Genomic DNA, 277,646 nt, shown 5'->3' with positions numbered 1-277,646 from the left:
CCAGGTCTGGGGAGAAGATGGCATTGGTTAAGATCAGCCGGGTTATCCTGCATTACAACCCCCCAGTTTCAGTGAATTGAATTGAAACAATTCAGGTCATCTCTTGCTCACACTGTACGAGCACACCTCCGTGCAGCTCGGTGTCTCCTGACTCTGTGACTCAGGTTCACAAAGCAGATACCGTCACACAGGTCCTGGTTGCTATAGCAGAGGGTCAGAGAGCTCCAGACTGTGCTGTCCACTGGGGCAGCCGCTAGCCTTGTGTGGCTGTTTGAGTTTCAGTGAATGAAAATTAATTTAAAATATACCTACTGGGACTTTCCCGGCGGTCCAGTGTCATAAGACTCGGCTGCCAATGCAGGGGGCCCAAGTTTGATCCCTCGTCAAGGAACTGGATTCCACATGCCACAGTGAAGATGGAAGATCCCACATGCTGCAGCCAAGACCTGGCACAGCCAAATAATTAAATATTTTAAAATAATAATAAAGAAATAAAATGTAGCTACTTAGTCACACTAGCTACATTCCCAGTGCTCAATAGCTCCATGTGGCCGGTGGCTACCGTATCAGACAGCATGGCTGTAGGACTTTTCCATCACCGCAGGAAGTTCCACTGGACAGTGCCATTCTCCAACAGTTCTACATTCCAGCCCAAACTAACACACATCCTTCTTTTTGCAACTCGAACAGGAAGATGGGACGTATAGTCCTATTGTGTGTCCACAAGGTGGGGAGAATGAGAAGCCCCGGGGGAACAGCGTGATAACGACACCAAGAGAGGACCTTGGATCGGGCTGTGAGTCAGCAGAAGGGGACAGTCAGGTGGAAGGGGAGAGGGAGGAGACCCAGTGAGACCAGCAGGTGGAGGGCAGTTTGCAGTGGGGACTGGAGCTGGTGGCTGCTTCACAGGTGTCTCAGATGATACAGTGTCTGTCTGCAATGCGGGAGACCCAGGTTCAATACCTGGCTCGGGAAGATCGCCTGGAGAAGGAAATGGCAACCCACTCTAGTACTCTTGCCTGGAAAATTCCATGGACAGAGGAGCCTGGTAGACTATAGTCCATGGGGTTGCAAAGAGTTGGACATGACTGAGCAACTTCACTCACTAGAGCTGGTCTGTTCTGGAACAGGTTTCCCAACCCCAGGCCTCGCCCCTATCCGGAAAAAATGCCCTGAGGAATATGGTGGCTTCGAGGCTACACGCCAGCAGAGGGAGGGGCTAGGTAGACAGAGGGAGGGATTCGGGTGAGACTTACAGATAAACTCTTCCTTAGGTCAGGAATCCTGAAGACACCTGCAGAGGTTGAGGAGTTGAGGAAACTCCTGGGTTTAGCATGGCAGAAGCAGGCTGACGTGTACTCCGAGGCTGGGGCATGGCTGAGATGACCTCTAAAAGACCCTGCTCCGTTGGAGAATTGGCCCAGAAACCAGGGCTGGCCCTCTCTCCTGCCTTTCCTGTTCACTTTAGCTAAATAGATCAGAAGGAAAAAGTCTGTTTGATTTTAATCTCAACTCAGGACACTGGAGATTACATTTTCCACGGAAAATGTCAGCTGTTGCCTAAAATAGGACTTTGGAGAAAAATGCTAGAAAGTGTATTTTTAGGTTATGTTTTCCTCCTGGATTCCTGCAGCCCAGTGGGCTGCTCAGTACTCCCCATGGTCCAGCTGCCAGGTGCAGACCCCAGACCTTCCAAACAGGTGGTCAGGGTAGGGGGCGCCCGTGGGAAAAAATGCCGGCTGGTGCTTGAGCTGAAAGCAGGTAGGCAGAGGCAAAGACCCATGTCAGCGAGGAGGAGGGAGGAAGAGCGGCCTGGGGTGGGGCCTTGGGTTCTGCGTTGCTAACAAGCTCCCGGGTGACCCCGATGCTGCTGGCCCAGGGATTGTCCTGGGAATAGTACCAGAGAAAAGGAGACAAGGGTCAGTTAGGCTTGGTCTGAGAGAGCCCTCAGACAGCCCTGGGCAGGTCCTGAGATCGGCAGAAGGAGGGAGAAGCCCTTCCAGGGTCCCTTTCCTCAGACCCACAAACACCCCTGCTTGCTGTGTGACCTTGTTCAAGCCACGCATCCACTCTGGACCTCAGTTCTTGCACCTGCAAAACGGGGTCGGCTTCCCCACTTACCTCCCCTTTAGGCTGTTGGGAAGATTCCTGGACTCAGTTACTGGGGCAGCCAGCTCCACCTGTAACATGGGTGCTTTGGGACCTGAAGGAGATGAAAGTGGAGCCTGTAAAGGCACAGCAGGTCCTTGTGGTGTTTGGAGACGTGGTTCTTCAAAATATTCTGTGGGTCTGGGCCTCGGCAGGCTGGCTGGGTCCTCTCTGAGCCTGCTGGAGCGGGGCGCTGGGAGGGACCAAGCTGACATTCAGCCTCCAGGAATTGAAGCCCGTGGCGCTGCCTGCTGAGGTCATGCCCAGGGAGCCCTGGGTGGGGTGGGCAGTGCTGCGGGCCTTGTCCCCTTGGTCCTGGAGAAGCAGGTGTGTCAGAGGTGGCCTGAGCCAGTTTTCTCAATTTGAATGGGACATTGTGGTTAGGGGGACCCCGTGGGTAGGGGGACATTGAATGGGACTGGGTGGGCATCTGAGAAAGGGCAGTGCAGGGAGCCCTGAGAACTACCAACTCTACCCTGATGTGACCTCAGGGTTCCCATCTCCAGGTCTCAGTTTCCCTTCTGTGCAATGGAGGAGGAACTGGCCTGGAGGGCCCTGGCTCGGTTTTTGTCCCAGGGTGAGTCAGGTCACAGCAGGCCATCCTCCACCAGAGTCAGGTGGGGGAGGGATGTAAAAGTATCCAGGCACAAACCATGTGTTCTGTGACCTCAAAGACCTGGGGGGAATGTGTCCTGCCCATCGTGGGGGTTCTGGTGGGCACCACAGGGAGGGGACTGCTCAGACTCTGCTTGGTAACCCAGTCATTTCTGTCTCCTCATGGCTCCTTTGGCTGCCTGGATCCTGCAGAACTCCCGACCGAGGAAGGTGAGGCTGGGGCCGGGGCGGCCTGCAAGGGCACCAGATGGCACCCCGGGCCAGCCACCGTCAGGCTGTGTCCTCCCCTCCCAGGCAGTGGGGCCTGGCTGAGCCCCCAGCGTTGCCCATCTGTGCCTCTCAGGGCCTCGGGTTCTCCTCCTTCAAATGGGAGGGAGGGACTGGGCCACCGCAGCTCCGCATGGACGCGATCGGGCAGTCGGTCAGGAGCCCAGCCCTCATGTGGCGCTCCCATTCCCAGGGAAGTCCCTGTGGGAGCTCGTGCTGGAACAGTTCGAGGACCTCCTGGTTCGAATCCTGCTGCTGGCCGCCCTGGTCTCTTTCGTAAGTAGCCCTTTCCCACGGCATCAGGCAGCCTGGGCCGGGGAGCGGGTCCAGGCAGTGCTCAGTGGCCCAGGCTCTGAGCCACAGGGCTATCCTCTCAGCTGTGGGCATCCCCGGGCCCCTATCCACCCCCTTTGTTGTCAGTCGCTCAGTCGTGAGTCAGACACGCTCCGTCGTCGTGTCTGACTCTTCTCGACCCCGTGAACTGCAGCATGCCAGGCTTCACTATCCTTCGATAATGTCTCCCAGTTTGCTCAAATTCATGTCCATTGAGTTGGTGATGCCATCCAACCATCTCATCCTCTGTCACCCCGTTCTCCTCCTGCCTTCAATCTTTCCCAGCATCAGGGTCTTTTCCAATGAGTTGGCTCTTCGCATCAAGTGGCCAAAATATTGGAGATTGTGAATAGTAGCTGAAGCTGCTCCAGTGAATATTCAGGGTTGATTTCCTTTGGGATTGACTGGTTTAATGTCCTTGCAGTCCAAGGGACTCTCAAGAGTCTTCTCTAGCACCACAGTTTGAAAGCATCAATTCTTCGCCCAAACCCTTGCAGCCCCCACAGTGAACTCCCAGCTCTCTGTCCCCTCCAGCCCCTCTTCCAGCCTGGTTTTCAGAGTGAGCCTGCAAAAGCACCTCTGACCCCACCCCTCCCTGCCTTGGTGCAGGGTTTCTTAGCATCAGCACCGTTGGCTTCTTGGACCAGACAATTCTCTGTGGCAGGGACTGTCCTGTGTACTGTAGAGTGTTGAGCAGCATCCCTGGCCTCTGCCCACCAGATGCCATTAGCATGGTTGTGACAGTCAAGTCTACAGATGTTGCCAAATGTCCCTGGGGGGCGAATCCCCCGGGCTGAGAGTGCATGCAGTACCTTCCATGGCTCCTCAGAGAGACTTCAGACCTCAACCTCCCGCAGCTGCCTCCTGGCTGCTGCTCCCGATTGCTGCCCACCATGTCCTCAGCCTAGACTCCTTCTGGACCCACAGGGCCATGGGCCCAGGGTGGAGCGGTGGGGAGCGGGGCATTGGTGGCTGAGCAGCAGAGACCCAAGGGTCATGCAGGGAATGGAGTCCAGAAGGTGGTTGTCACTCCTGCTCCCAGCCCTGCCCTCCAGCCGTCAGGGGCCCAGCCAGCTCAGTCTGACTATCCTGGCCACTCACTGTCCTTTGGAAATTGAGGACTCCTACAGCTAAGCCAAAAGGGTTCTGGTACCCCCTCCTCAGAACAGATGGACACATGGAGGCCTGGAGAGGATGACAAGTACCCACTTGGGCCAGGAGGTGGGAACAGACTGGAATGAGGTCTCCCGCCTCCAGGCCTGGGCTCTGGCTGGTCCTCTTACCATGGTCCTCTGAGCACAGGGCCATTAACCTGATATTGTAACACAGACTGCTGGGGTCCACCCCAGTTTCTGACTCAGCAGGTCTGGGATGGACCCCAGGAATTTGCATTTCTAACAGGTTCCTAGGTGATGCTGCTGCTGGTCTGGGCCCCACACTTGGAGAACCACAGTCAAGCCAACAGTGGCCCCATGACCCTGAGAGTGGGTGGGGTGGGACGTGGGCTGTGGCGGTCACTACCTGGAGGTAGTAGTAACCAAGCCAAGGCCTTCTGAGATCAGACCTCTCCAAATCCAGGGCTCCCCAGGGGTACTTTCTCCCAAACGGGAGTAGACGGACCCAGAGTACAGAGGAAATGGCAGGTAGACCCTGGCTCATGGCATAGCTGCCACTCACCAGCTCTGATCCCGACAGGTCCTGGCCTGGTTTGAGGAGGGCGAGGAGACCACGACAGCCTTTGTGGAGCCCCTGGTCATCATGCTGATCCTTGTGGCCAATGCGATTGTGGGCGTGTGGCAGGTGGGAGACTTGGGGGTGCGGCTGCATCCTGGGGTCTCCCAGCTGCTAGGTGTCACCTTCACCTGGTCCTGGAACCCTGCAGGTCCTTCTGCTTCCAGATCCATCCCAGGCCCCAAGGGGTGTCCTTCCAAGGGGGTGGCTTGCTAGGGCCAGCAGAGATAGATAGCCTTCCTGCCTCTGCAGGAACGCAACGCGGAGAGTGCCATCGAGGCCCTCAAGGAGTATGAGCCTGAGATGGGCAAGGTGATCCGCGCGGACCGAAAGGGTGTGCAACGCATCCTTGCCCGGGACATCGTCCCTGGAGACATCGTGGAAGTGGCAGGTGCTTCGGGGTATTCTCCTTGCATTATAAGATGCTAATGAGCCCACTCTTCTCTTTCTGACTGTATGTTGTAGAGGGGGGCTGTTGGATCCCTCTACAGCTCTTTAGCCAGAACCTCATTGGATGAATAAAGGGACTGTAAGCCAGGGGACAGCTCAGGCCTGCCTGCCAGCCCTGGCCTTGGCTTCTGGGAGCCCTGCAGGCTTTCCTGGGAAGGGGTGCCCAGAGCCACACTCAGCCAAGCCGTTCTCCCTCCACAGTGGGAGACAAAGTGCCCGCCGACCTCCGTCTCATTGACATCAAGTCCACCACGCTGAGAGTGGACCAGTCCATCCTGACCGGTGAGGTCCAGAGGCCCGGGGATGGGAGGACTTCACACGGGGCTTGTTGTTTCTTTTTTAAAATGTGTATGTGTGTATGTATTTGTCTACACTGGGTCTTAGTTGTGATTTTGATCTTTACTTGCGGCACGTGGGATCTAGTACCCCGACCAGGGACTGAACCCAGGCACCCTGCAAAGGGGAGTGTGGAGTCCCAGTCGCTGGACCACCAGGGAAGTCCCGGGCTTCTCATTTCTGATTCTACATCCAGGTGAATCTGTGTCTGTGACCAAGCACACAGACGCCATCCCAGACCCCAGAGCTGTCAACCAGGACAAGAAGAACATGCTGTTTTCTGTAAGTGCCTTATAATAAAAATAATAACATTTAGATGAATCAGATAGAGCCCTATGGGAAAGAACCTCACAATCATTGAGAATACGTGAAAATTTCTGGTGATAATAATAGTTATGTTTAGTGGAGCTGTGTGCTTGGCCCTGTTCTAAGACCTTTACCTGTATGTATTTATTTTATGCTTGGATCGCCTCTGAAATAAGTATACTTGTCTGCATTTTCCAGCAAGGAAACAGGCACCGAGAGGTTAAGTAAGTTTCCCAAGGTCACACAGCCAGTGAGCGGCAGAGCTGGGATGTGGACTCAGCCATCTGATTCCAGAGTTTTTCTCCTACCTGCTAGGCTTATCCTGCTTTAAGCTGGAGAGGGACAGAGCCTGTGTATAGTCACTCAGCAGAATCCTCTAGAGAGAGGAGCATTGCCAGAATGGTAGAGAATGTCAGGAACCATTCGTTTCTCAGATAAGAAAACTGATCCCTAAGACAAGACACCAGGGAGAGTGTCTGCCCAGGGACAGTGATGGGGTTCAGCTCTGGGGGAAGGGATCAGCCCCTGTGGCCCCAGAGAGATCTAACCGGTGATGCTCATGGGCTGCCTAGTAACAGCCTGAAGCCGAGCACAGAGGCCACAACGAGGGGTCGAGCCGATTGGCAGTGGCCCTGGGTGCTAAGTTATAAAGTGTCCCCAGAAGTGAACAGAAAGGGAGAAAGTGATATTCACCTGCAGCTCTGCTTGAGGGGAGCACCCCGCCAAGGTGCACGGAAGCCTTGGATAAGCTGCTTTGGGTGGGGAGGGGACACCAAGGGGCACACCCAGGCATCAGCAGCTGTCACAGGAAACTTTCTAAGGAGGGCGCTCTGGCTAACTGCAGGTCATTTCCTTGGCAGTGCATGCGTGTTTAGTCGCTCAGTCGTGTCCGACTCTTTGCGACCCCCTGGACTGTAGCCCGCCAGGCTCCTCTGTCCATGAGATTTCCCGGGCAAGAATACTGGAGAGGGGTGCCATTTCCTCTTCCAGGGGATCTTTCTCATCCAGGAGTCAAACCTGGGTCTTCTGCATTGCAAGCAGATTCTTTACCACTAGTGCCATCTGGGAAGCCCTTCCTTAGCAGAGGGGCCTGTACGTGGGGGCAGGAGCTGCATGGCTCAGGGCAGAAGAGATACTGAAGCTGCCAGCACCCACCTCTCCAGCCGTGGCACAGGGCACCCATCTGAAGGGGATGAGTTATGAGCCTCCCCTTAACAGCTGTTTCTCTCGCCTCTGCCGGACCATTTTACAGGAGGACACGGAGGCTCATGCTGGCCAGCCCTCGCATCAGGGCTTGGGGATCTTACTGGGGCCTTGGGAATGGATGTACTTAAGCTCAGATTTTCTTGATTCTTCAGTAAATACTGTTTAAAACTGTTTACCTGAGATCACAGCAGCACCCCTGTGTGGCTGTTTTGGTTGTGTATGAACCTCATTTTAATGGGTTGGTGCTATGCTGTGCTGTCAATATCAGCTGTTGCTGCCTCTGTGCCAGACCCCATGCTGGCACTGGGAATGTGGCACCAAACCAAGTCCCTGCCTGCATAGAGCTGACACTGTCAAGGCGATGACAGTCGTAACTCAAGACTACATAGCTGCATCTGTCTGGGAGCACTAAGTGACATGGAGAAAGAGAAAGCCAAGGAGCAGGAAGCGAGCCCTAATCCCAGCCTGAAGGGGTCAGGGGTCCTGGTCCCCTACTGAGGTGCCAACCAGCCCCTTTGCTTATCCCCTCCCTCGGCCAGGGCACCAACATTGCATCAGGCAAGGCAGTGGGTGTGGCAGTGGCCACAGGCCTGCACACTGAGCTGGGTAAGATCCGCAGTCAGATGGCCGCCGTGGAGCCAGAGCGGACGCCCTTGCAGCAGAAGCTGGACGAGTTTGGGCAGCAGCTGTCTCGTGCCATCTCCGTGATCTGCATGGCCGTGTGGGTCATTAACATCGGGCACTTTGCTGACCCTGCCCACGGCGGCTCCTGGCTTCGAGGTGCTGTCTACTACTTCAAGATCGCTGTGGCCCTGGCTGTGGCTGCCATCCCCGAGGGCCTCCCGGCTGTCATCACTACTTGCCTAGCACTGGGCACGCGGCGGATGGCCCGCAAGAACGCCATTGTGCGGAGCCTGCCCTCTGTGGAGACCCTGGGCTGCACCTCGGTCATCTGCTCAGACAAGACGGGCACGCTCACCACCAATCAGATGTCGGTCTGCCGGGTGAGTGGCTGCAGCCAGCCTGGGTGTTGCTGTGTGATGCTTGGCAGGCTGGGCTACCTCTCTGGGCCACTCCCCAACTCCAGAGATGGAGGAGAGAATATGTGTGCTGTCCCATGGTGGGAAGCAGAACCAGGTTTTCCTGGGGCAGAGCAGCAAAGCCTGGCTGGACATGCATCATTTGGACACATGTGTCACTCTGTAGGGTCCTGGCAGGCCTCGCAGGCCATCTGTGAACCTCAGTTTCCTCGTGTGAAGTTTGGGTGTGCAAGCCCTGCCAGGTGACCATAAAGGAAATAGGGGAGGGTCAAGTACAGCCTGGGCGTCCGAGCCAAGCCAGGCCTGGACCCAGGTTTTAATCCTGCTCCACCATGACACTCTGTGGTCAGTGCCTGTCACCCGATACACCAGCTCCAGTGACCTGGGAAGGGCCCAGGCAGGAATTATTCATTCCTTGGCACTCGATCCCAGATCCTGGGCTGCTGCCCACATGCTCCAGGGAGTCTGGCTGAGACTCCAGCAGGTCTCTGGGGTAGAGGAGTGGCTGGGCTGTTGCTGAAGGCTGTGGGTTTCCCATTCTCCCAGGCCCCCTGATCACCCCTCCCACCCCTGCTCCCATAAAACCCTGGAAACCCACGCACTGTGTCTGAGACCTTAGTCCCCCACAGAAGTGCACCAGAGGCTGCCGCAGGGGTGGGGGCACCAGCTTGCTTTGCTGCCCTGCAGCCCCTGACCTGCTAGAATCCCTAGTAGGACTTCATTTGAACAGTCCTACTAAGGATAATGAAACAAGAGTTTGAAAAACATGAGCACACCCTTGTGCCCCCTAGATGTTCGTGGTAGCTGAGGCTGGAACGGGTACCTGCCGTTTGCACGAGTTCACCATCTCGGGCACCACGTATGCCCCGGAGGGCGAAGTGTGAGTGCTCAGCGAAGGGGCACAGGTGGGCGGGGTTTACGGGTGGGCGGAGCTACGTAGGACAACTGTTGAGAGTTGTCATTGGCGAGGCCTCCTGGGGGCGCGGCCAACATACTGGGCATCGCCCAGGGGCGGGGCCAAGAACCCAGTTCTGACCCTCTGGCTCCACAGGCGTCAGGGAGAGCGGCGAGTGCGCTGCGGGCAGTTTGATGGGCTGGTGGAGCTGGCGACCATCTGTGCCCTGTGCAATGATTCAGCACTGGACTACAACGAGGTGGGTCCCTACCCACTTTCAGTGACTTCCCTAGTATCCAGGCGCTCAGAACAGACCTTTCTCCCAGAGTATCCAAGCTCCCAGGATTGGAAGTCCCTGCCGCTTGGGAGTGCCACACCCCAGGAGCACTGCCATCCACACTGCTCCCCGCTTCTTCCTCGGTTTGGCTTTAGAACCTTGCTCTGGGGCTCTTGGGCTGTGGGGGACTGTAATGTAAAAGGCAGAAAGGCCAGGGATGCCTGGGAGAAGAGGTGTAGGGGACAAACACCAGGAAGTGTTTAAAGCAAAAGGCACAGCCCAGAAACGGTCCACAGGCCACTATAACCTGATGTGATCTAGGCAGTGAACTCTTCCTTGTGGCTGGAGCAGAAGCATGGTGCACACGGGAGGCTTTTTGCCCCTGAATGGGGGCACTTGGCCAGACCAAGTCAGTCTGATGCCCAGCTGAGGGCAGCAGACAGATAGCAAAGGGTATAGAGCAGGGGAGTGATATGGTCAGATCTGCATTCACAGAAGATCACCTAAGTCTCAGTGTGGAGGACAGAACAGACTGGGCAAGACCAGGGCCAGGGAGCCCTGTGTGGTCATCTGGGCCCGAGAAATGTCAGCTGAGTCCTGGCTGGGGCTTCAGGAAGAGGGGAGTAGGCATGGGTTGGAGAGAGTTTGGAGCCAAAATCCTGGGACTTGGTGACCAGTTAGGTGAAAGAGGGAGGAGCTCAGGTAGCTTCTAGCTGCCATTTTGGCCGGAACAGTCACTGGAGTGGCACATACAGAGAGATGGAGGTAGACCGAGGGTCGGAAGGGAATCAAGCCCAACGGGCAGCAACTGCATGAGTGGGCATAGAGCTCAAGAGGGAGGTAGCAGTGGCCTGGGTGGGCACTGGCTGTTGTGAGCCTATGAAGAGTGCTGGAGGCAGGGGCATATGAAGTCTCAGGGAGAGAAGAGGGAGGGAAGCAGGAGCGCCTGGGAGCTCCAAGGCTCAGGCAGTGAATGGGAGGTGAGACCGGGGGCTGCCCCGACCCTGACTCCCTGTACCTGGGCCCCTCTAGGCCAAGGGTGTGTATGAGAAGGTGGGAGAGGCCACGGAGACAGCCCTGACATGCCTGGTGGAGAAGATGAATGTTTTTGACACGGACCTGCAGACTCTCTCCCGGGTGGAACGAGCTGGCGCCTGCAACGCGGTGAGCAGCATGGGGGCCTTGGCCACAGTCCGTGTGGCTGGGGCTTCTGGGGCATTGGGAGAAGGGAGAGAGGGGAAGGAAGTCCTGGGAGGCTTCTGGGAGGAAGAAGGACCTCAGATGCCTACCTAGTAAGACTGGTCTAGGGCAAAAAGAGAGGAACAGCTGAGTGTGGGCAAGGACTTGGAGTCAGAAATTACCCAGCCTCGTCAGGACATGGCAACTTTGGGGCATTTCTGGGGCTGGAGAGGGAGATGGAGGCCTTGAATGTTGGGGTTAGAAGAGGATAGATTCACCACCGTGTAGGGAGCAAGAGGCTCTTCACGGGGTCGAGCAGCTGGCGAGGAAGCAGCCAGGATTGCTGGCCCTGCCCCTCACGCCTTGACCCACCCGGGCCCCGCAGGTCATCAAGCAGCTGATGCAGAAGGAATTCACCCTGGAGTTCTCCCGAGACCGGAAGTCCATGTCAGTGTACTGCACGCCCACCCGCCCTGGCCTGGTGGCCCAGGGCAGCAAAATGTTTGTGAAGGTGGGCCTGCCTGACCGGCCTGGGGCCTCTGCACACCTGGAGTCCCCGGGGGCCTGCTCTCCAGTCCTCTGACGAGCCAGAGCCTGCGGCCGTGGGACACTGGGGGAGGTGGGAGACCCTCGGCAAAGGGATGCCTCTGGAATGAGGGTGGTCAGCCTGCCACGGGGAACTGGGAGGGGGACCCGGTGTCGGGCAGGTAAAACCCGGGCCAGATGCTGAGGCCTGCCCCTCCCTGTGGTCCCAGGTCTGATCTGAGAGGCACGGCCTTGCCGCATGACCTCGGGGCCACCGTCTCCCACGTGGGCCTTGGGTCCCTGTCTGAATAGCGGGTCAGGCTGGACTGTCTCAGGAGCCCTTTTGCTTCTGATGGGGACTGTTGACGTGGTTGGTGTCCACACTTGGTGCTTTGTGTCTTGGAAACAGTCCTAAGGAGGAAAGGAAACAGCTCCATCCAGACTCTCATCCATAGTCCTTCCTGTCACTGATTTTGAATATGAAGTAGGAGTCAGAGTAAAGCAAAATCTTTAAAATCTGTTTTAAAACCTGCAGTGGGGGGTTTAAACCTGTTTTAAAACAAAAAGCTTCTGTATTGGGAGTTTGGGTTTCTTAAAATACCCAGTGACTATATATATATATATATATTGTGTGTATGTATATATATCAAGGGACTTCCCTGACATTCCAGTGGTTGAGACTCTACACTTTCACTGCAGGAAGTTCAGGTTCCATCCCTGGTCGAGGAGCTAGGATCCCGCCTGCCCTGTGGCTCGGCCACAAAAAAACAAACAAAACCCCCCTAGTGTCTGGGGTACCTTTTGGGGAGAGGGATGAGGCACTGATGGAGGATTCAGAGGTTTTTTCCAGGCCTGGGACGAGGTCCAGGGTGAGACCCCAAGGCCAGTGAGAAGCCCTGCACCCCATGACCACCCTCCAGAGCCACATCACCCACACCCTCAGCTGGGCTCTGTTTCTGGTCTCCCAGCAGGGCTCAGCCCACTTCCCGATGCAGAGCACCCTACAGAATTGGAATCGTGGGAGCACCAGCCTGGCAGGGCAGCAGGGTCTGCAGGAGGGTGCCATTCCCATCCTGTCCCCCAAAATGCTGCGTCAGGCCTTCTCAGCTGCAGGCTAATTGCCGGGGTGGGGGGGTGTTCTGCTGTGGGCTTCACACTGCGTCACACTCTATGTGAGCCCCCCCTACCCTCTGGGCTCTCTCACGGTGGGGCCCACTTGGTTCCTGCACCAACCTTCTTAAAGATGGATGGATTCTGTTTCGCCCCTTATTGTGTGTCCCTTGAGTGACCTTACTTACCTGAGATCTAGGCCTCAACTCACAGTTAAGCAGGAGGGAGGGAAGGGGTCTCGACTGACCGGGTTGTCTCCTCCCCTGTCCCGCTCCTGCAGGGGGCTCCTGAGAGTGTGATTGAGCGCTGCAGCTCAGTCCGTGTGGGGAGCCGCACGGTACCCTTGGACACCACCTCCAGGGAGCAGATCCTGGCCAAGGTCAAGGACTGGGGCTCAGGTTTGGACACGCTGCGCTGCTTGGCACTGGCCACCCGAGACATGCCCCCGAGGAAGGAGGACATGCAACTGGATGACTGCAGCAAGTTTGTGCAGTACGAGGTGGGTGCTGGGACCCCAGGGCTGTGTGTCCACCTGCAGTATGAGGTGGGTGTGCAAGAGGAGGTGGGTGTTGGGGCCCCGGGCCCGTGTGTCCGCCTGCAGCGCTGGGCAGGTGGCAGGTTGAGGATGGGTTCAGGCCCCGCTGGCATCTGCCCCCTCCCTACAGACGGACCTGACCTTCGTGGGCTGCGTGGGCATGCTGGACCCTCCAAGGCCCGAGGTGGCTGCCTGCATCGCACGCTGCCACCAGGCAGGCATCCGTGTGGTCATGATCACAGGGGACAACAAAGGCACAGCCGTGGCCATCTGCCGCCGGCTTGGCATCTTCGAGGACACGGAGGACGTGGCGGGCAAGGCCTACACGGGCCGCGAATTTGATGACCTCAGCCCCGAGCAGCAGCGCCATGCCTGCCGCACGGCCCGCTGCTTCGCCCGGGTGGAGCCCGCCCACAAGTCCCGCATTGTGGAGAACCTGCAGTCCTTTAATGAGATCACTGCCATGGTGAGGCCACAAGCTGGGAGCCTGCGGGGAGGTGGCGGCCTGGGGTATGGTGGGAAGCACTGACCACAGGGCTTAGAAAGAGCAACTGGCCAACCCCTGCCTCTGCTTCATTCTTATTTTTCCCAACATCTTATTTCAAAAAATTTCAAGCCCAAAGAGAAATTGAAGTGATTTTTATAGCGAATGCCTGTAAATATCTGCTGTCTAGAGTCTGTAAATAGCATAGGTATATTTGCTTTATCGCATACCTGTCCCTCTACCCACCTTCAACCCAGCTTCCTTAATGCGTTTCAGACTCAGTTGTAGACATCAGTACATTTTGCCCTCACACAGGAGAGGGAACTTTACCATAACCCATGAGGTTCCTTTACACACCTTCTCCATCCAGCCACGACTCGCAGTCTCTGCTCTGATTGTTTTTCTTGCATCATGGATTATTTTGCCTCTCGTGGATTTTCACATGAGTGGGATCATACAGCATTTGCTGTTTGTCTGGCCTTTTTCCTTTGAGGTTTATCCATGTTGTTGGGGGACTCAGTGCCATGATTTTTGTGTACTGTTCAGTGGCATTGCACTGTAATACCTGTCTCTTCATCCCTTCCCCTCTGGATGAACACTGGGTTTGGTCTCAGTTTTTGTTCCATCTCATTCTTGATTGCTGACCTCTTCATCAACGCTGATCTTACTCTTAACCTCGATCTCACTCTCCCCTCTCTAGACCTCAGGTTATAATCTTGACCTCCAGCCTATCCCAGTCCTTTATGTTGACCTTAATTCTTATATGTGGCTCAGTCTTGACCTGATAATGAGCTGGGCACCAACCTTGACTTGACTACAACTGTAAACTTGTTCTTGGCTCTTATTTTTGACCTTCACACTGACTTGGTCCCTGACCTCAACCTTAAACACCTTAAACTGATCCTTTACTCAATTCAAGCTTGATACGAGTTCCAGTCTTTACCTGGACCCTGATCTGATCCCTGACATTGACCCCCCCCCAACAATCTATTACTTTATGTTGACCTCAGCTTTGATCTTGACTTTGACATCAACTCTAACTTCTACCATGACATCTTTCCTGATAGGGACCATAGCCTGGACTTGATCTCTCCTTTAATCTAATTTTTTTATCTTGAACATAAGTCCATTCTTGACCCTGTCTTTCACCTTGGCTCCAGCCTTCACCTTAACTACAACCCCTAACTGACCCTTGACCTGGGCCATGACCTTCACCTCATTCCTGATTTGAACTTAACTTTGTCCTTAACCTCAGTCTCATTTTCTACCCCACATCCCACCTTGATTTCATCTTTGCCCTCAATGTTGACTCGCCTTCTTCCCGTCCTCACCTCACCATCCTCTCTGACCTTAAACTTGACCTTCTTCTCAATTTTGTCCTTGTCTGCACTCCCTGCCCTGTCCTTAGCCTCTGCCCCAGATCAGTTTCTAGGCTCATGACCTCACCATTGGTTCCATTCAGCTGTCTGCTTCCTCGGGGACAACCCCTAAACTTGGTGACAGGCTCAGGGAGGGGAGTCAGGCAGGTGTCAGGGAAGTTTCTCAGGTGTGAAGCCCCCTAACCTGGCCCTCAGACAGGAGACGGAGTGAATGATGCCCCAGCCCTGAAGAAAGCAGAGATTGGCATTGCCATGGGCTCTGGCACAGCCGTGGCCAAGTCAGCGGCGGAGATGGTACTCTCAGATGACAACTTTGCCTCCATCGTGGCCGCGGTAGAGGAGGGCCGGGCCATCTATAGCAACATGAAGCAATTCATCCGCTACCTCATCTCCTCCAACGTTGGCGAGGTTGTCTGGTGAGGCCCTGTGTTCCGTCCTCCCAGCCCTCTGGACCAGCTGTGGATCCCCAGGACAGGGAAAATGCCTGGTCTGGGATGGGGCGACAGGGAGAATGCCTGGTCCTGGGATGGGGCTGCAGGGATGACGGGACCCGTGTCCTTCCTTGGAAGACTGGGACCTTCCAGAGTCCCACCACAGGGTGGGCAGGAACAGGGACACCCATCATTCTCCAGAACCCCTGATGTACCTTAATCCCCAGGGTGGTGCTGGAGAAATCCCTTGGCATCCCTCCAGCCATGACCTTCTTCCCACTTTCAGAGTCCTGCGAGATGGGAGAACTCACCTCACCTCTGGGCAGTAATATGTTTGTGTGTGTGCACACAGGGTGTGTGCCTGAGTGAGAGGCTTGTGTACACATGTGCATGTGACTTACTGTTCATCTTTGGGCATGAGTACAAGCACCGAGGATTTGTGCTCGCATGTAATCGTGTACACACTTAGGTTCACAAGTGAGTGACGCCTATGGCGAATGGTGAGCGCACGTTTGCCTGGCCGTGTAAGAACTCTGCATCTGTGCACGTCAGGGCAAGCGTGTAGATGTTTGCTTATGTTTGTGGGATTGTGTGTCCTGTACTAGGTGTTTTGCACACATCTGTGAACAAATGTGTATCTGCTCAGGCACGCACTGTCCACATGTGTGTGTCTGTGTGTGTGTCTTAAAGAGAACTTGTGTCCTGTCCTCAATGGAAGAGGCCTAAAGGACGGGTCTATCCAGGCCCCAGAGCTGAGACTGGGGGTTTTGGGGTGGCCCAGTGTGACCAGAGTGTATGCACCCACTTCTCACTCGTGCACACACATCAGAACTAGCAGAGTGAGGCGGGGCTGCTGCAGAGACAGTGGGGGGCACTCCCGGGCCTCGGGTGTGAGTAGCAGCTGGGCCTTCCATTTGCTGGGGGCTCAAGCCCATGACTCTGGTTCCAGCATCTTCCTCACAGCAATTCTGGGCCTGCCTGAAGCCCTGATCCCTGTGCAGCTGCTCTGGGTGAACCTGGTCACAGATGGCCTACCTGCCACAGCCCTGGGCTTCAACCCCCCAGACCTGGACATTATGGAGAAACGACCCCGAAACCCTCGAGAGGCCCTCATCAGTGGCTGGCTCTTCTTCCGATATCTGGCTATTGGAGGTGAGTGGGGCCCCAGCTTTCATAGGGATTCCTGGAGTTTCCTAAGACCCTTGTATGAGTTACACTTACAAACTCCAGACCAATATGACTCAGCCTGGCTTATGTCAAGAGAAACTGTACGTGGACTCATGTAACTGAAAAGACTAGGTATGCTTCAGGCATGTCTGGATCCAGCCCTCAGACTGTCACTGGCATATTTTAGCTCTGCCTGAGCTTCATTCTTAAGCAGGTGCCCCTTGGGATGGCAGGATGGTTGCCAAAGCTCCAGTCCTCAGACTTGCCCCATTACAGTCCCAAATAAAGCAGAAGAAAGAGTCTTATCCTATCACTTCTGTAGAAATAGGATGAAATTCTCAGGCCTGTTCTCCACCCATGTCGTGTCACCTGCCTATCTCCTTGCCAATTGCTGTGGCCAGGGATGGAGCAGATGCTGACTGCCCATCAGGGCTACTGCTGACCCTGAGGGTAGGTGCTACATACTAAAGGGGAGAGAGTGGTTCCCTGACAGAGATTCAGCAGATTATTGGGAAAGGGAATCAGATGCCAGAAAACCACAGGCGTGCACTATAGCCAGTTTCTTCCTGCCCTCCCCACAGTGTACGTCGGCCTGGCCACAGTGGCTGCTGCCACCTGGTGGTTCCTATATGATGCCGAGGGACCGCAGGTCACCTTCTACCAGCTGGTAAGCAAGGGATGGCCAGGAAGCCCATTGGGGTCATCTGAGAGGTGTTGTTGTTGGAGTTCCAGGAGAGAGGGAATCCAGAACCCCACGGGTGGCCAGTGGCTGTCCCTCCCCACCCCTGTACACCTGTAGACGCCCGCCACTTAAGGAAACAAGCTCAGAAGCCGCCAGAGGCCTAGAGACAGCAGCACAGCCCCCGAGCCAGAGAAGCTGCTGCTCGCTCCCCCTGTCATTCAGTTACAGGGGGCCTCAGGGCTTCACTGCCCGGAAGCCTTACCTTTATTGGGAAACTTCCCGAACATTGAGGGCTCAGTGATAGGAGCACCTACATGGTGGAACTTTTGGCAGAGGGTCAGACTGAAGTGATCAATAGTGGAGGGAAGGAATCTTCCAGGCTTTTATAGCCAACCTGTCTCTTGGGGAAAGGACCCATTGACCTCTTGAAGTCCCCTGGCTGGCAGGTGCACACCACAGGCCTAGCTTAGTTCAGCCTAGCTCTGGAAGTAAGCAAGGAGACGCCACCTCCATCCTGACCTCAACTGCTGTCTGTCCATCCGTCCTTCTGTCTGAGCAGCCAACGCATCTCTTTTGCTTGAAAGAACCGTCACAGCAATTCTGGCCAGGCCAGTGGTGGGTTTCTGGTTTAAAGGAGAGATCTGCCTGGATGTAGACTTTCCTTCCTCTGGTGTGTTAGCCTTTCTATTTTCCTGTAGACAGAAGAGCTCAAGAGAGGGACCCTGACTTCCTGCCCCCGTCTTGGGTGTGTCAGGGAAACAGTCTTCCCCACCCCCAGGGGCAGTGTGAGGGCTCTTTCTGGGGTTCACAGCTAGGTGGAGGCAGCTGGGGGTGCTTTCTTTCTCCCACCAACCCTCAAGCACATGGGGCTCCCCTCCTGGCAGCAGTGCAGAGCCTGGGCCCAGACCCCTATCCCAAAGGCTGGTGGCCCCTAGCCCTTGGCAGATGGATCGGACACCTGCCCCTGCAGCTCCTGTAGGGGCGGCAGGTGGAGAGTGGGGTGTGCTGACCGTCCTGCTACAGCCTTCCTCCTGTCCCACTATCACCCTCCTTTGGGCTATGAAGCCCAAATCTCCAGGACCCTCCCCATATCAACCTTCTGAGCAGTCCCATACAGCCAGCTGCATACCTCCTATGGAATAGCCCATGGTCCCAGTGCACTCACCAAGTCCAAAGTCAAAATCAGTTGCCCTTTTGCAAACAGTTCCCTCTTCTTCCATCTGCATCTCAGTTCCACCTCCTCCCTGGTCACCCCAGCCAGACCCCTGGAGTCCTGGTAGACACACATCCCATACCCACCACCAGTCAGCCCTCAGTCCCCCTGGGGCCACCTTCCCAACTGTCCTCAGATCATTCCATTTCTCATTTATCCACTTGGGCGAGAAGTGGCTGTTAGGCACTGACTGTGCCAGGCACAAATTGCTAGAGCAATGGTGGTGACTGAAATGGCAGAGTATCTGCAGAGAGTGTCCCGTCTGGTGGGGGAGAGAGCCAGGGAAATGGGCGGTCACGTTTTATAGTGAGCCATGCTTCCGCAGAGAAAAGGCAGGAGGCTATGGAACTCGGAGGTGGTCAAGACTTAGACCTAAAGTAGAACTCTCAGCTGCAGGTGTTGGAATTTCAGGAGAGGTGCCCAGAGCCCTGCTAGCATTCCTGGAGGGATGCTGAATAAAGGCAGGAGAGTAGATCCTGGATCCTGGCTGCCCAGGTTCACGCCCAGGTTCTATCACACACAAGCTGTGTGATTTGGAACAGGCTACTTAACCTCTCTCTTCATTTCTCCACCCATATAAACTGGGTAATAGACCCTGCCTCGTAGGGCTATCCAGACGATTACCCGAGTCAGTACATATAAAGTGCCTAAACCAACACTTGGCACGTGGTAAGAGCTATGTAAATGTTAATGAAACCCAGAGGGAGGCTCACAGGTGAAGGCGAATGGGAAATAGCCAGGGAGGCCAAGGGAAGGAGTAGGGAGAACAGTAGCTTCACCCAGAGAAACAGGCCTGCCACCCCCCGGGGGAGGGGTACTCACGATGAAACTGCGAGGCAGAAGTTCCAGCCCCTGAGCACCTTCTGATGAACAGTGCAGGAGGCCACACTGCGGCCAGGACCCAGGCACAGTGCAGGCGCTCACTGCTGAGACCCAGAAGGTCGGAACTGGGCAGGGTGTTTTTGTTTTTGTATGGCTGTGACGGGGCTTCGTTGGTGTGCGTGGGCTTTCTCTAGTTGTGGTGAGCAGGGGTCACTCTTCATTGCAATGCACAGGCTTCTCGTTGTCTTGGCTTCTCTTTTTGCAGAGCACAGGCTCTAGGGCACGTGGAATTCGGTTGTTCAGGACTTAGTTGCTCTGTGGCAGTTGGAATCTTCCAGGGATCGAACCTGTGTCCCCTGCATTGGCAAGCGGATTCTTACCCACTGTGCTAGCAGGGAAGTCCCGGGATGTTAATCTATTGAAACACCTCCATGTGATTCTATTCTCATTGTCTTCCCTATGCGCGGGCATAGGGATGCAGGCACACATGTGCCCAAATGGGAGGTGTGTGCATGGCATCTGCGTGTACACGTTTGAGGAAGGTCCTTACCGTTAAGATCTGGAGGTGAGGCCTGACAGTGGTGACACAACCCGAAAAAACATTTGTCCTCTTGGTCAGTTGGGTGGTTTCAAAGTTTAGGACATTTTCTCTGCCCTGTGATCAGTGCCAAATAAAGCTGTGCACTTGTCCCAAATACTGGAGCTCAGTTTTTTTTGGAGAAATTCCCTCCTCTGTTGATTTAAATAAGACTCTCCATCTCTTTGTCAAGAGAGAAGTCTAGCCAAGCCATGGTCTTTTATCATTTTGCATCATGCACAAGAGAGGAAAGAACCAGCAGTCCCTTCAGGCTGACGGAGTCGCTCTACCCGCATTTATGCCGTGTGGGGAATGAGGGATGGATTTCCTGGGCAGGAGGTCAGGCCGCTGATCGTATTACAGATTTCTCATTGAGGCTTATTTTCGCAGCACGTGGCCCTCATTTCTAAACTTTAATCTTAAAAGGATCACTGTTTCAGAGGAGATTCCAGGGGCCAGATGTTGGAGAACAGAGCTGTGTAATGGTTGTGAATGTTCACGCGAATCCCCATGGTGCGGAAGAGAACCAGATGGAAGTTCTCACTAGTGGCCTCGGTTCAGCATCTTGTTACAGCAGCTTCTGAGAGCAAGGTTCAGGGGGCAGGAAGAAAACTCCCCTGGGGCCACAGGGGCAAGTGCCACCTCCCTTCTTGAGTCCTGAGAGCTCCTTGTTCATTGTGCAGAAGCTGTGTAGCAAGCCATCACCTGACCATGCATGTGTTAGGCCTTGTCATGAGCGAAGGGCAGGTCTGGTAGAGCTCGATTTCAGAGGCAGAAATGAAGAGGTGTGAATGGAATCTTATTTAATAATCATGACTAGGGCCCCAGTAGCCTCATCTTCTGGGCTTCCGAGGTGGTACTCGTGGTCAAGAACCTGCCTGCCAGTACAGGAGACCCGAGACTTGCGTTTGATCCGTGAGTCAGAAAAATCCCCGGGAGGAGGGCATGGCAACCCACTCCAGTATCCTTGCCTGAAGAATCCGATGGACAGAGGAGCCTGGCTCCTACAGCCCATAGGGTCACGTTGCAAAGAGTTGGACATGACTGAATCGACTTAGCACGCACACTCACAGCCTCGTCTTCTACCAGCTAAAGGTGAATTCTATTCAAGTATAATTTTGCTGATTGATTCTCATATGCATTTACTTATTTGGCATTAGTTGCTCAGTTGTGTCCGACTCTTTGCGACCTCATGGACTGTAGCCCGCCAGGCTCCTCTGTCCATGGGATTTTCCAGGCAAGAATACTGGAGTAGGTTGTCATTTCCTTCTCCAGGGGATCTTCCCAATCCAGGAATCAAACCCGGGTCTCCTGCATTGCAGGCAGATTCTTTACTCTCTGAGCCACCGGGGAAGCCCAACTCATTTGGTGGCTTCATTTAATCACTGCCTCTCCTAACCCCTGCACCTCTGATACTTAGGCCCTCACCCCCTGATTCCAGGGCCCCCTGCCGTCCTCCCCAGCCTCATACCAGCTGCTCTCCCTTTTCTCAGCACAACCCCACCGCAGTACATCTTGCCCTACCCCCTGGCACAATGCAGCCCCTCTGTCCCCATCCTGGGTGAGCGAGCACCCCTCCCTGGGCGAGCACCCCTCCCTCTCCACAGCAGCACTGGCTGTACTGTGTCCTCAGATGTAAGCTGAGGGTGAGGGGGTGGGGTGAGGCTCCCCATGCCCTGGTCCCGCCACTCTTCTTTCTGCCTGCACCCCATCTCACCTGGTTGCCCCCAGAGGAACTTCCTGAAGTGCTCCGAGGACAATCCAGTCTTCGCCGGCATTGACTGCGAGGTCTTTGAGTCACGCTTCCCCACAACCATGGCCTTGTCTGTGCTGGTGACCATTGAGATGTGCAATGCCCTGAACAGGTGGGCTGGCAGGGGGGCCTGAAGCGGGGGCTGGGACAGGGGCTGAGGGTCAGTAGGGGCCCAGGATTGGGGGTGGAGGTGTCCAGAATTACAGTCTGAGGGTCAGAAGGGTCCAGAGGAGGGTTCTGAGAGCCCATGGGGGCTAGAATTGGGATCCAGGCGATCAAGGGAGACATGGTTGAGGTCTGAGAGAATAGAAGGGCCAGGATTAGGTCTGAGGGTCAGAGAAAGGGGGTCCGAGCCCCAGGACTGGCCCCTGGGGGCTGAGTGGGCAATAGCCACACACCCCTCCTGGCTGCATTCCCAGAAGCACTCCGGATCTTAGAGGACGATGCTGAAACTCAGACCAGCTCCTCCCTGCACCTCACTTGGGGGATGGGTGGTGGACCAGAGTGGGGCCTGCCCGCATCCTGGCCTGAGGTGAGCGCCCCGTGTGCCCTCAACAGCGTGTCGGAGAACCAGTCACTGCTGCGGATGCCGCCCTGGCTGAACCCCTGGCTGCTGGCGGCCGTGGCCATGTCCATGGCCCTGCACTTCCTCATTCTGCTTGTGCCGCCCCTGCCTGTGAGTCGCTGCCCAGCCCTGCTCCCCTCCTGCGGCTCCTGGGGTCACAGGGCCCTAATTCCCCTCTGAGGCTGGGCATTTCCGGGGCCTCTTTGTGAAACTGCCTGGTGGCTGTGATGGGGGAGAGGTCTGATGGTGCTCCCTGACCACATGGAGCTGGACCCTGGTCAGCCAGATGTGTCCCCCACTTCAGGACATCCCTCCCAGACTTGGGGAACAGAACAGGTAGGGGGAGAAAAAAATAGAAAAAAAAAAAGAGGTCCCCCAAGGCTGGGACAGGAGGAAAGATGATGCCCTTTGCCAGTGCAGAATTCCTCCCACTTCCCACCAGGACAGAAGGACTTGGTCCTGCGGGTGAGAGCAGGGGAGGGCGCCTGGGACAGAGGAGACTGAGTGGACACAGATCTGGAGGCGGGACGGGGGGCCATCTTAGACGTGTTTGTGAAGAGTCCACTGTAGTCGGGGGTGTGTGAAGCGGTGGATGTGGGGGGCTCTGGGCACTCCTTCCTTTAACTAAGACGCCCCCATCCCAGCTTATCTTCCAAGTGACCCCACTGAATGGGCGCCAGTGGGTGGCGGTGCTCCAGATATCTCTGCCTGTCATCTTGCTCGACGAGGCTCTCAAGTACCTGTCCCGGAAGCACGTGGATGGTGAGTGGAGGCCCCAGACCCCACTACCGGCCCACCTCCCCGCCTGCCTCCGCCCCCAGTCTGCAGTGGGTGTCGGCAGGGTCTTGCACTTAGGGGCCGGGGCCCTGGGCTCACCAGGCTGCCGATGAGAGCACCACTCAGGGCTGGGCTGCCTCGCTCTCCTCGCTCGCTGCCAGCCCTGCCCCGCCCGGCCTGCTGTGCCCTGCTCTGGGTCTTCCCCTCTGACTTCTCTGAGCTGAGCCTGTCGCAATGCAGGCACTGTCAGGACGGCCTCCCAGACACAGACTGGGCAGCCGCTGATTGCCTCCTCTGGGACCCCAGACCACACTGGGTCGGCCTCTTTGGCACCACCTTGTGGGTGGGTGAAAGGTGCATTTTCTGAGTTCCCATCTCTGGGTCTGTCTTACCTCGGGAAGGAGGGCAGAAGGGCAGGGTGGGGGGGCGGTGTGTGGAGGGGCGGGCTGGGGCATGCTGTCCGTCTCTACCCACCTCTGCCAGGGGCTCAGAGAGCAGGCAGCTCTGAACCTCCTGAGGGCAGGGAGACGGGATTGTTCTCGCTCTTTGAATTGCCCAGAGAGGGAGGAAGCAGGGGTGAGAAACTCCCTCTTCCTGGGACTTTGAGCCAAGGCCTTGGGTCTGTGGCCAGGCCGCTGGCCCATGTTAGGCCCAGAGATGACCGAGGCCTGTGCTTGAGCAGCTGGGTGGGTCCTTAAGGGCCACCTCTGGCAGGAATGTATCCCAGGCCTGGGGGGCATGCCTGGGGTGGGGGTGGGGTGCTATAAATAGATCACGTGTCTGGATTCCGCAGGGGCCAAGGCAGTCAATCAGCCCCCGTCTCCCATGCTGGCCAGCCCTCCTGGGCACTGAAAATATTTTGTCTTATTAAAAAGGCCAAAACAAGTCAGCCTCCACTCTCTGGAGAAGCTGGCCCACCCCAAGTCTGTCCACAGGGTGACCAGACATGGTGGAGGAAAAGGAGGGCTCAGCCAAAGGGGAAAGTGGAGCTGGTGGGAGTGGGAGCCAAAGCAAGGCTCCAGCCCACAGGTGCAGGGAGGGGAGCCGGACACAGCATTGTGCCTGCTGCGGGGTTTTTTCTGGCCCCTACTCTGGACGCTTGAGAATCCCATGGACCGAGGGGCCTGGCGGGCTATAGTCCATAGGGTTGCAAAGAGTCGGACACGACTGAAGCGACTGAGCACAGTGGACGCTCCAGGGGAGGTGAAGGAGGAGCTGGCTCTGTCGTCTGAAACTCTATCTTCTGGACCCCTGACTCCGGCTGGAGCGCAAAGTTGGGGGTTGGTCCACCCAGAAGGCTTGACCTTGGTCACACTCGCTCACCTCCACAGTCAGGCCTCCTGGGGGTGCGGGCAGCTCAGACAGCTTCATGTCTTCAAGAGCTTTCTTTGGCCAAGAGGTTCCGCACGTTTTCTCGAGAAAACTCCCAAGTGAGGCTATTTCTCAGCCAAGGGGAGAAGCCTCTGTTTCCAACACTGTTCCAGTGCTGGTTGCTGGATGGTGGAGGATTTGGCTGGGTTGGGGAGGGGAGCAGGCCCCTAGTAGGACGGGACAGGGGAGGGAGCATCCTTGCGAGGCCGGGGTTGGGGTGGTTTATAGAAGAGGTAGGGTTTGAGCAGAGGTTTGAAAGGGAAGGATTGAACTTGGCGGAGAAGGAGCTGGGCTCTTAGTGGGGCTGGGGCTCAGAGTGCAGGGTACAGGGGTGAGTCCAGAGTTGGGCAGGGGCCTCGGTTACCAAGGTAAGGACCCTGGACATTGTCCTCAGGGAAGTGGAAGCCACAGAAGGGCGGAGGCATAGGAAGAACTGGGATCACCAAGGAGGGCAGGTGGGGGGCGAGGCTAGAGGAAGGGAGGCTGCTGGGGCCTGTAGAGCTGGTCTGGGAGGGGAGACACTGAGGCCCAGGGTGAGCTGGTCCCAGGCGGTGCCTCCACCTCCACCAATAACCTGAGATGCTGACTGTGGTCCTGGTGAGGCTTGGCTTGTGAGTGTGATGCTCAGCTGTCAGGAGTGGCGTGGGGCCTGTAGGCTGGGCATCTGTGCCCACATCAAAGAGATAGGGTGGAGTGTGCCCACTGGCAGCCTAGACGGATCTGCCCCATGCAGCCGCAGTCCCTTGGGTCTCCTAAAGGCAGCCCGGGCAGGGGTGAGACAAGAGACCCTGTTATGTTCCCAAGCCAGCCTGGTGGCCTTTTAGGGAAGTTTTGCAGAGGACTGATGCTCATGACTTCTCCACGATTTATGAGGAATGTGTCCTTCAGAGGACTGTGGGTGCTGGGTCAGCCCCGGGGGGTTGTGGGGTGTCCCGTTGCCCCACCTCCTGGCTCTGCCCAGGTGTGGCTGAGCATCTGTCAGGAGGAGGCCTGTGGGCCTTGCTGAGGGGGTGGGAGACCTGGAGAGATTGAGTGTGAACCGATCTGGGAGGGTTCAAGATGTGAGGTGGGCCTGGGGTTTATTCTGATGGCAGTTAGGGAGCCATGGAAGGGAGCGGTGGGCTGAGTCTGTAGCATGATGCCAGGGGCAGGAGGGTGTTGGTGAGAGGCCTTGAGGCAGCAGAGGACGAGACATGGGCGAGGTGTCAGGGTGGCCTTGGTTCCCGGACCTCTTCCTGGTGGGTGGTGGTTCACCAAACTAGAAACCAAGAGGAGAAGGAGCGTCGGATGCTCTGGGGGTGTTGATGGAATACGTGGGGTGAAGGAAGCCCCGGGGATGTCCAGAGGGATGGAGCAGGGCTGGGGACTGACCGAGAGATGCTATGGGAGAGTGGGAGAAGAGGAGGCCGGAAGGGGCCCGCGGGAGCCAGCCTGGATGTGTGCTCCCACACATATGTCTTTACACGCTCTCGGGTTTTCTTCCAGAAGACAAGGGCCAGCAGTGAGTGCGGGGAGCAGAGTGGAGTCTGCAGCATGTACCTCAGAGTGACGGTGCCCAAGCGTTCGCCTCCGCCGCCCCCACCCCCCACCCGCCTGCACACTCGCCTGCTTGCTCACTGGGCTCACCGCCAGGCCTGGCCTGGGGTCTCCGTCCCCGCTCCCGCCTGCCGGGGGGCTCTGTGATTCAGGTCTCTGGGCTCTAGTCCAGGAACTGCAGCCTGCGAGGGGCCTGCCCAGAGGCCGGAGCTGGCCCAGAGCCCTCCTCCCCGGATCCACAAGCACGTACACTCACACTCCGAGTGCTTCCCCTGCTTTGAGGCGGGGCATGCCCTTTGCGACCTGCAGGCGTGTCTACACTGATGGAGTTCTGGGAACCACTCTGATCTCACTCTTAGCGAGTGCCTGGTCTGGGGCCTGGTCGGCCCCAGGGTGAAGAGGGGACATCCGGACCCAGCCGTGCACAGCGAGGACAGACAGCCCCCTCCATTCCACTCCGCTTCCTTGGAATCAACTCACTAGGGCTTGAGCCTGTTTCTGTTTATCCACGCAGGGAGTTGAAGACTCACAGCGAGAGACACAGGAGTGGGGGAGGGGGCTGAGCAGGGATCCCCCTTTCCTGGGAAATGGCCAGCCTGCCGACCTCAGCTCCAGACTCAGGGTCCTCTGTTCCAAGCAAACGAAACACGCCATCTCTGCGTTGCCTGCCCTACCAAGCAGAGGATGGGGTTGCCTTCTGTGTTCCTGCCGCCTGAGACCTGAGACCTCCTTGGGATCGCTGAACACTGTGCCCTGCCACCCAGCCCAGGGCTCAGCCATCTCCAACTCTGCATGGCCGGGTGATCCTCGGCCTTAGTCTTTGCCCCTGCCCCCCGCACACCCATGAGCCAAAAGGGTGTCTGTCACTAAGAATGGCGAGTTATCAAGGGCACATTCCGTCTCTCCGTCCTTGCTGGAGGGACCCATGAGCACCTGGATCACCTCCGTGGAGGGAAGAGAGCGTTCGAGGAACACAGATGTTTCTCTGCACTCATCTCTTGCCCCTCCGGCAAAGATTAGCTCGGCACAGAAGCAGCGGTGAGCAATGACTGCGTCCTTGCCCCTCCTCGAGAGTGTACAGAGTGATTATTTTATATGTAAATCAAGACCCATGTCCCATCCTGGCCCCCAGAATCAAAAGCCCCCTCGGCCTGCCTTGCAGACAGATGGGCTCAACATTCAGCGGCCCCTCCCCCTAGCCTTTGCCCTCCCTTCTCTTGAAAGTGAGAGAACCCAGAGTCTCCCATGTCTGTAGGGGAGGAGGGCGGAGAGGAGGGGCAGGGGCCTGTACCCACCTGCTGACCTGAAATCTGGTGGAGAAATAAAGGTCGAGTGTCTGGGGCCATGAGGGTCATTGTGTTTCCCGGGGAATGGGCCCCTCTCTGCCCCCCGCATGCTTCCCTTGGGGGCTCCCACCCCCTGTACCCCCTCCCCCAGGATCCGGGAGCAAGATCTGGGGCTCCCATGTCCCCAGCCAGAGATGATCTCGTCAGACAAGGGGCAGGGGAGACCCTGACTTCTGGAGTCGAGTCTGGCATAACTGCCTCCTCCGCAGGTGCACAGCATTCGACAGTTGGTGCACGTGATCAAAGGCCTTTACACGTGGTTCATGGGGAAACGAGGCTGGGGGTGGTCCGTGGGAAGCAGGACTGGGCCTGGAGCCTGAATATCAGGGGTCCCTTGTTCCCCACAGAGGGGACCCCAGCCCCGGCTGTTCCACGGGTCTTGTCTCTCCCCCAGGTACCATCCATCTCTGGTCTTTACCAGCCCCACTCAAATGCATCCCCCCAAGATTTCCTGAGGCTCACGCTGTCCAGGGCCCTCATGAAGCTGCTTGTCATGAACTCCTGACTTGCCCAGACGGCCCTGCCCTCTGGGACCTCTTGGAAGGGAAGAGCCAGGGTCCTCTGCCTCCCTCGTTTTCTCCTCTGAAGGGAGGACTCACTGCCCTGGTGATGGGACTCGGGCCCTGCCCACAGGGCCAGAGGTGGGACCAGCTCCATAACAACTGGGCCTCAGTGCAGAGTGAAAATGTGGAGCCTCTTGTTCAAAGATTAGGAATTTCTTTTCTTTCTTTTTTTGACGTGGAGCATATCTAAAGTCTTTGTTGAGTTTGCCACATCATTGCTTCTGTTTTGCACTTTTTGGTTTTCTGGCCCTGAGGCATGTGGATCTTAGCTCCCCGACCAGGGATCAAACCCACACCTTGCTCATTGGAAGGTGAAGTTTTAACCACTGGACCACCAGGGAAGTCTCAAAGAATTTCTTAGCAGTGGCCGCAGAGCAATAAACCACGCATGCAGGTCTCCTCTGAGCAAGAGGTCCCCGTGCTACGGATGGGGCATCCAGGAAGCTGGTCAAGACTAGAGCAGGCAGTACCTGCCCTTAGGAGCTGCCAGGTTTTATTTGGGGGACAGGATTTGACATACAGTTTACCACAGGACCTGGGAATGAAAAGGTTTCCCCCTTGTACAAGGTCCATCTCAGATCACAGCCTTTATACACACTCGGGTGTCCTCAACCAGCTCCATGAGATGGGCCAGGCATGACTCTGTCTGGCTTGATCATCTAACTGGCCCTCATCTTGACAGACAGGCAGTGAGTGGCCCGATGATGGGCTTGGGGGTCTGCTCAGGACGCAGGCGGGCTCCAGGGCTCCCGGTGGCCTCTGGGGCGCGTGGCCAAGCCTGCTTTGCCTCCGCCCCCGCCCCTCAGGCCTGCCCAAGTCTGGCCTCGTCCAGCACACGGCATGGAGCCTGACGGGCCAAGACAGGGCGGCCAAGGTAAACAGAGGTTTCCTACCTCACGGGCGCGGGCCCAGGAGGGAATTCCGGGGAAAGCCCCGGCATATTTCATTCTGGATCAGCGATGGCAGCCACCAAAATGCCTGTGGCCTTCCCCCTGCTCCCTTCAGAGGCCAGGATTTTGTGCTGCTGTGCCCCCACCACTACACACCACATCTGGGAGGAAGGCCCACTGGGGCTGCGTTGGGAGAAGTGGAAGGGCAAACACAGAAAATGAAGACGTGTCCACACAAAAACCTGAACCCAAGGCTCCACAGCAGCTGTATTCACCGTGGCCTCAGAATAAAACAACCCAGACGTCCATTGACGGGGGGAGGATAAACGAACTGTGGTGTGCCCATACAGTGGACGGCAATACCCCCCCACCAGCAATAAAAATCAGCGCATCCATCTATGCAACAGAGTGCATGATGCTGAAAACCCTGGTGCTGAGGAAAAGAAATCAGAACCAAAAAAGAGCCCATACTGAGCGATTCCAGCTCTGTGAAATTCTAGGAAAGGCAAAACAAATCTAGTAACAGAGCCACAGAGCCAGGCTGGGAGCCAGAGAAGATTGAGAGCGAAGGGGCAGGAGGAAGGTTCAAGAGTGATGGGTTGGGGCGGGGCGGGGAGGCGTTGCAGGCATTTGTCAAAATTCATCAAACTGTGTGACTAAAATGGGTATATGTGATTGCATGTAAGGTAGCTCAGATGGTAAAGAATCCACCTGCAATGTAGGAGACCTGGGTTCCATCCCTGGGTTGGGAAGATCTCCTGGAGGAGGGCATGGCAATCCCCTCCAGTATTCTTGCCTGGAAAATGCCATGGACAGAGGAGCGTCTGGCTGCAGTCCATGGGATCACGAAGATCAGGACACGACCGAGCTACTGAGCGACAACAGCAAATTTACACCCTAATGCAGTTTGATTTAGAAGAAAGAGAAAAGAGGTGGGGGCCAGAGGGGGCAGTGGGTATGTGGCTGCTGTGGGTGTAGCATCTTCAGCATCAGCAGGAGATGGACCTCTGGGTGTGTGCCTGCAAAGCGTGCAGTCCAGGGGCCCAGGCCAGCCCCAAATTGCCCTATGTTCCAGGTGCAGGAAGAGGCTGAGGGCCAAGGGGAAATGACCCCCGAGTATGGAGGAGAACCAGGGGGCTGGCACAGATGCCTCGGATACTCAGGCAGAGGGGCTCCAGCCAGATCATGGCCCATAGTTGGGAATAGAAGAGGCCAGAGAAGCCATGCAAGGTCCACGTGGTGGGGAGATGCCAGGCTGGGGACCCCTGCTGTGGCCTCCACATGGATGCCCACTCTCCCTACACGTCCCCCAGACAGTCCAGTTAGACCAGCCCAGGGCCCTGTTCCAGCCGGTATCTGAGAGGCTGAGGTACCAGGTGAGTCCCTGGGACACTGAGGCTGGCCCAGATGGTCTGGGGAGCTTGGGCTGAACTCCTCTTCGGGTGGTGGTGTGGCCTCTGCAATCTTGGGATGCTGAATGGCCAAGAAGACTCTTTGGAGCCTTTGCGACCCCCTTGAGGGCCTGGGCTGGCCTCCAGGACAGGCACACAGGCCCCCTCCATGCTCACAGAGCCGCTAAATTTAGCCAGGCAGGGGAGGCTGTCCTGGGGCCGAGCGCTTGGCAGCAATGCCTTGTCTCCCTACAAGGCCCGGCCCAGTGCCCGAGCCGGCCATCCGGCCTTTGGGCTTATAAGGCAGGTCTGGCGGCTCTCAAGGGCTGGAGTCTTGGGGTGGGCTCTGAGCCAAGATCTCAAACTTTGGGGAACCTCCTTCCTGGCCACCAGCAGATATGGGAGCTAGTCGCTGTGTGACAGTGGGCACTCAACTTCCAGAGCCTCTGTGGCCTTACCTGTTAAATGGTGGTTCTCCAACTAAGGCTGCTATAAAGAAAAGCCCGCAGCATTCCAGGCTTCCCTCACCCCCCAAGATGTCTAGAACGAACACGGATATCTGTCCCTGGGGATGCTGAAGCTGGGGCTAAGGGTAGGAAAGCACAGCCTTGATGGAAAGATGCATTTTAGAACCGGTGAAGGGATGTTGACTCTATCAGCTGCCTGTCTTACTCTGCAGAGTTATTCACAGGAAAAGGAATTTGGGGAAAGAAATAGAACTTCTTTTATTTCTTTTTGTTTGGGGGGTTATGGTAACATCCCTGAATGAGACCATTCTCCAGGGTGTCCTGTTTTCTGAGGGTCAGGGTCAGAACCAAGACTGAAACAGGAGCTCATGTGTGTGCTGTTTGTCCATGGATCCATCTGTCTGTCAGCAAGCTTGGCTCCTTGGGGGAGAAAGAGATGGAGGAGGAGGGGGAGGACATGTGAGGGTGTGAAAGGCACAGACACAGATTGGAGAAGGTCTGTCCGACCTCCTTCCCTTCCTCCCTCCCTTCCTCCATCCCTCATCCTTTCCTCCTTCCTTTCTCGTGTCCGTCTCTGCTCCCTTCCTTTCCCCGACCATGCCCCCTCATCCAGTCCCAGCAACCCTCCTGAAATGGTTCAGATTCAGTGTCAGCATGCACCACCCCACCTCCCATTGCAAGCAATTCACGTCCAGGGCCTGCTAGTCCAAGGGCCGTGAGGTCAGCTGGGAAGAGGACAGATCCTTTTGTCTGGGGTCAAGATCAAGCCAAAGGGATGTGACTACCACAGCTCTGCCTCCCAGCATCTCTGGATTTTCCTAGAAAAGCCCAGGAAGTGGTACTCACCAGGCCTTCTTGCAGGTAGCATCATTGGATAAGAGTTGAGCCTGAGACTGGCGGGCGCTCTGCACAAGATAAGGCTGGTCTGTTTGATGGGGGTGATCCGCCTGGTTGGTGGGTGGGGGAGGGGGGGGCTGGAAGGAGCTGCAGGCCTGCCCTCTGAGTGGGGGGGCCCTTGCTATCCAGAAGGCCGCTCTATCCAGACAAGAGGCTGGGATTCCCAGCCCCGGGGCCTGGCTCCGGGCCCAGAGTGATTTCCCAGTTACAGCTTCGCCAGGAAGAAGACTCCTATCACACTAAAGGGTAGGGCAGCTTGGACAGAGTAGGGGGCGGGGCTGAGGGAACCCCGAGGACACCCTGCCTGGGCTGAGGGAGGGCCAGGGAGACCTTCCTGCTTCAAGCGGGGGCTTTCTGTACCCTGCAGGGTGAGCTTAGGCAATCCACTTCTCTCTGAGCTCCGGTTTCCTCACCTGCAGAATGAGGCGGAGCTGTGGGGAAGCTTCCAGCTCTGGTGTTCTGAGGGCTCATGCAGGATTTGCCCCCACCCAGCCCAGCCCCCGGGGACCCCTGCGTTCAGAGCCTGGGAGTGAGTGCAGGGACTGCAGAGGAGCTGTACCCCAAGCTCAAGAGCTGCCTCAGTGTTGCAGGACCCATCCCCGGGACTTCGACTTATGAAGAAAGCTCATTGTCACCCGGTTTCACAGAGGAGGAAGAAGAGGTGAGGCAAGGTACCAGGCCCTTCAGCAGGCAGCAGAGCTGGGACTGGGCACTGAGACAGTCTCACGTCAGGCTTTCTGAGCTGGGCTCGGGGAGCCCGACCCTGACGTGTAATAGATGTGGCCCTTATCCTGTCTGGGCACCTGCACCCAGGTACCCAGAAATGCTGGTTTCAGGGTAGTGGAGGTGAATCCAGGACAGGAGCGGTGGGGGGTCAGAGATGCCAGCCCAGCGCTGAAGTTGACTGGGCACAGGCCAGGCTCAGATCCAGAGGGACGGATGGATAGAAGGGGGTCTGGGAGGTTGGGGTGGGGGTCTTGCCTCGGGCTCAGCAAGTGTCAGGGAGCTGGACAGGAAGCAGCCCTCTTCCCTCTCTGCCCTCCTGGCTGCAGAGCCCCAGGGCCTGCGTGCTCCACCTGGGGGCCGAGGGAGGGCGGGGAGGACGTTTGGATACGGGATGAGTCCCTGGTCTGGGGAGGGCTTCAGCCAGAGGCCACTCCACCCAGGCCCTGGCCTGAGCCCCCAGCTCTCTTCTACCAGGTTTGTGGGGGGCTGATGGCTTTATCTTTGCCTTGTGACGTGTGGCCCATGGTTTCCTGCCAAGAACTTCTGTTTCCGGAGGCCCAGCAGGGCCGCCCAGGCCGAGTCAGGAGGGGCAATGGGGCTGGGCCTGGGTGGCCCCCCTCCAGCCCCGCCCCCATCTATCTTTGGGAATTTATTTGTCCACAGGCACGGCTGGCCCACAGTCCATCGCCTGCCAGGGGCCAAGAGCAGCTCTGACCACCCAAGGACGCTCCCACTCAACTCAAGTGCTGCCAACTGACCTCTGACTCCTGACCTCTGGATCCACCTGTCCCGCCCTGCTCTTTGTGAGGGGTGGGGAACCCCCAGAAGCTTTGCCTCCGTAAACGCTGTGAGCACTGACGCCTGGCTCACCCCTGGGGAGCCAGGGCTTTGCAACGGGCTCGGTTCTCAGCCCCTAGCCTGGCCACCATGGCGCAGTGGATCCAGGATGAGCTGGCTTCCTTCTTCTTTGAGTACGACACCCCCCGGATGGTGCTTGTGCGCAACAAGAAGGTGGGCATTGTCTTCCGCCTGATCCAGCTCGTGGTCCTGGTCTACGTCGTTGGGTGAGTGTGGACCCCCCTCCCCGCTGCCCCCCGTCACCAGCCCCCAGCCAGGGCTTGTCCTCCAGGCTCTGCGATGCCTCCCATGACCCCAGAGAGCCCCTCTTTCTCTCATGGCTGTCATCCCTCCTGACAAACCATTCTGGTGCCCTTCAGAAGGAATGGGAACCTGCTAACCCGCTGCTGAGATGGGGACACAGGGATGAGGGGCAGCCCTGCCTCCAGTCATATGGGGACAAGAGGTTAAGCCATTGGGCTCTGAGGAACTGACCCATGGCTAACGGTTCCCTCGAGTGGCTTCCCACAGAGCCCTTCCACCTCTGACCTCCCAATGCACTGCTGAGGGATGGAGGCAGTGCCTCACCTTACAAGCCAGCGTGGGATAGACCCTGCTCCCATCTGCCCGCCTGAACTAGAAGCATCCTGGGTTGCTCGAGACTCTGAGCGGAGACACCTGGAGATTCAGAACACTTGGTGCCTTAAAGGCGCCATGTCACACGAAGGTCGGAGGTCGGTTCTGGCCCCAGGGATGACAGCCCCTTTCTGGGCATCATGGGACCTATCCCACCCACCCCGGGCTGCAGGGGCAGAAGTAGGTGGGACTCACGTATGGGCTGCTATTCTGGGGTCCACACAAGGCCATCTTCCTGGCTGTCTTAGCAGGTGCTTGTGTGATCACACGCGTGGTGTGTGGATGTGTGTGTGCCATACCCAGAGCTCTGCATGGTCTGTATGTGCCTTCCTGTGTCTGGGCACCTGCTTATCGGGTGTGGCTGCGGGGTGTGTCTCTGGGACTGAGTGCCCAGGGGGGCGGTGAGCAGGGCAGGGGGCAGGTGCACTTACAGTGACCCCACAGAGGGCTCCCGGAGGCCCCAGGGCCACTGAAGGGGGTTCAGCCCCTGCTGGGGGGTCTGGGGCACCAATAACCTTGCCCTCTGGTCTCCACATTCCCATTTTTGCTGTGAGACCAAACCAGGGCGGGCTGACCGGGAGCCAAATGGAGACCACATAGTCCTGGTTCCCCCAGGGCCTTCATCATCCGAAACAGCCTCCCCTCGGCTCCATCTGGCCCCCAAAGCCTCAGAACCGAGCAGGTGGAGCACGGCTACAGACCAGCCCTCCGAGACCTTTTGGCTTCGGCCTTCTGTCCACAAACCAATTTGATATCTGCAGTGTCACTGAGCTTGTGAGGGAAACGGACCCAGAGGGGAGCAGTGGAGTTTCCAGGTCACGCAGCGAGTCAGCCTCCAGTCCCAGTTTGAACCGGGGCCTCCTGGTCCCCGGCCTCCTTCTCTCCTACCTCTTGAGGGTGAACCCCTCTAATGGGTTCACCATTAGCCACACTCCTGACCCTCCTGGGAAGGGAGGGGTTGCCCAGCCGGGCCCAGTCGACCCCTTGCCCCAAGAGGCCGGGAGAATGTTGTCCTCACTGTGGCCCCCTGTGGTTCCCTGTTTCTGCTTCCGGGTCAGCACTGGGAGCAGTGCCATGCCTCCTTTTGTGTGTTGGTCACAGACTGTCAGAGGGAAAGGGGACAGTCCTCCCACCCCACCCCCAGCTGCAGCATATGCCCCAGGGCGCCACCCGGTGCTGAACACACGCCTCCAGGGACGAGGACCTCTCTCCCTCGCCCCCCAGTCAGTGCACTCAGCTTCCAAATGGACGTGGACTCCTTAGGGTTGCCAAGACTCACTAACTTAGCCAGGTTTTCACAGCTACAAAGACGCAGGATCAGGATCTGAATCCAGCTGTGTGACTCCAAAGTCGGCCTTGATATCCTGGAAAGGAAATATGCTCAGAGAAGGGCACTGACCTGCCCAAGTCACAAAGCAGAGGGAGGAAGGCAGGGTCTCTTTGAAACACCCGCTAACCTGACCCTCAAACTCCGGCTGGAGCTGCGACTCCTGCTGTCTCTGGCGCCCTCATCTGGCCACTTCCCATCACTGCACAGACGGCTCAGCCAGGCACCCACTGCCATTGACCAAACCCTGGCTGCACTTGGTCTCACAACCTGAGGTCTCGGTTTCTCAACTGTTTCACGGAGCAGGGGGTTGGGAGACCCTCTAAAGACATTGCCTGAAGGCTGAATAATTTGCTCTTTCCTGAGGAGGGATGGCCTCTCTTTAATTACTCCCACCTCCCAAGGCTCCCCTGGTGGTCAGACAGTAAAGAACCTGCCTGTAATGCAGGAGACCCGGGTTCAATCCCTGTGTTGGGAAGATCCCCTGGAGGAGAAAATGACAACCCACCCCAGTATCCTTGCCTGGAGAATTCCATGGACAGAGGAGCCTGGTGGGCTGCAGTCCATGGGGTCGCAGAGTCAGACATGACTGAGCGATTGAGCATAGTGAGACGGTTAGGACTTCTCTGGTTAAGAATTCGCCCGCCAGTGCAGGGGACACCGGTTCAGTCCCTAGTCTGGGAAGATGCCTCGGGGCACCTTCCGCTCATGTGCCGCAATTACTGAGCCTGCACTCTAGAGCCTGTGAGCTGCCACTACTGAAGTCTGTGCACCCTAGAAGCTATGCTTCACAACGAGAGAAGCCACGGCAATGAGAAGCTCAGCACCGCAACTAGAGAGTAGCCCCCGCTGACTGCAACTAGAGAAAGCCTGCACGCAGCAACGAAGACCTAGTGCAGACAAAAATAAATAAAGGAATAATATTTTAAAATTCAGACAGTTAATTTACAGTGAGAGCTGTCTCCTGGGAGGTGATGAGCTCTCCGTACTGGAGATGTGTAGGCAGTGGGCTGTCATTCTTGACCGTGCAGGTCCATACATGGGGTATGCTGGGACATGTCCCTGTCTGGCCTGCTCTGGTCAGGGGAGGAGAGAGGTCTGGCTGCACACACAGGTGGGTCTCAAGGGGATTTGTGAATGTCATGTGGGAAGGGGAGTCTGGGAAGGCTTCCTGGAAGAGGTGACACAGTGATAGAACCAGGCTTGAGCAAAGGCCAGGAGGCTGTAGTCCAGGCAATCTTGCTCTTGGCTTTCCTGTGGGCCTTCTGTGTGCCCCTATATGGAGCACTTGAAGCCACATGCCTCTGATCCTTATCAGAGTAAGGAGAGATACAAGTTATCGCTGGGAGAGAGGTATCTGAGGACACTTATACAGCATCTTCTCTGTATCTAGGGCTGTGTCAGGTTCCCTGGGATAGAGGTGGGGTACAGGGTGGACAAGGAGAGAGAGAGAGAGAGAAGCTGGGGATGGATTAGCTGGAACTTCTTGGTTTCCATTGGCAGAAACCTAACCAAAATGAAGAGTTAGGGGTATTGATTGGTTTGTGTAACTGAAAAATCAGTGCAGGCTTCAGGCCTGGCTGGATCCTCCACGATGAAGGTGCAGAAGCAGCACATTCTATGGGATGGTGAGGAATTCAGGTTGGTCTCATTGGGTTCTCCAAAAAGCAAAGCCAGGCTCTCCTCTTCTCGGCTCTGGTTTCCTCCATGGAGGTCTCATTCTCAAGTCGACTCTATCCACAGAGTGGAAAAAAGGCCACTAGCAGCCGTGGGGCACAACTCTGATCTCCTCCTCCAGAGTTCCAGTAAAGTCCCAGGTCCAACTCTTATTGGCTGGGATTGGGTCATGTGCTCATCTCAGAACCAATCAATCATTGTGGCCAAGGAAAGGGAGTATCCTGATTGGTGGAGCCTGGTTGAGTACCCACCTCACTCCAGGCGCTTCTGCCGGAAAGCAGAGTATGAACAAAGGTCCTGGGTCAAGAAGGGAACAGCAAAAGAGTCGCTAGGATTAGGCTGGGGGAGCATGAAAGGAGCCAAGGGAGAGGGGAGGGAGGAGCAAGCAGGGCCACTGGCTCAGACCTCTCAACTCTGAGCTAAGGAACATGTATGTGGTGGAGGGCCATGGGGAGGGGGGAGGGGGGGCGGGGCGGGTGTCTAACAGGGGAAGGCCCAGGACAGGCAGGTGCTGGGGTAGAGTGGGGCCGTCAGAGGCAGGACATCTGAGAAGCAGCAGTGATGACAGGAGAAGGTGAGGCCAAGGAAGAAGCAGTAGCAAGGAAGACAGGTCATCATCTCGCGGGCCCCGTGCTGGGGGTGGCCACCCCTCAGCCTCTTCTGCCCATCATTGCAGCACTGAACGATGTGTGACCGGCATGGCCAGAGTTCCTGGCTTCTCAGGAGCGGTAGGAAACTGGAATTTATGGATGAAAGGAACATTTCTTCGTTTTTAGAGGCTGGTGACTCATTCAAAACATTTAAAGACATAAATCATCAGCTTGACTTGTCTGCATGTTGATTAACCCCTGAGCCTCCAGTGTGGGCTGCCGCTCTGAACACAATCCTTCCTGAGCTTGGAGTCTGGTCTGGGCCCTCCCCAAGGATGCTCTGCCTGCTTGATAGTGCGTGGACCAAGGTTACACCCTGTATCACCAACTGCATGACCTGTTCCCCCTGTCCCATGTCAGAGCTGCCCTGGAGTCTGATCCAGCTCCTCTTGTGTCTCAGCCCCTCCCCCTACAAAAAGTTCTCTGGGTCTTTTGGTGAAAGCCAAGGGGAGACAGGAAGGATGGAGGGATATAAAGAATAAGCATGAGGCAGGGCAGGGCAGGGGGCTGGGGGTGGGGCGTGAGCATCGCCATGTCCAGGCTGTGAGCCTGGGGGCTGGGGTAGGTACTGTGCTTTTCTGCAGGATGAAGGCACCAGAAAAGTAAGTTCTGTGGGGAGTTGAGGCGTTCAGTTTGGCCCAGTTGAACTTTTGTTTTGAGATGGATTTCCCATGTCATAACATTCATCCTTTCAAAATATGCAAGTTGGTGGTTTTTAGTATAACCACAAAGTTGTGTAACCATTGTGCTCAATCGTGTCCAACTCTTTGCGACTCCATGGACTATAGCCCGCCAGGCTCCTCTGTCCATGGAATTTTCCAGGCGAGAATACTGGAGTGCGTTTGCCATGCCCTCCTCCAGAGGATCTTCCCAACTCAGGGATCGAATTCATGTCTCCTGCGTCTCCTGTATTGGCAGGCAGATTCTTTACCACTGAGCCACCATCACCACTATCTAATTCCAGAATATTTGCACTACCCCAAAATGAACTTCATTGGAAGGACTGGTGTTGAAACTGAAACTCCAATACTTTGGCCACCTGATGCAAAGAGCTGACTCATTTGAAAAGACCCTGCTGCTGGGAAAGATTGAGGGCAGGAGGAGAAGGGGACAACAGAGGATAGATGGTTGGATGGCATCACCAACTCGATGGACATGGGTTCGGGTGGACTCCGGGAGTTGGTGAAGGACAGGGAGGCCTGGCGTGCTGCGGTTCATGGGGTCACAAAGAGTCGGACACGACTGAGCGACTGAACTAAACTAAAAATGAACTTCACACCGTTAACAATCATTCCCCATGTCACCTCCTTACCCCTTACTTTGCCTATTCTGGATATTTCATGTAGATAAGATCATACAACATGTGGCCTTTTTGCGTCTGGCTTCTTTTACTTAGCATCATGTTTGCAGATTCATCCATGTTGGTTATAACATGTCAGTTCTTCAGTCCTTTTCAGGGCTGGATAATACGCCACTGTATGGAAATTCCACACTTTGCTGGACATCTGAGTTGTTCCCACTTTTTGCTTGTGAATAATGCTGTGAACATTTGTGTATGAGTTTCTATGAGGATATGTTTTCTGTTTTCTTGGGTATTCAGTTCCTGGTAGTAGCTTATGGTGAATGGTGTCAGGTTCTTGATCTCCGAAGAAGATTTAGCTTTGGGACCAGGGACCAGGCTTACTCACTGAAGAGCTTTTGTGTAGCAGAGTTTTATTAAAGTATGAAAACGGACAGAGAGAGCTTCTGACATAGGCATCAGAAGGGGGACGGAGAGTGTCCCGCTCGCTATTCTAAGCAAGGGAGTTATATACGTTTTAAATTAGTTATTACAATAAATCAAAAGAATGTCTCAAGGTTGTAGAGATCTTACTAGACCCACTCCCATATTTTACATTTTAAGATAACAGGATTAGCCAGAAGGTTTTCAGGAAGGAGAAACTATCCTCAAGCAGGATACACTGTTGTTATACAATCTTTAGTACAGAGTTTAAACTGAGTTGTTTGTTGTGTAATCATCAGTTACAGGCTTAAAGGAAAAAAATGATTTATGTGACTAAGACTAAGGAATATAGAGAAAAAAAAGATGTTTGTCCTTTCCTCCTCCTTGAGAATTCCAGATCCCTATCTCCTCTTGAAGAACCCCAGACCCCTCTCTCCTTCTCAGGGACCCCGGACTTCTTATCAACCTGCCTAGGAATTGACTCTCTCACTAGGAGTGGAGTTGCTGAGTCAATGGTAATTTCATGTTTAACTTCTTTTTTAATATTTATCTATTTATTTATGGGGCTGCCTCAGGTGTTGGTTGCCACACACGAGATCTTCCTTGTAGACTCTCTGGTTGTGGTGCCTGGACTCAGCTGTTGCGGCACACGGGCTTAGCTGCTCTGCGGTATGTGAGATCTTAGTCCCAGACCAGGGATCGAACCTGTGTGCCCTGCATTGCAAGGCAGATGCTTAACCACTGGTCCACCAGGGAAGTGCCTTACAGACTGTTTTCCAAAGGGTTGAGTTAAGGTGGGGGCAACTGTGCGATGTTTGGAGGCAGGGTGGGCCCAGGGCAAGCGGAAGGAATGTGTGTCACCAAACATTCACAGCTGGAGCCTCAACATTTGGAGAACCTCTTTGAGAGCAGAATTGGGGTTTATTTGGTTCTTTTCTGTATTTTTCACGCCTAGAGCGGTCCTTGGCACATAACAGGGCCTGATAAATAGATACTTGTTGAATGACTAAATGAATGTGTGGGATTGAATCTCGGAGGAGAGTGCAGAAATCAGGGACAAAGTGTGCCTGCAGCAGTGCACATAGGGTTCCGCCTGGGCCGAGAATAGAAGCCAGGGGACGGGCCAGATTGACATTTAAGGAGGAATTAGTGAAGGAGGACCAGAAACCGTAAATAAATTGGATTGTTTTTTTATGGGCTAACTGCATGCCAAGCACTGTGCTGATTTCCTTAAAGAGAACTTACGGGGGCATCCTCCAATCACCTGGACGCTTTCTCTTCTTGAGGCCCAGGCTCAGTGAGTGGCTGCGTTTGTTGAATCAGCAGCATCTTTGAGGCAGGTGCCTTCACTTCCTTTTTAACTGAGAAATCTAGGGCTCAAGAGGTTTAGTCTTTAGCCTGAAGCCACACAGCTGGTGAGTGGCGCTGCTGGTACTTGAACCTTGACCTCCGCGGCTCCAGAGGCCGCTCTCCCAGCCATTCCACCATGTGATCTCTCCCACAAGGGGCTGTTAAAGAAGAGAGACCAGGTCAGGGTGTTGTGGAGGGTGAGGAGGAAAGAATGGGAAAGAGAATTTCTGGAAGAGGAGGGGCTTCTGAAGATGCTGGTGTCTTTGGCATCAGGCCCCCTCGGTGGCCTTCCTGGGGTGGTGACTACGAGACCCAGTCCAGGTGAGCATGGCTTTGGGGGGCGGGCCAAATGGCCCCATGGTCATTCTGTTATTATCAGAACTAAGGTCACTGAGGCCAGATTTGGGCCTCCCGGGACTGACAGCCCCTGGGGGTAGACACAGCAGGGAATAGTGACATTGGCTCCAGGGCACAGCCTCCGTGTGGCTCCCAGTAGACATGTTGATGCCAGGCTGCTCTGCGGAAAAGGGGGCAGAATCTTGGGCTGGGGACTTCGAGCCTGGGGTCTGTCTCAGACACAGAAGGGACACTCCCTTCAGTTCAGTTGCTCAATCGTGTCCAACTCTTTGCAACCCCACGGACTACAGCATGCCAGGCTTCCCTGTCCATCTCCCAGAGCTTGCTCAAACTCATGTCCATCAAGTCGGTGATGCCATCCAACCATCTCATCCTCTGTCGTCCCCTTCTCCTCCCACCTTCAATCTTTCCCAGTATCAGGGTTTTTTCCAATGAGCCGGTTCTTCGCATCAGGTGGCCAAAGTATTGGAGTTTCAGCCTCAGTCCTTCCAGTGAATATTCAGGACTGATTTTACACTCCCTTTGGCCTCTCTTTTTCCATCTCTACATGAGGAGTTGATTTTGGGCAAAGAAAGAAATAAGGCTAAGATGTCAGGAATGAGAGCTGCCAAGAGGCGGGCCTGTGACCTCTCCCGCAGCGAGTTCAGAATATGGGGCAGCTCCCTATCTTCCCTGACAACAGCGACTTCAGACGGCCCACCTTCCCTGGTGGGGCTGGAGACAGAGAGGCAGGCTCAGGAAGCATTAGGAGGCTCCGTTGGGCCTCACCTGTTGCCATCCGAGACCTGCAGGGGGCAGCAGTGACCATGCTTAAGTTTGGGAGGTGTGACCATGCTTAAGTTTCTGGGGGCCAGCACCAGGCTGTGGTCCGGGAGGGGGATGGCAGGGAAGGGGCTTAAAGGAGAGGAGTGGACCCTAGGAGTGGAGAGGAGGACATGGTGGGCTGCCTTCCTGGGGCCTGGAGCAGGGAGACACCCCCAGAGAGCCAGCAGTGGCTCTGAGAATAAGAGGCCAGGAGAATCCTGTCTTGGGGCCTGAGTTCTGGGGGACAGAAGAGGGATTTTGAGCTCTGCTTTGGACAGGTGGGTTAAAGGTAGTATGAACAGTGACAGAGGCAGAAACACACCTCCCGACACTCAGTCGCAGCCACAGGTGTGCTCACAGATTTGCCCTGGAGATACACAACTACACACTCTGATGGGTACCATGGATCACACACACACACACACACACACACACACTGTTACAGTGAATCGCCAAGATTCTTTCCTGAAGGAAGGGGACCACACCCTGGAGAGGAGTATTCTCCAGAACTCTCATTTGTAAGCAGTGGAAACCAAACCCAAACTGGCTTAAATAAAGGAAAAGAATTTATGAGCTCATGTAACTGGAAAGTCCAGAAGTAGATTTTTCAACATGCTTCAGGTATGGCAGGATCCAGGTGCTCAAATAGCACTGTCAGCAGTCCAGTCCTCCCCATCTCCTGGCCTGGCTTTCTCTTAAGCTGGTTTCCTTCTCAGACTTGCTCTCTCCGTGAGATAACAGATGACTCACCATAGTTTTGGTCTTGTAACCACCTGGCTTAGCCACCCAGCCGAGATGATGTCTCTTTCTCAGTAATTCCCAGAAAAATTCTGGCCTCATTGCTGAAACTCCTCGGGATTCTGTGCCCATGCTTAGACCCATTGCCATTGCAAGGGCAATGGGACATTGCTTAGCAAGCGGTGGTCATGTGCCCCCACCATGGGGCTAGGAAGGAGGTTGGCCCCACGAAACCTCCCAGATTAAAAATGAAGAACCTAAAGTAACAGGGGTTCTTTTTTGAAAATATTCATGTATGTGGCTGAGTTGGGTGTTCGTTGCAGCATGCAGGATCTTTAGTTGCAGCATGAGAACTCTTAGTTGCGGCTGGTGGGATCTAGTTCCCTGGGCACCTAGCATTGGGAGCGTGGAGTCTTAGCCGTTGGACCACCAGGGAAGTCCCAAGAGCCGGGCTTCTTGATGCTGGGAGGGGAAGGCCAGAATTTCCCAGGAAGGCTGGGAGGCCTCCAACCTGAGCCACTCCCACCAAGGCCTCACCTGGGGCCAGATGCTATAAGTCCCTCAAAGGGCCACTTGCCCCCTCTGGCTTCTCTTCCAGTCAGTCCCCCTCCCCAGGAGCTCCCAGCATGGCTGAGATAATAGCAGCTAATGTCTGTCTGGAGAAGGCAATGACACCCCACTCCAGTGCTCTTGCCTGGAAAATCCCATGGACGGAGGAGCCTGGTAGGCTGCAGTCCATGGGGTCGCTAAGAGTCGGGCACGATTGAGCGACTTCACTTTCACTTTTCACTTTCATGAATTGGAGAAGGAAATGGCAACCCACTCCAGTGTTCTTGCCTGGAGAATCCCAGGGATGGGGAGCCTGGTGGGCTGCCGTCTATGGGGTCGCACAGGGTCGGACATGACTGAAGTGACTTAGCAACAGCAGCAACGTCTGTCTGTACAGTGCTTACCCCATGTCAGTTTCCATTCTAAGTGCTTTTCCAGGCATTGACTCACAGCACAAGTACTGTTGGTACTCTTGTTGTTTACGTTTTACAAGGAAACTGAAACAGAGGAATTGAATAGCTTCCCCAAATCATAGAGCCTGTGAGATGCAAGCCCGGACTTGGACACCAAAGGTCAGGCTCTCAGCCATCATCATGCTCTGCTATTTCTCAGTGGGAGGGACTCAGGAAGGAAGGAGATAGGGATGAAGACTGGGGTCCAAGAAGCTTGAAAAGTGAAAGTGTTAGTCGCTCAGTCGTGTCCGACTCTTTGTGACTCCATGGACTATGGCCCGCCAGGCTCCTCTGTCCATGGGGATTCTCCAGGCAAGAATACTGGAGTGGGTTGCCATTTCCTTTTCCAGGGGATCTTCCTGACCCAGGGATCAAACCCAGATCTCCTGCACTGCAGGCAGATTCTTTACCATGTGAGCCCCTAAGAAGCTTGGCCTCCAACAAACCCTACTCTTGGAAAAGAAGCTGAAAGAGACCTGCAGGGGCTCTTCTCCGTAGGAATTAGCATTTTCCTAGTGAAAAGGATGGAGCTCCAGCACAGGGAGGCAGGTGAAGATTTCCTGCCTCCAGCCCCACAAGAAGCCTTAGGAGTAGAGTGGCCTCAAAGATGCACTTGGGGACGGGAAGGGAAAGGACTTCCCCTCCCTGGGGGAGGGAGGAAGTGGCAGTGGCCCACAGCCTTGTGCCATCCTGGAGTGGCCCTGCCCAGCTCTGGCTCCTCTGCCCTCCTCATCCCCCTCCAGGTGGGTGTTTGTCTACGAGAAGGGCTACCAGACCTCGGGCAGCCTCATCAGCAGTGTGTCTGTTAAACTCAAAGGTCTGGCTGTGACACAGCTCCCAAGCCTGGGCCCCCAGGTCTGGGATGTGGCCGACTACGTCTTCCCAGCGCAGGTGAGCTGACTGTGCGGGGGGCGCCTCCCACCCACAGGGCGTGCAGGCTCAGAGCTGGGTTAGGCTCTGTCCCGCCTCCCTGTGGGCCTCAGTTTCCCTGCGAACGAGGGACAGATGCAGCCCCGTACCATCAGCCCACTCTGATGTCATGAGTGTCGAGGCTGCTGGGGGTCCTGTGGGTTCTGGGGGCTGGCTGGGACCATGCTGGTGTTCTCCGGGCTCTTCCAGCTCAGAACCCTGTCTTGCCCTCCCCCTGCCTCTCACTTCCAGGGGGACAGTTCCTTCGTAGTCATGACCAATTTTATCGCCACCCCCCGGCAGGCTCAAGGTCACTGTGCAGAGGTGAGGACTGTTACCCATTCCCTGTTTTTTGAACCTTCAGGAAAAAGTAATGTGGAAGAGGAGGTCCCCCGGAGTATTGGAGGGAAAGCCTGATTAAGCCTCCCTGCGGGGCTGTAATGGTGGAATTTCAGGCATAGATTCACACAGAGTGATAGCCCACCGTTGGCAGAGCTGAGGCTTCCCTCCCAGCTGTGTGTCAAGCGGGATGCTGAGCCTCGGTGCCTGCCCAGTCCCTAACACCATCCCCCGAATCCCTGCCAGCTGACATCGGCCCTGGGACAGCTGGGCACAAGCCCAGAGAGGTCCAGGCGGTGCGGGGACTGGGGAAAGGAGGATGTGAGCAAGGGTCACCCTGTAGGGATCTCAGATCCTGCCCCACACCATCCCTAGGGCCCCGGGGTGGGGGGCGGGTGGGATGTCTGTGTATCTACTCAGGACCCAACCCAGGGGGCCTATGGCCAGCAGCTCTCTCCTCCCCAGAACCCGGAAGGGGGCACGTGCACAAATAATAGCGGCTGCACCCCGGGAAAGGCAGAGAGAAAGGCCCAAGGTAAGGCCGTTCCCCTCTGCAGCTCCAGGCTTCCTCCACCAGGAAGTCCTTCCTGCCCCCTCCCCTCCTGCCACCCTGACCTTGGCCTCCCCCATCCCAGAAGGTCTGTCTTCAGGCTCCTGCTCTTGGGTGCCCCATCACTGGGGGCTCCCAGGAGTGGGGCCTGGGGACTCTCCTCTGCCGTCCCAGCTTGGGGTGGGCACCCAGGGGTTCCACCCTCGCTGCAGGCATCCGCACGGGCAAGTGTGTGGCCTTCAACGACACGGTGCAGACCTGCGAGATCTTCGGCTGGTGCCCCGTGGAGGTGGACGACAACATCCCGTGGTAACGCCCTGTCCTTCCCGGGAGCGGGGAGCAGGGTCCCCAGCCCAGATAGAGGGGCGTCCGGATCTGTGCTCTGGGAAGGTCTGTCCCCACTTCTTCCAACCCCACCCACACCCCATCTGTGCCGCCCAGGCCAAAGATGCCTCAGCCCCTGATCAAGGGGCCTAGGAGTCCACATTACAGCACACCCACCCCTCCGATGACCCAGGAAGATCCCATGGGTTCTCACAGTCCCAGCCCCCCAGCCCAGCTCCCGTGGGCCCGAGAGGGATTCCTGGGGAGGGGCTGGTGAGTGAGTGTAGTCTCCTCCAGCCCCGCCCTTCTCCGAGAGGCCGAGAACTTCACTCTCTTCATCAAGAACAGCATCAGCTTTCCACGCTTCAAGGTCACCAGGTTCGTGGGAAAAGCAGGCAGAGACACAGGAGGCCCTTGGAGGCCACCACTTGTCCCCTCTGTCACCCTGCACTCGCGCTGACTTCCTTCTGGGGCAGAAGCTCGGCCGGGCCCCCGCAAGTGGGGCGGCTGCCTTCAGCTCCAAGGGCTGTGGGAGGAGCGTCTCTGGGGCCTGGGAGGGAGGGGCTCCCGAGCTCCCCGGCCAGGGTGGGTACCCTTCCAGCTGGCATGCTGCTGCCTTCTTGCCCGCGCAGGCGCAACCTGGTGGAGGAGGTGGATGCCCGCTACATGAAGACCTGCCTCTTTCACAAGACCCTGCACCCTCTGTGTCCAGTCTTCAAGCTCGGCTACGTGGTACAGGAGTCAGGCCAGAATTTCAGCACCTTGGCCGAGAAGGTATAATGCCGGGTGCTTGGGGAGGCCTGGACCCCAGATCACTGGGCCTTATTTTTTGACCTGGGTTAACAGGCCCAATTAACCACCCCATCCCCCCAAGTCCCTGGTTCTGGTTGACCATATATACAGACCTGTCCCTTAATATTGGGGCCCCTGAGATGCAGGCCTGTGTCCTTGGCAGGCCCTGGCATGGACCTGGCACCGAGGAGGTGCCCAGAATGAATGGCCATAGGCAGATACGACCTGGATATCTTCTGAGGGCCTGCTGTTTTTCTTTTTCGTTTATTAATTTTTGGATGCGTTGAGTCTTCGTTGCTGCATGCGAGCTTAGGCTACTCTAGTTGCAGCGGGTGGTGGCTACACTGTAGTTGCAGTGAGCAGGCTTCTCGCTGTGGTGGCTTCTCTTGTTGGGGAGCACGGGCTCTAGGGCATAAAGGCTTCAGAAGTTGCAGCACACAGGCGTAGTTGTCCCACAGCAAGTGGGATCTTCCCAGACTGGGGATCAAACCCATGTCCCCCTGCATTGGCAGGTGGATTCTTAACCACTGAACTACCAGGGAAGTCCTGCCTTTTAAATATTAGATAAAAGCAACTTAAACCCCATGGCCCATGCCCTTGACAAGTCCTGTGCCTGCCTGGGGTTACTGGGGATTCTGGAGGAATTCTCAGATGTGCAGTCGCGTGGGGTTACAAGAGGAGGGGAACCTTATAAGGAGCACAGACCAGCCTGACTGGGTTCAGATCCTGGCTCTGGCCTGAACAAGCCACATGACCTCAGACAAACTCCCTACCTTCAGTGTTTCTGAGCTTGTACTCCTGTGAAGTGGGAGAAATAAAAGTACAAGTCTTGCGGGGTTGTCCTGAGGTCAAGTGAGTTCACACACAGGATGGCACTTCAGCACTGCCTGGCCCGAGGCATCCAAGGTACATGTTCCCCCGTGATTCGTATCATCAGGCTCCTGCAGGACTCAGAGATGGAAATCAGTCCCTTTCTGTGACATCACCCGCCAAAACAACTCGCTCACCCCTTGTGGTTGTTTGGTCGCTCAGTCTTGTCTGACTCTTCTGCAACTCCATGGACTGTAGCCCGCCAGGCAAGAATACTGGAGTGGGTTGCCATTTCTTTCTCCAGGGGATCTTCCCGACCCAGGGATCGAACCCACGTCTCCTGCTTGGCAGACAGATTCTTTACCACTGAGCCACCTGGCAAGCCCTCATTCACTATACCTTTAACTAGTATGGGGGTCAACAAACTTTCTTTAAGGGGCCAGAGAATAAACATGAGCCACAGGTCACATGGTTTCCGTTCCAACAACCCAGGGCAAAGGCAACCACAGACAATAGGTAAACCACATTTGGCCCTCAATCCTCAGTTTGCCAACCCCCGGAGGGGGTTTACTCTGTAGCAACACACAGGACCAGAAAGCTGAATGTTACAGTTTTCCCTTTTCCTAAAAATCTCCCTGCCACCCACACTGGGAACTTCTCACCCATCACCATTGTCTGCAAGCATCTAGCCTCCCACTTACCTGCCTAGCTCCACGCCTGCTCTGACCTGACACAACTCTCCTCTTGCTCAGCCCACCCTGACCTGTCCCTGGTTCTTGCCTCGCCCAGAGGAGCTTCACGGTCTCAGGTTCTTTCTTCCCAGCCCATGTCTTTACAGACTTACTTTTAAAAGTATGTGTTATTTATTTATCTGACTATGCCGGGTCATACTGTGTCACACGGGATCTTCAATCTTCCTTGCGGTGAGCAGTTTCTTTAGTTGCAACATGCGAACTCTGAGTTTTGGCATGTTCCCTGATCAGGGATCGAACCTGGGCCCCCTGCATTGGGAGCACAGGGTCTTAGCCACCAGGGAAGTCCCTACAGACTCACTGTTTAATTCAACAGCGATTTCCTTGCCTCCCATGCTAGGACTCAGGAATTGGTGCAAATGAGACAGTCCCACCCTTGTGGAGTTTATGGTCATGGGTGAATAACCACAGAAAATAAATATATGGCTATAAAGTAAAACATGTTTTAGAAGAAAACACTTTAGAAGGACTCACAGGGGCACATTTGAGACTGAGGGTGGTGGTTAGGGGAGGACTCTCAGGAGAAGTGACCAAAGGATGAGAAAGAGGCAGCCTTGTAGGAATGGGAGGTGGGGGAGGGGGTGACTGCATGTGCAAAGGCCCTGAGGTGGGAAGAATTTGGTGTATTCTAGAAACTGGAGGGTGATGGGTGGGAGCTGGGGCCAGAGAGGGTGACAGGACCTCAACCCTCAAGCAGCTTCTCAGGGTCTCTTCTCAAACAAACAGCTAAACAAAAACATTCCCTCTTCAAGAGACTGCTGGCAACAGTTATCAGGCAGGAGTTCCTGATCCTACACCCTGGATCTTGAGCTCCTATGTCCCTGGCAGGGCGGGGTGGTGGGCATCACCATCGACTGGCACTGTGACCTGGACTGGCACGTGCGGCACTGCAAACCCGTCTACGAGTTCCACGGGCTGTACGAGGAGAAAAAACTGTCTCAAGGCTTCAACTTCAGGTGCCTGCCGGGCCCCCACCAGCGCATCTTTCCTTGGGGCCCTGCGGGTTTTTCTACTCCCATCATCCCTTGAGATCAAGCAGGTGTCCCCAGGAGGGGAGCAGAGGAGCCTGGGAAACTCCCATCCTCCTGGGGTTGGCCAAGCAGGGAGCACAAGCTTAGAGGCCTGAGCCCCACCCCGGCTCTCCATTCCCTTGAGGCCCACCTGGCCAGGACTGGCTGGGGAAATTGCCAACGTCAGGAGTTAGGGTGATGGTTGAATACAGCATTCGTGAAATGAGGCTTGGATTCCTGCCAACGATTCCCCTTCTATATAATATTGGGGGCATGGGGCTTCCTCATGGACCTCTAAGGGCTCCTGTGTCCCTGATGGTCTGGGAACTCTCGAACCAAGACGTTTCTCCATCATTCTTGCAACCTCTCCCCTTCCCCAAGATTTGCCAGGCACTTTGTGGAGAATGGGACCAACTACCGGCACCTCTTCAAGGTGTTTGGGATTCGCTTTGACATCCTGGTGGACGGCAAGGTGAGTGTCTGGTGTGAAGGGCAGCCTGAGACACATTCTTGGTTCCTGCTGGTGTCTCTGGGGTGTCTATGGTTTTAGGCAATGGGAAATTGGATGGGCCTCATTCAGCACTTCCATATCTGATAACGTGCTGTTGCAGGCAGGGCTTTCCAGCCTATGAATACATTGCCCCTCTATCTCCCCATGTCCAGGGTGGCAGAGCCAAGGTCAAAACCCAGGGCTCCTGACCAGTGGCTGCGACCCCGTGCAAAGCCAGAACCTTGGGCAGTGGGCTATGGGGCCAGGAAACACTGGAGGGTGGGGAAGTCCCCCGGCCCCCAGCCTGATCTTAGGGCTTCTGAGGAAGGCCTTGTCCACCAGACCTTTCTGACCATTAACCCTTCTTTCCCCTGGGCCCTGCCACCAGGCTGGGAAGTTTGACATCATTCCCACAATGACCACCATTGGCTCTGGGATTGGCATCTTCGGAGTGGTAAGTGCTGAGGCCATGCAGTCATTGTGTTGGGGTCAGTCCCTGTCCTCCCACACCTCAGCAACAAGTCTCCCACCCCAAAACCTGACCGAAATTGTTCACTCTTTCTGAGCCCACCCCACCTCTCTAGACCCACAGCCTGTCTGAGGAAACCGAGGCCCAGAGCTGGGGCAGGACAGAGGTGGGAGGGGACCTGAGTCCAGACAGCACTCAGCCTGGGCCCCGAGGTCAGCAGGGATGGAGGTGGGGTGTTCAAGGTCCTGTCCCCAGAACCCTGTGCTCTGTCCTCCACCCACTCCCCTCAGGCCACGGTTCTCTGTGACCTCCTTCTGCTCCACATCCTGCCCAAGAGGCACTATTACAAGCAGAAGAAGTTCAAGTACGCGGAAGACATGGGCCCAGGGGCGGTAAGAGAACTCCCCCACTTGGCCCCTCAGAGGCTTCAGGCCTGCATGTCTGTGCCGGGGACCCATCTGCTTCCGGGGGGCTGACCCACCACCCTCCTGATGCTCACACAGGGACAGCATGACCCTGCGGCCACCGGCTCCACCCTGGTTCTGCAGGAGAACATGAAGACATCCTGACCTCCATCCCCGGCTCCTACTGGATGCAGCAGGAGGGGAGCCCTGCTCCCTGGGGAGCTGGTGGCGTCCCAGCCAGCGCAGAGGGGTCCCTCCACCAGGGTGGAAGGATCTCCCCAGGAGCTCTCCCACCCTCTCAGCCAGGCAGACACCAAGTTGCCGGAAGCTCACAATTCTGGGCTCCAGCTCCGACTCCGCAACCCTCCCAAGGAAGCCTTCCCCAGCCTCAGCCACTCCTGGCCCCAAGCTTTGTGCCTGTCCCTCTGGGCCCTCATCCATCCATCCTGCTCCCTCGTGTCTCCAGACCTCTGCTCTCCCTAATGGCAGCCACTAGCTGCTGGTGATCTTTTAAATTTAAATTAATTAGGATTGAATAAAATTAAAACTTCAGATCCTCCAACTAGCCACATTACAACTGGTAAAGACACATGTGGCTAGCAGTTGCCCTACTGAACCACAAGAGATGTTTGCAGTATCGCAGAGAGTTCTGTTGGATGGCTAACCTTGAATCCTGTTCCCTACTGGCCCCAGATCTCCCTGGGATGTTTGTCAACAGTGCTGGCACTTGGGAATTCCCTGGTGTTCCCGTGGTTAGGATTTTTACCGCCAATGGCCAGGGCACGATTCCCTGGTTAGGGAGCTAGGATCCCACAAGCTGCCAGGCCAAAAACAAACAAAGAAATGCAGAAACAGTGCCGGACCCGGGCACACCCCAGATCTCCCAAACCAGAATGGCCAGGGCTGGTCACATGGTCTCCAAAGATAGCATAACCCTTCAGGACCTAAATTTTAGAACTGCTCCTGATGGGGTATCAGACTTCATTGCAGCCAGCATCACCCGGCAGGTGCAGGCCTTGAGCAGGTGTGTAATGTGCTCACAAGCCACACAGTGTCTCATGCACACATACACACGTGCACTCACCCACATGCACAACCTCCTCCCATCCACACTGTGTGTTTGAACAGCTTGGGCCCTGCAAACACAACCATCTGAACACACCTACACCCCCAGGCACAGACTCATGGTCCACGCCTTGTCGCCTCCATGGGGATGTGTTATCTTGAAGTGTGTGAGGCCAGGACGGCCCTTCTTAGTGATGGATCCTTACTCAGCTACCTCTGGTCAGGGTGGGAACCTCAGCCAAATCCTGGGCTCTCTGCCTGTGACCCAGCCCCGGCTCCTGAGGCCTGCCCAGCTCTATTAACACAAGGTCTGAGAAATCAAGGGGTAGAGGATAATAAAAGGAATGGTGAAGACCTCTGCCTTCTGCCTTTTCTTTCCCGCCTTCTCTGAAACTCAGCATCCCAGCTGTGAAACTCAGGGCTGAGCTGAGTGACCGTTGAGGTCCTCCTGGATCTCTCCATGGAGGTGGTGAGCTGACCCTTAAGCCCTGAGCCCCGCAGAGGCAGTACTGGGGATTGGTTCACCTTTATCCATGGGCCACTGTCCTGGCACAGCGCCTGAACATCGGCGCTCTTCCCAGTCTTCCACATGCCCCTCCCCTGGTTTTGAAAGGCCTAGCACTGGGACAATTAGAGACCCCAGGCATGGCCTCATGAAAGCTGGGCTGGGGAAGGGGCTGGCTGTCCTAGGAGAGAGTTGTGCTGGAGTCCCAAAGAGGAGAGGCAGGTCTTGAATGGAGACAGTGTGGGAGGGGTCTCCAGGGACCCTGCTGTGGGCATGACCCCCCGGCCACATGGGGTCTCTGGGCACCCCCATCACCATGCTCTGTCTAGAGCAGCATTGTCCGACACCAGTGACAGAACGTTCTCTATCTGTGCTGCCCAATGTAGTATTCACGTGTGGCCATTAAGTATTTAAAATGTGGCTCACGCAACCAAGGAACTGGATGTTTAATTGCATTTGTGTTAATTTAAATCGCCACATGTGGCTACTGGCTACCATATTGGATGGCATAGGCTAGCCCCACCCCTTGCCCCCAGGCCCTTGGCCTTCTGCCCTCTTCCCTAGCCAAGAGCTGTGTCTCGGATTTTACAAAACAGGAACTTTCCCTCTTCTTCCTTCTCTGGAGCTACCCGGTTTTGCACCTCCTGTTTCCTTCCCTCCTGAGCAAGCAGAGGATTCCTTCTTGATTTCCAAACCTCACCCAGCCTGGAGACCTCCCACCAGAGGCTGTCTCTCCTCTCCCACTCCTGCGTTTGCTCCCCTCTTCCACCTCCTTCTCACCCTGCTTCTCCACCCTGCTACCTTCTTGCCCTTCTGTTTCCCTGCTACTCGGCCTGCCCTCCCTTCACTGCCAACACCATTCCGGAAAGACCAGTCTACACGTATTCCCTCTGCATCCCCCCCTCTACAATTGGCCTCCAGCCCCTACCACCTTTCTAGATGCCCTTGCCAAGGTTACCAGCAGTGCCCTTGTTGCCACATTCAAGCAGACACTTCAGCCCATATCCTGCTTGGCCTGTCAGTCTCTGACACTGTTGGCCAAGCCCTGCTTTGTTGAAAGATTTCCTTTCAGCAACTCCTAGGTCCCACCCTCCCCTGATTTTCCTAGCCAGCCTAGTATACAGGGAAAAGATAGTTTTGAATTGCAGTTCTGCCACTATATGTACCTGGGCAAGTTGCTTAACTCACCAAGCTGCCTCTGTGAGTCAGGGATAATAATAGCCTCTACTCAGGTTGGGCTAAGATATATAAAGTACCTAGCATGGAGCCTGGTACACAGCAGTGCTCTGTCCCTCCATCTATCCTCTCTGCCAATGGTGGAGTCAGCAAGCTGTCCCCAGATATGTAGTCTCTACAGTGATACAGCCTTTGGTTCTTGGTTGGGTATGAGGCTGCCTAGAAGCTGCATTTCTCAGCCACCTCTTGCAACTGGCTCTGGTCATGTGACTAAGTTATAGCTAATTCGATGTTTGTAGAAGTGTCATGTGACACCTTCTGGGAACTTTCATTAAAAGAAAGCTGGTAGATCTTTTGCCCGGTTCTTTATCTTTGTCTCCATCTCACTGCCTGGAATTCATATGTGATGGTTGGAACTCTAGCCATCACCTTGAATCATGAGGACAAGAGTCAAATCCAGAGGTTGCTGGAGCAGTGAGTGGAAAGAGTCACATCTGGGAGGTCTTTGTGGAGCAGAGCTGGAGCAAAACTGTTGCCCCCAAACTAGGTTCATCTTGTAGTGGGTGTCCAGTGAAAACACACAACCAAGCCAAAGAGTGGGAGAAGGAAGGATTTATTACTTGTAGCAAGTAAGGAGAACACTGGGGATCTTTCTCTGTAACAGTGTCTCTTGGAACAGCAAAACTGGGGAAGTTTCAAGCTTAAGGCACATGCTTATTATTCATGAAGAGGCTTGGGGAGTTTACGTATCATAGAACTGGGGCAAAGGTTGACAGGAGGGTCAGAAAAGCTCAGGGTCATCCCTTAGGTTTCGGTTGATCTAGTGGTTGAAGGGGGTTTCAATTCTGCAAAACAACTCAAGAAAGTGCTTCAGGCTAATCTTTACCATTGAAACAGAACTGCGGGGTCTTTACCACTGATATATCATCTTTGCTGCTGCTACTTCTTTGCCTGACAACAGTTGTTTGATTCTGCATTCTTTTGTTCCTTTAAAATCATTAATTACTGGGACCTGTTCATTCATTATTGAGACCTGTTCAAAGACAAGCATTGTGGCCAGGCTTGGATCACAAAAGCGGCTTAGGGAACAAATGACTTCTCTTATACCAAAATGCTACATTTGGTTCTTTTTCTCGGGGCCTCCTTACTTTATCTGCTTACAATACCAACTCAGGACTGTTTACCCTGAGGCTTTTACGTGGAATTTCTGTTATGTAAGTCAGAACTGATTCTGCCTACTACAGAGATTTGGGGGCTTCCCTGGTGGCTCAAATGGTAAAGAATCTGCCTGCAGTGCAGGAGACCTGGGTTCAATCTCTGGGTTGGGAAGATCCCCTGGAGGAGGAAATGGCAACCCACTCCAGTAATCTTGCCTGGAGAATTCCATGGACAGAGAAACCTGGTGGGCTACAGTCCATAGGGTCACAAAGAGTCGGACATGACTGAGCGTCTAACACTATACTACTACAGAGATTTTTTCTCCCCTAAAACTGTCTGTCCGCAGCCCCTGTGTATTTGCTCTGAGTTATCTCACCCTTTCCCATGGCTCTACTATGGGTCCTTCCTGATAACTCCTCAAAACGCCTCACTGGCCCAGCTCTCTTCCCTGAACTCCAACCCCACACATCCGATCCCCCGATTGCCATATAAAATTAATTATTCACTCAACAAACATCTTTCATGCAATGTGTCAAGCTGTGTGCTGGATGAATCAGGCACAGTCCCGCCGTCAAGGAGCTCACAGTTCAGAGAGGGGAACAGGCAAGTAAACAGATGCCATAAACTTCCAAGGAAGTCCCTAAGGAAGGTTGTTAACCCGTGCTGTGCAGTGAGGTCATGGGGAAGGGTTTCTGGTAGAAGAAGCATTGAATCAAGCCCTGAAAGGAGTAGAGCTGGTGGTTAGGACTGATGTCATGGAGAGCCTGATTAGATCTATTCCCAGGGTACTGCTGAGCCATGGGAGACTCCTAAGCAGGAGCTGACCAGTTGGACTTGTGTTTCTGAAATATTGTTCTGGACACCAGGTAGAGAAAAGCTAAGTGGGTGAGGGTGGTGGGGGAGGGCGACGAGGTTGCTTGGGGCTGGGAGTCCCAGGAGGAGGCGGCTGTAGCAATTCAGGTGCAGGAAGACAGTGATCTGAGATAAGAGAGGGACAGAGAAGTAGAAATAAGTGGCTGGATTCCAGGAATATTTAAGAAGGAAGTTGGGCAGGGCTTGGTGATCTACTGGTTGGAACAGGAAAGGGGTTGGCTATCCAGACTCCCAGGTTTCTGGCTCCAGATTGAGACAGGGACGCAAGAGGCTAGGTTTGCAGGTGTGATATGGGGCTCCATCTTGGACAAGTGGTGGAGTGAGGTGCCAGAGGGTATACAAGTGCAGAATGTAACTGAACCAATAACTGATGAACTTGCCAGGGAAGAGGTGGGCTACCTCCAAGCTCAAGACCTCCCGCCCCAGCTAGGCTATTCCTGTTGCCTGCTCATAGGTCCCTTCCCCAAGTGACAACCCGATTCTGACCCCAGCATTATGTTAGAACCGCTTCCCTTTCCCCCTACACCCCACAGCAGCAGAAGGCTAAACTCCTGAGTCTACCATTCAAGGCCTTTCTCCCTGGCCCTAGGCCTGGGCCCCATCCAGTGGCTGATCTCGCTTCGCCCCTCCCCTAATACACACTGCGCCTCATACCCGCCCCCGAGGGCGGGGGTGCGCTCTTGCCCCTGCCAGGCCGAGATGGCTGGGGGACAAAGCGTAGGGAAGCACCCGTACCCTCCAGGCCCCGCTAAGGGGCGCAGGCCGCGGCCTGGAAGGATTTCGGGGGACCCCAGGTAGCGATGGGGGCGTGACGAGGCCGGTCCCGCCGCAGGGGGAGGTGCCTCTCTGGAGCCACCGCCCGCCGCGGCCCCTCCCCTCTGGGAGCCGGGCGAGAGTCCTGGGCTCTGATTGGGCAACTCCGGAGGGGGGCCGCGCAGCTCCACCAATGAGCGCGCGCCGGGCGCGGCAGCTGGCGGAGGAGCGAGCGCAGCCTGGAGCCGCGGCGCCGCGGGTCTGAGCTCGGTGATCTCGGCCCTGGGAAGGCGGGCGGGGCGGGGTGCGCGCCGCGGGAGCGAGCCTGGCAACCCGCAGGGCCGCGGAGACTGTCGTTGGACGCTGAGGTAGGGGTCGGCTTGGGGGGGTGGGGGGTCAAGGGCGGGGGAGCGTGAGGGGACGAACGCCTGATCGTCTGCCCGGAGCCTGTAGGGGAGAGGGATGGTCTGGGAGGTTGCGAAGACAGCCCAGACCTAGTCCATGCGGGGATCCTCCCCTTCGGTCTGCGGGGCCCAGTCTTTGGGGTGCCTCCTGCCGGAGCCTGCATCTGTCTGCGCCGGCACCCGGGACCCGGGACCGCATCTCCGAGGACGCTCCGCCGTCTGCGTCCCATGCCTAGCTCTGATCTGCGGGACCGCGTCCATACCCAGCGCACTACCCCCTCCCCTGCTCTTGGTGGGAGGCCGTGCCTATGAGGAGTGGGCCCAGACTGGGGCACCCACGTGTGGATCTGCGCGGAGCGCTCCGCCCACACGGCCCTCCCCCGAGTCTTCCTGCAGGAGCTGGGGCTGGAGGATGAATGGGACAGATGCAACGCTCTCGTGGCTTCGGCTGCGCTGCGCAGTCCTCCTGGCTGGGGCGGGGGCGGAGGGGGGCGGCGGAGGTGGAGGCTGCGGTGGCTGCGGCCTGACAGGCGCAGAACTGGTAGCTCGGAGGGTGCACACGTGCTCGAGGACCTGTGTGTGGTGTTTGGAGGCGGGTGTGCGTGTGTCACGTGGGCATAGGAGTGTGCCTGTGTGTGTGAGGGGGGTGCATTTACTGGATGGAGTGGTGTGTGAGGGCGGGTCACGCGGACATGGGCGTGCGCCTGCTCCGGGAGTGGTGTGTGTATGTGTGTCTTCGGGGTACAGGAGTGTGTAGAGAAGGTTATGTCCCAGGTCACAGGACTATGTCTGGGTGGGCACACATGGGGTTTATATCCGCCACGGGGGTGGGGAGTCTGCAGGAGCAAACAGCTTGTGTCCTTGAGGATGCACTGGTCGCCCCCACATCCCTCATTTTTCCCTCTAGAGCATACAGATGGAGCACCCACCGAGTGCCAGACTGTATCCTAGGCCCACAGACTCTGGGGACCCCTGCCTCTTCCTTGGCCTGTTAGCCCTAGTCCCCACAGAGGACAGAGGGTTCTTTTTTTTTAAATCTCATCCAACGCAGTCACTCCCCTACTCAGACCCTTCCTTTGGCTTTTGAGATTTCCTGGTCTCTGTCCAAAAAGACCCCCGAGGCCAAGCCCTGCGTCCCAGCCAGGAAGTGGCTGTCTGTCATGCACAGTGTGACCTTCCATCGCCTCCTCTGAAACTCTTACTCAGCGATCAGGAGCTTAAATGCCACCTCCTCCAGGAAGCCATCCCTGAGACCAGGCACAGTGAATGACTGTGCCTTCTCATCAAGGTGGAGCTCTGCTTGCCATCAGGTACCTCTCACACATGGACACCACAGTCCAAGGACATCGGCCTTCTTGCTGTTCCTCAGATAGCATGATCACCGTCTTATCTGGACGCATTGGGTCTTAGTTCTGACACATGGAATCTTTGTTTGAGTCATGTGGGATCTTTCCTTGAAGGATCTTCGGCTCATGGACTCTTTGTGGTACGTGGTCTTAGTTGCTCAGCAGCATGTGGGGTCTTGGTTCCCTGACCAGGGATGGAACCCATGTCCCCTGCATTGCAAGGTGGATTCTTCACCACTGGACCACCAGGGAAGTTCCTGGGCCTCACTCTTGATTCCCCTCAGACAACTGTAATTTTTTTCTCCACAGCATGTACCACTTGACATGCCATCTAATTCCCAGCTTTCTTGTTTGTTGCTTCTTGTCCCACTAGAAATTAAACTTCACTGAAGCAGGGACTTTGTCTTTTTGGTTTGATGCTTTATCTCCTGGCACCTAACACCATGCCTGGCACATACAGCAAGTGCTCAGTTGAGTTTTTTTCATGTGAATGAATGGCTCTGGGTTCCCTGGCTGCTTCCCAGCCTCTGAGCCCCAGTCTCCTCGCTGCTCAGAGCAAGGTCTCCTGCTCTTCTGTCCTTCAGATTCCAAGATCCTGGAAGGCCAGGTCTGGAAGAACTGAGACCAAATTAACTTGCATGTTAGCAATATCCCCTCTAGGAAGTGGTATGGAGGATGGGGTGGGGTGGGATTGAGGTGTGAGCCTGGGGGTGGGTGGCAGGTATGGAGGAAATAGTGGGGAAGGAAAGTGGAGGGCTGGATCTGGACTTTTTAAGGAGTTAAGTTTGGTGACCTCACCCAGCTGTGGGGAGATCAGGGAGGAGATGTCTGAATTGTCCTCCAGCAGCCAAGGAGAGGGAGGTGTGTTCCTGGCAGAAGGCACAGCCTGTCTGAAGGGCTGGCAGCACAAGAGAGTCTGCAGTTTGGGACTTTCGGCCAGAATGGAGAGTAAGTGGGGTAAGGTTCGGGGGTTAAGGATGGGCAAAAGGGAAACGATGGGTGATAAGGAGGGCTGCCAGGCTTCTGGCCTGGGAGAACTGGGAGGATGATGGCACTCATCTCTGAGATGGGGACAGAGGAGGAAGAGCGGACTCGAGGGAAATGCTGAGCTGAATTGGAACCGAGCTGCCGGGGAGCACCGAGGGGAGGAGGCAGCTGGCTGGAAGGAGTTGGGCTGGAGGCATGGACCTGGTTTGGAGGATGAGGAGGGGCAGAGAGAGGAGGGAGGACCTGGAGGACATCAGCAGGAGCCACTGAGGATGTGCTAAGGGCTGCTGGGCTGAATTAGGCGCAGAGCCCACCTCAGTGGCTGGGGCCTCCCTGGGGATGGTGGGAGGGGGCGTTGTCACAGCAGGCATCCTCCAGCATGACTTGGCACCAGACGCCTGGGCCTCCCCCGAGGGGACTGAGTCATCCCAGGCGGAGGCGGGAGCCGCGGAGGCCACCCGTTGCCAGGGCCATCCAGACACTTGTCAGGAGCATAAACACAGCTTCTGTGAGGCAGCCTAGGGATACCAAGGCCACCTTCTATGTCTGGTCCCAGGGGACCAGACCACCTCCTTACAGCTTTCCCTTCTGGCCTGTCCCCTGGCAACCAGGACCATGTCTTGTCTTGCCTAGATGGTAGCTGGGCCCCTGCTCAACCTGGCCCTGAGATTCCCAGCGGCCTTCCAGAATTCAGGGCGAGATCTGAAGACATTCATCCCAGGCGGGGCTGCTTGAACCAGTGTGGGTGAGAGCAAGATATGCCTGCTCTGTCCTCTTCTGGGCCTCCTCTGAGGGACCAAGGTGATGAGGTTCATCTTGAAGAGGAGACCTGGTCCTGTGGGGTCTGGAGCCAGGGTCTGCATCCCCTGTGCGCTTCGGGCTAAGTCCCTTCAGTCATGTCTGACTCTTTGCGATTCCATGGACTGTAGCCCGCCAGGATCCTCTGTCCATGGCATTTCCCAGAGAAGAATACTGGAGTGCATTGCCATTCCCTTCTCCAGGGGATCTTCCTGACCCAGGGATCGAACCCAAGTCTCTTGTGTCTCCTGCATTGGCAACCAGGAGGGCCTCCTGGGAAGCCCCCTGCATCCCTTAGGAGCAGCCAGATACCTGGGAATGAGGTGGGGATGAGGGACATAGCCTGGAAGGAGAAGTCTGAGCTGGGTAATGTGCCAGGCCATCCTGGAGCCAGGGGTAGATATGGGGCTATGCTTTGTGGGCTTTTTGTTTGTTTTTGTGTTTTTAAGAGTAACTTTTTTTTTCTTTTTTGTCTGCACTGGTCATTGTTGCTACACTTGAGCTTTCTCTAGTTGCAGAGAGCAGGGGCTACTCCCTCGTTGTGTGCATTGGCTTCTCTTGTTGCAGAGCACAGGCGTGCGGGCTTCAGTAGTTGTGGTACACAGGCTTAGTTGCCTTGATGCATGTGGCATCTTCCTGGATCAGGGATCGAACCTGTGTCCCCTGCATTGGCAGGCGGATTCTCAACCACTGGACCACCAGGGAAGTCCTTGAGGCTGCACTTTGTGTGCACAACAAGGCTCTCTCTCTCGGTGGTTGTGACAGACATATCCTAGCCCCACATCACTCAGACACAATCTGCTTCAACGTCCATAGTCTCATTCACTTCCTCCCATAACCCTGGGAGATGGCAGGATGGGGGCTATCTATCCTATTCACATAGCATACCGAGGCTCCAAAAGTTCAATGATGTGTCCAGGGCAACATAGCCCCAGTCTGGGAGGACAGCTGGGGGTCGTGCTTCTCAGTGAGGAAGGGCCTGAGCCTGGCCATTCTCACCTGCAGGACCAAGCTGGTCCCTAGGAGGCTCCCCATGCCTGTAGAAGTCCTTGCTCTGCCCTGGGCCTGGCTGCCAGCCTGTCTGTCCTTCTTTATGCCCATGTGGCTCCTAGCTAGCCGCCGAGTCAGTTTCTATACAGTGTCTATAGACTTAAGGGCTTAAGCTTGGGGATGGCCTTGAGAAACGCCCTGGGTGAGCTTCCAGAGAGGGATGGGTCCTACCCAAGACATACAGCCCAGCCCAGCAGGCAGCCCCGGGCTGGTGGACAGGTGACTGTGTGGGAACGTGGGAGGTTCCAACTTGACTTTCTGAGATCAGGTTCCCATGGCACCCAGCGGGTGCAGGGCCCACCCCCTCCCCCAATCCTGGGGCACGGGTACACAAAGACCCCAAGACACACAACGCACATGAACATGCTTAACCACCGAATGTAGACCACAGCCGTAGATTTTTGTTTCCGGGCAGACGGGCTCCTGTGTGCAGAACCCCCTCCCCCCACACACACTGTTACCCAGAGCTGACAGCCCTGCTCGCCCATATTCTCTCACTTGACACACACCCTCACACACAGGGTGCCAGGCCCTGTCGCCTGGACACAGGCAGGAACCGGGGGCCTCCCCGGGGCACCTCCTGCATAGCCGTGCTTAGTCACCTGAATCTGATCCAGGCGGGAGGGAGTGTGGAGGGCCTGACGTCAGCTCTCACAGCTGCCTGTGCCGCCCGCGCCTCCATCTGGGCCACCGCGTGTCCCAGGCAATCACAACAACAGCAACACAACAACTCAGTTTTACGGGGCTCCGTTAGGGGCAGGCCCGGTTCTGAGCCCGGTAAGGGCGTTCCTTCCTTACTCCTCCCAGCCACCTGGGCAGTGATACTGCTGCTAACCCCATTCTGCAGATGGGGAAAACCCAGGCACAGAGATCAGTCACCTGCCCGTGGATGGGCACACCACCAGGAAGGGGCGTTGGCCTGGCAGCCTGGCTTCAGAGCCTGGGTCCTAAACCAGGGAACAGGGCCCCAGAGTGGAGCAGGAAGGGTCTGCCCTGACCTGAGGTGTGACCCCAGACCCACCCCTGTCCCTTGCTGGGCCCTACTTTCCTCATCTGAGAAAAAAAGGGTGACAGTCTCAGGGAAAATCATATGTAAATTTGTTGGGCTCTGAGGCCTGTGGCCTCTGCCTGTGATGGTTCTCAGTCCCCTGGGTTCCTGCTGGGGACCAGAGGACAAGAGTTCCAGACACTGCCATCCATTCCCTGCTGTGGGCTGGGGTCTTAAGCTCCTTGGGGTTCCCTCTCTCCTCTCTGCTTTCCCATCTGTGTAATGGGGCCAGGACTGTAATGATCACTATGGCAAATATTTATTGAACGCCTACGATGCCTCAGGTACTGCTGCAGAGGCTAGTGGTCTTATGGAGAGGAGGCAGACAAGAACCCTAATCTGTGGAGTTTATGTGGGAGAAAAAGAACTTACAGAGTGAGGGGGAAGGGTGGCAGGGTGGGCCAGGCTTGGAGGGTTCCTTTTAGCCCTGGCCTCTTCCTTCTTGAAACCATCTGGTTCCTAAAGCCTTTCTGATGCTCTAATCCCATTCCATCTCCTCCAGGAAGGCCTCCATGATGCTCTAGCCCTACTCACTTCCTCACCTACTTCAGAGAAGCCTTCCCAATGTTTTAGTCTATTTGCCACTCTAACCTCCTCCAGGGAGGCCTCCCCGATGCTCACATTCCCCTCACTCCTTTAGGTCCAGCGTCCGTATCTTTTCCTGTTGCCAGTCTAGATCCCCTTCCCCCTTCCTTTCTGCATGCCAACATCAGCTCCACCAGGCTACCACTCATTCAATACTTTGGGTGTCAGACACAGGGGGTCTGGACCATGCCCTTACCCACAGTTCATTTCCAAGTCTTGTAGGCTTGGGAATCTGGGAAGGTCCTGCATCTGTAGTACAGATGGGAAGACTGACGCTCAGAGCTGGGAAGGAGCTGCCCTAGGTAGGTTGGCAGGCAGGACAGGAACCCAGCCCAGGCTCCTCTGTAGCCAGTGGACTCCAGCGAGCCCAGCCTCCTTGACATCTGTCAAAGTAAGGTGATGGGGGAATAAGGAGTGAGATAAAGACCATGTTCTCGAAATTGTTTTGTGGTGACAGTGCAAGTTACCACCAGACAGGAAGGGCAGAGGGTCAGGAGTCCACTTACTTCCTTTTCCGGAGAAGATACTCAGTCTGGTCCAGGAAGGGGGAGGGGCACTGAGTGGGGTGGGGCCTGTGCTCAGCCCTGGGCAGAAATGGAGTCCCAGCCTGCGTATCCGGGTTCAGCCCAGGGTCAGGGTTCAGCCCAGGGATGTGGTTGAATATGAGGGCTGGGACTGGACACCAGAGGTTGGTTTGGGGTTCAAGCTGGAGAGGTCTGGGGCCTTGCTGGGGGCTCAGACTACAGTAGGACCAGGGTGCAAGGCCAGGCCAGGGGAGCATCTCAACCTGAACAGATGAGGCGAACATTTTGGCCACATGAATAAACTGGAAGGGAAAACCAGGAGAAATAAGTGCAGTGAAGTCTCTCTTCACCGTCATCAGAGCAGTAGCCCCCTCCTCTAATGGAGCCTGTCCTGGGCTGCAGGCTCTGCTGGGGCAGGGAAGGGAGCGATGGGAGACTTGCCCTATGGCCCTGGAGAGGCCTCCCTGGAGAAGGTGCCAGGGTGGGAGAGGCTGGAGCCCCAGGGAAGTCTTCCTGGAAGCAGCAACAGGGGTGGAGGGGGGGACCTGAAGCATCAGGAGCTCAGCTCGGCTTCAGGCAGTGCAGCGGCGGTGGCGGCAGCCTTGGAATGCTCTGCTGTCAAGGGGTGGAGCTGTGAGTCACTGGGCTGTCTGCTGGATGGGGGCCCAAGCTGACCCTGGGTTCTGTTTCTGCCAGTGCCGCGAGGCCTCCAGTTATGCCCATGTCTGTCTGTTCTGACTCCAGAATATCGAATTCTCCCTGCTTCCCTGTGAAGCCAGCAAGGCTGATGTGCCTGTTTTACAGATGGGAATACTGAGGTCTAGAGGGCTTGTGTGCAGCAGAGCCAGATGAGTTCCTGGAATTCCTTTTTTTAAAAAAACCTGTATGTATTTTTGGCTGTGCTGGGTCTTCATGGCTGCACCGGCTATTGTCTGGTGGCAGCGCGCAGGCTTCTCACTGTGGTGGCGTCTCTTGTAGCGCACGGGCTCTAGGGCCCTGGGCTTCAGTAGTTGCGGCACGTGGGCTCGGTAGTTGCTGTTTCTGGGTTCTAGAGCTCAGGCTCAACTTCAATAGTTGTGGCGCATGGGCTTAGTTGCTCCACGGTATGTGGGATCCTCCCAGATCAGGGATCGAACCCCTGTCTCCTGCATTGGCAGGCGGATTCTTTTCCACTGAGCCATCAGGAAGCCCTCTGGCATTCCTTTAGTGAGGAGGGAGACCTCAGTTTGGATGCTGGCGACCCAGGCAGAGGGAACAAGCAGGGCAAAGGCATGGAGGTGGGACTCGCAATTTGTGGCTACGGTGGGGGTGGGGCCTGGGAACCTGACCTCCTTGCTCGGTGGCCAGGACTGGAGCCTTCTCTGCCCTCTTTTCTCAGGCTCCCCATAAGGCTGCACTGAGGACCCCTTGACTGTGGCAATGGAGGGGGGCCCGGCGGTCTGCTGCCAGGACCCTCGGGCTGAGTTGGTGGAGCGAGTGGCAGCCATTGATGTGACCCACTTGGAGGAGACGGATGGCAGCCCGGAGCCTCCCAGGAACTGTGTGGACCCTCCGTCACGGACCAGAGCAGCCTCCCTGATCCCCAGCGGTCCTTCAAGACACCCTGCAGTCCGGCCCAGCCTCTCGACAAGGAAGTTCTCCCTGCAGGAACGGCCAGCGGGGAGCTGCCTGGAGGCCCAGGCTGGGCCTTACGCCACGGGGCCTGCCAGTCACATCTCCCCGAGGGCCTGGCGCAGGCCCACCATTGAGTCCCACCACGTGGCCATCTCGGACGCAGAGGTTGGTGGAGCAGAGCTGGGGGTGCCCATGCGCTTCTCAGCTGTCCTCAGTGAAGACCCTTTGGGACCCTTTGCTCCTCCCCCTGCCACACAGCTGTCCAGACGTTGGTTTGCATACCCCCGGAGCTGAGGAATTCACTACCTATGTGGCCTCTTCCCACCCAGGGGAGCTCCATCTGAGCCAGTTGCTGCCTCCTATAAGTCCCACCATTCCCACTCCCAGTCTAAGCCTAGGAAATAGATCCCTCCCTTATTCCCCAAGAAGTCTGTTTCGGGATTTGAAGATAGACAGTGTGTTCTCCTGTCCCCCAAGGCTTCGCCAGCTTGAGTCCCCCACTTTAATCCTGCCTCACAGAGTCTGCTGTGACTCAGAAACTGCCAGTGTGCTACCAGCCTCTGGGCTCCCACTGGCTCTGTCTTTGCCTCTTAAATCTAAAGTGAACCTAAGTACCGAGCAATCTACAGATTTTAGAAGCTGAGGTTTTTATGCCTGAGCCAGGGCTCTGGTCTCCGGTCCCAAGGCTGTCCTCATTTTTCTTGTCTACACAGTCTCCTCATTCAGCTTCTTCTAGAAACACTTGCTCGTGGATTTCTTACATCAGGGTCTCCCAGCCCCCAGTATCCCGGTGGAAATGAGTGCATTTTTCCACCACTTCTCAGGGAGCAAAGCATAGGCAAGGTTCACCATTCACATATTCAAACATCATCCAAGTCTTCTGGTCGCTTTCAGTATCGCTTTTGGTGTTGGCGCGACCTCAGTTCCCCATCTAAACCTGAAATGTTGAGGAGGCCCAGGGCTGGGGGTGAGGGGCCTGGGGCCAGGATCGGGCCCTGGAAGTGCACGTGGAGTGCTGCTTCTGGATCAAGCTCTGCCTGATGGCCCCTCTCTTTCCCCCACCAGGACTGCGTACAGCTGAACCAGTACAAGCTGCAGAGTGAGATTGGCAAGGTAGGCCTGGGGGCAGGCCAGGAGCAGGGGGAATTTGTCTTGGGGGTTTGCAGAGCCACGCTGTCTGGATCCTCCACAATCCCCTCTCCTCCTCTGGGAATGTGAGGCTGAGCCAAGAAGGTCCTACCCTGGATATGAGGGAAGTTTTATCCTCTACAGGGGATGGGAGATAATTTTTGATTCCTGACTCCCTGGAGTTTTATATGTTTATTTATTTATTGCCTGTCCTGGGTCTTCCTTGCTGCATGGGCTTTCTCTGGTCGCGTTGAGCAGGGGCTACTCTTTGTTGCAGGGCATGGGTTTCTCATTGCGGTGGCTTTTCTTGATATCGAGCGTGGATCTAGGCTCACGGGCTTCAGTAGCTGCGGCTCACAGGCTCCAGAGTGTGGGCCCAGTAGTTGCGGTGCCTGGGCTTAGTTGCCCCATGGCATGTGAAATCTTCCTAGACCAAGGATCGAACCCTTGTCCCCTGCATTGGCAGGTAGATTCTTAACCACTGAACCACTGGGGAAGTTCTCCCCAGATTTTTTGATGGACGGGACTGGGGAAGGCATAGAGCTGTGCTGAGCCCAGCAGGGGCAGTGACCAGGGCATGGAGCCCTCTCCTTGCCTGCCTGAAATTTATGCCCACTGGAGGCCAGGGTGGAGATGGGATGTGGGAGGAGATGGGGGGCAGGAGCAGCTCAGGCTCCCCTTCTCCTCTCCCCCTAGTCCTGGAGGAGGCTGCCCTGTCCAGCAGGGGCTGACCTCTGCCTCTTTGCAGGGTGCCTACGGCGTGGTGAGGCTGGCCTACAACGAAAGTGAAGACAGGCACTATGTAAGTCTGGGGAAAGGAAGGAGGTGTCGCCTACACTGGGCCCTAGATGACTTGGGGGTGGGCAGAAGCTGTGCCAAGAAGGTGGACAAGGCTGCCTGTGAAGGGAGTAATCTCCCTGTCCCTACCAGAATGCAAAGGGAATGAGCTTATTGACCCTGGGAATATGCAAGCAGAGGCTGGATGCCTCCGAGGGGAGAGCTCCAGAAAGGGTTGTTACGGGAAACAGGGGTAAGGCCTAAGGTTCAGTCATGGCCACCTCCTAACTCAGTGTAACTGCAGCCAGTCCACACGCTCAGTGCCACGTGCCCATGAGCCTTTCTGGACCGCAGTTCATATGTAACCAGCCTGTTCTAGCTCCTGGTGGCTCCACGTAAGTGACATCTCTGCCTCTCCCTCCTCAGGCCATGAAAGTTCTTTCCAAGAAGAAGTTACTGAAGCAGTACGGCTTCCCACGTGCGTATCTGTCTGGTCCTGTGCATGGGAGCTCCTGGCCTGGGGGCGGAGGAGGAGACCCCGGAGGCTAGCTTCGTTAGGACTGGGGGTGGACAGGGAGAGAGTGAGCAAAGGCCTGGTGGTGGGACTGTGCTTGGTGGGTTGAGGCCAAGGCCAAGGTCTTGCAAGATTCTTGCTTGAGGCTGGTTGCAGGGCTGTGATGAGGCCCAGCCTCCTGTGACAGGCTGGACTCCTGTTCCTGGTCACAGGTAGGCCTCCCCCCAGAGGGTCCCAGGCTGCGCAGGGAGGCCCAGCCAAGCAGCTGCTGCCTCTGGAGCGGGTATACCAAGAGATTGCCATCCTGAAGAAGCTGGACCACGTGAATGTGGTCAAGCTGATCGAGGTAGGTGGCAAGCCGATGAGGTCTATGGAGTAGCCCTTGGTGCAGGGGGCACCTGGCATAGACCCAGGGATTTTGCCAAGGGGGGTGTGCCAAGGGCAGGGCCAGAACCGGGATAGGGTTGGCCAGGGGGCTTCTGGGGTCAGGTGAGGCTGCTCTGGAATGTCCTCAGGTTCTCATGGAGGGAGACGAGCTGTTCCAGAGGCAAGAAGTGAGCCCCATGGCAGAAGGGGAGAGGGACAGGGTGCCATGTGGTGGACCAGGGTCAGGGGCCAGTGGTTTCTGAGGCCTCATCAGCCTCGTGCTGGCACAGTTCCTGCTCCATCATCTGGGGTGGTTGCAAAGCACACAGTGGGTCCTGGGGCTGGCAAGCACCCCTACCCCAAGCCTCCCCAAGTCCCACCCCATGTCTGCTCCTTCTCACCAGGTCTTGGATGACCCAGCTGAGGACAATCTCTATTTGGGTGAGTGACCCAGCTCATCCCCAAAGTAGCTTACCCGGGTGGGTCCAAAGGCTCCCCAGGGACACACTTGACCTTCAGATGGGCCTTGTGAAATGCACTGACCTCCTGGGGACAGGGAGGAAAGACATGTTCTCAAGCCCCAGATTCTCTCCCCAGCCCTACTGAGCCAGACTCAGGATATCCAATTAGAGTCAACTAGTATTCCCAAACCCCCACGCCACTGATCAGAGAGACAGTGGATCAGGCAGATGCAAGAAGTAGGCCATGTGATGTGGGTTCCCAGGCCCTGTCTGATAACTCTGTGCCTCAGTTTCCTCACCTGTAAAATGGGGGTAGTAATGGTATCTACATCATAGGGTTGATGTGAGAAGTAAATGAGTTATTACGTGCAAGACACATTAGCTATGATTGTTAGTAATAGTAATACTGATGCTGTTACTTAAGTCCCTGGTGCTTGATTCAGGGTTGGGCTTAGAGGCTTTGAGGGAATGGGCCAGAAGCAACACAGGCTTAGGAATTAGAGGCCAAGGCTTTAGCCTCCACTCCCTCTCATACCTGCCCCTTCTCTGAGACTCAGTTTCCCTGTTAAAGGGGTTCATGATGATGCTCCTCACTCGGCACCTAAAGTTCCAGTGAGGCAAGTTCACAGTAGACCCATTCTCAGCCATTTATCTTCTCTGATACCCTGGGACCCCTCTCCTGTCTCTCCCTGGATGCCTGGATGCCTGCCCCCTCTCCCACCCTCCAGAAGGGGCAGAGATCTTGGCATCAGCTGTGTTTTCAGCCTGGCTGCAACTTACCTACTCTTCTTTTCTTCTCTTTTCTTTCAGTGTTTGACCTCCTGAGAAAGGGGTGAGTTCCCCATCGCGTTCAGGCAGGACAGGTCTTCCTTTCCCTCCCCGTATCCCTAATCCTAGGGTCAGCTACTCTAGTGAAAGAAAGAGGCCCGGGCTCTGTCCTTAGGGAGCTGTGGTCTGGGTTCAGGGGGTGGGGTGGGGGAAATGGGTGGGAAACGAGAGACCAAGAGGGTGATTCTTTGAAGGCTGGTGGGGTCAGTGAGGCTGGAATAGTCAGGGAGGCCTCAGGAAGAAGGGTGGATTTCCAGCCAGGCTTTGAAGAACTGGAAGAAGATTTTGATGCCAGAGCGAGAGAAGAAAGGAAAAGTATAGAGATGAAACTCAGCTCTCACCTGTATTCAAATCACAAAAGAGTTCTTTCAGTTTTACACGTTTTGTGAGGTAGCTGGGACTGCATTCACTCCCTTTTACAAGAGGGGAAGCTGAGGTTCAGAGAGGGTAAATGGCTTGCCCAAAGTCACACAGCGAGTTGCTGATGAAATCTAGGGTTCTAACTCATGTCTGCTTTGTCTAACCTTCTCAGGGTATGTGCAGAGCTGCAGACATGGAGTAGTGGGTGCAGGGCTGGGTGGACTGGGCTCCTTAACCACTAAGGTCTTGAATACAGTCTGTGACTTGTCTCTCTGTCTGGGAGGCTCTAAAGACCAGTTCTGGGAAGAGGCAGGGAATGTGTCCTTTAAGACTCAGGGGCTTTCAGCATTTTTGATCTCTGTTCCAAGTAAGAAATAAAGTTTTACATTGCCATTCATATCTGTAATTGAAACCAAAGTTTTCTAAAACAGTATATATCCTTATAACATGTGATATACTCTAGTATATAGGACTTTATTAGAAAAAAAAGAAAAAGCAGTAGCCACCCACTAAATTGAGTTCATGACCTTCTTGGTCCTGGACCTATAGTTTGAAAAACACAGCTGTAAATGGAATCTTTGCAACTGTCTGATTGTTGATAATTAAGTACTTAGAAGAAGACATACCGAACCAATCAGAAGTAAGATAAAGATAATTTGAAATTGTAACGATTGAACAGGGATATTTGCATCTATGTGTATTTTCAAATTTTCTTTATATGAGAGAAAAAGCTACTGTGTTCCAGGGACCCATCGAGCTTAGAGGGCTCCTGAAAGGTCCCAGGGAGTTTGTAGGGCCCAGTGAAGGGGAACCTGCCATCTGCTTTTGCTCATCCTAATTCCAGCTAAACACGCCGCCCCCCCCCCCCCCCCCCCACGCCCGCCACCCCCACCCCACCCCGCCCTGCGCCCTCCCGACAGGCCGGTCATGGAAGTACCCTGCGACAAGCCCTTCCCCGAGGAGCAAGCTCGCCTCTACCTGAGGGACATCATCCTGGGCCTTGAGTACTGTGAGTGAGGGGCTGCCTGCCCCCCTGGGCTGGGGACCCGAGAGGGGGACACGAGAAGGGTTGGAACCCAGGCTGAGCCGGCTCTGAGCCGTACCTGTCAGTCAGTGTCGATCTGCCAATCATCTTTAGCTGGGGGCGGGTCAATGGGCCTGTGGGTGGGGCCGAAACGTCCTGAACAGGTAGGGTAGCGGCAGATTTCACTGGGCATGCGCCAAGTCCTCCTGGGAGCCTGCTTATTACCGCATAGGTGGATGTTCTTCCTGTATCTCAAGCTTAGCCTCTCACAGGGCATCAGGAGCTGTGAGAAGGAGTTTGTGTCCAGCTGGTCGAGGAAGAGTCAGTCCTGGCATGGAATCGGTGGGTGGCAGCAGAGTGGGTTTATTGTGAGGCCCCCTAAGGTGATGGAGAGCTCAGCCTCCAGGTTGAGCATCACCTCCGGGCTCAGCATCACCTCCTCTCCAGGTGATGTTAGCTTAGCCTCTGTCTCGAATTCATTTATTCATTCATTTGTCCATTTATGGGTACCTAGTAAGTTGGGGGCATGTAGATGTCAAAGACCCAGAAGAGATCTCCAGGATCTCACAGCCTAGTGGGAGAGACAGGAACCTAAGCAGTGCTTGCCAAGGCTGGGGAGGCACAGGAGCTGTCAGAGAACTAAGGGACCAAGGGAGGCTTCCTAGAGGAGACCACTTATAAGCAGGGTTCTGAAGGGTGAATAGGAGTTCACTGGCCAGTTTGAGGCATGGTGGGAGGGTGTACCATATGGCAGCAGCATAGAGGGGAGTAGGCATGTACTATCTGAGAAGGGAGAGTTCAGTTTGTTTGAGTTTAACCAGGGAGCCAGGGACGGGGAAAGATGATGGAAGCAACTGTCCAGGCCACACCTTGAGGGCTGGGAATGTCTCTGCAAAGGACTTTCATGATTTCATCCTGTCAGCCTTGTGAGACCCAGAGGGCTTCGAGCAGGGGAGAGGAGTGATCGGATTTGTGTCTTAGAAAGCTCTGTCTGGCAGCTGTGTGGCGGCTGGATGGAGGGCAAGAGGTGGCCAACTGGTTAGGGAGGAGGCTGGTTTTGCAGCCCAAGTGACAGATGGTGAGTCCTGGATTAGGGCTGCGGCAGTGGGGAGCAGATGTGAAGGAGGTGGGGTGGCCAGGACCGGGTGACTCTCTGGTCATAGGGAGAAGGGAGCCTGCACGCACCTAGGGTCCTGGCCTGTTTTGGGGAGTGGGATACATCCCCCCTCTGAAACCTCAGCTTGGTTTATCAGAAGCATCTTGTCTCCCTAGGGGACCAGGTGAGGGCCAGCTGAGGTTTGACCTGCAGCAAATGTCTATCTCATTTGAGCCACTCCAGTGCCTTCATGTTAATGCTGTCTTTGTACATATGGAGAAACTGAGGCACAGAGAAAGAGGGCTTTGCAGAAAGTCCCTACAAGGGCCTAGAGGTGTGAGAGGAGGGCATTTCAGCCTGGTGTGGTTGCGGCAGACACAACCCTACACCAGCTTGGCTTCCACCCACTTCCTGTCCTGGGCCTGTTGTCTCTCATCCTCTCTCTGAAAAAAAAAAAAAAAAAAAAAAAAAGCCAAGCTGATCCCATCTGACTCTTGGGTAAAGCCTCATCAAGACCTAGCTAATCACAGTCGACGAAGGGCTTTCTGGAGTGGATAGGACAGCACCAGGGGCTGGACAGGCAGACAAATGGAGACAGTGGGTGCTGGAGGCCCATCTTGTGATTCCGTGCCTGAGAAGGGGGAGTTGAGGCTCCCGGTGCTCTGGGAGGCTCAGGCCTGACTCTCGCAGACGGGGTGAGTGCAGCCATGCAGGTAGGAGGAGCAGTCGGGTCTGGAATATATCTGAGAGGTCCACCTCGTAGGACTTGCTGATGAACTGGATGTGAGATTTGACGGAAAGAGGGGTTTTTGGCTGAGCAACTGGTATTATGGCCATTAACCAAATGGGAAGGACTAGACAGGGAACAGGGTTGTTTGTTTGATGGTGATTGCAGATAGAGAGGTCAAGTTCTGAATTAAATATGTGTTTGGGGGACTTCCCTAGTGGCCCAGTGGTTAAGACTCCATGCTCCCAATGCCGGGGGCGTGGCTTTGATCCCTGGTCCGGGAACTACGATCCTGCATGCTGCATAGTACGGCCAAAAACCAAAAATGTGATTGAGAAATATCGGGATATATATTGAGATGTCTGCAGGATGTCCATTTGGATAAAGAGCTGAGAATTCAAGGGAGAGGCTAGAATTTGGGAGAGGCTAGAATTTGAGTCCACTTTCCATGGTCAAATACAGAGCCTCCTGAGCCTCATGCTCGAATGGGCGTGTGTCAAATGCTTCATGCGCATCTGACACATAGGAGGAGAGTGCTGTAGGGTCGTGGGTTCTGTTGTTATTATTTTTTAAAAATAATTTTTATTTATATATTTGTTTTTGGCTGTGCTGGGTCTTCGTTGCTGCCTGGGCTTTTCTCTGGTTGCCGTGAGCGGAGGCTGCTCTGTAATTGCGGTGTGCGGGCTTCTCATTGTGGTGGCTTCTCTTGTGGATCGAGGGCCTCCAGGTGCGTGGGCTTCAGTAGTTGTGGCTCCCAGGCTCTAGAGCACCAGGCTCGATAGTTGCAGCACACGGGCTTAGTTGCACTGTGGCATGTGGGATCTTCCTGGATTAGGAATCGAACCTGTGTCTCCTGCACTGGCAGTCAGATTCTTTACCGTTGAGCCACCAGGGAAGCCCTTCTGTTGTTAGTATTATATGACCCTCACTCCTTCTGCCCCCCACCTCCAGCCACCCTCTCCTTCTCCTCTCCCCTCCCCTGCCCTCCTTCCTGTTCCATCTTCCCTTGTCTCCATCATCCCAGGATGTGTTGGTCCAGGGGAAGGTATTTGCTGAGTGGCGAGCTCATAAGTGCATGGCTGTGAGTGAAGTCAGTGCCTTTTCTCTGCTGGGACATCTCTGGTCATCTCAGTCTGAGCTGCTCGTCTCTTCCCAGGAATGCTGGACCCAGGAAGCAGGGTGGGCACTCAGCCTACTAGAGAAGGCTGACCATAACCCCAGCCATGTTCATCCTGGAGGTCCCAAAGCCTGGCATGCCCTCCCTCTCCAAAACCCCATTGGCCCAGAGTCCAAGGGCTGAGGGCAATACCTCTGCAGGATACCCCACAAGCCTACCCTCAGTCCAAGAAGCAGTGGCAGCTGTGACAGGCTGGGTAGGGGAAGGAACTGGAGGCAGGTTTATTTGTTTAATTGATTTATTTAGCTGCGCGATGTCTTAGTTGTGACACACAGCGTCTTCAGTCTTCGTGTGGCATGCAGGACCTTATAGTTGCAGCATATGAACTCTTAGTTGTGGCATGTGGGATCCAGTTCCCTGACCAGGGATCGAACCTGGGCTCCTTGCATTGGGAACATGGAGTCTTAGCCACTAGGCCACCAGGGAAGTCCCAAAGTATGGAAAGATTCTGATGGGCTTTGAGCCTGCAGATGGCACTCACATGGGAGGGGGGCAGGGAGGGCCTATGGAGACCCTCTTCCCCCAGTTTCCTTTGACGTCCACTCAGTGGCAGGGGCCTTGACTGCCATGGAGACAGCACCGGGCTTGGAGTCCCAAGATTCCTAAGAGTCCAGGCTTGGCTCTGTTACTAACAGCCTGAGTTAGTGTCTTCACTGCATAGCTGAGCAGGGGGCCCTGACATCCTCTTCCGAGGTCCTCATGAGACGAGTGTGTGCAGGGGCCAGGAAGTCTCAGCTGCTTCTCTCCTGGAGCTTGAGGCCGCCTCCTGGGCCAGGCGAGGGCCGAGGGGGCAGTTTTGGGTGAAGGGGCCGCAGGCCGACGCTCGAGCTGCCTCTCTCTGCAGTGCACTACCAGAAGATCATCCACAGGGACATCAAGCCATCCAACCTGCTTCTGGGGGACGACGGGCACGTGAAGATTGCTGACTTCGGCGTCAGCAACCAGTTCGAGGGGAACGACGCTCGGCTGTCCAGCACGGCTGGGACCCCAGCGTTCATGGCCCCCGAGGCCATTTCTGACTCCGGCCAGAGCTTCAGTGGAAAGGTGGCCCCCAGGGTCCAGTCTGGGTTGGGGTTTAGATGGAGGGGTGGGAGAGCATGTCATGCCATCCCATGTCCAATCTGGGGGAGCCAGGGTCCTCGTGTCTCAGGAGTGAGCACCAAACACGGCCCTCTCCCCCAGGTTTGCCTTTTCCTGGCAAACAAGAACCCCAGCTTGGGTCTCCTCTCTTTCTCTGGCACAATGGCCCCCTGCAGAAATTTCTCATCAGCTGCTCTGTGCTGAGTTCTGGGCTAGGATATGGAACAGTCAGAGCTTGGATGGCTCAGCTCCCTGCCCTCTGGTCATGGTGAAAGAACAGGAAAGCTCCTGTCTAGGGGGATGTTGGAGGCTCCCCTGACTTCTTGGGCTATGGCAGTATTTGAACTAGGCCTTAAAGAATGGAGAGAATTTACAGGAGGTGAGGTCCAGAGAACATACCAGAGAAGTGAGGGGTGCAGTGGCATTTGGGCAGAGTTTAGAGGGTCTGGAGTGTGGGCTTGGTCCTAAGTGACAGAGGCAGTGGCAAGGCTTTCTGAGCAGAGGCTGTGTTCTGTGTCCCCGGGCACACAGCCTGCTGTCCCCTGTGGAGTGCTGGCTGCCCCCCACCGTGGTTCTGCCATGGAGGAAATGGTTGAGGAGTTTGGACACGTGTGTTGATATGGAGGTCAAGAGAGGGATGTAAATAGAGACTTTTTTTTTTTAATTTTTATTTTAATTTTTATTCGAGTAGAATTTATTTACAATGTTGTGTTAGTTTCAAGTGTGCTGCAAAGTGAATCAATTATACATATATACATATTAAGTCATTCCCATATAGGTCATTTTATCCCAGTTGCCTTTTCACTGTGGAAGTTGTAGACATTATCCCCCCTTTATGGCTAAATACTGCCAGGGATGTTTTCTGAGAACAAGGACATTCTGTTACATAACCTCAGTAGAGTTATGAAAGTCAGGACATTTATGATCAATAAAAGACTGTTACCTAAGCGACCTAAACGACCTCACTCAGATTTCATCAGTTACCCCCATCCTGCGTCCTTTAATGCCTTTTCGTTTTCTGGTTCAGGATCCAATCCTGGGTCAGTTACTGCACTCACTTGTCCTGTCTCTTTGGGGCCCTTTAATCTGGAAGAGTGGCTTGGCCTTGGCATTTTCGAAGAGAACAGGCCTGTTATTTTGTAGAATGACATCAGTTTGCATTTGCCTAGTGTTCCCTGATTGGATTCAGATGAGGCATCTGTGGCAGGAATGTGTAGGTAGAGATTTGAGGATCACTCACATAAGAGAAAGTGGATATGAGAAGAGGAAGTGGGGTTCCAGAAGCGGGAGCTTGTAGAGACAGGCCACATTCAAATCCAGGGTGCAGGGGAGCCCCGAGGGGTTGTGGAGGTGACTGAGGGCCAGGGGCTGTTCTGGTGTCAGAAAGAAGGTGGATGGTGGCTTCTCCAGTGGATCATCAGCAAGAGGGATGACTTCTCAAAGCCAGAGCTGGTTTAGCAAGTATAAATTCAATATTCTGGGGTGCATCAGTGTTATAGGTACTGCAAATGTGACCTTGTAGACGAGGTGGGTTTTGCACTGTTCTGTTGGAAACATGTCTGGTTTGGGCCCATTCCAAGGAGACTTGGAAACCCTGGAGGGCAGGGGCCCTGCTCTGGCCATCCGCATGTCCCCAGTGCTCAGCACAGGGTCCGGCATAGAACAAGGGCCTGGGAGTGTTTGTTGAGTGAATACATGACTGGGGAAGGAGGTCTCCTGCTTGCCCTCTCCCATGGCCCACTGGATCTGGGTGAGCAAGGGGTGTGTCTGTTCCTTTTGGGGGACTGATGGGAACTGTTTCTTTCTAGGCCTTGGATGTGTGGGCCACAGGGGTCACGCTGTACTGCTTCGTCTATGGGAAGGTGAGTGCTGGGTGGGCTGGCAGAGCCGGGGCCAGCCCACACCCCTGGCACCATGGATTGGGCGAGCTGAGCCAGGATGCATGATAGATGTAGGCTGTGCCTTTGCGTCCTGAAGTAAAGTGACTTTGAAATAGCCCACTCAGTTCAGAGATAATGGAAGGAAAAGGGGCGTTTCTATTTTTCTCATGTCCCCTTGTCCCCTTGAGGGGATGGATTCATGTTCAGGAGTCCTGGGTCAGCAGACTTCCCATAGAGGTTAGATGGTGGTCTTAAACACCACTCCAGCCTGAGCGCTCCCTGTCCTTCTATCCTTCGATGCCATTCATTCATTCACAAATTCACTCAATCCTTCATTCATTCAACAAATCGTCCTGGACACCTGCTCTGAGTCAGGCCGGACCCCCAACCTTGACATGGCCGAGATCCCTGTCCAGAGGTGTTCCCACTCCAGGGACCATGCTGAGGCACAGGACGGAATCTCGGGGAGCACGTTCCCAAACCTTAGGCCCCGGCAGTGCAGGCCTTGCTGCAAGTGGCTGTTACGCTGGCGGGTACACAGTGTCCCTCCATGACACATCCATTCAGTCCACGTTTGTTGGGCATCTCCTGTGGGCCAGGCCCTGATGAGGCCCCCCTACCCCCATCTCATGAGGAGCCCAGAGCTGCCCCCAGTGGGCTGAGGCGCTGGGCCCGCATTCTTTGTCTCTTCCCCCTGCAGTGCCCGTTCATCGACGATTACATCCTGGCCCTGCACCGCAAGATCAAGAACGAGGCCGTCGTGTTCCCTGAGGAGTGAGTTGTCCAGTTGTCCATCATGGGCCCCGCCCACCCCCAGGGAGGCGTGTCTGAGTCTTAGCAGAGCTTTTGTCCTTCCAGGGCCCCGCCCCAGCCTGCAGACCTGGAGGTGGGGGTGCTGCTCCCTGGGAGCAGATAGGGGGTGATGTCAGAAGGTCCCAGATACCTGAGTCAGATCTCCTTGTACAGACAGGAACTCTGAATCCAGGAGTGGGGCAGGGATGACCCCAGGTTACATGTTCATCTGCTCCTTCACTGAAGGCCTCCATGAGATCAGTGACATCATGCCCACATAGACCCTGCACCCACGGGGAACTTCCACCTTCTCCACACAGGGTGGGGGGACTTCATGGCGCCAGTGTGCTCCCCCATTTCACAGATGGAAAAGTGGAGGCTCAGTGGGCCTCGGACTTGAAGCCACTCCTTCCGCCCTCCCCCTTCCTTTGCGACTGAGGCCCCTGAGCCCAAAGGGACTGTTTGGAGAGGCCCCCCTGTGCTCATTCAAGGTTCTGATCAAGATGCTGGTTACCACGGCAGCCGGCCTGCGGACCCAGCCTTCACATTTTAGGGCCCTTTTGCCTTGTGCTCAGAGTGCCCCAGGCAGGTCAGAAACCAACGTGGGAGCTGTCCTCTGTGCTCCTACCCCCTCTCGCCCAAAACTTCCTGTCTGGCTCCAAGCCTTGGTGAGTCCACCGCTTACATTTTTTTGGCTTGGTTGCCAAGGGCACCTCCTACCTGGTTCAGTCCTCCTCCCTGTCCAACCACCATGGTCAGGCAGAGTGACCCTATAAAGCACAACACATCTCACCCTATCTCCTGCTTCAAGAACAGGAGCGCCCTGGCCCGGGCATTCAAGGACCCCCGGGTCCCACCCGCTGTTCACCCACCGCATGGCTCCCCGCCCCAGCTGCCGCCCCCACAGCACTGGCTGGTCCCTTTCCTCTGACTGCCGGGCTTCTCGTCCTTCCTCCTGCTTTGTATCCTCCCCAGCCCAGGAGTTTTAAAAGGGATTAGGAATCTAGGCCAGCAGAGGGAGCGAAGGTCATAGTCCTAAGAGTAGGCTCCTTCTGCCAAGAATTTAAGTAGCAGTGAAGCCTGAAGCCTGGGCAGAGCTGGTCGAAGCTGATGTGGGCTGAGCCCTGCACCCTCCCCACGAGCCTTGGCCCTGCCTGCACTCTTGGTGCGGGGTCGGGGTTGGGGGTGAGGTGGGGTGATGCGGGCCTTGGTTTCCTTCTCTGTCCAGTGGGTATCCTCCTGGCTGCCTCCCTGGTGGACGAAAGGAGAAGATGGGGGTGGGGTGAGTGGGGCTGAAGGCCCCCTGGAGCCTCATAAAGCGACTCTTCTCACATTGTCCTCATCATCTCTGCCCTCTGCGGGCGGGTGTCCAACACCCACGGGAGCCTGTTTGTGTGTCTGTGACCTCTGCCCCCTGAGGGTGACTGCTTTACGTTGTACTCAGGGGAGAAGGATATCCGTACCCTTGTTCTGAAACTCTCTCCTTCCACCTTGGTGCCTTGGGAGCGTCTCTCCTGTCCTGCCCTCTGAGACCTGAGGGTCAGCAGTGTTTCTGCTCTGTGTGTGGGTCCTCAGTCATGTCTGACTCTTTGTGACCCCATGGACTGTAGCCCGCCAGGCTCCTCTGTCCATGGAATCTTCCAGGAATACTGGAGTGGGTTGCCATTTCTTTTTTTTTTTTTAATATAAATTTATTTATTTTAATTGGAGGCTAATTACTTTACAATATTGTATTGGATTTGCCATACATCAACATGAATCCGCCACGGGTGCACACGTGTTCCCCATCCTGAACCCCCTTCCCACCTCCCTCCCTATACCATCCCTCTGGGTCATCCCAGTGCACCAGCCCTGAGCATCCTGTATCATGCATCAAACCTGGACTGGCGGTTCGTTTCACATACGATATTATACATGTTTCAATGCCATTCTCCCAAATCATCCCACCCTCGCCCTCTCCCACAGAGTCCAAAAGACTTACTCTGGGGGATCTTTCTGACTCAGGGATCAGAGAGTCACTAAGAGTCTCTGGCATCTCCTGCATTGGCAGGCGGGTTCTTTACCACTGAGCCATGTATCAATTCAGGGAAGCCTGGAGCAGGGTAGGGTGGAGAGGTGGGAAGGAAAGGACCATCAGCTGTCTCTCCCTCGTCTCCTTCCTTCCTCTTTTTTAGGCCAAAGGTCAGCGAAGAGCTCAAGGACTTAATCCTGAAGATGCTAGACAAGAACCCTGAAACGAGAATTGGGGTGCCAGACATCAAGGTTGGGAACCAGAGGTGCTGGGCTGGGCTGGGCCGCAGAATGCAGGCCTTGGTTTCCCCATTTGGGGAGCCTTACACTGGAGGCATGTGTGTGCTGGGTTGGGGCTTGTGGCCTTTGGGCCCTCAAGGGGACTGCTGGTGCAATGCCCAGGTCCTGGCATTTGCTGGCCAGTGTCTATCACCGGTGGCCCTGACCCTCCCTATCCTCTCCTCCACAGTTGCACCCCTGGGTGACCAAGAATGGGGAGGAGCCCCTTCCCTCGGAGGAGGAGCACTGCAGCATGGTGGAGGTGACGGAGGAGGAGGTGAAGAACTCGGTCAGGCTCATACCCAGCTGGACCACGGTGGTAAGTGCATGGGGGCAGAAGGCGCCAACTCCTGGGAGGGCCTGGCAGCGGGCGTGGGCACCACCTGAGACTTGCTCTGTGCTGGGCCCGATGATGGAACCGACGGCTTTCTGCTTGGCCAGCCCCATTGCTGGGCCCAAGGCCACTGTTTCACTGCAGACCCACGGGAACAAGGTCACGCTATTCAGTCTCATGGTAGAGAGACCAGGAGGCGTGGTGAGGAGAGTGAATGATTTAAATATACTGGCCCTTGCTGAGTGTCAACATTCACCACAACTGGAGAAGCATTTCCTTCCTTCCTTCCTAAGGTTTATTGAACTTCTGCTATTTTCCAGGCACTGGACTAGGTGCCAAGGACATGACAGGGGAAAGGCCTCGGATGCCTTTGATTTGGAGAAGTGACCCCGGGGCCCCCGCACATCAGGCAGACACCACCTGTGTGCTCCCCCTGCTCTCCTGTCAAGTTTTAGATGTTCTCATCCTCCTCTGGACATCTTCCACCTTAACAGTTGGAAGTTATTAACATAGCCCCTGATGGCCATCTGTTTTTTTTTTTTTTTTTGGTGGCGGGGGCAGGGGACACTGAGAGTCATGGCCTGCCCTGTGCTGAGGTTTCGTGGTGAGTCAGGGTGAGCACGATGCCAGGAGAGCGAGCTGGAGCCTGTGCCGGGGGTGGGGTCTGGTCTGTGCACTTCATGCCTCCCTACTGGGTCCAGGCCCAGCTAGGGCCAGCAGGCTAAAGGTTCCTGAACTCCACAGAGCTCCGGGGCTGTATGGAATCCCTGGAATTATCAGCTCCTATAGCAATGGCACCCCACTCAAGTACTCTTGCCTGGAGAATCCCAGGGATGGTGGAGCCTTGTAGGCTGTAGCCCATGGGGTCGCTAAGAGTCGGACACAACTGAGCGACTTCACTTTCACTTTTTACTTTCATGCATTGGAGAAGGAAATGGCAGCCACTCCAGTGTTCTTGCCCGGAGAGTCCCAGTGACGGCAGAGCCAGGTGGGCTGCCGTCTATGGGATCACATGGAGTCGGACATGACTGAAGCGACTTAGCAGCAGCAGCAGCATAGGGTCCATACTGCCACATCCCTGGTCTTAGCTACCATCATCTCTCTCCTGAACCAGTGGAATTGGCTCCCAGCTTGTCCCCCTGATTCCACCCTTGCTCCGGTCCCCCTACAGTAAATGCTCAGCTCAGCAGCCAGGGTGGTCTGGTGACCTGGTCATGTCACTTCTCAGCTCAGACCCTGCATGGCCTGCCTGTCCCCCTTTCCCTGCCAACCTCCTCTCTTCCCTCCATTCTCTTGGTTCCAACCATGCACCACGGAAGCTGCTGCCCCAGTGCCTTTGAACATCCTTTCCCTCTGACTGGGACACTCCAGCCCCAGTGTCCACAGAGCCGCTTCCTCACTCCCTCCAGGTCTTCATTCCAGAGTCATCTTGTGAGACGAGACCCTTCCCAGCCCCCTTATCAAAAATTCCATCCTCCTCTTTGTCATACCTTATCCCCCTTCCTTGTTTTATTTTTTCCACCTGAGCCCTTACCACTAATGAACATATGTTCTAGTCATCTGTCTTATTTATTGCCTGTCTCTGCAACTAGAATATAAACTCCATGCTGCTGATGCTGCTAAGTCGTGTCAGTCATCTCTGACTCTGCGCGACCCCATAGACAGCAGCCCACCAGGCTCCACCATCCCTGGGATTCTCCAGGCAAGAGTACTGGAGTGGGTGCCATTGCCTTCTCCGATAAGCTCCATGAGGGCAAGAATATTTGACGCAGTGTGCTCCCTGTGCCTAGAATAGTGTCTGGCATATGTAGGCACTCAATATAACACTTGTTGATAGAAAGAAGGAAGGAAGAGATGAAGACAGCCCTGGCGCCATGCACATGTGTGAGAGTTTATGTGCATGTGGGCAGGGGGGATGGAGCTGTCCTTACAGCGGGAGGAGGGACAAAGTCACAGAGTCAGGGATAGGGGCCTGTCCTCTGTCGACATCCCCCCACTCCACTGCGCAGCCCAAGACAGCCTCTCCTCCACTCCATCCTTCCTGCGCAGCCAGAAGGCATTTCCTTATTGCACTCCCTGTGCCCTCCGCCTGGTGGTCCAGATCCTTCCTGGTCCGCTACCGGTCTCAGTGTCCCCCATGCACCAGGCTCCTCACCGTTTCCAGAATCCACCCTCAACCACCTTCCCTCCATGCTCTTGCCCTTTCCTCTGCTTGGGATGCTCCTCCTTGTCCTGTCCCAGGAAAGGGAACCTCAGCAGGGCCACCCAGCTGCCTCCCCGTCTGGAAGTCAGAGTGGAGGCTGCCTGTGTGTCTGGGAACCTGGGGGCCTGTGTTCCTCATGCTGATCCATCCTCCCCAGATCCTGGTTAAGTCCATGCTGAGAAAGCGTTCCTTTGGCAACCCGTTCGAGCCCCAGGCACGGAGGGAAGAGCGATCCATGTCTGCCCCAGGAAGCTTACTGTCGTAAGTACTGGTGGGCTGAGGCCTGCCGGGCGCTCCCTGGGGTGGGGTGGGGGCTGCGGCACATCCCCTCACTCTGAGCATCACCAGGCTGAGCCCCGAGCCTGGGGATTCAGCCAGGCCTCACAGCAGGGCCCCGCCTGCACCTGCGTTCTCAGCCCCTGGCAGCCTAGTTGAGGTTTCCAGACAGGCCTCAGGTCTGCTCTTTGTAGAAGGCTGGCTTGTCTTGGAGGCAGGAACTGCTTCTTCCTGGTCTGGGGGAGCGTTCGCTGCTTTTCTGAGTGGCCTGTGAGATCTCTGGTCATTGCTGAGGCCGTGCGCCCAGTCAGCACTTTGTAAACGCTTATCCAGCAAGTAAGGACAGGCTGGCCGATGACGACGACGGCCAGGAAAAAGGAACCCCCATGGCTGCAGGCTCCCTCCTGAGAGTCAGGCCTGTGCATTCACCACCTCCTGAGAGAGGGCCAAAAAGCAGTTCCCCAAACCTCCGTGAGCCCTGTCCTCAGCACTTCCGCCTTCTTCCACTGAAATAAAAGTCAGTTTGGGGTGCCAGCGAGCCCTGCTGGAGTTTGTGCAGAGACCCACAGGGAGAAGGCAGTGAGGGGTCCTGGGCCTTGGGGAGCACGCCTTCTCTGAAGAGCATGTGGGGAGGTGCAGCCCCTCCTCCCCGCAGCCCCTTCATAGGCTGCAGGAAGGCGTGCTCCCCGGGGAGGTGAGCAGCAGCCACTGTCCATGTTCCTAGGCCTCTCAGGAAGGGGCAGTTTCGCTTGTGCCATCCAGGGGCCCAGATGTTGGTTTTGTTCATGTAAGGCCACCTTCTTGTAAGTGGGCTCTTCAGACTATTGAGTCCCATCATTGTGGACGAGCTGGTGTCTGCTCCCTGACAGAGGTTTCTCACCCTCAGGAAGGTCCCTGTACCAACCTCGGGCCCTCCTCTTGACAAAGGAGGGTTGCAGGTGGGGGCCTGGGAGAGGCCTTGACTGTCCTGAGCTTACCGCCTGTTCCCTGTGAAGTGGCCAGGCCTGGGAGACGGAGTCCTTGTCCTCCTCGGGATCTGCAGGCCACAATGCTGGAACTGGGTTTCGTGTAGGGGACCATATATCTACCATCCAAATGGAGCCACTTTGGAGAGTGAAAGAGAAAGCTATTGCTAATTATGTCCGGACAGCAGGCAGAACTAAGACCAGAGGGGCAAACCTGAACATCTGGTCTCTAGCTAAGTGCCTATGACTCAGCGCCCCCTGGTGGTGGGACAGGCCAGTCACAGGCTAAGGACACATGCAGCCCAGGTCAATGACCGGCACAGGGCTGAACGCCAAGGGTACAACTGAGCAAGGCAGCCATTGTTCTTTTATGGACACGTTAGTGGGGAGACAGGTCAGTTCCTTCATCTGGACTGTGAAAGGATGGGGCTTAACATTTCCTAGATATAAAAATTCTAATTCTGTGACACAGGCTTCCCCAGTGGCTTAGTAAAGAATCTGCCTGCAATGCAGGAGCTGCAGGAGACACAGGTTCAATCCCTGGGCTGGGAAGATCCCCTGGAGGACATGGCAAGCCATTCCAGTATTCTTGCCTGGATAAGCCCATGGACAGAGGAGCCTGGTGGGCTATGGTGCATAGGGTCACAAAGAGTTGGACATGACTGAAACAGCTTAGCATGCACACATGTCACAGGTTTAGTTTTGAAAAGTAGGTTTTACCCCATCAGAGTCCCAACATTTATCCTTGATTGACTCTGTTCTTTATGCTTTAGGATAACTCTATAGTAGAAGTAAATGGGATGGATCCTTTTTAAAGATACCAAAACCCATTTATTAATCTTTTTTTTTAAAGGCCCTGGCACGGGGTTGTGAGGGGGGGGGGGTGATATCAGGATGATAATGGGAATCTACTGAATATGGGACAGAATCCCAAGACTGATGGGTAGAATCTGTCCTGTGAACAAAGAAAAAGCAAAACCAAAGCCCTCCTACCCTGGACCATGGGGCCTGAGCCAGGCCATGTCTGGTCAGATCTGGCAAGGCTCCAGAAGTCAGGGTGGGAAGTCTAGACTTCCTTTCCAAGCAATAGGGAGCCATGGAGGGTTGTGGGCTGAGACTATGGGTGGGGAACCAGCAAGGGACCACAGTGCAGGGTGGCGAGACTGAGCTGAGCTTGGGGGATTTGAGAGATGTGGATAAAAATGCCTATGAGTGTGTATGAGCGTGTCCTCCTGCATGCATGTTCTGACCTCTGAGGTCCCTCTGCCCCTGGTGTCCCCTGAACAGGAAAGACGGGTTTGGCGAAGGAGGCAAAAGCCCAGAGCTGCCCGGTGTCCAAGAAGACGAGGCTGCGTCCTGAGCCCCCCGCATGCGCCCAGGGCCGCCCGGCAGCACGCTCATCCCGCGCCTCCAAAGGCCCACCGCCCTCATGCCAACAGCCGACCCTGCCGGCAGGGGGCTAAGGACTGTGGCCCCTCTCCCGGCCCTCCTCCCCGTCTGCATGACCTCCGCGCGCACGTGTCCAGGGACAGGATCGGAATGTGTGTCACCTGGGGTGTAGGGGGTGGGTAGGGCTCCCACAAGGCCTTTATCTTCGTCCTGGCTCTCCCTGGCGGGACTCATCCTTTGGGGAAGCTCGGTGCCCGTGATGCCTTAGAAACCCAGCCCGGCCGGTTGGCAAGGCCCAGGGGCAGGAGGCAGGAAACAAGGAAGGCGAGCCGGAAGCCTGCAGAGGCCAGGTGGGCGTGGCTCAGCGGCCGCACGCTCAAGGAGGGGCGCACGCTGCCCACCTCCGGGGGGCGCTGTCGGAGCCCGTGTCTGCGGAGAACACTGGCGTGGAGGCTCTGAGTCCTTGGTGGGTAGTCCCGGGCCTCGCTGGGGCTGGGGCCAATGTCGGAGAATCCAAGATTCCTTTTTCTTTTGTTTGTCATCTGGTGGGGGAGGCAGGTGCACAGCCCTGCTTGGGAACACCTAATGAGCTGTGGGTGGTCCCCAGCGTGCCCACCATTCCTTGGCCACCAAGTGGATTGGACTGACCGTCCTGGATCGTGTTTCAGCCCTCTCCGCATAAGGGGCCAAGTTGAGGCTTTGAGCAGAGAGGCCTGAACCAAGAGCATCACTCTTCCCTGCGCCTCCCTCTCTCCCGCGGTGGCTCCCTAGACCTGCGGCTGCAGAAAGACACCAGGGCTGACATTGACCGAGGGCCCTGGGCTCACAGGCCTGTGGGCTTAAAGATGGTAAAGTCACAGAAATCAGATCATCAGCCGGCCTCCCCATCTGGCCCCAGAAGCTGCCCTCACATTCCAGCGCCCCAGGACCAACTGCCCAGGTTGGAGGCTGCACTAGAGGCCTAACCCTGGTGAGGTATGCACGCGGGCAGTTGCCCACAGAGAGGTGGGCCTTTTGTTACTGCCTCACCCCGACAGTCGTCATCCTGTCTGCTCAGAGCTGGAGCTGACTTCTCTCTGGGATCAGTGCCTGGCTGGTGGCTCGGCCTTGGACTGACCAAATGCTCAAGAGACTGACCCCCCCGAAGGAAAATAAAGCAGGACTCGGATCCCTGCCCTGAATACATGAGCCAAACAAGGGATTTCAGTCGCCTGCACTGGGTTCGTGTGGCAGGAGTGCTCTGTTGAGAGGAAAGAAGGCGGGGCTGGAGGAACGGTGCCTCCCGCGTGTTCTCTGTGCCTGTGGGTGTACCTCGCTCCTCCGCACACGCGCCCGTGTGTGCCCATCTGCTGCACACAGCATGTCTTGCACTGGCAGATGCATCTGTAATATACTTTCTATGTTTATTTAAGGCTCTGAGCAGAATGCGGCCCATTGTCACTGGGTCCATGTTTCTCCCTGCTCCTTTGCACTAAGTCATTGTAACCCAGGGCTTAAACGATGATTTGGTACTGTTCTTCAGAACACTTTTATGGAGTTCATGGGAGGCCATTCACAGAGCAGCATGTTTTCCTTCAGCATCTGTGTGCTGAGACCTGGAGGGTAGGGGTTTCAAGGGCACCTCACCACCACCTTGCAGGCTCACAGTGGGCTTAGCCTCACTGGGGCCCAGCTTCATTGGGGTGGGTCCAGCTTCATTGGGGGTGGGCCCAGCTCCATTGGAGTGGGCCCAGCTTCATTGGGGGCGGGCCCAGCTTCATTGGGGGCGGGCCCAGCTTCATTGGGGTGGACCTAGCTTCATTGGGGGTGGACCCAGCTTCATTGGAGGTGGGCCCAGCTTCACTGGGGTGGGCCCAGCTTCATTGGGGTGGACCCAGCTTCATTGGGGTGGACCCAACTTCTTTGGGGTGGGCCCATATTCACCCCATTGCTGAGGGTTTTGGTTGGCATCATTGTTTCTGAATGTAGCACAAGGGATGGATAAACTCCATAAGAGTGTTTTAAAAATTAACTTCCCAGGAAGTGAGTTAAAATCAATAAAAGCCCTTTCTTGAGTAAAAAAAAAAAAACACAGACTTGTATGTACATTTTCTGCATCTGGATGTGTTCTTTCTCACCAGCTGGCTTTGCTACCTTTTCTGCAGTGGTCTGAGTAGGAAAACAGGGGGAGGAACTCTGAGTGTGGAGGAGGCTGGAGGGTTGAGGGAGGGGTGATTGGGAAGGCAGCTACCTTCCCAGCACGATACCGCCAATGCTGCACCGAGAGGGTTGATTTGAAGAGTGAGGGGCTACAGTTCAGGATGTGACTCAGTCTCCTTGGTGGGTCCTATGGCTCCTGCTTGGAAAGAACAGGGTTCTTTGGGAGCCGATCGGCAGCCCCTAAGGACATCCTGCCTGTTTCACGGGGGCCCAGGGAAGCCAAAGTCTGCTCCTGGGGAGCCAGGGCTACTCCTCATGGGGCTCAAGTCCCAGGTGGGCACTCACAGGAGTCCCTGTGCCACGGGCCAGTGTCCTCCTGGTGCCTCTTAGCCTTGGGCACTGGTACCAGCTTTTTGGCTTCCTTTGTAGCTCAGGTGGTAAAGAATCCATCTGCAATGCAGGTGATGTGGGTTCCATCCCTGGGTTGGGAAGATCCCCTGGAGAAGGGAAAGGCTACCCACTCCAGTATTCTGGCCTGGAGAATTCCATGGATTCTACGGTCCATGGGGTCTAAAAGAGTAGGACGTGACTGAGCAACTTTCAGTTTTACCAGCGTTTTGGACCCAGCAGCTCCCGTCTCGTGGAAGGCCTCTCCATAGCCATGATGAGAATAGTCATCATTGGGGTACTTCCCTGGTGGTCCAGGGGTCAAGGCTGCCCCTCCTAATGCAGAGGGTGTGGGTTTGATCCCTGCTTAGGGAGCTAGATCCCACAAGCCACAACTAAGAGTTCACATGCCACAACTAAGCCCTGGGGCAGCCAATACGTATTTTTTTAAAAATGATCTACCCCGCCCCTCAATTTTGGACCCACCATCTCTCACTTCCTCACTGGTCTCTGGCCTTGGTCAGTGCTCCAATCCATCTTCTTACAAGCAGCCAGTGATCTTTGGGCACCCACCTGACCACATCCACCCCTCTCAGAACCCTTCCGAGCTCCCTACAGTGCTCAGCCTGGGGTTTGAGGCCATTGCCATCAGCCCCGAAGGCCTCCCTGTATGCTCTCCTGACCCATGCCCCACCTACCCCCTCTCCTTGCTCCCCATGGCTCCTCAGACTCACCCACTCCTCCCGGATGTGGCCATTCCCCCTCCCCGCTTCTGCTCATCGCTGTTGGCCCCTCCCTCCAAGGCCTATTCTGCGGTGGGAAAAATCCTCAGGCTGGTTCATCCCCGGCGCTGGTCACCAAATCTCCTGCCTGGGTCTGACAGTCCAGTTTGTCATGTGTTCCAGGAGCTCTAAATGGGACCGCGATGTCATTTCGCCACGAGGACAGCCACTCTGTGTGCCATACTAAGGTCAGGAAACTGAGGCTCAGAGTCACACTCGTGAGTTAGGGAAGAGCCAGGCTAGAGCCCAGGTCTCCTGCCCCCACCGCCACCCAGGTCTTCCCATGTCATCTGTCAGGAAAACCAAGAGCTCTGCACACCTGGAAGAACTAGGAAAAATCAGAGATGGGGGTTGCACTCCCAGGCCTAACCACAGGGTGGAGGTGAGTCCAGGCCAGGGTGCCCAGCTGAAGGCTTGAGGCAAGTCCGAGCTTTACCGTGGAAGGTCCTGATTTTTTGCAGAGAATGTCTTTGGGCTCCGAATTCCATAGGCACTGTGCCTGGTCTCTCCTCCCCCCAACCTCTATCATCCTATATGGTCTCAGCCTGAAGGAGAGGAGGGATGGGTGGTCAGGGCCACTGAGAGGCCCAGTATTCCCAGGGAACATCCAGACGCATACTGGGACCCATATAAACAGTTCACAGGTTCTAGAATCACTCCCCTAAACACAGACTGGCACATCCACATAACCTCCCCTCAGGAAAACAAGCAGACCCATCTATGGGGCTTCCTCCTGGGCCCTGGGATTCCACTGAGGGAGGCCAGGGAACAATGTGGTGGGTGGTACTGGGCCCTAGGAGTCAACTGGGGCCCAGAAGGAGACCAGGAGGGTCTGGGAGGAGACTGTCCTCTGTCCCACCTGCAGAACATAGCCCTGGTCACTCCCTGCACTGCATCAGCCTCCTGATGGTCTGGGTGTCCATGGCTTAAATGACCACTTCCTGTCCCTGTCCCTGTCCCTTCCTGCACACACACACCCCTGGATCTGCCCCCTGGGGTCTCAGACACATCCATTTTTCCAGCTAGGATGACCCAGGGAACAAAGTCTGGGTCCTCTCACTCTCCAGGACAGCTGACAGTTTATCATTAGCCCATGCCAGCTCTGTGGTCAACTTCCTTGCCCTTTCCATCTTGCCTTCCCTGCCTAGACCCCCACCATCTCCAAGTCACCTCCTCCAGGAAGCCTTCCCTGGTCCACTGTCCCAGAGGCACCCTTGGCATGTGGTCTGGTGTCTGGTCCATCTGCTACAAGACTGGAAACAGGGCTCAGGGGTTGCAGCCTTGTCCACTGACTGTGTCACTCCCTGATCTGCCGTGGTGAAGACCATTCAAAAAGCATCTTTCAACTAAATCACAAGAACAGGGCCTCCCTCCCACCCAAGGGCCTCCCTCCCACCCATCCCCCACTTCGGGAATCCCATTCTGTCCACCTGATCCCTAGGAAGCTCCTTCCCTGGCCTGTATATCTCTGGCCTTTGCTGGTCATCACCTCCTGCTCCTCAGCTTTCTGACTAGCTCAGGTCTCCCCTTAACCATTTACCCAATTTCTACTCCGTTGGCTCTCTGAAGGCTACTGCTTTATACTCCCAGGCATTCAAAAAGAACCCCCTTTGCCTTCTCACTCAAACACGCTCTGCACAGGCTCCGTCTTCCCTCTCGCTGCCTGGTTCACTCTGCCCCGTCCCCAGCAGGGCTGGTCACTGCTTGGCCTAGTCATAGCACATGCTCTTGGCTGATACTCTCTGCACTGACAGCCTGTTGACCCACTGGTCTTTTGGTCTCAAGACCCACCCCCTTGGCCCAGGCACAGGTCCACACTGAAGGAATGATCTCACAACCACAGGGAACCGAAACACGGGAAGCAGCTGGTTAAACTTCTCTACCCTCAGTCTCCCCCAGGTCCAGGGGATCAGCCTTGAGGCGAGGAGCTTTCCTGGGAGAGGATCCGCATGCTCCCAGGTGCTCTGGTCTTCTTTCAGCTAATCTTGCCAACTTCCACCTGCCTTCCTGAGAAACTACACCCCAAAAGGGAGAGAGGGCTCCCAGCTGTGGTTTGCCCTCTCCCACTCTCAATTCAGCCTAAACAGCAGTTATCAATGTGGCTAGAATTTCCTAGGGAGCTTTTTTTTTTAATTAATTAATTATTTTAAATATTTACTTATTTACTTGGCTGTGCCAGGTCTCATTTGTGGCACGTGGCATCTTCCTTGTGACATACGAGCTCTAGTTCCCTGACCAGGGATCGAACCCAGGCCCCCTGTATTGGGAGTGCAGAGTTTTAACCACTGGACCATCAGGAAGTCCCTCCTAGGGAGCTTTTAAAAAATCATCCACCCCTAGAGATTCTGATTTAATTGGTCTGGGATGTAATCTGGGTGTCAAGGTTTTGTTGTTGTTTTAACAAACAGACTTTATTTTTTGAAACAGTTTGAGATTGACAGAGAAATTGAGTAGAAAGTATATAGTCCCATATACCCTCTCACCCCCGCCCTGACCCAATTTCCTGTGCTAGTAATCTTGCCTTAATGTGGTACATTTGTTATAACAGATGAGCTAATATCAATACGCTATTATTAGCTAAAGTCCACAGTTTACTGTGCGGTTCACTTTTTGATTTGCACGTTCTATGAGTTTTGAAAAATGTATGTCATGCATCCACCATTACAGTTAAATACAGAATAGTTTCACTGCCCTAAGAATTCCTTGTATTCTACTTGTTTATCCCTCCCTCACCACCACCACCTCCCCTCATCGCCATCTCCCCCAGTGCTTGGCAATCACTTCTCTTTTTTTTACTGGACTCAGTGCATAATCCTTTCAGCGTCTAGATGATTTACAATTCTTTAAATTATTTTAGAAATTAAGATAAAATTGGCATATACCATTGTATAGGTTTAAGGTGTGCATGATGTTGATCTGATATATTTGTATTGCAGTAAGATTGCCATTGTAACAGGAGCTAACACCTCTGTCTTGTTATAATTATTCTTTCTTTCTTTGAGAGGAATAGAGTAGCTTTGTTACTTTTCCAGGCAAAGGGGGAACACAGAAGGCTCGCACCTCAAGAACTGTGCCCCCTTCCCTGGTAAGTAGGGAGAGGTTATATAATCATTGTTGTTCAGTCGATCAGTTGTGTCCACCTCTTTGCAAACCCATGGACTGCAGCATGCCAGGCTTCCCTGTCCTTCACCATCTCCTGGAGCTTGCTTAAACTCATGTCCACTGAGTCGGTGATGCCATCCAACCATCTTGTCCTCTGTCGTCCCCTTCTCCTCCTGCCTTCAACCTTTCCCAGCATCACGGTCTTTTCTAATGAGTCGGCTCTTCGCATCAGGTGGCCAAAGTATTGGAATTTCAGCTTCAGCATCAGTCCTTCCAATGAATATTCAGGGTTGATTTCCTTTAGGATTGACTGCTTTGATCTCCGTGCAGTCCAAGGGACTCTCAAGAGTCTTCAGCACCACAGTTCAAAAGCATCACTTCTTTGGCACTTAGCCTTCTTTATAGTCCAACTCTCACATCTATACATGACTACTGGAAAAACCATAACTTTGACTAGATGGACCTTTGTTGGCAAAGTGATGTCTCTGCTTTTTAATACCTGTTTAGGTTTGTCATAGCTTTTCTTCCAAGGAGCAAGCGTCTTTTAATTTCGTGGCTTGCAGTCACAATCCGCAGTGATTTTGGAGGCCAAGAAAATAAAACCTGTCACTGTTTCCAATTTTTTCTCCATCTATTTGCATGAAATGATGGAACAGGATGCCATAATCTTTTTCACTCTCCTCTTTCACCCTCATCAAGAGAGGGTGTAGCTATTTTCTAAGCCCAGACTGCACTAGGCAGTCAGCTCAGGGACCGTCCTCTACATCAGGCCCTGCCCCGGTTTCCCAGTCGGTCCCGCCTCTTCTTCACCAGATACAGCTCCAACCGGCCCTGCGTCCCTCCTGCCACCAGGGGACGCCGGAGCCTAAGAAGGCTTTCTGACCGCAGAAGGCGACGCTCTAGGTAGCGGCGGCTGCTCCGCGGCCAGTAGCAGCGACGCTCTAGCCCGCAGTGTGCCGGGCGGGCTCTCAGTGGTGCGGCCGGCGGGCGGCGATGGCGGCCGTACGGGGCCTGCGAGTGTCGGTGAAGGCGGAGGCCCCAGCGGGGCCGGCCTTGGGGCTCCCGTCTCCTGAAACGGGTTTGGACCGAGGCGAACCGGAGCCCATGGAGGTGGAGGAGGGCGAACTGGAGGTCGTGCCGGTTCGGCGCTCGCTGAAGGAACTGATCCCGGTACGGGCGGGGGGCGGGGGCGAGGAGGAGGTCGCAGAGCGAGTGTCCCGCGCCCGAGCAAGCCGGAAGGGGAGGCGGGAGGCGGCCGGGGCCGGGGGGAAGTCTGGGGAAGGGGGCACCGGGGCGAGCGCCCTGGGGGCGGGGGCGCCAGACTGGAGCAGAGACGGGGGAGCGAGAGAAAGGACGCCCGGGCGCCCGGAAATGGGTGTTAAGGGGGCTTGAGGAGGAGGGGTCGGAGAGATTGGGGGGGTAGTTGAGATCACCCCCTTCGCTGCCTCTCCGAGCCGTTCTGTGCAAGAGGGCGAGTGAGGAGGGGTAGGGCTTGTCTGGGGGTGCAGTTTGAGATAAAGAGGGAGCCCCCCCGGGCGGGGACACAACCTGGAGCGGCCAAGAAGGAACTGTCGGGGAGCGGGGCGCTGGCATCCTGCTCCGGTTTAGCTGGTGTTTGTTAAACAGAGCACCCGCGGTTTCCCTCGAGAGGGCTGGGCTTGTCAGCTGCAGAAACTCAGTGTTTCTGTTGTGACTTGAGGGTCATCTCGTCCCCGCGCGCCTTCACTGCTACACCGTGCCTCCAGCATCTCACCCTTCGTGGAATCAGAACATCAGCGAGCCAGCAGTGGTCCTTGGTCCCTCTCTTCTGTCACAGTAGGAATGACGAGAGGTGTTTTGCTTGTCCTTTGGTGGTCTGATGTCCGGTTCTTAGGGCTGGTCTCAGGCCTGCGTGGCTCCTCTCCAGTATTGGTACTTAATTTCTCATCTGACCTCGTCCACTTTTTTACCATGTCTGCAAGTGTTGCATTTAAACTGAAATTATGGAAGAAGGTTTTTTAAAAAATGTAGGAGCACTACAGATTGTAAATTATAATGACTCTGGCAACAAAGTTAACATAGTGGTTTACATGTTATCATTTAAATATCACGGAAGTTGTGAAGTAGATGTCATCCCTTCATTCATTCCGTTGGACCTGTACTGTTGCATCCCCACACTTTGTGGCAGGCACAGTCCTAGCCGCTTGATCAAGGTCAGACTCTGTCCTGGAGTTTATGTTCCAGTTGGGGGCCACAGGTTAACTAATAATTTCCCATAGTGGTGAATGCTGTGGAGAAAATAAAACATGTTAATGGGATGGAAGAGTGCAGAGGGAAGCTGTGGAGAGCAGGAAGCAGAATGCCACAAGATCACCAGGAAAGTCCTCTGGATAGCGACATTTCAGCTGGACCCTAAGTGACAGAAAGGAGCTACCCATGTGCAGATCTGGAAGAGTTTGTTCCCAGCAGGGGCAACTTAGTAAACCCAGAGGCTCTGAGATGAGAACAAGATTGATTTATTGGAGAAACAGAAAGTTCTATAGCACAAGTAGAAGAACAGTAAAAGAGATCAGAAAGGTAGGCAGATGCCACAGAAGAAACCCAGGTCCAGAGAAGCCAGGGGACTTGTACAGTGTCCTGTAACCAGTGAACCTTAGAGCTGTGATTTGAGTCCCCCGGCTGCAGAGTCTCATTGTGTTTTCATTGCACAGTGTAGCGTTTCCCCCAGAAGGTCGAGGTGAGCCTGGACTTTCTGCGTTTCAGTGAAGACTTGTGCCCCATCTGGTGGCCTGGCACAATGAATTTGTCCAGTCTGAGCTGGGGAGATGAGTGACTGTACCTCATCTTGGGTATTTCTCATGAATGCCTTTGGATTTTCATTTACACGGATACCTTCAGTAGATGGAATTACTTTAGGTTGTGGACAGGCTCTGATTTAGAAAAAGCTTCTTGGTAGAGTGGTTGATTGCTACCATGGAGTCGCTGGGACAGGCTTCCTCATAATAAAGGGTTGTCAGGGTGGGGAACAGATTGCTGAAAGGAAGACTGTCCAGAAGGAATGGGTTGTCAGGCTGTTGTTTATCATGTGCTTGTCCTCAGTTGCCTGTTAGCATTTCTCACCCATCCCCTTCGTGTTAGGACACAAGCAGAAGATATGAAAACAAGGCTGGCAGCTTCATCACCGGAATTGATGTCACCTCCAAGGTAAGATACACCGTGATTCATTGATTCATTTTGAGAAGCGGTTGAACTTAATGAGCAAGTCCCTAGGACTTGTAGAGCAGCAGTTATTCCTTACCACTTTTTTTGTCGTTGTTGGATTAAGCCTCTGTAAGTTTATATTTTGTGTTTCACAGTGATGCCTGAGAACATTCAGGCAGCGTTTGTGTGTTCTTGAATCCATAAGAAGATAAAGTAACTAGACGCCTGTGCTTAACCATGTCCAAGAAAAAGTTCTGTTTGTTCCTTTTCCATACATATGTATCTGGCTGTGTCATGCCTTAGTTGTGGCATGTGGGGTCTTTTGATGCCGAGCACAGGCTTAGTTGCCCCACAGCATGTGGGATCTTAGTTCCCCCACAGCATGTGGGATCTTAGTTCCCCGACCAGGGCTAGAACCTGGGTCCCCTGCATTGGCAGGCGGATGTCCCTATCCATTTTTAAAAAAATGTGTAAACTGTTTCCACTTTAAATGAAGCAAAGCATAAAAGTGTCTGGCACATAGTAGGCCTTTAGTAAATGTCTTTATTCCTCACTGATTGAGGCCTAGAAAAATAGGCTTTCATGAATATGTGGCTAAACTTTGAAGGCCAAGCAGACTGAACTGTTTTCACTGCCTGGGAGTATTGCCTTTTATCTGGTGATTGCTGTTACTAGATTATCAGCTTCATTGCAGCTCTTCACAGAACCAGACATATTATTTTCCTTATAATCAGTACTTATTTGTTGCTTTAATTGGTGTTGATATTCAGCTTAAACATTCCTTCTGATTTTAATGTGTGCCATTTAAAGAGTTGAATTAAAACTCTGAATAAATAACACTGTGTTACTATATTGGATGTATGAAAGCAAAAATAAGTATGTCATGCTTGCTTTTTTGTGTTTTATCTGGGTCTCAATCTGTCTCAAATTGCTTAAAGGCAAAAAGAAAGAACTGATCATCTTTTTTGACAGGAAAATAGAATGAAGTGAAGGTGTTTTCTTACTGAAACTGAAAAAGCAGTATGCAATCCTGTTCTTAAGCCTACACAATTTACCATTATTTGAAACAAATATATGGGGGAAAGGGTGGTAGCCAAGAATTGGTACTTTGGTTGTTACCAAAGGAAGATAAACCAGTTGTTTCCAATGGGAAGACTTCAGTGGAGAAAATTAACATAACTATTGGGAAATAACAGAAGTGTTGCTGCCTTACCAATCCCCAGAAGCTTTCTATAGTCAGACCTTCAATTAGTGTGGCAAAGTCAATATACAATTAGTGAAGGTTCCAAAGAGCTATCAGAAACCCACAGTTGGACCTGGGTATATTTTAGCTCTCGGGAAAAAAAAAAAATTAGGAAGCTGATTATTTGGTTTTTCAGAAAGCATCAGTGCTTCTTGTCACTTCAAGATGAAAACTGGCAATTCTGTGGACACAAGTTTAGAATAAAGGAGAGAGTTTCTTGGCTTCAGTGTTATTTTTAAACACAGAAAAAGCTTTAGGGAGTGGACTGCTCAGGCAGACATAACGTGATAGGTGTGATTACCATGCACACAGACGATGTGAAATGGGGGTGGTGGTGGGGCTTCTAGAAATAGCGCCGAGAAAATCTGCCCCTTACCAGCTGAAGTGCCCCTGGCAAACATTGTAACTTTTTTGTGCCTCAGTTTCTGCACAGATACATTGATAGGCACTGAGTCATCCTAGAGATGATGACAGATTGCAGCGTTGGTAGTGTCCACTCTCCCAGTCATCGCCAATACCCTGTTCATTGCAAAAATGAGGCAAGGCACAGTGTCGTTTACACCTTCTGAGTTGCTTGTCGCTGGTGTATCATTTGATGTTTGTGATTTAACTCTCCTCCACATTTCACTTCTTTGGCTTTTTTTCTGCACCTTCTAGGAAGCGATTGAAAAGAAGGAACAGCGAGCCAAGCGCTTCCATTTTCGATCAGAAGTAAATCTTGCCCAAAGAAATGTAGCCTTGGACCGAGACATGATGAAGAAAGGTACAGGGTGTCTGGGGGTTGTTTTCCACAGTTTCCTTGCCACGGCCTTGTGCTTCTGGCCTCACCTCACATGGAACTTGTGAATTTGCCACTTCTGAGGTGGCCTGTTAACGATGAGCTGCATTAGCTGTGTCTCAGTGTTGTGTGTGTGTGTGTGTGTATTCATTTGGCTGTGTCCGAACTTTCAGGAGACTGTCTAAGGAGCCCCAGAGAACATCATGGAGTTGGTGGCAGATCGGCGATTAGAACTGTGGCTCTGTGGGACTGACTCTTACTCTTTTTCTGCTTTATTGTAGAAGTGTTCACTTTCCTTTGCCTTTAAATGTAGCAGGAATGTATCACAGTGAGACTCTTTTAGAGGAGTCCGATTGGGGAGGGATACCGTTAATACGTCTGTTGATACAGGTTTGTGATTTTACTTTATTTTTGTGTTTTATTAAGGTTAAGTATTTTGCTTCCTGAAACTCACCCTGAATTCTTCAATATAATAACCTATCCCAGTTTTTGAAGACAGTTTATAAATAGAAGGGAAAATTATTGCTTCCCTTTTAGAGAGTTCACAGCCATGTTTATTATTCCATAAATGCAAATGATCTCCCTTTGTTGTATTTGCAAATTTGAGACTTGGCAAAGGGCTTCATAGGCAGCCATCTGAATGCACGTTAAAGGTCTGTGCTCTGCTGTGTGAGTTTCTCTAGGTTTGCCTATTTGATAAAAACCTGAGGAATGAATGAAAGAATAGCTGCTATTTGTCGGGAACTTGCTATCTTATGAGGCACTGTGTTAATTAGCACATTACGTATTTGTTTCGTACTCATTTCTCACAACAACCCCACAAGGAATATATTTTTATCCCTATTTTACAAAGAAGGAAACAGGCTCAAAGAAATTAAATAAATGCGCAGGTTTACACAACTGGTAAAAGTGGAGTCAGGATTAGAACCCAGGTTATCTGATTCTAAAGCCTCACTCTTAACTGTTGTGCTCTGTTGCCTTACAGTGTATGACATGATAGCAGAGACCCAGGCCTCCTCGGTCCTTCCCAGTGCTCAGAGTAGCTCAACTCTGGATGCTACTTCACTGTTTTTATTCTGCATCGTGTTCAATTTGGAAACATGACCTTGCTTGCCTCACAGGCTAGGTTTCCAGGCACCTGCTCGAGTGGCTGGCTGTTTCAGGAAAAGTCCTGTGAAGGCCAGGGCCAGCCGTGCAGCTGGTCGTCCATGTGCCTGCACACTGGACCCACACAGACGTCTGAGGCCTCTCCCACAGCTCCACCTTGAGAGCACCGTGGTTTCACATCATGCCTGTTTACTTCTAGTCCTGGGCGCATTCCATGTGACATCTTGCCTCTGATCTCGTTCATGCCTGTCACCCTGCTGATTTGTCTTTCCTTGTCCCACACTTTGTCTGGTTCAGATGTCATTCCCTCTGCAGCATCCCTGATTACCCACGTCAGTCTCTCTTCCCACCTGTGCTGGGGTTCTTCTGAGCCAGAGCCCTCCTGGGATCCAGTCTCAGTTCTTTAGTGAATGTGGGTGAGTTAGTGAAATTTTTTAGGTCTCATTCTCTTTGTTTATAAAATGGGAGTATGATACCCTCCTGAATAGGATCTCTTCTTTTGGGGTTAAATTTTAATTTAAAAGCTTTTTGAAAAACAATCTTGATTCTGAAGATACTCATAAAAGACTGTAGATCTCCCTGGACTATCAGTGGCTCGTTACAACCTGTTTTTGGCCCAGAAGGCAGCATGGCTTCAGACTGTGTTCTTGAACTCCAGAGAACCCTGCTGCCTTTCCCAGATCAATTTAAATTAGAGTAGGGGGTAGGTTTGGATAAATCTCAGAGTTCCTGTTTTTTCATCTCCCCTGGTAATTCTGTTGTACAGTCAGGGTTAACTGTACCCTAAGAGCGTGGATTCTGAAGCCTGACTGACTGTATTCAAATCTTGACTTGTCACCTTCTAACTCTGTGATCTTAGGCAAGTTATTTAGCCTCTAAGAACCTCAGTATCTTCATCTGTAAAGTCAGGTTAACTTAGTTCTTACAGGGTTGTTGGGAGGTTCTAACAAAATGTTAGGATTCCTAGAGTGGTGCCTGGCACATAGTAAATGTTAGTTATTATTATTATCTGGCATTCTCCATCTTCCAGACAGCCATTTAAGTGGCCCAGCCTCTTGTGAGAATGGGGACATTGGAATAAACATCTCGATTCCTGCAGCCACAGTAAGGTACCGGGTTATTTCTTCTTCTTAATATCAATAGTGATGAAATATACCATTCTATAAGTGCTCCCCACATGCCAGTCACTCTGCTGTGTGGTTAATGTACCCTTTCAGCAACCCCATTGCAGGGAAAGCGTTATCATTTCTGTTTTACTGGTGGGGAAAGGAAGATGCTGAGAGGTTGAGAAACTTGCCCAGGGTCCCACGGGGAGTAAGTAGCAAGGCTGACTTAGAAGGCTGGTCTGACTGAAGCCCGTGTTCCTGACGTCTCTGCTAGTTTCAGGGATGCAGTGTGCTAGACCAGTCTGTACTGAATGCCCTGCTACTCTTGAGTGACTGGGTGTTAAGCAGCTTGGATCTTTTTATCTCCAAGGTCAATGCCCTCATGGCTGAGGGACCTTAGGAGTCACCTGGGTCCCATATCTGGCCTGGTGCTGCAGGCCTTTAGGCAAAGTTCCCAGCGGTCTGTGGCCTCTGCCTGAACAGTTCCTAGTGGTGGCATGATAGCTATTTATGAAGCGGTCAGTCTTGTTTTTGGATACATCTTCATGTTGAAAAGAAATTGCTTTCTAGTAATTTCTATCTGTTAGTTACTGCATAACACTTAGAACAACATGAAGTCATTTCCTCATTCACACAGTAACTCTTCAGGTGAAGGAATGGACAGCCTGTTCCCTGGACTCTCATGTGACAAGACTTTCTGGTCTCCCTCCTTTAGAGCCTGCTCAGTTTCTTGCTGTGCTTCACCGGGTGAGGTGCAGATTCCAGATTTGGTTGGATTTGTGGAGTGCTTGGCAGGACTCTGACCATGGTCTCTGTACTGACCACTTCATAGTAGTCATCTTCTAGTCAGCCAGAGCACCCGTTCTTTCCCCCAGGAACTGCACCTGTCGAAAGAGTCTTCCTCATTGTGTCCTTAAAAAACTTGCCTTTTTCTTTATCCTGATTAAGTTCCATCATGATTTCAAGACTCCGTTTCAACCTGTGGAGTTATGTTCATTTTAATTCTGCCCTTCGGCATTTTAGCTATGCTCCTACCTTTGATATGGCTTCTGCATGTTCATCCAGTTGTTGGTAAATGTCAAACAGGATAATCCCATATCATGCCATGACACAGAGATCCATGAATGGTAGTCTTATTCTATTTTCTGGCCCATCTCTTATTTTATTGTCATGGGGATCTAGATTACGTGCCTTAATAAACTTGAGGTAGAACACCATCTGTGGTCTTCTTTGAATTTCTTGGCCTGCTAATCCAGTCAGGAAAGAGAAGAGGTCAGCTGGGTTGCTGCTTGGCTTATCATTTCCTATGAAAAAGACTTGGTTTCTTAAGGGATCAGAGATTCTGTCTAAGGTGTATTTTAAAAATTTCTGAGAATGACAGTCTTTTTGATCTGTTTGGGAATTTCTCTTTTCTTCTTTTATGAAAGTCAGTATGGGATTAGTCCTCAAGGATTTAAGGTACCTTGCTCCTTCCCTGCAATAATCTTAAGAGATTATTACCCGATTGTGAAATCACTGCTTCGTGTTTTAGTCAGTACAGTGGGGTATAACTCTAAACTAGAGGGTTTGAATCTATTAAAACTATTCCTTGGGGACGTCCCTGTCAGTCCAGCGATTAAGACTCTGTTGCCAATGCAGGGAACATGGGTTCGATCCCTCGTCAGGGAACTAAGATCCCATATGCCACAGGGCGAGGCCAAAAGATTTAAAAAAAAAGACTATTTCTAAAACCCTTGTCACCTGTCTTGGTTTTGGTTCTTCCTTAATGATAGCTGCTGCTGTCCGTTAGTACTGTAGCAAAATTGATCAACAGTCCTGCCCTTTTTCCTGCATCATCTTCCCAAAGCAGTGTTGCTCCAAACACTTGTAAATAAAACCAACCATCAGCATTTTTGTTGAGCCTGTTGGCTCTGGACTATAACCTTTTCTTCTTTAGATGTTAGACAGTTCATGTCCACCAAAGAACATTTGGAGAATGAAGTAAGAAGAGAAGTTGCCCACAGTCTACCACCCAAACCCAGTCATTGTCAGCATTTTGTGGATTTCCTTCTAATCTTTCCCGAGTGTGGACTTTATTTTTGTTTTCCCCTTTGTAGTCATGCCGCTTTCTTTCTCTTCACTTGACAGTCTGTCATCGGCACTTCGTATGTTGTTTTAGAGCCTGACAAAGTTTTTCAGATTCTTACATCTATTCTCTTATATTTGTTAATTTGTCCTTTATCCATCTCCCATGCATGTTCTTTGCAGGTCATGCTCAGCTAAGCTTTGCTGCTTTCTCTTTTCTTGGGATCACCTCTCATACTCTGAGTTACTGTATTTAGTGTCTTCCAGGTTTTTTGATCCTTCTGATCTTAGGCTTGGACTGACTACTACTTCTTTGGATTTTCAGAAATCTGCTTTCCTAAAAACTTGAGTTTTGTGTACTGTGCTTAGTTGCTCAGTCATGTCTGACTCTTTGTGACCCCACGGAATGTAGCCTGCCAGGCTCTTGTCCATGGGAATTCCCCAGGCAAGAGTACTGGGTGGGTTGCCACATGCCCTCCTCCAGGGGATCTGCCCAACCCAGGGATCGAATCCGGGTCTCCCGCACTGCAGGCAGATTCTTGACCGTCTGAGCCACCAAGGAGCCCTTTTTGTACTGCTACCTGTCAGTAATTGGGGTCTTCCCTGTTGGAAGGGAGGATGACTCCCTCACCCCCTTGCTTGCAGTCGGCACTTGGTGAATACCCAGTTCCATCCCCGGTCCATCTGTTTACTGGCACCTCAGCAGTTAGTCCTCGCTCGTCAGCTGGGCCTGAGTCTAGGTGCCGTCTTTGTTGCTTTGTTTTATTTTAAGCAGTGATGTTGTCAGCAAGGTGACGAAGTGTGGACATTCTGCTTTGGCAGGCTTCCATCGTTTCTTGAGCTTGTCTCATGTATGATTAGTCCTTCTTCATATCAGCATCTCCAAGATTTTCTTCTCTCGCTCCGTAGTCTGTTTCCTCTGCCTTCACCAGGAGCTCTCCTTGTTGTTTGTTACCTTCTTCAGAACCAGCTCTTTACTTCTCATAGGATTCTTTTCTTCCAAAATCATGCCACTTAGTTTCAAGAACTGAGGAGGTTCCCCGGGCTACCCCTTCAGTTTCCCACCCTGCATGTTAGAGTCACTCTGCATGGCCAGTGTGGCTTCCATCTCACTTGGGTCTCTGCTCATGTTTCTTTTTTTTTTTTTAGTATTTACTTACGTATTTGTTTGACTATTCCAGGTCTTAGCTGTACCATGCAAACGCTTATTGAGGCATGTGGGATCTAATTCCCTGCCCAGGGATCAGTCCTGCCCCACTGCATTGGGAGCGTGGAGTCTTAGCTCCTGGACCACCAGAGAAGTCCTTCTGCTCATTGTTGTACTGCTGGGCACTAATAAGGATTAGTGCTAGGATTAATAAATCTTGATATCTCTGTCTTCATGAATCTGAGTTGGCAGAACAATACTTACCCAATTTATTCTGGCCACATTGAATGGGCTCCCATTAAACCTATCTTGTACTCTTCAAAATGACAAAAAAAAAAAAAGGAATTTTTATCTGGAAATGTTCACGTGTATTTTGGGTTTGTTTTAAATAAAATATATGACATATAAAAGCATCCTTAAGAGTCGTGGATGTTGAATTCTTGACAGAACTGCTTTGGAGAAGCTGGGGAGAGAAGGGATACAGAGAGCTTACACAGGGCCTGGCATTATATGCAGCATTTTATTTGCCTCGAATTGTTATAGGAATTTAAGCATAAAGCTAGGTGGTGGATCTAAGGTATTTTTAAAAATATCTTTTCTTTGTTGATGTATTTTTTGATACATTTGTTGATGTATATTTTGATGATCTTTTCTTTGTGATGTATTTCACAATTAAAAAGATTAAATAATGTAAAGTTAACACACAGTTCTGGTAATGCTGGGATTCCTTTTAACCACAGCCTTCAACCTTTCTTCCTTCCTAGAGGTAAGAGCTATTATCAGTGTGGACTGAATTATTCCAGCCTTTTTTTTCTAGATATTTGTGTAAATAAATATGTACCTTTAGAAAATAATTGGTGATATTTATCTTTTTTTTAATGTATGTATTTTTCTGCCTCTTTTTTTTCACTCAGTAATCTGTCTTAGAATCTTTCCATGGTATGTGATAAATTATCTCTTTGTTTTTAACTGCTTGCTTACTGTCCTTTGACTATCATATGGATAAACCCTGATTCATTTGATATGGATAAGCCATAATTTATTACTTTGATAGCTACTGGGTTATTAAAATAGTGCTGCAACGAACATCTCTGTGTGAGCCACTCTGTGAACCCATGTGTTAGGACACATACTGAAGAGAACTCCTAAGCCTATTAATTCATTTGTAATAGGTACTCTGAGTTGCCCTTCAGAGTGGCTGTGCCAGTTCACACTTTCCACCAGCAGAGGCCGTGTCTCATTCTGCCACTAACCGATACTAAAAGACTTAAGTTAAACATCTGGTCAGTGGAAACTGATACCTTGTCTTAAGATGGATTTTCCTGATTAGTAGTAAGGCCAACCATCTCTTGACGTGTTTATTGGCCTTTCCTCTTTCTTTGTGTGTGAATTGCCTGCTCCTGTTCTTTGCCCATTTCTGTTTGGGACTGTCATTTTCTTACTGGTTTGTAGGATTTCTTTACTCCAGTTTCAGACTTTGCTTTACATCCAAGGGCAGTGTCTCTTCTTCTTTTCAGAATTGTCTGGACTAATACACATTTCTCTTTGACATACCTTTAAAAAATATTAGAATCAGTTTATCAAGTTCAGTGTATAATCCTGTCGCATTTGATATTCCTTTAATTACTACAGGTCATTTTGAGGAGAAGGTATCGTGTATATTATAAGCACCACTTGTTTAATCTTTCTCAGCCTAATAAGCCCATTCTGAATTAAGTCATTTGTTTAATGCTCTTGTTGTGTGATAAAAACTTAAAGTTTGCCTTGCTGTCAAGTCTTATTTTCTCTTGAAATAATTGTCATCTCTTTCAGCATATTCTTTTTTTTTTTTTTTTTGTGCCATGTGACATGTGGGATCTTAGTTCCCTGGCCAGAGATGGGACCTGTACCCTCTGGAGTGGAAGCACAGAGTCCTAACCACTGGACTGCTGGGGAAGTCCCAGTGTATTTCTCTTTAACCGTGTTATCTGAACTGTCATAAAGGGGTGCTGGTGGGCTGTGCAGCAGCAGGTGGGAAAATCCTCTCATCTTTTCTGTGTCCTGTTTTCCTAGCAATCCCCAAAGTGAGACTGGAGACAATCTACATTTGCGGAGTAGATGAGATGAGCACCCAGGATGTCTTTTCCTATTTTAAAGAATATCCTCCAGCTCACATCGAGTGGTTGGATGATACCTCCTGTAAGTACCCCCAAAGTGTTCTGTTGAATATGCTTTCATATATGATTTTAAAAGAATTCTTGCCATCTCAAATGGTGAACGATTGTGGCCAGACTATGTCTAACCTCTGCCTTCAGCCCAGGAGAGAAAAATTTCCCACTGATGAGAACCAGAGTCCTTGTACATTAGCCAGCCTGCCATATCATTTTCCATAAGTGTTCCGAGGCAGCTCAGGGGTGGTGGTCAGGCCGCTGGGAGGTTGGTTGCTGGCATCTGAATCCAGGTACACAATTGTGACCCCTCCTGACACCCACAGTTTCCCAGCAAAGGCGTGAGTCCAACTGCATAGACTTGGGGCTGCCCTGTCAGGGCTTTCAGCTTTGTCATTGCAACAGCTTTTCAGAGTGCTGTCTCTGACCTGGAAATAGACCAGAGCCCTCTGACGCTGTGCCAGACCTCTCACCTCTGCTTGCTCTGGTCTGTGTTCTCTCGAGCTTCATCTGCTGGTTCTAATCTGGGGCTGTTCCGCTTGTGAGCTAACTGTGATTTCTGACTTGTGTTCCTACTCTCAAGTCTAGTCTGACCTTCGGTACCCACTCTGCTGGCTTCTGGTCCTGACTCACTTCTAGTCTAGCATCATTTTCTGCCAGCATGCTGACCTGGTTTTCCCAGTTTTTCTGGCTGCTTTCTTTAGATGTTAAATCACCAAAAGAAGAAACATGACTGAGTTAAAAGATTTTTCTCCTTTTTTCTGTTTGCTTAACTTAGACCATCCAGATCAGGGGTTGGCAAACTTTTTTTTTTAATAAAAATAAAAGACCGGATAAAAGATATTGTAAGCTTTGCAGACCATATATATTCTCTGTGGAATCTACCCAGCTCTGCCATTGTAGCATGAAAACAGCCATAGACCATATAATTGAATGAGCCTGGCTGTTTTCTGTAAAACTTTGTTTGCAAAAACAGTTGGCAGGTGTATAGTTTATTGTATGTTACTTATAACTAAATAAATAAAGTACAAATATAAGTAGATAAATGGATGGATGATGGATGAATGAATGAATAATGGGTCATGGGCTAGATTTGCTAACAGCTGATTTAACTAATTAAAACTATCTATCTAAGCAATGTTAGAGGGACCCTTAGCGTTGTCCAGCTCACTCCCTCATGTACATCAGAAACGGGGGAAATTACTTGCTCAAGACCATGTATCATATTGGGCTTCCCTGGTGACTATGGTAAAGAATCTACCTGCCAGTGCAAGGGACCCAAGTTTGATCCCTTGAGTCTGGAAGATCCCCTGGGGAAGAAAATGGCAACCCACTCCAGTATTCTTGCCTGGGAAATCCCATGGACAGAGGAGCCTGGCAGGTGACAGTCCATGGGGTCACAAAAAATTCAGATATGGCTTAGTGACTAAATAACAGCAACAACAATGTAGCATGTTATTAACAAAAAATGAGAATCTTTAGACCTTCATTTCCCAAACTGAGATACAGGGGTAGCTTAAGTTTGAGAAATGCTGCTTTAAAGTTGATCTTCTCAAGACCTTTTTCTTGCTAAATTCTCTTAAAGGAGCAAAATAAATTGGTTGCTGCAAAGCCAAGTAGCTGTCACTCCTCCATTCTATATATGCCATGGGTGCCCTCATCACCCACACTTTACAGTAGGGAAACATCATGTAGCATGTCTGGATGACAAGGAAGAGCAGAGGGCTTCCATGTGAGGGGCAGAAGAATAAAGGATAAAGGACATTTGTTTGACATTTTCATCATCGTCATCAGAAACTGCTAGCACTTACGTATAACACTTCCTGTATGCCAGGCATTTTTAATATATAGGACTTTTTTTCATGGAGTACCTGACCAGTATTTTGCGGGACCCAGTTTGGAGTACTTCTCTAGGCTAATCTTATTAAAGAAGTTTTTTACTACCAGATTCTATACTTCTTTCATTGGTTGGTCTGTACATTTATTGATGCCAGTCCGTAGCTGAATGATACTGTAGCAGTGAATATAATGTAGTCTCTGCTGTCAGGAAACTTAATCACTTGGATGTGATGTGTTATTTTACATCTTATTTTAGGTAATGTGGTTTGGTTGGATGAAATGACGGCCACGAGAGCCCTTATCAATATGAGTTCTCTGCCAGCCCTGGATAAGATAAGAAGCAAGGATGCCAATGAGGAAAAGTCATCTGAGAAAAGTAAAAAAGGTAACTGACTACAGAGGAGGAACTTTGGGGCTGAAGGTCCTATTCTTTACAATTTGAATTCTGTGCAGTGTTAACGTAGTATCTCATTGCCAGTTATTTCTGAAACAAGCTATGATGCTTTGGATCATTAATAAAGAGGAGGAGACAGTGTTAGACTTTTAATGTATGTGAGATGGAGTGAAGATTCATCTTGTCCCTCACATTCCATTTTAGACAAGCAGGAAGACAGTTCTGATGACGATGAGGCTGAAGAAGGAGAAGTTGAAGATGAGACCACAAGTGATGTAGAGGTCAGTAGAGGGCACAGGTGTCTGTGAGGTTTCCCTGTAAACAGCTGCCTACAGCCTTGATACCTGAGCGTTAAGGCTTAGGATAGGACGTTGTGTTCTTCCGCTGACTAGCACCATCGAACCCCCTGAGGGGGGCCCAGGCTCTTCGCCTTTTAAGTTCTTGTGGGTGTAATGAACGATTCATCTTGAGACCTTAGTATTCACACTTCTGTATGAAAGGAAATGGTTTTATTGAGAAAGACTTTGCAGTGCTATCTAATCAGTAAAATTAAGGAATAGCAAGTAATGGTGTATCTCCTAATGGCATATGGCATATGTACTATTGTTGGAAATATTAAAGTGTATTCATTTTTAAATTATTTATTAAGTGCCTACTATATACCAAATTCTAGGTGCTGGGGATATAGCGTCAAGCAAAACAAAGTCCTTGCCCTGTTGGAGCCTACATTCTAGTGGGGAAGACAGACAATACACAGATACGCAGATATGTAATGTAATGTCAGGAAGTGATGAGTGCTATGAAGAAAAGTAAAGAAGGGTAAGCGGATAGTCAATGATGGAGATGATTCTTTTAGACAAGGTGGTCAGGGAAGACCTCTGACTTAGACATTCTGCAGAGGAACTGGTGCTGTGATGCTTATGGGTTTTATTAAAAGTAGATTGCTTCCTTAATCCATGGTATCTTTGCTACTGAATGAACATGAAAAAAGGCTTTAATTTTTATATCGAAAATGCTCTTTTTTTCTTAAGTTGGACACGTTGTCGCAGGTAGAAGAAGAGTCGCTGCTGAGAAACGATCTTCGTCCAGCTAACAAGCTTGCTAAAGGAAATAGGTTATTCATGAGATTTGCTACAAAAGGTAAATGATAATTGGTATTGATTTTAAAAAATAATTTTATTTGTTTATTTTTGGTTGTGCTGGGTCTTCCTTGCTGCTCGGGCTTTTCTCTAGTTTTGGCCAGTGGGGGCTCCTCATTGCGGTGGCTTCTCATGTTGCAAAGCACAGGCTCTAGGGTGCCCAGGCTTCAGTAGCTGTGGTGTATGGGCTCAGTGGTCGTGGCTTCTGGGTTCCAGAGCACAGGCTCAGTAGTAGTGATGCAGGGACTCAGTTGTTCCTTGGCATGTGGGATCTTCCTGTATCAGGAATCTAAACCGTATCTTCTGCATTGGCAGGCGGATTCTTTACCACTGAGCCACCAGGGAAGCCCCTGACTTTTATTTTTAATGAAGTGATATTTATTAAGTGACGCCTTCTCTTTTGAATTGGAACTTAGACCAAGTAATCTCAAAGATCCTTCAAACTGTAACATTCTACACTTAACAAAATCGATGACTTGCTGCCTGAGTTGGAATTTCAGACACTGAAAGTGGATAATAGCTATTTGTATACTTTTGTGATATCTGGCTAAAGTAAGTTATTTTCTGTTAAAGCTGGTTTGCCCCATATGCTTTTCAGCCAATTTATCATCTGAACTATGAAAAATTTTAAAAATTTCATGTATCACGGCAGTGTCTTCCTAGATGTTGCTAATAGTACCTTTCAGCTCTAATTCTCAGAAGAATTAAATTAAAAGCCTATTAATAATTCATAAGGCCTTTTATGCACAGTGATTTTGATATGCATTAATAATGTGGGAGGAGTGGTTTTGAGTCAATTGAGAGTTATTGGAAATGACAACCCTTCACCCCTGAATACTTTAGTAAGTATTTCTGAAGAACAAGGACTTTGTTTTACACAGTCATCAAAATTAGGAAATTTAACATTAGTGCCATTCTGTTATCCAGTTCATAGTCTGTGTTCAGATTTTACCAGGACCCCCGCAGTGTGCATTAAAACTGCCTGGCACACATCGAGTGCAGTATGTGGGCAGTCTTTGATGATGACGACGACAGCGACGATGATGATTGTCAAGTAAATTTGGGTTATTCTTGGTACTCCTTCCGTGCTACACTAGGGTCCACTCCAGGACTGGGCGTTTCAGTCTGCCGTGTTCCCTCAGTGTCCCTGAATGTGGAGCCACTCCTCTGCTGTGTTTTCCTTGACTGAGACATTTTTAAAGAGAACAGGCTCATTATTTTGTAAGCTGCCCCTTAGTTTTGGTTTGTTTGATGTCTCCTTGTAATTAAATTCGAGTTGTGTGCTTACACCACAGAGATTGTGTCATTCTCAGTGTGTCGTATCAGGAGGCACATTGCATTTATTTGTCCCCTTCCTGGGGATGCTAACCATTATCTCCTGGTTAAGGTGACAGTCGCCAGGTTTCTCACTGTAAAGTTACTTTTTCCATTTATAATTTGGAGTTTTGTGGAGAGATGCTTTGAGGCTATGTAAATAGCCTGTTCCTCATCAGATTGCCATACAGGAGCTTTAGATCCATTGATGATTTTTTAACTCTCTCATTTACTAGTTGGCACTTAACTGTAAGGGGGAGCTTTCCCTTTTTACCCATTTATTGATGTATTTACCTGTTTTTTTAAAAATGCATTTACTTGTTTATATTAGTTTAGATTCGTGGAGTTTTATTCAGTGGGCTATCATTCCTTCTGTCATTATTTGGATTCACAGGTTATTTTGGATCTTATCAGTAGAGCCTCTTCACACTGTTCTTTTGACACGCCTGCGTAATTCTTTGAGTACTTTCTTGCAATTATGGCACAAGGCGCCATCTTGGTTTGCCAGTCTCAACTTGTACTTTCCTAGTCCCAAATCTGGAACCAGCCGTTTCTCCAAGGCGCTGGTGGGCGTGTTTTTCGTAGGGTGCACATTCTGGTTTATGCCTCTAGGTTTACCTGGAGCACTGGGTGCACTCTCGTCGGTACTCATCTTTTGTAGTGAGTGCGTGCCCATGGAGTTGTCAAGAGGCCTTTATATTGTGAAGATATGTGTGTTCACTGAGCACCTTTTCTGCCTGTTAACTGGCATTTTACCTTGATAAATGGGATCTGTTCTCCTTTTGCTTACTTGAGTGCATGGTTTACCAAATACATGGACCTATGTATAATCTGTTTCTTGGACCCTGATTCTGTGTTACTAGTGTGTGTCGTTCAGAAACGAGTGTCATCTTTCGGAGGGCAATGAAAGTGCCACCTCTTCTAAAAGCCTTTTTGATTCCTGAACACTGGTGATAACCTACACTCTCTTTCGCTTCTTGGGAATTGCGTTGTTGTTGTTGTTATTGTTGCTGGCATTTTCTCTTTGAAGTCAGCTCCCCGGCAGCAGCTTAACGTCATTCGTCTCTGAGTTTTGCTCCCCCCTCTCGACACTGCACTGCTTTAGGAGGACTCAGAGTGGTCGTAGTGCATCTTTCTCTTCTGTAGGCAGAGTGTGCTGATCTGATCCCAGCTATGAAAACATTCTGTTTGTTCAAACCCATTTAGCATTGCCTTCACACTCGCAGGGAGTCCTTGGTAACTGTTGTAATTAATTTTTAGATGACAAAAAGGAACTTGGAGCAGCAAGGAGAAGTCAGTATTACATGAAATATGGGAATCCAAATTACGGAGGCATGAAAGGAATCCTTAGTAACTCTTGGTGAGTCCAAAACCTTAAATACAACAGTTTATATAGTACTTAAGCTTTTCATAATCCTTCAGGGATCTACATTAGTTGGTATTCTTCAGCGGGTATTCTGCAGTGGACTGTCAGCACCGTGTGTGGATGGACATGAGGAAGACAAGAAGAAAGCGCTCAAGGCTTTTAACTGTGGTAAATGGTGTGAGAATGCTGAGTTTCAGTTTCATGCGACATGTCTCTGTGTCAGCACCTAACGTCGCGTTAGGGTGTAGTTGACATTAACTAGTGGACGTCGAGGCCCTTCCTCTTGGTTTTTGATTCTGTGCTTATTTTGGCGATGTTGCAGGAAGCGGAGATACCATTCCCGTCGCATTCAGCGGGATGTTATTAAGAAGAGAGCCCTGATTGGGGACGACGTTGGCCTGACGTCCTATAAACACCGACATTCCGGTAGTTGCCTGCTCAGCTCTTGGGTAGACACATGTTTGGCTCCCGAAATGACATTTTTATCCTTAATACAGTCCTTTAAGGTTCCAAACTTTATCATCCTCTCTTCCTTGCCCTCACCCTCTGCCAACATATAGGAAAGTAAGTCAAGTCACAGTTAATTTGAAATTGCCCATACAAAGAGGTCAAATGATTTTATAAAAGCTATTCTAACAATAAAGGCAAAATGTAGGAAAAATTAAAACTTTTCCTACGGAATCTAATTTTCCTAATTAATAACAAAAGCTGCATGAAAAAATTTTTAATTATTTTGTCAGACGAGTTGATTTTATTGTTCTTTTGTCTGATGATGAAAATAAGCTGCTGTGTCTAGTACTCTGCTTATTGGCTTCTGCACGTGAATGCCGCAGTGAAGTGGGATACAACACGGGTTTCATTTTGGTTTTTGTTTGTCTTTTTTCTTTTCTTCTTTTTCTGTTCCTTTGTCTCCCTGGGGCTCCCACCTTCCCACCCTTCAAATCTCCCTTTCTTCCCCGCTTTCTTTCTTTTGGTGCTTATCCTTAAAGAACTGTTTTTACTATGTTTCATAGAGATTTGTTTTTGTGTTGAAACTGATCTGTGAAAATCTACACACTTTGTAGGACCAGCCAAGTCAGCACAAACACAGAGTGACAGGCATACACTTTTATCTTTGTAGTAGGGACGGGCAGAGGTGAAATCTATACATTCTAATTTAATGTCAATGCCCAAACTTGGATATTTGAAACCTACATCTTAATGCACATACTTTTCTGTTAGACAGTTAAGCTTTTCCAATTTCACTTACTTTAAGATATTTTTATCATATAATCTTAGTATTCATATCAAAGCAATTAAAAAGCAAAAAGATAAGAACTGATTTCATTTTACATTTTTCCTATTTGTCTCTTTTCACAATAAATATAACTGTTGTGGACATATATTTTATATTGTGCTTCTTCCATTTATAAGCATTTTTCCATGACCTTTAAAGGCACATTTCATTATTCATGGCGGTTATGTTCTGTAAAGTCACCGTGATCATTGAAAACCATTCAGAGACTCTTAATCACACTTTCTGTCAACTGATCAATATAGAACCTTAATTTGATGTATGTTTCTGATTAAGGACACCTTATTTAATACATGTTGATTCATTAACGTTGAACTCAAGGGCAGCAGCCCTGGAACTCAGGCCCAAACAAAGCCTGTCTCACACATGTGTTGTCTCCATAAGGCATATCACAGCCTTCTTGTATTTAGGAACACTAGACAGCTTTGGAATTCTGCTCGGAGGCTGTTTGAAACAGGGAAATTGTCAATAAAAATCACAAAGGTGTTAAGAAGTAGCACTCATGGACTGCAAAAAGGACCCTTGTTTACAGTGTTTGAGCGCTGCAACAGAAAGGCAGGACAGACCTTGTTTCCCTGCACCTGGGAACTTGCATGGCTGGTGTCTCAATTTTGGGGGGCTCCTGTGCATGTCCACAAATGACCACAAAAGTGCCATGGGTGTTGGTTGTGGAATTACAAATAAAATTGGCAGATTCATAAATCTAGAATCTGTGAATAATGATGAGGGTCTGTATTTTAGATAACTTTATAAAATTGCATCAGGCTGCTAGGCCATCCTTTACCTAGATATTCATGTGTTGTAGGGGTCAGAATGGTAACCAGATCAGCACTGTTAGAGACAGTGCTCCAGTAAACTCTTAGGATGGGAATCTCATCTTCTACAAAGGTCACTGATACAGAACAAAAGATCAGGTGTTAGTATTCATGCTTTTACTAATAATGATTTTTGGTTAAATTCCTTAGGACTAGTGAATGTTCCTGAGGAACCTATTGAAGAGGAAGAAGAAGAGGAGGAGGAGCAGGACATGGATGCCGACGACAGAGTGGTGGTGGAGTACCACGCGGAGCTCCCGGCCCTCAAGCAGACCCGGGAGCGGAGCGCGTCCAGGCGGTCCAGCGCCAGCAGCTCAGACTCTGATGAAATGGACTATGACCTGGAGCTGAAGATGATTTCCACTCCTTCACCAAAGAAGAGCATGAAAATGACCATGTATGCTGATGAGGTGGAATCGCAGTTGAAAAATATCAGGTAAAAATATTCTTTTCTTTTTATCACTGCTAGCTTTTAATTTGATTGAAATCCGATTACTAACTTCTTCTTAGTACCTCTTAATTTTGTAATCACTTTTTTCGGTTCTAATTTCAGCCCTTTATAGAATTTGAGTAAAAGCATCTGGTTTTTCCTCTTAATGAACAAGAAATGATCCTTGTTATAAAAACTATGAATGATACAGAAGGTGAAGTCACCTGTAATCTCATCCTCCCCTAAGAGAGTGACTGTTAGCAGTTGGGTAAATAACTTTATTGTCAGCTTTACGTGTATATATAACATATGGGGAAATTATAGATGCATTTGTACAAAAGTTATACTGTTTATATTGTTTTGAAATATGCTTTTTCCATTTAATATAGTGGAGACATTTGCTCTTTTTTCAACTATATGTAGTCCCTGTTTCCAAATGTTATCATTTGTTGAACCAATCCCTTCCTGTTGGACGTTTAGATTTCTGTTTTTTTTTTTTTTGTCCACATCCTGCAGCTTGAAGGATCCTAGTTCCCTGACCAGGGATTGAACCTGGGCCCTCAGCAGTGAAAGCATAGTGTCTTAACCACTGGACCACCAGAGATTTCCGTAGATTTCTGTTTTCTTACTGTTGGACTAACTAGATACATTCCAGTTATTGTGCAAAACAATGCACATGCTTTAAAATGTGGTATGGCTAAATTTCCTTCCTAAAAGATTTTACCCACTCACATTACCACATGTTACCTAGATATTCACCAACCTTAGGTATTATCACTGTGATTTTTGGTATTCATGGACAAAGAAGTACATTCTTTGATAACTAGTGGGGCTGAGCAGATTCCTGAAGGCAGAGAGCATAGGCATGTCTCAGAGGGCTGGAGGCTAGGGTGCTCTCTTAAGAGTTCCTGATGGTGTGTTTGGGAAAAGGGAAGAAGAAACTTGTAAGCTGGTTGATTTGTATGGCTTTGTTCACATCCTTAGTTTTTAGAGAACTTTCCAATGGCAAATGCTGCCAGAATAATGCCCTTGCCCTGACACAGTGGGAGAGGTCTTCCCTTTAAAGAAAGGGATTGTAGGCTATCTTATATCTTGACTACAACCAGTTCACAGCCCGGAGAAGCAGAGGCCTTCAGTCCTTCGTCAGGCCTCTACTTAGGCCTGTGTCCCAGGAGAAGGGCAGGCACAGTTATGTGCTTTGCGATCACTCCCAGATACTGCATGTGGAAACCACCCCAGAAACCTCGGGGAGCTGCTTACCCCGACTGGCCTCTTTGGCAAGCCGGTCGTGACTTTTGTGAGCAAATTACTACTGGTGTGTGGTGTTATTAAGTGAATGTTGGCCGTATTAGATTGGATTTCTTAAATTGCTTTTTTTCCAGAGTATGTGAGATGGTTGTGTGAGTGTTGCCCCACAGTTCAAGCTGCTTTACTGTACCCCTGCCTCTCTTTTTTAAGGAATTCCATGAGGGCAGATACTTTATCCACAAGCAATATAAAAAACCGAATTGGTAACAAATTGCCAGCTGAGAAATTTGCAGATGTCAGACATTTGTTAGATGAAAAACGTCAGCACACACGTCCACGGCCGGCTGGCAGCAGTACTAAAACAGGTATTGTTGTTCGGTTGTGTTCCTGGGCTCTGTCCTGAGCTCCAGAAGCAAATGCAGACAGGGGAGGCTCTTCAATAAAACACTGTCATTTGGAGACCAGTTTAATTGTCTGGATTCATCACTTCTAAATTTTGGGTTAGGCACTGGAACTTGAGGGCATGAAATTTAATCAGATTTTTGCAATATTAGCTTTTGATATTTTTGTCCCAACAGTGATTTTACTCTGTATGTCATTGGTATACATAAGGGTAATAGAAATTAGGTCGAAGTATTGTATAAATGGTTAAGAATTTGAACTGGTGAGTTTATATGTGCAGACACGCACATAGCAGGCCATACCCACCGTGTGCCCGGGCTAGGCACTGGGGGTGTCATAAGTCTTCCCAGGGGATGCCAGCTCATCATAGACTCCGATGCAGCAGCCTAAGGGCACATGTTCAGGTAATTCCTCCTGAACCTGAATGGAGTGAGTGGCCCGGTAGGCACTATGAGCAGTGGGCTGTGGGAGCGAAGAGGGGAGTGGGTCTTTTGGGGGAAAGCCTGTTGTGGGAGGCGTCTCAGAGCAGGTGGCAGTGGAGCGAGGCCTCGGAGAGGAAACAGGATCTCAGTCACCAAACCGAGTTCTTTGCGGTGGGAAGCAACCTGATCTTCTGATGAAAATGTCCAGCCTTGTAAAGGAGGAAGACTCAGCACTGGGAGGAAAGGGAAAGAAGCCATGGGGCTCAGGCCTGAGGGGCTGAAAGATGGGGGTGCTGTTCTCAGAGAGCAGAGTGAGGTGGGAGAAGGCCCAGCACAGGGACTTGCTCATGACTGTTTGTGTTGTTGCTATTAGCATAAGAAAGCTCCAGAGGATTGGCAGATTCTGGAGGGGTTGGAGGAAAGGCAGATTTGATTTGAGACAGCTTCCCCTGATCCTTTGCTTTTTGTCGGTCTCATTACCTTTATTGTTCAATGTAATAGTCTTTATTGACTGGCTTCTTATATGTTCAAAGAATGGGGCTTCTGCCCTCAGGGAGCGTGCAATATTTCTCATTAGCTGCACTGTTTGTTAATTATTTGCTCTTGATTCTACTATTTAAAGAAGAAAAAAAAAAGACAATTCTGCCTCAAAAATTCCTTTCTGAAGCAGTCAGCTAAGGTTTCCCCCAGCTGCGAGCCCCTGTGGGTTCTCACTTGAATTTTCCTGGGAGAATCCAGGCTGTGTAGAGGGAAGGCTTTTAGAAGCTTGGTAGTGCTGGGCCCCATGTCCTCACTCGGGAAGATCTCAGATTGGCAGTACAGATGACACAGTATAGTCACGTGGTCACAGCAGTGCTTTTTTCTTTTTCTAGATATACGCCAGCGATTAGGAAAAAGACCATATTCTCCGGAAAAGGCTTTCGGTAGTAATCCAGTTGTTCGGAGAGAGCCCTTTTCTGATGTGCATAGTAGGCTGGGTGTTCCCAGGCAGGATGTTAAAGGCCTCTACTCTGATACTCGAGAGAAGAAGTCAGGTTGGTAACAGTGGGGACTGATGGGGAGGGAACTGGGTAAGAGTAGAGACCATGGGCGCAGCATGGAAATCCTTTGTTGATACAGGACAGAAGCAGCACAGGAGAAAAATAAATTATTTTTCCCTCTTCCATTATAATCATCGTAACAAAAACGGTAACAGTGTGGGAAACAGAAAGCAGGAAACAAGACTCACCCCTGAGTCTTTGTGATTAACACGAATACTTTTTAGTTCCCTGCTGTTCCAACCTTTGTCCGTATACATATCGTACTTTTTTCATATAGCATTTTATCATGATCATTTTTCCATATAAGTTATAGCCTTTATAAATAAAACTTTTAATTGCCTTATCGTGTGGCTATCCTATCAAATTCTATGTATTTGTCTATTGTCAAATACTAACATTTTAGAAAGTGAACGGAGAGTTGGCAGAATCTCAAAAGTTGACAGGGTAGCAGGTCCGTGAATTTGCAGCATGCTGTAGGTGGGGATGGCCTGGGAATGGCCCGCTCCTGACAGAAGGAAGTTGTGCACAGGTGGTTGTCTCAGCAGACAGGGGCAGAGGGAGCACAGGCAGCCTCCCAGCTCATTCTGATGTATCTGGTGTGGGGGTTTTGGTGGGGGGTGCGTATCCCCGAGCTGGGAGAATCTCCCAGCAGGTCCAGTTCCCTGTCTGCCGGCAGGGAACTGGGAGGACCTGCCCAGGGCTGCTCCCTGGTTGCAAGTGCCCCAGAGCCCCCCTCCCCTAGTGTTCCCTGCACGTGAGGCATTGCAGTGCCCCTCTTGCTCAGCATTAACTGCCAGAGCTGAAATGCCTTCTCACCCACACAGGTAGCTTATGGACTCGCTTAGGATCTGCACCCAAGACCAAAGAAAAGAACACGAAGAAAGGGGATCACAGGGCGCCGGGCACAGAGGAAGACGACTCGGAGCTGCAGAGGGCATGGGGGGCTCTGATTAAGGAGAAAGAACAGTCTCGCCAAAAGAAGAGCCGCTTAGATAACTTGCCATCTCTCCAGATCGAAGTCAGTCGGGAAAGCAGCTCTGGCTCAGAGGCTGAGTCCTGATGCCCTGGAGGCCGAGGCGGCCGCCCTGAAACCTGACAGTCTTGCGTAGGGCGGGGCGCACAGTAGGACCCCCTCCTTGGGAGTTGGCGCCCCTCCCCTCTTGCTCATGCAGTCGCCCTCCGCTCTTGCTAGTTCAGCAAGACATCTTAGGAAACGTGACCTGTTTTGAAGGGCATCCATCTAATCTTTTTGCTGCAGAGTTACAATTCTGGGCCCTTGATTCTTTTCCCACCACCCCACAAGCTTTACCCATTGAGGAAAAGGCAGCCCTCCAGATTTTGTAGACATTTTTTTCTTAATATTTTTAACATTGTGTCTTTTAAGAGAAAAGTTTTACACAGTTCATCCAAAGAGCAGAGAACTGAACTTCTCACTATTGCCTTGGCCCTGACAGCTTTACCAGCACCCTTTTTCCAAGAAAAGTCAATTCCCAGGTGCTTATCGGACAGCCTTCGAGAGGAAAAGACTAGGGAAGCTGCCAGCTCACCCTTCCAGGATCCTAGTGTGGGGGCTTACTCACATGGACCTGACCTCAGAGGCGCAGCCGTGCTGCCCGGGTAGATCAGAGCTGCAGCGCCGACCGCCCTTCGTTCCTCCCCGGGGATCTCTGTCAGGAGCCTCGTTAGCAATCAGCTTGAAGTGAAGATCAAGTTCAGTGCTGTGGGGTTTTTAGGAACAAAAAACTGTGACTTCTGGATTTGGGGTGGATTTTCGTGCTAGGGGTGGGGTCATGGGTTAATGTTGAAAATTTGTAAGTCTGTATTATGTTTAAAAAATACTGATGATTTGAAAGTTTAAATTTTTAATTTTTATATGTGAAAATACTTCCTGTTGGCCTCCAGGGAAGCTCAAGTGGTGTCTTCTTATGTGCTGTTAAATATATATTATATACTTTGGAAGAAGGCAAAGAGAGGCGTCTCATTATTTTTAAAGGATCCTAACTGTAGAGTCTGTCTGTTATACATAGAGTTTAAGTTCCTCTTTGGCCAGTGAAAGCAGGAAAACCTGCCCCTGAGATGGGAACCTGTTGTGTGTGATCACTTCAGAAGTGATGCACTGCTGTTTATCCTTTCTGTCTCCCAAGTTCTGGCCCCTGAGGACATCTTCAAAACTGGCAAATAAGATAATAGTCACAGAAATTTTAGTTTGTTTATTTCTAGTCTCCTTTCAGATTATTTTAAGCATGAAAAGGCCTTAGGTTCTTTGGTCTTCCTGTCTTGATTTTTATTTTGAAGTATTTAGTGTTTGTATTCCTCTGCAGGCTTAAAAATTGTGTTTTAAATTCAATTCAGTAGAGCTTAGGAGTTAGAATAAAGCCCTTGCTCCTTGTGTGATGTCACAGCCCCTCACCTGCGTGGAATGTTCAGCACCCAGTGTGGCTCGGGACTCTAGAGATCTTTGCTCGCTGCTGAGCCAGTGAGTCACACTCATGGTTGATGGCACCATGGTGTGATTGAAGGCGGAATTAATGCTGTGGTTTAGTAAAGAAAGAGCGGGGAGACTCAAGAGTTACAGAAAAACGGTGTTGTCCATATTTTGTTGGTTAACCTGCTGTTTTCCCTCCCTGTAGAAAGATGAGAATGTATAACCATGATGTTTCAGCTTCCTGGTAAGATTCCTGGAAAGAGCTGGTTCCGGTTTCTCTGCCAGTTGAGACCGAAGGTCGCTGAGGTTTCTCAGCTCTTTGCCTCTGAAGCACGGAGCTGAGAGCCAGGTTCTTGAAGAGGGAGGGAGGGTTTGGGGCGGGGGGCGGTTAGTCACATGAGAAGTGCAGGGGCTGTGGTCAGAGACGCCAACTACTGGCTCTGCTTCATGGGCCCAGGCCTCAGTTTCCCCTTCTAGCCAGTGAACAGGCTGGTTCCAGAGCTGCTGGCTTCACTGTGTCTCAGTGGTGTTTCACTGTCCCCAGAGCTGTGGCCGCTGCGGGCTGGCCAGCACCAGTGTCTGTGGCAGGCCGGGGGAAGGTCAAGGAGACGACTGAAGGTATGCATGAGTTTGTGGATGGGACTTAACCCCATCCCATTCCACCCTCTGGGTCCTCTCGTGAGGTGTCCCTGGGGCCAGCGTCCCCTCTGACGTGCTCTCTGCAATGTTTGTTCAGAAGATGCCCCTTCTTACACTTCTTGTGTTTCCCAGTCTGGACCCCCTCCCACCAGCAGTTCAGGCCCATTTGTCCCAGGGCCTTACTGCCCTCACTAGTCTGCTAGAGATCAAGGCAGACTTTCAGGAAGCCGGGTAGTCTCTAGTGGAGACTGACCTAACCAAGAGCGCCCACTTCAGCAGCCTTGCAGTTCTCACAAACAAGCAGAGCCCGGAAAATTACTTTTGTGCTCAGGCGCTCAGTCGTGTCCAGCTCTTTGTGACCCTGTGGACTGTAACCCACCAGGCTCCTCTGTCCATGGGGATTGTCAAGGCAAGAATACTGAAGGTCGGTTGTCATGCCTTCCTCTAGGGGATCTTCCCAACCCAGGGATTGAACCCAGGTCTCATTGTGGGAGCACTCGTTACATCTGAGCCACCAGAGAAGCTCAAGAATACTGGAGTGGGTAGCCTATCCTTCCAGGGGAACTTCCCGACCCAGGAATTGAACCGGGGTCTCTTGCACTGCAGGCGGATTCTTTACCAGCTGAGCTACCCAGGAAGCTGTAAGAGCTTTACATTTTAAAGATGTATTTCCCACGGTTATGGGCCTTAGCCTCTCACCATCGAGCCCACACTCTAGCACTCAGATGGTGTGGCATCTGATACATGTTCTGGATGCCCAGGCCCTCCTTGGGAGCTGGGGAGCGAGGATGGGCAGTCGGGGCTGTCCCTGGCCAGCAGCTCAGGGCGTTCCTCGTGTATGAGGGCAGCAGGGCTACAAACTTCTCTCTATTCATTTTAGTCTTGACACAGTGTGGGATTTGAGATACATTTTTGCTGCTTGATGATAATGGCAGATACCTCATTCCTCTTTTCCATTCTCCATCTTGGGAGAGGTACCAGCTACCCAGGACAGCTTGTGGAGTCCGCCGCCGGATGGAATCTCTCCTCCCCTGGTGTCTCCAGTCTGACCCCGTGAGTGCCTCCCCTCAGTTCAGCCTCTGTCCTCTCCCACTCCACCCCTGCGGCAGCCTCTTTCCCGCTTCCTCTCCCTGCCTTTCTCCTTTCTGAACCCTGCAGCTGGGATGTAATTTGCATCGCCTTTGTGATTGTTCAGTCGCTAAATTGTGTCCGACTCTGTCGGACTTTGCCTTCTCCTCTCCTTCACCCTCAAGGATGGAGACTTCTCCGGGAAGCTACCCGTAACTTCCAGAACTGGGTTACGTGTCCCATAACGCTGCCACGAAGGAGTCTCGTTAAGTTCCAGGGTCAGGGTATAAAGTCATGCCTGGGATACAGATGGAGCGTGATAAAAATTCCTCTCCGAAACCCTGAGGAAGGTGCCTTGCTGAAGACCCTTATCGCGAGGCCAGGTGCCGCTGCTGCCTGCCCCTGTGGGAGCAGGTCACAGCTTTCTTTGGGTGAGCCCCAGGAGAAGTCATGGATCTGCAATTCAGGCTCTGTTGTGCAAACAGCAGGTGTTAGACTCACACTCAGGCGAGCTGCTCACTTTTGAAGAGGCCCGGGGACCCGAGACAGGCCACAGGAGTAGCAGGGGCTTGAGCTCGCCTCAGGCCCTCCTGCCTGGCTGCTCAGGGGATGGAGGGACAGGTGTTGTTCAGTCACCAAGTCATGTCTGACTCTCTGTGACCCCATGGACTGCAGCACACTAGGCCTCCCTGTCCCTCACCGTCTCCTGGAGTTTGCCAAAGTTCATGTCCATTGAATTGGTGATGCTATCCAACCATCTCATCCTCTGTGACCCAAATAACTTAAAATTGCTTTCCCCATTTTTTTCCCCCTCCCTAGCTTTTTCAAACAAATACCATTGTGTTTGCTGAAGTGAAATACGCATGGAATACCAGATTTCTGCACCCTCCCCGCCCCAAACCAGCACACCTGTACACTGCATCACAGTTTCCTCTTACTGTTTGTCTGTGTGCTAGACTGTGAGCTCCATGAGAGCAGGGCCATGTCCGGCTTGTTCATGGGGGTCCCCCATCCGGGTACCGTGCCTGGCACCTGGCAGGTCCCCCCGACACAAGGCTGACTGTGTAAATCCCCTGCTTTACAAGGGACAGCTCCGTTCTCTGAAGGCCAGGCACTGCCTTACAGGCCAGTCCTCATGGTTCTGTCTTGCACACGCAACACGTGATGCTTTGTTTCCCCTGCTAGCAGCCTCTGATGAGCAGGCGTCTTCGTGTTCTGATCTCTGTTCCTCCTACCAGGCCACTCCAGAGTGATGCCTAAAGTGTTTGGGAAAATGAATAAATTGTGGAAACCCAACCAAGCTCTGGCGTTTTTGTCTGCAGGCTGGTCTGCTTCTAGCCAAGACTTGTTGTTTTTCAATTGCCCAGTCGTGTCCGACTCTTTGTGAGCCCGTGAGCTGCAGCATGCCAGGCCTCCCTGTCCCTCACCATCTCCTGGAGCTCGCCCAAGTCCAGACTACTGGTTTCAAAAAAGAGGAAGGTTATCCATAAGTGCATAAATTGCACTCTTGTAAGCATCTCATTAAGGAGGTCTCCATAAAATTCAAATCTTAATGATCTGGCTATATATGAGCTGAAGCTTCCCTGATATAAAGAATTCGCTGAAGAGTCATGTAGATAGTCTAGAATATTTTTTAGAAAGCATTCATCTGTACCAAGGACAGCAGGAAGGGAAGCTGGCATGTGGAAGAGAGGCCTCAAAAGAGGCCACTTCTTAGCATCCGATCCAAGGCGTGAGGAAGCGATGATGGCCCAAGGAGGACACAGAGGAACAGACTCATTCCTGCCTGCGGCCCTTTTGCCTAGGGTAGCCTCTGCTGTCTGGCTGGGCGGTGTGAAGAGTTACAGTGCGATGCGAACTCGCAGTTTAGATGAAGGTTAGCAGAAAATGACAGCTTCACAGATTGATTGCTGCCCAAATTAGTTGATGTATAAGTCTTTGCTTTTAAATCTAACATAACAAGAAGTAAATAGAAGTCAACCCACTTTTTCTTCTTTTTAAGAACTGAAAGGACAGAATGTCTTTGATCTTGAGAACAGCATACTGGCTTCAAGGCAGACTATTGTTGTGTAATCTGACAAGCAATAATGTAGAACTTTTCTTACATGTTTATAAAATAAGTCTTAAGTACTGTAGCTTTTTAAGAAAATGAAATTCTATGAATGTTTCACAGAGCTTTGATGTTCTTGGGAGCAGTTAGGGAAATGCTCACTCAAAAGCTTATTTCAAGTAGTTGTGAGGCATTGCAGTGGGCTTTTTTGCTCTGCTCCAAACACAGCTAGGGTGTAGGTGGTCTTTAACACACCACAGTAAGCACTCAGCCCCTGGGCTCTTAGCTGGTTTTGTTAGAGCGATTCCAAAGGCCCTTCCTGGAGGACAGAGTCTTCAGTAGTTGATGTTCTGTGTTACCTCAGACTGTCTGTCACCCCCGCCCCCAACCAGCGTTGGTCAGAGCTAGAGAGCAGATGCCATTGACAGGAGAGCTGACACGGCCTTCCCATCCCTTCCTGGGGCTCTCGTGTTTAATGCATCACCTCTCTTTATTGGCGAGGGTTCCTCAGAGGACCCATGTGCTTCAGGAGGCAGCCAGCCCTTTTTGCTCAGGTAGAATGTCAGAATTCTGAGGACCGTCAAATAGGCTGGCAGCTGAGGCTGGGCCTGGGGCCCTGGGGGCTCATTCATCTCATCTACAAACTGGAAAAGACCAAGCAAGTCCCTTTACTTCTCAGGACCTCCATGTCCCTATCAGATAACAGGCTTGGCGGGAATGTCTCCAGGTTTACTTCTAGTGCTAATGTGAGTTCTAGGATCTTTGCTGGGCTTTCCCAAGGAGCATCTGGAGTGGAAGTTGGAGAGGAAGGAGTTGGGGACAAGCAGTAGACATTACTTGGCCGACAAAGTTCCGTCTAGTCAAAGCTATGGTTTTTCCAGTAGTCATGTACGGATGTGAGAGTTGGACCATAAAGAAAGCTGAGTGCCGAAGCACTGATACTTTTGAACTGTGATGTTCAGGAATCACTCAGACTTCAAGGAGATCAAACCAGTCAATCCTAAAGGAAATCAGTCCTGAATATTGGAAGGACTGATGCTGAAGCTGAAGCTAGGATACTTTGGCCATCTGATGTGAAAAACCACCTAACTGGAAAAGACCCTGATGCTGGGAAAGATTGAAGGCAGGAGGAGAAGGGGGTGATGAGGATGAGATGGTTGGATGTCATCACTGACTCAATGGACGTGAGTTTGAGCAAGCTCCGGGAGATGGTGAAGGACAGGGAAGACCTCATGCTGCAGTCCATGAGGTCACAAAGAGTCGGACACGACTGAGTGACTGAGCAACAACAAGATGCCTAAGCCCTTGGATCCTTGGTTCCATGACCCAGTGCAACAGCACCACCCAGCCCCGCCCCCGCCTGCCCAGCCCCAGTTATGGAAGGACAAGGGGATCCTCGCCCTTGTTCCCTTCCCCACTCAGCTCCCTTTCACCAGCAGACGCACACACACGGATGTTTTAACATGGGAGAATTTTTAGGAGTAGCGCATGTGTTAGTCAGCTTAGGCTGCTGGAACAAAATACCATGGACTGGGTGGCTTAAATAACAAATTTATTATCTCAAATTTTGGAAGTAGAAGTCCCGAGATCAGGGTGCCAGCAGTTGAGTTCTCACAAAGCCTCTCTTCCTGGCTGGCAGACAGCATCTCTCTGTGGGCTCACGTGTCCTCTCCTTGGCGCATGAACTTGGAGAGAGAGACATCTCTTCTCTTCTAAGACCTCCAAGCCTATTGGACTAGGGCCCTACTAAAGGCTCTGTCTCTAAATGCAGTGACCTTGGGGATTGTGGCTTCAACATATAAATGTGGGAGGGATGACCCAGTTCTGTCCATGGCATCCAGGAATGCAAGGATCCCGGTGTCTGTGTGGAATGAAGTCCCTGCTTTTTAAAGGCTCACAGACTGGGAGGAGTTTAGACCCATGGGTCTGGAGGCAGTAGGGTTTGTAGTCGTTCAGAGTCCTGGATCTGGAGGAAAACAGTTTTGTTTGAATCCCAGCTTGGCCACTTATTAGCATGTGAGAGAGTGTGTGTGTGTGTGTGTGTTCAGTCACTCAGTTGTGTCCAACTCCTTGTGACCCCATGGACTGTAGCCCCCCAGGCTCCTCTGTCCATGGGATCTCCTAGGCAAGAATACTGGAGCAGGTTGCCATTTCCTATTGCAGGGGATCTTCCCAACCCAGGGATCAAACCTGCATCTCTTTCCCCTCTTGTGTTGGCAGGTGGATTCTTTACCACTAGCACCACTTATCTGGAACAAATTACTTAACCTATCACTGAGCCAGCATCCTGATCTGTGATATCAGGATAACCGAGCAGGGTGGCTGTGAGGGTCAGACGGGGGCTTGTGTGGAAGGCCCCTGGCACCGAGCCTGTGCCCACTCTGGATGCTCAGTCAGTGGAAGTGATTACGACTGCTTTTCAGTCTTCCCGGTGCCCCTTTGCCAACTCTGTCCTTTGCTGCAGTCCTGCCTCTGGTCTCAGTAACATCCTCACCCTTCCAGATGTCCTCTTCCTAGCATCCTAGGACTCAGAGGCAAGTAATTAGAAACACTTGCTGCGTCTGGGGGCGGTGGGACAGGACTGTGGGAACAGCCCCCCACCCGTCCATGCTTTTCACTCGCTCTCCAGACAGAGCATCAGTCCTACCCCGTGCTAAACACGTGTCCTCTATGCTCTAACTTTAAACTTCTTACTGTGGTATCATTTAACAATCACAGAATAGTTTTGAGGGTAGAAAGCTCTTTTCTTCCTCCGCTCTTTCCCCCCTTAACCCTTATCCCCCCAACCATAAACTATTTGAGAGTCACTTGCATACATATGTAACTTTACCCTCTAAATATTTGAGTGTACATTTTCTAAGAATAATGATTTCCCTGGTGGCTCAGATGGTAAAGTGTCTGCCTACAATGTGGGAGGCCCGGGTTCGATCCCTGGGTTGGGAAGATCCTCTGGAGAAGAAAATGGCAACCCACTCCAGTACTCTTGCCTGGAAAATCCCGTGGATGGAAGAGCCTGGTAGGCTACAACCCATGGGGTTGCAAAGAGTTGGACACGACTGAGCGACTAAACGTTCACTTTAAACTTTGTAAGAACAAGGACTTTCCTTCATATGACCACAGCAGTGTTATCAGATTCAGAAATTGCTTAATTTTATTCCCTGGTGGCTCAGACACAGTAAAGAATCTGCCTGCGATGCCAGAGACCCAGGTTCAATCCCTGAGCCGGGAAGATCCCCTGGAGAAGGGAATGGCAACCCACTCCAGCATTCTTGCCTGGAGAATCCCATGAACAGAGGAGCCTGGAGGGATACAGTCCATGGGGTCGCAAAGAGTTAGACATGACTGAGAGACTAACACACACATCTAACAATAGTAATATCTAACCTGTCGTTCATGTTTCAGTTTTGTCAACTGTCCCAATAATGTTTTTTTAAAGCAATTTTCTTCTGATCCTGGGAGTCAGTCCAGGATCACACACTGCACTTGATATCCTCTCTTTAGTCTCCTGTAGCCTGGAACAATTCCCTTGTCTTTCTTGGCCTTTTATGATATGGTCGTTTTTGAACAGTTCAGTCCAGTTATATTATAGAATGTCCCTCAAGTTGGTCCCTTAACATTTGTTTAAAATAAAATGTACTTCAGAAGCCATTTTCACATTCTTTGAAGATACGGAGGTCGTTCCTGAATGCCTTGCACTAGGCTCTGTGAGTTGGGAGCATGATATAGCCTGACTCTGCCTTGGGACCTGAAGTCTGGGTTTGTGGGCAGTTACTGTCAGAAGGACTGGAAGGGCCTGTCCATGCTCGTGACTAGTGGTCTGCCATGCAGCACCCAGAAGCTTGGAAAACGCATCTCAGAAGGATGCAGGCCAAGTCAGCATTCTGGAAGTCTCCAAAGATGCAGAAAATGGCTCCGCACCTGTTTCATTATCCAAGTTCACACTCTCAACCAAAGGCCTGCTTTTCTTGGACGCCTCCAGTGGGCACAGTCCTGGGTTCCAGCCTGTCCCTAATTCTGCTCTGCTCTGTGGCCTGGGGCTGCTCTCTCCCTCTCTGGGCCAGTGGTGGGAGAGGAGCCCCTCCTTGCTCTGCCAGGCGCCCCGGCAGCTAGGGACAGGGAGGGAGAGAGGCGCCGAGCCCTGAGTGTGGGAAGACACCCAGGACCTCGGCCCACAACAGGGTTAAGCCACCTTGGGACAATCTTCCTTGTGACCAGGCAGATGACTCATCAGACCCGGAGCTTTGCTTTCTCAGCCATTTAACGTCTCCGTTGGGTGGTATATATAGTGTGGAAAATGGTGAATCGTAATCTCAACAACCATATAACATCCGGGAACTGTCCTGCTAGGTGGAGGCATTTTCTCAGACCAAAGCAAGCAACATAAGACTGCAACGTGACCTCAGTCATTACAGAACTTCAGCCAAGCAGGCTTTCATCATGAGAAACAAGATAAAATTGATCTTCATCTAGTCATCGAGTCAACACCGTCCTCTGCTGTAGGTTTTTTTTTTAAAGTTTCCTTTTTTAATATGTATGTATGTATTTGTGCCAGGTCTTAGTTGCAGCATGCAGGATCTTCACTGTGGCATATGGAATCTAGTTCCCTGACCAGGGATCAAACCCGGGCCCCCTGCATTAAGAGCATGGAGTCTTAGCCTTTGGACCACCAGGGCATCCCATCTGCTGTGTTTTAACCCTTATATTAACACTGCAAAGTGCTCTCCCTGGAGATGCACGCATCCAGGTGAAAGAGAGATTTTGATTGTAAACAAAATTAAATAAAATGGAAAATTCAGTTCTTCAGTGACTGGGGACATTTAAAGGACACAGTAACCACAGTTGGACTGTGTAGGTCTAGACACTGATTGCTGGGCTCCGTGGGACAGCGCTGCTCTGCACGGCCAACCGTCTGGGAAGCAAAGGTGCGGGAGAGACTTCTGCGACAGACGTGGGCACACATGGAAAATCTGACAGATCGTGAAGTTGGCACTTACATGAGACTGAGGGCTGTTGGCAGTGCAGTTCTCTGGGCTTCTGGGCTGAGTCAGAGATGTGCTAAAAGATGCATGGAATTTCACTTCTGTTCTGGTAGCCCAGATCTCTGTTAGGTTAGTTCTACACCCTGGTACTGTAGTCAGGATATAAAGAGAATGCAGCTGTGAATTGGAGAAGGCAATGGCACCCCACTCCAGTACTCTTGCCTGGAAAATCCCATGGACGGAGGAGCCTGGTAGGCTGCAGTCCATGGGGTCGCTAAGAGTTGGACACGACTGAGCAACTTCACTTCCACTTTTCACTTTCATGCACTGGAGAAGGAAATGGCAACCCACTCCAGTGATCTTGCCTGGAGAATCCCAGGAACGGGGGAGCCTGGTGGGCTGCCATCTATGGGGTCCAATGGAGTTGGACACGACTGAAGCGACTTAGCAGCAGCAGCAGCAGCTGTGGATTAAGAATCCCCCTGCCAATGCAAGGGGCATGGGTTCAATCCCTGGTCCAGGAAGATCCCACAGTGCCACAGGGCAACGAAACCCATGCACCACAACTGCTGAGCCTGTGCTCTAGAGCTGGAGAGTTGCAGACACTGAGCCCCTGTGCCACACCTACTGAAGCTGGCATGCCCTAGAGCCCGTGTTCCGTAATAGGAGAGGCCACGGCAATGAGAACTTCGTGCGCTGAAACTGGAGAGTAGCCCCCGCTCGCTGCAACCAGAGAAGACCTAGCACAAAAAATAAATAAAAATTTTTTAAGTTAAAAAAAGAATGAAGAGAACGCAGCCAAAGCTGAACTGAGGCAGTGATTCAGTCATTGCCAGGGTCTTTCCCTTCACCCGGCCCTCCGCAGTCTCAGGGCCTTGAGTGTGGAGGCGGTTTCTAGCTGTGGGGGGTGCTTCCTGTGGGAGGGACCCTGGGCCAGGCTCCGGGGCAGAGGTGGGTGGTGGGTGATGGAGCAGGGCAAGGGGGCTGGGACTCGTCCACGAGGATGATAAACAACACATCGCTGGATTCATACTGCTCCTGTCCCTCAAATACCTGCTCCTGACATCATCCGGCCCTGTTCCCAGGCCAGACCTCAGCTCCCAGTTCCACAAAAGTGGTGGAGATGGAGCAGGGCTGCCAGATGTCTCTGGGCTTCCAGGACCCAGGTCTCCTCTACTGAGGAAGCCACGCAGCCTGTCTGTCTGTGGTCCTGGCCTGTGGGTGCGCCTTTGTCCCCGCCTCCTGCCCGCCCGAGCCCATGAGCCCAGGAGGGAAGCTGAGCCCTCGAAGCCTCCCTCGGCCGTTGCCTGCGCTCCCGCCAGGATGTGGCTCTTTCACTCTCTGCTCTGCGTGACCAGTAAGTCGGCCTCACCCCTTGCCCCCCAAGGGGCTGCTGTGCCCTCAGCTCGGCCTGTCCGTTTGTGCGTCTGGTGGGGCTCAGAGCCCGAGGTTAGAGAAGAGGTGGGGCCTCCCCCCGGGGGGATGCTCTTGCTTGGTGGGTCAGACCCCCCCTGGGGCTGGGAAGGGCCCCTGAGGCTCCCTCTGACTTTGGACTCCTTTGGACTCCGGGGCTCTGCCTCCTGTTCCTCCTGCCACCTCCCCTCCCCATGCGTCCCCTTCCCCCAACCAGGCGTCCATGTCAGGCAGCCCCTCAGGTCTATGCCGCGCTTCTCCTCAGAGTGTGCAAGCCCACCTGCCCAGCAGAGCCCCCTTCTCTTACACAGGAAGGGTTTAGCTGAGGAGGGGGTAAGGACCCTGTGAACAGGTGACCGCTGATGAGAGATGATGAGAGATGGTGGGCTGTGTGGTGGAGGACGAATGCAAGGGGGGCCAGCTTCCTGTTCCTGACGTTAAGGCCCTATGAGAACCTGTGTGGGGGAGGGGGCGCTTCCTCTCCACACTGCCTAGGGGGTCCCTTTCTGGCCTTTAAAATGCCCATGGAAGCCCCTGGAGGCAAGCCAAGCCAGGAGCCCACACCCAACCACCAGGCCCCAGGGAGGAGAGAGAGCGTGGTCAGTGAGCCCTGCAAGCCTGAGGCCAGGTGGTCCTGCTTAGTGATCTGACAGGACTCCTGTGCTGGTCAGAAGCTGGATGGAAGAGTAAGACCGGGTATCAGGCAGATGTAGTTTCAAAGCTCCTAGGAGCCTGTTTCCCCTAAGGATTGATGCAGGCCGCTGAGTGAGGCCCGACAGTGGCTGAGCTGAGGCCAGGCTGGGGGGTGCTCAGAATCACTAATAGCGCTACCACAGGCCAGGCCGCCCAAGAGGCCGGCCAAATGCGCCCCAGCAAAGCGCACATTTCTGCACTCTGCACTCTGTTTAATATTTGATTATTAAAAAAAAAATCAAAATAGTTATCATGGAAAGATCAAAACCTTGTTGAACTTCCTTTTCCTTATTTTACAGTTTAGACTTCCCTTTATTTTCAGTTACATGTGGTGTGTGGAGAAGGTCTCATGCTTTTTTGATCTTGCATCACCAAACGTGTCCATAGACGATGTTTAGACGAGACCCTGGTCCACTCCTTCCAGTATGGAAGAGGTGACTGAGGCCCAGACAGGGGTAGTGACTGGCCATAGTTACAAGCAAGTGCTGGTGGAAACGAGGCTTGAGCCCAAGCCTCTGCCTGCCTCCCGGCTCTAGAAGCTCCAAAACACCCCACGGCCTGGGACACTGACCCTGGTGTCACTCTGGGCTCCTGCTCGTCTCTTTCTCCTGTGGCCTCTGGAAGGATCAGTTATCACCCCAGCACCTTTTTCGGCAATGTCAAGTCACATGAGCTTTACAAAACCCCTTCTGAGGCCAAGGCACCCCCCAGGTGGATGGACAGTGGAGAGCAAGATGGAGCAGAGCCGCAATGAGATCCATGAGCCCGCAGCTTGGCTATGCTGTGGGCCAGGGACGAGAGCAGGGCCCCAGCAGCACCAGTGTGCGTGGGAGAAATGGAGCCGTGACAATTCTGCCCTAAGAGTGAGGTCCTGAGACTTAGGGGTGGACTAATCATGAAGAGCTTCCTGGAGGAGGCGAGACTGGTGCTGAATCTTAAGAGCTGGAGAGCGTCTGAGAAAGTGACAAGGAGAGGCCAAGGGAGGGCGCAGGAACCCCTCAGACTGTGAGCCCAGGCCCTGCATCCTGGCTGCACCTCGCTAGGCTGGAGAGAATCCAGACTGTTCCTGGTCTGACCTCCTACCCTTCTCACCGTGGGGAAGCCCTGCAGCTGTTCCCTGCAGCCTGCTACTCCCATGTCAGTCTTCACCCTGACTCATTCGGTGACCACAGCCATTCACTTCTCCTCCCAGGCTCTTAGAGATTGCATCTACATAGCTCGGGTGAAGAAGGGAACTATGCTATGGTCTATAGAACCTTACAGTGGTCCAGGAACCAGAAGTCCAGGGTTGGCTTAGCTGTTGTATCAACTTCAGGCTGGAGCCTGGGGACCCCTCTGAGTCCTGCTGGGGGAATCGGGGAGGTGTCAGACCAGGCTCTGCCCAGGGCACACCCCAGATGGAAAGGCAAGTCTGTGATGGAAAACCTCAGCCACTGAGGGCGGAGGACTGTAGTGTCCAAGGTGGCCCGTAGGATGGGGGAGGTCCTTAGCAAGTGCAGACAGTGATAGGGGTGGGAAGCTTCTATGCAGGAGAAGCAGTATGGACAGAGACCCCAGTGTGAGGATCATGTTTAAGGAGACACAGGGTGAGATCTCAGTGGGGATCAGATGCTCTGATGTTGACTGCCCCCCACAGCCAGGACACCCTGGGCCCTAGGGGGAAGCAGGCCACATGCACACCAGGACCCTCTGTCCCCAGCTGGAGGGCCCGCTAAGGACACCTTCAGGCAACACATGGGGGTGGGGAAAGTGTCCCCCAGGCTGAGAGGTAAGACACATGCAGTGTGCACGGGCAGGCCAGGTGTGGGGGCAAGCCACTTGGGAGCCAGACACCTCTGACCTCCTCCGGGAGTCTGGGTTTTGGGGAGTGTAAACAGGGGCCATGCGGGTGGTCAGGGAGGTGGTGGAGAGTGTGGGGGATCCAGAATGCTAGGCTAAGGGAGCTCCGGCTGCACTCTGACGGCAGGGGGAAAGCCAGTAGGCCCCGAGCCCAAACGTGACCATGAGACTTGCCTGTTGTGTAGAAGGCAGTGTCCTGGAGGAAAGGGAGGCAGAGGCTCGTGAAGAGGCAGTTGCCGAGACTTGGGGCAGGAGGATGTGGGGAGGAGGAGACACGGGGAAGATGTAGGAGGAAACCGCAAACACTTTGCGTGGAACCTAGCCCAGTCTCCCCCAGACCTGCTGGCCGTGGCCATCAGGTAGCCTGTGAAGGGAGTCGGAGGGCAGGCATGAGGCTTGGGGCTGAGATGATGAGGCTCAACTTAAAGGCCCAGGTGGGTGAGCGCAGGGTGAGCTGCCCCATGGGACAGGCAGCCTGCAGACCTTTCTGGGTGCTCTCGGCTGGGCGTCAGGATGGCTGAGTCTAGTCCTAGTTCTATGGCCGGGCTTCTTGCTTAATTTGGGGAAACCATGCCCCCCAGGTTCAGTTTGCTAAGCTGGGAACAGTACTGTAAGAATGTGTATTTAAACAGCCCAGTGTGATGGGGGAGAGGGGGGCTGGTGGGGGGCCGTGGGGCTGACAGGATGGAGTGGGGTCTGACTCAGCAGGCCCGTGTGGCTGAGGCAGCTTGGGAAGGCAGCCCTGTGGGTGGTGTGGTGACAGACTCTGGTTCAGCCGGGCTCTCATCTCTGACAGCACTAGAGGGGGGCTTCACCCGGAGGGCAGACGTCAGAGAGCGTGGCGGGCCCTCTGTGGTTATAACACTGACATTAGCACCCACCTACGGAGCCTTCGGTATGTCGGGCCCTACGCAGGGCATCGCCCCGCTGGTGCGCACGGTTCCACATCATAGCTGAGAAGACGGCAGTGAGGTGACCGCAGGTCCTTCAGGGACTCCGTGGCAAAGCAAGCACTGTCTCCTTCCGGGGCTCATGCTCATTTCTCTGTCTAGGGGGGAAGTGGGAAGGGTGGGGGGGTCCCTGATGGATGCACAGTCTGGGTAAAGGGACTGTGGCAGCGATTGGGTGTAGAGTCTGCTCCAGCAAGGTGACTCACGTCTGGTGGACCCCAGGCACCGGGTGGCCTTCTGAGAGAGCTCAGTGGACCCGTTGACACACCTACACACACACACACACACACACACACACTTGTGTTCTCAGCTCAGCGGACCCTGTGACACATTAGCACACACACACAGCTTACACACGTGTGCATGTGTGTTGACCAATCTATACATGCACACACACACGTGCGCGTGTTCTCAGGTCAGCAGACCCATTGACACACCTACACACACACACACACAGCCTACACACATGCACATGTTCTCAGCAGACCAGCTGACACATCTACACACACACACACATACACATATTCTCACTGACCTAATTACCAGCTCGCTCACCCAGAGCTCTGCCCCAGTTCTCATCTGCTGGCACAACAGGGAGCCTGGTCTCAATTTACACCAACACCCTTGTCCCCAGGGCCTCCGGCTTTTACTGAAGACCTTAGAATGAGGCAGACCTGGGCCCCAGACACCAATTTCAGTGGGCAGATGGGCCACAAAGCAATCCCCTGACCTCTCTGAGCCCCAGCACCTGTGTATGGTGCCTGGAAGAGAGCAGGTGGTCCAGGAAGGTGGTCGTGAGTGTCTCTATGCTTGTCTCCTCCCCTTTCCCACCCCTCAGAGATTTTGAGCCAAGACCCCTCAGTTGAACAAAGCGAAAGATGGGGGTGCCGGGGTAGAGATCAGAAATCTCTGGCTCTATCTGATGTTTCTAATCTGGGCCTGGCACTATGTCAAGTGGGACTTTGTGGTTGAGGGTGTCATGGATGACAGATCAGATTACTGTCTGGGGGAAACAAACTTCATCGTAGATCACTCTGACCCAGACAGGATTTAGTCAGAGCCAGACAGAGACAGCCCAGGATGCTGAGGGGGCTCAGAGATCAGAAGGGCAATCTGGTCAAGAATCTAGTTGGCTCCTGGGGCAGGGAGTGCCTGAACAGGGCCCCAAAGGATGGGGCAGAGCTGGGAGAGTGATGAGGAAGGCACACGGGGCAGAGGGAGCCGCCGTGCACAGGCCCTGTGGTGGGAGATATGCAGTGTGTTCAGGAAGTGGGGTATCAGGCAGCTGGAGAACAGAGCAGGCAGAGGGGATACTGGGCTGGGCAGGGAGATATCATGGATGTCCGGGAAGGAAGACTACACTTCTCACGGGGGTTTCAATTCATGTCTGTGAGTCACACAGATGGTAAAAAAGGGGAAAGAAGGCCTTCCACTCACTCCTTATAAGAAGTGGGTAGTTCTCACTTCACTTTTTTTTTTTACCTGCCCCATCCTTATAAGTTTTATTTTAGCGCATGATATATTTTTATGAGTCACCACCCATCATTCTGGGCAAGGCAGGGGTATAAAGGGAAAGCAATAAAGTACAGATTTTGTGTCGGGCTCAGGGAACAGGAATGAGAATTGAAAGGTGAAAGCAGACACTGCCCCTCAGAGGGAGCCTGCGCCTTCAGCCTTTGGAAGATTGGTTTTTAACAAAGTTTCAAGTGTGTACAGAAATAAAGAAAACGAGGGGACTTCCCTGGTGGTCCAAGGGTTAAGCCTCTGCCCTTTCACTCCATGGGGCATGGGTTCAGTCCCTGGTTGGGGAACTAAGATCCTACATGCTGAGTGGTGTGGCCAAAAGAAAAGGACATTAGTAAACCCAATCCCAATATGCCCATCACCCAGATGACACAGCTATCAAGATCTTGTCACACCTGCTGCATTGATTTCAGCTGTCATTTTTTGTTTGCTTTACCAAAGTATGTTAAAGTCTTGATGCTCACAGCTTGGTCTGAGGACCAGATGCAGCCTGGCATCACTTACCAGCCTGTCGGACTAGGATCTCAGCCCCACTCCCTCACGTCCTGAATCAGAACCTACAATTTAGAAGAAGATCCTTGGGTGATCTGTTTGCACTTTCATGCTTTGGAAGCTTTATTTGAAGGAAAATCCCCACCGTCAGTCATTTTACCCTCAAATGCTTCAATACAAATTTTTAAAGTAAGGGGATATCCTCTTACAGTCGCAATGTTCTCATCACCTAACAAAATGAACAGTAATTCTTTGTTAATGTCTAATGTTGTTGCTCATTTGCTAAGCTGTGTCTGATTCTTTGCAACCCCATGAACCGCAGCACGCCAGACTCCCCTGCCTTTCACTATCTCCTGGAGTTTGTTCAAATTCATGTCCATTAAGTCAGTGATGCCGTCTAACCCTCTCATCCTCTGCCACCTCCTCCTCCTTTTGCTAATACTCAGCTTGTATTCGAATCTTCCTGACGGTCTCCACATGTCTATTTTTAACAGTTGATGAGTTCAGATCAAGAGCCTAACAAGGCCCAGACATCACGTGCGGTTGCTATGCCTTTCTTAGTCTAGAGGGGCCCCCTCGCTCATTTGGGCGTCTGTGTGTCCTTTTCAAATCTTTGCTTGACTGCAGAGCTCCGACGCTTGTCCTGCAGAACAAATAAATCTTCATGAAAGATTTGCGTGTTTGCTTCCTCTCAGAGTGATTTGTCCTTCAACCCCCTGTATTTCCTGAAACCTGGCAGTTAGGGCTAATGCCTTCAGTAAAGGCAGGTTTAACTTTTTTTGACGAGCACACTTTATACCAGCCATCCCCAACCTTTTTGGCACCAGGGGCTGGTTTTGTGGAAGACAACTCTTCTGGACAGTTGGGGTGAGGGGATGTTTTCAGGATGATTCAAGCACACTGAATTTCTTGTGCACTTTACTTCTATTATTATTGCATCAGCTCCACCTCAGATCATCAGGCATTAGATCCCGCAAGTTAGGGACTCCTAGTCAAAAAAATCAGGAGGATTTTGCCATTTTTCCTGCATTTCCCTTGCTCCTTTTTTCGGTTTCCTCTGCTGAGGTATTTTAAAGACTTGCTTCTTGGTGTGGTCTGATGACTGGCAGCCTGGACACCACATGGGAGCTGTTAGAAATGCAGAGTCTTGGGCCCCAGTATTCTTCCTGGGGAGTCACACTAGGAGGCACACATGCCTGGGGGACCCACTCTTAGGGGCGCTAAGATGAACTAGTGGGCTGGGGGTGTCAGTCTAATTGTGAAGCGCTCTATCAAGCTTTCATCCAAGTAGTTTCTTCCATTGATGATTGTGGCCTGAATTAACTGTTGTATTTCATTCAGATCAGATCAGATCTGATCAGTCGCTCAGTCGTGTCCGACTCTTTGCGACCCCATGCATCGCAGCACGCAAGGCCTCCCTGTGCATCACCAACTCCCGGAGTTTACCCAGACTCACATCCATCAAGTCAGTGATGCCATCCAGCCATCTCATCCTCTGTCATCCCCTTCTCCTCTTGCCCCCAATCCCTCCCAGAATCAGAGTCTTTTCCAATAAGTCAACTCTTTGTATTTCATTAGGACTTGCAAAATTGTATGCTTTTTTTGTTTTTGACTGCATTACATGTGGAATCGTAGTTCCCCAACCAGGGATTGAACGTATGCCCCCTGCACTGAAAACTTGGAGTCTTAACTCCAAATTAAGACTTAAATCCAAATCCATTGGATTGCCAGGGATGTTCTGCAAAATTCTGTTTTTATGATTCTATTATTCCTTCCCCATTTGTTAGTAATGATTCTTCCTTAAAGAACTTTTTCTCACCAACTAAGACTGTTTGGTGACCCTGAAATGTAGTGCATACAGGAAAGGCAAGAAGATTGTTGAATACTTTCCCTTTAATAGTCGATTTTCAGAGTTAGGGGACAATGCCCTCATTACACTGCCAATGGTGAACAATGCAGTGTTTTGATTTCTTTTGTTTTTGCTTCCTCTTGGACACAACTTGGCGACCGAACAACAACAACAACAAGTCTTTTAAGTATCATTAAGAATCCCTGGAATTTTTATATATTAAATGTGTTTCAGACACTTGCAATTATTATTGTTTTTTAAATTGAACTATAGTTGATTTACAATATTGAGTTAATTTCAGGTGTACAGCAAAAGGATTCCATTATATTGGGTTGGCCAAAAAATTCTTTCAGGTTTTTCCATAAGACATTACACATACACATTCTTTTTCTTTATAGGCTATCACAATATACTGAATATATATATAGTTCCCTGTGCTATACAATAAATCCTTGTTGTTTATCTATTTTATGTATGTGTGCTTCATTCGTGTCCGACTCTTTGCAACCCTATGGACTGTAGCCCGCCAGGCTCTTCTGTTAATGGGATCTGCCAAGCAGGAATACTGGAGTATAGCAGTGTATTAATCTCAAACTCCTAATTTATTCCTTCCCACCCCTGCGATTACTATTTTTTAAGGTAGGCTGTTTTTTGAAGTCACACACAAAAATGAACAAAGTCAGAGCAGTGAATTTTCAAATTAAATCAAATCCACATGCTGATACCCATTTCAAGAAACAGAACATTACTGACATCCATAAACACCTCCTATGGACCCTCCAGTCATTACTTTACCCCCAAGGGTAACCATCCTCCTGACTTCTAATATCATGGATTACTTTGCCTGTTTTGAACTTCACTTAAATGAAATTATACATGTTCTGTTTCGTCCCCAGCGTTTTTCATCTGACCTTGTGTTTATAGATCTACCCACCTTGTCGTCAATTATTTTTGTTGCTGTAGGGTATTCCATTGGTGAATATACTGCAGCTTGTTGGTGGATATGTGGGTTGTTCCAGTTTGGGGTTATTATGAATAGTGAGGCTGTGAACATTCTTGTACATGTCTTTTCATGAATTTATGAACATATTTCTATTGGATTTATGCCTAAGGCTAGAATTGCTTAGTCATGAGTTATGCATATATTCAGCTGTAGTTGATAATAGCCAAACGATTTTCTAAAGGGGTTATACAAATTTACACCCCCACCAGCAGTATATGACTATTCTAGTGGCTCTACGTTATTGTTAACACTTGGTATTATCTTTTTCGGTTTAGCCATTCTGGTGGTTATGGAGTGGTATTTTTACCGAAAGAGTATGTGTGAGGTCTGGCTGCTCACTGCTCAAAAGCCAGTAAACAGGCCAAGTAGGTGGAAAGGAAAGTTTGCTTTATTTCAGAAGCCAGCAGCTGGAGCTTGAGGGGAGGTGGATGTCTGTCCAAAGTCCAATCCCCCCCCATCCCCGGCAACCAGTGGGGCAGGAGCTTTTATAGACAGAAGGATGGGGTGGTGGGGGTGGCTACATGCAGAAACCGCAGTCAGCTCTGATAGTCATCTTCAAATTGGTCATCAGTGGTCTGACCAGTGTCATCTTGATTGTTTTAGGTACAGTTAATCTTCAGTTCCAGAGTCTGTTTGTTCCCATTTCTTTGTGGCCAGTTCTTGGAATTGTGGCAGGAATTGTCCTGGGTACAGTCTGGTCATCATGTAGTTAACTTGTCTGCCTGGTGTAGCTAGAAGACAGCTCCCAGGACATGGCTCAGAGTATTACCTATAGCCCTTGAGAAAGAATTAAAGGTCCTTGACTATGCTTAATGACTACGTTATTATTATTTAGTCTCCTTTGACAGTTTCCCTTTGATTCTGCCTTTCTCACTTCTCGGATAAAACTATTTGACTAAAGTTTTCCACAGACAAAAGGCAGGCAGAGGTGCCAGGGTGGGGGGCAAGGACCCATAAGGTCTTGCGCTGTTTCAGCATCACACAATCTCAGTTTGCCCTTCTGTGAAGTCTAATGATGACTTCTCATGATTACTGGACGTTGGATAGTCTCTTTTGTGAAACGTCCTTCTTTCTGTTAGCTTACATGCCTTTTTCATACCCATTTGTGGTCAGATGCTTGTATTGCAAACATCTCCTCTCTGTGGCTTGCCTCTCTCGTCTTTTAGTGATGTCTTCTGATAAACAGTTCTTAAGTCTAATGAAGTTCAGCTTATCAATGCTTTTCTTTATAGCTAGTGTTTTTTTGTGATCTGTTTAAAAAGTATCTGTCTACCCTAGGGTCCTTAGTTTTCTCTTAAAAGCTTTCTTATTTCATTTTTCATAGTTAGATATATGGTCCATCTAAACCCACATTTAAATCTTCAGTTCATCAGGAATTGATTTTTTGTGCCTATAATTTTTTTCAATGTTGATATCCAAGTGACCCAATCCAATGTATTTAAAAGATCATTCTTTCACCACTGTTCCTTACTGTCACCCTTGTCCTAAATCAAGTGACTATATGTTTTTGGGCTCTCTGTTTCATTGATCTATTTGTCTATCCTAATGCCAATATAATTCTGTTTTAATAACTGTAAGTTTATAATATTGATAAATGATAAATCCAAAAATTTTATTCTTATTCTTCAGGAGTACCTGACTATTCTTGCCCATTGTGTTTCTTTCTCTCTTCTTTTTTTTAATGTCAGCTCTGTCTTTCTTGTTTAAAAAATTAATTTATTTCTTAATTGGAGGAAAATTGCTTTGTAGTGTTGTGTTGGTTTCTGCCCTAGAACTCGAATCAGTCATAATTATATTGCCCTTTGCATTTTCACATAAATTTTTTAAATGGCTTGCTAACATCTCCCCCCTCCCCACAATAACTTGCTAGGATTTTTTTTTTTAACTAATCAATTTCATTTTATTTGTTTATTTGGCTGCCTTTATTTGGGCTATGAACTGTAGCCCATCAGTTTCCTCTGTCCATGGGATTCTCCAGGCAAACACTGGAGTGTGTTGCCATGCCCTCCTCCAGGGGGTCTTCCTGACCCAGGGGTCGAACCTGCATCTCTTTTATGTCTTCTGCAGTGGCGGGTGGGTTCTTTACCATCACAGCCACCTGGGAAGCCCTAAGTTGTATATACTATCCTCTTATTTCATGAATGTCTTAGGATGTGTTCTGATGTAGTTTTTTCATTCATATTGGTAATTTCTATGTTCTCTCTCTTTTTTTTTCTTCCTTAATCAGTGTTGCTAGAGGTTTATCAGTTTTATTACTCTTTCTAAAAACCAAGCTTTGATTTTCTCTATGTAGGTTAGTTTTCTATTTCATCGATATGCTCATATCTTTATTCCTTCCTGTATTCTCTCTGAGTTTGATTTGGTTTCCATTTAGCTTTTTGAGATGGAATATTAGATAACTAGTTTTCAGTTTTTCTTTCTTTTTTTTTAAACATATGCATATAATGCTGTATGTTTCCTCTAAGCACTTCTTTAACTGTATCACACAAGTTTTGATTTGTCCTATCTTAATTCTCATTTAGTAAGGTCTCCATTTTTGACCTTACATTATTTAGAAGTACATTGCTTATTTTCCAAGAAGTTCAGATTTTTCTTGCTTTCTTTTTGTTATTGATTTCTAGTTTAATTCTACTATAGTCAGAGAACATACTCTGGATTATGTCAATCCGTTGAAACGTACTGAGGTTTATTTTATGACCCGGCACACTTATGGTCAATTTTGATATTTCATGTGTACTTGAAAAAAATGTTTACTTTGCCATTGTTGGCTATAATATTCTGTTAGTTGATTATATCAAGTTTGTTAATTGTGTTGTTCAGATCTTCTAAATACTTACTGGATTTGGTTTTTTGCTTTTTTTTGGTCTACCTAATATGAAAGACTTGTTAAATCTTTTAGTTCAATCAATTTTTGCTTTGTATAGTTTGAAGTAATGTTATTGGAGACATACATATTTAAAGTGGTTATATCTTCCTTAGGAGTGAAGAACCACATAGTCGTAAGTTTTGTATTTCCTTCTCTTCTTTAGTTAAAAGAATAGTTTATACCTGTCTGTTGCTTAAGGATTTTACTTTGTTCCTAAAATCTCTACTGCCAAGTGAAAAGCCATTAATTGGGGGGAAAAAAAAAACTTCCATCAGTTTTTCAAATGAAAAATTGTGATGCATTCCAGCCACCCCAATATCTAAATAACTTTTAATGATGGAAAATTTTATAAATTTACAAACAAAACAAGTATATATTAAAAACCCAATCGTTTGAATATAAAATTACAATTTACAGATACAACTTATTGTAATGAAGGCTTGCTGTCCTCATTAGAGGAGGAAAGGAAGACTCAGGGGTGGGTGGTGGAGGATGGGTGTGAGGGGGTCGTTACTAAAAAAGTACATTTTCCTTTCTGTACCACTTCTTTACTGTTTTTTAACTTTTGGGGGACCTATGGCTATCTTACATTCAAACTCCCTTTAAAAATAAAGTCACAGAGAAATATTTTGAGGCCAAAATAAATACTAAACCTTAAAATCACTTCAAGACACATGGAAACAGCTTGTGCACTCAGTAGCCTGTAGAATCATAGAAGACAGTATCTCTTCAGCCTCCTCGATGGGCATACATATGCAAAACAAAGTATATGAGGTTTACCTGAACTTGGGGCTTCCCTGGTGGCTCAGATGGTAAAGCGTCTGCCTGCAATGTGGGAGACCCAGGTTCAATCGCTGGGTGGGGAAGATCCCCTGGAGAAGGAAATGGCAACCCACTCCAGTCCTCTTGCCTGGAAAATCCCATGGACAGAGGAGCCTGGTAGGTTATGGTCCATGGGGTCGAAAAGAGTCAGACACAACTGAGCAACTTCACTTTCACTTTCACACTTTCAAATATGGCAAGCAATGCAGGTTTGTTTCCTATGATATTGTTGGGCTAAGAAACTCTCATGTAAGTAAATTGGTGCATATGTTTTTGCCTGAAAATGTAATGTCAGAATACACTTCCTTATAGCATGTTTATTTGGTGTATTCAGGGGTGAAAAAAACCATTGTATCAACACAGAAAAAAGGAATGTCCTTTTTTTAAGTGGCATGGCTGGGCGCGCCCCAGCAGTCCAGTGGTTAGGACTTGGTGCTTTAGCTGCCGTGGTCCTTCATTCAATCGCTGGTTGAAAACTAAGATCCTGCAAGCTGTGGGGTGTGGCCAAAGCAAAAACAAAAAAAATTGAGCGAAACTCAAGAAGTGGCATAGCTTGTCAAGAGCCATTGTGACAAAAAGTTGTTAATTGAGGGGTATTTGAACAGGTAAGTCTATAGACTGAGCTTCACTTTGCCTTTTTTTCCCATGCAAACATATATTGTAATTTTAAGCAGTGGCACAGCACGGTCAAACCATGCTTTTGAAAATTCTTTCTGACTACTGGTATGGAAAGGATGTACCTGGAGGGACAAATCTGAAAAGAGAAAGGCAGGAGACTAATGAATGTGTTCAAGCAGGAGAAAGTGAGGTCAGTGGGGCAGAACTGAGTCCCTGGGGACACCAAATTGCATGTGAGAATTCTGAGAATGATAAAGTGGTGTTTCAAACCTATGGGAATAATATAAGCTATTTGAGAAGGAATGCTGGGACAATTTCATTTGGGGGGAAGAAAAACGAAAGCTGGGTATATGCAAAAATAAAATCTAGGGACTTTCATGGCAGTCCAGGGGTTAGGACTACAAGGGACATGGGTTTGAACCTTGGTCAGGGAACTAAGACCCCACAAGCTTCATGGTACAGCCAAAAGAAAAAAGTCTAGATGAATCAAAGATGCAAGCATAAAAAAATGAAACAAGTAACATACTGGAGAAAATAAGAGTGAATTAAAAAAATAATCTCTGGTGGGAAAGTGTGACACAGGAAAAATAATTTGACTACATAATAAATGTAGGTTTGGGAAAAACTATAAGGAAGTCGAACAAATACCTAAGTGACACGTTGACAATTTCTTTTGGGAAAAAAAGCTCTTGTATATTAAATAAGAAAACTTCCCTGGTGGTCCAGTGGTTAGGACGCCGAACTTCTACTGTGAGGGGGGTGAGGATTTAATCCCTGGTCAGGGAACTAAAGATCCCACATGCCATGTTGTATGGCCAAAAGAATGAAAAAGAAAACAATAAAGACCTCTTTAAGATGGGTAATGTACATGAATAGACAGAAAACAGCTTATAATAAGAGGCTTGACTTGACTCCTAATTAAAAAGTAGTTTTGGAAGCAAATGATGAGATACTCTTTTAAAACAAGGATGAAGAGGTCTGCACAGTCAGCTCAAGCAATGCTGTGGGAAATAGGCCTTCCATTTTGTTGTTGGAGTACAAATTGGCACAGCCTGTTTGGGGAGCAATCTATCCATATCAATTCTGCCTCCCCGAGTTTCGCCCCCACATTTTTAGTGAAGAATTTCCACACATAGAGAAAAGTTGAAAACCTTGTGCAGTGGACAACCACATATGACTGACTTTGTTGTAGGAAGGGGGAGGCCCCCTTTCAGGGCCCCAGGAGCCGGCTCTCGTCTAACACTTGGAAAAGAATTGTCTGAGGAGACACGTGCTGACAAAGCAAGACATTTTACTGGGAAAGGGCACCCGGGTGGAGAGCAGTAGGGTACGGGAACCCAGGAGAACTGCTCTGCCGCGTGGCTCGCAGTCTCGGATTTTATGGTGATGGGATTAGTTTCCGGGTGGTCTTTGGCCAATCATTCTAATCCAGTGTCTTTCCTGGTGGCGCACGCACCGCTCGGCCAAGATGGATGCTGGCGAGAGGGGTTGTGGGAAGTGGACGGACACGCGATGTCTCCTTTTGACCTTTCCTGGACTCTTGTGGTTGGTGGTGGCTTATTAGTTCCGTATTCCTTACCAGGATCTCCTGTCATAAAACAACTCATGCCAATGGTTACTATGGTGCCTGGCCAGGGTAGGCGGTTTCAGTCAGTGTGCTTCCCCTAACAACTTGACAATGTACAGATTTTACAATACATATACTGCCGAGGTCCAGCCCCGGTGGAGTCAGGGGTTTCGAAGGGGAGCCGACTTCAGCGATCAGGAAACAACAGCTTATTTAAATGTTAATTAAAGATATAAAGAGTGGTTAAATAAGGATAGCTCAGTGAGAAAATTTAGTGGAGAAAAGAGGCTGAATAATTCAGCCAGAAGGTGAGAGAAAGAACGACATGGGGAGACCAAGTTTCGGTGAACAAGGCCCACACTTTATTTTCCACAGTAGTTTTTATACCTTAAGTTACGCATAGAGGATAATGGGGGAAGGGGTGGAGTCATGCAGTAAGCCAGGCTTTCTTCCTGCAAACTTATCATATGCAAAAGCTTAGGTGATTTGCATCATCTTCTGGCCCAGAGGCCTGTTAACATTTTAAGACCCTTTCTTCAGAAAACTTATTTTTCTCTAAAGGTGATTAGTCAGGCGCCACCCTCCAAAAGCATTAGATAAAGTTGCATTCCTACAGGGCAAAGGTGTGGTGGGCTATAACAAGAAAAAGAATTAACTCAAGGGTCCAAGGTTACAAACATTAAAGCTACTACTTACACCAATTATATTAATCAATACACTGCCAGGGACACAGTAGGTAAGGGATATGGAGACTTAGCAGCAAACATTGGCCCAACAAGTGAAAAACCCTTCACCAATACAATTTCTAATCAATCTTTTAACTGCTCAAAGGACTCTGTATTTAGACAGTTTAGAACATCTCATGCCTCTCACAGTTGGGAGGCTCTGAGCAATCACATGTGGCCAGAAAAACCTATTCAGGCAGGCTAGAGGACTTCCAAAGGAATTTGTAGGTTGAAACACTATCACACCCAGGAACTTTATTAACTGGAGCTGTAAGTTAATTTTTTCAAAGAGAGGTAGTGGGGGACAGCCCCCCGTAAAGTCAGAGGTGTAGGTGAGAGCACAAAGCAGAAAGTAGGCAGACTCTGGTTTTGAGGGTAGATGCTCGAGAATTTCCAGGGGGACTCCTGAGGTTCGATCCCGCCTTTGCGTACCCCGAGCCTCCTTCCTCATGACCTTTGCCACAGGCGGAGTTCCTCACGCTGGCTCCAGGCAATATACTTTTGTGTATCACATATATGTAAAATATGTGTGAGAGCGCAAATACAACAAAATGTTGACAATTGTAATTAATGTATATAAAAACATTTATTTATATCCACCTCTATGTAAATTACCATCCATATATATATCCAGCTATCCACCCATCAAGCCGGCTTACATTTTGATGCATTTCAAAGTAAATTGCAGGCCAGCACAGTTTATCCCTAAACATTTCAGCATACATGTTAACTAGAATTCAATATTTGCTTATGGTTCTTTTTTTTTTTTTTTTTTTTTTTGAGGTAAAATTTACATAGTGAGGCACACAAATTTTAAGTGCAACATTTGATGTATTTTTGACAAATTCATGTCTTTGTAATCCAAATGCCTATAGAGATGTAGGCTATTTCCAACACCCCAAAAAGCTCCTCTCTGCCCCTTCTCAGTTAATTCCCACCCCAACTCTCACTACTCCAGGCAATATTTTTTGCTACAGTTTTTTAATATTTATTTTTCTCTATTCATTTCAGCTGTGCCTGGTCTTACTTGCAGCACATGGGATCTTTAGTTGTGGGAACTCTTAGTTCAGCATGTGGGATGTAGTTCCCTGACCAGGGACTGAACCTGGATTCCCGCACTGGGAACTCAGAGTCTTAGCCAATGGACCAACCAGGGAAGATTCACCCATCTTGTTGTCCATGTCAATTGTCTGTTTCTATTTACTTCTGAATAGTATTCATTGTCTGAAAATATCCGTTTATCCATCCCCCAGCAGATGGTCATTTGGGTTGCTCCAGTTTGGGACTGTTACAAATAGGTATTTTTGAGGACGTATCTTTTCTCTTGGGTCAATTGATGGAGGTGTATGTAGACAGAATGTAAGCAGATCCTCTCCATTGGGCCCATAGTCTATTTTAACTTTGGTACCTGACACAGTGATGAGCATGTGCTTTGAGGCAGGTACAGAAAGTGAACAGTGGGAGGTGTGAGAAGGTGGGAAGTGCTCTGGGACAGAACCACAGAAGGCTTCCTGGAGGAGGGGGCCTTGGTGCCAACATAGCTTGGTTTAGTAGGAGGGTCAGGGGTTCTGGGTCAGACACACCTGCATTCCAGTCCTATTCCTATAGAAAAAGACCCTTGGTTGATGAGCCGGGGGTTGTGGGTGCAGGGGACTTCCCTGACTGTCCCTGGTTAAGACTTTACCCTTCCACTGCAAGGAGCACTAATTTGATCCCTGCTCAGGGAACTAAAATCTTGCATGCCACAAGTCATGGCCAAAGGTAAAAAAAAAAAAAAAAGAAGACCTCCTGGGGCAGGGATCCTTGGTACAGACACAGCTTGGTTTAGCTGGAGGATCAAGGGTTCTGGGTTAGATGTGCCTGTGTTCCAGTCCCATTCTTATGGAAAAAAAAACAAAAAACAAAAATCCCTGGGAGTCCTGCTTTTCCCATCTTTAAAGTGGGGATAATAGCATGGCGGGAGGTGATGGAATAACGATGCCTCTCCTGTTAATTGTTCTTCTTTCCCCCTCAGGCCTGGCTCCCCTGGCCGCCTTCAATGTGGATGTGGTCCGGACCTGGGTGACTCCTGAGGGCGGCGACCCCTATGTGCTTAGCTCCCTTCTGCATCAGGACTCCAGCACCAAGAAGACCTGGTGAGCAGATAGGGGATGGGCAGTGGGGACCGAAGGGTCCTTGGAGAGCTGGAGAAGGCCCCAGACAAGGCTGTGGTACCCCACTCCACAGCTTGGGAGAACCCCTTTCAGAAGGGCATGCAGGGGAGAGGCCATGAGCCCAGGGTCAGTCCTTGCAGGCTGGCCCCTGACCTCACTCTGGCCTCTTCTGGGGTGGAGGAGGGGGAGACTAACTACCTCTCTTTTGTCTCTTACAAAAGTAACACATGCTCAATATAGAAATTTTGGGCAGTGACAAAAAAATATTTTTTTTAATGGAAATTATGAGGCAGGCGGGCGTAGTGGTCACGAGCGAGGCCGGGGCTGTGGGTCTGGCCACTGTGGTTGGGCGACAGCTTCACTCTGTATTTATAGCAAGACACTCAACCCCCAGCCTCAGTTTCTCATCTCTGCAATGGGGGTGATATTTTCCTACTTTACAGGGTTGTTGCAAAGACTGTCTGAGTTAATGCACGTTAAGGGTTTGACACAATTTATGGCTAAGTTTATTGATATTTCTCCTGGCAATCTTGATTCCAGCTTGTGTTTCTTCCAGTCCAGTGTTTCTCATGATGTACTCTGCATATAAGTTAAATAAGCACGGTGACAATATACAGCCTTGACGTACTCCTTTTCCTATTTGGAACCAGCCTGTTGTTCCATGTCCAGTTCTAACTGTTGCTTCCTGACCTGCATACAGATTTCTCAAGAGGCAGGTCAGGTGGTCTGGTATTCCCATCTCTTTCAGAATGTTCCACAGTTTACTGTGATCCATACAGTCAAAGGCTTTGGCATAGTCAATAAAGCAGAAATAGATGTTTTTCTGGACCTCTCTTGCTTTTTCCATGATCCAGCAGATGTTGGCAATTTGATCTCTGGTTCCTCTGCCTTTTCTAAAACCAGCTTGAACATCAGGAAGTTCACTGAATTGAACTGATGGCTAAGTTTAAGATCAATACACATCACTTTGTATTTTAAACATATCATCCATACCCACCCAATAGATAAGCAAAACATTTTGTCTGACAACATTCTGTTGGCCAGGATGTGGTGAAGGAGGGACTTGTGGAAATGCGAGTTGGTATCATCTCCTGGGTGAATCATTTTGTCGTATCAAGCAGGTCTGAGGATGCACATAGCCTTTGACTTGGGGATCCCACCCCTAGATACCAACCCCAGGGGTATTCTCAGATACTCGTAGAGGTATCGATTGTGATGCTGTTTTGAAATAAGCATCATTGGAAAGTGAAAGAAATAAGGTGTGAATCACCTAATGTGATACCAAAAGCTGGTAAAATGAATGAATTGAGTGCAATGGTTATGAACTGAGTCAATCTCAAAACATATTGTAAAATGGAGAAGGCAGGTTGTAGAATGATTTATACCACGGCCCTTCACTCCACAAGCATTTATTTATTTTAAAAATATTTATGTATTTGGCCGTGCCAGTCTTTAGCTGCGGCATGTGGGGTTTCTCCTTGGAGCATGTGGAATCTGATTCCCTGACTGGGGATGGAAACCAGGCCCCCTGCATTGGACCCATTGGACCACCAGAGTCCTTTCACAAGCATTCATACAGAGCACCTACTGTGTGCCAGGCCCTGAGGGTACCGTGGTGAACAAAACAGACACAAATCCTCATGCTCAAGGAAGGTAGACAATAAGCAAGTCGATCAAATGTGGATTCTATCAGCGGGAGGTAGTGGTGGTATGTAGAGACATGTCTGGTTTTAGAAGTTTTGCAGTCAAGGGTCACAACACACCCTCCAACGTCCCCTGTGGTCGCCAAGATGACAGTCAGGCTTCTCTCCCTCAACACCCAGTCTAGGAATTTCGTCAGCCTTCCCTGTGGCAGTGGTACCCATTGCCGTTGCTAGAGTTTTCCCTTGTGGGAACAGTGCTGATGAGAGGTGTTCTGGCAGTTTCCTTGGCCTATGACAACCAGCGCAGCTCTGCATTTTCTTTCACTGGGCATCTTTTTTAATCAAACACCGGGGAGCCCAGCTGTGGAATTGCTAGATCATGGCTTCTGCACTGGGTCAGCGTTCAGTTTTAACGAAGTTTGCAGTGCCTGACATTCTGATTGCTCCCCAGCTCACGGCTGGGTTTCAGCCTGAGTTATCTGTGACTGTCTCCTGCCCAGCCCCCCTCCCACCAGTACCCCAGCAAGGCCCTCACCACACCCACTTCAGGCCCAACAGACTTTAACCCCTCTCTCTCAGAAGCCAAGCCAAAAGGCCATAGCGGAGGAGGGGTCTTTGAAGTTCCCAGAGCAGAAGGCTCTGAGCCACCCCACCTCCCACCTCAGGGCTGGGGGAAGAGCGCTCTTGGGCTCAAGAAAACCTCCCTGAACACCTGTTGAAGCAGAGAGGGGCTCACAGGTTTGAACGTGCAGGGGAGGAGGATGTGGTGGGAGGCACTTCTGGGTTTCAAACCTTGGAGCCTGAGACCACGGGCTGCTCACAGGGCAGGAAATGCATTTCTGGCTGTCTGGGCCACAGAGGAACTAGCTGGGGTCCCTGGGCAAGGATGATGTGTCCCCTCTTTCCCTCATGTCATTTCTCTGTAAGATGTAACAGCCAGAGCTGGCAGCATCATGGACTTGGCTGCTGCAGTAGGTGGAATGGGATATAAATGTGGTGACTCAGATGGTAAAAGCGTCTGCCTGCAACGCTGGAGACCCGGGTTTGATCCCTGGGTCAGGAAGATCCCCTGGAGAAGGAAATGGCAACCCACTCCAGTATTCTTGCTTGGAAAATTCCATGGATGGAGGAGCCTGACAGTCCAAAGTGTCACAAAGAGTCGGACACTACTGAGCGACTTCACTTTCACTTCACACGGGAAGTATGGGAATAGCCTCTGAGTGAGAGCTGGGTGAAGGTAGGAGATGGGCTGTACTCAGCCCAGGTGTAATAGGGTCTCTGGGGCTATCAGCTGATGGTAAAGTCAGTTAGAATTTAGTTTGCCAGTCTCTTGGTGGATAAACCTGTAGATCAAGAGACCACCCACCATGGAGGGGCTAGTTAAAGGGGTGAGCAGCAGAAGCAGCTCAGACTGGGCCCCAGGCCACGGCACTGCATGACTATGGTATGAAGGCAACCTTGGGTTCTGCAGTGTGCAACGTGTGCAACTGTACGTGGTAGTCCCACCAGAACTCACAGTCTACGTGGGAACAAAAGTCGGGGATAAGCGTAGGTGTCCAGGAGTGGGGGCTTCCTAGAAGGCTTGGAAAGGGTCAAGGTGCTCCTTCTTTGGGGAAGGCTTTTTGACGAACTGGTATTTAGGAAGACTGTTCTGCAGGAAAAGGAGGTGAAAGGCACCACAAGCGGAAGTAACAGCTTGCGCCAAGGCCTAAAGAAGGAAGGAGACCTGAGGCTATTCTAGGCTGCACCTACAGCACCAAAATGTGGTCTGGGTTAGAGCCCAGTTCTGAGCCCACCTTTGTGGGGGAGCAGAGAATAAGGTGCTGGGCCCAGGGCTGAGGCTCGGGCTGGGCAGGGTCTGGGAAAGAGGCAAGGTTGCTGAGCAGGCAACCTAATCTGGGGGCTCAGATTTAAGCCCACAGAGCTGAGCTGCATGCGGCCCTCCTCAACCTCACCCTACACTGGCCCCCTCACCTGCTGCCTGGACAGTCATTCAATCATCACTCAACAAATATTTACCAAGCCCCTGCTCTACAGAAGTGCCACATTCCAGGCGCCTTAAATAATACAACAAACAAGATAGATAAGATCCTTGGGGAACATATCATCTAGGGGGAGAGAGAGATAATAAACAATAAAAAAGTGAACAGGATGCCATCAAACAGGACAAGTTCTGGGAAGGGAATGAATGGGCTGATAAAAAGCAGAGAAACTGGGTTGTGATGTGAGGCTGGTTGGAGAAAGCATTTGTGACAGTTAAGCGAGGCCAAGGAATGAGAATGGGCCAGGTTTGGGGAAAGTAGGGGACAGCAAGGCAGAAGGCCCAAGCCAGCAAAGAGCTGGGTGCAGCCTAGGAACAGCAGCCAGCCCGTGTGGAGCTAGAGCTTGAGGAGCGAAGGAGCTGGAGGGGAGTCTCAGGGTTGGGGAAGGTGCTAGACGGTGCAAGGCCCTGTTGGCTGCAGCGAGGGGTATGGGCAGACTCTCTTTCTAAGGACATGGGAGGTTGCTGATGTAGGGGAGTGATGTGGTGTAATTTACAAGACTGAATTTTAAAAAAGAAATAATAGTTAGGAGGCTATTACTACACATCAGGCGAGATGATGGTGGCAGGGGAGACAGAGAGAAGAGATGTTCTGTAGATATAATTTGGAGGAAAAACCAGTAGGGTTTACTGATGCATTTGATGGAGGGGATGAGTGAAAGAATGAAGCAAGGGGGCCCCCCAGGCCTCGGACTCCAGAACGTGGTGGTCAGGGGTGACATGCATCCGTGGCGGGGAGATGGAAAGGTTCAGTTCAGGCGCAGGAGGACAAGACCATAGTTCTGTTTTGGACATTCTAAATTTGAGAGACGTGTTAGACTCTGGGCAGTAGGTTATTTATTACTTCCTAGGGCTGCTATAACAAAGTCACCACAAACGTGCGACTTTCCTGGTGCTCCAGTGGTTAAGAATCCACCTTCCAGTGCAGGGGACAAGGGTTTAATCCCTGATCAGGGAACTAAGATCCCACACGCTGTGGGGCAACTAAACCTGTGTGCCACATCTACTGAGCCTGCAAGCCACGGCTAGTGAGTCCATGTTCGGCAACAAAAGATCCCACATATAGCAATCAAGACCCAACACAGCCAAATAAATATGTTAAAAACTCACAACAAACTTAAGTGGCTTAGAACAGTACACATTTGTACAGAAACCACAGTTCAGTGGTTAAGACTCTGCCTCTCCAATGCAGGGGGCACAGGTTTGACCCCTGGTCAGGGAACTAAGATCCCACGTGCCCTGTGGCCAAAAAGAAAAAACCAAAAAAAAAACGAATTTATTATCTTAAAGTTTTGAAGCTCAGAGTCCTTCACGGGTCTTACTGAACTAAAATCAAGGAGTTGGCAGGGCTTTGTTCCTTTAGGGGCTCAAGAGGAGAATCTATCTGTACCCTCACTTCTTTTAGCTTCGAGGGACTGCCTGGACCCCTTGGCTTGTGGACCCTCCTCCATCTTTAAGGCCAGCAGCGCCTCCCTCTGATAAGGACCCCTGTGGTTACACTGATGTGCATGCTGGGTCGCCCCGTCATGTACGATTCTTTGCGATGCTTTGGACTGTAGCCCACCAGTCTCCTCTGTCCATGGGATTTTTCAGGCAAAAATACTGGAGTGGACTGCCATTTTCCTCCTCTAGGGGATCTGTCCGACTCTCAGATTGAACCTGAATCTCCTGTGTCTTCTGCACTGCAGGCAAATTCTTTACCTGCTGAGCCATCGGGAAAGCCTGATTACATTGGGCCTACTCACATAATCCAGGATAAACTGTCACAAGATCCTTAACTTAATCACATCTACAAAGTGCCTTTTGCCATAAAAAGTAGCTTATTTGTGGGTTCTGGGAATTAGGACATGGACTTCTCTGGGAGTGGAAGGGTCATTATTCTATTTTCTATAGCTATGCTCATCTGGCTTTTTTTCTTCTTTTTTCCAAGGGTGAAGCTAATTTGTATTTATTCTTATTTTTATTATTTTTTGGCTGTGCCACACAGCATGTGGTGTCTTAGTTCCCTGACCAGGGATTGAACCCTCACTCCTTGCATTGAACGTACAGAGTCTTAACCATTGGACTGTCAGGGAAATCCTTCATTTGGCTGCTGGTGGAGGAATCCTAGAATTGCAGGTATAAAGATGGGGATGTCAGCATCTGTAGGTGTATTGAAGCCAGTGATTGGAGGGGATCGATAGGGAGAGTGTGTGGTGAGGAATACAGGGACCCACCCAGCGCAGGTGACATTTAGAAGTCAGACAGCAAAGGAACAAGCCAAGGATTAGGAGAAGGAATAGTGAGGAAGGTCAGGGGAAATCCAGAAGAAAGTGCTTCAAGGGGGAGATGGGCCCTTAGGAAGATGAGGACGGGAAGGTGTCCCTTGGACTTGGCAATGTGGGGACCACCGCTGACCTTGACAGGAGTCCTATCGGGGTGGAAGTCAGCTTGGGATAAGCTGGGGAGGGCACACACCCAGTATAGATTTTATTATTATCCTGTCAACCATGAAAGATAAAGTGAGAATCTTTCATAACTTCCTAAAATGTCAGGTAACAAGAGGTGAGGAAGTGGCAACCTAACCTTGTTTCTGGCCCCCGGCCCACCATGGCTCATCATGACCTGTCTAAGCGTGTGGTTCCCTTTCATAAAGCCCTCTGTGGCTTCGCACTGCCCTTGGTGTAAAACCCTGGACTTGCTTCCCTGTTACCCTTCCCCAGTGCCCCCTACTCACAGCCCTTAAGACAGAGAGACCTCCCTGTCAGGGGCAGCTCTTATCCTCCCTGGGTGGCATGGACACCGAGAATATTCAGGCCGACGCTGTCTCTGTGTCTCTCTGGGCTCTGAGTCGGGGGCAGAGTTTGCCATCGGGAATCACATCTCCTGAGGCTTCCTTAACCAGGCCGAGGTGCCCAGAACCTCCAGTTCTGACCAGCCCCTGTGAGAGGGGGCACTAGAATGCTCTTCTCAGGAAGCACGGTCACTGAAGCCAGGTGGGGGCAGACCCCCCCAGCAGCCACTAGGAAGCCAGCACTGCCGGCAACAGAAACAACTGTGCTGCTGGTGGCTTCCGGGTGCCCCCCCCCCGATCAAAGAGCAGAGAGTCTTTATTTACCACCAGTATCACCCCGTGTCTGTCAGGGTGGGCCAGCAGGCAGAGAGGGGAGGGATTTAGCCATTGCCTGCTGGAAACCATGTGAAGGTTAAAGCCCGTGCCTCCCTTAAAATGCAGATCCACTGTCCTGGGCTGGGAGCCTGCCTGCCTGTCCTGGGCTGGTCTTTTCCATCGTTTTCCAGATGGGGAGCCTTTGGGTCTCTGGGCCTGGAACGGAAGGACCGAGCCTGGGCAGTGGGGAGGCGACAGGGGATCCTTGACAAGCTCAACTCTTTTGCTCAGGCTCCTGGTCACCAGCCCCAGAACCAGCCGAACAGCAAAGCCCCTGCATCAGTGCTCTCTCATCCAGGATGAGCTCCACTGCCAACCAGTAGGTAAGTCAGCCCCCACTCCAGGGAATACTCCCAGGACCTCCTTTCCAGGAATCCCACTCATCCAGGCCAATCATTCCAGCCCCGGCCCCACCTAATCCGGTCCCTCCACCATAGACTCCGCAGCAACAAGCCTTCCCCCCTGGTGCCCAATCCCATCTCTACCCAACCCTAACCCCTAACCCATCTTTCCAGATCCAATTCTAACAATGAAAATGAAATCGAAAATGTATGGAGTGTTCACCATGTCGCCTGACACTCTTTTATGTACTTCGTGTACTTTTAATTCTCAAAACCACAGCCTTTTACAGAAGAGGAAGCTACAGTTCAGAGAAGGCCTCTGGTTTCCAGTATGACTAACATCACATATCTGGGTAGTACCAAAGATGCGAATCCAACTCCACTTGATTCCAAAACCCACCTACCCCAACTCATTGCACCTCAGTGGGACCCAAGCCTTCCCGCTCCCATCTAACCGTGGCCATCTTGTCGTCCAGCATATTGCTGTTGTTCAGTCGCTAAATTGTGTCCAACTCTTTGCAGCCCCATGGACTGCAGCACGCCAGGCTTCCCTGTTCTTCACCATCCCCCAGAGCTTGCTCAAACTCACATTCATTGAGTTGGTGAAGCCATCCAACCATCTCATCCTCTTTCGTCCCGTTCTCCTTCCGCCTTCAATCTTTCCCAGCATCAGGGTCTTTTCCAATGCATGCGGCCTGCCATATATTAAGTGCTCAATAATGCTGTTTGAATGAACAAAGGAATGGACCTCATTCAGTCATTGACCAAACACTCACCACCCACCCAGCCCGGCTGAAGGCCCATCTTTGCTGATGACCGCTCGGCAGTGTTGGGTGGAGTCCTAGACTGTGAGGGAGGCCCTGTGTTGAACAGCCTCCATCTCTGCCTCAGAAGGGAACATGGTCCAGCACGGTGGCTGAGTGATCCTGTGACTCAAATATGAGAGTCTGCTGAGGTCCACAGTGGGGAGGGAGGGGAAGGAGCTACACTTCTGCCCCTGCAGGTGTGGGGCAATGAGATTCCCCAGGGACGGGACCTGGCGAGGGGAGCGTTCATCAGACTCTCGGCCAGTCCCTCAGCCTCTTGCCCTCCTCCCCCGTGCCGCACACACATGCCAGCTGCTGCTTCTCTACCTGCCTGCCCACCAGCCCAGGAGCCCCTGAGGACCAGCAGCAGGTCTCAGTGTTTCTGGATCCCTATCACCATCTGTCACAGGCCAAGCATAGAGCAGACATCATGGGGCACGTGTTGAACGAGACGCTGAAGGAGCCTGGGGGAGAGGCTTGTCCTTGAAGGCTCCCCCATCCAGCTTCTGGAGGTTGCTCTGAGTGGCCAGCTGGTCCTCATGGGGCCTTGACCAAGACGGCCCTGTGGCCTCAGCCTTGGCTCCTGGGTTGCCTCCCAGCATCCCTCCCCCCTTACCTGGGCTTCACTGTTTCAGAGCACGTCCCCATCCCAAAGGGGAGGTACCAGGGCGTGACGGCTGTCCGGAACCACCACGGTGTTCTGGTGAGTGTGCGTGGCATAGGGGATGGAGGGCCTCGGGGAGCTGGTGGTGACCCCTGTGGTTGACCCCTGTGGATACTAGTCCTGGCTGGTGTGTTATTCTCAGGGCTGAGCCCAGGTATATCATTGATCAACCCCAGGGCTGATGGCGGCTCTGACCTGGGTACACTGTGTGACGCTGACGCTGGCGCTGACTCGTCCTCCCCCTGGGGAGGGGCGAACAGGCTGTTCTGTGGCCCCTGCCTGGTTGAGGCTCTGGGTTCTGGCATGGGGGTGTGGGTGTGGCCTGGGTCAGGGGTGACTCTGGCTTGCCCCTTCTTTGTTCCCCTGTTCTACCAGGTCTGCATTCAAGTGCCAACCCGGCAGCCCCACAGCCTCAGCTCAGAGCTCACAGGCAACTGCAGCCTGCTGACCCCTGACCTCCGTCCCCGGGCCCAGGTCTACTTCTCCAACCTTGGTAAGCACTGGACCTGCGTTGGCCTTGGACAGCTCTGAGGGCTCTCCTGGGGTCTGCAAGAAGAGGCACCAGCCTGCGGTAGATGTGGAGGGACACAGGGGCCTGGAGAGGGCAGGGCAGCCTGGAGAGGGAACCAGGGAAAGCTAAGTGAGGGCTGGCCTGGAGGTGAACCAGGAAGCTGTCTGACTCTGAGCTCTTCCATGTGGACTTTTTAAAGAAAGATTTCTGGATCCCGACGCCCCTGTGGATGCTGAAGCCTGCCCCAGGGACAAAAAAGGCAGCACAGAGAACACAGCCAGGAGGCGACGGGATTTGAAGGTGGAAGAGGAGGAAGAGGAGGAGGAGGCAGCTGGTGAGAAGAGGCAGATCTGGGCTGCTCCCAGAGGCTGTCAGAGCTGACCCCTATGCTGGAGACCTCTAGAGTTGAGGTGTGCCTTTTCCAAGAGGTGGGAGGAGTGGCTGGATTCTGCAGGCTTGACCAGCTCTGTCTCCCCTCATCTGTAGGCCCAGGGAGCAAGGGTGCTGGGAGAGACTCATACATCAGAGCCTGAGCAGGTTCTGGCTCTCTCTGCCTCTGAGACAAAGGCTTCACTCTTGGGAGTGGCATCTGAGTCCCCCCTGAACTGAGCCTTCAGGGCTTGACTGGGCGGGTGCCCTTCAGAGCAGGAAGAGCTGCCCTCACTCCAGACGCCACAGCCACTCCTAACCTGCTCCCCATCTTGGCCCAGGCACTGAGATCGCCATCGTCCTGGATGGCTCAGGAAGCATTGATCCCCCGGACTTCCAGAAAGCCAAAGACTTCATCTACGACATGATGAAGAACTTTTATACGAAGTGCTTTGAGGTGGGCTTCCCTTAGAGCTGGATTCACACAACTTGTGGGTTGTCTACCACCACTGTGAACAAACTGCTTCAAAACATCCACCAAGGATCTGTTCTCCTTCTGTGGGCCAGCCATTCAGGTTGGGCTGAGCTGGGAGGTTCTTCTGCTGTTCTTACCAGGAGTTAATTCCTGCAGATGCAGACACCTGCTTGACTGGACCGTAAATTGCCTTCACTTTTCTGGGCCATTTGTCTCCAACAGCCCAGCCCAACTCTTTCATGGCAAGCACTTTCCAATGCTCTGATTGCATCACATTTCCTGATGTCCATGGGCCAAAGCAAGTCACCACAGCCTATCCTGGAGTCAATGTGGAAGAGGGGGCTACCCAGGGACATAGATTCGGGAGAAGCCCATGATTCCCCAGGAGCCATTGCTATCACACCTTTCTCCACCCCTGCTGGCTTAGAGGTTGCCCTCTGCCTGAGCATCTCCTCCTGCCCAGAGACTAAGAGGAATGAGTGGATTCTTCCACTTCTTCCAGGGGGAGCCATCTAAGGGGTAGGGGTGGCCTTGAGCAGCTCTGCCAAACTCCTCCCTTCTTGGCCCCTGCCCTGCAGTGCAGATTTGCTGTGGTGCAATATGGAGAAGTCATCCAGACCGAGCTTGACCTTCTAGACAGCCAAGACGTTAGAGCCTCCTTGGACAGAGTGAAGAACATCAGTCAAGTGGGAAAAATCACCAAGACTGCCTCTGCCATGCAGCACGTCCTGTGAGTTATCTGTAGACCTACTGGCTGCCAGCCTGTGACCCTGCCCAGAGGCTCTGAGACATCCTGCTTGGAGAAGGTGGCTGGACAGACTATGTAGAGGACAGGGTCAGGGTTCAGGCTCTTCCTTGGCTAAAAGGGGACTGTGAGGTCTTCCAATCCAGCCTTGGCAGATGGATGACACCCCAGGACAGTCCTCCAAAAATTCTTCCAAAGACTACTCCTGTGAGCAGCAGTGGGGCACAGTGCTTACCAGAGGAGTGAGTGGGCAGGCTTCCTGGCTTCAATCCCAGCTCCAGTTTGCACTCGTGAGACTTTGGGCAAGCTGTTTAACTTCTTTGTGTTTCAACTGCCTCACATTAAAATTGAGAATCATAGGGAATTCCCTGGTGGTCCAGTGATTAGGATTCTGCACTTTCACCACTGAAGTCCAGGTTCAATCCCTGTTCAGGGAACTAAAATCCTACAAGCTGCAAGGGGTGGCCAAATAATAATAATAATTATACTTGCCTTATAGGATTTTTGAGGATAAATGGGTTAAAATATGTTCAGTGCTAGGTTTTCTCTGCTGGTTCAGTGGTTAAGACTGTGCACTTCCAATGCAGAGAGCATAGGTTGATCCTTAGTTGGGGAACTAAGATCCCACAGGGTGCGACCAAAAAATACATATATATGTGGTTCTTACCACAGTGGCTGGCACATACGTGCTATGTAAATCTTAGCCATTGTAATTAATATCATTATTAGTCTGACATACACACAAGGAATAGGCTCCAGTGCTGTCCTCTGGTGTCACCTGTCTGTTGGGAGCAGGTGAGGGGTAAGAACACCTGCGCTGTGGTCTTACCTCCTGTACCTGTGCTGCTGTGTACCCAGAGACATCACCACCCCTCTTTGGGGCTCTGTCCTCTTAGGAGGGCTCCTTTAATCTTCTTTGATTCTAAAATAAGCCAGTGAATAAAACCTCCCCAGGGCTCAGTCAACCATCTGGCAAAGTTCTCTCTCCCTTTCTCCCTCCCCGACTTAGAGATAACATCTTCACACCAAACCAAGGCTCAAGAGCAAAGGCATCCAAGGTCATGGTGGTGCTCACCGATGGGGAAATCTTCCAGGACCCCCTCAACCTCACGACTGTCATCAATTCCCCAAAGATGCGTGGTGTTGAGCGCTTTGCCATTGGGGTAAGAGCCAGGAGCTGGGGGTACCTCGTGACTCTGTACAGCCTGAGGCAGTGAGGAGCCAGGGTTCCTTAAGGGGCATCAGAAAGCAGCTTACCCAAACCCTGCTCTAGTCACAAACACCAACTTCTCTCAGCCCCTGTGTCCCGTGCTCCCCACACTCCCAACCCCGCTCAGGGTCTTCCCCCAGATGGCTCACTTCCTACTGGTGGTCACAGCTTACTCTCCCAGAAGTTATGGGGAGAGCACTGGATACCCTGGGAGCCCCCGGGAGGGAAGTTTCCTGGAGGAGCTGATGCAGAGCCGAGTCTCAGAGGACAAGAGGAGCCACTGACCTAATGCCCGGGAAGGCTGGAAGGACTGCAGGCACAGGAAACAGCATGGGCAGGGGTGGGGGGCCCTGGTGTGTTCAGGAACATTCAGGTAGAGTGTGGGGAAGCAAGGTACAGGGAAAGAAGGAAGCAGGTGCTGGGGGGCCCTGAAGGCCAGACAGAGGGGCTCAGCTCTCTCCCTGGGCCTTGAGACCCTCACAGTGCTGGCCCACTGACCTGGGGCCTCTGTGCAGGTGGGAGAAGCATTTAATAAAAGTAAAGCATACCATGAGCTGAAGCTGATCGCCTCGGATCCCGATGAGGATCATGCCTTCAAGGTGACCAACTACATGGCTCTGGATGGGCTGCTGAACAAACTGCAGGAGAGCATCATTCGCGTGGAAGGTGAGGCTCCAGGGCCCTGGCCACCCTGTGGCGGCCCCCTCGGCATTCAGCGGGAGGCCCAAGGCCCACCCTCCAGCCCCATCCCCGTCCTCCCTCCGTGTGGGACTCTGGCAACTCCCCTCACCTCTCTGAGCCTCAGCTGTTCCATCTCTAAAAGGCAACAACTGACAGGGGAAGATGAGGGGAAGGAATAGTTGGAGAATTTGGGATCGCGGGTACACACAGCTGTATTTAAAATGGATAACCAACAAGGACCTACTTACTGTATAGCACATGGAACTCTGCTCAAAGTTATGTGGTAGCCGGATGGGAGGAGGGTTTGGGGGAGGAGAATGGATACTTGTATATATATGGTTGAGTTCCTCCACTGTCCATCTGAAACTATCACAACGTTGTTAATCGGCCATACTCCAATATAAATGAAAGTGTTAGTCGCTCAGCCGTGTCCGACTCTTTGCGACCCCATGGACTGTAGCCTGCCAGGCCCCTTTGTCCTTGGAATTCTCCAGGCAAGAATACTGGAGTGGGTAGCCATTCCCTTCTCCAGGGGAATCTTCCTGACCCAAGGATTGAACCCAGGTCTACTGCATTGCAGGTAGATTCTTTACCATCTGAGTCACCAGGGAAGCCCCAAATATAAAATAAAAAGTTTAAAAAATCAAAATAAAAAGGTAACAATAGTCCCAGCCATCCTCGGCACTCCCAAGTTCTGTGAAGCTCTGATGAGAAGCTCTTTCTCTTGCTGGAAGAAGAAGGGTGACTGGGGAATGGTTCCTGCTCCCAGGAGCTCACAGATGAGAAACCGAGGCCCAGGAAGAGGGAGGGAACAGCCCAGCCTACTTTGCTGGCAGCTGTTAAAGCAGGCCCCTCAGTCTCCACCCTGACGTGGTTTTTCCCTTCGCCTCCACTCACAGCGGGCTCACTGGGCTTCTTGGCTTTCAGGCACGGTTGGAGATGCCCTCCACTACCAGCTGGCACAGGTTGGGTTCAGCGCCCAGATCCTGGATAAGGTACGTGGCTGACTGAGCACCAGGAGAGCTCAGCACAGAGGAGGAGCCCCAGGGACTCCTAGGAACTCGGGGTCTCCCCTGCCCCCACCTGGCTTACAGGGTCCTCCTGTAGTGAAAGGAACCATTCTAGGACAAAAGAAAACACTTCTGTGCACTTACCCTAACCTGGACCTGTATGGTCGAGGAGAGAGTGACCCTGTTTATAACAGGGAGTCATTCTGTCCTGTGCTCAAGGGTTAAGTGGCTCACTTAACACAAACTGGGAACCCCAGGCCTGGGTGGGTTTACTTCTCCCCACTGGATGCCCTGTTCCCCACCGATGGGGTGGGATAGAGGCCATGAGGACACGATCCACGAGTCTGGTGGGAGCATGGTTAGCATGTCACTCAGCACAGTGGGCCTTGGGTGCCAGGCCCAGATGTGCAGCCTTGGGGGAGACAAGCCCCATTTTGCTGAGCCATACTTGTTTAATGTGGGCTTCCCAGGTGGCTCAGTGGTAAAGAATCTGCCTCCAGTGCAGGAGACCTGGGTTCAATCCCTGAGTCGGGAAGATCCCATGGAATAGAAAGTGGCAGCCCACTTCAGTATTCTTGCCTGGGAAATCCCATGGACAGAGGAGCCTGGCGGGCTGCAGTCCATAGGATCGCAGGAAGAGTCTGATGTGACTGAATACACACGCACGTCCTTTTTACACTCAACGTCTGGGCCCTCCGGGATGGATTTCTGAGCCAGAGGCTGCTGGTACTGGAGGGACAGCTGCCCTGGTGGAGTGCTGGGTACAAGGCCAGAACCCAGTGTTTGCCTCTCACCTTCCTCCTGCGCCTCTGGGCCGGTGGGCACTGATCTCCACCACCTCCTCCCCCAATCCCCTGCAAGGTTTGCTGTGCTGGCAGATAGACCTGCGGTCACCTTGGCTGGCCCTGAGTCCCTCCGGCTCAGATGGCCTCCAACCCTCCTCCCCTGCAGGGGCAGGTGCTGCTCGGAACCGTAGGGGCCTTTGATTGGTCCGGGGGCGCACTGCTCTATGACACACACAGATGTAACGGCATCTTCCTGAACCAGACAGCAGTGGACACCAAGTCTGCGCAGTATGGCTACCTGGGTGAGGGCGGGGTCCGGAGGCCGCCTGGGTGAGGGGCGGGGCCCGGAGGCCGCCTGGGTGAGGGGCGGGGCCCGGAGGCCGCCTGGGTGAGGGGCGGGGCCCGGAGGCCGCCTGGGTGAGGGCGGGGCCCGGAGGCTACCGGGATGGGGGCGGGGCCTGAGTAGGGACACAGGCTGTGGTAGGATTCCTAGCTGGAGAGGGCCCTGGTTGTTCATGTGGACTGAGGGATGGACGCTGAGGCTGGTACCAAAGTGCCAGGTCCTGGGCCGCTGCCTAGGGAGGCGGGGCCTCTCCATTAGTAATAGTGGTGAGTGAGCCTTCACTCGGTCCTCAGTCTTCATATACTGCGTATGTGATGAGCGTGGGTGGTGCATGTGTGTGGAGAGCATTTTGAGTGAAGCTGTATGTGTGGTAATGTGTGTATATCACTTCTGTGTGGCGGAGCACATGGGTAAGTGGGAGCCACCACTGATGATTTTTAAGAGGATGAGATAGTGTCTCCAGTTTTGCCTCGCTGCCCAAGCTACTTGGAAGGCCTGACTGGGAAGGTGGAGGAGAAAAGAGTGGCCCGGCGGGAGGTCCTGATCACAATTCCACCACCCCACCTGGCAGGTTACTCGGTGGCCGTGCTGCACAAGGCTCATGGTCTCTCCTATGTGGCGGGGGCCCCAAGGCACAAGCAGCAGGGGGCTGTGTTTGAGCTCCAGAAGGTGGGCAGAGAGACCAACAACTTCATGCCAGTGCTGGAGGGCGAGCAGGTACCTGTTAGAGAAGGAACCCCCCACACACACACCATTATTATAGATGGGGATCCAGAGACCCCGGAGGGAAAGGAGTGGGCTCCAGGGCACACAGCAGGTGGGGGACCGCGTCTGAGCAGAACTCAGCCTTGGCCCCGGCTCTGTGTGCCTGAGTGCCAGCTGGTTTTCCCCATCGTGGGGGATCCAGCCGTTGACCCAGCCTCCCGTGTTATTCCGGTGAACACACTGACCTGGTCTGACCCAAATCTGATGGTCCAGGAAGAACATGAGCAGGGATCTAGCCTTGCCGAGGGGTCTGGTGGTGGTGGTGGCAGTGGGGGCGGGGGGTCCCTGGCACTCCCCATGAGCTGCAATTCCCCTGGCCTGTAGTTGGGGTCCTATTTTGGCTCTGAGCTGTGCCCTGTGGACGTCGACATGGATGGCATCACAGACTTGCTGCTGGTGGCGGCCCCATTTTACCACATTCAAGGAGAGGAGGGCAGAGTCTACATGTACCGTGTGAACAAGCAGGTTAGAGATCTCCATCTTCACAAGGTGGCTGAGGCTGTGGCCGCTCAGCCTGGGACTGAGGTGACAGAGGCTGGAGGTGCCCTGGCCCTGCCTGGCACTGGAGGGCGGTGATGGGGAGCTCAGGATGGATGGCAGCCTGGTGGGGTGGCTGCTCCCCTACCCCTCTTTCTTACTTTCCCCACCCCACCATCTCATGTTGATGATGATGACATTCCACATAGCTGCACAGTTGACAAAGCATGTTTTATCTGTAATCTCATTTGTTTCTCATAGTAACTGCGGGAGGTGGCTGTCACTCCCATTTTACAGATGAGGAAGCTGAGGCTCAGTGATGTTTGAGACTTTCCCCGGTTTACAGAGCCAGTGTGTGATGGAGCCAAGCCAAGAAGCCAGGCCTCCTGATCACCAGTCCAGTACCCCGATTGTGGGAGCGAGGGGCACAGCTCTGGGTCCTGGACTGCAAGGCAGCAGGACCCCAGCTTCATCAGTCACTCACTATGTAAACTTGGGAAGGTCTCTTGCCTTTTCTGAGCCTCAGACTCCCGGCTGGAGAGTCAGAATCAATGAGTCTTTGAGCCTGCCTCCCGGGGTGGCAGTGGGGTGAGACCTCGCTGCCTCCCTGTCTTGAGGGCTGAGCTGCCTCTCTGCCTTACAGGATGGCTCCTTCTCCTTGGCACGCAGGCTGAGTGGGCACCCCAGGCTAACTTACGCACGATTTGGCTTTGCCATGGCAACAGTGGGGGATATCAGTCAGGATGGGCTCACAGACGTGGCCATTGGGGCCCCCCTGGAGGACTTTGAGGCAGACAGTGGTGCAGGCTTCGGCAGTGTGTACATCTACAATGGACGCTCTACCAACCAGCTGGCTGACCTCTCTGCCAACCAGCCACAGGTGACCTCTTGCCTCTACTCTGGCACTTTGATCTTCCCCAGATATGAGGGCCTGAGACCCGAGCAAGCTCCAGTCCTAAGTGTCAGGCAGGTCCCAGGGGGTTGAGAGGGCCCCCGGGGGACAGAAGTCACTGGGAGGTTCTCACCTCCACATCCTTCCAGTGGGGCTAGAGGTTGTGGCAATATCCATCTTCTTTCCTGACCTATGACTGTCTCCTTCTTTGTCATTCCTGACCTTGGACCTGCCCCAGATCCTCTTTCCTCTTTCTCTGTCCCTTCTCTGGCTCCTGTCCCTACACTGCCCCCCGCCCCACCCCATTGCATAACCCTCACTCCCCTGGACTCCACTGCCAAATTGCACACTGTATCTTTGATGGGCACTGCCACCCACCTCCAGCTGCAGTTTCTCTCCAAGCTTCAGTCCTGTGTGTCCAGCGGCTCCTGAGCCCCTCCCTGAATGGCCTCCAGCATCTCACTCCCAGGATTTCCCACTGAAAGCACCCTCTTCCCTGATACCTGCTGCTCCTCTGGACCCCATCCCTCCACCATTCACAGCAGAAACCTGGGCTAATCATAGACCCCCACCTCAGCCTGTCAGCCTCCATGTCCTAAAGATCTTACCATCTTCCAAATCCAGCCCCTCCTCTCCATCCCCATCACTACACCCTGACTCCTACCTCATCTTCCACCCTGTGTCTGCAGTGGGGTTCTAAAGTGTAATTCTGTAGACACACCCCAGCCCCGCATCAGGCCTCCGGCACCCAGTCTCCCCTTTCCCACTGCACTGACCCCTGACTGTTTCCCCACCCCCTGTTCTCCTTACCCTCTCGGTCAAGCCTCACCCCCTTCAAGCCTCTGTTCCAATGCCATTTCCCCTGGGAGAACCTTACTTTTTCTTTCCAGTGCCTCAGTGTCCCTGGAGTGGACCAATCTGTTGACTGAATAGAACTGAAAGGAAACCCCTTCCCTCCCCGACATCTTGTGTTTCTCCCCAACAGAGGATCAGAGCCTCGGCGGTGGCCCCAGGACTCCAGTACTTCGGCACCTCGGTGGCGGTGGCTTAGATTTCAACGGCGATGGCCTTGCTGACATCACCGTGGGTGCACTGGGCCGGGCGGCTGTACTCCGGTAGGGCTCTGCCCTGCCTTCTGAGCAGCTTCACCCCCTTGCCCTATCCTAAATGACCCCAAGAAGACACCAGGCACTGATGGGAGGGAGGGAGTGCCCTGTTTAAGAGCATTGGTTCTGTTGAACTGGGTTTGAATCTAAGCTTGAACTTAAGTGTGTCCTTGGGCAGAATCTCTAAGTTCCAGTTTTCTCATCTATAAATGCGAATAACAATGCACCTACTTCACAGTAGCCCCTAGTCTCTATTACCTTATCCTATTTTATTTTTAACATACCTTTTCCGGCACAGAGGATTTTCCTATTTTTTCATGTTTATTTGATAGTTGTCTGTTTTCCCACTAGAGCAAGGCTTGTCTCTTTCTCTGCTATATTCTGAGGACTCAGAAGAGCACTTGGCATATGAGAGATGTTCAGTAAATATTCACTGAATGAATGAGAGAGCCAGACACTAATCCAGAAGTCCTGTGGTCACTTCTCATATGCCCCTTTGCTGTCTTACTTAGCTCAAGACCAGTACTCTTGCCTGGAAAATCCCATGGACGCAGAAGCCTGGTAGGCTGCAGTCCATGGGGTTGCTAAGGGTTGGACACGACTTCACTTTCACTTTCACTTTAGCTCAAGACCTGTGGTTCATCTGAAGGTGTCCATGAACTTCACTCCCAAGGCACTGCCCATTGGCTTCAGCAGCAGCGTGAATGTGTGTTTGTGTTTTGAAATCAACTCCACAACCCTAGCTGCTGAATCAGGTAACAGGCAGCCTAGCTGACCTTTCCAGTGCTCTGGTCACTCTTTGTTGGCTTCAGTGGGGGAGGGGACAGAGAAAGAGGGCTGGGTGGGGGTGGGGTGTTATGAAATCCCTCTATTAGATTTTAGTTCCTTTGACCTGTTGTTGCTGTCCAGTCGCTAAGTCATATCCGACTGTTTTTGACCCCGTGGGCTAGAGCACGCCAGGCTTCCCTGTCCTTCACCATCTCCTGGAGTTTGCTCAGATTCATGTCCATTGAGTCGGTGATGCTATCTAATCATCTCATCCACTGCTGCCCTTTTCTTCTCCTGCCCTCAATCTTTCCTGGCATCAGGGTCTTTTCCAATGAGTCAGTCCTTCGCATCAGGTGGCCAAAGTATTGGTGCTTCAGCTTCAACGTCAGTCTTTCCAATGAGTATTCAGGGTTGATTTCCTTTAGGATTGACTGGTTTGATCTCCTTGCAGTCCAAGGGACTCTCAAGAGTCTCTTCCAACACCACATTTTGAAAGTATCAGTTCTTTGGTGTTCCTTTGACTTTAGGTTCAGTTTAATGGGAACCGCCCCAGAAAAGGGTGACCTGCTGTTAAGTCCACATTCTGAAGAAGTCTTTCTGACCCTCTTGGGAAGGGGGCATTGGATCCCGTCCTTGGGTTGAAGGGTTGGGTTTCTGAAAGAAAACTTGGAAAAAGGCAGGCCCTTCTCCATCTACAGCTGCTGTGCCCACGCCTGTGTGTGTGTAGGTGCCTCTCCTCTTTCTCTCTGATTACATCTTCTCCCCTTCCCTCCCTCTGCCTTCTCCCTAGTTTAGGGGGATTGGATAATCTGCTGGAGGCCTGGCTTCCCTTCCCACCCTCTTAGCTGTTGCTGGCTGGGAGACCTTCTGGAAGGCAGAGGGTAGGCATGACTTTCACAACCCAGGTACTTACTGCCAACCCAAGAGGTCTCCTCCAGCACAAACCCTCAGCAACAGTCCCCAGGGCTTCGTCTCTCAGTCACCATCCCCGAGAAGTCGCTCTACTTCCTGCAGGTCAGAAAGCGGGCTCCCAGGTGGCCTGGCTTTACCGTAGGAGTCCAGGATCAAGTCTGGTCATTAGAGAAGGGCAGCCCTGTCGTTTCCAGCTGTACAGGCTGAAAGGTTTGGGCCACAGAGCCTGAACCGCATCTGCTGGGTGGTCATGTGACACTGGGCAGGTGTCCTTCACTCTCCGTGCCTGGTATTTTGTTTTGTTTGATATTTATTTATTTTATGTATTTTTGGCTGTGCTGGGTTTTCGTTGCTGTGCGGGCTTTCTCTAGTTGCAGCGAGTGGGGGCTATTCTGTAGTTGTGGTGTGTGGCCTTCTCACTGTGGTGGCTTCTCCTGTTGCAGAGCACAGGCTTTAGGGCACTCAGACCTGGCTCAATAGTTGTACCACACAGGCTTAGTTGCTCCACAGCATGTGGGATCTTCCTGGACCAGGGATTGAACCCGTCTCCTGCATTGGCAGGCAGATTCTCTACTACTGAGCCACCAGGGAAGCTGGGGCCCCCGTTTTTGTTCTCTACAGATAGGGAGTTGGCCCAGGTAATCCACAAGGTTCTTCCAGCTCTGCTATCCTCAGGTTTTACTCTATAGTCTCTCTCTCCTCCTTCCTTGAAATTTTCCTCCTCAATATTTCCCCCCTCAATCCCAGCCTCCTCTCTAAAGGCCCTCTTCCCATAGGGAAGACTGACTTAGCCTGGGGATGTTCTGCCCCAGGTTTGGGTCTGGGGCACTGAGGGACCCTAACTAGGGGACAGAAGACATGAGAAAAGTAACTTTGAAATGAAGAAGAAACTCGGGGAAGTGCCTGTGTGGGGCACCACTCAGGAGGGGCTCATGGGAGGGCCCTCGGTCTGGAGTTTGACCTCCCTGGCTCAATCAGAAAGATCTGATCTTCATTCCCAGGCCTTGGTGAGACCTCTCTGAACTTCACGTTGGATGTGGATGTGGTGAAGCAGAGGAAACGGCTGCAGCATTCAGACAAGAGGATGGATCAGAGCTCCCTTAGGGAGTGGGGCAGGGGGCCCCTTCTCTGTGAGTCCTTCTTGCTCATCCCTACAGATGGAGATGTGAGTGGAGGAGTTTCCAAGAGTCCAGAGGGGTCTGTCTTTTTTTTTTTTTTAAAGGTTGCTTTGCTTCATTTTTTTAAAATTTTATATTGGAGTATAGTTGACTAACAGGGGTTTCGCAGGTAGCACAGTACTAAAGAATCTGCCTGCTGATGCAGGAGGTGTGGGTTCCATCCCTGGATCGTCGGAAAGATCCCCTGGAGAAGGAAGTGGCAACCCACTCCAGTATTCTTGCCTGGAGAATCCCATGGACAGAGGAGCCTGGGGGCTAGAGTCCACGGGGTCGCAGAGTCGGACACGACTGAGCGTGTGCGCATAGTTGATTAACAGTGTTGTTTTAGTTTCCGGTGTGGAGCAAAGTGATTCAGTTATACATACACACGTGTCTGTCCTTTTTCAAGTTCTTTTCCCATTTAGATTATTACAGAATATTAAGCAGAGTTCCCTGTGCTGTGCTATTCAGTAGGTCCTTGTTGGTTATCTATTTTATTTTATTTTGGCCGTGCCGTGTGGCATGTGGGATCTTAGTTCCCTGACCAGGGATCGAACCTGTGTCCCTTGCAGTGAAAGCTGGGAGTCTTAACCACTGGACTGCCAGGGAAGTTCCCCGAGGGGGTCTGTATTGTTGAGAAAAGAACTGAGGTGTATGGAGTGAAGTACAGGGATCCGTACACACACATGAGGCAACTAAAACAATCATAATAGATCAAGAATCACATGCTGGTGTGGGAGATGAGGGTTATGGTACCAGAAAACCAGGTTAAAGCAATCTACAGAGACTGAACACTAAAGAAATCTCTGAGTTTCCTAGAAACTGTACAAAAAAGGGAAATCCTCCAATTTTTTGGAAATCCTGCCATTTTTCTTGGTAATACATTGGAAATAACAGAGCTCCCTTGCCTACCTGATAACAACAGTGGGGCAGAAGGCCCTTATGTGAGACGACATTAGAAAACCTGAGTGAGGCAAAGTAGAAATAGAAAGACAAAAGTTGTCATTTACAAAAGTTGACTCCTGACAAAGGTGCCTAGAAACATGAAAAAAATGTATTTGTCGGGACTCAGAGTCTGCCAGCACCCAAAACTGTGGACCTCAAAGGATCATGTATTCCAATAAACTCATAAATTATGCTTCAGACTACACATCTGTTCCAACATCTGTTTGGTTGTTAAATGGATTAAGACTTCTAGTTAGTCTGTGGCTTCCCTAAAGATAAGCATAGCTACCTTTTCCAGCCAAGACGCTTGCTCACCTGTTCTCAGGTGTTCAAAGCTCCCACCTGGCAAAAAGTCTCAATAAACAAAGAGAATGGCAAGTGGCATCCCAGGCCATCTCCTGGTCTTCAGGGTTCTTCTGTTCGTTTGTTTGGCTGTCCCCCGACCAGGGACTGAACCCATGACCCTTGTATTGGAGGCACGGAGTCTTAACCACGGGACCTCCAGGGAACTTCTGGTCTACGGTTTTTATTTTTCTGATATGTCCTCTGTGCCGCTTCAAGAAAGATCTTTGTAAACATAGCTGAGACCACGACTCTTCCTCTTCTTGGCTCCCCTTTGTTCTCTAAGTCCAAGCTGGCGTTTAACTCCTGCTGGCCAGAACCCCTCTGTGACTGGGGCAGGAACCAGAAGGAGATAGGAGGCCAGAGGCCGTGGCAGATCAAGGGAGGTTTTCTCAATGCTCTTGGCAGCCTGGCTTACTTGGAAGAGGCTTAGGACTCCTAGCTTAACCCCTTTCATTCGTTAATATTGTGACCACATCAAAGTTAAAAGTATTCTTTTTGTCATCTTCTCCCCCACATCCAACTCCAACCTCGCATTCCTTGGTGACTGTGCAGCTGTGTCAGGAGGACTGCTTCTCCAACATCACTATGAAGGTCAGCTACCACCTCCAGACCCCTGAGGGCCGGATGGACCAACCCCAACCAATCCTGGACTTCTATGCTGAGCCCTCTGCCATCTTCCAGGTGACTTGGCTAGGACCAGACTCTCCCAGGTGCCACCCCTGTAAAAGTCCCTGCTCCCCTATCTTCAAAGAGTATTAAAGTTGGGAGGGTCTTCAGACAACGTTTAGGACCCTCCCTGCACAGACAGGGATAATAGAGCTCCTGAGATGGTGTTAATTTGCCCAGGACCTCACTGGTGGGTAATACAGGTCTCCAAATGACTCCCAAGGCTGGTTCTTTTCTGTTCACCAAAGGTGCCTGCTACATATTTAATGAAGCATATGGATACTTGGCACAGGTCTCTGATAATGGTGTGGTGGAAGGCCTGTGTGGGGACTGGACTGAAGCCCACCTGCCCTGTACACAGAAAGTCATACTGGGGCTAGTTCCCTTTGAAATTAATAAGTATATTATGAGGAGATACTTTGAGATCACATTTGCGTGTGCTTAGTCACTCCGTCGTGTCCTACGCTTCGTGACCCCATGGACTATAGCCTGCCAGGTGCCTCTGTCCGTGGATTTTTTTCAGATAAGAATGCTGGAGTAGGTTGCCATGCCCTGCTTCAGGGGATCTTTCTGACCCAAGGATCAGGAACCTGCATCTCCTGTGTCTTCTGTATTGCAGGTGGATTCTTTACCTGCTGACCCATGATGTATCCTGTTTAACATCCATTCAGGATTCTTATCTTAATCAATGATTACTTTGATGCTTTGGCAAAGAGATTAAAAAAAAATGATCCCACTGAGGAAACGGGTGAGGGGAAATTATTTGGTGTTTAGGCACATAGATGGGTTTCCCACGTGGCACAGTGGTAAAGAATCTGCTTGCCAGTGCAGGAGATGCAAGAGATGTGGGTTCGATCCCTGGGTCGGGAAGATGCCCTGGAGAAGGAAATAGCATCCCACTCCGGTATTCTTGCCTGGAGAATCCCATGGACAGAGGAGCCTGGCGGCTACAGCGCATGAGGCCACAGAGTTGGGTACCACTGAGCAGCAGCGGCAGCAAGCACATAGATTTTTCCAGAGAATGAGCTCTAGCTGGGCACTTAGGATGTTTTAATCCTACTGAAAGAGAACAAGCTGTTTGGCTATATTAAAAGCAAAACTAAAAAAAAAGAAGCCCTCAATTGTTGACCCAGTCAGATAGAGCCCCAAGCTCTGACTTGTGCAATCTGCATCTCCCTTCTCTGGGCAGTGGAAGGTTTTCTTTCTTACCCTGGGCTCTCACTGTAAGCTCCAATCATGGAAACAGTCTTGCGTAAAGCTACTGTGATGGTCGCTGGCTGCTGGGAAGATAAATGCAGTGATTCCCCAGGTAGGAAGCTGGCTGTGTCTCCTTCATAATAAAAAATAGACCTGCTCCTTTAGAAAATGTGACTTTGCAACCTGAGCTGGAACTTTTCAATCTTACATGGACCTTTTGGGCCCACTGTGATTTCTGAATTTGTTGGGTGTAGGCAAGACTGCAAGGGGGAATATTTAACCTACAGAGAAGACTAGCCATGGGAGTAGAAAAGCTCACAGGACTGAACCTTGACAATATTTGGTTAGGAACACCCCCTCCCAATTTGTCCCCTGATGTTCTACTTAAGAGGACTAAGGAGGCTTTTCTTCATATGGTTTCACCCACCCCTAAATGTTGTTGACAATATTTGGTTAGGAACCCCCCCCTCCCAATTTGTCCCCTGATGTTCCTGCTCTACTTAAGAGGACTAAGGAGGCTTTTCTTCATATGGTTTCACCCACCCCTAAATGTTCAGAGTAGTGAGCTGTGAGTGTTGCTACTTAATTAGCATAATATGCAAGTGACGGCTACTCCCGCTGTTTCACAAAGGTCACCCTCTTTTTGACCTTGGCCAGTGGCCTGATGCATGGTACCTGTGTTTTAGGAGCAAGCACACCCCCATGCCTGACAAATCAAGGAATAGCACAGTCACACCTCTCACAGCCACGTGGACACAACCTCAGCCCGTCAGCCTCACCTACACTTCTCAGAGTCAGTGGAAGGGACACACATGTCCTAGGGAGAAGATCACAGAGCAAGGCTGTGGGGGATGGCGGCGTCCCTGGGCTGATCCTGCCCCTCTCTGTCTGCTTACAGCTGCCCTACGAGAAGAACTGCAAGAATAAGCTGTTTTGTGTCGCGGAGTTACAGTTGGCCACCACCATCTCTCAGTGAGTTGAATCCAGTCGTCATGGTTTCTGCAGTTAACTCTCCTGAAGGCTTATGGGGCAAACCCCTCACCAGGATCACTTGCTTCCTCCTTTCCCTTGTAGCCCACAAAGGGCTTTTGCACTAATTGTATCATTGCTTCCCCAGCCACTCAGTGAGGGAAGCAAGACAGATTTGTATTCTTATGTTATAAATTTGGGAAGAGTCGGTAGTTGCAGGCCTGCGTGGGGTCCCATGATCATTGGATGGGCTTACACCCAGATTTCTTTCCATAACCCAGGGTCCCTCACTCCTAGGACCCCCTCACTTAGAGATAACCTCTTCCCTGGCTCAACGCTTTACCAAATTACTTAATTCATTACATACTTAGGGAGCTCCTCCTCTGTGCCCAGCACTTGAGGTGCTGAGAGATACAGGAAGCCCCTTTTTCACTTTCACAATTTTGCTTAGGGAGAGAAGATAATATGTAAGTCAACTATGTTGAAAAGATGTACTATGAAGAAAAAGAAGACAGGGAAGGTGGGAGGGAAATGCCAGGGATGCGGTTGGGGTTGCAGTTTCAAATAGAGTGGTCCGGAAAGGGCTCATGGAGAAGGTGATGTTTAGGTTCATGGAAGTGAGGTGGAGGAATAAACTCTGTGGGTGTCTGAAGGAAGAGCACCTGTCAGTGCCCTGAGCTGGGCGCTTGGAGGTGGGAGGAAGAGGCCAGGACACCAGAGTGAATTGGAGGGGTGGTGTTATTCAGTGGCTAAGTCTTGTCTGACTCTTTGCGACTCCATGGACTGAAGCATGCCAGGCTTCCCTGTTCTTCACTATCTCACGGAGGTTGCTCAAACTCATGTCCATTGACTCGATGTTGCCATGTGAGGGGAGGAAAAATCCTATGTGGCTCCATTTCCATGAGGACTTTTACTGTGAGCTGGGAAGTCAGAGGAGTGACATGACCATGCACTTTCAGATGATCATTCTTTGTATGTGGCGGGGGGGGGGCTGCTCTCCCCCACACACTGCTGTCTTTGTTGGTGCACTAGGGCTCTCTAGTTCCCCCGCACCATGTGGGATCTTAGTTCCCTGACTAGGGGTCAAACCCACATCACCTGCATTGGAAGGTGGATTCTTAACCACTGGACCCACCAGGGAAGTCCCGATAGGATCATTCTTGCTGCTGTGTTGAGAATAGACTGTAGGAGCAGAGGTGGAGGCGGGGTGACAGTAGGGAGCTATTGTGATAACTCGGGTGAGAAGTGATATGACTTGGGCGAGTGGGAGCAATGAAGGTGGTTATATTTTGAAGTTAGAGCCCGCAGGATTGGATAACAGATTGGATGTGGGGAGTGAGAGAGAGGGGTCTAAGAAGTCTTTCAGGGTTCCAGCCTGAGCATCCAGAACTGTGCTGTCCAACACAATAGCCTCTGGTCACATGTAGGTATTTAAATTGAAATGAATTAAAATTAAAGAAGATTTTAGGTCTTTAGTTGCCCTAGGCACATCTCACGTGCTCAGTACCCACATATGGCTAGTGGTTTTGAGCAGCACAGATATATAATAGGTCATTTCCATTACTTCAGAAGTTCTGTCGGACCCCACTGAATTCTAAAATGATGCAGATGCCAAGAACTGAACTGGGAAAGCTTTTGGAAGAATGGGTTTGGAAGGCAAGGTGGGGAGGAGAGGTCATGAGCTTGGTAATTTTTTTAAATTAATTTTTATTGGAGTATAGTTTCTATATATTGTGTTAGTTTCTACTGTACAGCAAAGTCACTCAGCTATATATATACACGTATCTCCTCTTTTTTGGATTTCCTTCCCATTTCCCTTGTAATTGTCTTTCGTTTCTGTTATTATGATTTGTTGTTGTTTAGTCGCTAAGTCATGTCTGACTCTTTTGCAACCCCATGGACTGTAGCCCGCCAGGCTCCTCCGTCCATGGGATTTCCCAGGCATGAATACTGGAGTGGGTTGCATGAGCTTGGTTTTGGACATGTGGTGGTCTTAAAATGCTCTTTTCCCCCACACCTAGTGCTGTGTGCGGAACATGGCACTGATGGCCGGTTGGCTGAGTTGGCATCTCTGAAGAAGAGCTCTGTTCTGAGTCCTGAGAAACCTTTTCACAGACATTTGCAGGACTTGTGTTTCAGATGCGGATAGCTTAGCTCTGCCCATCTCAGTCGTGGAGGAGCCAAGTCAAGGCTTTTGAGTGCTTTGGAATCCAGCCTAACAGGAAGACTTGTTTCTAACCGGGAATTCATTACAGCCCCTAAAGCCCAGCCAAGTCCTTGCGGAATAGACTGCGAAACAGCTGGCCCTACATCACCCCCTAGTGTCCACAGCTGGCAGTCTCGCCTTTTTCCCCAAGTATTGAGCCTAATCCTTAGCATCCAAATGCCTCAGTGGTTTGACCTTTTTTGTGGACGTGAATCTCCTGAAGAATCTAAGGTAAACTACAGACACTTGTCTTTAGAAGATCACACTTGCAAACATGAAGCGTTTACATTCAGGGAACTCTGAAACTGTCCCTGGACCTCGAGTTAAGAATCCCTGGTACAAAAAAAAAAAAAAAAAAAAGAATCCCTGGTACCTATTCCAGTGACTCTCAGATCTCTCTGTTGGGCTCTGAGACAGGACACCCAACTGACATTTCAATGTCCCTGCCTTCCTGTCCTCTGAGCGCTTCTCATCATGTGCCGGACTGAACTCATCTGGCCAGTTTCCACCCTCTGGTCTCCCGCTGTGCTCTTTCCATCACAACTAGCCCCACTGGGTCATCCAAGCTGGAAACTCTGAAACAGAAACTCAGGACACATCCTTGACTCTTTTTTTAAAAAGATTTTTTTAGTTTTGGGCCATGCTCATGGCATGTAGGATCTAGTTCCCTGATCAGGGATCGAACCAACACCCTCTACACTGGAAGCATTGAGCCTTAACCACTGAACTGGCAGAGGAGTCCCCAACTCCTGTCTCTTTTGCGCTCTGCTTGTAAGCATGGCCTTATCACCCTCCCCATCGCCACTTCGTTCGTTAGTTCAGTCGCTCAGCCGTGTCCGACTCTTTGCGACCCCATGAACCGCAGCACGCCAGCCCATCGCCACTGCCGCTGTCTTATTTCAGGTCTGTGTTATCTCCCAGACGGATCCCCACACAGGCTCTGTCACTGCCCACTATCCTCCTCTCAGCTGTGATAAAAAACAAAAATGACTCAATAAGACACAGGTCACATTACTCCCCAGAGCAGCACATTCTATTTTAAGACCTCTCAGATGGTTAGGAAGTTTTCTTTGTGTTGTCAATGTGTTTCCCTGTAGGTCTCAATTACTGAGAGTGGTTGTGCACTCCGGGACCCCACGGGGCCTCAGTGTGCTCAGTGTGAAGGGAGCCCTCACCGTCCCCACATCTTCTCTTCTCCATGCTGAACAGACTCACGTCTTAACTCACAGCCTGTAATCTGGAAGGGCTGGGGTGGTTTTGTGGTGGGAAAGCTCAGGCCAAGGCAGGGGTGGAGGCAGCATCTGTCCCCTGCATGGTTTCTCCTGCGTTGGGTGGGGTGTCTGGCCAAAGTCCCCTGTAAATGTACGTGAAATGGATGAATCTGTGTCTCAAAGTACGTTGCCTGGGGTCACAGTGAGTTGGTGGTAGAAAGAGGATTTAGGTCTGATTCTCCCAACTCTCTTTCGGGGCTGTGGGACCTCAGGCAAGTGAGCGAGCCTCCCCTGGCTTCTGTTCCCTTCACTGCAGCACAGAGAGTAACCATACAATTTCACAGAGTTATCACCAGGATTAGCAGAGAGTGTGAAACATTTAACACAGTCCCCAACACATGGTAAACACTAAATAAATGGTCATGTCACACAGCAACTGAGGTGGGGATGGTAGTCCAGGTGCTTGCTTCTGTTGTGGGGAAGAAGATCTAGGCTAAATGTATCCTTTAGGCAATAGTATCTAAGAAGTTAAGAAGGTGCTGTTGCATCGCACTGAGGTTTCCACAGATTAAATAAACTGGTAACATTTATCTCTTTGCCTACCCTGTGCAGGCAGGAATTGGTGGTGGGCCTCACAAAGGAGCTGACCATGAACATTAGCCTGACTAACTCTGGGGAAGATTCCTACATGACCAGCATGGCTGTGAATTTCCCCAGAAACCTGCAGTTTAAGAGGATACAGAAGGTAACTATGAGAGCAGTTGTGGAACCACATGGCTCAGGGCTTTAGGGGCTGTAATGAATTCCCGGTTAGAAACAAGTCTTCCTGTTAGGCTGGATTCCCTTCCTGCATCTCGGCTTGGTTATGGAAGCCTCCTCACTCTGCCTCCGGCCTCATCCTCGTCCATCCAATAAATGATTATTAACTAGACAAATCCCGTCTAATCCAACAATAAGCCAGGGATCCAGTCATATCATTCTCTGCCTTAAACATCAATGGTGTTATTTTGCCACCCAATCACTCCTTCTGCCTGCAGCCTTTCTAACCTAGAGTTCTGAGAGAGAAATAATCTATAATAAATTAGCTTGACTGGAAAGTAAAAGTCTGCTCCGCCTTTCATCAGCCTGGGAGCACAGACTCAAAGCCAGCTGTAAGATACCAGAAAACAGTATTTCTCCCAAGGACACCCAGCAGCTATAAATATTGTAACATTGAGAAATTTTGCTCTCTAAAATCATAGGCAATCAGAAACTTTGCTGTTTGAAGTTATATCTATAATTTTGAAACCGTCTTACTGTTGCCTGGAGAATCTAAACTGTTTTGACAAAGAGAAGCATTCTTATTTTCCATCTGAGACTTGAAACTTCAGATAAAATGTTTCTACACACAGCTTTTCACATTCACCTGAATAGTTTCCAAGAAAGTGGGTCTTTGGGTCCACTTTGCAGCCCAGAATTGATGTTGAGTGGCCCTTTTACACATAGCCCTGGCCTTTTTTTTTTTTAAAGGATTTTCTTTTTTTTCACGTGGACCATTTTTAAAGTCTTTATGGAATTTGTTACATTGCTTCTGTTTTATGTTTTGGTTGTGTGGCTGCAAGGGATGTGGGATCTTGGCTCCCTGACCACGGATCAAACCTGCACCCCCTGCATTGGAAGGCGAAGTCTTAACCACGGACCATGAGGGAAGTCCCATCCCTGTTTTATTTTGAGCCTGTAAAACACTGCTTTGTTTATATTTCCCCAAACTCTTTCCCCAGAATCCTTTAATAACTATCTTTTCCTTTGTTTGGTGAGATACACCACAGTGCAGTTTTCCTCACTCTAATGAGTCAACAAACCTGGCTCTGTCTTATTATGGGTATGTCCCTGGTGGTCTGAGGCTGTTTGAGCTAGGACAGCACCCGTTACATGCCACGATCTCCTAAGCACCTAGAATGGAACTAGACCCACCATCCTTGGGAGAATTAAGAAAACAGTGGCCACTCGGTCATTTTCCATATCCAGTGGTCCAGATGAGGAACCATGTCTGAAAAAGGCTGCGTGGCAATGCAGGGGGCCTTCCATTGGTCCAAGGTGCAGTTCAAATGCCTCCCTCCCCAGGAAGACTGATTCCTCCTGGTTGGACCTCATCTTTCTTCACTGCTTGTTTCTGTGCCGCTCTCACAGAACCCCTCCTGAGGCCTTGTGTTTAAATTCTTCAACCATCTAGTACTGAGCCGTCTGCCCAACTTGTGAAGGAGACGAGGACAAAGACAGGTTTATTTGCATCTCCAGCTCCTGGCAGGGTGTCTGGCATGTTGTTGTGAGGAAACTGAACCTTTTCTTTTTTTTTTTTGCCTTTTCAAAACCATATCTTTTGTGTTAACAGCCTCCTTCTCCAGACATTCAGTGCGGTGACCCTAAGCCGATTGCTTCTGTCCTGGTCATGAAGTGCAAGATCGGTCACCCCATCCTCAAGAGGTCATCCGTGAGTTTGTTTTTTTTTTCCTATTTATTTGGCTGCTCTGGGTCTTAGTTGTGGCATGCAGGATCTTTTAGTTGCGGCACGTGTGATCTAGTTCCGACCAGGGATGGAATCCCGGCCCCCTGTGTTGGGAGCTCAGCGTCTTAGCCACTGGACCACCAGGGAAGTCCTGTGAGTCCGTTTTGATTAGCTGACTCTTCTCACTACCCTAGGGTTAGTGTTTTCTACTTCCCAGGCTCATTAGAATCTCCCAGTTGCAGTTTCCACACTTTCCTTGACTATACCGTCATCTGTAACAGAGCGTAAAGCTGCCCAGTGTGCTCTGGAAGTAGGGAGCGGTGGAGGTGAGGGTACAGTCACAGAGACAAGGTTGGCTCACCCCTGTACAGCAGAGCGAAGCTGGGGGTGGTCTGGAAGGCTATTAGCCTTGAGGGGAGTCCTTGACCTGCCACTGATGATCTCTGTGCTGCGGGAGACCTCTCGAGCAGCTTCCTTGGCTGTAAAAGGGGAATAATGCTGTCTGCCCTGCTCACCGCATCGTGACACTGTATTACGTGGAATAATGGGACCTCGAAGCATCCTATGCTACAGAAGCATGGAGTACTGAATTACGTTTTCCAGGTCTGTTTAGTTAGTAGGATTGTGAGTGGTATAAACGGGAATCAATCCACCTTTTTTTGTTTAACTAGGCAAACTTTTCGTTGGTTTGGCAGCTGGAGGAGAGTGCCTTTCCAAACAGGACAGCCAACATCACTGTGATGGTCACCAAGTAAGTCATGCCTGGGTCAAGGGAGCCTGGGCTGTGGTCCTGCAAAAAAGCTCCCTCCCACGCGTGTGCATCAGAGCTATGACTCCTCACTGCCCCAGAAGGGAAGCCTCAGGGAGCCCCAGGAAGGCACCTGTGTCCCTGCAGTGACCTGGGTTTCCCTTGTTATCAGAGATATTTAAAATGTTCCTTTATTGACAAAGTAAAACTATGGTATAGTCTGGTAGACTGAGTTTTGCACTGGAGAGCTCATTTTGGTTCCTCTAACCTCAGAGATGCATCTAACCTCTATGTTTGGGGTAGGGTGGGGTACACTGTCGGTAAAGTTCTCAAACAGGGGTGATTCTGCTCCCAGTGGCAACGCCTGAAGACATTTTTGATTGGCATGACTTTGGTGGGGGTGTTATTGACATCTAGCGGGTAGAGACCTGGGATGTTAACATCCTACAATATATAAGACAGCCACTCATGAAGACTTTCCTGGCCCTAAATGTCAATATTGTCAAGGCTGAGGAACTCTTGTCTTTTTTGCCACACCGTGCAACACGCAGGATTCTAGTTCCCTGACCAGGAAGTGAACCCGTGCCCCCTGCATTGGGAGCGTGGAGTCTTAACCACTGGACTGGCAGAGAAGTCCTGGAGAAACCCTTTTAAAATCAGTGTTTCTCCAAGTCTGGTCTTCCAGTGCAGAGTCTTCTGCACTCTGTTTATCTCCAAGAGTCTTTTCTATCTGACCCCCAGTGATCCTGGGAAGCCAAGGTAAGAAGCAGCCATGTGTACAAAGCAGGGGTGCTATAAATTGACACTCTTATTTTCTAGTTCCAATGAAAGAAGGTCTTTGGTCAATAAAACTCACAGCCTTCAAATCAAACACGCCTTCATTGCGGTTCTTCCCAAGTAAGTACTTCCGGGGGGCCCCATACCTGCGGGACAGCTTCAGGGGTGGGTCTAGTGGTCAGGGTGGATGTGGGCATTGCCTTTCCCTGAGAGGAGGCTGCTTAGAATTCAGGCTCCCACTGATCTCTAGGGCATTAACTGTTAGGTCCTAGAAACCCTGTGGCTGTAATCAAAGGAGGAACAGTACCAACAGGTTTTGATACCAAAGGGAACTGATGGGATGCTAAGGAGGGAAGAGAGGACTTAAGGGATTAGGAAGAAAGGAAGAGAAAAAGTAAGGCCACCCTGAGGAATGATAATCGGATACAGAACCAGCCTGAAGGGACTGAATTCAAATATTCTAACCTGATCCCAACTGCCCCACCACTGCTCAACATTTTGCTATTCAACTTTGATCTCTCTTAAGAATTAAGGATCCTCTTAGTGTGTCCAATTGATAGCACTGAGGTTTATTTAAAATGAGAAAGGGGCCCTGAGGCCTAACCCATGTCCTCTCAACTGCAGACCCTCAGTGATGTACATGAACACAAGCCAGGGGTCTTCCCACCACAAAGAGTTCCTCTTCAACGTAAGTGCTCTACTTATCATCGCAAAGCCAACAGGTGGCAAAACAACACCAGCCGTGACTTTCCGCTTGGATTTTATCTTGTAGATACATGGGGAGAACCTCTTTGGAGCTGAGTTCCAGCTGCAAATTTGTGTTCCAGTTAAATTACAAGGTTTCCAGTTCCTAACAGTGACGAACCTGACCAAGATTCAGGTACATAGAGGCAGTTCTGTATCACGATCACATCTCTTTCCAGAGTGGCTATGGATTCTCAAAGGTATAAAAACTAGAACTCTAGAAAAAGGAGTAGAAAAAAGATGAGTTAACCTGGGAACGCATTTTAGGAGTAAATTACCCAAGTCATATTCGTAAGGAATATTAACTACTCAGCCCAAACTGACATTTCGATTTTTCTTCCCTTGATGAAAAAAGTAAGCAAAATTCAACCTTTTTAGTAGCCATGGAGACATTTATTTTCCCTTTGAAAATCATGGATAAATTCTGCTTCTCTGTGATTGGCAAATGAGATTGATAAACATGTGGCACTTCTTCCTATAAATTGTCTACCTTCTGCTTTTCCTGTCTCCCAGTCTGTACGCCTGGGACTCTGCTGTGGTACAGCCTCTTTGCTCTTAGTTGACTCATCTGTAGTGTGGTTCCCAAAGCCAGCCTTATGACACCTACAGGAACAGGCTCTTAGCAGTGTGACAGCTGAGGCCTTGGGTGTTCCTGATTTTCTTCTTTTCTGTTCAGGCTACATAAAATGTTGAGGTTCAAAAAGGAAACTGTGGAAAGGAATTTACAAAATGAAGTCTGCTGACAGAAAAAGGGCTTTTCAGTTGTAAATGGTGTTCTCACATATAGTTTATTTTCAAAGAATATTTGTTAAGTTTAAACATGTCAGTTTCCACTTGGAAACAAAATTCTTGTTTGAACAGCTGATTGGAAACTTGTAAGAGCAGGAATCCCACGCTGCTGTGGGGACAGAGGTTAAAAACAGCATCAGGGGCTTCCAGTTCCACGCCCTCTCCTTTGGGGGTGGTCAGTACCCCCGGCTTACTTAAACAGACTGTGCTGGCAGAGCAGGTCCGTGGCAGAGCTGAAGTTCAGCATAGTCTGATAGAAATGCTGGATCTGTTTCTTCATTCGCTTCAAGGCGGGGGTGTTATGTTTGGACTTGAAGGTCATCTGATTCAGGATCTTATCTGTGAGGTAATGTAGCCAGAGCACGTTGTTATATGGGTGATATTCACCCCAGCAGTTGTTGTTTTCTTTCCTCATCAGCCTGTAGATCTCAAACTGGTAGTCGCCTTGTCCCATAAACAGGTCCTCGTCCCTGGAGATGTCACAGAAAACCACAATCCCATCCCGCTCCAAGCGGGACAGGGTGTAGTCAATGATGTTGACTTGCAGCCCTCGGGTGGGGATGGAGCTCGTCTTTCCATTGAGGGTGTAGTGGAGCTCTTTGAGGCTGGTCTTCTTTAAGAGCACGTTCCCCCAGTGCAAGTCTCGGTGCTCAAAGTGCAGTGAGGCCTCAGCCACGGCAAGGGAGGCGGTGATCTGGTGCAGAATGCTCTTGGCAGTGGCAATGGAGGACAGCTTCTTTCTCATCTGCTCTAGGTCGATCCCTCCAAACTCAAATTCCAGCACGATGAAGAGCTGGTCTTCCCCGAAAAAGTCAGGCCGGTCGTTTGCAGACCCTTTGGTTGAGTGATAGTGATCCCAGGCTTGGAGGAGCAAGGGAGGGTAAGATCCTTGAACGCAGTGTACCGAGTTCAGCCCAATGAAGCCTTCTGTGCGGTTGCATGCCTCATCAGACAAGAGGCTCAGCTCTTTGGAGATGATGATTTCTGGCAGGATTTCCTCAAAAGTTTTCTGGTGAGCTCCATTGACTAAGTCCTGTCCTTCGATAGCAATGATTTTTAGGGCTACAGGTGTGTGGTTAGTAACTGTTTGAAACACTTCGCCAAACACCCCTTCTCCAATCTTCTCACAGCATTCCAGTTTTCCTTCGGAGAGGTAGTCGCTGAAGGGGATGGGGCCCACCTGATTGCATTCCCCATAAAGCTTTTCTGCATCAGATGTCCTTTTGTCTGTGACCTGCTGTGTCTTTAAGGGGGTTAGCAAATACATAGAGGAGGAGTGCCAGGGGGACAGAGCACAGCTTGTTCTGTTCTGAACAGGGTGGTGTGAATATTCTGACATGAGGGACTCAGACAGAGAACCGGCCAAGGTGTCACAGCTGCATACTTCAGACACAGCTGTCACGATCTTCTTCTTGTGGAAACTGAAGGAGGCTCTGGTTTTGGTCCAAGAGCAGGCATTCTGTAAACAAGTCAGGTCCTGGGTGACGCATGAACCATCTTCCATCTTTTGGCCTTTTGTAACCTGGCAGTGATGGAGGAGGGAGGTTTCTGCTGTCCCTTGATGCTTCCTTTTTCGGCTTAGCCTGGTTCTCTCAGGCCCGTTGCTTTTCCCAGATGCGATTCCGCCCTTGCACCCACGGGCCTCCTCGTATTCTATCTGGACAGACTCTTGAGACTCAATCTCTCGACAAGAGTCCTGGTCTGTGGTCCTCTTCTTACCCCTGCCTGATAAACCTGGGCTCTCCAGCCTCCTCCCCACCAGTTCCCTGTCATGGCAGAACTCCTGCAAATTCTTCCCATCTGTCCCAAGCTCGGAATCCTCAGGATTTCCTGGGTCCAAAAAGCTAAAGAGAGCTGACCTGAGGCTGGCCTGGGCTTGGTGGGCCAACCTGGTGAACCTGCCTCCTCCTGTCGCTGCGTCCTGGGAACAGGGGAGGGGTGCCTGGTCCAGGGAGGCTTCTGGGAGGTGGAAGTTGCTCGGAGCTTCTGAGGCTGCATCCAGAAAGGTGGAAGGATCGGTACAGATGCTGTCTTCTGGCGCAGGGAACCCGGGGCCGGGAGAGGCCAGAGAGCTGAACAGGGAGGCACTGGTGCCCAGCTCGCCGCCGTCCCTGGGCTGGCCGCACACACGGAGGTCCGGGCTCAGGGAGCCCGGGTTGCCGTTGGGAAAGGACGGCGGTTCTAGAGCGCCGCAGGGGGTGCTGCACTTCTGCGGGCACCGCGATCGCAGCCTCAGGCGTCTCGGGGTCGCGATCTGACTCGGCCGGCCCTTGGCGAGTCGGGCGCCAGCGCGCCTCCGCCGCTGACCCACCGGGCTGCCGGGGAAGTCGGGGTCGTCAGGATCGTCGGAGACGACAGACTGCGAGGGGCCGCCACTGCTGGTGTCACTGCTACTGCTGCTGAAGAAACGCTTCCGGTCCTGCGGCGGGAACCACTGTACGGCTGCCAGGCCCGGCCGCCTCCGCGGCCTCCCGCCGCCGGCTGCCCCGTACGTTCGGAAGAGCCCACTCGCGGGTAGCGGGAGTGACGCCGCCATGGCCTGCACCCGCCAGGCAGTTCAAATGCTAACACCGCGAGACTTCCTCGAGACGCGGAGGCGCCTGCCCGCCGGGTCCTAGCGCCCGGCCGTCCGCGCAATCATGACGGATCTCGCGAGAAGTGGGAGGGGGCGGGTAACTATGGCGGTTTGGCTTTTTCATTGTGTTGCGGGGATGGACTGAGATGGTTGTCGTTTCAGGCCCACACCGTGTGCACTCAGGCTCTCGAGCGCGTTTGTGGGAGCGACCTGGTTCAGGTGAGCGCAGTCATCCCAAAGACCGGAGAGAGGGGGTCGTGGGGGAGGGAGGACGGCCTGAAGCGGGTGCCCTGAGACGCCGGGATTGTACTTTGCCGAGACTTCCCCTGAAAGCACAGGCCGAACGTTCCTGAGGCGCCCCTTAGTCTCTTCACCGGCTCACGTTTGCCAGGGTTGCGGCTTTGCTGGAACCAAATGAGGGCAGAAACTGCTCACACCCTTTATTCCTCGACCTTGAGGTTGTCTGTGTGCTAAGTGTTAAAATTCCCAGCTTTTCCACCCCATAAACAGATCGTGCTAATTAACACCCATCCTCTTTCAGCTTGTGGAAGAATGGCATTCAGTAAGCTGTAAGGTCACCTCGGATAAAGAAAATGTAACCGTGGCTGCAGAGCTCTCCTTGAATCAGCTAAAGCAGGTACTTAGGATTTGATTAATCCACGTTTCTCGGGCATCTTCCCTGGAAACGATAATATTAATAGCATCTCCAAATATAAAGTGTCCAAAACAGGTCTGTTGATCCACCTTCTGCTCCAGCCTGTTGCTTCCCCACTCTCTCAGGGTAACTAACTAGGGTAACTTACGAGTTACTTGCGTGCTCAGGGGTGTCCGACTCTGCGTTCCGGCGGACTGCAGCCCACCAGGCTCCTCTGTCCATGGGATTATCCTGACAAGAATACTGGAGTGGGTTGCCATTTCCTCCTCCAGGGGATCTTCACGAACCAGGGATGGAACCCGCGTCTGCTGCTGCTCCAGCATTGGCAGGCGGATTCTTTACCTCTGAGCCATCTGGGATGCCCTTACACTGCTGACTTACTAGGAATTCTAGGAATTCCTTGTGGTGACTCCTTTTCCTTAAAAAATTTTTTTAAAAAAAATATTTATTTACTTATTTGGCTGCACCAGGTCTTAATTGTGGCTTGCAGGATCTAGTTCCCTGACCAGGGATCCAACCCATGTTCCCTGCATTGGGAGCTCTGAGTCTTAGCCACTGGACCACCAGGGAAGTCCGAACTCCTTTTTCTTACATCCCCTTATCTGTTCCAGCAGCAAACTCTGTCATTCTGTCCCATCCCCACCCCCAGATATATTCTAAATCCATTCACTTCTGTCTGTCTCCACTGTTGTTCAGGTCACCACCTCTTGCTGGATTCACTGCGGTAGCCGCCTCCCTGCTTTTCTTGCCTGTGCTTTTGCCGTGTCCTTCACAGACATTCTTCATGGAGCAGCTATTTTTTAAAAGCAAACACTATGCCACTTATCGGCTTTAAAAAAAAAAAAACTGTATACACTTAGACTAAAATTTGTCTTTTTCAGTGGTGTCCCAGGCATCCTATGATCTGGTCTCCACTTACTCCTCCATCTCCTAATACTTTCGTCTTCCCTGCTTCTTAGACTCCAGCTTGCTGCTATTGTTCTAGCCACTGGACCTTTGTACTTGCTGCTCCTTCTGCATGAGACAGCTTTTCTCCTAGATCTTCATGTGTGTGCTTTTTTCTTATATTTAATTCACATATTACCTTCTTAGCTAGACTTTGCCTGATCACTCATTCAAAAGTAGGAACTAAAGTCAAGTTTAACATCTTGTGATGATCCAGGTGAGAATGATGGGATCTGAGCTGAAGAAGTAGCAGTGAGAATGGCGGAAAAGGGACAGGTGTTAAGAGAGACTGAAAAAAAAAAAGAATCATCAAGAACTGACTTGGGGATGGGAGTGTGGTGTGGGGTAAAGGATAAGGGAAAGAAGTTGAGTTTTAACTAGGTTTCTGGCTTGGGAAACTTAGTGGTTGCTGAGGCCATTCATTAGACTTGAGGAATACTGGAGAAGGAACACATTTAAAGGGAAAGATGAGAAGCGGGGGGGGCGGTTTCCTTGGCAGTCCAGTGGTTAAGACTTTGCCCTCCAGTGCAGGGGGTATAGGTTCGATCCCTGGTCGGGGAACTAAGATCCCACATGCCTTGACCAAAAAACAGAAACGTAAGGAATGATGCTGTCCAGGAATTGTAAGTCCATTTTTTTTAGAAGTCTATTTTAAATCAACTATACTCCAATTAAAAAAAAAAGTTAACTCCAAAAAAAAAAAAATGTAGTAGGTCCATGTCTAAAATATGTTTCATTTTTTTTCTTCCCCATCTTATAGTTACTAAGAGATGTGACTGAGCTGCAGATCCTTGGTGAAATATCTTTCAACAAATCTCTGTATGAGGGGCTCAACACAGAGAACCACAGAACTAAGGTAATCCCTGGCTGTTTTCTATTTTCTGGGTGTTGTCCTGGGAAGCCTGTGCCTGGCTTTAGCGCCCTTGTACAAATAGGCACTTGCTATTGCCCTCTTCCTGTTTCAGTCTTATTACCTCTGCTCTTGACTCTGCAACCAGCTGTCTCCATGACCTTGAGTTACTCAGGTTCTGCCTAAGTTTTTCTGTCTCTGAAATGAGGCAACTGAATAAGAGGCCTAAGCAGAGGAAGTCTCAGTTGTTATAACTAGGCTGGAATCAACACCTAACTATATATACTTTGATTTGAAATTTTTTTTTTATTTCCTAGTTGAGAATTTTTTTTTCTTAATATGTATTAACTCGCTTGCTAGTATGTGATACCAGTGTTTAGTTACAGTGTCCCGTGGTTACAATACTCATGAGTGCACAATTCTCTTATGTCTTGTCTTTTTTTTTTTTCTCTTATAAGTCTTAAACTAAGTCCTGGAACCCTTGGATTCGTTTTGCAGAGGTTTTACATGTGACTGCAAGTCAGACTGACCTTTGACCTTTGTGATCTGTGGGCTGAAGACTGTGTGTGCCCCTGCGGGGCTGTCGTTCTTGTTGACACTTGCCCTAGGCAGCTGCTAGTGCCAGAAATGGTCCATCTGTGAGCTCTTTAGTGAAGCCTGAGTGTCAAGAGGGTGAGAGTGGATTGCTCAACATTAGCTCCTCTGCTTTCCTCCCTGGAGGAGGGGAAAGGCACAGTTCTCTAGACATGTCAGAAATAACATTTGTTTATTTTTGAGTGTGTCTGATACAGAAAATGATGTGGAAGAAAGAGAAGTGTTCCCATTATATCATTGCACAGATTAAAAAAAAAAAAAGAAAATCCAAGTCTTATGCAAAGATCCCAAATGAAAAATAGTGATTCCTTCACTCCCTGTCTCCCACACCCTGGATTCCCTCCTCCCCAAAAGAGTTCCTATTAACAGTGTCTTATATGCACATTCTTAAGTCATTTATTTATGTATAAATGTTCCCCCTTTACTTACTGGTGCTTTTATTGTAGAGTCTCCATGATGATTTTCCTTTTTTGAAATTCAGTACCCGAAGCTAAGTTTTAAGTGCATTTCAGCTGCAAAAAAACCAAACTAATGTGCCTTAAAGGCCTCTTGTGTTTATCTGGGGGTGGAGGCAGACCGGTGTCAGTGGCCGGGCTCCTTCAAATCTTGAGCTTTCCTGACTATGTGCTGGCGATGCCTTCCCTTGTGCCTGGCCTAAAGTCGCCACCTCTCCCAGCAGTACATTTTCACATGGCAGAATACAGAATAGGAAGCCAAGAGGTCAGTAGTAAAAGGAGTTTTTCTTCCCGTGACTTCCTTTTCTTTCTTTTTCTTGTTTTTCGGGCCACACGGCACATGGCACATGGGCTTTTCGTTCCCCCACCAGGGATTGAACCCGTGCCTGGTTCAGACTCTCTCTCTCACACACACACAACCAGAAGGTCAGTCTCCTGGCGGACTGCTAGATAAGAGACCAGAATAGTTTGTATGAAGTATTTTGGTCATCAGATCACTTTCCTGTCCTCTGGTTTACTCCTCCCCTCACCCCACCTCCAGTTTTTGTTCTCTTTGTTTTTTGAAGATTCTGTTGCTCTACCTAGCTCAGAGATTCTTTGCTCAGCCATGTCCAGTCTACTGATGTGTACATCGAAGGCATTCTTTGTTCCCATCACAGCAGCTGTTCATCTCTAGTATTTCTTTCTGGTTCTTTCTTAGGGTCTCTGTCTCTCTGCTTACATTGCCCGTCTGCTGTTTGTTCTTGTGTGCTGTCTGTTCTATCCTTTGGAGCCCTTAGCATATTCATCGTGGTGATTTTAAATTGCCAGTCTGATAATTCCGACATTCTTGCCGTATCTGGTTCTGGTGCTTACTCTCTCTTTTTAAATTTTGTTTTTTTGCCTTTTGGTATACCCGATAATTTTCTTTTGATAGCTGGAAATGCTGTACCAGGTAAAAGGAACTTCTGTAGGCAGACCTTCATTAATGTAGTGAGGTGTGGGGAGGGGAGGTGCTCTGTGGTTCTGTGATTAGGGCTCAGTCTTTTAATGAGCCTGGGCGTCTGGCCTGTGAACTTCCTCACTGTTTCTGTGGGACAGGATAGCTAGAGTGGGCTTGAGTTGGGCACTTCCCTTCCCCCAGAACAGTTAGGCTCTCATTATATCCAGCAGGTTAGGCTAGGGTTAACTGTTTTCCCCTGAGCCCAGTCCTTGTTCAGATCAGAGTTCTTTGGCTTATTTCAAAGTGATTCCTTTTCTGTTCCCCCTGCTGGAAGCATGAAGGGTTTTTTCTCCAGCATTGACTGTGGGAACCTGGTCAAGTGCCTGGAGTAACCTCACCCCAGTGGCTGGGTTCCCTGGAGTTTGCAGCCCCAGAGTCATCACTGTCGTGCTTACAGCAGTCCATCCGTTGCAGTTCAGGATTTCCTTCCCTGGCGGTGGTGAGCCTCTGCTCTCTGTGTCCATCTGTCTGTCTGTCCCTCTGCTGTTGGTGGCAGCAGGTTTGCCTGGTGTCCTCCCCTCTCTTAGGGATCCAAGAAAAGTTGTTGATTTTCCAATCTGGTCACCTTTTTCCTTGTTAGCATGGAGTGGTGACTTCCAAGCCCCTTACATGTGGAACCAGAAACCAGAAATCTCATTAGATAATTTTAAATACTGCATCAGGGAAGGTTTAGCTTTTTGCTTTACTGTTGTCAGTCTTGATCAATACACGGTATGTTGCCAAGTTCTCATATTTCGCTTCTTAAAATAATGTGGAATTTTCACTTCATTTTGCTTCACCTGACTTACAGGGTGATCTCTGTGTTTTGTTGCAGATCACTGTCATCCTCCTGAAAGATGAGGAGGCGTATTCTCTGTCTCTCATCATTAAAAGCAGTGTCGGGGGCCTTCTGGTTTTGATCGTGATTATAGTCATCCTAGTCAAGGTCAGTTCCCCCCACGTTCATGAAGGTTCTGGTGTTGGGCAGAATTCTGCTTAGAGAGCCACCCCCCGACCTCGAGCAGCTACCCTAGCCTTGTGACCCCGTTTCCTTCTTCCTTTAGCCACACACCTGTTGAGGCAAATGAATCAAGACAGTTTCTGTCTGAAAAAGATCAAGATCTCATTGAAGAATTGGAGTGCAGAGCTATTTTCCTAAAAGGGACCTGATGTTCCTTTCCTGTTTAAACCCTTTCCTTTCCTTCCCCTGATCTAATGTTCAAACTCTTTCACTGCTATCCAAGGCATCTAATGTCTGCCTCTACTCTCTCCACCCTCGAGTCTTGCTTTTTTTCTCAACACACTGAACTGAATAGCTTTGTCTCTCTGTGTTTGCAGTGAGGCTCTCTACACCCGCCTCCCAAGCCCTTTCCTTCATAATTTGCTCTCGCTCTTCCCTTAAAACTCAGCCCAGAGATTCCTGAGTCCTCTGAACTGACCTTTATGCCTTTCCCTTGAACTGCCCTCTAGAAACCCTTCCAAGAAGCAGTGGTTATACTGTGTTGTCATTGTTTCTCTTCCCAACTAGATTGTGAGTTTCTTGATATGTAGGGGGGCTGTACTTGATCTCTTTCTATCTTTTACATAAATAGATCCAGTACAGCTGAAATGATAGTACTTAGCAGAATTAGTTAACTTAAAAAGGTGAAAGTGGGGTGGGGGTTTAGAGGAAGGTGGAAAACCACTTCTGACTGGGGACTGAACACAGAATGCTTGTGGGAAGGCAGTATTTAAGATGGGTCTCGAAGGATTGGATCATCTGGGGAGATTCAGAGGAAGCAGAAGAAGCAGAGGAGCACTGGGGATATTTGGCAACAAAAAGATAAATGGTTTTCTAAAGCAGATGGATGGCTTAGGCCTGTAATTGGTCTTCCCTCCCTTTGTTTTAGTGTGGCTTTTTTAAAAGAAAATACAGAGAGCTGAACTTGGAGAGCATAAGAAAGGACCAGCTAAAATCACAGAGTCTGCTGGAAGAAGATAATTAGGAGCAACTTCCTCATCCATCCGGAGAGAGTATCAGCCAGTCCTGAAGCTTCTAGAGACCTTCCTTTTAGGTTGTACAGACGACCTTCCCTTTAGATGACCAAGTGCGGAATCTAACAAGTTGTTTGTGGAGTGTTTTTTAACTATACATTGTCCCCAAAGTGCCTGTGCATTGTGCAGAAAAGAAACCTGGGAAACATTTGGTTGTAAATAAAGGTAAACTATTTTCTTTACAGAAGAAGTGCCTTTAATATGCAAATATGATATACTTTGTGATCCCCCCTGCCCCGCCCCAGAGAAGGTTATATGGCATCTCCCAAGCTTGCTTGCCTAAGAGCACTTTTTTCATGCCATTTCTATTAACATCTTCCAAAATAGTCTTCCATGAAGTACATCTTTGTGGGGGACAGTGGTCGGAAGCAGTTCCTGGTCTGGCATTTTTATGATCAAAGGATGCAGTCTGTTATTTCAAATCAGGCCATGAAAAAGCACCCCCCAGAACAAAAGTAAAAAGTAGAAAAACAGGGGTTACCAAAACAGGAACAAGGAGGGAGAGGAGACCAGGACTTTGTTCTGTAGTGTCTGCTTAACATCCTGTGCGGGTCCTCGCCTGGCTTCCTGCTGAGTGACTTGCTCAGGGACCTTCATGTCTCAATGAGAGACATGCCTGCCCACAGGGGGAGGTGGAACCTGGCCTGGGAGTTGGGGACACCGAGATTAGGGCCTCATTACAGGCTGACCTTGCTCTTAGTATCCTTATTTTATTTATATGCCCCATGCTGTTAAAACTTGACCGCATCTGTCCACTCTCAGCTGTGCAGAGGCACAGTTTGTGTTTTCATGGGTGATAAATATCATTGCAAACAAGCGAAGCAGGAGTATATAATGTAGAAAGCAATCCTGCGATCCCTCTGTGTTCTTTAATTCAAGTGCTTTCATTGTTTGTTTTTGTTTGTCTTCGGCTGAGCTGTGAGGCTTATGGGCTCGCAGTTCCCCAACCAGGGATTGAATCCTCGAAGTGAAAGGGCTGGGTCCTAAACACTGGGCCGCCAGGGAAGTCCCTGGACTCTGTTTCTTCATAGCTTTTCCATTGACTTCAAAGTCCTGTCTGTACATAATGGTAATTGGGAGTCTTTCTGATATTTATACTTTTTCCCATCGTTATTTCTCTAACTAGGACTTATTGGGGTCTAAGAAGTTAACCTCTGTGCCTGACAAAAAAATTTTTTTTGGGGCTGTGCTGAATCTTTGTTGCTGCGTGCGGGCTTTCTCTAGCTGCAGCTGGCGGGGACTGCTCTAGTTGTAGTGCACACGCTGCTCGTTGCTTTGGCTTCTCTCGTTGCAGGGCACAGGCCTTAGGGCACGCAGGCTTCAGTAGCGGCAGCTCATGGGCTGCAGAGCAGGGGCTCAGTAGTTGTGCACATGAGTTTAGTTACCTCTCGGCATGTGGAATCTTTCTGGACCAGGGATTGAACCCAGTGTCTTTTGCATTACAAGATGGATTCTTAACCACTGAAGTCCTGACATAACTTTTATACGTACTGGGAAACCAAAAGTGTATGACTCATTTTATTGTGATATTTGCTTTGTCATGGTGTCTGGAACCAAACTTGCACTGTCTCTGAGGTATGCCTTTGAAGGAAAAGAAAGAAGTAAATTTGCTTAGATATTTCCCTGTTGTGTGTCCAGGTTTTCATTATTACAGGTGACTTGCAGTCTCTGCTTTTATGCTGTTCATTGTAAATAAGATCCCACTGTGATTATAACAGTCAAGTCTTACATTGACTGCCTATAAGCTATTGACTGACTGGGCTATGATTGGATTAGACCAATGTCGTAGTCAGGAGACTTCACAAGGAATCAGTCCCTGAGGAGGAGGAGACTGAAATGGAGACATGGTTGCATTGTATAAATTCATGGGCTGTGACTTGGGCTGTAACCTTGTCTTTCTTCCAAAAGATGCCTGTCTAGTGCCAGACCTTTCCCATTTCCTGTTGACCCTCCTCCTCCCGGGAGCAGGACATGCCAGAGCTTGCACAGATCCAAGGACAGTGGGTCATGCCACAGGGCCATGCTCCTGGCCAGAAAAGGCCTCAGAAGGGGCCAGCTGGACACTGGCGTGGGGAAGGGCCCCTTCAGTGTCTATGTTTTCGTTTCCCGTTACGGGCCTGTGAGTGCTCATCCAGATAACCTTGTTCTCTTATGATAACATCTGAACTTTGAATTTGATCATGGAGGGATGAAACAAGCAGATGCGAAAAAGTCAAAGTGAAAGTTGCTCAGTCGTGTCCGACTCTTTGCCACTCCATGGACCATACAGTCCATGGAATTCTCTAGGCCAGAATACTGGAGTGGGTAGCCTTTCCCTTCTCCTGGGGATCTTCCCAACTCAGGGATCGATCTGTAATAAACTGGTCAAACTGTTTAGGCCCAGTTAGATTTTGGTTCCATTCAGCCAAGCCCAGCAGTCTAAAATGATCTGCACTAGAGTGTTATTCTGTGCATTTTCTCTAATATCCATACAAGCAGGGATATTTGGTTAAGATCAGGGTTAGGTATTTTGGGGTCTCCTAGAGGAGCCTGGTAGGCTGCAGTCCATGGGGTCGCACAGAGTTGGACACAACTGAAGTGACTTAGCAGCAGCAGCAGTAGCAGCCCTAATTATAACCTTGTAATAGTGCCAGGATTTTACTGTTACTTTAAGAATAGCTCCAGTAAATGGAATCAAGGGACTCTTAGTCACTCCAGGAAGAGCAGTTGTTCAACTGTCAAGAGTTCAGAAGGTAGCTGGATGCACCTAAAGAGACAGTTCCCAACTCCAGTTGACTTTATTTTGACCAGTGGAAGGACATTTCAAAAACTACGTAAGTATTAATATTACTAAATACATATTCATTCTCGTAGTAGGATCAGAGTGGAAAGTGAAACTTTGCCTTAGCCGCGACCTTGCCCCGACTTGTGCCCCTCCTTAGAGGCTGAGGCGAACTGGCCTGGCACGTATCTTCCAGACCATATTCTGTGCTTTTGTAATATTCACATGTACTTATTAAATGTACTTACAAAGGTGTTAAAGCAACAGGTCTAATAACTGTGCTACTTTTGAAGTAGTGATAAGCTTAAATATTTTTTAAGGCATACCTATAATGTGATGGGAAAATATAATTTCTTTTGGTATTAAGATACAGGTACTGCCAAAAAACAAAAAAAGATACAGGTACTACTGACACTCCTGTGGTTTGTTGTCTGCATTTGTAATTGAAAGAAATGTTAGATTTCAAATAAAGAGCAGTAAAAATAAATGTGGAACAGTTTCTCCATCCAGCTTCACAGACCTCCTCCGTATATTCTGGTCCATTTAATAAGAACATCTGTTCTACCCCAGGCTCTGTACTTAGGCAGCTCATCTCAGAGTCACCCCAGGCTCCATTAGCTGTTTCATGGAGGAGGAAACAACTTGCCTGAGGCCTTAAAACTAGTTTAAGGAAGAACCTCCAGGTCTAATGTTTTTCCACAAAAGCTCAATTACAGATGGGCAAGGTGTAGGTTGGCAGAGTGGAGGTTTACAGGCTTTGCTGGGGAAGAGGCACAGGTGGCGCTCAGCTCTTCAAGTTCCCAGGCTGCAGGTAGGATGCTGAAGGTGCCGATGCTCTGGTCCTGGGAATCAGCTTTTCCGGCAAGCTCTCTGAGTGATCTCTGATGCAAGAGCCACACCCTGTGAGACACTAGTTAGATCAGAGTTTTACACTTTGTCAATGGATAGCACAGACTCGGAGTCTTGATGACTAAGAAGTTGCTTCAGGAGACAAATTTAACATAATGCTCTAGCAGAATGATCTCTGTTGAAATCTTCAAGAATATACACTCAAAGGCTTAGTCACTGTACTCTTGACACCTCAAATGTGCAGGCTAATGGGTACAGGCAGGATGTTCAGGATCAACTTTCCCTCTGCCCTCTCTCCCTCCCCCACCCTCCCACTTGTCTCCTGGATGATGGTCTATGTCATTATAGGCAGGTGGGGCAGAAGCGGTAAAGCCTTTCCGGTCCTCATAGCCCTACGGGACATGAGATAGCACTCAGCTGTAACTCCTGGAAGAGTGGATCCTGTCCTTTGGGAATTCAGAGAAGGCGAAGGATCCAGGAAGCCTTTGTGAAGGAGACGGACCCCTGTAATCGGAATCTTGAAGCCACGGGGTGCTGAGGAGAGACTGGCCTGAGCAAAGGCCCCGGGGGTTGGAACGTGCAGGATGTGATGAAACTGTCAGCCAACCCCCCTGAAGCTGGTGTGCTTAACGGGCTTGTCAGGCCAGAAAGGCGGGCGGGGACAGTGACTGCAGTAAAGAGGAAGAGCCTTGGAAGGACTGAGTGCAGGAGCTGCGGAAGTCACACCCACTCTTGGTTCACAGGAGGATGTCTCACTTGCTGTGGGTTCATCACTACAGGCCTGGGAACTCAAGGCGACAGAGGAGGGGATGGACCAGGGTGACTACATGCAGGTTTTGGGGAAACTCCTGCAAGGAGCAGGAGCAGCTTTCTCTACCATGTACCATGTTCGAGCTGGTGTCACTTCGGTTTGGTTGACTTGAGTTTGAGCCTTTACCCTTTTCAATACCAAGTGGACCAGCATTTGACAGTTTATTCTTTTTAAGTGCCACCTCAGTGGAGTTTTTCCCCAGGTCACATTCTGAGAACTGAATAATGAGGAATAACCCATCAATTACGACAGGTCACCAGGCTGCTGATGGACTCAGAAATGCTTCCCACAGAGATGGGCTTCCTTCTTCCTGTTGACTCTTTGAAGCAACATGAGTAATATATCTGCTGTTTCTTAAATGGACCACTAATGTCTATTAATGGGACGTGTTTATCATAGCAGGACTCTCCAGAGCAAAAGAAGAATTAAAGGATAAATTGCTTTGTGAAACCCTTTCCATGCCACCATGCCTTTTCCACTCTTGTCCCTTCCAGGTCATCCAGCATCCTCCGGGCTCTGAAGCAAGGGCTTTCCTTGCCTTGGGATGACTTCCTTTTGTGTCCTGAGACAGATTGAGATCTCCTGTCTCAGCCGTTGCTTGAGCTTTCCTCTCCTCTGGGATGGGAAATGAAACCTTGTTTGTTAGGTATAAGTAACCTCTCCTCCAAGGACCAGATTGTTTTATGCAGTTTGTGTTTCCTCTTGTGCTTCCTTTAATTTTTTGGAGAATACATTCTGAGTTTATTTTACAATTCCCCATCACTTCACTGCAGTTACCTTAGATCATCCGAGACAGCCTTATGAACCAGATGAGATTGGTCAGTCCAGTCACAGCCAGTTCCTTTCTTTCAGGTGGACGACACTCGTTACAATGAAGTATGATGTGGATGATTTGGGTGGAGGAGAGAGAAAGGGGCTTTGACTATTCACCCTGACTGCTGACTTAACTATTTGCTAAGCTGATAAACATTCGAACAGTAATGGTGGGGAAGATCATTTGAACAGGATGCCTGGTGAGATGGGTTTAGGTAGAGACTGGGAAACCATCACTCAAAGACTGCAAGCAGTTTTCACTCAAGTGCTTGAATTCATCTTGGTTTTGGAAGCATCCCTGAACTTGGACTTCTAGTAATGCCAGTGCAAAAAGCAAAGACCCCTTCTCCTGCTTGGGGTACAATGGGGATTAGATCTGAACTTGGGGTGGTGAGCCAGCCCCAGCCACGTGGAGGTAGATTGCAGATACTTGGTTTGCAGCTCAAGGGAAGTATTTTTCACGTTGTTTTGACCTTGACCCACGGGAAGAAATGCATTATACGTCATAATGTCATATGCACACACATACTTCAAACAGAAGTTTCACAAAACTGTCTACCCATACTTCCTTAAACATACTCTAATGTTTTTTTTTGTGTGTGTGTGAATATACTGGTTGGAACCCAGGAAATTGCTATCATGAGCCACTAATGGGTCTGGGTTTAGCTTAAGAAGCTGTGAGGGCGCCCACATGGGAGAGTCTGGCCACACCTCTGAGAAGAGCCCTTTCCCCTCTGGACATCCCTCACGTCATGTCTGAAGCCTCTAGAGAGTTCTGTCAGAAACTGCAGCCTGGCTTTGGCTGGGCCATGGGGAGATCAGGAGGGGCTGCCCACACTGGAGGGCAAATGAGCAGGTTGTCGGAGAGCCATGAGAGGGAGGGCTAAGGGAGAGGCTGGCAGGAGAGGGAAGGAGTACATGGTGCGTCCTCAGTCATGTCTGACTCTTCGAGACCCCATGGCTCCTCTGTCCATGGGATTCTCCAGGCAAGAATACTGGAGTGGGCTGCCATTTCCCTCTCCAGGGGACCTTCCCAGCCCAGGGATCAAACCCACGTCTCCTGCATCTCCTGCAGAGGCAGGCGGATTCTTTACCACTGCACCAGCTGAGAGGCCCTGAGGGAGAGAGGGAGGCCAGGTGACAATTCCTAAGCCTTTCTGCCAGGATGATGTCAACTTCCAAAATCCCCAGTCATAATTGGAGCAGCAGCTGGAATCCTCTCTGGGTTTAAAAAAATCAGGCCTGAATTCACTCAACAAACATTGACTTATTTTATGGCAGGCACAGCAGTGGCCGTGGGGTGCAGAGATGCCTAAAGGCAAGGTCCCTGTCCTCCTGGAGCTTATGGTCTTAGAGGGGGACACAAGCAATAAGTAAATGAGGGACAGGGCCTCTAAGGGAATAAGAAGGGGTAATGGGATAGAAAGTAGTTGGGGTGGAGGCTGCTTTAGTGAGTGGTAGTAAGAACAGGCCTTTTTTTAAAAAAAAAAAAAAGGAACTGGCATTTGAGTTGAAACTGATGAACAGATGCAAAACTCAGTGCTTCCTAAATGGCAGTTTGAGGGCAAAATACAGATTCCCAGGCTCCATCCTAGTCTTAAGAGAATGACAATATTAGGCGCAGTGCCCAGGAATTTGCATTTTTCTTCCAAATGATGCCCAGGCTCACTAAAACTGGAGACCTGCTGCCTTGGGGCGTTTTCTTTGAGAGAAGATCACACCTGGTGAAGTTTAGGGTCCCTTCCAACTTCTGACTCCCAGAGCCTGTGGTTCAGGGAAGGGACTTCTCATTGGTGTGTGAGGGCCAGGCCACGGAGAGGGGCAGGGCGGCTTCCGGTCAGACTGCAGGATGGTAATGCCTGAGATGCAGAAAACAACGCGTGCACAGCCCCACACACATGCACTCGAAACTCGCCCAGGACCCCGAGTCTCTCTCTTTGGCCACCCCAGGGTCCAAACCTGATCTCAGAGCTGTCCTCATCTCCGTTCTCACCACCTCCAATTTAATTTCACGTGTTGTGAGGGTGACAGATTTAGAAGCTTAGATTAGGTCCCCTCTCTTGCCTTGGGAACATTTCAAACAGTTGGCACCCGCCTTCTCTCCAGGCATATTTTAAGATCCCAGGCCTCGGTTGCCTGTCTCCCCGCCCCCACCACACCCCACCACACCCCACCCCTCCTCCCTGTCCTGGCCGCCGACTCCTGGGGACTGCGGGGTTTAAACCGGCCGCAGCTGCTGCAGTAGGAACACGCACCTCGTTCCGGCCGAGGCGGGAGCCGCGCGTCTGACAAGTCTAGTCTCCCCCATCTTGCTCTTTATCCTGCCCACCCGCACTTCCTGTGCTGTAGGTACCCGCCCCCACCCCCGCCCCGGGGGCCTCAGTTGCCCCGTCTATTCAATAGGAGGAACCCCCGGGATTTCTTTGGGAGGCGGAAAGAGCGGGGGTTGCTTCCAAAGAAGCCCCTCTCAGCGCGTCCCTCCCGCGCGGCGGTGGCCGCGAGGGCCGCCGCAGGGCAGGGCGGGCGGCGGTCCGGCGCTGTCGCTGTCACTGTCCGGGGAGGAGGCGGCAAGGTCGCGGTCCGAGGTCCCCGCCTGGCCTCCGGCGGCGCTGCCGCAGCCTCGCCAGCAGCCGGCCCCGCGCGTTGAGCCGTGTACCCGGCGGCCGCGGGGCCCAAGCTGGGGGCCGGGCGGCGGGCGGACGGGGGCGGCTCCATGCGCCACACGTGCGGCCGCGCGATCGCCGGCCAGGTGAGCCGGAGCCATGGGGCAGGCGGGCTGCAAGGGGCTCTACCAGTCGCTCTTCGACTACAAGACGGAGAAGTACGTCATCGCCAAGAACAAGAAGGTGGGCCTGCTCTACCGGCTGCTGCAGGTCTCCATCCTGACCTACCTGGTGGTGTGAGTTCTCTGGGGGCTTTGGGGAGGGGGCAGGGTCAGCCGGGGGAGGCAGCGGTGGCCTCCGGAGCTTGGGAATTGGTGTGTGGACGCCTGGGGTGCCCTGTGACTGGGGTCTGGGACTCTGCTTCTGGAGGGGACCCTTCTTGTACCCGTGGGTGTAAGGGTGGGGGCTAAGGAAGGAGGCCTCAACTCCCCCACCGGCTCAGGAGGTGATGAGATGTGCCAGGGGCTCCTGGGTCCTCTCATTTCTCAGACTTGCCGTGGTCGGCTCCTTCCTCAGGGCTGGGGCCCCAGCATTAGGGTTTTGGGCAGGGGGTGAGGATGCAGGGGGCTGGGCTTCAGCTGTCCCTGCCGCCTCCCTGGGCCTGGTCTGGAATGGCCCCAGCACTGGGTAGGTTATTTATAATCACTGAGCTCAGTGCCAGGCTTGGGGCTGGGCAACTCATGAGCCTGGTGTTGTGTCCCTGAACTCCCTGCTGGTCAGCTCGCCCCAGCCGGGGCCAGGGGTCCTGCTGGGATCCCTCGATCCTCTCTGGCACCCACCTCTCCTGCCCCGCAGGAGCTGGCACCATCAGCTGAGAGGGCAGCTCTTTGGGGTCAGCCAGGGGTTCAGAGCCCTCACCCCCAAGCAGGGAGGGGATAGGTGGAGAGGAGACGTGCCGTCTTTTACTTCCGCAGTTACTGCCGTGGAGTCCCTCCTACTTCCTGCCCCTTTGGGAGGGCAGTCCTGACCTCACCTTGCTCCCACCAGAAGGCTTCATCCCTGAGGCATCTGGCTGTCTCCACCTGAAGGCTTTTTCTTGGTGCTGCTCCTCAGCCTGGGGTCCCTTTCACACCTGGCTTCTCACAGGCTCCTCCCCAGAAATCCCAGTGTAATTATATGCTCATTCAGGGGATCATTTGTTTAGTGTCTGTGCTGACTCCCTGCCATTCTGGGAATGCCCTGAGGGCAGGGCCTGCCTGCCATCCCTGAACTGCTTAGGGAACCAGATGTGAAGTGAACGAGTGGATGTTGTTGCTGAATGTCTGTGTCCGGGCTGGGCCCATTGTGTCCCCACTAAAACAGCTGTTTGGCTCAAGGGTCTCAACCCTCTCAGAGGTCCTTGGAGATGGGCCATGCCAGCTGTGCTCCCAGAGACGAGGGTGGAAGGGTCCTGGTTGGTGCCTGCTGTACAGAGAACTCTTCCTGGCACCCCGGAGGGGCAGGGCGTCCTGCGGGACCTCTGGAAGGCGGCTTCCCGCCCTCTCCTGGCCTCAGTGTTTCCAGCTTTACCGAAGGGGTTCACCTGCACAATTTCTAACTAACAGTAACATCAGTAATAAGTTGATGTGTTCATTGAACTTCTCCTCTGTGCCTGGTACTCACTGTACTAAGCAATTTACATGTCCCATCTTATTAAAAAAAAATATATATATATATTTTTATATATTCAGTTCAGTTCAGTCGCTCAGTCGTGTCCGACTCTTTGTGACCCCATGAATCGCAGCACGCCAGACCTCCCTGTCCATCACCAACTCCCGAGTTCACCCAGACTCGTCCATCGAGTCAGTGATGCCATCCAGCCATCTCATCCTCTGTCGTCCTCTTCTCCTCCTGCCCCCAATCCCTTCCAGCATCAGAGTCTTTTCCAATGAGTCAACTCTTCGCATGAGGTGGCCAAAGTACTGGAGTTTCAGCTTTAGCATCATTCCTTCCAAAGAAATCCCAGGGCTGATCTCCTTCAGAATGGACTGGTTTTATATATATATTTGATTAATTTGTACTTACAGAAAAGTTCTAAGAGTATTACAGACGTTTTTAATGCCTTTCACCTTGATTCCCCCAAATGTTAACGTTGTACTTCATTTGTGTTGTCCTTACCTGTTTCTCTCTCTGTGTGTATATATATGTGCAGTTGTTTCTGTTGAATAGGTTGCAGGCATGAAAACTTAGAAATTCACATTGAAATAATATTATCACCTAAGCAATAGACCTTTTGTAAATTGTCCCCTAAGTTACCTTTATAGGAAAAGAAAATCTGAAATCATGCCTTGTATCCAGTTGTCCTGTCTCCTTTACTCTGGAATCACTCCCGAGTCTGTCTTTGTATCTATGACTCTGACATGTTTTAGAGTACAGGATCTTTTTAAAACCATTTTTAAATTGAGGTAAAATTCATATAGCGTGTAATTCATCATTTTAGCCTTTTTAAGTTATACAATTCAGTGGTTTTTAGTACATTCACAGTGTTGTACAGCCAGCACCATTATCTAATTCTAGGATGTTTCCATCACCCTCAAAATAGATTGTCTCTATTTACAGTCAGTTGCAGTTCTCCCCTACCTCCATCCCTTGGCAACCGCTTAATCTATTTTTTGTCTCTCTAGATTTGCCTATTCTGGACTTCTCATGTAAATCAAATCATTACAACATGTGGCCTTTTTTGTCTGGCTTGTTTCCCGTAGCACCATGTTTTCAAGGTTTGTCCATGTTGAAGCCTGTGTCAGTGAATCATTCCAAGGGCTGAATAATATCTCATTGGATGCAGACGCCACATTTGTTTATGCATTCATCTGTTGGACACTTGGATTGTTTTTACTTTCTGCCTATTATGAATAATTCTGCCGAGAACATTCACATGTCCGTTTTCGTGTGGACATACATTTTCCCTTGTCTCACACGCTTGGGGATGGAATTGCTGGGTCACAACTGTCCATCTGCTTCCCACAGCGCCTGTACAGTTGTACATTCCCACCGGCGAGCCCCAGTTTCTCTGCATCCTCACCAACACTTGTTATTTTCTATTTTTTGGACTACAGCCATCTTATTGGGTGTGAAGTACTCTCTCATTGTGGTTTCTATTGCATTTCCCTAATGACTAAAGATGTTAAGCATCTTTTCAGGGGCATGTCGGCCATTTGTGTGTCTTTCTTGAAGAAATGTCTGTTCACATCCTTGGGTGCTAAGTTGCTTCAGTCGTGTCTGACTCTTTGAGAGCTTACGCACCATAGCCTGCCAGGCTCCTCTGTCCATGGGATTCTCCAGTGGGTTGCCATTTCCTTCTCCAGCTGATCCTCCCAATTCACATCCTTAGCCCATATTTAAATTGGTTTATTTGTCTTTTTTACCCTTGAGTTGTAAGACTTTGTATATTCTGGGTACTAGACCCTCATGAGATAATGTGAGTCACAAATATTTTCTCCCATTCTATGGGTTGTCTTTTCACTTTATTGATAGTGTCCTTTGATGCACAAAAAAAGTTCTTAATTTTGACCAAGTCCATTATTTTTCTCTCTTTTTTTCCATTTGTTGCTTGTGTTTTGGGTGTCAGAGTATAGGATTTAAAAAAAAAACTGTTTACTGACTTCTGGCTGCCCTGGGTCTCCACTGCTGCACACAGGCTACTCCCTGGTTGGGGTGCTCGGGCCTCTTATTGTGGTGGCTCCTCTTGTTGTGGAGCTCAGGCTCTAGGCCATTGTGGTGCTTGGGCCTGGTTGCCCCGTGGCACGCGGGATCCTCCCAGACCAGGGATTGAACCGGCGTCTCCTGTATTGCAAGGCAGATTCTTAACCACTGGACCACCAGGGAAGCCTCAGAGTGTAGGATTTTGCGCTCTGGTTTTGTAGAGTCCCCTCAGTTTGGATATGTCTGCGGTCTCCTCATGATTAGTTCTAGGTTGTACCCCATGCCCCTTAATTGAAGGGAGGTGCCGTTAGCCCTGTGTTGACCCCCAGAGTTCACTGGCTCGCCCGAGGTCATGTGACAAGTGGGGATGAGTGGGCGGCAGGGCCCTGGTCCCTGACAGCAGCAGCCTCTCCCTTCTGGGGCTGCTTGTCTCCTCCACTGTTTGCAGGGCTGGCTTTCAGGCAGCGGTGGGAGTTGTGACTCCTGCCCAGGAGCGGGTGGGAAGGGTGAAGCCCCAAGCCTGCCCTCTCTGCGCCCTGGCGTCTGGGGAGACTTCCTGAGGGCAACGGGAGGCTGATGCCCACCTGCTTGCCCCTCCCTGCAGTTGGGTGTTCCTGGTGAAGAAGTGTTACCAAGACACGGACACGTCCCTGCAGAGCAGTATCATCACCAAAGTCAAAGGCGTGACTTTCACCAACACCTCGGAGCTTGGGGAGCGGCTCTGGGATGTTGCTGACTATGTCATCCCACCCCAGGTCTGAGCCCCACCCAGCACAGGGGGACCCAGGTCGGCAGGGTCTGGCTCTGGACGGGTCATGTGGGAAGTTGCTTGGGGACTCAGGGGCCTCCACTCACTGTCTCCCTTGGCCTGTGACGGCTGCAAGGTTTGCAGACAGACTCTGCCCAGGTCCTTCCCCCCGCACCAAACCCCTGTACTCCTCGACTGTGCCTTACGGGGCTGCTCTGTTTGCAATAAACCCTGATCCTGTTGAGACCAAGTGGGACCCAGAGACCTTCCCTGCCTGTGTGAGCTGGCAGGTCTGACACCAGGAGCCCCACCTTTATGTTGGCCACTGCCCCCGGCAGCAGTTCCCTGGCCTGGTCACAGTTCCTGGGCCAGGGCTGGGCTGGCCTCACTGCCCCTTCTCTCTCCCCTCCTGGAGCTCAGCTTGGACCCTGGGGGCTGAGGTCAGCATGGCTTGGGGTTGTGGGCGTGAGAGACCCATCTAAGGACACCTACTCAGGGACTCTGAGACCAGTGGGCACGTGGGTGGGGTCCACTGATTTTGTGGCCCCAGCGTTTTGAGTACCCGTGCAGAGTCCCTAACACCTGCCAGGCAGCTCCGGGAAGGAGGGACCCCAGATGGCAGGAAAGGGCTCCTCAACCCCGCTCTGATTTCTCAGGGAGAGAACGTCTTCTTCGTAATCACCAACCTGGTCGTGACCCCCAACCAGCGGCAGGAAACCTGTGCTGAGGTGTGTTTCGGTGCTGAGAGCAGGGAGTGGGGATGGGAGAGGTACAGGCAGTGCTTGGGGCCCACCTCTCTCCTGAAGCAGGGGTTTCTACCCCCTCCCAGGGCCCGCGGCGGGAATGTGTGTACTGGTGTGCATGCCTGCACGGTTCAGGGGAGAAGCAGGTTCCCAAGGCATGTGTGGCCCCAGGCAAGGGAGAAGCCCCTGTCCTCCCCCTGGGGTGGGACCTGGATCTGAGAAGGGGCACCCCAGCCCAGGTGCTCTCTCTCCTGGCAGAGTGCAAGTGTTCCCGATGCCCTGTGCTATGAGGACAGCGACTGCCCTCCTGGGGAGCCTGTTGCGGCTGGAAATGGTGAGGCCTGGAGCGGCCAGGGCTGGGGGTCAGGGAGGGGCTGGAGCCGGGAGGTTCCTGGCACTGTGCTTGTCCCCCTCCCCCTGCAGGAGTGAGGACGGGCCGCTGCCTGCGGGAGGGGAGCGCACAGAAGGGCACCTGTGAGATCTTTGCCTGGTGCCCGGTGGAGACAAGATCCAGGCCAACGTGAGTAGCTATAAGCTTGGGACCCTGAGGAGTCACCCAGTCCTGGGCAGTGGGTCCCAGCCTGATGGTGGAGACATGTCCACTCGGAGTCCTCATTCTGGGGGAGGAGCTGGGACACCCCACAAAGGCCCGACGGCCAATCCAACATGACTGAATTAACTGTCCTTTGCAAAGGCTTCGGGGCACCCATGGGCAGGCAGGCTTCAGCCTCAGCATGGGGCGGGCAGGGCCCCCTGAACAGGCTCTCCTGCCTTTGTTTTCAGGAAGCCACTCCTGGGCGAAGCGAAAGACTTCACTGTTTACATAAAGAACTTCATTCGTTTCCCCAAATTCAACTTCTCCAAGTACGTGGGCCCGTGTGCATGGTGTGTGTGTGACGCTATGTGTGAGTGAACCACTGGGCATTGAAGGGGCACCCTTTCCTCTGCTGTGGCGGATGTGGGGGTGGAGGAATTAATCAGGACTGGGGTAGGGCTAAGTCAAGGGCTCAGTCTGGGCTGGGCGAGGGGTCCAGTGGCTCCTGGGTCAGGCCATTTCTGGCTTGGGAACAGCAAGTCTCACCTTTATTCCCCTGGCTCTTCATGGCCTCCACCCAGGACCAATGTGCTGGACACCACAGACAGAACTTTCCTGAAGTCCTGTAAGTTTAGCCCCGAGAACCCCTACTGCCCCATCTTCCGACTGGGCTCTGTGGTCAGCTGGACGGGGAGCAACTTCCAGGAGATAGCGGTGCAGGTGGGTGGTGTGTGCTCAGGGAGCCCTCCCCGGGGCCGAGGGCTGTGGGCTTGGGCTCTGCAATGAGGAGGCAGGGTGGAGGAGGACCTACAGGAGGAGCCGGCCCTGCAGTAACCTGCCCATGGACCTGCTCTCTCAGCATCGGCTGTGATGCAGTCAGCTATGCCACACTTGCTGAGGGGCACACTCACACCTGCGTTTGGTTCTAAGTCCTCTGCTGTGAGCTGCCAGTGCCACGCGGGGGCTCACTCTGGTCATTCCCTTCTCCTTGGGGCGTGGAGCAGGAGATGTGGGCTGTGGGTGATGCTTTTTCTCAGCCACTCCAGAAATGTGAACCCTGGGCCTTCCACCATCCTTCCAGAAGGATGCTGCAGTGGAGCTGAGCCCTTACCCAAGCTCTCCATGAAGAGCTGACTTGTGACTTCTGTCCACCTCCAGAAAGTTCTGGGCCTTGACTCATGTCTCTTTTGCATCAAGGGTGGCGTGATAGGAATTCAGATTGAATGGGACTGTGATCTTGATAAAGCGCCTTCTGAATGTTACCCTCGCTATTACTTTAACCGTCTGGACAACAGATTTTCAGGAAACTCTATCTCTTCCGGGTACAACTTCAGGTACCTGGCGCTAAGCCTGCCACCTTATGACCCTGTCCTTCCCTGGGTGCCAGCCCTATGACACCCCTTCCTGGGGGTGGGTGTCAGAGTGGGAGGTGCAGGGAGGCAGCCAGGGTGCCTCTGGGAAACTCCTGCCATGGCTCTGGAGCTGCCCTGGAGCGGAGGGCTGGGCCAGGTCCATCGGTGCCTGGTGGCCCCAGGTTGGCCCAGCAGTGGTGGGAAAGCCTTCACCCTTTGGGGACTGTCTGGCAAGAACTTCAAAGATCGGAACGAACCTTTAATGTCACATAAGCAAGAGGGTCTCCAGCCTTTCCTGGGGTTGCTGAGAGCCAGGGTACCGGGGTGGGTGGGTTTATAAATCTCCAAGGCAGCCGAGCCTGCACTGAAAACAGGAAAGGCCCAGGCAGGCTGAGCCGTGTCTCCCCCAGGTTTGCCAAGTACTACCGAGACGCAGCTGGGGTGGAGTTCCGCACGCTGTTTAAAGCCTACGGGATCCGCTTCGATGTGATGGTAAATGGCAAGGTGTGTGGGCGAGGCTCCCTTCTGGGAGGGTGGGCCATGTGGGGGTGTCTGGGCTGGCTCTGGTGGAGTCCCTGGTGACCCCGCTGTGCCTCACCCTGTCTCTCTGCTCCAGGCTGGCAAGTTCAACATCATCCCCACGATCATCAACGTGGGCTCAGGGGTGGCACTCATGGGAGTGGTGAGTACCTCTCCCCTCCCCCTTGACCCTCGGAGCACCACAGGGGGAGCGGGCACTGCCCAGGGGAGAGAGCTGTCCCAGTGCTCCAGAAGGAATCGGAGCCGGGGAGGTCAGTGCGGGACGGGGTGAAGAGGGCTTCCTGGGACTTCACACCCCTCTGGCGGCCCCCGGTGTCAGCGCCTGCCTGGGATTCTCTTTCCAGAGCTAGAGGCTTCTGCCTGTGGCTCAGCAGCTGGGGGTTCTCCGGAATCCTCCACAGCCTTGTCTCCACTTCCACTAAAACGAGGCAGATCTGGCGATATACAGGGCTTCTCAGCCACGGCCCCGTTTATATTTTGGGCCAGATAACTTTTTTTGTGGGGTGATCGTGTACGTTGTAGAGTGTTTAACAGCATCCCCAGCCTCTCCCCATGAGGTGTTGAAAGCACCTTCCCCCACAATTGTGCTGGCCAAAAACGTGTGCAGGCATTGCCAGACTGCCCCGAGTTGTGAATCACAGGGACTAAAAAGATGAGAGGCAGGGAAGTCGGGCTGTGGTCCTTCCTCGGGTCTGTTCTGAACTTCAGCTGGGCAGAGGGGCCACAGGAGGGGATGTAGCACTGGAGGGCAGGGAAAGGCTTATTCCTGACCTTTCATGCCCCCCCTTTTTTTTCTGGAAGTTTTTTAAATACAAGGGAGTTATCAGTGAGTGGCTTGCATCCACCCCAGTGAGCCCCTTATTGAGATTTCTGGCAGCTTTATCCCTGGTTCCTCTGCCTAGGAGGTCACAACAGCTCCCCTGGAGGCTTCCAGGAGGACCTGCTGCTGCTAAGTCGCTTCAGTCGTGTCCAACTCTGTGTGACCCCATAGACGGCAGCCCACCAGGCTCCCCCATCCCTGGGATTCTCCAGGCAAGAACACTGGAGTGGGTTGCCATTTCCTTCTCCAATGCATGAAAGTGAAAAGTGAAAGTGAAGTCGTGCAGTCGTGTCCGACTCTTAGCGACCCCATGGACTGCAGCCTCCCAGGCTCCTCCGTCCATGGGATTTTCCAGGCAAGAGTACTGGAGTGGGGTGCCATTGCCTTCTCCACCAGGAGGACCCAGGACTGACTTTTTATTGAGACCAGAAACACTGTGTCCTATAACAGGACTCAACGAAGCCATGCTCCTGAGAGATGGGTCAGTGGATGAAAGGGGGCCCCAAATGACTCCTTTTTAACTGCAGACAATATTGTTGGGGAGCCCTGTATGTGTGCGTATGTAGAGAGGGGCCATGTTCAGGCCTCTTTCTTATGATGTGCATATATCAGAACATGGGCATCTGGGGACGTCCTGTGGGATGCAGGTAACGGGAAAAGTGGTAGAGGCTGGGTGGGGGTGTGAGGAGTGCTCTCTATGGAACAATGAATTGATAACCCTTTTGACATCTGGAGGGGGAAAAAAGAAAAGGTGTGCAGTGCCCAGGTTCACCTGTGGGACTGTCCTCAGGCCTCTCCCACCCGCTCTGTCTGTGCTCTGGGTGGAGTTGCCCTCTGGTGGAGGAGACCGGTATTTGCACCATCTGGTCTGGTCTGAAGAGCTCATGTTCAGGTGTCAGTCGTTCTGCTGGGTTGCTCAGGCCTCCTCCTCTTTCCTTGGCCCCTGCTGTGGTGTTCTTGTTCAGATACCCTCCAACCCATGTGACTACTAGAGGGATCTTCCCACAGTGCTGCATTTCTGTTCCTTGCCCGGGTTCCCAGGCATGACAAGCTGGCTCTTTGCTGAGCTTTTTTCCTTCTGTCTTAAATAAAATCCAATTCAGACTCAAGACTCGGCCCAGAGGACCCTCGAGGCTGCGTAAAGTTCCATCTTCTCTCTGCTTCTCTTCCCATCATGGGACAGGTCGCTTATCATTTACATGCTTGTCTCCTGCACCCGAGGCGGGGGCGGGGGGTCCCCCAAGGGTGCCATTGTCCTACCTCTCCCTGTACCCCAGGGCAGTGCCTGGCACTGGTGAGCGCTGAGCAAACACTGGCTGAAGATGTGATTGCGAGGGGTCAAGGCAGTGCAGAGGTGCTTGGCCTGACAGAGCAGAGGGACCACAGGCTGGCTGGCTGCACGGTGGGCCGGCTTTGTGGCCTTGGACAAAGGAGCCTCTGAGCTCAGCGCCCTCACCTATTGGTGTTAAGTGGCCTGGCGCACTGAGTCAGGGACCTCCACTCTTTTACAGGGGTCTTTCTTCTGTGACCTGGTACTCATCTACTTCATCAAAAAGAGCCACTTTTATCGAGACAAGAAATACGAGGAAGTGAGGTCAGTTACGCTTCCTCCCGGTGGCCCTAGGGCAGCCCACTAGGTCAGTGTTTCCCTCCATGGCTCAGAACTCTGGCCCTGGTTTTCTGTTGACGTTTGTGGGGTAGAGGCAGGGCTGAATGCTGGGAGCCATCTTGGAAGGGCTGGGGAAGGTGGAATGTTCTGAGTACCGGCTCTACAGAACTGGATTCTGCTTCGGAGCAGCCAGCAGAAGAGAAGGCCACCAAAGGCCATGGGAAGGAGACCTGGTTTCCAGGCCTGGCTCTGCCGCTGTCTCCCCAGGCCTCCTTGGGCCTGTTTCTCTCTGTGTGAGACAGGAGTGTTGGTTTACATAGAGTGTCTTCCAGCACCTGTAATTTTAGGATTCTTGGACTTGGTGGTCCTGGTGGGCTGGGGTTGAGGGAAGCTGGAGTGGTAAAGGAAGGAAAAATAAATGGAGTCCCCCTACCCCCCACTACAGAGGCCTATTTCCAGGCTCTCTTGGGCAGTGGGCTCGGTGGGGTTTGTGTGTATGTATTCAGAAGAGCAGACTCTAGTGTGAGTGGGAAATCCTGAGAGCTGGGTGGACAGGAAGGGGCAAGGGGCTCTGGCCAGGCCTTGGGGAAGGCTTTCTGGAGGAGTGGGATGGGAACGGGGAATTGCAGCTGGTGGGCTCGGGAAAGGCACTGGGTGCTCCCTCAGTCCCGCCACCCCCTGGGATGGGACAGGGGGCCAGCTTGCCTCCTCTGCCTGGACTGACCCCCAGCCCTGGTTCTCAGGCTGAGCCCTGAGCCCTGACTGTACCTGCCACCCTGCAGAGCTGCTGGAGGAAGAGGGGCGCCCCCTGCAGGGCAAGTGGCACGCCAGTCCCAGGGAGGGGGTCACGCCCAGGGCCCCCAGGCCAGGGTTAACAGGTCATGTCCTGCCCAGGGACCTAGAGGTCCTCGCCCAAATGGCAGAGTCCTCACAGCAGAGCGTGGCCCCGGACGCAGCGGGGCTGGCGGAGCAGCCAGAGGCGCAGGATGAAGGCGGCGCCCAGAAGGAGAATGGCTGTGTGTGTGGGCAGCTCCTCCAGCCCGCCAGGTGAGGGGGCTGCCCAGCCAAGGGCCAGGAAGGAGGCCTGTGGAGACAGCCCAGCTGCCACCGTGCTCCCGGCTCTGGGTGACCTGGCCACAAGGCAGGGTGCGGGGGACCTCACGGAGCCCATCCAAGCTGGACTCTGGGAGGAGGGGTGCTGGTGGTTGGCGCTTTAGCTCCTCCACGATCCCCATCATCCCCCAACCCCCGGTGACCACAGACCTGCCTGCCACTATGCTGCCCCAGCACTACAACAGCAACGCACTAACATGCACTCAGGCTTCCTCTGCTGGGCACTGCGCTGAGCCCGGAGCTCATTTCAGCACCCTAATGAGATGGTCACCAACAGTCCCTATTTTACTAATGAGGAAAGTGAGACACAGAAAGGTCAAGTAACTTGCTTCAGTCACATGGCTAATAAATGCCAGAGTTGGGACTTGAACCTGGGCAGTGTGCTCCTAGAATCCAGTCCTTCTCCATCAGGTTATTTGACCTTACCGAGCCCTTCCTTCCTCTACTCCTGTCAGAGCTGCCTCCCCTATGCTCCTCTCTGATGTGGACATTCTGGAGCTGCCCAAGCCTCAGGATGGCGGTGGCTGTGCTGACAGGTGGCCTGCAGGCCACCCTTCCCTGGAACGCTGCCCCGGGCAGCCTGGCAAGGGAGGCAGCCCTGGGGCTTGCTTTGCTTCTGCCTCACTGTGTGCCCCTGGGCAGGCGCCTGGCCCTTTCTGGGCTTGATCACCCTTTGATCCAGGGGTGTTGGACACAGGGGCCCCTCTGGCCCAGTGAGCAGGGTTCCCTGACTCTCCTGTCAACTGTGTCAGAGGGGTTCACTGACCTGGGCTGGGTGCCATCTGCCTTGAGCGTTCATTCTCTGCTGACTCAGCGATTGGCAGCCTCCAGTGGGGAGTTGAGCGTGGGCAGGGGGAGACAGAGAAGTGAGCCAGGACGAGAGGGGAGGCAAGTAGGGAGAGGTGTGGGGAAAGACAGAGGGAGAAGTTGGGGGACCTGCCGGGTAGGCTTGTGCCAGCAGCCCTCCCACACACTCCCTGAGCTGAGTGCCACTTCCTGGGTGCTCGCCTGTGCTCCTTCACATGCGAGAGGGAAGAGTGGTTGCCTTGCTGGTCTTGGCAAGCCTCAACTGTTGCTGTGGGTGTGGGGGGGGAGTCGCTCAGGGGGGCCCCCCACCCGAGGTGGTTGCTGCTCATTGCTGGTGCAGCTCCAGATGCCTCAGCCCGAGCATCAGACTGCGCTCTCTGCCAGTGCTCACCGCCTGCAGCGCTGCCTGCCAGAAGCTTCTGCAGGCTGAGTCTGCCCTTAGGGAGACCATCCCTGCCCCAGCTGTCCTGTGTGCCCCCACTTGCCCACACAGGTCCGGCCACCAGGGGAACGGAAAGGTGAATGTGGAGCAGCTGCAGAGCCTGCAGACCATGGAGGCGTAGCCAGGGATGTTGGCTGAGAGCAGATTTAGGACAATTGTCCACACCTCTGAAGTGGGAAGAGTCCTGTCGTCGTCCACATGGAACCAGGCCTCCAGGGACAGCACCTCTCCTGCACTTTGGGATCTTGCTACAAGCTTCTTGTTATGTGTGTGGGGAGGGGGGGCCTCCCAGTGGGCGCAGTGGCTCATGCAGAAGAGGCCCTAAAGCGCATTCAGTTACTCATTCATCCATGTGGTAAACAGTTTTTGATGCCGGCTGTGGGCTGGACCCTGTCCAAAAGATGCTTGAATGAGACACTGACCTGGCCCTCAGAGAGGGGAGCACTCATCTAATTCCCTTCGGAGCTGGTGGACATGACAGCTGGGCCGCACACTCTGGCCTGCCTCCAGCCGCTAGCTGAGACCTGTACCATTAGCTCTGAAACCCTCAGAGCAAATGATGGCTCCTCACAGAAAGACCTTGGTCAACTTCCAAGCGGACATTTGGCCTTGCCCCCAGGGGTGAAATTTAAAGGTGTCCAAGGAGGCAACCAGCAAAGGACTAAAGGACTGGACCTGTGAGGAGGCAGCCGGCCATGAGGGGAGGAGGAGGAGAGCCTCGGGGAGCCTGGGGGACAGCGTCTCACCCCAATGGGAGATGTGCTTGCCTGTGTGGTTGGGCTCTCGCTGTTCTGTTGGGCTTGTTTTTCCCTGCTCGGCTTCCCTTCCTCTAAGGCCCCATCTGAAGGGATAATGAGATGATGGATGGTGCTCGATGTCAAGTGGAAACAGCTGTAAGTAAGCTGGTCCTTGACCCCCTCCCTCAGTCGCTGTAAAGCACTGCTGTTCAACGCGTGGTCCATGGACTCGCAGCACGGGCATCACCTAGGTGCTTGTTAGAAATGCAGTCTCAGCCCTCCCTCACCCGCCGCCCCCAAATCAGAACCTGCATTTCAACAGGATTCCCAAGTGATTCATGTGCATGTGAGTTTGAGAAGCAGTGCTTGAGGAGATATGCAAGGCCTGGCTCTGAAAAGGCCTGCTTTGGTGGGTGGTGTCAATTTCTGGGTCACACTGACACTGAAGTTACCTCGAGACCAAGCAGATTCCCTCCTTCCCTGCCCTGGGAAAGTGACATTATGCTCAATTCATTCAAATTATTTTGAGTAGGTCATACTTAAATGATTCAAAACTTAAGAGGTACAGAGGAACAGAAGTGAAAAGCTTCTCTTCCACCCCTGTTCCCCAATTCCCTGTGCTACCCCTGTGCTACCAATTCCAAGAGGCTCACCAGTCTTGCTGAGAATTCACTGGGTTACTCATGTCTTCCCTCAGGAAATGAACATTGCCGCCTGCACTCAGACCAAGTCCCTGCTGTCGGACGAGATGGAACGTGCTGGGCTGGGGAGCCCCTGCACAAGGGGAAGGGCCTAGAGCTCCACCACTGTTGGAACCACCGGGCGGCCAAGGCCTGCGGTGCTGCCTGTCTCCCCGCGAGCCTGGGTGCTGTCTGAGCACTTGCCCTGCCTCCAGGGAGCATTCTCTCTGTGAGGACCCTGGCTCTCCTCTGCCCAGCGGGGGCAGTAAGCCCCCTTCCGCTGGGGCCTTTGAGGAGAGGGTCAGAGGGGCGTGGTTCACAGAAGAGGACCCCTTGGAGAGCAAGCAGCTCCTCCCCCTGGGCTGCCAGGCGACCTGTCAGTAAGCTCAAACTGCTGCTCTGACAAGAAAGTGAGAAAGGCAGGTGATCTCCTGTGGTGTCTCCCTCTCTAAGGCAAACCCTTGGATTTAACAAGACAGCCTGTTACTTGTATGTCTGGAAGGGAGTTCAAAGGGCAGGGGTCCCAGCCGCTTAGAAGTTGATCTGGTTTCCTTTAACCTGTTTTTGGAATCGCTTGGCAGCAGCCACACAATTTGCAGACAGCTGTGCTACTTGTTTTACACTGGAATGGAAATGTCTTCCTACAGTTATTCATCCAGTCAGTAAATAGTATTGAGTGCCTCTCGTGTCGCGTGTTGGACCAAATACTGATGGCAGTGGCGAGCGGCACAAAAACGGCCTCTGCTCCCAGGTGCCCAGTGTCTAGGGGTCACACACCAGTCACAAACAGGACGGGATGCTTCGAGAGTCCTCAGTGAGGCGCAGCCAGATTTCCACAAGGAAGTGACATGTGAGTTGAAATCTGAAAGGTTAGTAACAGTCTAACCAGGTGAGGGGAAGCATCCAGGTCAGGGAACCACACGTAGAAAAGACATGAGGAGGACTTAGCGAGGACTGGATGAACAGTGTGTCTGGAGCAGCTTCTGTGACGCTTTCATCACGTGGGCATTCATTACTTTTAAGGGTTGCCCCTTTAAACCTCCTGCCATAGAGGACTTGTTTCTTTAAGTCCAGCAAAACCTTCCTGGTGGCTTCCCCACTAGATGTCAGGAGCCCCATGCACAGATGGCCCTGTGACCCCCATCACAGCTTCTGGATAGTCACACATAACCAGTTCCCTGGCTTTTGCACAGTTCTCCCCACCACCCGCATAATCTTGACTCTGAAGGGGGAAGAAGAGGAGCAGGAATCTGAGCACGTTTTACACTTGGGAAAGCCCCTTTCCCTCGGCACAGGAAGATGACCACGCCAGCCTCTCAGTCTGTCCATGCTGACATCTCAGTATCACAGGAATTGTCTATGGTTATGTTCAAGCCTTGGCCTAAAAGCCCTCTGCCTAATGTCTTCCTGACAATCAGACTTATTCCATGCCTTTGGAGTACCATGATGCTGGCCAACAGGAAAAGTTTTAAATTAAGTGCTATTAGTGTGACATGATGGGGACCAGCCACTGAAAGAGCAGAGTGCCCTTTACTCCTGATGCAGGGTCATCAGGACTGATCCATCATGGATGCCTTTCTGCTCCCCTCTCAACCCCATCAGTTCCTCTCTCAATGGCTAGCTAACCCCCTGGGGGACCAGTCATAAACGGGGAATGTGACTTCCTCCAGGTGTCTCTGAGTGCCCCGGGAAGTCCTTACATCACTCCAAGTGGAGAGGCATCTTGGATGTCTGGTCTACTTGGTTCCAACCTGCCCCTCTCCTCCCCAAGTGGTACAACTTTCCTCAGAGCATATTCTCCAGGGGAGCCAAGAATGCTCTCTACAAAAGACACCTTTCTTCCAGCTCTTTCCCCTTAGGCCTGTTCACAGAATTAAAGCCGGGAGGATGGCAAGCATTTCCTGGGTCCTGCCCAATACATGCATTCTCTGACATTTTAATTTGGCTATAAGACAATAAAAAGGTGTTAACTTTAAATGTGCTCTTTTTTTATCTTTCATATTTTCATGGACATCCCATCAATGTAAAGACATGACCAAAAGAGGCAGACACAAGAAACAGTGAGCAACATATTACCTTCCTTACTGTCTTTGCAAAGAAATTCAAATTAAAGTAAGGAAACTTCTTAAATGCACTAACATTAAAGGACCAGGAAGGCACTGATAAAAGTGGTACTTAGCATTTAAAATCAGGTTTTTAGCTTCTGCTCTAGTAGATTAAACATCCTCAAGATGATACAGACAGGCACTGCTGTATTTTATTTTTTTTATAAAAGTGAGCATCTCAAACAATCTTCCTGCTCAGCAACAGAGGAAAGGTTAAGTAAATCAGATCACTGATTTACTCACCAGAAGGACTCACTCTCAGAGAAGGCAATGGCACCCCACTCCACTACTCTTGCCTGGAAAATCCCATGGACGGAGGAGCCTGGTGGGCTGCAGTCCATGGAGTCACTAAGAGTTGGACATGACTGAGTGACTTCACTTTCACTCTTCACTTTCATGCATTGGAGAAGCAAATGGCAACTCACTCGTGTTCTTGCCTTGAGAATCCCAGGGACGGGGGAGCCTGATGGGCTGCCGTCTATGGGGTCGCACAGAGTCGGACATGACTGAAGCAACTTAGCAGCAGCAGCAGCAGCAGGACTCACTCTGCTTCCCCCTTACTCGGTGTCAGGACCGACCCCTGCCCACTGAGTTCAGAGGTGGTCACTGGGAGACACGGGCAAAGCTATCGTCTCAGCCACTTCTTAGCTTCATGTGAAAGCATCTGATACAGAACCCAAATGGGATTCAGGAGGCCTGGGCCTCCACTGTTGGTCACAGGCCACCTATTATCTGTAAAAGGGAACTTGGCTTCAAGCTTTCAGATCCCCTTCTGATCAAAAACTGATTCTTTTTCTAAAAGTTCCAATCTGATCACATCACTTCTAACTAAAACTTTCAAAGGCTCCCCCTTCATATGTTAGTATAAAGGTCAAACTATAATTGAGCCAAGAGCCTATGTGGCCTTCCCAGGACAGACTCTTCTCTACCTGCCTCCTGTCTGTAGAAACTTCTGCCTCTGAGCCTTCCCTGAGTTCCAAAGAATTAATCAGAGAAGTGAGAAAATGCAGAAAGAAATGAAAACAGTCAAGGAAGACAAAATAACAATAGTTAGGCCAATAATAACTAATTCCAGGACCTTTAGACCCTTCCCAGGGGCTACAGATAATATTTTGAGCCATGTTTTTTGAGCTGTTTAGCAGATACTGAAACCCTCACCAGGGGGAAGTTAACTGCATTCTGCACACAAGCACATAGACCCCAGATGGGTTAGAACCATTTGGTTGATGGTGTTGACTCCCAGTCAGTTCAAGAGCAACCAATCAGAAGAATGTCCTCAAGTTAATAACACACCCTGAAACCCTCTCCTTCACCCTATCTCAAAAAAGCCTCTCCCTGAAAGCTGGTGGGCAGTTTTAGGCCTTTTGAGCACTGGCTGCCTGGTCTCCTTGCTTCTTGCCTGTGATAAACACTGCTACAGTGTCAGCAGATTAGCTGGACTGTGCATGGGTGGGTGGGCGGACCCAAGTCTGGTTTGAAAGCAGAACCCCCCACTGTGGCCCACCTCACAGCCTCTTAACTGCAGACCCAGGCCAAAGACCTTCCTTCCCAATCGCCCTCACACATGCACTTTCTTGCACGTAACCCCCTTCTCCACAATTTTGAGTCTCAATTGTAATGTTATTTCTTAAAGGAAGCTACCCAACGCCCCCCCCCCACACCCCCAATAATCTGGACTAGGTTTGGGGCTCCTCTGTACTCTCTTCATAGTCCTTATCACAATCTATTTGTGACATCAGGTAGCAGTCCTGGTTGAGTACAGTGGTAAGAGTATCCCCACCTATTGGGGACCGGTGACGATTCCCCCACAGGGAGGCAACATGCACAGTGATAAAGAATCTGCCTGCCAATGCAGGAGTCGCAAGAGACCTGGGTTCGATCCCTGCATCAGGAAGATCCCCTGGAGAAGGAAACGGCAACCTGCTTCACTATTCTTGCCTGGAAAATTCCATGAATAGAGGAGCCTGGTGGACTACAGCCCATGGGGTTGCAAAGAGTGGTACATGACTGAGGAACTCAGCACCTAGTAACTGAGTTACAAGTGTAAAATAACAAGTGTAAAAAAGTAACAAGTGTAAACGGTACAAGGTACGATGCCCGGCATATTTGTTGTTGCCAAGTTGATTCTTCTGCGACCCCATGGGCTGTAGCTCGACGGGCTCCCCTGTCCCTGTAGGGAACACTTTAACTGTTACTAGTTCTCAGGATGCTAACGGTAAGTTCTCTCCTTGTTTAGGTTCTCGTGTCCTCTCTCTGGGTGGACAAGGAATCAAGACAGAAAGCCAAGGCCCCAGTCCCAGTTCTCCCAGAGTCAGTACCAGGGATTCTGCACCCCCTGACAGCCAGGGGTTATGCGATGAGGGAGGGAAAAAAACTCCACAAAGGGTCTCACGCTTCATTTAATCTGAAGAACTGTACAGGCTCTTCGTCTTCAGATATAAATTATTTATAACTTTACAGAACAAGCAGCGATTCCAACAATTTAAAAACTAGGTAAATCTACCCGGTGTTAATTTCTGGCAACAGTCCTCCCGATCTGTTTTTTTAAAAAAAGTCATCCCTGCCCCCGTTTCAGTAGACGTGCACCATGCCGTAGAGGAATGTCCAGAACAGGACGTAGGTGAAGAGGCCTCCGATGAGACCCCCTGTAAAGAGAGGTCTTCGCGACTTAAAATATTTGTTCCACCTCCTTCCCGCTTTGAGAATTAAAAGCAGGGAGAGCAAGATGGAGGCGAGCAGGTAAAAGATGAAGCCGTAGAGGCCAGTGAGGCCGAGGATGCCGGCCGTGGCCCCCGACAAAGCCGACACCGAGGTCCGGCAGTAATCCAGGACGGCGGCGTTGCCCCGCACGGCGGCCTCGCTGATGAATGGCGGCCCTTCGCGCTTGGCCACCACAGCGGCCATCGCACCCTCCCGGGCTCAGTCTGATTTCTCGTGGAGCAACGCGAGGCTGCGGAGAGAACCAAGTTACAAGTGGCGCCCGGAGCATGGCGAGTTTGGGTTCACGCCGCCCCTCCCCCTGGGGCCGCCGAGACCCCGCACCCTCCGGTCTCGGACCTTCGAAAGACGCTGAGAAGGCTGAGAGCTCGGGGTGCCGTCGGTACATCTGCATTTCCCGCCCAGACTCGCTCAGTTACCTGGAACCCAGCCGCGAACGCGGTCACACGACGTTCCCTCAGAAAGCCTCGGGTACGGATCCCCGCGACGCCATCTTGCGCTGGAGGATGCTGGGACGGCCCAGGCTGCGCAGGCGCCTGGCCCCGGTGCCAGCCTTACGACGCATGCGCAGTGGTAGCCCCGAGTACGCTCCACCCGCTCTCTGATTTTCTGCGCACACGCCGTGACTTCCGAAAGCCGAACAGCGCTCCGGTCGATGATTGGCCGGAGACTTCTTAACTATTCATAAGGGGGCGGGCCTGGTTGGGCCGCCTTTGTTAACCAAGAGAGGGCGCGGCCGCGGGGATTTTCGCTGAGGGCTTCTCTAAACTACGCTTGGTTACCAGTTTGGGGTCGAGATGTCCTACGTCCCGGGCCAGCCGGTCACCGCCGTGGTGGTGAGTGCGCTCGCGCGGGCTCCTCCTCGTCTTGGCTAGCCCCCACTTTTGCAGATAGGTAAACTGACACCCCAAACAGGTTGACACAGCGTCGAGCGGGGCTCTTGCAAACTTGGAGCCAGAGCTCCGATTCCCGCTCTGCCTGAGCCGGGCCGCGGTCTTCCCCATCCATGCAGCAGAAGAGTCTGGGACCCAGAAACCTCCTGAAGAGCCAGGATCCAGGCCAGACCCCGCGTATTACCGCCGCCGCTTTGGACTTCTCTCAGCCAGCCGGGAGCAGCGAAGATTGAGGAGAAAGGCTCCGGCTGTGGGAGTCTGGGAAAGCGCCCCTTTCCTGGATCTGTGTCCCCAGCTGGGCAGCCGCGAGGGGCGGGCGCCGGCCCCGACGTCTATGAGTCGCAGCCTCTGGAATGAGGAAGTGCTTCCTCCGCTCTAGCCGGCGCCGCCGCCCAGAGGGAGGCTTGCGGGGTGGAGGTGGCCGGGGCCAGCGTAGCAGCCAGACCCTCACCCCTCCTGTGCAGCCTTTCCGTCTCGGACCCACCGCCGCCTGGGCCAGGGTGAAGGTTCATGCAACGGGCTCGATCCTGATCGAACTTTCCATGGATTCCCAGCCCTTGGGGCAAAGTCCAGGCCCCCTAGCTGGCACTTGGGGCCTGAGGAGACCTTTTGGGGTCCGCTCAGGCCCTACTCTCCTCCCTTGGGTCGTCTCGGGTGCCAAGTACTATTAGATTAGGTAAAGGCAGACGGGGACATTAGAGCCAGATGTTAATGCCACAGCTGGATGGGACCTGCCGGCCCCATTCTGTGGCTGAGGTGGGGAAACAGACCTAGAGAGAAGTCTGCTGCTGCTGCTGCTAAGTCGCTTCAGTCGTGTCCGATTCTGTGTGACCCCGTAGACGGCAGCCCACCAGGCTCCCCCGTCCCTGGGAGAGAAGTCTGGTCATGCCTAATTGTGCAAAGAAGCCCTCAGAAAGGAACCAGGTCGCTGAGAAGAAATGCCTTCTGGGCAGCGAACGGGTTGGGTGGAAGTCCCATCCCTGGGGCCTGGGACTGGCTACAGTATTTCAGATGGCAGTGCTGGGGACTCCTGCAGTCAGGTGGTGTGACCAGGGAGCCACTGATAAAAGCTGACCTTTGAGGGTGAGCTTAGAGCACCAGCTCCAGGACCTGTTGACAGCAGTCCTCAGCTTCACCCTGGCTGCACCACCCGGCTTTTCCCAGCTCTCTAGCTGCCCTAAAGAGAACAGGTCAAGTTTGCTCCTTAGCTGGGGAAAAAAAAAATGGGTGTAGGTGGGAAAGCAGAGAGGGGCAGTAACCTGCCTGACCTTGCCCAGCAAATCAGTGACGGGACCTTCTCTCTCAGTCTTAGAGCCTGTACTTTTTTCTGACCTTGGAGAGTGTCAAAGGTGTGCAGAGGTGTATGTCAGAGGAGGTGGAGGCGGGCCCGGAGGAGCGCACACGTTTGGGCACGAGGACGTAGGTCCAGTGGGCCACAGGTGTCACGCTTCCTACAACCCCTTTCTCACATGTCATGGCTGGTCCCTGGGCCTTCCTCAAAGCTTTAGGACCTTGGCCTTCCAATTCTTCTCATACTAGGAACATGTCTGAACACGGTGGGTGGGGTCTGGCCTCTCCCTCTTGTGTCTTGGATCCAGGATGGGGTGGAAGCAGCTCCTCCCTACCCCATGCCCTCTCCCGTGTAGTGAACATTTTGGCTTCTCCTCTGAACTCTGGCTTCATAGGCTGGTCTGCTTTCTGGACCCCTGCCTGGAGCGCTCCTGGCTCTCCAGCTCAGCATGCTCCTTCCCCTCTGGGGTCCCCATCTGGGAGGTGGTTGTGTTCAGCCAGGCCAGGTGGCCAACCCGGTGCTCCCTTGATGCTTTTCTGCCACAAGTAGTCTGGAGTCTGTTTTTTCATTTTATTTTAAATTTGGCTGCGCCTGGTCTTAGTTGTGACCTGTAGGATCTAGTTTCCTGACCAGGTATCAAACCTGGACCTCCTGCATTGTGAGTGAGGAGTTTTAACCACTGGGCTGCCAGTGAAGTCCCTGGAATCTGTAGATCTCACTTTCTTAGTGGCTCATGTCCCCTGGCCTCCATATTCCACCTTGGTGAGACACCTGTTCCCCTTCTGCCTGAGCGGTCGTTCTAGCATCAAATTTGACCACGATCTACCATCACCCAGCCCTCCCCAACTCCTAAGAGCTCCAGGGCCCAGAATCAAGATCAAGTGGCCAAACTCCTGGTCAGTCCAAGGCCTGGTGCAAATAGTACCTCCTTCCTGAAGCCCCTCTGGTCGAGATCCAGTCACCTTTTGGTTTGGTTTTTTTCTTCTTCCTGTTAAGACTCTCAACTTTGGAGGTGGGGCTGTCTGGTCTGGCTCCCAGCATCTGGTGACCGGAGGTGCCTGCTGAGGACTTTGAAAGAAGCCTGGCACAGATGGGAACCCCCAACCTCAGAGTATGGTGGGAGAGCTCTAGATCCCTTCTCCGCTTCCTGCACTGCTCAAGTCAGGGCCTGAGGCTTAGGGAGATGCCCCCTCCCTCCTGTCCTCCCAGCCTTCTTGATCTGGGTTCAGCCTCATTTCACCTCCCAGTTCCGGTCCTGCACTGTACACTCCGGTCTCGTGGACATGTATCCACAGCACCTTCAAGCCTCTGCTCCTGTTCCTTTGGCCAGGACAGCCCTTCCTCCTTTCTGTGCAAGTCCAGTCTCTGCTTCTCCTGAAGCATCTCTTGGCTTGCCCTGGACAGGGCTGGCTCAGCAATCTGAACTGGCTCAGCCAGGTGCCTGCATTTGTTTTCAGGGCCTGACCACTTCTGCCCTGTGTGGTCCCTCCCTTGGGACACAGGAGTCCATCCAGAGCAGCCACAGCAGCCTGGCTTTTGGGCCAGGAGGGGCTTAACATGTGTGAGGAAGGCTAGTGCTTGAGGCAGAGTAAGCTAGAAGTTGGGACGGAGGGTTGTGGGGGTGGACTGGTATGGCTGAGTTCTGTCTCAACCCCCCAGCCTCCCAGCCTCGTGACCAGCTAGATTCCTGGTGACCAGCTAGATTCCTGCAGGAGGCCCTGGGCCCTTCCCCCAGGACATGTCTACCCAGCCGCCTGAGGCTGCTGCAGGGGTCACAGACCCCATTTGCTCTCCACATCTGCTCATCCCCAACTTGTTTTTTTTCATCTTTGCCAGCAAAGAGTTGAAATTCACAAGCTGCGTCAAGGTGAGAACTTAATTCTGGGCTTCAGCATTGGAGGCGGAATTGACCAGGATCCCTCCCAGAACCCTTTCTCAGAAGATAAGACAGACAAGGTGAGCTGGACTAGGATCTGGGGATCTCTCTGTGGGGCACAGAGGCCTGAGATAGTGGCTCTTTGTTTCCTGGGCCTTTGTGGAAGGAGCAGACCTCCTCTCTCTCAAATGGTCCTCTCTTAAGAAGGTCCAAGGAAAAAAAGAAGGTCCAAGAGATGATCTGGTGGGAGTAACTAGGGGTGGGGTGGGGGAGAGTAGGCCTCCCAGCCCTCCCAGCATAGGAAGGCCCAGGTGGCCAGCAGGGGTTGGAGCATCCGTGGGGCTGCCCTACTTCCCCCTTAGCTGTCTTAGCACGGCCAGGGTGTGGGATAGATGGCTAGGAGTATGCGCTGCTTGGCTTTGCTCTATGGCTAGGTGGCCAGTCCAGTGACCCCCAGGGATTGACGTGGGCTGCCTCTTCCCAGGGCATTTACGTCACACGGGTATCCGAAGGAGGCCCTGCGGAAATTGCTGGGCTGCAGATCGGGGACAAGATCATGCAGGTAACCAGTGTCCCGAAAGAGGAAAACAAGGCTTGTGCTGGAGGGTGTAAAGCCCTTGGGGTTGTTGGGCTGCCCCTACCTACCTTCCTGGGCACCTGGGAGACACACCGAAGTAGTTTAGGAGCCTGTGCTGGATCCCTCGTGTGTGTGTGTGTGTGAGCACGTGCCCAGCCCGGGGACATCAGCTTGGGTGACCTAGGCCCCCAAACCCCATCCTATTTTCAGATCCCAGAAGGCAGTGACCTGAAGGGGGCTGTGTTCTCTCCCTGGGCCAGGTGAACGGCTGGGACATGACCATGGTCACACATGACCAGGCCCGGAAGCGGCTCACCAAGCGCTCGGAGGAGGTGGTGCGTCTGCTGGTGACGCGGCAATCGCTGCAGAAGGCCGTGCAGCAGTCCATGCTGTCCTAGCAGCTGCCAGGGGCCCCGGCTGTGCCTGCCCGCCCTTTGTACAGTGACACCACTTCCACGCTCTGTCTGCCTCTCATCCTGGCTTCTGCTCATTGCTGGGTCCCCCGCTCAGAAGGGCAAGAACGGATCCCTGGCCCGGCCTGATCCCCTCTCCCCACACTGGCCCAGGGCTCTGGGACCATCTCTCCCCCTTGGATGCTGAGGACTGGCAACAGGGCCTGGAGCCGAGTCACAGTCAGCCTGCAGTGACCAGTCTCGGCCCCCAGACCCTGCTGCCTGGCCACAGTAGTGCCCAGGTGATCAGGGGCCCCACTTCCTGATAGCACCATGCAGCTGAGAAGCACAGGGCTTGGCCCTGCCCCTGTTTCTCAGCTCCGCAGTGCCTGTGCCCCACGCTTTTCCCTGCATTCCCCAGAGGGGACTCGATTCACTGCCAGAGACACTACGAAGGTCTGCCTGGATGGAAGCCAGGCAGGCTCATAAGTCACCCCATTTCACCCCCACCCCCCAAGGGGCGCTGGCCTCCCCCAGGGTTCACCTGCTTACAGGATTTAGACGAGGGTAACATTTCAGGGCAGTTTTCAGGATTGCCCGTTTTTCTCTATGCCTGTGGGTTTAACTTTTATATTTTTTTAATCACAGCTTTGATACAAAGTGTTTTTTATCTCACTCTTTGGAGGTGCCAGTTCAACTTCGGAATTTAAGCTTACTAATTCACACGTGGGAGCTACTCTTAGTGAGGGCACTGGCCTGACTTTGGTTACTGTGGAAATGGGGCAGTGGGAAGCTGCCCTACATTCTGTGCCCAATAAACAGTGCTGGAATTCATTCATCAGGGGTCTTTGCTGAGACACGGGGGAGTGTCTCAAGACACATACTTGGGGGTGAATTGTCAGAGGGCTTTGGCCATGGATGAAGCCCATCTATTCCCAAACCCACTGATGCTGTACTGGGCCAGGGCTGCTCTGTGGGAATGTCTGAGAGTTCCTTCCCTGGAACTGGGCCAGGGAGACCCCCACTACCTTGGTGTAACCTAGCCTCAGCTCCCATTGGGAAGGGGCCTCATGGACACCAAGGGCAGACACGCACCCCCTAGACATAAGAGAACTCAGTTTATCCATGCCAGGGATGCAGGCTGTGGTTTGATGGTATGGGAGTGAGCTGGGGGGCGCTGTGCCCTCTGCGTGGCCCAGGACTGGTTGCAATACTGACTCTGGGAATTGCCGCCACTCATAGACCCACTAGCCTAGGCAAGTCAGATTTTTGCAATCTCCCATCTTTAAAGTGTGTTACCCAACCACACACTGGGTGGCCCAAATAAATGAGGCATGTGGGCTTGGTCAGGCTGCACTTTCTGCTTTAGGGAAACAAGTCCCTAAATTCTTTGATACTTAGTACAGCTGGCTAGAGGAAGAATCTGGAAGATTTACCACCCCCCTCCCCTGCCCCTTCTCCCACATACCCTTAAAGAACGCATCCAGCCCTTGCTTACGGCCACACAGCTGGACTGCCACACCTTTGGTCATGCAGACGGCTCCTGTGGGACCAGCCTGGCCCTGAGCATCCAGCAGTGCCGCCCAGCAGGGCTCCCCTGGTGATACACTGGGTTGGCACACAGCCATTTCGGGATTGGTGAACTTCCAAATCCCACGCACTTCCTTACGGTGGAATGACTGAGGCTGTCTCTCTAAGCCCTAAGGACTTGGTTCGGAAGCCAACACACCTGCCTCCTGCATCTGGCAAATGCTCAGTTTGCAGAGAGGAAATGAATCAGGTTTAATTGAGGACAGAAGCCCCTCGTCCATCTCATGGATCGACAAGCTCGAGGTATGGACAAGGCACATCTACCTCCCCTCCTGCCAGAGGCAGGACGACTGCTTGGGGTGGGAAGGAAGGGGCTCTGGGATCAGGCTGGGCCCACAAGGAGTGTGTGAGGTGGTCTCAAGTCCTTTGAGGCTCTGGAACAGCCGCAAGTTGGTGAGTCTCAGGTCGGAGTCTGGGAAAGTGAGGGAAGGGGGCTGCTCTCACCACTTGGCAGGTCTAACATGCCTCTAAGGCACAGACTGGTGTGTGTGTATGTGTGTGTCCTATCCTCCAAACTTGGGGCAAGGAGCGCGTGTGGGGCCTGAACATGGGAAAGTGGAGGTAGGCAGAGGCAGAGGAGAGTAAGCCACTCACTTCCGAAGCAGCCCTCTGAAAAATCCCAAATGGCTCGTTAGTGTGACGAAGATTCTGAGAGAGCTGGATGTGAGCTCGGTTCTGAACCAATCTGTTGGGCACCTCAAGGTTTGGAAATACTGGTCCTTTACGAGAGCCTGGCTGTGGCCACCTGGATGTAGGGTGAGTGTCCGCACTGTTAGTGCTCAGAGGACGCAGCCTTCAGAGGCGGTGCCCCAAGGCCTAACCCCAAAGTCCTAGCCCCTCTGCCACCAACACCAGCGCCTCCGGGTCTATCAGACACAGCACCTGGCTGCTTGGTCTCTGAACACAGCAGTGGCAGCAAGGCTCCCTTGACTCTCCCAGCTGCCCGGTCAGTCCTTCAGGCCGCTCCCAGAAACACTGGTTGCTTGGGCGGCGGGGCAAGGCCTTCAGCTCCAAGCTCAGTGCTCAGTCCTGCCTGGGACGGCTGCCAGAAGCCCTGTGTGCTGCCTGAAGCCTTAAAGAAAACAGAGATGCAGCATCAAGATGCAGGAGGGCCAGGCGCCTGACCGGAAAGGCCCGGGGCAACAGACCGCCAGCTATTAATCTCTGCACACAGTCAGGGTGCCTATCCCAGAGGGAGGGTCCTCCCTGGCCTGGCAGAGTCCAGGATGAAGGCAGGCTGGTTCAAGTTTAAGGCGTCTGGCCCCAAGGAACAGAGTGCTTCTCCGCACCGAGCCAGCCCAGCTCTCCAGACCGCTTCTCCAGCCTTCCTGATGGAAACTTCCCCACCAGGGCCCGGGCCTGGGCTCTTTCCACTGGTTCCCGGGGAGCTAGTTCAGCTGGTCATACCCTGGTTTCTTTCTGTACAAGCAAAAGTGCTGGATGAAGAAGACAACATCGAAGATGATGGAGAAGATGCCGAGGCCAAACTTGGTTGGGTCTCCGAAGATCAGTGTCCACTGGTCTGTAAACAGCCAGAGGGGATGGGATGGGTTGTGGTTTTAGGTTGGATGCTTCTCAAACAGCTGCAGCACGTGGGGCTTCAGGGAGTCAGTGGAGGGGGTTCCCTCCTCTGCCCAGGAAACCACAAATCCTCTAGCTGCCAAATCCCCTAGGCAAGGGACTTCCCTGGTGGTCAGTCCAGTGATTAAGAATCTACCTTCCAGTGCAGGGAATGCGGGTTCAGTCCCTGGTTAGGGAACTAAGATCACACACCATGCTATGTGCTCAGTTGTGTCTGTCTTGCGACACCATGGACTGTAGCCTGCCAGGTTTCTCTGTCCATGGGATTTCCCAGGCAAGCATACTGGAGTGGGTTGCCATTTCCTCCTCCAGGGGATCATCCCCACCCAGGGATCAAACCCAGGTCTCCTACAGCGCGGGCTGATATTTTACCATTGCGCCACCTGGGAAGGATGCAGCCAAGTGAATTTAGAAATGCCCCCTAGGTGAGCCTCACCCAAGGCCTGGGACTGGCTAGGATTCCCGAGTAGGGGAGGGGTGGTTCCCAGGAAGCCCTGCCCCCACTGCCCTGTGCCTCCAGCTGTCCAGGTGGGCAGCAGCCTGCTGGCTGACTCACCATTGTTGTAGGACTGCAGAAACATCTGGAGGAGGCTGAAGCTGCCCCCAGTGAAGTCCAGAAGCACGTTGCCAATGCTCCAGCCCTCGGTGCTTTTGTAGTGAAAGTTCATGTAGGCCTGGGCCAGACAGACAGACGGAGGGCGGTGAGGGGGCTGACCGGCGGCCTCCCGCACCTTGTGACTATGTCCAAACAAGAGCGGCTGTCATGCCTCCCACTCCTCTGTTTGGACCTCAGCCCCCAAAACACAATGACCTTTGGACTCAGAGCTGCAGGCACACTCTGGGCGGGTCCTGGGGTCTCATCTGTGAGCCAAGCGAACAGAGCTCTCCTCCCCGAACAGAGCTCTCCTCCCCATCCCTCCCCACCTCCACCCCCGGCTCCAGACTCCCCACTCCAGCCAGGGCAATGGGAGGAGGGAGAGGGGTGTGTGTGGATGCTGTCTCTCCGTCTTCTTCATCCTTCCATATATCCTGGCTTTCAGGCAACTCTGATTTGTTTCTTCTCACCTTCAAATGGAGATTCTCCCCAAACTCAGCCTGGACTTCACGTTGGGCTTATGAACCAGCCTGGGAGGTCCAATGACTTACTTTGGAATCCCAGCTTCACCACAGGAGCTGTGTTACCTTGGGAGAGTGACTTGAGTTCTAGCCTCGGTTTTCCCACCTATGGAGTGGACTTAACTCCTTCCCCAGCCCTGCTGAGGCTCTAGGGCTTCCACCTTGGGCTTCCCAGGTCCAGTCCACTTGGACATCACTCCTCTTCCAGGTATCAGGGCCCCACACTCTTCCTCCAACACCAGCCCCCTCTGGGCGTCTCTGCGACCGCTCTTCTCACCACCCGAGGGACGGCTTGGCCTCCGTAGTGGTCTTCTCCCAGTCAGCCACCTGTCAGGTCCCCTTCTTGGCCCTCTCCCACTGTCTTTCGTGCTTGCTGCCACCTCTCCAGTCCTGGATGGTCCTAGACATCTCCAACTGAGGCTCCTGCCTCCCAGGTTTCCCAGGCCCAAGCCTTCCCACACTCAGGACTGAGGCCCTACTTCCCCCAGACCCTTCCCCTACTCTGAAGCCTCCTTCCCAAGCCCCCTGGACCCCGATCCCACCTTCCTAGCTTCACACTGCTCCACCAGCAAGGCCTCCTCCGACAGCACCTTTGTGGAGAAAGCACTGGCCTGGAGTGGCCCCTCCTCCCTGGTCCATGGGACTGAGTCCTGCTGATCCTTAAGGGCATAGCTCTGTTTCCACGCCCTCCAGGGGACTGGCCCTGACTCTGGCCAAAAGGTTCTCCTTCCTGAGTCCCTGGAACAAAAGGTTCCCTGTGCTGGGGAAGCGAGTTAAATGAGGTCCCAGATTCATGAGTAGAGCCTGTGGTTGTCAGTTCTTTCATACCTGGACTGGTCCTAGGCCATTCTGGCTGTGGCGGAAGCTGTGTGAGTCTCAGTCCCCGACTCTGAGTAGGACTGTCTTGAGCACTCAAGGGAGGGTTTGAGGGCCCACAAGGAGGACCCTGGGTGCTGGTGGGCTGCCTCCTCCCAGCTCATCTCCCCAGTATCCTGCCGTGGCTTGTCAGGGACATCAGTTGGTGGTCATGGGCAGCCGTGGTAGGGTGGCGGGCAAGACTGAAGTCATTAGAAAGGTGGCAAAGGAGAGAGACGAGAGTGATCTACATGACCCCGACTCTCAGAGCTGAGCGTGAGTCAGAGAAGTGCCACCAACTTCCCCATGGGATTCCTGGGCCCAGGGAAGAGCAGGCAGAGGTCACGGCTGGCTTGGTGTGATGTCCCACTCCTGCTGGGCTCGCTGGCCTCCTGGTAGCTTTCCAACCCACATCTTGCCCCAGTCAGAAGCTGCCCCCAAGGGATCCGTGTCCCTCTCATGCTAACAGCCACGGGAAAAGGCGGGCAGACCTTGGAGGTACCTGTGGAAAATACTTGACCAGCGTCACTGCCAGCTTGATGTAGGAGAAACAGAAGAGAAACTGCAGCCATGTGGTTGCCCCGACCGCAGCCATGATCAGGGCGATGAGTGTGAAGAGCCAGGAGAGCACCAGGAAGCTGATGGCCAGCCAGGACACACGCTGGCTGCCTCGCTGGGGATGAGAAGGGGAGAGGGGAAGGGAGGGACATGGGTGGAGTGGGGGTGGGGTGCGGAGAGCCCAGTACCACCTACACCTTGTCACTATCAGAGCCTCTGGTTCCATCCTTCTTGGACTTAGCAGAGCCCTTTTGCTTCTTGTTCCCACGTTGCAGGACTGGGTCCCTCTCAGAACCAACCAGCAGGGAAGGATGCGAGGACCTGGCCCCCATCACGTCGGAGGCCTGGCACCTCACTGCAGCCCAGGCTCCTTTGGCCACCCGAGGGAGCCTGCTCAACTCTGGAATCTCTCCCCAACCTGTGTACCATTCCCCAAAGCAGGCCTCCCTCATATAACCTTCTCAGCAAAGGGTAAGAAAATCCAGAAGGTTCGTGAAGGTCAGGCTGAGCAATCCTGGCTGACCTTGCAGGTGGGAAGAGAATTCCTGGGGGGAAGTGGTGCACGCACAGGGAAGTGAAAGAGAACAGTGGCATCAGTGACGCCCTGAAGCACGTGCTAACACACACCGTCCTTCCCTGCTCAGTGGATGGTGGTCCTCCAGCGACAGCTGTGCCCAGGCTCCCAGCTCGGCTCTCAGGCCCTTGTTCCTGCTCCCTCCACTGCCATCCTGGCCACACCCACCTGCTCTCCGTTCCTCTAGCTGCTCCCTGGGCTTCACAGGTCTGTTCCCCTGCAGGGGTGGTCCACCCTGGCCCTCTTCCCCATCACCACAGAACATTATTCATCCCATGGACCACAATTCAGCGCCCTCCATCCCTCTCCTCCCTGCTGAGTTGTGGGGCCCACAAACTGCCCGTGTTCTCCCTGTCCGCTCAGCTCTCAGCCTGCTGGGTCGTCACTGCCTCCCTCTGTGTCCTTCACCGCAGACCTGGGGGCGCCCGAGGGTTTGGGCTCACAGGACCCAGCGTGGGGCCTGATCTATGACCCAAAAGCAGATGTGAGTGGATGGACACATTTCCCTTCTGGGGGCTTCCGTGTCCTGTGTAAAAGGGCAGGTGGGGGCCTGGGGTCGCGGCTCACCTCGTACAGGAGGCACTGCACTATGACAACCAGGGTGAGGGCGACCGCGTGCAGGCTGAAGAAGACGTCGTTGCTGTCCACGGGGTTCACGCCGTTGGGGTATTTGAGGAGAAACTGCTCCTGTGTGGGGGTGGGGAGAAGCTGGGGGGTGAGGGGCAGCCTGACCGCCGGCCAGCTTGGTGGGGCTGCGGGCCGGGCAGGGCTGTACCTTGATGGAAGGCACCCAGAAGAGGCCGATGTTGAACACGCTGTAGGCCACGAACCCCATCAGGTTGAGGACCACAAAGTCGAAGCTCAGACCCACGACACTGGGGGAGAGGGACGGGGAGACAAAGCAGGGTGTGGGGGAGCCTGGAGGACACAGAACTCCCCAAGGAGAGCACAGTCCTCAGTCCCTCTCCATGCCCACCCCATGCCATCTGACCCCCTCCTCCTCCTGGGGCTGTCTGGAGGCCTCCTGCAGAGACGAAGTGCCTCCCACCCTGGTCCCAGCTCAGCAGCCCCTCAGAGGCCCACACGCCTTGTTGGCCTTGTGCCTGAAGCCTGGGTCTTTAAAATCAAGGTGGGCCAGCTTTCTTCTCCAACTTGACACAAACTCCTCCAGGGCGCGGGGACCAGGAGCACAGCAGCTGTGGGTGGACCCCCTTCTCGCCTACCCAGCTCCTTCTCCATCTCAACTGAGAAGCCCCATTTGGTTGCTTTCAGAGAGAGGGGCTGAATTGGGCAAAAGACCAAATGCCCAGCACTGCAACTGTTACATGGGCTGTTAGAACTTTCACATCAGACCACTTCTAAGAAAGGGCAGGGGCTTCCCTGATAGTACAGTGGATGAGGATCTGCCTGCCAATACAGGGGACATGGGTTCGATCCCTGGTCCAGGAAGATTCCACATGCCCAGGAGTGACTAAGCTCATGTGCCACAGCTGCTGAAGACCCAGGTAACATGAGAAGCCCGAGCACCGCAACAGAGAGTAGCTTCCATTCACCGCAACTAGAGAAGCCCACGTGCAGCAACAAAGACCCAGTGCAGCCAAAATAAAATAAAATAAAAATGAAAGGCAGGGGTGGGTGTGGGTGGGTAGGAAGACAGAACAGCAGAGGGATAAGTCGGAATCCAGGCTGCCTACAGCTTCGTTGGAATGCCCGTCCTACTGGCCCCAAGTGAACCTGCTTGTAAAGCTCTGTGGGTTACCTTTTCCGCCTCCAGTTGGTGATCACCTGAGGGTAGAAGGAGACGGACCAGGCCACAAAGTAGATCCAGCCAATCACCTGGTTTATGATGCTGACGATGTTGCTGTGGATCACCAAGAAGCGTATCCTTGGGCTGGAGAGAACGTGGGGACCAGTGTGAGCTGGGGCTGGGGGTCTGGAAGAAACCCCATGTGCCGGCACTGGCTCCCCTCTCATCATTTAGGGCCCCCGCTGGTGGAGGCCATCCTACCTGGTCTGGTTGGAGTGATTTCCATGCAGATAAGTGGTAACTTGTCCAACACTTTGAGACGTCACTCGAAAAGAGGAATTTGTTGTTCCAGGAGGCACCACGACCTGTTAGAAAACTGAATCAGGTCCAGAGCTCCATAGTTATTGGGACCTTTAGTGAACGTCCAGCTCCAAGCTATTCACTAGGGAATGGAGGGACAGGTCACACAAGCCCCTGCCTTCTAGGAACTTCCTAACAGGAGGGAGAAATGTTGGGCCAATCAGCCAACCGGATTTCCCCTACTCCAGTGTAGACGTTATGAGCAGAAGGGCCCTCTCTCCCCTGGCTTATCTCTTCCTCTCACTAGATATTTGATTTTGGACAAGTTATTTGAGCTCTGATCTCAGTTTGCTCATCTGTAAAAGGGGATGACACAAGCGTCTACCTTACAGGGTTGCTCTGAACGACATGATGTCCATAAAGCTTACGGCACTGACACAGCAGGCAGTGAACTGTTTACCATCACTACTACCCTATGATGACTGTTACTAACTCGACTTCCTCTACCATGGACAGCTTTTCCAGATCCACAGAGAGATGTCTGCCCCACGCCCAGCCTGGCTGCCAAGAGACAAACCAGAAGAGATGTAACACACCAGACACTGCAGGGAGAACACCTTTACTCTCATCTCTGTCCAGTGTTCCTCGAAAGCTCTGCTGTAACAAACTGGAGGCCTGCCTGTAATATCTGACCTCCCCATCACGCCTCCTGATGCTCTCGAATTCTGAGTGAGGCAGGGAGCGGGATGAGACCTTCACTGGATCCCACTGTCCCCCTCCTCCCATCTCTCTGTTCCCTGGATCATGCCTGGGCCCCACCTTCCACCCATGTCGTGGGCACCGTGAAAATGGGGCTCACTGGGTTGCAGTGGCTTCTTCAGGGACCCTTGAATATGTATTTTGGCTCTTATCCCCTGAAATCAGGGGGCTTCGGCAGGACAATTGAAATGGTGCAAGTGGCTGCTGCAAAGCCTGCGATCCAATTCCTGGCCAGTGTCTTGTGAGCTTCATTTTCATGAAGCGTACTGCTCTTGGCTCTTATTTTCCTATCCTCATCAACACTTACTTTTAGCAGGATTTGCTGGCAACACTGTTTGTGTTTCTAAGTGGCCACCAAGTCCCTTCTGGAACTAGGCATCTGCCCTGTATCTGATCATGTGTCAGTACTGTTGGCTTGCTCAGGGGCTCAGAGCTGATTTGCAGCCCATTTCTACAACCACTCACGGCCTCCTGCTGAGCCTCAGGGCTACCACTTCATTCTGTGTTTATCTTCATTCCTGTGTTTATCTCTCATCTGTTTTTTTCCCCTCCCTACTGATTTAAAAAAAAAAATCAAGTTGACTGGTAATTGGCTCGAATCCTCCGTTAGGAGGAAGCAGTGTTATTAAGATATAAATGTATAAAGGCTATAAATAGCTATTACTATTATGCCAGACAGCCTCTGGCACTGGTTTTTCCAGACACTCAACCAATGGAATCCCAGAAGGGAAATTTGCAAACTTTAATGTGGACCCAAATCATCTGGGGACTCTTACTCATATGCAGATTTTTAATCAGTAGGTCTGTGATAGGGTATTTCTAAAAGGTTTTAAGGGGGAGAGATAGATTAGGAGTCTGGGATTAACATATACACAGTATTGTATTATATATAAAATATATAACCAACCAGGGCCTACTGTATAACACAGGGAACTATAGTCAATATTTTGTAATAACCTATAAGGGAAAAGGATCTGAAAAAGAATATATATAAGAAAATAAATATTTGTGTGTATACCTAACAATCAGTTTGCTGTACATACACCGGAAACTAACACAACACTGTAAATCAACTATACTTCCATTAAAAATAAAATTAAAAAAAAGTTTTAGAGCAAAGACAATGCTGCTGATCCATGGATGCTCTTTGAGGAGCAAGGTCTTAAAAAAATTCATCTTAAGAATTTGTTCTACATTCTCAGAACCATTTCTGCCTCACATTTTTTACCATCATCTTCCTAATTCCATCTTGATAGCATAAAACATCCATCGTCTAAGAGACTATCAAAGCCCCAGATCAGAGGTTTCTAGACTAACAGGTCAGGGGCAGCCCCCGGTGCACAAACAAGGTGGCCTACTTCCACAAACTCTTAGTGAAAATGTGTTTTGTTATCTAGTCATTTTCTACCCATTCTGTTAAGATTTATTACTTACTTCATCAGGGAGCTGAAGGATAGTAACGTTTTTTGAACGAAATGTGATTTCAAAAGTGATCACCAAGGTTGCATTTAAAGGGCGCCTGTGGAGGACAAGAGTCTGGTTACTGCTGAGACGCTGGACTCCTTGAGATCTCAACCCGCCCTCTGGACTTTGTGGTGGGCCTGGCATATCTCAGGCAATTAGGGTGACGTAGTTTCACTTTCATGCATCGGAGAAGGAAATGGCAACCCACTCCAGTGTTCTTGCCTGGAGAATCCGAGGGACGGAGGAGCCCAGTGGGCTGCCGTCTATGGGGTCATACAGAGTCGGGCACGACTGAAGCGACAGCAGCAGCAGCAGGGCTATGTGCTTAGCCCTGGGGGTTTGAGAGGTGGGGTCCCTTTGGCCAAATGAGAACACAGCTGGTGGGAAATATTCTGTGAATGCCACACAAGGTGTTCAGAGGCCGACAGGAACATGGCATTTGCTCTCCTGGGAAAGACTTCCGAGAAGGGCCAGGCAGAGTCCCCAGAAAGTGATGAGACATGTCTGAGTGGGAGCAGCCTGTGGGGCTCAAGTCTGGGCTTAGAGGCCTGGAGTTAATCTGGAAGGGGGTGGGAGGCTGCTCAAGGACTCTGTGCTAAGGGGGATGATGCGTTGTATTTACAAGGTGTCAGTGTGCAGAAGTGGCAGTATCTGGGGATGGGATGCAGGTCTGTTAGGACGCCTTGGTGCCAAAGCTCTGGTTTAGATCAGACATCCTAGGAGAGGTGAGGAAAAGGGAGAAGGGTAAAGAGAGGGAAAAAAAACCCACTAGGATTCCAGACCTTCATCTTAGGGCATCCTCATGGCTGGGAGGCACAAGCTGGGGAAAGCAGGGAAGGGTAAGGAGGAGGTGGGCTCTCTGGCACAATCTGGACTAGGTGGGCACCCTTGTGCAGGAACCAGCAGAGGGCAGCTGGAGAGACTCTCAGATAAGGCTGACTGGGAGCACTACACAGTGGGATCCACCCAAGGGAGCTGGATGTCATCTCAGAAAGTGCTGCCAAGTGACTCAGCTCCTTCTCCCAACCTTCAGTCAGTCAATCAGTTCAGTCGCTCAGTCGTGTCCGACTTTTTGCGACCTCATGGACTGCAGCATACCAGGCTTCCCTGTCCATCACCAACTCCCAGAGCTTACTCAAACTCATGTTCATCAAGTAGGTGATGCCATCCAACCATCTCATTCTCTGTCATCCCCTTCTCCTTTTGCCTTCAATCTTTCCCAGCATCAGTTTCTTTTCTAATGAGTCAGGGGCCAGGTGGCCAAAGTATTGGAGTTTCAGCTTCAGCATCAGTCCTTCCAAAGAACACCCAGGACTGATTTCCTTTAGAATGGACTGGTTGGATCTCCTTGCAGCCCAAGGGACTCTCAAGCGTCTTCTCCAACACCACAGTTCAAAAGCATCAATTCTTTGGTGCTCAGCTTTCTTTATAGTCCAACTCTCACATCCATACATGACCACTGGAAAAACCATAGCTTTGACTAGACGGACCTTTGTTAGCAAAGTAATGTCTCTGCTTTTTAATGTGCTGTCTAGGTTGGTCACAGCTTTTCTTCCAAGCAGCAAGCGTCTTTTAATTTCATGGCTGCAGTCACCATCTGCAGTGATTTTGGAGCCCAGGAAAATAAAGTCTGTCACTGTTTCTATTGTTTCACCATCTATTTGCCATGAAGTGATAAGACTGAATGCCATGATCTTAGTTTTCTGAATGTTGAGCTTTAAGCCAACTTTTTCATTCTCCTTTTTCACTTTCATCAAAAGGCTCTTTAATTCTTCTTCACTTTCTGCCATAAGGGTGGTATCATTTGCATATCTGAGGTTACTGATATTTCTCCCACAATCTTGATCCCAGCTTGTGCTTCATCCAACCCAGCATTTCACATGATGTACTTTGCATATAAGTTAAATAAGCAGGGTGACAATATACAGCCTTGACATATTCCTTTCCCAATTTGGAGCCAGTCTGTTGTTCCATGTCCAGTTCTAACTGTTGCTTCCTGATCTCCAGATTTCTCAGGAGGCAGGTCAGGTGGTCTGGTATTTCCATCTCTTTAATAATTTTTCAGAGTTTGTTGTGAGCCACACAGTCAAAGGCTTTGGCATAGTCAATAAAGCAGAAGTAGATGTTTTTCTGTAACTCTCTTGCTTTTTCAGTGATCCAATGGATGTTGGCAATTTGATCTCTGGATCCTTTGCCTTTTCTAAATCCAGCTTGAACATCTGGAAGTTCACGGTTCACATACTGTTGAAGCCTGGTTTGGAGAATTTTGAGCATTGCTTTGCTAGCATGTGCAATGAGTGCAATTGTGCAGTAGTTTGAGCGTTCTTTGACATTGCCTTTCTTTGAGATTGGAATGAAAACTGACTTTTTCCAGTCCTGTGGCCACTGCTGAGTCTTCCAGATTTGCTGGCATATTGAGTGTAGCACTTTCACATCATCGTTTAGGATTTGAAATAGCTCAACTAGAATTCCATCACCTCCACTAGCAATCTTCAGGATTCTCTTCAAATATTTAGAGCCTTGCAAAGGACTACTTTGAAGTCCAGCATCAACTGCTGGTCACTCAAGGAGCTAAGAAAAAGGCTCACGTGTCTTCCCCTTCCTGCCAGAAACAAAGTTTCATCAGTTGTGGGGGGAGAGAGAGATCTTGGGACCTCAATCTGCAGCCCAGGGCCGCTGCCTGTCTTTCCCTGGCTTGTCTTAATGTGAAGAGGCAAGGGCATCACTTAAAATATGAATATAGTGAGCAGGGGTCAGCCCTGACCCAGCCTTGGGGCAAATGGGCTGGGCCGAGGACAGAGCTGGGCCTGGGAAACTTACGGGAGGGAGATGCTGACGCTGGTGGAGCTTCCTTTTTCCAGCTTCACGATGGGAGGTACAGAGAAGTCAACTGTTGACTCTGGAACAACCCAAATCAATAACATGAGTCATTACGACTGAGAGCTCAGGCCCATGAAACACTGGGAGGAGGGGCCCTGACACTTGAACTTACGCTTTATAACCACCTCTATCCCCCAGGCGAAGACCCTCAAGGTTCTGAGAAGCTAAGTAAGTGACTGGGAGGGAAATGCCCTCTTTATGCACTTTCTCCTCCTGCTGCCAGAGACAGAGGGAGACACAGGCCTGGCCAGGAGATGCTGTAGCTTATTCCTTCCCCACAGATGAGCTCTAATGGTCTGCAGGAGTCACCTAGAAATAGAAACCACAGAGCCCAAAAATTGGTCACAAAGGAATTCAGCCACGATCTGGGACTAGAACACGTGGGCTTAAACCACCTCTTCAGATGGAAAGCACAAGGGTTTCCTCTGTTCGTGGAGCTAAAATGGCCCTGCAGAACCAGTCCTGCCCCTTCCTGTAGTCTCAGAGAGACATCTTGTTTCAAAGAACCGCCTTTGGTTCCCTGTAAAAGCCCAGCTTACCCCATTCACTGATCCCCTTCTGGAGGCTGACCCTGCTGGGGACTTGGGGGAGACGGATGAACAACACAGAGTTTCACTGCCGGAGATTTCTTCTTGGCATTAAGATGTTAACTCAGGAGGAGGTAGGCAGATAGGCCTCTGGGGTGAAGGAGGAAGCAGGTTTGGGAGGCCAAATACAGGGCAGTTGGCCACAGGAGTTACCTTCTCTGGGACTCCTCCTGTGTTCTCTGGGCAGCACCGCCCCATCCCTGCCCCCACCCCAGGTGTGTCTACTTCACTTCCCTCACCTGAGAGACTTCAGGGTGACTCACAGCCTAAGGTGTGATCATGAATCTAGACTGGGCTGGGAAGGGGGCGGAGAAAGTAGGTGCTCCATTTGATGAACATGGTTTGTTCCGGAGGCTGTGGCTGAAGGTGAGGCCCAGGTCTTCCCCTCCCCAGACCCCTCAAATGCAGAAGATGAAGAAATGAAATTTTAGATGCTCAGGTTGGCAAGGAATTTAAAAGTTCCCTAATTTGACCTCCACTGTCTGAGCTCCTTCTCAATACTCCTCCCTGGCAGTTTCTCTTCCTCTGGCTGGACACCTGGGCCAGTGGCAGAGGAGGGGAGGGAGGAGATGGGGAAGAGGCAGGGAAAAGGAAGAGTAAACTCATCTCCCACAAGGGAACTGGCCAGCCTGAAACTCGCACTCTGGGGCCTGGCTCTGGGACCTGGGGCCTCTCAGCTCTGCCTGAGCCACCTTCTCCCTGCCAGCCCCACGCGGGAATGCAGGTGCAGGCTCTGTCCTCACAGGACTTTAGCCCAAGATGGGAGGCAGTTAGGAAGCTGGCATCATACAGTATCCCAGAAAAGCACATTTTAGAGTCTGCTCCGGGGCAGGAGGCTCTGGATACCACACTGGAATAATCAAATGAGACTCCCTGAAGGCTCCTCCAAGAAGGGCCTTTGCTTTTTAAAAACGAATCCTCATTGGCATCTCTCCCACTCCACACCAGCCACTGCCGTTTTCTAATTACTACACCAGTGAGAGGTGGGCAACGTGACGCCTGCTGTAGACAGAAGAAAACAGAGAATCCCAAGAGGGGAACTGTCGTGTCCACATAGCTCAGAAATGGTAGAGGCAGGATGCAAACCTAGGGCGGCTTCGGGTCCAGGGCTCAGGTCCTTGCCACTAGGTGGCAGCACTTCTAGGGTCCACCCACAGCCGGCAGGGGCAAAAAACACTGAAGGTGAGTGAGCTCACCATGTGCTGCTGCTGCTAAGTCGCTTCAGTCGTGTCCGACTCTGTGCGACTCCATAGACGGCAGGCCAACAGGCTCCCCTGTCCCTGGGATTCTCCAGGCAAGAACACTGGAGTGGGTTGCCATTTCCTTCTCCAGCTTAGTCGCTCAGTTGTGTCCAACTCCTTGCGACCCCATGGAATGTAGCCCACCAGGCTCCTATGTCTATGGGGATTCTCCAAGCAAGAACACTGAAGTGGGTTGCCAAGCTCTCCTCCAGGGGATCTTCCCAACCCAGGGATCAAAACCCAGGTCACCAGCATTGCAGGTGGATTCTTTACCATCTGAGCCACCAGGAAGTCCATCACATATATCAAGGGCTAACTCGGTGCCAGGTCTTTTCATTAATTTTTTAAATTCTGACAACTATGAAGCAGACTCTTTCAGTCCCTGGAGGAGAGGAGGGCCTGGCAACCCACCTCAGCGTTCCTGCCTGGAGAAAGCTCACCATAGGCCCTCCCTATTGTTCAGTCCCTCAGTCCTGTCTCTTTGCGACCCCATGGACTGCAGCATCCCTGCAGTCCCTGTCCTGCACCATCTCCTGGAGTTTGCTCAAAATCATGTCCACTGAGTCAATGATGCCATCCAGACATCTTATCCTCTGTTGCCCCCTTCTTTTCCGGCCCTCAATCTTCCCCAGCATCAGTCTTTTCCATTGAGTCAGCTCCCTGACCACTCCCCAAAGCAAAGACAAGACAGGCAGGGTAGAATAAAGTCAGAAACCCAATTCTAGCTCCTTGATTTTATGGTGGTTTCTGACTATTCCTTTGTAACATTTAGGAAAAAAGACTCAGTGACACAATGCAGCATGGGTCCCAGTCTCGTTACTTGGTGGCTGTGTGACTTTGGGAGAGACTTCTACCCTCTTTGGGCCTGTTAGCCCTCTGTACAATTGAGTAGTAGCAGCTGAATTTGTTCTTTCCGAGGGCAATGAATTAGTATGACTAATGGAACTTTATTTAAAGCAAGCCAAGGTGCATGCGTGCACACTTTTGGGCCTTAGTCCCAGAGAATATGACCCAGCAGGTCTGGAGTTGGGGCTCTGGCATCCGTACTGAAGAACACTAGGCTCCATGGTGTTCTTTCTTTCTTGGAAGAAACCTCTTCTTTCTCGGAAATTGCTTCCCCACAAGCAATTCCCCACAAGTCACGCCTTCCCCACAAGGTGTGCCTGCAAAGTAACATGACTGACTGTTTAAGAAACCTGGAAGAGCTGATCAGATGACCAGAGTTTGCGCAGAGACTCAAGAGCCCAAATGACTAGCAGTGGAACCACTGCGCGTAGCACTTGGCAAGCTTCGGCAAGGGTTTGCATAGTTTGTGCAAGGTTAATTTGGAAACTTTGGTTGGGGGTTTTAAGATGTAGTTGCTTTTTTTTTTTTTTATGGCCACACTGTGAAGCTCATGGGATCTTAGTTCTCCAACTGGGGACTGAACCCAGGCACCTGGTTGTGAAAGCATGGAGTCCTAACCACCAGGGAACTTCCAAGATGTACTTTTAAAAAAATTATTTTCATTTTATTTTTTGGCCTCATTGAGTGGCATGCAGGATCTTAGTTCCCCAAACAGGGATCGAACCCATGCCTCCTGAAATGGAACTGTGGATTCTTACCACTGGGCTGCCAGGGAAGTCCCTGTATTTGATTTTTTTTTTAATTTATTTTTATTTTTTTCTAGTTCTACCAATTTATTGCTACCAACCCGTGACCCTCCACCCTCATGCACACGTGCTCAGTCATGTAACCCCATGGACTGCAGCCTGCCAGGCTCCTCTGTCCATGGACTTTTCCAGGCAAGAATACTGGAGTGGGTTGCCATTTCCTTCTCCACCTGTATTTGATTTTTGACAACAGCCAGATGATCAAAATAATGAGCCTGGTGTCACTGGAGGCTTTACACAGCGTTCATGGAAAGAATTTCAGCAATGTTTAGGCAATGGAAAATTGATGGTATAATACAGGCCTTTAAAGGGCCCTGCCCTGAAGGTCACGCCTCACAAGGATACACAAACCCTGATGTGTTTTTCGATAACCAGCCCAGATTCTGTAAGGCCCCTAGCCCTGCTGAGCCCAGTTCCTCTGTCCTTCTCTAAGGGAAGGGCTCTGTCATCTTACCAGGGGATGCTGGGCAGGCTCCTCAGGTGTCTTTGCTTGGCAGAACCAGGTAACAAGGTGGCCACCTCAGCTGCTTCTGCAGCATCTCCCAGGACCCATAAGTCACTCTGTGAGGTCCACGGGGTGGAACACAAGCTCTTCTCTACAGACATTATCCCAGATTTTTGGAGCTCCACAGTTTGACTTTGGTGATACAGAAAAGGGAAAAGCGCCCCCAGGGCAGAAGGTCAATTATTTGTGAACCATTTGGCTCCCTGTAAAACTCCTGGACTCCAGACCTCGGTCTGTTCCACCACCTGGGTGGCCACCTAGCCAAGAGGCAGATGGACACATGCTGTCTGGATGGTCCTAAACCTTTGGCTGCAAACAAGTAAGGCTACCTCCTCCATTTCACTCTACACAGCAGATAACCCATTTCTAGACTTACCACATTTCTCTATGAGCTGCAGGGGGAAAAGGATAAAAATAACCAGCCACCTCCTTATCATGTTCCTTGATTTCGATGAACTAGGAAGAAACACAAAGAGGAAGAGAAGTTCAGGTTAAAGTAGGATCTGCTTAGCAACAAGTGGACAATAAGCCACCTGGAACCATGCATGGACAGTTCATAAAGGACTTTCACTTCACACCTGTGACCTCACAGGCTTTGCATCACCAGCTTGGAGAAGAGGTTTAGAGAGAATCTATCTTTCTTTGATATGTGGGGAAATGGGCTCTGAGAGGCTCAGTGGGTTGTGTAAGGCCCTACCCTGAGGAAGTGGGCAAATGCTGAATTTTTCCCTCTTCAACTGTTTTGTGCAACCTAGACAACAGAAAGAAATATGCAGCCTTATTGGCTGGGGGTTCTTTTATTTTTCACAAGATATTAAAACCGTAGTCAGATATTTGACTCCATGAACCTATAAACTTTAAGGAAAAATTTTTTCTTTAACTAGCTTTATTTATTTTTGGCTGTGCAGGGTCTTCACCACTAGTTGCAGTGAGTGGGAGCTACTCTCTGGTTGCGGTGTCCGGGCTTCTCATTGTGGTGGCTTTTCTTGTGGAGAACAGACTCTAGGGTGCGAGGGCTTTGGTAGTTGCAGCATGTGGGCTCAGCAGTTAATTCTTGGGCTCTAGAGCACAGGCCCAATAGCTGTGGTGCACAGGCTTAGTTGCTGTGAAGCATGTGGGATCTTCCTGGATCAGGGATCAAACCCCTGTCTCCTGCACTGGCAGGCGAATTCTTTACCACTGAGCCACCAGGGAAGCCCCAAACCTTAAGGAAATTAACTTTATTTCCTGTCCTGGGAGAAGCGTCTATAGGTTAATGCCACCAACAGACTCTTGATTAGGAGTCATTTTTCATTTGACAGGTGTCACTTTTCTGGGACCAGCAGGGATCACTGACAAAGGGGACCTGGTGTGGAACAAACCCCAGATCAGTCCTGGAGCAGTTTATTGGTTAAGTGAAGGAGATGGGTTGCTGTGTACCCATAACCCCCACGCATGAGAGGTGAACCAAAGGTCAGGAGGGGGCAGATCAGCATAAATATCCATAACTTGGTTTCTACATGCTGCTTTAGTGTACAGAAGCTTTCCCACCTTCCAGCATCCATTTCCCCACTCTCTGGCCTCTGCTGGGTGCCTTGTCCTTGGCCCTGTATTCCCATGCTCCCTTCTCCTCAGCTTTCTGTACGATGACCTGCAGGAAATTGCTCTCTGGTCTATGTGGAATGACCTCCCCCCGCCCAACCTCTTCTTGCCACTCTCTGCTCTCCACACCTGCTTATGTCCTCAAGCTCAGGGCTTAGTCTGTCCCCCAGGGCAGATTCTGGGTTTTCTTTGAGGACTCAGACGTGCAGAATCAGGCCTAACTGGCTCCTCCTTCATTCCACAGGAGTGGAATGTAGACTGCGGACCTCAAATTCTTGGACAACAAAAGTTCCCTGGTCCCAAAGGCTGACACATGTGGGAGGAAAGACATCAGGAGAGATAGAGACCTTGAGAGATATGTGGTCGAATAAAATGTTCGAAAAAGATCAAGTTAATAATTACACAAAAACTAGTGTCTTCCAAATGCTACAAAGTAGAAATGGAGAATTTCATCATTATGGGCTCTGTGTGGCATGCTGCTCCCCCAGACGCCAATTGCTTCAAGAAGTCTCCCACTCCCAGTCCCCTCCCCAGGGCTCCCTGGGGTGAGGGGTCTCCTGAGGCAGCTTCACTTGGTCAGGTATCCAGTTAATTCTGTTGCCTGTTCCACCATCTGGAACTCCCTAGATCGTCTTCTCTTGGAGAAGTAATACAGAGAGTGGCAAGGAACGTGTGTCCTGGAGAGTGACTGCACAGGTTTGAACCCGAGCTCCCCATTTATGAGTTGGGCTACTTTGGGGCGTTACTTGATCGCCTCAAGCTCCAATTTCCTAAAGTGAAAACAGGGACAGTGGAAACTAAATCACAGGATGTAGATGAAAAATGAAGCACGATTTGTGGCCCCTTCATGCATGCATGCATGCACGTTCTCAGCTGTGTCTGACTCTTTGCCACCCCCATGTACTGTCTGTAGCCCGCCTGGCCCTTCTGTCCATGGGATTTCCCAGGCAAGAATACTGGAGTGGGTTGCCATTTCCACCTCCAGGGGATCTTTCCCACCCAGGGACTGAACCCACATTTCCTGCGTCTCCTGCATTGGCAGGTGGAATCTTTCCCACCAGCCACCTGGGAAGTCCATAGCCCTTTTATAAGCAGTATTACAATTTCAAGAGGGAGAGGTTGGTAAGAAAAAACGGTTGAGAAACAATGCTCTAAAGTATTGATAAATACAACCCTTGTCGAGGGCACTTAGCAAGCTCTCACAAGGCCTACGTTATTTCCCTCAACATTGTTGAAAGAGGCAGGGCCCAGTACTCCCCGCTTGCTCCAGACTGAAAGCCTCGGAGAACGGAGTGGGGTTTCGTCCGGCCGGCGCTCAGCACCTTGGAGCCCAGGCCGGCGCTCAGCACCTCAAAAAGAGTTCCTGAAGTGGTCTGTCCTCTCAGTGTTTCCCCTCTGGAAAGCCATCTGCAAACTCTGCCACCGGATTCAAGCGACAACTAAGCAGAAGGCGGGGAAGGGGCGCTAACCTACAGTGGAACGGAGCCTCCAAAACCATCCTGGCAGCCCGGTGCCCCCTGCCTCCGCTCGCTACTACCAGAGCCCTTCAACCCGGGGGCTGTCCGGTGCCGAGAGGCCGGGACTGGTGGCCGGTGAAGGAACCCTGGCGCGGCTGAGGGAGGCTGGATGCGCGGCAGGCTGCCCAACTGACTTGCTGTGCCAGTCTCTGGACCTCAGGGGGTCCGCCTGGGAAATGAAGCGGGGAAGCCGAGGGAGGCTTTCGGGGCCGCGTCGGCTCTCACCTGAGGTCCTCTAGGCTCAGGGCATCGACCAGATGGAACGAGGCAGTCGTCTCGGACTGTACCCGCTTCCCGGGGTCGGCTTGACATACCGTGAGGGCGGGCCAGAAGTCACCTGACCCGAGCCGCCTGATTCGCGGACTACGGGCCTCGGCGCGATGCAACCTGGGAGCTGTAGTTTTCCCGGGCCTCAGTGAGACACCTAGGGGTTGGTGAGGAGCGGAGGGGCTCAGGCAACTTGGCAGGGATGGGGGGTACGGTAAATGGGGGGGCTAAGTCCCTGTTAGGGCCACAGGGCTCTCGAATCTTCCAGGGCCTGTCCGAGAACTCCGAGACACTTTGGAGAGAGAAGCTGAAGCCTCGGAAAACATTGCACACCCTACCTTGCGGGGCGGGCCCTCTAGGTCCCGTCTTCCCCGCGGCTCGGCCTATACCTGGGGCCCGTAGCGCGGAGTGCGCGGAACGCAGCCCTCCTCAACCAATGGGAAGATGAGAATTCTGTGTGTTGGGCGTGGCTGGAAAGATTGGCAGGCGAGGGCCCGCCTCGGCGCCTAGGTCCAGGTTGACGGGTGCTGGCGCCGACGCTGTCATGGCTGCACGATCTGTCACTCTCGGCATCGACCTGGGCACCACGTCTGTGAAGGCGGCCCTGGTGGAGGCCGCGCCCGGCGACCCTTCCGGGTTCGTGGTACTGGCGAGCTGTGCTCGGGCAGCGCAGGCCGAGACGGCGGCCCAGAGCGCGGCGGCGGGGCCCCAGGTGAGGCAGCTCCCTGGAGCCGCACCGCCTCCGGGAGCCTCCGGACACCCTCTCCCTCCTCAATGAAGTCTCCCTGACTGCTCCAGCCTGCCTGATCTCTGCTTGCCTGATGCAACTCCCTCGATTCGATAGCTCTCCTCCCAGGAGCTTCCCCACCTGCTGGCACCGATCTAGCCACTCTCGAGCCTTCTTTGGAAGCCTTGCCCTCGGCGCTAGATCCCCGTGCTCTCTGCCCTTCACCTTCTGTACCCTGACCTGCGGGAAAATTGCTCTCCTGCATATGGAGTGATCGCAGGCCACCTTCTCATTCTTGTGGCTCTCTGCTCCTCACATCTGTCCCATGTCCTCAAATTCAGGATTCGGTTTGTTTCCTAGGGCAGTGTCTGGGTTTTCCTTGAGAAATCAGATGCAAAACCAGGTGTAACCTGCCCCTCTCTCATCCCACAGGTATAGATTGTGGGTGGAGGAACTCAAACATTTGGCTAGCAAAAGTCCCTTGACCCCAAAGGCTGAGAGAGCTTAGAGGAAAGAAATTAGGACAGGTCCATTGAGAAGTTCAGATTGATATTTCTACACAAAAACTAGTGTCTTGTGAAAACTACGAGATAGAAATTGAGAATTTCACCACAGTGGGCTCAGTTGTAAGAGGTGGGTTCAGAAAGGATATTAGTCCTCAGAGATAGAGTCCATTAATTCCCTGAAAAGGGTATCTCAATATTCAATTCATTGATAATAGAAATTAATATCAAGGAACTTTCTTTGTAACCTCATGACTTTCTGGATCTCGGCTTGTTCTTGTAATTGAAATAGATAACCTCTATGGCCACTGCTGGCCACAAACTTCGATTTTCTGAGCCAAACCCCGTTCCCAAGAACTTTGTTTTTCACAAGCTCTTGCTACATAACTGGGCTCAGTTCTTTAGGGTTCACACTCCATCTTTTTTTTTTTTTTGGCTGCACTTTCCATCATGTTGGATCTTAGTTCCTCAACCAGGGATCAAACCCAGGCTCTCCTCAGTGAAAGCATACAGTTCTAACCACAGGGCTTCCAGGGAAGTCCCCAGAGTCCATCTGGCTCAGAAGCACTTCAGAGGATAAAGATTTCAGGAGCACATTTTCACAGAGTCTTTCAAAATTAGTTTGGTTGGAGCATCAGGGCATTTTAGAATCATTATCTCACTTCATGCACCTTGACATGGAGACAACGTCAGCTTGGACCCTGTTGGGGTGAGCAGCAGAGCCAAGATTCCAGGAAGTGGGTTTTAGGCAGTGCCCTTTTTCTCTTGAGAGAGTGCCACTTCTTGGCTCTAGACATAGGGCCACATCCCCCACTTCCTCCAGTGTTCAGCATGCTGTTCTCTGTTTACAGGCACACCCAGTGCTCCACACCTGCCTAAGGAGGGGTTTAGGAGATGTTCATAATAGCTCCCTCCCTTGCATCCTCCGCATGTGTGTTGTGCCCTGGGACAAACAGCACTACTGTAATTTCACCTGGAGCGGGATTTCTCAACCTTGGCACTGTTGATACTCGACGGCAGGATGATTCTTTGTTGTGAGGGGCTGTCCTGTACGTTGTAGGTTATTTAATAGCATCCCTGGCCTCTAACCCATTGCATGCTGGTAGAACCCTCCTCCCCAGTTGCAACACCCCCAAATATCTCCATATTGCCAAATGCCCCCTAGGGGACAAAAATCACCCCTGGAGTAAGAACTACTGATCTATAGAAACCTGTGATGGTTCTGTTCCATCCTCCTGTCCATATTTCTCACTCTAGAAGCATTGTGTACTCCATGGCCAAATTTGGCAACTATGTGGAAGGTCAGATGTTTAGCTCTTTGCAACTTTAAAATAACAGGATTTTTGAGGGAAACTCTGTCTACCCCCTTTTCTTTGGCTGTGCTACACGGCTTGTGGGATCTTAGTTCCCAGACCAGGGATCAAACCCAGGCCCACAGCAGTAAAAGTGCCGAGTCCTAACCACTGAATTGCCAGGAAATTCCCTCTGCAACCCTTTTTGTGCTATTAATTTGTCCTTTCTGGGCCTCCATTTCCCCCTCTGTAAAAGGAGTGGGGAGGAGGAGGGTTGAATGAGTTCTTAAGCTCTTTATTTTCCAATCTGAAGTTCTAGGATTTGATCTGGATATAGACCACTTGATATTCTGAACTAAGGAATGGGGGCAGCACCTGTCTTGTTACACTGTGGGTGTACCCATTGTCTGTCCAAGAACTACTCCCCTGTCACACTCACCACTAAAACTTGCTGTACACTGACTGCCTCCTTGTCTTCACTCCATCCAGTCTGTTCCCCTCCTCCGCTGTCCCCATCCACACAGCTCACCCACTTTGGGCCCATGTAGAGAACAGCTTCTCTGTTCTGGGTTCACGCACCATCTGCCGGCCACATGGGAACTCTGTAAACCAGCACTGCCCAATGGAACTGTGAGCCTTGTGTAGTTTTCAGTTTTCTGGAAGCCATGCTAAAAAACAGTAAAAAGGAACCCTAAATTAATTTTCATCGCCCTATTTTATTTAACCCAATGTATCCAAATGTATCATTTCAATATGTAATCATATGAAATTATTAATGAGAGATTGTGCTTTATTTTTTTCTTACTAAATCTGAAATCTGGTGTGTAGTTTTCAACGTGGACCTGCCTCGTGTGGCTAATCACTGCTGTGTTGGACAGGGCAGGTGTAAACAAATGTCTCTTCCCTGCTTCCTTCTTCCTTTGCCTGCTGTCTTAGTTCTTCCCTCCTGGGGGATCATGCGCATCTATGCAGCTCCTCTCTGCTCTGTCTTTTACTGCCCAGTCAGTTCTCCTGTAGTCTCTTCTGCATAAAGAGTCTTGTTAGGAGACTTCCCTGGCAGTCCAGTGGTTAAGACTCCAGACTTCCACTGCAGGAGGCACGGGTTCGATTTCTAGTCCGAGAAATAAGATCCCCCATCCTGAGTTCAGTTCAGTTCAGTTGCTCAGTCGTGTCTGACTCTTTGCGACTCCCAGCACACCAGGCTTCCCTGTCCATCACCAACTCCCAGAACTTGCTCAAACTCATGTTCATTGAGTCGGTGATGCCATCCAGCCATCTCACCCTCTGTTGTCGCCTTCTTTTCCTGCCTTCAATCTTTCCCAGCATCAGGGTCTTTTCTAAGGAGTCAGTTCTTTGAATCAGGTGACAAAGTATTGGAGTTTCAGCTTCAGCATTAGTCCTTCCAATGAATACTTTCAGGGTTGATTTCCTTTAGGATTGACTAGTTAATTGACCACACCACGCCGAGTGGTTTGGTCCAAAAAAAGAGCCTTGTTAGGATGTGGGGCTGCCTCCTCAAGAAAATGCTCTGTGCTGTCTGCTCACTCTTTCCCCCATCCTACCCCTCCTCACTTTCCTTCTTTCTAATCCTTTGGTCATATCTGTTTGGAGCCAAGAACTGCCATAGCCCAAGGCCAGCTGACAGATGAAGCTTTAGCTCCTAAGAGGGGAGGCCTGCACTGCCCCTGGAGCTAATTCTGGCCCCTCAGCACATTTAGGAAACACCTGCCTGAATGTGATCTGAAGCAACCACTAGCACCTCTTGTCAGGTGCTTTAGTCCAGGAGGCCTTTCTTCTCTTTCTTTTAAAAAATAAGTTATAAGTTTTTTTGTTTTTTTTTTTTTTTTTAATTTACTTCTTCGTCTGTACCAGATCTTGGTTGTGGCACGAGAGATCTTCAGTTGCAGCATGCAAACTCTTAGCTGTGCCAAATTAGATAGAGTTCCTTGATTAGATCTCGAACCTGAGCCCCTGGCATTGGGAGCTCAGAGTCTTAGCCACTGGACCACCAGGGAAGTCCCTAGGAAAGCTCTCTTGTCTACCTCTTTCCTGCTGTGTTCCATCCTTTTTCTACCCCAGTGTTCCATGTACCTTGCCTTATTTCTCCTTGCAGCACATCTTTCTCGTGTTTTCCTGTCCTGCTGGACTATAGGGCTTCCCTGGTAGCTCAACTGGTAAAGAATCCACCTGTGATGCAGGAGATCCCAGTTCAATTCCTGGGTCCAGAAGACCCCCTGAGGAAGGGATAGGTTACCCACTCCAGTATTCTTAGGTTTCTCTGGTGGCTCAGTTAGTAAAGAATCCACCTGTGGTGCAGGAGACCTGGGTATGATCCCTGGGTTGGGAAGATTCCCTGGAGGAGGGCATGCAATCCACTCCAGTATTCCTTCGTGGAGAATCCCCATGGACAGAGGAGCCTGGTGGGCTACAGTCCATGAGGTTGCAGAGAATCAGACATGACTGAGTGACTAAGCACAGCACACAGAACAGCTGGACTGTAAGCACCTGTAGGGCAGGGCAGTGCTTTTCTCAGCTCAGACTGTTCCACAGCAAGGGCCAGAGTCCGGCCATTGGTTGAACTTGAGCTGCAGTGGCTCCTCATCAGTAAGTGAAGTCGCTCAGTCGTGTCTGACTCTTGGCGACCCCATGGATTGTAGCCCACCAGGTTCCTGCTTCCATGGGATTTCCCAGGCAAGAATGCTGGAGTGGGTTGCCATTTCCTTCTCCAGGGGATCTTCCCGACCCAGGGATCAAACCCAGGTCAAGCCCTCCCTCATTGCTAAAGGGAGGAGTGGAACCTTGCCCACCACATTCCTACTCCAGGAGGAGGTGGTGGAGACCCCTCAGGCCCACATCTCACCCTTGAGGCCCAGTCCGCAGGTCCTGGGAGTGACCTCGGGGGAGTTAGCTAGGCAGCCCCCACGCAGGAAGTCCCTGCCACCTCTGTCTTCTGGTCCTCCCAGTGTGCGTGCCTCTGGCCAGCATGTCCTATTCTGTTTCCAGGGGCAAGAACAGGACGTGAAGAGAATCATCCAGGCCCTCCACGAGTGTCTCGCTGCCCTTCCCCGGCAGCAGCTCCGGAAGGTCTGTGGCATCGGCGTGTCGGGGCAGATGCATGGAGTCATGTTTTGGAAAACAGGCCAAGGTATGCTGGGCTTGGGGGCAATCACATTCTGTTAACAGTCACCCTGTGGGCGTGGGTTCTATCCCTGTTCTGTGACTAAGATCCTACATCCCTCCAGGACAAAAAAACCCAGTGTTAAACAGAAGCAATATTGTAACAAGTTCAGTGTTGTTGTTGTTCTTTAGTTGCTCAGTCATGTCCAACTCTTTTGCAACCCCATGAACTGTAGCCTCCCAGGCTCCTCTGACCACGGAATTCTCCAGGCAAGTATACTGGAGTGGGTAGCCATTTTCTCCTCCAGGGGATCTTCCTAACCCAGGGATCATACCCAGGTCTCCTGCACTGCAGGCAGATTCTTTATCACTGAGGCACCAGGTAAGCCCTATAAAGGCTTCAATAATGGTCCACATTGAAACAAAACAAAGCAAAAGCAGTCACCCTGCGATCTTCGATGGCCTCAGCCTGTGGTGCGGCTTAAAGCAGGAATTTGGTTCCCTGGCCAGAGACTGAAGTCAGAGTGAGGCAGTGAGAGAGCTGAATCCTAGCCCCTAGCCCCATAGCCAGTGACGAGGTGCTGGCCTGTCAGCTTTGTAGAAAGGAATTTCCACAAAGATGCAAAACGTAGTGAAACAAGTAAATTGTTTGTTAGGAGGAAAAAGGGTGTGTGTGGATAGACGCACGGGTGGGCTCAGGGAGAGTTGTGCCCTCGTGGTAGTTTGAACCACTTATATGGGGCATTTCTTCTGGTTTCCGCCAATCATCTTGCTTTGCCATGTTTAGTTTATCTCAGGGTCCTCCCCTGTGTGTGTGCGCATCTCTTAGCCAAGATGGATTCTGGGGAAGAGGCCTATGGGAATGTAGACATCACCTACTATGGGGTGGCACTCCCTCCCTTTTTGACCCCTGAGGAGCCTTTTTATGTGTAGTTGGGAAGATCTCCTTGACCTCAAGAACGAGAAATATGTGGTCTCGCTCTTTCTTTTTTTGGCTACAAGGCATGTGGGATTGTGGCATCTTAGTTCCCAGACCTTAGTTCCCATGGGTCAAACCTGTGCCCCCTGCATTGGAAGCACGAAGTCTGAACCACTGGATTGTCAGGGAAGTCTCGGTCTCTTATTAATCTTATATCTGAGCAGGGTGCAGCTCCCCTTAGCTCCTGCTATTATCTTCATCTTGGAGTGTCTGTCCACAGGGGACAAACTCCAGCTGCTTAGCCTGGGGCTCATCTATCTTCTGCCTCACCGGGAACCAGAAACGTGCCGCCAAAGACTCTCTGTGAAGGGTCAGGCTGTCCTCTTGTGTTTTGTGAGCATCCTGTCCCGTTCAAAGATGTAATAAACTGAACTGTCCACTCACACATTATACATGAACAGGGAGAGGGTGAAGAGTGAATCCTCTCTGATTCTCTGTTGGGTTCAGTCGAGTGGATTTTTTCATAGCCTTCTCTTTCTTTGTACCAGTATCTTGGAGCATCAGTGCCAACACCAAGAGATTAGTGTAGCTGCAGGAAATATCAAGACACAGAGGAAACTTTTCTGCATTTGAGCACAGTTTTTGTTGTTTAACATCATCACAGATATTCGTGAATTTTCAGTTCCACATCCTTTTCATGGGCACCGTTGCTAAGCATTATTTAGTTGGGTATTTATTTCAGAAGGTCTGCCACGGTGTAGATGTGGGTGGCTTGTTTTTTTTGGCCTCCAGGAGGGGAATTAAGCCAGCAAAACAGCAATGAGCACTTGGCATGCCAGGTGCAGAGCTAAGGGCATTACCTGTGTGATCTCATCGAATTTTCCCAACACCTTTATGATGTAGGTGACATTATTGTCCCTCTTGAGCAGATGAGAAGTGGAGGTTCAGAGAGATTACAAAATAATATGCTCAGGGTCATAGGACAGCAAGTGGTGACTCCAGCTTTCAAACCCAAGTCTGTCTGACTTCAGACACCTGAACTTTGAAAGGTCTCTGGGAGGACCAGAGCCACACAAGGATACACTAGCTCAACGGAGGGAGGAACAGCCCAACAGAATGTCCAAGGAAGGAAGGATCAGGCTGCTGTAGGAAGTTGTGAGCTTCTGTTATGGCAAGCATGAAGAAAATTTTTTTAAAATTCTAAAATGTTCAGGGCTCCCTTGATGGCTCAGTGGTAAAGAATCCACCTGCCAATGCAGAAGACATGGTTTTGATCCCTGGTCCGGGAAGATCCCACATGCTGCCAAACAATTAAACCTGTGCACCCCAACTACTGAGCCTGTGCTCTAGAGCCCGAAGGCCACAACTTCTGAGTCCACTCCCCTAGAGCCTGTGCTCCTGCAACAAGAGAAGCCACCACAATGAGAAGCTCACACACTGCACTGAAGAGTAACCCCCGCCCTCCGCACCTAGAGAAAAGCCCGTGAAGTAGTGGGTAGCCTTTCCCTTCTCCAGGGAATCTCCCCAACCCAGAAATTGAACCAGGGTATCCTGCATTGCAGGCAGATTCTTTACCAACTGAGCTATCAGGGAAGCCCTGATGAAGACCCAGCACAGCCATAAATAAATAAATAAAATTATTTTGTATATATATATATAAAATTTCTACATAGACATAAAAGTAGGGAGAACAGTGTTGTTATGAATCAACACACACCCATCACCCAGCTTCAAAAATATCAACATTTTACTGCAAGTGTTTTAAGCAGAGAATGATGGCTACTGGGGGAGGGATTGTAGTTAAGGAGATCTGAACATGGGATTCACCCCTCCTTTGCCTGGAGAATCAGTGATTCCGATTCCCTTGGGCCAAGTGAGTGGCGACCTGCTTTTGAGCAGCTTGACGGAGGTCTGGTGATGCCGCCTTTGATCAGTCTTCAAGATGGGCCTGGGTAAGTGCAGAAGCCAGCCCAGGCTCTCCCCCTCCTCCTCTCCCATTGTCTGCCCATCGTCAGGCCAGCAGGGACCACGGGAGCTGCTTGGCTCCAATCGGTAGCAAGAGCCAAAGGCTGGTCATGGTGTTAGTGCTGACCTCTCGGGGAGAGTCTAGGTTGTAAAAGCTTTTTAAACTCCTTAATTTTGCGTTAATGAGAATAAACGTCCTTTTAATACTAAAACCCTTCCCAGAGTGGACAGCAGAGATCTAATGATTGTGGTCTGGTCACACGCCTTCCTTTCTGCCCATCTCCTGGACTCTGTAACAACCACACAAACCATCATCCATATGGGTGGAGAGAGCTTCTTAATATTTCATGGAGCCCGCCTGCCCACCTACTTGGTTTGGTTTCTGTTTATGGGAAGGAGGAGAGCCACCATTTGACCATGATGATAACCCGCTTAGTGGAGCGAGTGAAATCCTATTTGAGATCAAGTTGTTCTGCTTTTAACAGTGGCCATAATTTGGTTTGATTTCAGAATCTGCAATACTTGAGGCTCCTTGCTGGGCCCCATGGGAGACATAGGAATGGAGATTCAGCCCTCCTCTGCCAGGGCTCACTCAAGGCGGTCAGCACAGACAGGCACCAGTAACCTGAGCAGAGAGCTAAGTGCCTCCATGAGGGCACAGGCGAGCCCATTGGAGGAGAGGAGAGGGAGTGAATGGTGTCTTTTGAGAGGCCTGTGGTTATGCCAGTTTCCACATTCCATTTTCAGGCTCAGTAATGGCAGGAGACAAGTAGGGATCATAAAACCAAGCTAAAAGGCCAGCAGCGGGCAGGGAGAAAATTTTCACTAGTGTATAGTAGACAAAGGATGAAGCTGGGGGCCTATGAAGAATGAGTAACAAAGAAAGGACCAACGGCCCTGTGGACTAATGGGCAAAGGAAACCAATAGGCAGATGCCAGAAGAGAAAGTACAAATAGCTAATAAGCACTTGAAAAGATGCTCGATGTCACTATGAACTAGGGAAACGCAGATGAAAATAACAGTGAGAAATCATTTTTCCACTCACTGGATTGTCAGAAATCAGTTTGAGAATATCAAGAGTTGGCAAAGGGGGTGGAAAATTGTTTTTTTAAAATGCTGTTCCTGGGGGTTTCCCTGGACACCAGTTTGATCCCTTATCTGGGAAGATCTCACATGCCTCCAAGCAACTAAGTCAGTGAGCCACAGCTGTTGAGCCCGTGTTCTAGAGCTCTTATCACACATATGTTGTAAGGCTAATATGTAGATGAAATAAATTAATATTTTGAAAGTGCTTTGAACAATCCCTGGTACATGTAAGAACTCTGTTTTATAATACAGACAAAATAAAAATGATAGTTCCAGAAGTTTTTTAAAAAGGGTCAAAAGAGTTTTGGAAGCAGATTAAAGGGTTGGAAAAAAAAAAGCTGCAGATGTCCAGCTTTAGTGCAGGGGTTAGACTGCCAGCTTTAGGCAGAAATGTGGCTTTGAGGGTGGATTACCCTAAGGGGGGGCCATCCCATCGCCTGCTTACACCTATTTTGCAGGTGAAACTTCAAAAGGTCCAGGTGCATACATTTGTGACCACCTCCCTGCTCTTCTTCTTTTTTTAAAAGTAACTTTCATTGGAGTATAGTTGAGTTACAATGCTGTGTTAGTTTCACGTATACAGCAAAGTAAATCAGTGGTACATATACCTATACCCACTCTTTTTTGGATTCTTTTCCCATATAGATGATTAGAGCATTTTGAGTAGAGTTCTCTGTGCTATACAGTAGGTCCTTATTAGTTATCTATTTTTTAAAAATAAAAATCTTGTTTGTTTGTTTGGCTGTCCCGGGTCTTTGTTGTGACACGCAGGACCTTTGATCTTCGTCATGGCATGAAGAATCTTTAATTCCGCGTGTGGGATGTAGTTCCCTGACCAGGGATGGAACCCAGGCCCCCTGCTTTGGGAGCATAGCGTCTTAGCCACTGGACCACCAGGGAAGTCCCCAGTTATCGGTTTTATATAAAGTAGTTTGTATTTGTCCATCCCGACCTCCCAATTTATCCCTTCCCCTCCTCCTCTGTAACTATATTTGTTTTCTCCATCTGAGACTCTATTTCTGTTTTGTAAATAAGTTCATGGGTACCATTTTTTTTTTTTAGATTCCACATATAAGCGCTGTCATATGGTATTTGTCCTGTGTCTGACTTACTTCACTCACTGTAACCATCTCTAGGTCCATCTACTCCCTGCTCTTCTGGGTCCTGGCTAGGACCCCTGTGTGTGAATAAAGCATTGTCACGGGTGATAAAGTCCGTCCTGTAACCTCACTAGCAGGGTAGTCTCAAGGACATGCTGCTGCCCATCAGTTGCCCTATTCTCCTTTTTTGGTCATCTTCCTTCCAGGCTGTGCATGGACAGAGGGAGGGGCCGCCCCTGTGTTCGAGCCTAGAGCTGTGAGCCACCTGGTCACGTGGCAGGATGGCCGGTGTAGCAGCGAGTTCCTGGCTTCTCTGCCCCAGCCGGAGTCCCATCTCAGCGTGGCCACAGGGTTTGGCTGTGCAACCATCTTCTGGCTTTTGAAAAATAGGTACGGACGACTGTTCTTTGAATTGGATGATGGATTTTCAGGGGAATGAGAGTGGCTAGCTGATGGCTCAGTGGGTAAAGAATCCACCTGCAATGCAGGGGGCACAGGAGATGTGGGTTTGATCCCTGGGTCAGGAAAGATCCCCTGGAGAAGGACATAGAAACCCAGTCCAGCTTGCCTGGAAATCCCATGAACAGTCCATGGGTCGCAGAGTCAGACACAGCTGGGCCCAAGCACTATGATTTTGATGCAGGAGAGTGGCTAGGGAGCGGTACCTCTAGCCGGTCAGCATCACTCCACACTGGACTGTCCCTTAGTGAGCGTGGCCCCGCACAGGGTAGTCTCAAGACCTAGACTTGGTCTCCCACTGCTTCTTCATTTTGCAGAGGGAGCTTGTTGATTATCCGATTCTAACCCAGAGGGGGAAAGAAGGGGCCAGTGAGGGTAAGGGAGTTGCCAAGGGTCACATGATGGGTTCATAGTGGGGTCAGGACTGCTAAGAACGGTTGATGTCCTGCTTTCCCAGGCATGATGTGTCCTCCTATGAATACCCTCCCCTAAGGCTGACTCCGACCAGCTTGGCTTGGAGGCTTTTGGAGGTCCTCACCTTGGGAAGTTCGGCTGTGGGGGACTGTAGCCTGTGGGATTCTGGTCGCTGCCCAGTTATGCCATGTCTAGTCCACACTGCCCTCAGTTAGCTGTGGCTCATGCTTTTTGGTCAATATTAAACCACGCTGAATTGTTTTGGGTATGACAAACAGCCCGGAGTTCCTCAAGTCCTACGATACAGCTGGCACCATCCATGACTATGTGGTTGCCATGCTGTGCGGCTTGGCAAGACCCCTGATGTCCGACCAGAATGCTGCTAGCTGGGGCTATTTCAACACCAGGAGCCAAAGCTGGAACTTGGAGATGTGAGTATAATCTTGCAGGCTGGCTTGAGGCTGAAAGGTAGAATCTCTGAAGTGGGAGCTTCAGTGGGGTTTTCCTATCTGGGAATAGTGGAGGATTCCCTGAGACCAAGAATCAGGTTCGAACAGCCCCCAGCCTGTTCCAGCCCCTGGGCGTGGGTGGGCCTGACCGTAAGTGAAGTCCCTGGGGAAGGGCGCTGCCCACCATGCCGTGCTGTCCTGCTCCTCCACTGTCGCCTGGGCCTGGGGTGCACTCCCCGGTTCTTTCTGAATCCCAGACCCAGCCCATAGATGCTAAACAACAACTTTCATTTTCAAATACATTTTATCTTAGTTTTTTTTTACTTTCTGTTTTATATTGGAGTATAGTTGATTAACAATGTTGTGTTAGTTTCAGGTGTGCGACCAAGTGATTCAGTTATACAAAAACATGTACCTATTTTTTTTTCAAATTATTTTCCCATTTAGGTTGTTATGTAACACTGAACAGAGTTCTCTGTGTTGTGCAGCAGGTCCTTGTTGCTTTTCCATTTTATTTATTTTTTGAATTAGAAAAGAATAGCTTTATTGCTTTTGTCAAGCTAAGAGGTACACGGCAGGCTCCTGACCGTGAAAATTGTGTGTCCTCCAGTTATCCATTTTAAATATAGCAGTGTGCACATGTCTCCTTAACTATCCCTCCCCACCACCATTTTATATATATATATATATTTTATGACACAAACCTTTAAAAGCATTTCATTTATTTAATTTATTTTTAATCTTTAATTTCTTTTAATAATGGCTTGTATGCATAGAGTTGTACATCTTTTATTAAATTTATTGTAGGTATTTGACTGTTTTTGATAATATTTTAAATGCATTTTCTTTTTTAAAATAAATTTTATCATAATATATTTAAAAGTAGGGTTAATAAATGGAAGGAGTAGACTTGAGGGATACCTTTTAAGTTCTTTTGAAACAATCATTTGCCTTTTCAGGTCCAGAGGTCCATAAATTCACTTCCTCCAGGTCCCAAATTCTGAGCTCTGTAATAAAACAAAAAGCGCCTGGTAGTTCAGGTAAAGGACTTTCTAGCATGTTTTATGAACTTGACAGCCCCATGTTCACTAACCCTGAGTGGTGACTACATTTGGTATTCAGGAGACTGATGGGTTTGACTTTGGTTTGGCCTGTGCTAACCAACTGTGACTTGGCTCTAAAACTCTGACTGCCCCCCCTTTGCAGAGTGTTTGTGCTCCCCTCAAACACAGGAGGCCAGATGCCGATCTGCTTCTTAGCCAATCCTTTCCGATCACCTCTGCTTAAACTGGTTATGGTCTTCCTTGGAAGGCCCATCCCAAGCTCTTGAAAGCCAGTGTTCACTCTAAAAAACTCAAGACATCTCATGGTTTTAAAAAAAGGCAAAAGGGCCCTCTGTACAAACACTGGATTCTGCCCTCTCTTCTTGAACGCGTGTCCCAGAGCACTTTCTTTTGCTCGGTTTCCTGGAAGCAACAGAAGACAGAAGATCCAGTACCAGGTAGATAGGCTGTCCACTTTTGATTTGCAGACTGAGGGCCGCTGGCTTTCCCATCCAGCTGCTCCCAGATGTAGCGGAGCCTGGCAGTGTGGCAGGAAGAACTTCGAAGGCCTGGTTTGAGATCCCAAAGGGGACGCAGGTGGGCGTGGCCTTGGGTGATTTGCAGGCCTCCGTCTATTCCTGCATGGCCCAAAAGACCGATGCAGGTAAGTCTTTCTTTGGTTCTCTGCTCCAGTCTCTACCGGGGCCTCATAAGCCTCAGCTCTGTGTGAGGGTTCAAGGGGCACACATAGCCAGCTGTCTCAATGTCCTCTTAACCGTTGTCCTGCAAACATGAAAAATACCTTCGGGACTTCCCTGGTGGTCTAGTGGTTAAGACTCAGTGCTTCCAATACAGGGGGCCCAGGTTTGATCTCTGATCAGGGAACTAGATCTTGCATGTTGCAACTAAGAGCCCACAGGCCACAATACAGTCCAATAAAAAACAAAACACAAACAACAAAACAAAAAACCCCACCATCATCCCTACAGATGAAGCCCCTACCCAGGGAGCTTATCCTCTAGCAGGACGAGCTCTGCCCTGAGCACAGCCAGTGCCTTTCTTTTCTAGAGCCAGCTAAGGAAAATGACTCTCTCTAGTTAGCTGGTTTCTGTGTGTCTCCCTGACCAAGGAAACAGATGAGTAGATTAGGGTTTTTGTTACTGTGTGTGTGTCAATGAAAGTTCTCTTGGATTTGATTAGAAATGCAGATTTTCCTGTATTTTATGTGAGAGAGTCACAGTGAGGTGGAGGCTGCCCTCCAGGGCAGGGTTTGGCAAAGTTTTCCTGTAAAGGGCCAGGTAGTAAATATTTCAAGCATTGTGGGCCATTTAGTTTCTGCCACAATTACTTACCTGCTGTTGGGGCAGAAAAGCAGCCTTAGCTAATGCATAAGTGAGTGGGTGTAGCTGTGTTCCAATAAAACTTTATTTATAGAGGCTGAAATGTGAATTTCATAAAATTTTCATGTCTCATGAAATAGTCTTCTCCTTTTCATTTCTTTTCAACCATTTAAAAAGGTAAGAATATCCCTCTGGGGTTGTAAAATGGTGCAGTCCCTTTGGAAAACAGTCTGACAGTTCTCTGAAAGTTAAGCGTGAAATTACCACGACCCAGCAATTCCTCTCCTTGGTGGATACCCAAGGGATTTGAAAACATGTGTCCACACAAAAACCTGTACACAATTTTTTCCCTGCAGCCTTATTCATAATAGCCAAAAGAGAGAAACAACCCAAATGTTCATCAACTGATCAGTGGATTTTTAAAATGTGGTGTATCCCCAGAGATAACATGCTACAGCATGGGAAGGAAAGTAAAGGGCCACGTAGTGTGTGATTCCATTCCTGGGAAACGTCCAGAGTTGAATGGGCAGATTCATAGAGACAGAAAGAAGAGTCATGGTTGTCAGGGGCTGGGAGTGGGGCTTGATTGCTAACCCGTAAGGGATTTCTTTCCAGAGGGGTAAAAACGTCCTAAAATTAGATCACAGTGATGTTTACCTGTGTATATACCATATACAGCGCATATAGTGAATATACTAGAAAGCACAGAACTGTACACTTGAAAAGGGTGCATTTTATGCTGAATTTATTTGAATTATAATACATCCCAATAAACTTATCATTAAAAATGATATGTATACAAAAGCCACTCCTAGCTCCTAGGCCATATAAAAACGGATGGCCAGGCTGGATATGGTCTGGGGGCTGTCATTTGCCCCTCCTGGGGTGGAGTAGACCTTGGGCTTTGGGCCTGCCCGCCCCAGCGAGGTGGTGGCAGACTGTGTGTTTCATGTGATTCTCAGGGCAACCAGGCTGAGTGGGCCCACTTTGAGAGCCCTGCCTTGTTATCAAGGGGAACAGAGAATTCATTCATCTTACGTGGGTTTTCTTTGTCATCACATCTTTTTTCCTCCATCAGTTAGAACTATTACAATTCAAACTTTAGTTTAAAAACTGACCAGTACTATCCTTTGTTGTTGTTTAGCTGCTAAGTCATATCTGACTCTTTGCGACCCCATGGACTGTAGCCCTCCAGGGTCCTCTGTCCATGGGATTCTCCAGGCAAGGGTACTGGAGTGGGTGGTTCTATTTCTTTCTCCAGGGGATCTTCCCGACCCAGGGATGGAACCTGTCTCTTATGTCTCCTGTATTGGCAGGCAGGCTTTTTTTTTTTTTTTTTTAACCACTAGTGCCACTTGGGAAGTCCAGTTGATTTATTTCAAGTAGTCTCTGCCTCCTGAAAGGAGGAGTATCCAGAAATTTGTGGCACACTTCCCCAGCCCCATTGTGACTTGTGGCCTCTGAGTTAGCCCAATGGGCCTAACCTCTGCTTTCCTCGGACCCCAGTTCTCAACATCAGCACCTCGGTTCAGCTGGTAGCTTCCATGCCTTCAGGATTCCAGCCACCACAGACTCCAGACCCCGCAGCCCCAGTTGCCTACTTCCCATACTTCGACAGGACTTACCTGGCTGTGGCAGCGTCACTGAATGGGGGCAACGTGCTGGCCACGTTTGTCCACATGCTGGTCCAGTGGATGGCAGATCTAGGTAAGGGTGGTCCATTCAGCGGTGTGTTCTCTGCTTGTCCTTTCTGTGTGGCAGTGTCCTGGTGCTGAATGTACAATAAACTTCTAGATTCATGTCTCAGACTGAACCAGGTTCTGTAGGGATCTGAGCTGGCAGCCTTCTTTACTCTCATCTTCTGAGCTGCCATTGCCTACTCTCTTTTGAGAATATTACTCCTAACCTTGACTGTGGAGCATCCTGATAGTCTGCCAGCTCTCCTTCGCCCCACTGTGTTACTTTCTAGGTCAATAAGCCTCTGGGTCCCATGTATTTGAGATTTGCCTTATTTCTTTTTTCCTTACTTATTTGCCTGCATTGGGTCTTAGTTGCAGCACATGGGAGTTAAATGTGTTACTGATGAGACTCTACAGTGGCTTTTGGTTGGAGGTTCTCAGCACTGGAAATACTGTCCTATTTTTATCCCTAGAAATGGTGAGTATTTGACTTGGGGAAGAGGGATCCTGAGCATGGGATTTTGTAAAAGTTCCTCAGGTGGGACTTCCTTGGTGGTCCAGTGTCTGAGACTCTGCACTCCCAATGCAGGGGACCCAGGTTCAATCCCTGGTCAGGGAATTAGATCCCACATGCTGTCACAACTAAGAATTTGCATGCCACAACAAAGATCGAAGATCCCACGTGCTGCAACTAAGACCTGGTACAGCCAAAAAAGTGAATAAAATATTTTTTAAAAAGTTCCCCAAATGATTCTGATGCTCTCACGTAGGGGTAAGCACTGGTCTAGAACCTTCTACTCAAAAAGCGTGGTCCTCAGGCCAGCTACACTGGCTTCCTCTGGGAGCTGATGACAAATGCAGAAGCTGAGGCCCCATCCCAGGCACACTGAGCCAGGAGTTGTATTTTAATAAGACCCTTGAGTGATTCAGAACTCTAAGCTCTGGTCTAGACTGGTGGTTCTCAACCTTTGCTGAGGGGCAGGCTAGACTGTGGTCCTGGGATTTCTCTGGCACTGCTAATAAGTCTAATAGGAGATGTAATGATACTTACTGATCAGTGTATGCATTTGGCCCACTTGGGAGCAAGCATCCCACAGCTGCGGGATGGTTAGGGCTCACACAGCATATAAGTTCTCTCTCTGAAGGCTGGGTTGGGGTGAGCAGTGAGAGAGCTGGCTGGAGTCTGGGGCCGAGCACAGCCAGCCAGACTGAGTGAGTTCTGAGCCCCCTACAGTGAGGAGGGACAGCAAGTCAACCCATTCCTGCCCCCCTGGGAACTCTATAGCCTGCAGCGAGGGGGTGCCTAAACTCACACGACCTTTTCTGTCCCTGGCAGGACTACAGGTTGAAGAATCCATGGTGTACTCATGCATGATCCAGGCAGCTGCCCAGCAGAGAGACACCTGCCTGACCATCACTCCAACAGTGCTGGGTGAGAGGCACCTGCCGGACCAGCTGGCCTCAGTGACCGGAATCTCCTCCTCTGACCTCTCCCTGGGGCACGTGACGCGGGCCCTGTGCAGAGGCATCGTTCAGAACCTCCACTCGATGCTTCCATTTCGGCAGCTCCGGGAGTGGGGCGTGGAGCGGGTGATTGGCAGTGGGAGTGCGCTGTCCAGGAATGAAGTGCTGAAGCAGGAGGTGCAGAGGGCATTCCCTCTGCCAGTGTCCTATGGACAGGATGTAGACGCAGCTGTGGGGGCCGCTGTGGTCATGCTCCAGAGAAGCCTTAGCCAGCAGAAGTCCTAGCACATTCGTTGGCCAGAGGACTGTTGCAAATTTTATCTAATTAACGTCCCTGACCCGATCTTGGGGGTCATCCTTTTCTTGGACAGCTCTGTGTTCAGCTTTTAAGCAGTGCTTGTTATTGGGGCCTCAAGAGTCAGTCTTCGGGGCACACACTCATAATGCAGCCAGGAATCATCAACCAGATCCCAAATCAGTGCCTTCTGAAACTCACCTGAGAGCTGGTTGCAAATGTAAATGTGAGAGAGAGAGAAAGAAAGGAGGAAGGAAAGAGAAAGGGAGAAGGAAAAGGAATGGTAACCCAGCATCTTGATCAACAGGGTCATCTGTAGGCAAAATAAATGTGGGCTTCAGACACCAAATATAGTCTGGTGGTTGTGGGCTCCAACTAAGAACACCCTGTCCTATGTTCTCACAACACAGCTGGTTGAAGGCACAGAAGAGGGAAGGCAAGGTGGGTGACGTGACCAGCAAGGGGGACAGATGCTGTATAGCTCGACCATTCAAGCATATTGTTCCCAAGAGTCTGGCCAGACAGCAGAAAGACCCTTTTCTAGGAGTGTGTCTGTGCAGCAATGTGTTTTTGCCCCTGCACGTCTCCAGGAGGCCTTCCAAGGGGAGGGATGCAGCTGCATGTGCTCCTTCCAGAGAGAAAACAGAGAGAACCCCTTGTCCTGATTCCCCAGGCTGGCACTGCTGCAGAACTGGTTTTGGGAGGTTGGACATGGCTCTGGGAATCATTTGTAGGTTGTCCCATGCAAAGCCCTGCCCGCCCCACAGTTCTACTGAGATAAGCAGCTGCAGATCACTCAGGAAAGTCATGGAAGTTCTCTCAGCCAGAATGAGTTGACACCACCATTTTGAGAGAGAAGGCACCTCGGGCTGTACCAAAGGCTAGCAGACAGCCCTGGCCATTGGGAGGAGCCAAGGTCAGGGAGGCAGCCTGTCTTGCATTCCCAGGATTCTCGGGGTGGAGACTGTAAATATAGGATCGGGAGCTGGATAGCACTGCAAAGCACTAGAACTCTCTGTCCCCATTCTGCATGTCCACTGTATCTCTCAGGGCTGAGCCTTGCACAGTCCAAGCTTGTTAGCTAGCAGTCCTGCTGCTGTTTCTATTGCCAGTGGCTTGGAGCCTCTGTAGCAGTTTGGGTACAGCTGCCAGGGCCTCATTTCTCCAGTCTGTAGTAATAAACCACTCACTTCTTCTGTCCCATGCTTAGGAGGTACCAGCCTGAGCCTCAGCTGAGGAACTGGGTCATTAGTGCTGTTTGTCAACATCCTGATCTTAAGCACAAAGTAGGCTTGGACTTTCCCACCTGATTGGTTTCAGTCAGTGAAACATCAACAGAAGTGATAGCTTAACAATGTTGGATTCGTGATCTCTGAAGAAGATTTAGCTTCGGGACCAGGGACCAGGCTTGATCACTCAAGAGACTTTGTATAGCAGAGTTTTATTACAGTGAAAAGGGACAGAGAAATCTTCTGAAATAGACATCAGAAGGGGGATGGAGAGTGCCCCCCTTGCTAGTCTTAGGAAGGGAGTTATATACTTTTTCAGTTGGTTATTGCAATAAACCAAAAGAATGTCTCAAGTTTGTAGACATACTTCCACAATATACATTTTAAGATAACAAGATTAGAACTAACAATAGAAAGATATTACCAGACCCTTTCCCATAATACACATTTTAAGATAACAGGATTAGTCAGAAGGTTCTCAAGAAGGAGAAATACGTCCTCAAGCAGGATACATTGTTGTCATAATGGTACAGAATCATACATTGGTACAGAGTTTAAGGGAAAACATATTCTTGAGCAAGATGAATTGTTTTGTTGTGTAATCATCAGCTCTGGGCTTAAAGAAAAAAGCATTTGTCTTTTTCTCCTCCTTGAGAGCCCCAGGCCCCTTTGTCCTCCTCAGGGACCCCAGACTTATCAACCTACCTAGGAATTGACTCTCTCATTTCCCTCTTTTCTTTTAGGAGAATTATGTTGCCAAGGGAAAGGGGCACCATTTTCATTCCATAACTACTTTCTGCTGTTGAGGGGCATCATCCCTAAATTGTTGAGGCAACATATTCTCCTTACTCTCATATTGAGGGTCTCTGATCCAGGGGCCTCAAGTAACAGTTGGAGGAGGTTGTGGCACTTGTAGGAGCTCGAACAACCATTTGTAACCTAAAAGCTTTCAGATGGTTAGAAACAAACCCCATTTTACAGTTATAGATGTAAGGCAAAAGAGTAATTAAACCAAATTAAAACATAATCAAAATTAAAAGTCACATTATGTACATAGTTAAGGTACAATATGTTACACCAGTCCATCTTAGGATCATTCAGTTCATTTCAGTCGCTCAGTCGTGTCCGACTCTTTGTGACCCCATGAATAACAGCATGCCAGGCCTCCCTGTCAATCACCAACTCCCGAACCCTACCCAAACTCACGTGCATCGAGTCGGTGATGCCATCCAGCCATCTCATCCTCTGTCGTCCCCTTCTCCTCCCGCCCTCAATCCCTCCCAGCATCAGGGTCTTTTCCAATTAGTCAACTCTTCGCATAAGGTGGCCAAAGTATTGGAGTTTCAGCTTTATCATCAGTCCTTCCAATGAACACCCAGGACTGATCTCCTTTAGAATGGACTGGGTGGATCTCCTTGCAGTCCAAGGGACTCAAGAGTCTTCTCCAACACCACAGTTCAAAAGCATCAATTCTTCAGCTCTCAGCTTTCTTCACAATCCAACTCTCGCATCCATACATGACCACAGGAAAAACCATAGCCTTGACTAGACAGACCTTTGCTGGCAAAGTAATATCTCTGCTTTTTAATATGCTATCTAGGTTGGTCATAACTTTCCTTCCAAGGAGTAAGCGTCTTTTAATTTCATGGCTGCAATCACCATCTGCAGTGATTTTGGAGCCCAGAAAAATAAAGTCTGACACTGTTTCCACTGTTTCCCCATCTATTTCCCATGAAGTGATGGGACCAGATGCCATGATCTTCGTTTTCTGAATGTTGAGCTTTAAGCCAACTTTTTCACTCTCCTCTTCCACTTTCATCAAGAGGCTTTTGAGTTCCTCTTCACTTTCTGCCATAAGGATGGTGTCATCTGCATATCTGAGGTTATTGATATTTTTCCCAGCAACCTTAGATATCATCAGATCAAGAAGAGTATCACATATGATTGTTGGTGAAGGTATTCGCAGAGTTGAAGAAAGTCCTTTCCCTGAAGTAGGGAAACCCACCATGGGAAGCCTTCAATTGATGAGGATATTGAAAAGCTGAAAGCTGAGTCACATAGTTAATTCTAAGGCTTCAGGATATATGACAATATCTGTGTGCAGAAACAGTCTGTCATAGAGACAGCCCCTTCTTGGGGCAGTTCAAGCCCTTATTAAAGCTATGGGTAAAACTTTAAACCAATTGTCTTGTGTTTCCTGAGTTAGCTTACGCAGATGCCTCTTAATAATGTCATTAGCCTTTTCAACTTCTTCTGAAGATTGGGGTCTCCAGGAACAGTGTAAGTGATATTCTATTCCTAGAACTTCTGACACCCCTTGAATTACAGCAGCTTTAAGGTGGACCATTGTCACTCTGAACTTTAGAGTTGAAGATCCCATTTACATCATGAGAAGTCATTGCAGTAAGATTTCGCCCATTCCTTAACCTTGGGCTTTAGTGGATACTGCTTTTGATGTGGAAATAAGTGAGGGTCATTGAGCTTGATAACAGTAAGAACAGTATTTTGTGCTTGACTCAGTTTTTTCATCAGCCCACACTTTTACATTTTGTTCAGCTAAAAACAGAGGGTCCCATATTCATGAAAACAGAGGTCTGGACCCAGAAAGGGTGAGGGAGACTCTGGCACAATGAAAAAAACAGGACAGAGTCCCACTTTCAGCTTAAAGGAAAACGGAAATAATAATGTTTGGCTCACCCAGACAGTCCCATTATGGTAGTGGGTCGGGAGGGAAGTGGGCCAGGGGCTTCAGCGAGCACAGAGAAAGTTGCCCCAGTGTCCAAAAGAAAACCAACTGATTGGTCCCCCACAGTTATTAATACCTGGGGCTGCTCAGGTGTTATTAGGACAGGGACTTGTGTGGGGACCCCTGGGCACCTTCAGTCTTGATTGTCCTGAGAGTCTGACCCCTGGGGCCTATGCCTCAGAGGGCAGTCTCTTCTCAGGTGTCGTCCTTTACAGACCGGACATGGAGTTGAGGGGCTGCTTAGATGCCTGAAGGCAGTCCCGTTTAAGATGCCCCTCCTTTCCACAGTAATAACAAGCCTGTCCCTTTTCACCTGGGTTCCTCTGGGCATTTTTCTCAGGCTGTTTCAGAGTGGATCTAACAGCCATTGTTGGGGCTTCAGTCTTTTGCCTGGTTCTTTTTTTCCTCCTATTTTCTTCCTCGTATTCTCTACCATAATATACTGTCTGAGCCAGCTGCAACAGCTCTTTCTAAAGACTGATTTGGTCCAAATGCCTGTTTTAGTAGCTTACGGCAGATATCTGGAGCCAACTGAGTGAGAAATCTATCTTTTAAGATTATTCCTCCTTCTGCAGTTTTAGGATTAACATCAGTAAACTTTCAGAGAACCTCCCATAGTCTATCTAGGAATTTACCAGGAGTTTCCTTCTCTCCCTGTTCTGTCAGCCAACTTAGCATAGTCTGAAGTCCTAGCGCATACTCGCTTGAGTCCTTCAAGAATACATTTGACAAAGTGACTCTGGTGTTACCTTCCTTTAACCATTTATAGTCTCAGTCTAGCACTGCTGTGGGAACCGCTTGGCTCCCAGTAGGGAGGAGGGCTATTTCATGTACCCTCTTTCCCCTGTCTCACGTTCAAGCCATTCATCTCCAAAAATAGTAGCTTCTCCCAAAACTCAGGCTCTCGAGTCAGGAGTCAGTGTCTGTCCCAAGACATGCATTGCTGCTGCTGCTGCTAAGTCGCTTCAGTTGTGTCCGACTCTGTGCAACCCGAGACGGCAGCCCACCAGGCTCCCCCATCCCTGGGATTCTCCAGGCAAGAACAATGGTGTGGGTTGCCATTTCCTTCTCCAACGCATGAGAGTGAAAAGTGAAAGTGAAGTCGCTCAGTAGTGTCAGACATGCATTATATCTCTCCAATAAGGTCATAAAGTAAACTTAGTCCTGTAAAGGCCTCTATGTACCCTTTGGATCCTCTAAATAGTCTCGACCACAATTGGGGCTGTTTGAATTTCTACCTAGATTGAGGTAACCCCTCCCGAAAGGCTGCCCTGATTCTCAGCCTGTTCAGTTGGGAGCAAAGTAAGAGAACAGGAGGCAGCTGAAGCTTTCATGCCCAAATCTGCACCCTTAGAACACAAGTCTGGCACATCTCACAGAGAGATAAAGAGCAACACATATGGCACTTCTACCCATTTCTCTTATTTTCTACAGAACTGGTCTAATTGTAAAAGAGTTTTGTAATTGAGATCCTTCAACAGGCCAGCGTTCCCCATCCTCCAAAGACTACAGTGGCCATTCAGTATCACAGGAGAAGATCAGGTGTGAATTTAAAAAAAAAATTCTGGGAATCAAACTTGTCCCAGTTTTTTAAAAAATACATTTTTAAAGGAGTGGCTCTGGAACTGCTAGCTCCCATCTGTAAGAGAGGAAAAAGCGGCATCCACAGCCACGGCTTCTTTCCGCCCGAGGCGACCCTCCCTGCTCTGGATGGGGGTGTAGACAGACTTGCCCCAAAGCTTTCCTTCCCTGGTCAGATTTAGTCTGTCCCTTACCGACACAGGTGCCTTGCTCGTCCCTCCTGGTTCTACCACTGAGGTGGGGTGGAGATGCACCAGGCATTAGGAGATGAACAGATGGCATCCCAGATTGATTTCTGGTTCCTTACCACCAGACCTTTGTTTGATTTGCCCTTTTCCTTTGATGCCACCCGGGGTGGAGAAGAGTAGTTTTCTGGAATGTTTCCCAAGCTAGGACTACTAGGGTAAGTATCCATCTTACATGTGCCTTTGCTCGTTCCTGAGTACAGTCCTGACTGCAGTAGAAACGGTGAGCCATAAAGGGATAAACAGCAACCAAGATGTCCCTTCTGAGTGTCACCAGGCCAGTAACGTGATAGCAAAAGGGTTGGCCAGTGAGGAAAAAGTGATTTTTGTCCTCAAGCTACTAGGACCAATCCTTCCAGGTCATTTCCACAGATTCCACAAAAGGAGTATCTAGGGAATCGAGAGAGAAGCCATCAGAGCGCCTTCTCTGGTCTGCTAAGAGCTAGCACTACCAATAGAAGAAGCCCATTGCAGTTCCAATCTGACCAGATCCTGCAGTTCCTGATCTGGGTCCTCAAAAACCTCATGGTCACCAGCAATGCTTCTACCCACATAGATTGGAGGCAAAGCCGTGACAGACTCACTTTCAGGTTGCTGGCCCCTGAGGCAGGCAGCCAAGAGAGTGACCTCTAACCTGAGAAACAATTCTGGAGCTAGAGCTCTGCCTTGCTCTGAGACTGCTGCTGGAGCTAGAGTTCCGCCTCATTCCTGAACATGCTCCTAGCAAGTCTGGATTCCCCGTGACTACCAAGCTTGGGGTCTAAGTAAAAGTACACTGTAATGGCACGGATCACAGGTCCCTTGAAAGCCTATGATCCATCAGATTAGGTTAATAGTTCTAATTCCCCACAAAATTATGAAGTGATCAAAGAGACCAGGAAAACGTGACAGAAAAAAGGAAAGCTCGGTACACACACTTTAACCATTTCTGGCCCCTCCCCTCTCAGGGAGGTTGGGTGTCTCTTAGCATTGGCAGGTCGGTAGAAACCCCCAACACGGCTCCCCTTATGGGGGCTGCCTTCAGTCATAAAGGGCTTCCCTGGTGGCTCAGAGGTTAAAGCATCTGCCTGCAAGGCGGGAGCCCCAGGTTCAATCCCTGGGTTGGGAAGATCCCCTGGAGAAGGAAATGGCAACCCACTCCAGTATTCTTGCCTGGAGAATCCCATGGACGGAGGAGCCTGGTAGGTTACAGTCCATGGGGTCGAAAAGAGTCGGACACGACTGAGCGACTTCACTTCAGTCATTACGAGGCACCACAAAACCACAGAGCAGGGCTTATCACTTACTTCGAGCAGGGCATGTCATTCATTCAAACAAACACACCTTAGAGTTAGTAAAGTAAAGCAGAAAACATGTATACTGAGAAAGCAGAGAGGATAGAGCTCTGAGTGTTCTTATCTTGTCCTGAAGATCCTGGACAAGCCCCCAAGATGAAAGCTGAACAACGTTGGATTCATGATATATGAAGAAGAAGATTTAGCTTCGGGACCAGGGACCAGGCTTGATCACTCAAGAGTTTTGTATAGCAGAGTTTTATTACAGTGAAAAGGGACAGAGAAATCTTCAAACTTCTGACATAGGCATCAGAAGGGGGATGGAGAGTGCCCCCAGCTAGTCTTATCAAGGCCTTATATACTTTTACCAGACCCACTCCCACAACATACATCTTAAATTAACAAGATTAGAACTAACAACATATAGGTCTCACCAGACCCACTCCCACAACACATGTCTTAAGATAATGGGATTAGAACCAACAAGATATAGATCTTATCAGACCCACTCCCATCATATACATTTCAAGAAGACAGGATTAGTCAGAAGGTTCTTGTTAAGGAGAAACATGTGCTCAAGCAAGATACATTGTTATATTGACTAAGACAAAGGGATGTAGAAAAAAACGTTTGTCCTTTTCTCCTTGAGAGCCCCACACCCCTTTCTCCTTTTCAAGGGCTCTGGAACCTTTCCTCCTCCTCAGGGATCCCAGACTTCTTATAAACCTGCCTAGGAATTGACTCTCTCAGAAGTGTGTCACTTCCAGGCAGAAGCCCTTTGGAACAAGTGTTGAGATTTGCCACACTCCCTTCCCTTTGCAGTAAGTGACCCCAGGTGTCCCAGAGAGGAGGCTCTGCTGGCGTGGGTCCCATGTGAGGGCAATGTGGTGTGCAGTCCTCATTCAGTGAGTGACTCGAGGCGTGACTAGGAAGTAAACCTTTGACGTTTAATATTGCTGGGATTTGGGGGCTGTTTGTTACCACAGCTTCACTCACTTTTTCCTGACCATTACAGCCATGGTAGAGACTGTGCCTGAAAAGTCAACATCAAAGACCCAGATGAATCAACTACTCAGCGCTGGGGGTTCTATCAGGCACGGTGACCTGTTGTCGAATTCCCATCACTAGAGAATGAAATAAATGCCATAACAGGTTTACCCAATGCCCAGAAGGAGGAGCAATTCATTCTTCATGTAAGCAACATTGAACTAAACCTCAGAGAGTTTCAGTCCATCGATACTAACACCAGTTAGTGTTAGAGTGCCTATGATGGACTAGAAGCTAATCTAGACTCTACTTGTTTGAACTCATTTGATCGTCATGATAATCCTAGAAGGTGGGTATATTATCCCTGTTTCACAGATGATGAAACCGAGACACAAAAAGTTAAGTAACTGAGAGAGTCAGTTCCTAGGCAGGTTGATAAGGAGTCTAGGGGTCCCCAAGGAGGGAGGGGTCTGGAATTCTCAAGGAGGAAGAAAGGACAAACTTTTTTTCTTTCGCCACATTCCTTAGGATTATATAACAATAGTGTATCCTGCCTAAGGACAGTCTTTGGATTAAACCTTCTGTTATCTTAAAATGTAAATTATGGGAGTAGGTCTGATGAGGTCTTTACAACCTCCAGACAGTCTTTGGAATATATAACTTCATTGTTAACACTAGCAAGTGGGTACTATTTCTGCCCCCTTCTGATGCCTATGTCAGAAGCTTTCTCTATCTCCTTTATACTTTAATAAAACTTTATTACACAAAAGCTCTGAGCGATCAAGCCTCATCTCTGGCCCTGGATTGAATTCTTCTCCTCCGGGGGCCAAGAATCCCGGTGTCTCCAAGTGATTCAACAAGAACCTTTCAGTAACTTACCTAAGATCACAATGCTAGGATTCCAAGCCCAGAGCCCCCTTTCTTCAGCATTCTAGGCAGCAAGGTCTGGCTAGGGAAATGTATTTATGTTCAAGTGATCAGCCTGACCAGGGTGTGATGAATTGTCTGGTGTCACCTGGTTGTAGGGCAAATGCAAGGGTGTCGTGGGAGGGGTGGCTAGGAATGTTGGTAAGGGTGGTGGATGCCGGACTGAGGATTTGGACGTTCTCCTTGTAGCGGGGTTAGGGGCCAACTGGGGCTTCTCTGGCTTTAGGAGAATAGCCAGCAGCATGGACTCTGAATTGGAGGCTGGGTGTTATAGGAGGTGGGTCCCAGTTAGAGGGGCCAAGAAAATAGCCTGTGAGAGATGGTGAGTCCGGAACCAGCCAGGGGCAGAGGAGTGAACGCCAGCTCTCCTGATGCTCACCTCCCTTCCCAGGGCCACACGCCGCCCCCACTTGGCTCCTTTGGCCTCTGGCTACGTGCACGTGACATTTATGTGTCTTTCATGTTCCCTGTATTTCTTTTTTTTCCTCAAGAAAGTCCCTCGGTGGCAGGGTCCCTGTTAGGTGTTCTCTGCCTTCTCCTCCTGATGTCCACCTCACAGGGCAGAGTCTGATCTCACTGCTGCAGCCCCCCTGCGGCGTATTTGTCACTGGTGACAACCATATCCAGGGCTTCCCTAGTGGCTCAGACGGTAAATAATCTGCCTGCAATACAGGAGACCCAGGTTCAATCCCTGGGTCAGGAAGATCCCCTGGAGGGGAGCATGGCAACCCACTCCAGTATTCTTGCCCGGGAAATCCCATGGACAGAGGAGCCAGGCGGGCTACAGTCCATGGGGTCACAAAGAGTTGGACATGAGTGAGCAACACACACACACACACACACAAGACTGCCTCCAGGACACCGCTCAGTGTTTGCTCTTGGCATGACCTCGTGGCCCCTGGCTTGTGTCGGTTACAGGGAGCCCCACCCTGTAAGCATCAGAGAGAGCCTAGCAGGTCTCCCTCCTTATCTGTGCCAGCCTCCTGGAGGGCGCAGATGATCTTATTCACCCTCTTCACCACTCTGGGCTCACAAAGCACACAGAGAGCTTCAGGAAGGAAGGTCGGTTATGCCTGACTGCTTCTCAGGCATGATTAGACGAACAGGCTTCATCTCTAAACTGAGATGTTCTTGGCCTAGAGATGTTCATTGCGTGACTCATGAAACATTACGGAAATCTTTTTTTTTTTTTTTTTCACCAGAAAACAATTAGTCACCGCCTCAAGCTAATGGCCGGATGCAGCTTAGCAGTCAGCAGATGCTTAAATAATGAGATGTACAACCCCGAGGGCTGCCCAGAGCTATACCAGCTCACAGAGCCCATTCACATCAGTATCCTTGCTAATCCCCAGCAAAGCCCTGGAAAGCAGGCCAGGCAGGTGCTCTCACCTGTTTTGTGGCTGAAGAAGCAGGCCTGGAGCTTCAGTTACCACCTAAGTTCATGCAGCTGGCGTCTGGTGCAGCTGGGCCTCTTCCCTCCTGCCTCCATTCTCTGTCTGCATCCCTGACCCTCCAACCGCTTCTTGCTTCTCACTCTACTCTGGTTGCTCCCTAGGGCCCCAGCTCTGCAGGGCAGGGCTCAGTTGTGGGGAGCCAAGAGGGTGTCTGCTCGCTCCCCAGCTCAGATGGCCAGCTCCATCTGTGTCTGCAGACCCCTCTCACAGATTCCCATCCTCCACGGGAATTGACTCATGTGGGTCCCTGGGGACACTCACTCAGCGACCAAATGCAGAAAAGAAGGTCGTTTTCTTCCTGGTTTGCTGTTTTCCCTCTGGATCTGGGACCCTGAAGCCATTCAAAATTTGGGAGGCAAGACTCATAAATCAGGATGAGATTTAGAAAGCTCGAGACAAGACTAGTAGTGTCGTCACTGTCCTTGGGTGTTATAGGCACCTACAGTAGTGCCTTCCCTAGTCTTTCTGCTTCCCATCTGGCTCCTCCCGAGGTGCCAGGCTGACAGGTCTGGACTTTAGCAAAACAGGGAAGTTTGCTGATTTTTAGCTGTGCCAGAAAATCTGGGTTCAAATCTGAGAGGAACCCAGGTAAGTGAAGAAAATATATTAGTTTCCCATTGCTAGGGTCTCCCATTGCCAGGGAAGCCTGGCATGCTGCAGTCCATGGGGTCGCAAACAGTCAGACACGACTGAGCCACTGAACTGCTGGGGTCAATGTGCCCCATGGTGGTAACATAGACAGAGAACTGTGGCCATTAGGGATGCCGGTAATTTTAGCCTAGGCCACACGAGACTGGGCTCAACCGTGTGCTGTGAGACCTCCAGCACTTTTCTGTGCTGCCTCTGATCCCCATCAGACTGGAACTTGGAGGGGGCGCCCTTACAAAAACATGATCTACTTACAAGGAGTTTTAATGGATACATCATTATGTAGATCCAAGAACACTGTGTTTCAAATAATGACTCAGAAACCACACTGATGGTGGCCAGGCTCAGTCCTGAGGTCTTGTTCCAATGCTGTTTTATGAGCTTTAGTGGAACCACTCAGGGCAGGTGCTGTTCAGATAAGGCCAGGCCAAGAAGCACCTTTGGGAAAGGAATGGAACTAGGCTTGGAGAAGGGAAATGGATGCCAGAGACTGTCTCTCCCTGGAGCCACTGAAATCTGCAAAGTCAGATACAAACATCAGAGAAGTGAAAGCACAGTACAAGTTTTAGGAAGCTTCAGGTGAGACAGTTGTCGCTGTCCTTGGGCAGTTTGCATGGCCTGTCTGCTCTTCATTGCTTCATCTGTGAAGTGGGCACAAAGTTGTATTCACCTCATGAAATTTTGCAAGGGTCAGATGAGATCGTGCATAGAAATTGCTTATCCCAGTGCCAGACACTCTGCCTGCCTTTATTGTTGGCACTGAGATCAGATGCACCAATAGTCCCAGGAAAGCATCCTTTGGAGGAGGTGGGATTTGAATGATAGAATGTCAGCATCTATAGGTCTCACCTGCCACCTGGGTCCAGTGGGATGGGTCTTGAGCAGACGGAGGGCAGGCACCATTAGTGTGGCTGGGGAGGAGGTGTGTCTAGGTGATAGGAGGGGTGGACCACAGTGGTGGAGGGGACTGGGGCTGTGAACTCAGGGTGCCAGGTGGAGGGGTGGGGTCTTGTTGGGTAAGAGGCAAGATCAGGATGATGTTTAATTTTTTTTTTTTTTGTCTGCACCATATACCATGTGGGATCTTAGTTTCCTGACCAGGGATTGAATCTGTGTCTTCTGCACTGGAAGTACAGACTCTTAACCACTCGACCGTCAGGGAAGTCCCATCCATTCTTTTTTAGATGTTCTGCCTTAGCCCAGACAGCGAGGGCAGAGGAGGAGAGGACGAAGATGCTGGGCTTGGTGACCAGAAGGAAGATGGTGCCTTTTCAGGCAGGAGCATGGAGGGAAGGGGATGTGGGGAGGTGGGGGGAGTGGAGGCCACCTTGGAAGGTGCTGAGGGGAAGGCGCTCAGGGTCTTCACCTGGAGATTCCTGAAGGCAGGGACAGAGCTCGGGGGAGAGGGCTGGGGTGGACCCCTGGGTGGAGTTGCTGTCTTGGGAATGTCAGATGGGTTCTTGGAGGGGTGAGAATCTCAGAGAAGGAGGAGGTAAGGTCCCTATGTGGAAAGAAGGGCTTGGCAACAAAAGACCAAGGAGATGGAGAAGGAGCTGTCAGGGAAGGAAGAGAAGGGCTGGGATTTCTCCTGCAGCTCTCGGGGCCTGCACAGTACCGCGTAGGCACCAGGATGTTGTCAACTTTCAGTGCCTCTGTGCGAAGAGAACACCTTTAGTGATCCATGCTGTCCTCACTGGAGGCAGAAATCACTTTGGAGACTAAGGGGATGGGCCCGGAGGAGAGGAGTAACCCCTTCCCTCCTCTCCCCCAACTTTCCTCAACATTGCTCCTGGCTGGCCAGTGTTCTCAGCATCTTTCTCAGGTGTGTCCCACCCGTGCCCGGGGGCTGCCCACGGCTGGGACCCCAGCTGGGCCCAGGCTGTGTGTGAGCCAGGGCTGTACCTCATCCAGTGTCGGTACGTCACAGTCTCCATACTGAAGTGTATTTAATACTCTTGATCTGTACACTTAAAAGTTATTAAAATGGTAACTTATGTTGTACATGTTTTATCACAATTGTCAAAGAAAAGAATGAATTCCAAGTTTCACTTTTTAAAAATTAATTTTTATTGGCGTATAGTTGACTTACAACATTGTGTTAGCTTCCTGCTGTAGGGCAAAGTGAATGAGTTATATATACATACATATGCACTTATTTATTTATTTAACTTTTTTGTCTGCACCATGTGGCATGTGGGATCTTAGTTCCCTGACCAGGGATTGAACCTGCATCTCCTGCACTGGAAGTGCAGACTCTTAACCACAGGACCATCAAGGAAGTCCCATCCATTCTTTTTTAGATTCTATTCCCATATAGGTCATTAACTAGTACTGAGTAGAGTTCTTTGTGCTATACAGTAGGTCCTTATTAGTTCCAAGTTTCTTTAAAATTGAAGTTAAAATGGCATCTATCAAATGATATACATGAAAAAGTGTGCAAGCAGGGGACATGGTAGGGCATAGTGGAATGGGCCCAGCTTCCTTGCCCGACCAAGGCAGGGACCTGGGCAGTCATCTAACTGCTAGAGGTCACAGATTTCTCATCTGTAAAGTGGGTACGACAGGCTCTACCCTCCTGCCATGCAGGGCTGTGGCATGGCCTGGGCAAGGGGTCGGTAAGAGCTCTTGGTAAACTGTAGAGAGTCATGCAGGACCCACGTAGTGTCTGCGCTTCCATCCTGACTCAAGGGTCAGAGCTTGTTGCAATGGACCTTTCTGGCATGTGGCTGCTCTTTTCAGGCTGTGTCTCCCCTGAACCTTATTGGAGTCCTGTAGGGTTCCCATGGGTAGCTGCTAGGACAGCTTCTTGGGCTTTTGGGGCTGTAGCCTGTGTAAACTTTGTGTGAGCATTCTGTTGTGTCCAACTCTTTACAACCCGATAGACTATAGCCCTCCAGGCTCTTCTGTCCATGGGATTCTCCAGGCAAGAATACTTCAGTGGGTTGCCATTTCCTACTCCAGGGGATCTTGCCAGCCCAGGAACTGAACCCACGTCTCCTGCGTTGGCAGGCAGATTCTTTACCACTGAGCCACCTGGGAAGCCCTAGTGAACCTTATACAACCTTATAAGGTATGCACACTGGGAAAAACTTTGAGGTTTTCCTCAGGCAGTTTCTGGAAGGGAATTAAGCCCTATTGGACCTGATGAATTTTTTCCTGTTCCTTTAGGGTCATACTAGGAAACAGAAAATAAATCCTCATCGTTTTCTGTGTTCCGTGGTTCCGAGAGGAACTCCAGTCGAGAAAGAAAGGCTGGACCCAAAAGTGTTCCCGCTGCTGTTCCTACCTCAGATTTGGACACACGGGGAATGAGAGGTCCTTGAGAGGCAGGGACTGGCTCTGGGTCACTCAGTGTTGGTGGCAAAGGCAGCACCCAAAACCAGGAGATCCCTGATTGCCAGGTCAGGATTGTGTGATGGGTGACACGACCCTTTCCTTTCCTTCCACATTTGGGAAATGGAGCAGTGTTAGAGCCCTGGCTTTGAGATCTCTGGTCATGCTGTTTGTCGAGCTGTTACACCAGACCACCCTGTCTGCCAGGCTAGTAGATCTGGGAGGCCTGAGCACCTCCCTCCTTCCTTGAGAGCTGAAGTCACCAGCTCTAGCTGGTTCTGGGCTGTGTGTGGCTGAGTGCACTGTGGCCCTGGCATGGCTGGAGGAGGGGCAGCAGCTAAGTGGTTTCTGAACAAAGGGCAAAAATGATGGGAAAGGCTTTGGGGTCCTCTGGGAATCGGAGCCTCGGCAACTGCAGCTGCTGCTGTTGCTGGAAACATTTTCTTTGATTGCCAGAGCGTACCCACAGCCCATCCCTGCCAGTCAGAGCAGCCGTGGCCTGGGGAGGGGCCAAGGACCCTCACGGAGGCAGGGCAGGGGCGGCTCTTCTCGCCACACCAGCTCAGCTCTCCCTTGGAGCACAACAGCCTTCAAGCTCGCTGCACCCGCAGGGTCTGGGGTGTGCCTGCGTCCAGCTGGTGAGTCCCTTTTGTAGTGGGATGGCCAATGCAGACGTTTGCTTTCAGAAATGGCACAGTGAGCTGTCTAAAGCTGGGCTGTGCCTTTTCTAGTTGTGTGACTATGGGTCATTCAATGAGCCTCTCGGCACCTCATCTGAAAATTGGGGGTAATAACAGTGGCTTCCTCAAAGGCCGTGGCACAGTAGGGCACTTGGCTTGGCTAGTCGTGAACACTTGGTAAGTGACAATGGAGGCTGCTATTGTCTGTGCCAGGGGCATCCTGGGGCCAAGAGGCTTTGGCTGCAGCAGAGGCTGGCAGTTGGTTTGTGGCTGGAGAATTCAGTGTGTAGTCCTCTCTGAAGTGAAGGAATTCTGGGCCAGGAGGAAGGAGTCCTGGATTCTTGTCTAACCTGTTTTTGGTTGGGTTCCTCTGGCTCTTCATCCATGGGTTGCAAAGTCCTCAGCCCTGCATTCCTTCTTAGGAAATGCCCAGGTAGTATGCTGGGATGAGCATGATCAGGGTTGGGCCCTGGACCGGCTCCCAAGAGCCTGCAGGGAGGCCAGATGCAGAGGGATGCTTTGGGCAGAGAGGTGACGGGGAGACCTGTATCCCAGGATGTCTCACCTAGACTGGGTAGAGAGGAAGGGAGGCTTGTCCCAGCTGGTGGGCAGTGTCCTTCCTGGCTCTGGAGTTGAGAAAGACCCTGAAGCCAAACCAGATCTTTGCTGGGAGGGTCATTTTCTCAAGACCACTCTTCAGTCCTGATTGGTGAGTTTGTGAATCTTGTGTTAAACAGAACCACCATCTCCATCAAACACCCTTAAATATGGAAATTCCCCCATCTCTGTAGCATGTTTGACTCTGACAGGTGCATGGCTCTGGGGATCTGTGCTGGGCACACCCCAGGCCTGGCAGTGCAAAGTATTTTGTCCCTGTTCACTTTCTTAAGTGTTGTGTTAGCCACTCAGTCATGTCTGACTCTTTGTGACCCCATGGACTGTAGCCTGCCAGGCTCTTCTGTCCATGGGATTCTCTAGGCAAGAATACTATAGTGGGTTGCCATTTCCTATTCAAGGGGATCTTCTTGACCCAGGGATCAAATCCATGTCTCCTGAATGGTAGGTGGATTATTTACCATCTGAGCCACCAGAGAAGCCTATTCACCCTCCTAGTCTAGAGCAATTGACCTTTTAGTTCCTGTCCTGCCCTCTGTCTAGGGAGAAGGTTGGTTTCCAGTAGGGAATCAGGTGGAGCACCTGCAGGGCAGATTCAGTCTGTTGACTGACTGACTGGAAGCACTGTGTGGGCTGCTTCACGCTTACTACATTTGGTTAGATCTGGACCAGTCAGAGAAACAGGCAAAGGTGTATAAAAGAACATCATTGAAAGGTTTGTGGTGGCTTCTGCTAACGAGTGCTCTCGTTAAAGAGCTGTTAAAGCTGCTAGTTGGGAAGCAGGTCTATTCCTGGTTCTATAGCCAGCTTTGTCCAAGGGGAAACATTCCCGGGAGACCCAGGCCTGGCTTATGGCCTGAGCCTTATTTGTATTTGTTTTGAGGTTTTCAGCTTTGTAGGATGCTTGTTTTGAGGAGGAGGGTGCTACAGAATTGGGGCTGCTGACTGGAAGAGCATTGTTCCCACCTGCCTGGCCCCAGGGCTGGGAGGACCAGGTTTGATTGGCCTCTGGGTCTTAGTGTGAGGTCTGGGGCTGAGTTAAATGTCTGAGCAAGTGTCCTGAGCCTTTGGGAAGGGTGGTAGAGTGCTGGAGAGGCTCTGGGGCCAGGGATCAAATCCAGGTTCCACATTTTCCTAACTGTGGGTACCTCGGGTGAGTCATATAATTGCTCTGTGCCTCAGTTCCCTCATCTGTAAAGCATTTACCTCTTAGAGATGTGAGAATAAAGTGAGTGAGTGCGTGTGAAGGGTTAGAGCAGTGCTTTCCTTTGCAGAGCATGCACTCAAATCATCAACTGCTCTTATTCTCATTAGCCTCCTGTGCCCTTTAATTGCCAATAGGCTCCCCCATACTACGAACAGTTCTCGATGGGAAGTTGTCTCCTGGGAGCACAGATAGTGCCTTGTGTCCCTGCTTCTGAAGCTTCTCATGGCTTCCTGCCATCTGAGCGATAACGTCCACATCCTGCACCTTGGCATTCAAGGCCGACAGCCATCTGGTTCTGACCCTGCTGGCTTCTTCTTCATCACTTACTCTGTGGCTCCTCACCCTCTCCCCTAGTCCCAGCCCAGCCTCGTTTCACTTCCAGGCCCAGCTCATCTGTCACCTCCTCCACAATGCTGTCTTCTGCACTCTGGGCCCTCCTGTGGTTCCCCTTGCCCCAGCCAGCCCCTGGATTCTGTCTCTGATGGGGTCTTGGTCCTTTCTGTGCCCCCAGCACTGGGCTGGCCACCCGGTAGGGTCAGTGGATGGAGGCTGACTGATGGGATGCATGCGTAGGTGTTGGTTGGAAGTGCGGTTGTGTGTGGCCGGGCATACTTCTTGCAGCAAGGTTTCTACCTGATGGATGAATCAGAGAAAGACTCAGGCCCTCCTGTATGCAGAACAACAGGCAGGAGGGGAAAGGAGCCAACAGTCAGTGCCTGTCCAGCTTGCAGGTGAGGCTGCCTTTTTATTTTCTGCGTGAATCTGTGCATCAGATCATAGTTGATCTATCGGCACAGTCCAGCCACGTGCTCTGAGTTTTCACTGCCTGAACTTTCACTTGACCATGCAGGCTGAAGAAGCCTTCCATTCCTTCAGTGGCTGTTTTTCCAGAATCCAGCTGCTGCTGGAACATAAATTTCTCTAACTTCCTTTGGAAACGGGAGCTAGAAGGGTCTGTATCTGATCTTGCTCATTTCCCAGCACAGCTTTTTTACATAAAGAGATGGATCAGGCAAGCTTGCTGCCCAGGAGTTCACAGGGCAGGGGGGAGAGCCACAGGTAGAAATCGCTAGACTGCAGGTACGTGGTGCTTTAGGGGGTCATGAGGATGGATGAACGGAGCTGGGCCACCCTGGAGGGGGAGGGGAGCATCATCAATGCAGAGTTAGGGGCGTGAGGAAGTGGCATCAGTGGGGAGGTGGCATCTGAGAGGTGACAGGGTTTGGAAAAGAGAAGGAGGAAAAAGCTTTCATGTGGAGGCACCGTGGAGGTCAAGGCCCCTAAGATGTGGGACATCACTGGGTACTAGGGAGTGACGATGCCCAGCTGGGAGGGGAAGAGTAGGAGAAGAGGTTAGGGAGTAGAAACAGTATCAACACAAGTTTACAGCCATAGATGCTGGCACCAGCTCCCACTTTAACTCCAGGGGTTCAGATGTCCAAGGCCCACCAGCCCCGAATCACTTAAAGTCTAAACGTTCAGCCCCAGTTCAGTTCAGTTCAGTCGCTCAGTCATGTCCAACTCTTTGTGACCCTATGGACTGCCGCAAGCCAGGCTTTCCTATCCATCACCATCTTCCGGAGCTCGCTCAAACTTATGTCCATCAAGTCAGTGATGCCATCCAACCATCTCATCTTCTGTCATTCCCTTCTCCTCTTGCCCTCAATCTTTCCCAGCATCAGGGTCTTTTCCAATGAGTCAGTTCTTCACATCAGGAGGCCAAAGTATTGGAGTTTCAACTTCAGCATCAGTCCTTCCAATGAATATTCAGGACTGATTTCCTTTAGAATGGACTGGTTGGATCTCCTTACTGTCCAAGGGACTCTCAAGAGTCTTCTCCAATACCACAGTTCGAAAGCATCAGTTCTTTGGTGCTCAGCTTTCTTTATAGTCCAACTCTCACATCCATGCATGACTACTGGAAAAACCATAGCTTTGACTAGACAGAGCTCTGTTGGCAAAGTAATGTCTTTGCTTTTTAATATGATGTTTAGGTTGCTCATAGCTTTTCTTTCAAGGAGCAAGCGTCTTTTAATTACATGGCTGCAATCACCATCTGCAGTGATTTTGAAGCCCAAGAAAATAAAGTCTGTCACTGGTTTCCCCATCTATTTGCCATGAAGCGATGGGACCAGATGCCATGATCTTAGTTTTTTGAATGTTGAGTTTTTTTTTTTTTTTTTTAAGGAAGATAGAAATCAAAATATTATTTTATTTAAAAGCTGTAATGTAAGAGAGGGCTTCCCTGATGACTAGGCAATAAAGAATCTACCTGCAATGTGTGAGACTGGGGTTTGATACTGAAAGGTTGTTGTTGAATCACGTGAATACACCGGGATTCTTGGCCCCCAGAGGAGAAGAATTCAATCCGGGGCCAGAGACGAGGCTTGATCGCTCAGAGCTTTTGTGTAATAAAGTTTTACTAAAGTATAAAGGAGATAGAGAAAGCTTCTGACATAGGCATCAGAAGGGGGTAGAAAGAATACCCGCTTGCTAGTGTTGACAATGAAGTTATATACTCTCTAATGAATCCAAAGAATGTCTGGAGGTTGTAAAGACCTCATCAGACCTACTCCCATAATTTACATTTTAAGATAACAGAATTAGCCAGAAGGTTTAATCCAAAGACTGTCCTTAATCTAGAGACTGTCCTCAGGCAGGATACATTATTGTTATATAATCCTAAGGAATGTGGAGAAAGAAAAAAAGTTTGTCCTTTCTTCCTCCTTGAGAATTCCAGACCCCTCTCTCCTTGGGGACCCCTAGATTTCCTATCAACCTGCCTAGGAAATGACTCTCTCATTCCCCCCTTTTCTTTTAGGAGAATTATGTTGCCTAGGGGAAAAGGGGCGTCGTTCTCGTTCCATAACTGCTTCCGAGCTGACAAGGGGCGTTGTCCCTAAATTGGTGAGGCAACATATTCTCCTAATCCTCATATTGAGGAAAGCTGATCCAGGGGCCCCAAATAGTAGCTGGAGGAAGCTACAGCAGTAGCAGGAGTTTGAGCAACCATTTGTAACTTAAAAGCTTTCATGCGGCTAGAAACAAACCCAGTTATAAAATTACAGATGCAGGGAGCAAACAGCAAAAACAAAACAATCAGAATCAAAATTAAAAGTCACATTATGTCCATAGTTAAAGTACAAAGTTGCACCAGTCCATTTTAGGGTTGGTAGATGTCATCAGATGAAGAAGAGGCATCGCATGTGATTGTTGTCGAAGGTATTCACAGACTTGGAGAAAGTCTTTTTCTTGAAGTGGGGATGTCCACCACAGGAAGCCTTCCACTGACGAAGAGGGGAGCTCTCCGCAGACCCAGCAGTTAGACCGATTGTGGAATGCAGCATAAGAGTGAGCCCAGGACAGGAGGACATTGTCTTGAGGACCCAATGGCAGACTCAGGATATTTGGAGTCAGCAGAAGTAGACTCACATAGATTATCAGGCCCATCTGCTGCCCTTTGCTTAATTCTAGAGCTCGGGTCAGGGCCACAAGCTCCGCTGACTGAGCACTGGCTCCCTGGGGGAGATTTTGCTTCCAAAACCT

General features: G+C 51.3%; 11 protein-coding genes across 21 annotated transcripts in view; 8 read left to right on the top strand and 3 right to left on the bottom strand.

Annotated features, from left to right (window-relative positions):
* ATP2A3 (ATPase sarcoplasmic/endoplasmic reticulum Ca2+ transporting 3) overlaps window positions 1-27,053 on the top strand; it is a 34,252-nt gene extending 7,199 nt beyond the window's left edge. The window contains exons 2-22 of one of the 3 annotated variants that reach the window (XM_070389244.1): window positions 2,956-2,973; window positions 3,224-3,306; window positions 5,059-5,163; window positions 5,347-5,485; window positions 5,746-5,826; window positions 6,077-6,162; window positions 7,932-8,396; window positions 9,224-9,312; window positions 9,484-9,586; window positions 10,637-10,768; window positions 11,169-11,294; window positions 12,699-12,917; window positions 13,084-13,419; window positions 15,012-15,232; window positions 16,197-16,399; window positions 16,996-17,081; window positions 21,440-21,573; window positions 22,020-22,137; window positions 22,671-22,788; window positions 23,029-23,119; window positions 25,660-27,053. In XM_070389244.1, the coding sequence (XP_070245345.1) occupies window positions 2,956-2,973; window positions 3,224-3,306; window positions 5,059-5,163; window positions 5,347-5,485; window positions 5,746-5,826; window positions 6,077-6,162; window positions 7,932-8,396; window positions 9,224-9,312; window positions 9,484-9,586; window positions 10,637-10,768; window positions 11,169-11,294; window positions 12,699-12,917; window positions 13,084-13,419; window positions 15,012-15,232; window positions 16,197-16,399; window positions 16,996-17,081; window positions 21,440-21,573; window positions 22,020-22,137; window positions 22,671-22,788; window positions 23,029-23,119; window positions 25,660-25,723 (3,017 nt within the window). In that variant the 3' untranslated portion in view covers window positions 25,724-27,053. The remainder of the gene's footprint in view (window positions 1-2,955; window positions 2,974-3,223; window positions 3,307-5,058; window positions 5,164-5,346; window positions 5,486-5,745; window positions 5,827-6,076; window positions 6,163-7,931; window positions 8,397-9,223; window positions 9,313-9,483; window positions 9,587-10,636; window positions 10,769-11,168; window positions 11,295-12,698; window positions 12,918-13,083; window positions 13,420-15,011; window positions 15,233-16,196; window positions 16,400-16,995; window positions 17,082-21,439; window positions 21,574-22,019; window positions 22,138-22,670; window positions 22,789-23,028; window positions 23,120-25,659) is intronic. The other 2 variants (XM_070389243.1, XM_070389242.1) reach the window with 2 other exon arrangements.
* Window positions 27,054-32,653: 5,600 nt separating this feature from the next.
* On the top strand, window positions 32,654-51,358 carry P2RX1 (purinergic receptor P2X 1). Of its 2 annotated transcripts, none has more exons than XM_005906676.2 (12): window positions 32,654-33,054; window positions 43,834-43,981; window positions 44,252-44,323; window positions 44,804-44,873; window positions 45,101-45,197; window positions 45,510-45,590; window positions 45,845-45,986; window positions 48,395-48,522; window positions 48,958-49,048; window positions 49,455-49,520; window positions 49,826-49,927; window positions 50,039-51,358. In XM_005906676.2, the coding sequence occupies exons 1-12, from the start codon at window positions 32,918-32,920 to the stop codon at window positions 50,102-50,104; spliced, it is 1,200 nt and encodes a 399-aa protein (XP_005906738.1). In that variant the 5' UTR covers window positions 32,654-32,917; the 3' UTR covers window positions 50,105-51,358. The 2 variants fall into 2 exon arrangements, with proteins under 2 accessions (XP_005906738.1, XP_070245340.1); XM_070389239.1 differs by having other exon boundaries at window positions 44,789-44,873.
* A 4,340-nt stretch (window positions 51,359-55,698) lies between these two features.
* Window positions 55,699-85,535, top strand: CAMKK1 (calcium/calmodulin dependent protein kinase kinase 1). Of its 2 annotated transcripts, none has more exons than XM_070389233.1 (16): window positions 55,699-55,837; window positions 63,590-63,990; window positions 64,891-64,938; window positions 65,702-65,755; window positions 66,157-66,208; window positions 66,457-66,590; window positions 67,015-67,051; window positions 67,882-67,903; window positions 69,180-69,268; window positions 73,128-73,327; window positions 75,172-75,225; window positions 75,944-76,017; window positions 78,210-78,297; window positions 78,515-78,643; window positions 81,019-81,122; window positions 83,390-85,535. In XM_070389233.1, exons 2-16 carry the CDS (start codon window positions 63,631-63,633, stop codon window positions 83,460-83,462), a joined length of 1,518 nt encoding a protein of 505 aa, XP_070245334.1. In that variant the 5' UTR covers window positions 55,699-55,837; window positions 63,590-63,630; the 3' UTR covers window positions 83,463-85,535. The 2 variants fall into 2 exon arrangements, with proteins under 2 accessions (XP_070245334.1, XP_070245335.1); XM_070389234.1 differs by lacking the exon at window positions 55,699-55,837 and adding an exon at window positions 62,931-63,094.
* A 5,326-nt stretch (window positions 85,536-90,861) lies between these two features.
* On the top strand, window positions 90,862-116,338 carry NCBP3 (nuclear cap binding subunit 3). Of its 2 annotated transcripts, none has more exons than XM_070389232.1 (13): window positions 90,862-91,071; window positions 93,019-93,084; window positions 94,982-95,087; window positions 102,579-102,704; window positions 104,769-104,897; window positions 105,111-105,187; window positions 105,956-106,046; window positions 108,620-108,719; window positions 109,048-109,151; window positions 110,985-111,270; window positions 112,723-112,877; window positions 114,209-114,370; window positions 115,201-116,338. In XM_070389232.1, exons 1-13 carry the CDS (start codon window positions 90,895-90,897, stop codon window positions 115,434-115,436), a joined length of 1,815 nt encoding a protein of 604 aa, XP_070245333.1. In that variant the 5' UTR covers window positions 90,862-90,894; the 3' UTR covers window positions 115,437-116,338. The 2 variants fall into 2 exon arrangements, with proteins under 2 accessions (XP_070245333.1, XP_005906735.1); XM_005906673.3 differs by having other exon boundaries at window positions 105,938-106,046.
* Window positions 116,339-126,551: 10,213 nt separating this feature from the next.
* ITGAE (integrin subunit alpha E) lies at window positions 126,552-188,673 on the top strand. The gene is given in 32 exon segments (XM_070389241.1): window positions 126,552-126,894; window positions 143,913-144,033; window positions 151,115-151,206; window positions 152,666-152,733; window positions 153,070-153,187; window positions 153,405-153,539; window positions 153,916-154,031; window positions 154,628-154,779; window positions 155,804-155,957; window positions 156,520-156,670; window positions 157,613-157,680; window positions 158,647-158,782; window positions 159,395-159,540; window positions 159,913-160,053; window positions 160,709-160,945; window positions 161,943-161,994; window positions 161,997-162,072; window positions 162,688-162,818; window positions 164,745-164,908; window positions 166,743-166,871; window positions 168,952-169,025; window positions 173,052-173,184; window positions 174,811-174,909; window positions 175,596-175,675; window positions 176,492-176,569; window positions 177,074-177,137; window positions 177,222-177,329; window positions 180,720-180,776; window positions 181,099-181,194; window positions 182,918-183,013; window positions 185,853-185,963; window positions 186,907-188,673. Coding segments are annotated over 32 exon segments (3,513 nt in total). The 5' UTR covers window positions 126,552-126,860; the 3' UTR covers window positions 187,003-188,673.
* Window positions 177,963-180,661, bottom strand: HASPIN (histone H3 associated protein kinase). Its single transcript, XM_005906697.3, has one exon. The coding sequence runs from the start codon at window positions 180,516-180,518 to the stop codon at window positions 178,173-178,175; it is 2,346 nt and encodes a 781-aa protein (XP_005906759.2). The 5' UTR covers window positions 180,519-180,661; the 3' UTR covers window positions 177,963-178,172.
* A 6,182-nt stretch (window positions 188,674-194,855) lies between the features above and the next one.
* Window positions 194,856-210,676, top strand: P2RX5 (purinergic receptor P2X 5). 6 transcript variants are annotated; one of them, XR_011467918.1, is made up of 14 exons: window positions 194,916-195,184; window positions 199,174-199,324; window positions 199,974-200,045; window positions 200,319-200,394; window positions 200,484-200,580; window positions 200,844-200,924; window positions 201,177-201,315; window positions 201,793-201,929; window positions 202,358-202,451; window positions 202,564-202,629; window positions 204,819-204,901; window positions 205,811-205,963; window positions 207,330-208,171; window positions 208,713-210,676. XR_011467918.1 is itself a non-coding variant. In XM_070389238.1 (14 exons), the coding sequence occupies exons 2-14, from the start codon at window positions 197,634-197,636 to the stop codon at window positions 207,397-207,399; spliced, it is 1,230 nt and encodes a 409-aa protein (XP_070245339.1). In that variant the 5' UTR covers window positions 195,137-195,184; window positions 197,552-197,633; the 3' UTR covers window positions 207,400-210,676. The 6 variants fall into 6 exon arrangements, 4 of the variants coding, with proteins under 4 accessions (XP_070245337.1, XP_070245336.1, XP_014337272.2 ...); XR_011467917.1 differs by having other exon boundaries at window positions 207,330-208,361; XM_070389238.1 differs by adding an exon at window positions 197,552-197,644 and having other exon boundaries at window positions 195,137-195,184; window positions 207,330-210,676.
* Window positions 210,677-213,181: 2,505 nt separating this feature from the next.
* EMC6 (ER membrane protein complex subunit 6) lies at window positions 213,182-214,092 on the bottom strand. The gene is made up of 2 exons (XM_005906677.3): window positions 213,938-214,092; window positions 213,182-213,750 (listed from the first exon to the last, which is right to left on the bottom strand). The coding sequence occupies exon 2, from the start codon at window positions 213,702-213,704 to the stop codon at window positions 213,372-213,374; it is 333 nt and encodes a 110-aa protein (XP_005906739.1). The 5' UTR covers window positions 213,705-213,750; window positions 213,938-214,092; the 3' UTR covers window positions 213,182-213,371.
* An 88-nt stretch (window positions 214,093-214,180) lies between these two features.
* TAX1BP3 (Tax1 binding protein 3) lies at window positions 214,181-219,381 on the top strand. Its single transcript, XM_005906679.3, has 4 exons — window positions 214,181-214,354; window positions 217,539-217,658; window positions 218,063-218,140; window positions 218,416-219,381. Exons 1-4 carry the CDS (start codon window positions 214,316-214,318, stop codon window positions 218,551-218,553), a joined length of 375 nt encoding a protein of 124 aa, XP_005906741.1. The 5' UTR covers window positions 214,181-214,315; the 3' UTR covers window positions 218,554-219,381.
* A 624-nt stretch (window positions 219,382-220,005) lies between these two features.
* CTNS (cystinosin, lysosomal cystine transporter) lies at window positions 220,006-239,419 on the bottom strand. Its single transcript, XM_014481802.2, has 12 exons — window positions 239,280-239,419; window positions 236,333-236,412; window positions 231,912-231,990; window positions 229,062-229,146; window positions 226,830-226,933; window positions 226,581-226,712; window positions 225,597-225,696; window positions 225,389-225,508; window positions 224,192-224,362; window positions 222,275-222,392; window positions 221,545-221,659; window positions 220,006-221,209 (listed from the first exon to the last, which is right to left on the bottom strand). The coding sequence occupies exons 2-12, from the start codon at window positions 236,391-236,393 to the stop codon at window positions 221,161-221,163; spliced, it is 1,134 nt and encodes a 377-aa protein (XP_014337288.1). The 5' UTR covers window positions 236,394-236,412; window positions 239,280-239,419; the 3' UTR covers window positions 220,006-221,160.
* Window positions 239,420-239,718: 299 nt separating this feature from the next.
* On the top strand, window positions 239,719-260,599 carry SHPK (sedoheptulokinase). Its single transcript, XM_005906681.3, has 7 exons — window positions 239,719-240,033; window positions 244,847-244,988; window positions 250,238-250,421; window positions 251,183-251,335; window positions 252,885-253,060; window positions 255,243-255,443; window positions 256,752-260,599. The coding sequence occupies exons 1-7, from the start codon at window positions 239,866-239,868 to the stop codon at window positions 257,162-257,164; spliced, it is 1,437 nt and encodes a 478-aa protein (XP_005906743.1). The 5' UTR covers window positions 239,719-239,865; the 3' UTR covers window positions 257,165-260,599.
* Window positions 260,600-277,646: the final 17,047 nt, after the last annotated feature.

This window comes from Bos mutus, chromosome 19, assembly GCF_027580195.1.
Source record: "Bos mutus isolate GX-2022 chromosome 19, NWIPB_WYAK_1.1, whole genome shotgun sequence".
Lineage (NCBI taxonomy): Eukaryota > Metazoa > Chordata > Mammalia > Artiodactyla > Bovidae > Bos > Bos mutus.
Note: the sequence above shows the minus strand (reverse complement) of the source record. Positions and strands in the feature narration are given on the sequence as shown.

What these genes read in the sequence shown, in the direction of transcription:
- P2RX1 (XM_070389239.1), top strand. Translation starts at nt 32,918, where the DNA reads ATGGCGCAGTGGATCCAGGATGAGCTGGCTTCCTTCTTCTTTGAGTAC. An exon ending in ACTACGTCTTCCCAGCGCAG is followed by an intron (nt 43,982 to 44,251) that starts GTGAGCTGACTG and finishes TCTCACTTCCAG; the next exon opens with GGGGACAGTTCCTTCGTAGT. An exon ending in GGATTGGCATCTTCGGAGTG is followed by an intron (nt 49,521 to 49,825) that starts GTAAGTGCTGAG and finishes CACTCCCCTCAG; the next exon opens with GCCACGGTTCTCTGTGACCT.
- CAMKK1 (XM_070389233.1), top strand. Translation starts at nt 63,631, where the DNA reads ATGGAGGGGGGCCCGGCGGTCTGCTGCCAGGACCCTCGGGCTGAGTTG. An exon ending in TGGCCATCTCGGACGCAGAG is followed by an intron (nt 63,991 to 64,890) that starts GTTGGTGGAGCA and finishes TTCCCCCACCAG; the next exon opens with GACTGCGTACAGCTGAACCA. An exon ending in TTGGGGTGCCAGACATCAAG is followed by an intron (nt 78,298 to 78,514) that starts GTTGGGAACCAG and finishes TCTCCTCCACAG; the next exon opens with TTGCACCCCTGGGTGACCAA.
- NCBP3 (XM_005906673.3), top strand. Translation starts at nt 90,895, where the DNA reads ATGGCGGCCGTACGGGGCCTGCGAGTGTCGGTGAAGGCGGAGGCCCCA. An exon ending in ATCTGAGAAAAGTAAAAAAG is followed by an intron (nt 104,898 to 105,110) that starts GTAACTGACTAC and finishes ATTCCATTTTAG; the next exon opens with ACAAGCAGGAAGACAGTTCT. An exon ending in TACTCGAGAGAAGAAGTCAG is followed by an intron (nt 114,371 to 115,200) that starts GTTGGTAACAGT and finishes TCACCCACACAG; the next exon opens with GTAGCTTATGGACTCGCTTA.
- HASPIN (XM_005906697.3), bottom strand. Translation starts at nt 180,518, where the DNA reads ATGGCGGCGTCACTCCCGCTACCCGCGAGTGGGCTCTTCCGAACGTAC.
- P2RX5 (XM_070389235.1), top strand. Translation starts at nt 195,048, where the DNA reads ATGGGGCAGGCGGGCTGCAAGGGGCTCTACCAGTCGCTCTTCGACTAC. An exon ending in GCCTGTTGCGGCTGGAAATG is followed by an intron (nt 200,395 to 200,483) that starts GTGAGGCCTGGA and finishes CTCCCCCTGCAG; the next exon opens with GAGTGAGGACGGGCCGCTGC. An exon ending in ATGTGATGGTAAATGGCAAG is followed by an intron (nt 202,452 to 202,563) that starts GTGTGTGGGCGA and finishes TCTCTGCTCCAG; the next exon opens with GCTGGCAAGTTCAACATCAT.
- EMC6 (XM_005906677.3), bottom strand. Translation starts at nt 213,704, where the DNA reads ATGGCCGCTGTGGTGGCCAAGCGCGAAGGGCCGCCATTCATCAGCGAG.
- TAX1BP3 (XM_005906679.3), top strand. Translation starts at nt 214,316, where the DNA reads ATGTCCTACGTCCCGGGCCAGCCGGTCACCGCCGTGGTG. An exon ending in CAGAAGATAAGACAGACAAG is followed by an intron (nt 217,659 to 218,062) that starts GTGAGCTGGACT and finishes GCCTCTTCCCAG; the next exon opens with GGCATTTACGTCACACGGGT. An exon ending in TCGGGGACAAGATCATGCAG is followed by an intron (nt 218,141 to 218,415) that starts GTAACCAGTGTC and finishes TCCCTGGGCCAG; the next exon opens with GTGAACGGCTGGGACATGAC.
- CTNS (XM_014481802.2), bottom strand. Translation starts at nt 236,393, where the DNA reads ATGATAAGGAGGTGGCTGGTTATTTTTATCCTTTTCCCCCTGCAGCTC. An exon ending in TGCAGTGCCTCCTGTACGAG is followed by an intron (nt 224,363 to 225,388) that starts GTGAGCCGCGAC and finishes TCTCATCCCCAG; the next exon opens with CGAGGCAGCCAGCGTGTGTC. An exon ending in TGGTCAAGTATTTTCCACAG is followed by an intron (nt 222,393 to 224,191) that starts GTACCTCCAAGG and finishes TGTCTGGCCCAG; the next exon opens with GCCTACATGAACTTTCACTA.
- SHPK (XM_005906681.3), top strand. Translation starts at nt 239,866, where the DNA reads ATGGCTGCACGATCTGTCACTCTCGGCATCGACCTGGGCACCACGTCT. An exon ending in GTTTTGGAAAACAGGCCAAG is followed by an intron (nt 244,989 to 250,237) that starts GTATGCTGGGCT and finishes TCTTCCTTCCAG; the next exon opens with GCTGTGCATGGACAGAGGGA. An exon ending in CCAGTGGATGGCAGATCTAG is followed by an intron (nt 255,444 to 256,751) that starts GTAAGGGTGGTC and finishes TGTCCCTGGCAG; the next exon opens with GACTACAGGTTGAAGAATCC.